Below are 243,793 nucleotides of genomic sequence, written 5' to 3'. Positions count from 1 at the left end.
GAGGGGAATTCCTGCGACACTCCCGAGGTGCCACTGGTTGCCATGCAACCAGCAGCTCTTTGCACGTTGTCATTCCTAACCTGACTGACACTTGTTAAGGGCCCACAGTTTAGTGCAGCAGCTGAGTAGTGTACTAGATGTAAGCTATAATAAAGTATATATAGTGCTGGAATGAACTGTGGATGATTAAAATATAATGCATGCTTTTCATATCATGTTCACAGGCTGCAAAAAATGGGGTGCCATTGTTACAAGCCACACTTTGAGAACCTATAATCCAATGGATTTACAATACGTGGTGTAAAGCAACAGAATATATTTACTCAAGTGCTGTACTCAAAGGTCTAGTGTGTATGATTTAGTGGCATCTAGTGGTGAGACTGCAGATTGCAACCAACTGAAACTTCTCTCATGTGCTGTCAGCCTGCAGAGGCCAATGCAAAACCATGAAAACATGAATGGCCCTATCTAGAGTCAGTGTTTGGTTTGTCCATCCTGGGCTACTGTAGAAACAATATGGCGCACTACATGGAAGAGGACCCACTCCTTATGTAGATATAAATGGCTCATTCTAAGGCAACAAAATCACAATGATACTTCAGTCAGGAATACTTTTGTCAAAGAAAACTTTATTTCCATTTGCAATATTATATTTGGCACAGTATTACATTTGGCGATGTAGCTCTGTTCTGGGGCCCCTCTGCCATTCCTTGGGCCTGCACAGAAAGCATCTTCCACGCGCTTACGTGGTAAGCATAAAGCGGAGAGAACATACCTCTCTGCCCTTGCACGTGCCTGCGTGGAAAGCCATAAGGCAGAAAGTGCACACCTGTCTGCCCTTCCATGTGCAAATGAGGAAAGTCTGAAGCAGCAAGGCAAACCTCCCTGCCCTTCCATGCGCCTACATGGAAAGCCAAAGGCAGGGAGAGCAGCAGCAAAGACCCCCAGGAACAGAACATAGCATCATCAATGACATATGGAAATGACATTGATAAGTCAGACACAGCATGAAAAGGAGGAGCTGGGGTGGAGGCAGGTTGCAAAGTGGCTATCAGAGGAAGCAGCAACAGTAGGCAGGCCAGAGCAGCTTAAATAGGGCGCTCTGAATGAGATTTGCCAATTGGTTGCATAGAAAGGAATCATGTGCTCCATCAGCTGACTCCTTTTCGTCGATCAGCTGCTCCATCAGTTGACTGGGCTGTTTGAGATCAGCTGATGTAGCTGGGATGTGAGCTGAGCTTAAAATTGTGTCCTGCCTGAACCAACGCCATGCTCAATTTAGTTCCAGGTGACTGAAAAGAAAGAAGTTCTCATCTTTGGCCCTGAACAGATCTCAAAGCCACTCGTCAGCCCCCTCATTCTGAACATAAAATCATGTGTAAAAAATCTGGACAGTAATTTGACCCTGGAGCAACTTGTTAACAATGTAGTCCAGTCTTGTTTTTACCAGCTGAGGAATATCTCCAAATGTAGCTCATTTCTGTCCTTCAATAACACAAAGAAAGTCATACATGCTCTTATATCCTCCTGCCTTGATTAGCATAATGCCTTGTTCACCTGCCTAAACAACTGAGCTATAATTCAGCAGCGAGACTTTTAACCAAAGCAAAACAATCCTCACACATCACACCTATTTTGGCTTCCCTGCATTGACTTTCAGTCTCTTTTATAATCCTTTTTAAGGTGCTTATAATCACATACAAGGCTGTCAATGATCTGGCACGGAGAATATAACTGAGCTTCTCAAACCATCCAAACAAGCCCCTCAGGTCTGCTGGTCTGGGTCCTCTAACTGTCCCAGAGTCCAGGTTAAAGACAAAGGGTGACTGAGCCTTTTCAATTCTTGCTCCTCGGCTCTGGAACAGCCTCCCACTGAGCATCAGATCAGCCAACTCTGTTCACGTCTTTAAATCTCATCTGAAAACTGACCTTTAAAGAATGGCCTTTCCTGACAGTTGATAGACTAAGAAAATGTGTATATGTATCCATGCACAAGTACACAAATTAAACCAGCATTACCCAATCTTATGGCTTGTGACCCCTCACACAGCAGCATTGTCTGGTTGGGACTCCAGTATGTGTCATCAGCTGACTGCTGTCAGATCATCACATAGCAATATTCTGCTGAGGAGTATGCCAGGGCCCCACACTGCGCACCTCAGCGCTGGCCCTGGCATACTCCTCAGCAGAATATTGCGCCCCTGTTTGGTCCAGGTCACCCCATACACACCACGTGGACACCCAACTCAACACAACCATGAGGATCATCACCGGGACAATCCGCTCAACACCACTCCCCTGGCTCCCCATCCTATCAAACATAGCCCCTCCACACATCCGGCGAGTAGCCTTCACTCAAAGGATGCTCCAAAAGGTCAAAGACTCCCCTCATCTACCAATCTACACAGACATTTTCAACCCGCCCACTGCCCGACTTCCATCTAGACGTCCAATTTGGAAGAATCCCCCGCCAGCTGACTTTACCATCTGGTCAGCTTGGGAAAAGGAATGGGAGTCCAAAGACATCCCAAACAAACATCTGGTGGCAGACCCCACCCTGCTGGTCCCTGGCACCAACCTCCCAAGGAGACAGTGGTCAACCCTAAACAGATTCAGGACTGGACATGGCCCCTGCCTGGCCAGCCTTCACAAGTGGGGCAGCAGCTCAAGAGGGCACCTTATCAAGTATTCTTGCACTCTGGGCCACTGGAGAGGGGACTTTATCATATATTATCTACATATAGGGGCGTCTAAGAGAGCTCTTATAAGGTGTTTCTGCAGGTTAAGGTCGTATGATCAGCTCCTCTATCACCTGCAGTGTCAGTTGAACAGCCTGCAGACTAAAACAGAGATAATAAGTAATAATAAAAACAACGAAATGTCCGTCAGGCTGGTTAGCCCTCTCTGGGCTCACTTGGACTTGCGTGTTCTCTGTTACCTCTTCATTTGTCAGCGATGGATATTCAGAAAATCGCAAGTTGAAATCAACGTGAAACCTGATTGAACAGCTTTTGTGATTGCAATATCTGAAATTTTTAGTGTTTGTTGTTTTCAGCAGACAATGAAAGCACGCAAACACTTGAGTGATATACCTCAGGATGTCTGAGTCAAGGTTCGATCCCACGTCTACATGTCATCCGTCAGTGTCCTTCACCACTCAGACATCTTCACGGTGAATCAACACCACCCACCAACCTCATCAACCTTACAGTGAAAAAGATTTACACTGACAAACAAACAAATTCATCTCTGTGTTAGACTCTGTTCATTTGACAGTGTCCCAATGGCTCAAAGCCTTGCAGTCCGGAGGTTGCGGGTTCAATCCCTCACTTGATCATCTATGTTTTCCTTCTGTCAGCCGTCAAAGCGCTCCTTCATAAGCCTGTCTTGAATCTACCTAACAAACTGAACCAGGATCAGTCTGTATGATATCAACACTCAGCCCTGATCAGAGCCTTAAGTCATCAAAACAACATCAGAGTGACACATATTTGGTTCCTCTTTTAGTTAGAGTTAAATTTTTTCATCAACTTTCCTGACATAAGAGGTGACTCATATCTCAGCTGAAATGTGTCAGAGCTGCAGAGGAGTTTTAACCTGTCAGCAGCTGCTGATGGAGGCCACACTGAAGTTTTGGGAATGCTTGATCACATTAAACTCAACAAATATATTCTGGACAAAAAGCAGAATAATATTAGTTATTTATCCATGGACAAAACTTCAGGGTGAACTTTTATAAAAGTAGCTTTTTGACATAAATGACATGTTGATATATGGCTGTCATTATATCCTGTCAGTAGTACATGAGACAGATTATCTGTGAGAAATATCATGTTCCTCTGCCTCCTCCTAGTGCTCCAAGCACCAAGCAAGAATTCACTAATACCAACCAATCAGAGGCAGGAGCAGCTGTCGATCGCTGCTCTTGCACAGGCTGCTCAGCCCCTCTCTGCTGCTCTCACTCAGTAAAGCCCAATACACTCAGCTAGTGGCTTCAGGAGGAGCCTTGCAAACAAACTGTCTGAGAAACAAACAAGCACAGTCAATGAAAAAACTGCCCATCACTCCCTTTGTCAACAGCAGGCTCCATGGCAAAGACAAGCAAACAAAGGAAACCCATGACGAAAAGCAAACTAAAATGAAAGAGTGAAACCCAGCTTGGGCCAGCTTCGGTTTTGACCCCTTTCAAGTTTCCATAGCTCTCTACATCTCAGAAAAGCCACTTTGATGGCTTTCATCATCAGTCTTCCTCTGCATTTTTTTTCATTGCGCATGGTTGTTTATCAAGATTAGAAACTCCTCGGCTCTGACTGATTGTTTTCGCTCAGGTGTGGTGGATTTTTGCCAATGCCATTATGAGCACTATGAGGAGCCAGAGGAAACTGATTTTTTATTTAGAGATCTCATGCACTACTCTCAGGATATAGTGACAGTTTCAGCAAATATGAGAAGAAGTTATTTCAATTCAAAGATGGTTTTTGTTTTGTTTTTTTTCAAAGGGAACGTTAAAAGTGTTGTTTGTAACTCTGGTTGATTGTTGAGTCTCACTCCAACAGTGTCCCAGAACCTTTACACGGAGAAGATTTAGAAAGTTTTCTAACATGGTGGCCAACTTTTATGGCACTTCATTGCATTTTCTCCACCACAGAGGACATATAATCATATATCCTTGTACACAGGGCCACTGTAGAGGGCACTTGATCATATTTGATCTGCCAAAGCAGCATCCAGAGTCCACCAGTTCTATGAATGACCTCCAGGAGAGACTGTCTGAGAAGGTCCACTTTTTCTCTGTCTCGAGTGTGACTGTTCAGAAAAAATAAAAATACCTCAGATTTCATGTTGTGCAAACAAGTTCTTGTCCAGCATAACCCGAACCTTGAAGAAAAAAAACTGAAGTAGGGTTGTATGGAATATGTACCGATAGACAATATATCAAATACAGTAGATGTCAATCAGTATGCAGGCCGATGTTTGGCTAGAGTTTAAAATGAAAGTGAAGCAATATACTGCTGTGGACAGGTGCAGCAACAAAACATATTTTAGCCACTTAAAAAAAAAGTACTATCTGAAAAAAATCTGCAGTAGTTTAAGCTATATTGAGAGTATTTTCACAGCTCTACCTTTCCATCAGACTGCTCGTTCTGACAGGGAAGCTGTTAACGGCTTCAGTTCCCCATCTATGCTCTCGTCAAAGCCACCAGACTCCATTGAGAAAACTAGTAATCTTAGCTCACTGAACACAGAAGCTGCTGGTCTACCACTGCCTCGATCAGTTAGCTAGTTTGCGTTATTGTGAGAGTTTGATGTATCAGATCTAACCCTTTAAAATGCATAAGTCCCACAATAACACAAACAAAGTAACTTCTTTGAGGCAGCAGTAGACCAGCAGCTTTTGTGTTCAGCTGTGTTAAATTATTGCTTTTCTCAATGGAGTCTGGCTTTGAAGAGAGCAATATGATGGCTTAATCTTCCCACTGGAAATTATTGTCTGACAATTTGGTAAAGCAGTGAAAATACTCTCAATACAACATACACTTAAATTCATGTACATTTTTTTAAGGTGGGACTTTTTGGTGTTTGAAATAGGTTTGGTTGCTGACCCCCCCCCCCCCCCCCCCCCCACAGCAGTGTATTGCCAAGCTCCCATGTCAAACTCCAGCCTGCCTCTCCAAACTGGGGGCATGCCGACAGACATCTATTGTCTGTAATAAAATGTCTATGGATAAGTATCCCATACAACCCCTCTTTAAAAAATCTGAACTAAAAATCTGAATTATTAGTAGCTCCACCAAAGAGTGATTTGCCCTCTACACTATTCCAACAATTTTCATCCAACAGAGGTAAAACTGTCCAATATTTCACTAATATATTATATATTCAAAATATTAATACAAATTTGTGTAATAACACTTTTTTTCTTCATCCTATTAATCATCTAATGACCTCTCACATTTATATTGTGACCCTTTTAAGTGCACTTGACCTCAAGGTTGTGGGTGAAGATTCTCAGTCTTCCAGGTCATGGTAATACTACTATAAGTGCTATCTTGTCGGCAACTGGACTTGCTTGAGTTTCTTGAAGACATTTCACCTCTCAACCAAGAGGCCTCTTCAGTTCTGAAGAATTCAGTTCAATTTTATTTATAAAGCCCATTATCACAAATAACAATTTGCCTCAGAGGGCTTTACAGCATACATCATCCCTCTGTCCTTTGGACCCTCACAGCGTTCTAGGATGACCTCTAGGTTGAGAGCTACTGGACTAAATAACCTACATTTATATAAAGTAGTTAAAACTAACTTAAACAGTAAAATGCTCCTTATGCATTGATGCATCAGTGTTAAATCTAATAATGTCATATATGATACCTTAACACTCAGGGGCTGTTTTTCTGCAGAATGAGAGACTTTTATTTCTGATATTTAGTTGATAATGCAACTGTACTTTTACTTTAGTGGGACTTTGCATGCAGGACTTGGGTTGGTACTGTTCTTAAAGATCTAAATATTCATCCATCACTGTTGAAAATAAACACTTTTCATTTGAGTTGTTTGACTTTCTTTTGTTTCCTTAAATCAGTTTGAAACACATTGTTTGTAATTTCATTTGACCCAATCTATTTTCCTATGTTTTGAGGATTCGCTTATACAATAGGCGACAAAAACATTGTTGATGAAAGTACATTTTTCTCATCTTGATGGCAGATTTATTCTCTTGTGTTAAACTTGAATGTACGACCTGTAAGAACAATATACTTTCTATATGGTAATTTTTGCAGTGTAACATTGTCTGTTTTGATTGTGCTCTATTTTTGTTTATTAAAGCTGTTGGCACCCTCACTGTTGAGACTAAATTGAGTTCATATATTCTGACTTTGTGTGGGCATTATTCTCTGTGGCTACAGCTCCCCACTGGTATCAGAGTGAGTTGGTGAAGTTGGAAACTCCATTAGGGTCGGGCTCCTGATGAAAACCCATTAATGGCTCTGCAATCGGGATTGAGGTCGGGGGATAGACCTGGCAGTGCAACCGCACACAAAGCCATAAAGCCTGATGTAGCTGCCTCTCACTGAGCGTCTGCAGCTGAGGAAGAATAACTGTCCCAGTGTCTGTAGACCTGTTGAATTAAGGGAGGCATTAACTGCTGCTTCCTCTGCATTATTGATGGCCAGTTCCATTCCTGAGGCCATTATGCCTCCTATTTTTCCTCTTGCAATTTTCTGGTAGACGTTCCACTGTCTTCAAACACACTTCCGCGGTGAAGGCGAGTGAGAGTTCAGGCAGAGGGCTTGCACTGCTCCCTGCAGGGTGCTGTTATTTTAAGCCTGAACCACCACAATCAGTGTCGATGCCACGTAGCCCTCCACAACTGTTGTTCCTCTGTGTGTGAAGTGAAAGTAATCACAGGATGACAAGCATGGGATGATGAGTGTTATGCAAGGTGCCACCTACACTATCAAGACCAAAGTGTGGTTTCCTCTGCGAGATGCCAGATCACATGACGCCTCAGTGTGTGTGTTCCTCACTTCCCTTGCAGTGTGACCTCAAAGAGACAAAACCAAAGAGTTTTTTTTCCATTAGATTTTGATGCCAAATGCTCAACAACTGGGATTACCTCATGACTCACCTCAGCTGCCACATACATTTGTTGTCGAACTCTCTCACAGAAGCTAATACTGCCGGCTTTATCTGCTCTCACACAGCTTGAGACACCTTACCTCACGGCTGACCTCATCCTGTCATATGATTTAATGAGCGGAGCTGTGTCACAAACCACAGTGTCAGGGGTATGACAGGATAGGGCTACACAATGCACTAAAGATTAATGAGGTCATCTCCTCTCTCAGTGTGTGTGTGTGAGTGTGTGTGAGACAGAGAGGGAGAAGCAAAGACACTTGATGACTTTGGGAATCGTATAATAAATGGCGTAAATAGAATCAAAATAACAGCTCCTCTATTCATAGGCAGTTATGAAGTGATGTGAGGCCCGGCTCTGGTCTACATATCTGCTTTGAATTTTATAGCCCAGCCCGGTCAATGATAATAGCCTGACATTTTTTGTATTCAGTCCCTGGGGATTTGTGTATTCTGCCCTTTGATTCCGCTCGCATAGGTGTGTGTCCTTTGTGTGTTTGCGGAGATGTCTGTGAGGTAGATGGCTTAGGCTTTATGATGATAACACTCTCTGAGGGTGTCCAAAATCAATCAAATCCAAACCCAAATGCTTGCCTCGCATCTCCACAGGCTATCTCAAAGGTTGGTATTGATTATTCCACCCATTCCTGCCTTTCGGAGGGCCAGACGAAAGAGGCTGCTTGAGAAATGGAGAGATGATAATGCAATTACTGAGGGGGGGGAGCCTTTGTAGACCGGGCGGTAATGTTTGAGGAGAGCGGAAGTTGAATGTCAGAGACAAACAGATGTATTATGATAACCTTGGTGAGTAGTCAGGAGCCTAATGCATGTCATAACACACCAGTTCTTCTGAGTAAGGGACTGTCCACAAATTATTAGGGAAAAGAACGAGGGAAATCGGTGTTGCTGTTTTTATTTTTGCTGATGGGATGCAAGAAATTCTAACCCTAACCCTTTTTTTCCTCACCACATATCTTTATTTTCTTTCACATTTTATATTCATGAGAGCTAAGTTATACAGTCAAGATAAAATAATTACATCAGAGGTTGGTTTTAGTGTGCAAGGGCGTAGGTTTTGGTTCAACATTGTGGGAGACACATATGAAACAGGAGGTTTGGGGTCCTCACTCAGGTGTCAAACCTTTATTTTCTTGCTCTCTGGTGGATTTTTATGCATCGATTTTTGCTTTTTTCATCAATTCATGGTGGTAATGTCTTTAATTTTGTCAAAATAAAAGCCACTACTGCTAATTTTCACATTTATATTGAGGGGGATGTGTCCCCTTTGTCCCCCTGAAATCTATGCCCATGTTACATCCCTTTTACACCAAAATTAGTATATGGAAAACCCACTAAAAATAGGTGACAGACTTCTTTGTCATTGCAAGTAGATCAGAGCTGCGTGCATGGCTATGCAGCAGATGAGCATGCCTTTCTGTATGTGTGGTTTCTTTTTTATTTTTGGTGTGTCATGTTTGATGTCGCAGACCGGCTGGAAAACAGGTTACTAAACAGGGGAAAGCAGCATCTAGGCCTGTGAAAACTCTGCAGTGGTTACTTCTTTTTATATAGCTCTTACTTATTCAGTCTCTCTTCCAAACTCAAAGTTCAACTCAACAAATTTGGATTGATGGGTGGAGACGGACAGTATTTCGCCCTTTCGCCCGGGTGCTGTGTTTCCATCAATGCCGATCGGAGCTGGAGCAGATAAATACCTGGGACTGCTGCAGTGTCATTTGACAATTGTAACCTTTGCCATTACATTTAAAAGCCAGATGTTAGCGGGTTTTTTGAGCAGTGGGAAAGCGTCTTTAGCGTATGTTTTTCCACATGCTGATGATGCAAGGTAGGGATGAAAATAACGTGGTGCACAATCCCTTCAGCACAGAGCTGTCGCTTGTTCCCAATTGACTCATTTAGAGGCTGCGATACATACTAATTAAGCAGCTCTCCATTAAAAAGTAAAGACTGGCTGTATTTTCACCAATATGTGATGTTTGTCATAAATATATAATTTGGAGATACTCTGGTAAGAGCGGTAAAGGAGTGGATCCAAAGAAACTATTAAAAAATATTAATAATCCTGGGGAGGTGCTTTAAAAAAGTAGATAGATAGATAGATAGATAGATAGGTACACCCTGGACAGGTCACCAGACTATCACAGAGCTGACACATAGAGACAGACAACCATTCACACTCACATTCACACCTACGGACAATTTAGAGTCACTAGTTAACCTGCATGTCTTTGGACTGTGGGAGGAAGCTGGAGTACCTGGAGAAAACCGACGCTGACACGGAGAGAACATGCAAACTCCACACAGAATGGCTCCCCCATCCCGGGGTGAGGTATAGGAACCATCCATCCATCCATCCATCCATTTTCGTAACCGCTTATCCTCGAGGGTCGCTGGGGGGCTGGAGCCTATCCCAGCTGACATTGGGCGAGAGGCAGGGTCCACCCTGGACAGGTCACCAGACTATCACAGGGCTGACACATAGAGACAGACAACCATTCACACTCACATACAATTTAGAGTCACCAATTAACCTGCATGTCTTTGGACTGTGGGAGGAAGCTGGAGTACCTGGAGAAAACCCACTCTGACACAAGGACATGCGAACTCCATACACAAGGGCTGGGTGAGGTATAGAGGGTTCCTTGCTAAATATAAGGCAGTGGTTAGCAATTTACCACGCCTAGACCCAAATCATTTTCATACAGTCCCTTATTCTTTTCATAATCTTTTTATATTTTACTTTATATAAACCATATCACATTATAAACTGTCATCTTTGATTTGTTTGCAATACATTTTCCGTGGTATCGGAGCTGCAAATGGATAAAAATCCCATTAAATGTATTAATCAACCCGAAAAAGCCACAGATAATGCTGAAGATTACACACTGACGCCATTTGTAATAAAATTAAAGGACATTTACTTCGCTGCTACAGAGAGCGTGCTGCTGTCTACAAGAGGGCACAATCATCCGGTTATCATCATCTTCAGCTGGGTGAGATAAACGTCTGCACTCCTTCCTGTCCACACACCTCACTCCTCCACTGGGTGGCGCTAAAACACCAGCGCAGCAGCGGCAGCACCAGGCGCAGCAGCTGCAGCAGCCCTGCACACACACTGACAGGAATCCGGCTGCTCTGTCTCATCCCTCGGACACCTCAAATCCATTTCTCGAACTGCACGAAGACGTTGCCAAAAAACTACAACTGCACGCAGACTGTGGAGGGACGATTGTTTAAAAAAAGAAAAAAGAAAAATGATGCTTGTGTGCAGAAACTATGAGTGACGGTGCGCCGTGTTGTCCAGCTGCTGAGGCGCTCTGGTGGCGGAGGGGAAGTTTGGAGTCAGAGCCGGAGGACCAGCAACTTTTATAGACTTTCAAGTCCACCGCCTGCAAGTAGCCAACAGCCCCCAAATTCAGACTTGTTTCACTCAGGGATTGTGCGTCCGGAGAAGCTTTGACAACAGAGCAGTGTTTTTAGGTGATGTGTTGTGGAGGGCGTCTTGAAGCGACAAGGAAATGGCATTTCTGTGAAGAAGAGGTCTCTGGTTTTTGTGGTTGACAATGGAGAATAAATGAAAGGGACGTTTCTGGGGATTAACTGACAGCACAACGACAGGTAGGCTGACTTCCCCTCATGATGTCTGAAAATAAAATGCATGTTTTGTTGATTTTGCAACATTAAGAAATTAAATTCAAACAATTTATCCTGTGCGTTTCCTTAACGCATCAGTGCACGTGTGGCTGCAAAATAGCCAATCAGCCAAACATGAGAAGAAACAGTCGATTACACCATTGATTGCCTCCACTATGATTAATAGTTATTAAGTTCTGAGACACCGGAGAGCTACTGGAAACTAATGACTTTAAGGTGGCGTGCAGGTGCAGCTGCAGGCTGGGGGTAATGTTCAGCTTCATGCTGTCTACAGTCAGGGAATATCAGATTTGTGCAGCATCATGAAACCAACTGGCTGCTTGAATTAGATAAAAATCAAGTTCTTCCAAAAGGAGAGTCTGCCCACTCATTTTGGGTGCACAAAGACTAAATGAAACTTCATTTTTGTGTGTATTTGTTTGATTTTTGCAGAAACATGGAGGGTATATGAAAGGTAAATTAGTGTGTGAGTGTGTGTGTGGTCTCATGAGCATGCAGACAAGTTATTATCTGATCTCATGGCTTCAGAGAAGAAGAATCTAAAATCTTTTGCAGGATTTATTGCTGATAATCTTGTGAAAATTACATATGGACTCTATCTATCTGTCTATCTGTCTATCTATCTGATGCAGTAGATTACATCCAATCTGATGTTTCATTTTTTAATCCCCCCCCCCAAAAAACACTGCACAATATTTCTACATCCAAGCCTTTCCATCCTCTTCACATTGGTAAAGATAACCCCCTAAAATATAAACATGGCTCCCCACAGTAAAGCTCCCCAGCCAAGTCAAATTGCTGCTCTGAATCGGGACCTGGAGCAGACTTCACAGCGTGGGCCGTGTCCTCCATCAGTGTGATTCCCTTCAACTCCAAAATAAGAAGCCAAACAAACAAAGCAAAAAAAAAAAGAGAGGCAGCTCCAGCTTCCTGCTTTAAGCAGCTTGTTTGTGACTTAAGAAAAAGTACAATGCTGTTATCTTGTTGGATTATGTGGTGAAGACACGAGTGGGGTCCCTAATGAAAACTGGCTTTTGTGTTTGCTGTCAGCTGCTCTGCACACAAACTGTAGATATTTATGATTGTGCTCACACACCACTGTGAATATTTCTCTTTCTACAACCCCTCCCTTCTTCACTCTCCCACTTCCTCTCATCTTTTTTTCCCCTCATCTCCTTGTTCACCCCGTTCTTTTATCTGCCCTTCATCCCCTTGACAAGCATTGTACGGTCAGCTGTTTTTTTTTTCTTCACCCCCCTCTTTCTTCCCCTCAATTAGTGCCATCATCGCATTTCATCCTGCGGAATACGGGGATAGTAATAACCTTACACTGCTAATGCGGGGTGATACAATTCTGCTGTGATTAATTGAAGTCCCCTCAGAGAGTCAAAGGAGGCGTAGATCTTCCCTTTCACAATCACTGACAGGCAACCCATTATATTGTTTTATAGATCGCCGTCGGTAGCCCTTGAAGCTGCCTGCGGCCCACTGTTGTTCTGGAGGGTTTTATTGTGCAGTGTTATTGGTTGGTATTGCTGACAGGCAGAGCAAAGGCCACCCTGGGATTACTGGAGATGGGATCCCTGTGACAGTTCCACCGTATTTGATAGTAACACTGGAAACTTGGAGAGGATTTGTGCGCTCTGCAGTGACTGTTGTTGTGGGGGGAAAAAATGGGAATTTGTTCTGGAGCTAAAGGCTTTTAGAATAAACTTGTGTCTGCACCTGTAAACATCCTGCCACAATAACCTCGCCATGTTGCACCGTGGCATGCGTATTCCCAAACAAGTGTTAAAAACAAAAAAATGGTTGCTCGTGCTTCGTGCTGTGTTGGTGGCGGCACTGCATCCCTGCGAAAATAACCAGATTGCAGGCAGATTAGTTTGCATTTTCTTTTGAAAGGCGCCGTCCCACAGATATTGCAACAAACATCAGAGCCTGAAGAAGGCAGAGTGCAGACGGAGGCTTGGTGAGAGTAGTACTTGATATGCATGAGCCACCAGGTGATTTCCAGAAGAAGAGAACACCATGGATAAGAGGCTTGTCTCTAGTTTTAAGGAGCCACCCCAGGCAGTATTTGTGTTCTCCGCCAGCTTCCTGCGCACTCTGTCAGATCAATAGGGCATAATATGAGAGTCTGGCTTGTGTTTGCAGGCATGAGACAAAACAATACATTTTGGTTTTTGCGTTCTGCTTATATATGTATTCAGAGCCCTGTGGTGGTTGTGCTATTAAGATTGCCTGTTGAGACTAGAGCGCCTCCAGATGTCTCCATGTCTGACTGACATTACTGCATTTCCTATAGTGCGGGCATGCCAAATATATATGCAGGATACATATACATGTGACAGCCCAGTGTCTTGTCACAGAGAACATAGCGCTGCAGCACCACGAGTTAACCATAAAATCCTGGATATTGCATCATTTCAGGAACTCTGTATTCACCACCAGCCTTGCAGATTTGGCATAGTGGAACAATAAAAAGTCAGCCATCTATCTACATGATTACACCCGATTTCAGCACCCCGAGATTCACTGCTCAGCGGTGTTCATAGGCTAATGTGTTTAGAAAGCACAGTTTGTTCCACCTCTCAAAGCGCCAGCTCGAGCTGCTGGGGTGAATCTATTGGGTGTTTAAAGGGAAATTCAAAGCCCCACCATGGCGAACGAAATGCAGCATTGTTACGCTCGTGTGCAGCTTCGTCATGTACAGAGGAGGGAGGAGGCGGAGGAGGAGGAGGAGGAGGACATGGGGAGAGCACATCCCATGTTTTATAGATGCCATTTAAAGGAGCATGCCCAAGATGGGCTGGCTGCAATGAACTGTAACCGCCGACAAAACACCAAGACAATAAACAAACAAATTGGTTTCCTGGAAGCCAGCAGTGTCCCAAACTTGCCCGGGCTGATCCTTGCCGATGTGGCAAGCTGTTTTTTCCTCAGAGATTAGGCTCTGAAGCACAACTCCACCTCTTATTTATTCATGCTGATTTGCTGTGTGTATGTTTGATTGTGTGTGTGTGTGTGTGTGTGTGTGTGTGTGTGTGTGTGTGTGTGTGTGTGTGTGTGTGTGTGTGTGTGTGTGTGTGTGTGTGCGTGCGTCAAGTGCAACAGTGTTGTAAAAGTGTGTGTTTTCCTCAGTGTTTATGTGAAGATTTGTGTGGGCACATAATGCATGTGTGTGCAGGCGCTTGTGTGTGTGTGTGTGTGTGTGTTGTGATGTCATTGTATTATATCAGTTCCTTGTTTGCTCAGCGTGCATGATGAGCACAAACTGATCCTACAGGGCTCCGTCATGTGAAGTTCATGTGACTCTGTTGTCCTAACTCGAGTAAACAGCTCACGTCATGCATTTAAAGGCATCGCACCGATAGTGGACTCAGCTTTTTGCTTAAATTCCTGCATTTTCAAGGTGTTTTTGTTTCAAGGATTTCTGTGCTAAATCATATTCTATTGAGGTCGAAGCAGAAGGAGGTATTTCGGGCTTCCCTGGTTTCCAGAATTAATCATCCCATTCATTTTTCACAGTGTGAGGTGATGGACAGTTGGAGTGAAATTATAATGATTGACATGAAATTCTCTCAGTGTAATCATCAGTATAAAAGACGAGGAACTGCTTTAATAAGAAAGTCTGGTTATTTGAGAGAATAGTCGAAGCCTTTTTATGTAAAAACGTCAAGGTGAGAAGTTAAAGAGTAACTTGAAACCAGACTGAGGAGCAGCGTTGCCGTCTGGTTAGCAGTTGTGAGCCTGTTGCACCAGCATCACTGTTGGGTGATGTCACAGTGTCCTGACGTACACCTTTGTGAGATGGCTGCCAAGCTGCAGAGCGCTGTTCGAGACCAACAAACAGCAAAACTGTGTTTGTAGCGAGACATCTGTGGCATTTCCAGTCATAATTTTGCCACCAAAAATGGCTATTTTAAACCAAAGTATGATCTTTTTCTAACCATGACCAAATGGTTTGTGTGCCTAAACATAGCCACATGTGAACCACAGCATTGCTGAAATGTAAAATTTTATCCTATCTGCCACACAATGACTTACCAATGTTACATATCTCTGGTTTGCAGGACCACACACTCCCAACATTTGCTCTTTCAACTGGGATGATCACAGTCCTTCAAATTTTATGTGCAGTTTTAATAGTCGGTGGAAGCTGAAGATTATGGTGTTGAGAAAGTTCATAAGAGCATCTGCAGTTTGAATTTAGCAGCCATGGCGCCATGTTTGATGTGTTTTTTTTTTAATCCAGAAGATAAAAATAACCAGTTTTCAGGTCAAAAATATGTCTCTTTAAATTTTCCAGGCTGCTCTCCCTGAAAAACGGCCACATAGGTCAACTGTGCAAGCAGCTTATTAGAATAGAATAGAATAGAATAGAATAGAATAGAACAGATATAACTTTATTTATCCTAAAGGGAAATTCAGCTGTCCAGCAGCTCATAAAAGACAAAAAATATATAAATAAACAAATAAATAAAACAAACTAAAATACATTAAAATAAGTGCATAAATGGAGATTAAATTAAAATAAAATTGTCCATTTCACAGTCCAGTCCAGTTGTGAAAATTTGTGTGTGTGTGACTGGATTCAGTCGTATTGCCGTTGGGACGAGGGATCATCTGAAACACTCTACTCTGCCTTTTTCTACCTATTACGACCCATACTTACGTTTATTGTAATAAATGTAGTGATAGTTTTTAGTGGCAGTAGTGATTATTGTGGGAACAGAGAGGGAAGTTAGGTGACCAACAGAGTTGGTGCAGTGTTGTGTAAAGATGGAAGAACTCTTGTGGATGGTGGATGGGTCAAACAAGCATAGGACTTTCACCCAGGAGAATGGTGTTTGTGGCTGAAGTCAAAGTTGATTTCTTTTAGGAATAACGTAGCCTAGTATGCTAGTATGTGTAGCATGCTATGATAGTGACATATGTGCCATGATATATGTGGCATTATGTTAGTAACAACAGTGCTGATTTGCCGCCAAACCATGATGTTTTTTGAACACCTAACCACGAAGTCTTACAGTGTAATGGCGACTGTTTCTTAACATTAAGGACGTGTTTAAAACTGAGACCATCAGGACAGTAATGTATATCACTTTGGGGACGGTCATATAATATGTTGTTGTGGAAGACAGTGGAAATTGAACTATTTTGCTTTATAGGTAATGAGAGTGTTGATATTTCCTATCTTGTTGACCACCTTTTTTTTTGTTTTGTTGATATTTTTATGGGCATTTTTTGCCTTTTAATTGATAGGATAATGAAGTGTGAAAGGGGGAGAGAGTGAGAGACATGCAGCAAAGGGCCACAGGCTGGAGTCGAACCCGGGCCGCTGCGGCAACAGCCTTGTACATGGGGCGCCTGCTCTACCACTAAGACACAGACGCCCCTTGTTGACCATCTTTAAACCCTGAGTATTTATCTTTTGACCCCCCTGTGCCCTTGATCCCCAGATTGGGAAGCACTGATGTGCACAACCCTTGTGTAAGTGTACTCAGGTTTAGATTCACAACATGATAGTTTACAAAAGGATCCTTTTATCTTCCTGAAAGGTATCCACCTGAATTCCCAGATTATTTTTGTTGTAGGGCTGACTCGTGCAAGAAAACTCAGATTTTCTGAGCCCAAATGTTGGTGAACATGCTCTGTGTACAGTGTTGGAGGAGTCACGTGACTCTGCCTGGGACTTTCTCCAGCTGACTCTTCAAGTGCTCTGGACACTGAGGACAATGAGGTTTGAGTGGAGAAGAGCCTCAGCAGAGCTTAGGAATCCACTCTTCCATGGAGGTAGTTTTCAGCTTTGTCGGGCATCAGGCTTTTCTACCAACTCCTCCATTTCTATCTCTCTCTCCCTCTCTCCTCCTTCAATCCATTGCTCTGTTCCTTTTCCTTGAGGTAGTCAGTATTTGGCAGCTTTCACTCTCAATATTGTGCCACTGCGCTGAATTCCCATCAACTCCTTCTCGGGCACAGCAGCAAGAAACTCAATTCTCCAAGCCCTTAACCATTGGCCCAGTGGAAAGGTCTGGGATTTGCAGATTTTGTGAAGCCCACTTTAAAACCCTGGTTCCTATTGGAAGGAAGAAGCTCTCGTTTTCTTGTTGGCAGATTTCTCTCTCCCTCTTGCTCTCTGTTGTGGTGCCTGAGGGTCCTCAGCAATATGTTTTTTTTTCTCTCCTACTCTTTTCTGGTGTTGTTGTCAAGCTCCACCTCATGCCTGTAATCATTAGACTGCAATTTGGGTAGAAAATTGCAATTACAGGGGTTTAAAAATGAGCCTGTTATTTTCTACGCTTGTTATTCCTTTGTTGAAAGAGCAGGAGAATGGCAATTCTGTTGTGATTATAATTAAACCAATTGGACTCAATGAAATTGACAATTCATGTCAAAGGTCTTTCCATTCGCTTTACATTCAGGCATTTTTTTTTGTGATTGAAAGTTGGACTATTTCCTCCTGTGGTTTGTTTACTTGATTTGACGAGCCCTTCCTCTGCCCTTCTGCCTCTCATCACGCAAACAAAAGGAGGTGGGTTGGATTTTGTGACCCAACGCGGAGGCGGGTCAGGTTTCTCCATCATCAGATCCCAGCTGAGGACTCCTCTTCAAAGCAGGCCCATATCTTCAAAAGAAACGTGCCCATGTCATTAAATGTATTGTGCAGAAGCCAGTGTTTGAGCCTTGATCTGATGTACATGATGAGAATGAGAAGCAGAAATCTGGGTACTCGTGTTATCTCTCCACCATGATAGAATTAGCTCAAGGCTAGCTTCAGTTCACGTTCCTCTTTCATCCGTTCAAACACGCCTCCTCTATCAGTCAGCTATGTGCACAATGTACTCGCACTATAAATACATACAGAACATTTCACTTTTAATTATTCTTTTGCAGTTTGATTTATCAGTCACATTTCGATGTGAGGAGCTGATGAAGTTCATTGTGTGTGTGTGTGTGTGTGTGTGTGTGTGTGAGGGATGTACAGGCTTCAAATGTCTTCTTGTAATCTCTGTAACTATAGTTGTACCTTGAACATTTTTGAGCAGTCTGGTGGTCAAATGGATCCATTGATAATTTTTCTCATCAATATTAAAATGGTAAAAAAAAAAATAAAACTAGACATGTAACAAGTTCTGATTTTGATCACACAAAACAAAAAAATAATTAAAATATGAATGAAAAATAGGGCGAGGAAGTACTTTCCTTTTGTCATTTCCCTGAAGTCAACTTCAAAATTCATCTGTGTCCTGAAAACTAGACCAGCTCATGTTTGGTGAATTCCATTACTTATTGTAATCATCACATTCAAACATGCCATTATGATTTAGTTAATGGACTTGTTCAGTGCCTTTCTAGTCTTCCTTTAACACTGCATGTCACATTCACCCACTCACACACACTTTGATACACTGGTGGCTGAGGCTAAAACACAAGGTGCCACCAGCTGCTCAGTGAAACATTCACACGCACTTACAGTGGTCAAGATTTTCTGAATTTGGATACTTTAACATATGGACTGGTGGAGCTGAGGGTCAAACTGCCAGTCTTCCAATTAGTGAGCCACAGTCGCCCTAGTTTAGTGATGACTGCCGTGTCATTTTCCCACTTGTGGTGATAGTTACAAAACAACAGTGACAGCTGAAGATATTGAAGTATCAGACTTTATACCATATATAACGCAGTGGTTAGCACTGTCGCCTCACAGCAAAGAGCTCTGGGTTCAGGTGGGTTGTGTGGTGGTTGTTGACATTCTTGGGACGCCATGTCAAGTTCTGCCTGTTACATGTCTTTTTTCAAAATACAAATAAATGCGCTACGTTGGTACAACACCATAAATTGACTTTTTTTTTCCTTCAACAACAAACACATGGTTGGGTTTAGGAAAAAAGAACAGAGTTTGGCTTTATAATCTTACAGGACGTGAACACTGTTCTCCCAGGTGAAAGTCGGTGTGTGTTGGACCCATTCAACACCCCTCCCACCCACACTACTCGGACTTTCGCCACCTTAACTTTTGTTCTTGTCCCGCCATGTTTTCCCCCCAGCTGCCATTAAACTACAACAGCAACCGGCCACCTTTCATGCGGATGGTAATGGATGGCTTTTTTCGTCGCTGTCTGACACTGGAAACCACTGTCCAAGTGCCAGATTTCGACGACTTCGGAGAAAGAGACCGGGTTGTGCAACCGGGCGATTTTATGAGAACATTTCAAGGAAGATGGAAACAGAAATGATGTATGTGCTTATTTGCATGTAGAGCACGAGAGTGAGCTCTGAGAAGCTGTCCACTTGTGATCAGATGCATGTTACTATCACTTGTAAACAGGGCATCTCACCCAATGTCAGCTTGGATTGGTTCCAACCCCTCGTGACCCTCTAAGGATAAGTGGTTTCAGATAATGGATGGATTTCATGTATAGTGGTCGTGTTGACTCAGTCCCTCCTTTGGCTGCTGAACTAATGTTCCATTACCTAAGGTTAATCTGGAGATCCAGATTAAGGTTATGAGAACAACTAAGAGTATGGTTGAGGGATTCAGACTATTGTTTTCTGTCTGTTAACATTAGCTGTTGGTCAGCGTCCCACTGGTATCTGTGGCTGGAAAATGATGTGCGCAGGTAGATTATTATTGACAGACAGATTTATCGCTCTGTTGTGTCGTCGTTTACAGGAAAAACAAACAATCCTTGGTAACTTATGAAGCATTTCACTCCCTAAAAACATCTTTGGCGGAACATACAGACACTGCATTTGTAGTACATGTTTACTCAGTAACAGCCAGCAGTTTCATTTTGTTTGTTTTTTGGCTAAACTGTGATTATTCTTCTGTGGGCTGCACGTAAGGGAACGTACACAGGTGTCATTCGGACGTGTTCAAATGTGTTTTACACTTGAATGTTCTGGGGTGTATTGTAAGTGTCTTCTAGGAGGATGTATCTTGACAAACCACAATGTACAGACAAGAAGATATCAGGAAATGCACCGGTTGTAGTGACGGGTGGTTTCGTGTTTTACAGGGGTCATTTTCACAGTGCAGCGCTCTGGCTCAAACCCTCTGTGAGTCTGTGTGAACATTTCCTAAGCTCAGAGGCTCTTGTAGATTCCCTTATCATTTTCGGTTCTTCCTCTTGTGGCCACTTCTGTATCTGTACAGCACAGCGAGGCGTTTCCTGTTACTGCAGCACATTTCTGATGCTTAGATTGATGTACTTTTTTCAGACCAGCATCAATTTTCAGATATAAGGCGGAATTATAAGCCTTGGGATGGAAAACAATTTTGTTTTCTCTCCCTCCCTGCTCTCTCTTGTCTCGCTTACACTCTTTCTTCCCTTCAGACACACACTCGCACGATCAAACACACACACAAACAACAACTCCCTCTCTGCTGCGCGCGGGGTGACTAATTTCTCTTGGGCTTTGGACTTCGGCGTGAGAGAGGGTGAGAATTAAGGAGAAAATGAAAGAGAGAGGCGAAGCAGTGATGCACTGGTAGCTCAGAGGAAGTCGCCCACATCCAAGGAGCCCGATACCACCTCTTATCTCATCTTGTTGGTCGCCTGCCAGTCTCAGAAACCAGTGTGAGCCCAGAGCACCCAGCATGCGTGTAGCCTTTTTGGGACTGTGTCAATTTGATCATTCTTTCCTACCCAGTTTCAGGTACTGGAGATGAATCACAAGCAATGTGCGTTGTGCTCCCATCTGGGAGGAGAAATTGAAATCGAAGTGTGCTGTTTTTGCATCCAATTTGAGCAGTCTTTGCTGGATTCTGTAGAGTGGAACGGCTGCCAATCAGTAGGGCTTTGTTTACTCACTGTGTCCTGCTGACAACTGGCTGGGACAAATATCAGCTGCTGCAGTGTCACACACTATGCCTTCGTAAAATTTAATTAACAATATACTCAAATTGGTTATACTTTACATGTGTTTTATTAAGTTATACACATACAACAGTTATTTGAGGAAAAACCAGAGTGTTTTAGATCTAACAGTCATTTAGGGAGCTGATTTCAACTGTGGATTCATCACTGGATCAAAGGGTTTTTTTACAAACCGTGAGTGAAAAATAAAATGTTTCTCTCACTGAAAATAAAGTGACACAAATAAAGGGAGGTTGTTCAAAGAAAGGAGAGCAGCTGAAAAGAAACAGGAGCAACAGCTACAATTTCAAAGGCCGGAGTCGGCTACTTTTCCAGACTCTGATCGAATGAGTGAGATTGTTGAAAATCCTGGCAGCCATTCAGCTGCAGCGTGTCCCAGCTGTGTGCAGGTATATAAAGAAAGTCCTCAGATTTTAGAAGAGTGTGTTAGATCTAGGGATGGGCATTGATAAGATTTTATTGGTACCAATGCCATTATCAAGTCTGCTCGTCGGTCTGATTCTTTATCGATGTGTAGAAGGATGATTCAGCATATTTTTGGTGTTTCCGCTCTTAACTTCATGCAAGAAGAAATGTGAAAGGTGCCAACTCCCTTATTAAGTATTTGCTTCCAAGAACACTGTGTTCATCTGCTGCTGGTTACTTGGAGGTTCCCAGCAACAGCCAGAAGACGATCAGGGATGCAGCCTTTGTCAATTACGCCCCACAGCTATGGAACATACTACCTATAGATATCAGGGGAGCTAGAAAAAGAGAGCTAAAAACCTTTAACCTTGACTTTCCTCGTACAGGTCTGAAACTCTTTCTTTTTACATGTCATGCCGCTGCAACTCTTTTAAAATCCCACTTGATTTTTTGATTTATAGTCATACAGTTCTATGATGTTATGACTTTTTATGATTTATATCATCTCATGATTTTAAGATTCATGGTTTTGCTATGATTAGTGGGTGGTGGATTGGATAGAGAAAGACTGTGGTGAGTTCTATTTGATGCACAGTGCCACAGTTGGGTGGTCGTAGATTCTGGGGCAGCTGTGGGCCGTACTCGGCACAGACAACACCCGCAGTGAGGTTAACTCTTGAGAAGACATTGGGTTAATCAATGTCTGTTGGTGAGTCTATGCCTGTTGGGAATTATAGGCTCTAATTGTTAACGTCAGGAGGCCTAAAAGCGACACAAGAAGAAATACTTTTTGAAATTTCCGACACTTTTAAATGAAAATTGTGTAATCAGTTAATCCATGTTTCAAATTGTTTTTAAATGTCCTTTCATATTTAATTACTTTGTCTGCTTTGTCTGTTATGTCTATTTTATAGATAAAGTTTATTATTATTATTATTATTATTATTATTATTGTTAAGTCATACTTTGGACCATTTCTTCCTCTCCATCATCATGACTCCTTCTTGTTGCACATTTCCAGCAGTTTATGGTCATTGTTTTGCAATGCAGAACTTTCAGAAAAACATGCTGGCATTGATAAAAGGAACTTTTAAGCTCGGAGGCATATGATTCAGATGGGTTGGACAATTTGTTCCCAACTGGAACCAGTTCTCTGTTTCCATCCATGGTTAGATCTGGTACCACCTTCTATCCCTGGATGTGGCTGTGTTGCATTCAGGTTGTGTCACATTTCCACCATAGTTACTGTGAAGGATTTCTTCAGGCTCAATTCATAAACAGCATCTCTAATATTTCCAAAACAGGCTTGTTTTGCTGATATTTTGTTGTGTTTTACAAACAAAAAAAGATGTTGGCAGCTCACTGATGCTTATTGTGGAAAGAGATATTTTACTGTTTGTAGCACGTTGGCTAGTGTTGTAGTACTTGAGATCGGTCTTGGTCTCGAGACCGGTCTCGAGACCATTTTTTGAGGGTCTTGGTCTCGTCTCGGAATCGAGGGCATTTTTACTCGGTCTTGTCTCGGTCTCAGATTGGGCGGACTCGGGTTTTTTGAACGAGACCGGTCGAGACCACCACTGATGCTTTTTGTCCGTGCTTTACTGATAAGAGTGAAAAAGACCATCTCAAAAACAGCTAATAACTTCAAATCATTGGTAGCATAAAGATTTCCCCCAGCTGCAGCTGCTACCTGCCCAGTGTCAGTGTGAGTGACTGACACGCCCCCTGCACACAGAGGATGGAGACGACAGGAGGAGAGGCTGTGTGAACTGATTTGTTTCAGTGTGCTCTGCAACAACAGAGCAGATATTGTTTTTGTTGTTATATTTATTTAAAAGCAAACTTAAATTAAAAAAAACCCTCACATTTTGATGTTTTTTATGATTTTCCTTTGATATATATGGTCTTGGTCTTGTCTCGGTCTCGACCTCTAAATGTCTTGGTCTTGTCTCGGTACTCTGTACTCTCTGGTCTCGGTAATGTCTTGGTCTCGGTTGGTGCGGTCTTGACTACAACACTAACGTTGGCTTACACACTTTTTTGTATCTGTGCTTTAACTTAAGGCAAGAAGTGACATGAGTACCAAAACATACTAAATGACTGCAAAGAAATGTCAGCAAAAAATAAGAGGCAATATTAATTTTGAAATATCAATAAAAGAAGAGAGTCATAAACATTTACAAGTTAATTTCACGTCAGAAAAGCCATGTCATATAGCTTAGTACTAATCAGTATAAGTATACCCTATCTACTATAATTTATCGAATAAAAAGGCCAAAAAATATTTAGAAATCTTTTTGGTTGCCAGGTTGTGAAAAATCTCTGTTTCTTGTGATTATCTTTACCCCTAATGACACTGTCTTTTTCTTTGTAGCTGCTCTTTAGTTTGTCAGAGGAACTGTTTGACTACTTACCTTCTGGGGGCTGAAGAGCATCTGGACCAAAAGCCATTTATAAAAGACTTGCCAACATTTATAACAGCAGATTTGATGGCTCATTAGAAAGCGAGAAACCCATTATCCTCATGACACTCAAACCTGCAGTTAGTTATGTTGGGAAGTCATTAATAAAGGGTCATTACTCTAACACTTTCTGATAAGTCGTTCAATCTGCAGCTATAAATTTAAGTAAAGAGGCTTTCACATCAGGAACCCAGGGCCTGGATCCAACTTCACACAGCCACAAAGTCCACTTTGTTTGATTAGTGTGAACACCGTACCTGGAATCAGGTTCTTTGATCTGTAGCTGATCCACTAGAAAAGGTGGTCTCGAGTATAGTTCATGTGCACATAAGTGGGCTGCCATTTAAAGCGAGAAGCAGTCGGCGAGTAGAGTTGTTAAGCCTTTATCAGACAACACACGCTGATCTCATCTTCTGACCTGCGCAGCCATGGATGGGTTGTTCTTGACATTATCCTCAAAATATGAACCATAGTAGTGGACTCCATTTTGTGGCTTGGGATCTCCGTACCACTGCCAAAACATTAACAAATGTCTGGTAGATGACAATGCAGGTGTACTCGGGTATAAAACAACATTACTAATATGAAAACTGAGCAGCTGGGGAGTGGAGAGGGGGTGCGATTTTGCCCAGGCACGGCACAAATCAATCATACCTTATATAAAAACACCCTAAATCAATAAATGCTCACGGGTATCTCACTTTTTAAACCAGCATTTAATCAACATTAAGTCATCGATAGAGGTGTCCCTGATGAGCACAAGAAACAAAACAAATGTTGAGGAAGATAAATACCAGCAAGACAGAGTTTTTCACAACCTGGTAACCCCAAAGTTCTTTCTTGTAATAATTTATAACTGCTTTATAGAGCATTAGTAAATTATTTATTAACAATCACTGTGGCCACTACTTCCAGCTTGTAAATGTATAGAGGATGCCTTATGAGAATGAGATGCCCATTCATTTGTTTATGTTTTTTGTGAATGAAAAATTACTGGTTGTCTTCTTATTTGTTGGGACTTCACTTACTCCTCTGTACGAGGACTGATTTTGGACTTGATGTGACTAATTGTCATTTTCTGGCTTCAATGTAATGTGATTTCATCTGTACTTGTCATTTTGACAAGTGGGCAGGTGCTGACTGGGCAGTCTTTTGCATTGTATCTTGACGCAGAAGGGGTTGGTGGGTAGGTTTAGGCAACAGAGCTGCTTAGTTGAGTTTCGGAAAAGATCATGGCTGACATTTGTCCAACACATCCTGACTCTGTTCTTGTCACATATTGATGTTTGGTCATGGACTTTCCATGTTGAAAGAGGATGTGGAAGATACCCTGGGTGCATTGGTTGTTGACATTCTGGGACACCGTGTCAACTTCAGCTTCTTACATACTTTTTCTGTTTTGCATACAGTCCTCGATCAAAATACACACACTATGTTGGTACAACACTGCGGATTGACGTTATTTTTCCTCCAACAACAAACGCACATTGTTAGATTTTGGAAAAAAGAACAGGGTTTGGCTTTACAGTCTTACAGGAAGCGAACATCGGCCTCCCATGGAGAACGTCGGTGATTGTTGCACCCATTCACCACCCCTCTCACCCACCCTGCTTGGACTTCCCGTTGCATCCCCCCCCCCCCACCATGATATGACAATAACGGCAACCGGGTACGTATCATGCAAGTACCGGATTTCGACGACTTCGGAGTGAGACTGGGTTGGTTGTCATGTCAGTCAACTCACGTGACTAACAACTGACGTGACAAAATAACTCAGTGTTGACTTGTAGTTTAACACAGGACATGAGCATGGGTCTCCTAGGTCAAACTCCTGTTGTTGTTGGATCCATCCACCTCCACTCTCACCCACCCTACTTGGACTATCTCCACCTTAACTTGCAAAGGTGTCCCACTGCGTTTCCCCCTGGTGCTGCTGGGGGCCGTTAAACAATAATGGTAGCTGGGTACATATCATGCTGACATTGGTATCTGACGGCAGAAGTCACTGACCAAGCGCCGGATTTCGACAACTTTGGAGTGAGAACTGGTTGATGTGTAATGTCAGTCACTGATGTGACAAAATACCTCAGTGTCGACTTTTAGATTGACACGGTACACAAGCAAGTTTCTCCTGGATCAAAGTCCTGTTGTTGCTGGACTCCTCCGTCACCATACCCACCCACCCTAAGCTGACGTTCTTGCTCTTTACACTACGTCAGTTGCTCTGACCGTCTAATAATGACGCAGATGGATTTACGTTGGAGTTGGTTGAAAGACCAGTGCTTCACAGTATCTGACGCTGAGGGCCACTGACCAAGCAGCCCCTTTGTGACGCCATGGGAGTGAAACCAGGCTGTTAAATGACTATTAATAGAATATCAGCACCTCACTGCTTTTCAGTACACAGAGATAAGACTGAAATTTTGTGCCAACGCCAAGACACATGCATGTATTTGAATAAAGGCCAGTATTTGCCACTGCTAGTGCATCAACAGAAATCTGTCCAAATCCCTGCCTCGTTGACAGAAACGAGCACTGCTCTCTCTCGACAGAATTGTCAAAGCTAGTTTTTATGTAGGACTTAGCGTGCACGCCACTAATGACGTGACTTCGCCAGTTTTATTACTGACACAGAGCACCTTTCTGCTTCATGATTAGAGATATAATGGAGGCATTTTGCTACCGTTCCCTACCTCCCTCTTGTACATCTCTTAACACCTCTTCCCCTGGCCCTAATTCATTTAAACATTTAAAACAGGGACCTCAATTATTCATGTCCCCCAGTTGTCTGTGGCCCTGGCCCGGCCTCCTGTGGCTCCGCGGTGCAGAGTGTGTCTGGATGGACACATTCCCAGGCTGCTCATTAATTGATGCCTCAGTTGGTGCCAGAGGTCTAATGCACTCTCACTCTCTGCTTGCTCTCCCTGCCAATCCTGCATGTCGTCTCCTCCCTCTCTTGCACGGACGGCATTAGGGTTTTTTTTTTTTTGCAGAAAGTGTGATGTCATGAAGTCGCGCTTAAAAGGTTCAAAGGGTGTCCTCACCCTTTGGCCCGCTAAGAGGAAAAACTATGTTAGACAAGTGGCTGGATCTGAGGGAAAACTCAGTTCATGGTCCGACCGCAGGAGTCAAGACCGGTCTAAGTGGACAACATACATTTCTCTTTTTTGTCAGTCCTTCCATCTCTTCACTGCTGTCCTGGTTTTGTTTCTCTGGCGCTGGGCCTTGTATTCTCCATCATTCAGCTTAGTATGTGGGCGGTGGTTACCTCCTCTGCACCAGAAGGGAAGGTTCAGGCAGGTCATTAAACTGAAGATTCGCCACAGGGAACACAACATGAAGGGTAAAACAAGATGAAAAGTTAAGTAATTAAGAACCGCAAAATTATACAAGAAAGGCTTTTGCACCCATTAAAGAGAGAAGATGGCAGGAGGAGTTTATGATTTCCTTTATCATCTCATCCTCATCATATTTGTAATTTTAGTTAGAGAAAAAGCATGCCATAAGAAACTACTTGAAACTCTGTGGAAAAGATAGATTTTGAATATAGTCATTAACTAGTGTGTCAGGGGCTAGCAGTCAGTGAACAGTATAAAAAATGCACAATAATGCAATAAAATTAAGGATGACATCATTATGGTTTTATGGGTTATCATTAAGACTTGCATGATTGTACCACAGTTTTGGTAAAACATGTTCTACCCAGCAAGCATGCAAAGTGATTCAAATCAAAGACACCTAAGATGTGACACACAGGTGCATGCTGGATCTAAGGGTGCTTTAAGACCTAGACTTGTCTTGCTTTGGTCTGAATCAGGGACTCATTTTGTTACAAAGTTGTATAATTGCCTAGAGTTGGTTCATGTTCTCACGGCAGCATTTACAAGTGAACCAGTTAAAATGACTTGCACAAGAAAGCTGCTCTTGATTGGTCCGAGTACACTTGAAAGATAAATGTGACACTTTCTAATGTCACAATGGAGGGACAACTATGCAGGTTGATTTTAGCGCTGCTCATCGTGGACTATATTGCTGTCATTGTTCATTTTAGTCAAACCATACAGTTTGAAAATGAGGCGCGGCTCCAACTAGAAAACAATGTTTTGATGCATTGGATGGGCTGAATGTGCATATCGGAGCACCACAAACAAACCGCAACAGAGTTTGTTTGTAACCGGACCAAGACCACCTCTTCAAGAAGGTCTCTAGTCCGACTGCTGTGTTCACACCTGCTCAGATGAACCACACTTATGGGGACAAACGAACTTGAGTTCAATTGAGCCAGACAGGGTAGGTGTGAAAGCTCCCTAAAACGCAAGTGGTGGATCCTCCAGTGGTGATGTCGACAATTATGAAATTCTACCTCAAACGACCTTTGCACCACCTTTTCACTGTTTCTGACGGTAAACCCTGTCACAGCCGTGACTGTCGAGAACCTTTTTGAAAATCTCAGTGGGACACAGAGGCTATTTTACTTGAGAGTGAATGAGCAGAGTTCAACTTGGAGCAGATTGTGGAGGACTTTGTGGTGTTCATAGCTGTTTTTATTTATTGTTGGTCACAGAGTTATGTTCTCTTTTATACCTATAGTACGTGGTAAGGTTAATAATTATGGTTTGTGTGATGTGATTTTTGTGAACAGAAAATATATATAGAAGCAGAATCAATACAGTTAACACTGTAATGCAGTAAACCTGATTTTTTTAAAATATGATCTCAGTGTGGCCTACAGCTTAATGTTTTGGAAGAATAATGAAGCTTAAATTGCATTGCTTACACTCACAGCCCATCCTGTCACAAGGCCCTGTGCTCTTTGGCTTAAAGGTCCAGTGTGTAGGATTCAAGAGGATCTATAGGAATATAGAAATGGAATATTAATACAGTACATAACTAGAAAAGCACTCAGAAAGTGCAGACCTCCGCCAAGTAGGTGATATTCCCTCCCCCTCTGCATCATATTTTGCAGCCTGCATCACAGTCAAGTTATTTGCATCACTATCATTATTAGGTTATATTTGCCTTCACCATGGAGACACTGTGGTGTATTTATTTAGTTTTTATTTTGTACCAACACAGAATATAATATGTTTTTTTTGTATTTTTCACTTTCTTATTTTCCAACACAGAACATTAATTTCAACTTTAGAATTACAACAATATTTAGCAAGTAGAACAAGATGTGCTTTCCGGCCACCAGATGGCGCTATTTTCACTGTCTTAATTGCTGCTGAGGCTGTCAGACCATAGATTTTATTTATTATTTTATACACTTTGCTTCAACTGATCACCACCAAAATTTTATCATCTGTTCCTTGTACCATTATCCACCTTTCCGGAAAATTTCATCAAAATCCGTTCATAACTTTTTGAGTTATTTTGCAGACAGACAAACAAACAGACCAACGCCGGCGAAAATATAACCTCCTTGGCAGAGGTAACTATTGGTTCATGAGTGTTTAATCAACTGAAACTAACAGCTGTTGTGTTTCTGTGCCCTTAAAATGAGCTGTCTATGGAGCTGGTCCTCTTTAATGAAGTCCGTCATGTTCTATCTACAGTAGCCCAGAATGGACAAACCAAACACTGGCTCTAGATAGGGCCATACGTGTTGTGTTTTTGCATTTTTGTGTTGGCCACTGTAGTTTTCCTACATGCTTTGCACATGGGAGAAGTTTCAGTTGGTTACAATCTGCAACCCCACCACTAAATCCCAATACATTCTACACACTAGACCTTTAAAAGGGGCACAACTTGGAAAACCCCCAAAAATCTGAAGTTTTGTACATTCAGATGTCCATACCTGGTATATACTGAAGCAACATAATGCTTTTAACACAAAGCATCTAACACAAAAGCTCTACTTGCAACCCTTTGTCACAGATTGCATGTATTTATGATTCGTAAGCCCTTTCAAGGTTTTGCAAACAGCATAGCCTACAGAAGTCAAAGTGAAAGCCAACCACAGCTTTGTCGCCTTAGCATTTTTCCTCGCTATGTTTGTGGTTTCGCTGCTGTGTTCGCAATCTTACCTAGTTGCTAGGTGACGTCACCTGTGCACTGTGCCCTTAAAAACTTCCCAAACTCAGCAAATAAGAAGAAAAATAGGACCCCCCCCCCCCCCCACCCCCACCCCCACCCCCCCACACACACACACTCTCGAAAAAACAGACACACGCTTCTAGTAGCTCATAAGTGATGATTGAGGGGGATTACTTCTGTATGAGTCCATACATTGTTTTTCTGTTTTTAGGAAAATCCTGCATAGTATACCTTTAACTGATTAACGATGTTTCCTCCTTTTATATAGTTTAATCAATAGTTTTTAGAGGCCCTGAAGAGATAAAACTACATATAAAGAATGACACATAATATCAATATAGATATAAAAACCTGTCCAACTTGTTTTGCAGAGAGCATATTTCCTGTCTTGTTAATTATGTTTCAGCTCCTTGGGGCTTTGTTTCATTATTTGGTGAATTTAGTCTAATTGTAACTTTTACTTTATTTCTGTTTTGATCGCTGATGCTTGACCTTGATAACAAGCTGTAGGAAAAAAAAGAGTCTTGACTTTTTTGCCTTTGCTCTGTGCTTTTGTTCTCCTGAAACACAAAGCCTGCAATACAGCGGCCTGTCATGGATGCCTGAGTGCCAGCCTGACCACTGTATTAGAACTGTGCAAGAAATCAATTCAGGAAATATAGAGGCAATTATTTTGTCTCCCACATTCGCTGACAAAGTAGCAGCTAAGCGAGCCAAGAAGAAAATACAGAATTAAAGAGAAGAAAATAAATAAGTCTCCACAGTGTGGTTCGGGGGCTGTATATAGAACATGTGGGTGAATTGAAATCCTGTATTCTTCTGCAGAGCAGCTGTAATTAATGAGACTGTGAATATTGTTGATTTGCTGAAACCTGGACTGATATTTTACCGTGTGCGTGGTAGGAACAAAGGTCAGGACAGATTTTTGAAGTCAGTGGTGTGCTGGGTGTATTTTTGTGTCTATTGTACTGCTGTCTATAGAGTCAGTGCTTTGTAATGGGTCTTTTGGGTATATGAATCATGCACAGTATATCTGTGCTCATGCTCAGCAAGTTCAGACAAGTGTCAGACAAGACCATGCTGCAGAAAATAGTTTCAGCTGCCTTTATTGTCCTCTTTTTGTATAAGTTTGTATAAGTCTGATGGGTCGATTTTACCCCAGAAAACAGCAGCAAAATGAACCCAAATATATTTGAATGATTCCAGAAGACTATTGGAAACTACACTTTCTGATGTAAATGACTTTTACGGACAATAACGTGTAACGTTCTGCTGCGAGAGATCTCAATCAAAACAGTAACAAAAGACAGAGCAATGCCTTCATTTCAGTCAGTTTGTCATTGTTAGGATTCCTTCAGTGTTCAAGAGGTTTTTACCAGGAGCTGAATTATCTGCAGAGGTGTCTTCCTCTCCAAAATAAATGGACCAAGTGATTCAAACTGATAAAAATTCTGAATAAAGCAGTTTCATGTTACAAATCAGTCCCTGCCGCTGCTAGCCCAGCCCCTGCTAATGTGTGCTTACATTTTTCCTCTGATAACTTAAACACCAGACATTCAGGAGCTTTTTACCAAGAGCTGAATTATCTACAGAAGTGGATGATTATCCACATGGGTGTCTTCCTCTTGAAAACAAATGGACCTGGTAATTAAAACCAGTAAAAACACTGAATAAAGCAGTTTCACATTTAAAATTTACGCTTTATCACCCTTTTTCCATTGTCACTCTTGGGCGTGCTGAGTAAAGCCATGCTGCGCTGATTTGTGTTTACATTGTCAGTTTAGATGCGCTGTGCCACACCAAGCCACACCAGAGATGGACCCTCTCAGGAGTAGGTCCAAAAGCAAGGCTGCCCGCCCTCAAGCAGGTGGGGGTGACATCTCGCCGACCACAGCCAACCCGCAACGACTCCCCAAACAAGCCGTGTGTGTTGTGAGACTCTACTCACCTCTGTCTGCAGGAGACCAGAGAGAAAGACGCTTCCAAAAGTCTCTGTGTGTTCTCAGGACTTTTGTAGCGTCTACCTGAATCTGTGGTTTGGAGTTTAGTTTCTCTCCTGCGTCCCATTTTCACTTTAGATATCTGCTTTATTTTATTATTTCATGTTCACGATCCACCGTATTATTAGTTGTGTGAAGTTGCTGCTTGAAAACTCAACATTTCCTTATTTCTGTGCTTCACAATAAAAGTTTTTACAAAAGAAAATAATGGGGGACTTTATTGTGAAGAATCTATAGGAAATAAAATGTGTTATTACTGAAGCAGAACTTTGTTAGAGGCTTTTCTTCAATAAAGGCAAGTCCAATAATAAGGCAGGGAGGAAAGTGAAATCAGAATCAGCCACAGTGAGATGTTGACGAAGAGCTGCAGGCAACAGGCTCTTACTGCACCTCTGCAAACAGCTCACCTCCAACAGGTAAACTTCTTTTACCTGTCCTGCTGGGGACAAACACAACAAAAATAACACGGGACTCTAGCGTGGATCAACACTCTGCTTTTAAACCTCATCACTCAAGACAAGCCATCATCAGTTTAAGACACACCTTCAAGCAGGTAGCCCTGTGGTATTGGAAATGCAAGCCCCTGCCATGCTGGGCTGATGGCAAACCAAACCAAGCCAAGCCAGCCAATGACTGTCGAAAAGGGGTATTTGGCATACATGCTCACCTTTTTCCTCTGATCGTGTAAGGTACAGGAGTTCAGGAGGTTCTTACTGGGGGCTGTATTATCCCCAGAGGTCTCTTCCTCTCCAGAACAAAAGAACCTGGTGATTTAAACCAGTAAAAACACTGAATAAGACAGTTTCATGTTAAGATCAATGTTTCACTGACAGTAACTCAAGATCCAGATGTTAGATGACTAAAATCCTTCATATGGTTAAAGCATATAGTTGAAGATGTAAAAATTGTATCATAAAATGTAGCTTAAAACTGAATAAAAAGTCAGTAAATGACCGCTTTCGGCAGACACAACTCAACACAAGAAACATTGGTCTTGTCATTGCATTGTCCTGATGTTGTAACCTTCACCCATCTGCTGCTTAAATACTGTAAGTTGAATCAAACTCAAAGGATTGTTTGATCAATACTGTAAGTTTTGATTTATGAGTTCGACCCACTACCATAAAATCATCCTCATCAGTATCTTTTATTAATCGAAACGAATCGCTGATTGATTCCATCTTTCATTTCTGTCATTAACTGTGTGAGTTCTGACATTTACTCCCTAATCGGATCTCAGAACTTCATTACGCTCAAAGATCTCTCATGCAGAGCTTTGCAGCCTCTTATTTTCCCGTCAAATGAGGTGTGCAAAGATCGGCTGTAAGCCATCAGCAACAGAGGCCAAATGGAGGGGTAATATACTCCCCCTTATGCAAAGATGCACAGCTGCGATCTATGTATTAGCATTTGGGAACAACTCAAACCTCATAATCCTCTGGATAATTAAAAAGGGCACTTTTCCCCCAGTATGGCTTATTATCTGCAAATGAGGTCTATAAGACGTGAGGGAGAGACAGAGGGTGGGAGAGAGGGAGTTGATAGCTTGACAGTTAACAGTTTGTGGAGCCTCTACAGAATTAATGGTGTAAGACTTGACAGACAGTGATTCTGTATTAAGATATGGCATATCTTGCCCCGAAGGCCCCTTGGGCACCACTGGGACTACAGAGTTGGACATGGACTTGGACATTTGCATTACAGCGATGGCTGTGAAGGCATTTCCCCCTCGTAGTGCAGGAGTGAAGCCAGAGAAGACTGGGCTTCAGATAGAGCACGTCCTTTCCAAAGAGCATGTTCTATGACACGACTGTAAGAATCTGACAGAACATCATCCTGACCGCTGTGAGGAGAAGAATAAATCTTCACTAAAAAGGGTGGAAAATGAAACGGTTCTGGCTCACTGCTAATGAACTGTGATATGTTACAGAAGCTGTCTCTTTCATCTGTTCAGAAAAAAAAAAAACGAAGGAAAAGACTGCGGTGATGGTAGTCTGCGTGTCTCCTGCTCTTCCTTCCTGCCAGGCATTTGTGATGTACGCAGCATCTCTGAACAAAAGATGACCTGCTCATCAAGTCTACCATGGATAAATAAAGGCTAATACATTCAGCCTTTTCTTCTGCTACACATCACTATACAGCACATCAGATACACAGGGTCCAGGGGTCTGCTTCAAAACAATTTGTTTATTTCTTAAGCAATTTGAGTCTGAACTCTTAAAGGAATTATAGTGGATGAAAACATGAGTTTGACTGCACATGTTGGAGTGGCCTTCTATTGTGACCTGCACCTGTGTATTTATCATGCTGCTCAATCAGCATTTTGATGAGCAACACCTGTCAGGTGGGTGGATTATCTTGGCAAAGAAGAAGTGCTAACTAATGCACACTAAGGCACACATTACACAAGAATCAGGATAATATTGGGGCCCGATTTCCCACTACCGACAATCGTTAGCAAAGCTCCAATTTCGTGACGGGTCTCAAGATCATCTTGCTACATTTTCCCCCAACACTTGATGGACCACCCCAAGGGATGGTCCATCAAGTGTTTAACATGTTCCGTATCTACAATCCGATATCCTGTTGTGAGGGTGGAAAAGCAGCCACCAAGGCTCAAAATAAAGCCAACAATGAAAGTGCCAAAAACTGCAGTTCCTCAAATGGCCACTTGAGGCAGGCCCCCATGTTAATATGCCCAACTTTACAGCAGAAATAAACATGTTTACAGCCTGGTACAAAACATGGTTTTGGTCTTTATAGCTTATTTCAACATTTGTGACAACTTTACATGGGTGAATATTTATATAACTCAGCCTTTTGTATTTTGTTGAGGCTTAGAGTTAGCATGATTATAGGCAGGATGCTTTGAGTGACAGGCTGTCTGCCAATAGTGTCCTTGGCTTCTCAGTCATGCCGACCCCTCGCTCCTAACAGCTCCACCCTCTTCTCTAAATAAGGTCAGCTCTGGCGCTAGTATCATACAGTAGTGGCTGGTTAAGCACAGCAGCCATCAGTGTCTCCTCCACACAAGCCCCTTTTACACTGCCAGATTTTCCGTGAATGTTGGGCCGTTTTGCCAGCAAGCTGCGAACGTTTAGACACGCAGAGCCGGATTGGCGAGTTGATCCGAGGTGCCCAATTTTCCGCCTCGTAGGGTAGACATATTGGCGGAACCCTTTTAGTTTAAACAGACTGAGGCGGCCTTCCGCAAGGGGAGGGGTTGTTGAAGACTTGTGGGAGGAGCTGTTGATGACGCTGCACGTGAGACCCACTGGCGGTGGATAACCAGGAAACAGCTGATAGCAGGAATGAGCGAGCAGCTAGTAGCAAGAGGGAAATGCAAACCTGAAAGACACTGTAAAGATGAGCAACTGGGGAGACAAGGAATTGCGCGCCCTCCTTGTCCTTGCAAACGAAGAGGCCATTAACCGTCAGATGACGGGGACGGTGAGGAACGGGACGATTTGACCAGCTGCAGCTTCCCTCCCACGTCACTGTTTACGTCAAACGCTGAGCTACATGTTTTGTTACTTGCTCACGCCCCCCATTGGCCCGAAAAAGGCGCATTGTGTTTAAACAAAAGCAGGTAGGCGGCATTTTGCTGCACTCGCTGAGAACCCCTAGAGGTCCTGTGGGGTTCTAAGGGCTTTAATGCAATATCAAATGTGATTCAACTCAGAATTTATTCACGTCCAGCTCACCCTGTAACATGTACAGTCCAGAATTTAGGCTGTCTCATTTACTTCATCCATATTTGAAATTAACATTTATATTAACATTTTCAACATTGGTTAACTTTTAAAAAATCTTTTAGTCTTTAACAGAGATTTTTGCAAATTTGTGAAAAATTTGTCTTTTATGTGCATAGGAAAATATCTCTTACTAAAACTGCTAAAACAAGTGTTGCATTCATATTTTGTTTAGTGTGTAAAGATTTAAGAGTTGACTTACAACAACCTGTACAGCTGAGTGTTTAATCCACGCTTCATGTCATTTTTGTAGACAATTCTCTGTCATTATTTTTCATTAATTATCCAGCTATTTATGAAGGAACATGATGTCACCACATTTCAGTCACTGAATGAATGCTAAAAAAGAAAAGACGCTATGGAGATACATTTGTGTCTTTATTACATGCGAGAAAATAAATGATATGAGAGGGGGAAAAAAATGTTTGAGAGAAAAAGTTTTCACACTGACAGCAAAATAATAATAATATTTTAGACTAAAAAAAGTTTTGAGAGAAAGTATTTTGTCATAGAGTATAAAAAAAATAATTTGAGATTTAAAAAATGATTTCCAAGAAAAAAAACTCTCTCAAAAACCTTTTTTTACTCTCAAATATTATTTTTTTGCTATCAGTGTGAAAACATTTTCTCTCAAAAAATTTTTTTCTCTCAAAACATTTTTCTTCTCTCTCTCAAAACCTAAGTCTTTGCTCTCGTGTCAGGATTTTGCTCTCACTGTGAAAATAATGTCATGTGCGGGGCCACGTTCCTATTGGCCAGTCTCAATCGAATTGACAGCTAGGTGAGGATCGTCTTGGGAGTCGAATTCAACTGAATCATTCATCCACCATGGTGGATTCACCAGCATAGATGCGCTGCGTTATTTGGGAGCGGATATGCATATATAACGTTATGCATGTGTGGCCAAATGGAGAGGAGAGGGAAATGAACCGACAACACCACCTGTGGAATTGCACCCCAGGGAATACACTCAAACCTGTAGACTACTCTTAACAACAGAAGGTCACACAGATTTGTACACTGGTAAATATGAGGACAGGAGACGGACTTCCAAATATAACACAGAGGTCCAAAGCCGCATGAATGCACCGCCACGTTACAGTGTGCTTTAATCAGTCAGTGTAAAACCGGGCCGCACCGGGGCTGGAGGCCGAGGATAGCCATCCTTCAGGATGCCCAGCTGACGGCCCACGTCACCGTGCAGCCCCACACAGTGCACAGAGGAGGAGAAGAAGCCACAAGCTGTGGCCTCAGCTGCTACAGCAGGACAGAGCAAGACAACCTGTTAACATAAAGTTAACAGAACTAGCAGAAGTAGAAATAAAAAAACAGAGCGAGCTTACCGGAGCAAAGGGAGCTTAAGCACAGTGCACAGCTCAAACCCAGTCACCGTCTCACAGTGAGGAAGAGCAGACAACACGCTTTTCATAGTCCCCTCCGAAGCTGCACACAACAGGAACGGCCAACGCTGCTGTAAAGCGAAGAGTCACGGCAGCCGTGACACCATAATACGCTTTAACAGTTCACAAACATTGCAGCACCCATGCCTACCTTATGAGTCCCAAGTTTGGGTACAGAAACAGGAGCACGACACACACAAAGCACGCCAACCAGAGCACGCCACACACAGCCCTCGCCAGGTAAACGCCAGGTAGAAGTGAGCACACCCGTGAGGGGAAGACCAAGTAACACAGGTGCCACCACTGTGCAATTAGCTCCGACAACTGGAAATTAGGCCCAGCTGATGCCAATTAAGGGCGGAGGTGTAGCAGCGCTCACCCTGCCACACATGGAATGTTGGAAGAGAAAAGCACTGTAGTAAAGTAACGTTAATGGGTAACCTAGCTAGATGTAAAGTTAACACTAGCTGGCTAGTGCAGTTAATAACACAATCTCGGTAAAATAACGTTAGGTGAGAAAAGGGATTCATTATAGGAATGATTTTGATAACCAACTTGCTCAGCTAGCTACCCATCAGTTGTGTGTGTCACCATCTTACCCAAACATTGGAGTCTCTGCTCCCAAATAACGCAGCGCATCTATGCTGGTGAATCCACCATGGTGGATGAATGATTCAGTTGAATTCGACTCCCAAGACGATCCTCACCTAGCTGTCAATTCGATTGAGACTGGCCAATAGGAACGTGGCCCCGCACATGACATTATTTTCACAGTGAGAGCAAAATCCTGACACGAGAGCAAAGACTTAGGTTTTGAGAGAGAGAAGAAAAATGTTTTGAGAGAAAAAAAAATTTTTTGAGAGAAAATGTTTTCACACTGATAGCAAAAAAATAATATTTGAGAGTAAAAAAAAAGGTTTTTGAGAGAGTTTTTTTTCTTGGAAGTCATTTTTTAAATCTCAAATTATTTTTTTTTATATACTATGACAAAATACTTTCTCTCAAAACTTTTTTTAGTCTAAAATATTATTATTTTTTGCTATCAGTGTGAAAACTTTTTCTCTCAAATATTTTTTTTTCTCTCAAACTTTTTTTCCCCCTCTCATATCATTTATTTTCTCGCATGTAATAAAGACACAAATATATCTCCATAAGACGCCACATATTCATGGCTTAATTACAGCTAATGTTATGAGAAGGATAAACATCCTTAGTTATTATTTAAGAGTTTAAAACATTTAGCACAGAATAATTTAATTGTTTCACCGCAGCTGTGTGGGTGTGTTTGGCAAGATTTAAATTACGCCTGCTTCAAACCAACAGACATTTCTCATGTGATATAACCAGTGTGAGACCCCATCACTCATAGGAAGACGCTAATTGAGAACATGAGTTTCCAGACCCTTTATGCACAGTATCTGATTTTATTTTAAGCAGCAGTATTGTTAGCTGTTGGCTTTTCTTTAGTAATTGTCTTCTGATGCCGCGTGTGTGGCTCAGGGTGATGTTTATATGTCCTTTCATCTTGCAACGTTCCTCCTCTCAGTTTTTGATTTGTTTCCAAGAGTACTGTTGCATTGATTCTGCATATCTTTTCACGTGCATGGGTATGTGTTTGCTTTGTGTTCATTATTAGTATACATGAATATCTGTGAGTGGGTGTGTGTGTGTGTGTGGGAAGCACAAGGCTCTGCTTACGAGCACCCTGGTAGTTGAGCCCTCTGAAGGGGTGGAGTGGACACTGAGCTCAGACACACCTATTCATCACTCTGAAGCAGGGAGTTCATTAAAATAGCCCACGCAGCCTCCTCTGTGGCTCCTGAACCGTAGCCAGCCTCCCATGCTAAACAAACAGGGTCAAAAAGTGATCTCACCACACGTTCATACGGTTCAGCAATAACGAAGACTCGAGAAGAAAAACCCTCAAATACAAAAGGTGCTGGTTGCTGCATGTTTATGCAGATAATTGCCCAAAGGTGCGCCATGTCTTATACTATTCATTTTTTTAGAAGGCTCCTGATTTAGATCGTATTTGTCTTAATGTTATACTGAATTTTATTAATGCAAAGGTCAAGTACTAATTTATTTTGATTCATATTTGATTTTTTTTTTGTATTTCACTGATATGAAGAGGGTCCTCACATAAAACTAGGCCATCTACGCATTAGAAAGATGCAAATACTTTTGAAATTGGTGCTATGTAACTAGAGAAAAGGAGAAAAAGGACTGTGGCATTTGCTTTTGCGTTACAACAATTAGAATGCATTGCTCCATACTAGCCCAGTAAACACTCCTGCTGGTTGGTGACATAATGGCTTTCTCTTTCATTTGAGACGATGGTGGAAGCAATCTGGTAATTACAGTTAAACAGTAAGCTAAAACATGTTTCTGAAAACATTTGAGGTGAGAAACAGGCAACGCAGTAACAGAATCTTGGTTCATACCCTCCTGAGACCCGGACTTTTGTTTGGTATGCATTTTTGATTTCTCTATCGTTATTTGGGATCAGTAGGACCTGATAAAAACTAAACATTGTTAAAGATAATAAAGTCCCAGTTTCCTCAAATGAGACGACAATGAAGTCCCAATGTCTTCAAACGAGTACTTCCTAATTAACAGCATCTTGTTACTGTTGCTAAAATTGGTCAAATTTGTTGCCATATCAAACTACAATCATCATTAATCATAAATAAAGAAGTTCCAGCCATATAATGTGATCAGGTTTTGGACCTTGTTCACTTTTGTCAGCTGCAGACCAATCTGGAAATCCATCAGTAAAAAACCTCTGGAGGCACTGCCCGTAGTTTTTCGACTAACAGAAGGGCAGGGGCCTCGGGGATCGCTCAACCCCTTAACTTCTGGCGGTGCCCCCAGGGAATCGCCATGTTGTTTACAAATACTTCCAGGTAGAAAACCAGCAGAGTTTAGCTATAAATAGATAGATAGATAGATATCAATCACATTTTTCATGTCACTATATCACCGTTTAGACTAATCTGATGTTTGTAAAGTCTATAAACACAATGATTGAACAAACATTACTATTTCTGTGTGCACGTTTTGTAATTAATAACATGGTTATCGTAGATTAGCTGGGCTAACCGTTAGCTGTTAGCCGTTAGCGGTGTCTGTAATAACTCAGTACCTCAATAAACGCTCCGTGAAAAAAATATTTTTTCCAGCGGATATCTTAGTTACAACATGATTGAGCTAGCAAAGCAGTTTTGTGTTGCTATGTGTGGTATTTATTCAGTTTTGGGAAATCACAATGTCTAGAAAGCATTAGTGGCTGCAGCTGACAGGGACAGTTAGCAAAGCTAACGTCACGACGTCATCTGTTAAAAGCCTCCCGTTGTCGGATAGGACATGAAACTACTCCAGTTAGCTCAATCATGTTGTAACTAAGACATCCGCTGGAAAAAATATTTTTTTCATGTTGACGAGACGGCATTTTGGGTGGAGCAGTCACCATGGACACAGAGCTTGCTGTTTTGTGTAAGTACACATTTCCTGGGGACACCTGCATGTCTCGGCCCCGCCCCCTCCACTGTGATTGGCTAAAGCGCAGCATCAGACTGACTTGACAGAGATTAGTGTATTGTGCTCTTACTACCACTAGATGGCACAAAACAGTGTCCACAAATGAGGACAACAGATCTAAGTTAAGTAGAAGGAAGTATAAGGTCAAGTAAACCCAAAATGTGATGTCCTCATATGTAACGTAACAAGAACACAGGGTATTTGTTGGATATTTGTTCAGTGCTGCTTAGTTTTATCATTTGATCTCACTTTAATCAGCCTGTGTTTTCACTGTGCAGGAAACATTATGGCACCTACTTCCTGTCACAGACTCTCGCTGTTACAGCTTAACAGGGCATCAAAATATGTTTCTGAAGACATTTCAAGAGAGAAATAGGCAATAATCTTGATTTACGTTCAGTCAGCACCACCTAGTTTTACCGTTTGATTGGATTTTGGTTTGAATTTGAAAGAGAGAGGGATGGGTCTGTTTCTTGATCTGCTTTTACACTTGTGTGCATGGTGGCAGCATGGGTGGCAGGAAAATAAAAACGGAAATGCAAAAGTACAGCTAAAGATACTCTTAAGATACCGCGCTACAAGCTGTGCTAATGGTACAAAATGGTACACACTTCCAGTCTCCTAGGAGGGTGTTGTCGTCTCTCCCCTGCTCACCTTGTTTGGAAGTGTAGTAAATGTCACATGGATGGATGGATGAAATCAGATTCAAACCAACACAACATTATGTACAGAACAAATTTAGATCCTTATTTTGCTGCTTGTTTTTCATCTGCTAGCTTCATGTCTGATTTCATCGATTGTAAGATCACATCAGCTGTTGTCAGATCTTATATGACAGTATGTTACTCTCCTGATTTGTCTTTCTGAAAAAAGCCATTCAGCATCAGAATGTTTAGAGGGGTTGGAGCTTGTGAAAAAGGGGTCCATGTATTTACCTCAGTGACTATGGGGTGGAGGGAGTGGTCATACTTTATCAAATAGTTATGGTAAGTGGGCTTGTGTAGCGCTCACACCACTCAAAGTGCTTTTACACTACATGTCACACTCACCCATTCACACACAAAGTCACACACTGGTGGCAGAGGCTACCATACAGTACAAGGTGCCACTCAGTACTACTCAGTGAGCATTCACAAGTACCCACACACCGATGGAACATCCACTGGGAGCAGTTCGGGGTTCTGTATTTTGCCCAAGGATACTTTGACACGTGGACTAGAGGAGCTGGGGATCCGATTAGTGGATGGCCCACTCTACCTCTGAGCCACAGTGGCCCCACTAGTTCATCTAGGCACTGGTTAGAACGAGGGAAGGTTACCACAGTTCATTTACACATACTGCCCACATTGTTTTGATACAGAGCTGGTTGAAAATCGGCAGAGTATTCCCATTAAGATTCAAAATCTCTTACAAAGGAGTCCTGTTCAAGACCACAGCATAAAGAACAAACAGACCACGTTTTTAGTTGGTTCTCTTTTTGTGGTTTTTAAAACACAACATTGCTATTGTGTTAAGACTGTTTAGACTTTAAACAAACAACCAAAAATTTTAAATTAGCAGCGTTCATTCATTCATTCATTCATTCATCTTCTAACCACTTCATCCTCTTGAGGGTCGCGGGGGGGCTGGAGCCTATCCCAGCTACATTGGGCGAGAGGCAGGGTACACCCTGGACAGGTCGCCAGACTATCGCAGGGCTGACACATAGAGACAAACAACCATTCACACTCACATTCACACCTACGGACAATTTAGAGTCTCAAATTAACCTAGTCCCCAATCTGCATGTCTTTGGACTGTGGGAGGAAGCCGGAGTGCCCGGAGAGAACCTATGCTGACACGGGGAGAACATGCAAACTCCACACAGAAGGGCTCCCACGCCCGGGATTGAACCGGCAACCCTCTTGCTGTGAGGCGAGAGTGCTAACCACCACACCACCGTGCCGCCCCTAGCAGCGTTCAGTGGTATAATAATCCTTAATCCTGTTTTTAATATCTCCAATATGATCTAGTTTAAGGTGAATCTGGCTCACACCAAAATAATGGAGCAAAAACTTTAAAAGCACTTTCACCAAAGACCGTGGGGGTTCGAGGAATGATTTACATAATTTGTATGCGTGACCGGAGGGTGCAGCTCCTGACAGTTTTAGGAGTCAGTACAGAATATAAATCAGGAGACAGGTCATGTAATATGGCCTACAGAAAAATGTACCAGTGTTCCATTCTACAATTTTATAAAGACAACAAACCAACTTTCTCATATAAACTCGAATGATGTGTGGGGAAACCCGAATCATGTTATTTTTTTCAAGGTCCCGGACAGTACTTCCTCTTGTTCTGGTGTCTTGGTATTGATTTTGAGTATCATTGTTCCATCAAGATATCAGGGCTTAGAGAAAAGTATCTTTCTGTGGCTGATTGAAGAACTTACCAGACTCCCAACTATATGAAATTTCAATTTTTAACATTGGGTTTTGGTATCAGACAACTGGATTCTCCACTTTTCACCAATGTATGACAAAACAGAAGTAACAGACAGAGAGAGACACTTAACTCTCCAATTAAGGCTTTTAATGAGCAGGGTTTTTTTTTTTTTTTTTTTTTTTTTTAAAATAATAATAGTCTTTATTTGTAAGTTACAAGGTTGAGTTTCAAAGTGTTTTACATGTCAGTACTTATAACAGTCAAGACATGAAAACAACTTTTAAAAGAATTGATAAAAACACTTTAGTTCATTAAAACTTAGGAAATAAAAACAGTTTAAATGAACTAAAACTCATGTAAAATAAGGAAGGCTCTTTGATAAAAGTGAGTTTTAAGAAGGGGTTTAAAAGAGATCACTGACTCGGCCGACCTGATTTCCTCGGGCAGACTGTTTCAGAGACTTGGGGCCCCGAAAGCAAACGCTCTGTCCCCTTTAGTTTTTAGCTGAGCCTCTGGAACAGACAGAAGACCTCTGCCCGAGAAACTCAAAGTACATCCTGACGTGTACGGTACTAAGAGGTCGGAGATATAGCTGGGAGAGAGACCATTAAGAGCCTTAAAAGTCATCAGTAAAATCTTAGAATCTGTTCTTAAACATACTGGGAGCCTGTGTCAAGGGGCTAAAACTGGAGTGATGTGATCACGTCTCTTGGTTCTGATTAAAAGCCTGGCAGCTGAATTCTGTACATTCTGGAGTCGATTAATAGGTTTTTGATTCAGGGAAAAAAAAAAAGAGGCTGTTGCAGTAATGTAGGTATTAGAGATGAAGGCGTGTAAAATTGTCTCAGAGTCTTTATAAGTTGAAATGAATCATAATTTTGAAATATTTCTAAAATTTAAAACCAAAAGAAAGAAAAATGCAACACTTGTTGGTAGAGATATTTATTTACTAATACCCCCAAATTATTTGATTTTAGTTAATTAAATTAATTCAATTTGATTTGAATAATGCAATTTAATTTAATAAAATCAATATAAATAAATATTTTTTTAATTTGATTTGATTTAATTTAATTTAATTTAATTTAACTTTATTTTATTTTTAATTTAATTTTATTTAATTTTATTTTATTTCGTTTTGGATGAACATCACAGTAGCATTTGTATGGTAACGTTCATTTTTGTTCATGAACCAGATGCACTGTGTTTAGTGTTTGTAGCGAAATGCTAATTTGCAACACCTGTCGAATTGTAAATCTGCATCCATTAATTACTGCCTGTAGTCTGGAATGAGTAAATATGTTTTAAGAGATGAAAAATGAAAAACAGAACAGAGCCTTAGAAAGTTTCATTGACGATACAGCTGATCAAATGACAGTATGTGTGCAGCATAATCAAAGCCTATGTGTGTAGTTATATGCTCAGTGCATTCAGGTTGTTAAAACATGCCGCTAAATAAACCACCTCTCCAAAATGCCGGCCTCTGGCTTGTTCACTGGCTCAAGGTTACTGAATGAATCGTGATTGTTGCTATCAGTTTAATTGAAATCTGTATTATTTACTCTCAAATTTTACTGATAATTTTCTTTTCTTCTGTCTTTGTTGTGGTTTAAGGCCTTGATCGGGGAGCAAACTAGCAGCAGAACTAAATAAATGTTATTGTCTCTCACAGCCTGGCGTGTTATGTAAATTCGGCACACTGCATGAAAAACATAAGTGAAGCAATATTTGCTGCAGAGGGTGTTCTCGGAGAAGGAGCCTACTCTTTTAACCCTTGTGTTGGTATGGTGATTGTAGGGATGCTTTTTGGTGGGGCTGTTAAGTGCAAGTACAATAGTTACATGTACTATATGTGTGTTTCTCTGTATGTTTTGGTGCTGCATGTAAGTACACTGAGAGCACAGAATAACCAGAGTCAGATTCCTTTAACGTGCGATCTAACTTGATTTTACTCAGAATGAGACCTTGACAAAATCCCAGTTTGAATCTCTGAGGCACAGCAGACTGTCAGCAAAGAGGCAGAGATAAAGTACTGTATCTGTTTTTTCCCCAGTGAATGTTACTCCAGTATCATAATGCAGGGGAGCCTTTGTAGTTGTGTAGTGGGTGTATGTTCTGTAACAATGTCGTCCTCTTTGCTAGCTCTCTTTATAATTTGAACTTCTCAGCGTGGCACAGCGTGACATTGCTCTCTATGTAACTACTCTTTATGTTGTCTTGGAAACATTTCTAGCATCTTACTTTCACTATGATTGTCCACTTGGGCGTACACAGCACAGTGAGGCCCTTTGTGGTTAGTGTGATGGAAATGAGGAGATCACTGACTGAAGGACAAATGGATGAGGCGCAGAGACTGAGAGTGGGCAGGCTCGGACTGACAATCTGGCAAATGCCATATGGGCCGCAAGGTCAACACCAGCAATGTGGGAAAAAATCTGACCTGCTGGCTGCTGGCCGCTTGATACAGTGGTGCAGTTCCTTTAAGAGCATGTAAACACACATACAGTATTCTGTACATACTCAGCTACAATAAGCCTTTTCTCCAGTTGCCTTCAGAATACAAAGTCTGAAAATTGCTTCTAGATATTTTCTGTTTGCAGCATCTGAGTCAGTGTGTTTACCTCTGTGCTTGTACCATTGAATACAATGACATCTAGCAGCATATAATCAAGTTGAAAAGTAAATTCAAATACATACGTGCAACTCTTCTTTAAGCCACCGTAATGCCAGTGCCCCCCCAGTCCTTGGGTCGTTAACTCTCCAGTGTGGTCATCAGGGAAATATGAAGTCTAAACATTTCCTGCAGAACTCCCACTCATCATTGTCCATAGTCAGACTTAGGTAAGGCTCCGTGGTGCGACTTGACCACAGGTCAGAAGTTGTTGTATAGTGTTTCATTTCCCTGAGTTTTTTCTCCACTTACTCACGCACCTTGCCGTATAGATTTGGCATTTCAATTTGGCTAAAGTATTTGTGGCCAGGTACCACGTATCAGACGGATCATGTCTTTAAAGGATCTTCCATCAGCTGTTTGAAAAGGGACCATTTCTTAAACAAGAACAGTGATGACGTTTCACTGTTGTTTGTTCACATGAGAACAGCGTTTGAGAAATGCCTGAGTTAGTGATGTCTTACTTGTAGAGCCAGCATTTTTCTTGGCTTCGCTACCCGGCCATTGACTTGACGCTTGTGGATGACGCATTCTTTGGCTTTCCACATATTCCAGAACGCATTTTGATTTGAGGTGAAAGACAAGATTACTTGAAAATAACTGAAGGCTGACATTACTGTCTTTAAAAGGCTGTGGCATGCTCATTTTTTTAACCTAGCATTAGGGTAGCGGTATCTTGTGAGACGAGACAACCTAAGGTATCCATTGGCACTAGCCTTGTTGCCATAGGTTCTTGATAAGGAGGCTAAATAATGCTCCGAATTTAGGCTCAATTTTGGCGAGGGAACGACTGGTATGGCCGTTTCAAACACCTCCCTTAAACTCTCACCTCAGTATCCATCCATCCATTTCCGTAACCGCTATCCCAGCTGACACCTACTGACAATTTAGAGTCACCAATTAACCTGCATGTCTTTGGACTGTGGGAGAAAGCTGGAGTACCCGGAGAAAACCCACACTGACATGGGGAGAACATGCAAACTCCGTACAGAAGTACTCCCTCCTGGGACTGAACCAGGAACCCTCTTGCTGTGAGGCGACAATGCTAACCACCTCACCACCATGCCGCCCCTCACCTCAGTATGTCTGAATTAAAGATGGATTTTGTGTGTACTTACTCTCCCTACACTTAATGCGATTTTTTTAACTCTACATGTAGACACACCGTAGAACTTTTAGTAGCCCGGGCTGTTATTTGCGTAAATCGGTGCAATCAACAGGCCTATATTTAGGACAGGGGTTTGCTCAACAACGATTGAGCAATCGTTACAATCAAATTGTTTATTTCTACCAGTATTAATATTACTTGTATAAAAATTAGGCTTTGAATAAACATATCAATCATGTGTTATGTAAAAATGGACTGGGTGTCAGAGTTCTGCACGGGTCCAAATTTCAAGATCCGCCCTGCCCCGCCCCGGGGATATACAAACCCGCATGCGAACCGCAAACCCGCGCATCAGGCCAATTAGTACCGCAACCCAGTCTGACCCGTTGAAACACGACCTGCAGCCCGACCCTAGCCTGAGTGTCAGACTGAAGCTCCCAGAACCTTCAGTCTGACATCACCTCCATTGAAGGCGATTTACAAGGGGGAAGGAATATGATTTTTTTCCCTAACCAATCAGTAGAGATCAACGACTCACCCAGAATCTGACGTCATTAGTATCCATGCCTCGGGGGTGCCGAAAACAAGCGAGCATTGCCTGTTTAAAATGTCTCTGTCGTCGTGCACGCCCAGCTGCATCGCTGTTAAATCCAGTTTATTGGCTTCCTTAATTTGGTCCTCCATTAACGCGAGTAGTGGCGAAATACCTCGATAGCATCGTTAATGTAGTCTGTAGGATCTGTAGCGGTCGCCATTGTTGCTATCCTCACCAGTTACCCACCGGCGTACAGCTTGACATCAGCGTGGCGCTGATTGGCTAATCGCTAGACCCCCGACGTTCATTGGTCCGTCCATCGTTTGGACGAGATAAATCGCAAATTCACTGAAGTATGCCAGACCAGTAATGCAAGCCTACTCAGTTAAGTGGGCAGGGTCTATGGTCTGGAACCAGGCTAGCCCGACCCGTAACCCGGATTTAAAGTAATCATTTTGGGTCATATTGGCTGTATATTGAACAGCATATCGCCACAGTTAAGGTGCCAGTGAGTAAACAACGACCTGAATGAAGCAGCTCTCACAATAAAAACCTGACTTCAGCTCCATCATCAACCCTCTGTGTTCTTCTCCCATACGAGTGTAAAAGCACTCGTTTGTTGCGTTTAATGCTTTTAAACTTTTAATCTATGTAATAATAGACTTACTTTCTGTCCCGAGCGATGTTCAGCAGTTACGAGCCATCACGTGTATTTTGAATCCATCGAGGAGAGAAGTAATCCATCAGGGAAACACTTCAGAAACATTATAAAGGCTTTTAACTGAAGTTTTACAGTGGTTTTCAACTGGCCTATATACTTCAAGAGCATATTCAAATTCCACTGCTCATTGTCTGACTTTTCAAACCCAAACCATGTTTATATAATGGAGGCTGCATCAGTCTTCTTTACCAACTCCTCCTTCTCTTTGTTGTGTGAAGCGCTTTCAGACATTTCTTCATTTCCAAACAAAATAGCATCAGCTATCACGTTTTCCAGATGATTTGCTGGTGGAGGATGATGACATTGAATGTGAGGGCTCTACTGTCAGCAAGGTGTAGTCAAATTTTATACTGTGGGACACATTAATACCGGTTTACTCTCTATTAATACCGTCGGCTCCGACTGTGAGCATCAAATTACTCTTACATACATCTCTTAAATGGTTGTCAGGATTCAGTGTGAGCTCTTCTCGTGTGTGAGCATACTGCTTGTGCAATTGTACATTTATATAAATATATGTAGGCTATATGGGGAGTATATGATATATTCTGCAACTGCTGTATCCCGGTGTTCTTTTGTGTTTTACGGTTGGCGGCTGGTTGGTGCACCGGAGCAGATGTGGCATTTAAATGGCCTTCTTTTTGGGAAGCAGGTGGCTGAGTGTGATAGATCATAGATGTCATCTCTGGCTCTGCTTTGTTCTGTATTAGCACTACCAGAATGAGTTCCTGTCTTTGGTGCTTCTGTGGCGCACGCACGCATGTACAAGGACACGGAAACACACACACGCAGCATCCTCATGCAAACCTTCAGACTCATTTATGTGTGTAGAGTCACACACACACACACACACACACACACACACACACACCTGCAGGGAAGAGCAGACCTGCTATGATAAAAGAGCCCTGAAATCCCACAGCGCCACAGTGTCAGACCTTTCCTCCTCTCTAATGACCTGTAAAAGTCCACCAGCACAAAGAGCCAAAGTATAATGCAGTTTGATGTGGAAAATGTTTTAGTCAGATGTACGCCGCGCGATCCCTGGCACAGTGACACGTGACTTTCAGCTCCTTATTGTCGCTTCTTCCAGCATGCACCTAGCACCACAGTGACTTTGCACAACCGTATAAAACCCGAATGATTATAATTATGGTTGTATCTGATTTTATAATGATGTGTGCGCTCTCCTCGGGGCCTGTTCCATTTCTCTTCTCATGCTGCTGCTCTTTATTCCCGGGGAGGAGAGAGGGCGTTTCGAACGAGCCCACAGCAAACAGGACTAAAAATAATGACTCTGTGGCTCTGTTTGAGCTTTGCTGCTCTTTGCCTTCCCCTCAGGAATAGCTCTCTAAATACACACAGCGCTGAAGCCGTGGCACAGCTCTGGGCTGTCTGCGTGCCTCCTCAGTCATTTTCTTAAAATATCCAAAAGCTTTATTGATCTGGCCCCCGTCAGCCTCAGATGCATTAGATCTCTCCACTGCCATTTTCAATATAACTTGTGTGTGTTTTTGTGCGTATGCGAGCGCCTTGTTTGCTCGGGCTTTGCAAACACTGAAAAATCAAGCAGAGAGCCGGGTGCAGGCGGCTGAGAAAGTGTGCTAAATTATTGTTATTATTAGCCCGTAATGACATCATTTCTCCGAGGGATGGTGAGAGTTTGTGAACAATCTTTTCCAAAACATCAGATTTCTTGTGCTGCCGCGTGTTCTGACAGCGCTCCCCACTGCTCAATTAATTTTAATCAAAAGTTTACAATGCACTAACAGCTTGGAAATTTGTGTGTAATAATGATGCAAAATTAAACTTAGTTTGAAATGATCGCCCCAAACAAACACTAATTAGTTTGCTGTGAAAGGTGATATATTATCGCTGTCCAATCACAGGCGGAGAGGAAAGCAGCGGGAAATGTGGATAATTGAGCTCCCACTGTTCGTTCTATCTGTCGCTACAGATCTCCGTGCCATACATACATTTCTTTTTTTCTCTCTTACACTCATTCCTCTGCTTTATTCTTTTACTCTGCCGTCTCTCCATTTCCCCTTTCCAATCTAAATCTATCCTCCCGTCTCTCCCGTTGTTTCTGAAATACATCAAGTCACCCAGACTTTCTCCTTCCCTCCTAAACTCTGCACCCTTTGATCCCTTACATCCCTAAATTTCTGCCATCCACCCCCGACTCTTATCTTCCTGCCTGTGTTTAATTCTTCATTTTCTGCCTCGCCTCGCCTGCTCCTTCGCTCCTTCTTTGCTCTGTCAGCCTCCCTTTGCGCCGTCTCGAGTATCACTCCTCCAGCTTCTCCCACCCGTCTTCACTGAGAGGCACCATACGTGGCCCTCTGGTCTCGGCTTGAGTGTGTTTACTGTTCCCTGGTGCTCGTCTCAGAGGTGGCTGATGCGCTTAGACCAGGGATCTAGCAGCTATGAGCTCAGCTAATCTCTGTGCACATTTTTGTCTGGGAAGGTTTGATTACCTGTTTACAGCAAGCTAACATTAAACTTTTTTTTAAATAATTATTTTTTGGCATTTTTGCCTTTATTAGATCGGAAAGTCGGGTGTGATTTGGAAAGAGAGGGGGAATGACATGCAGCAAAGGGCCAGAGTTATATGGGGCGCCCATGCTACCAGGTGAGCTAGGGTGCCCCGCTAACATAAAGTTATAAATCTGAGGTGTAAGAAAACACCTTAAATTTTTGCTTTGTGGTCTTTGGCCATTGTTACACTTTGTCCCTTTAGAATTTGATTTACAATAGCCGTGAGTATTTACATGGCCACTTGATAAAATATTCAAGTCAAGATCACTTTTATGTATATAGCAAATCTAAAAACAACAGGAGTTGACCCAAAGTGCTCTCCAGCAGAGCTGTGCATGGGTCTGATTTTCAAGACCCGTTCCCAGACCATAACCATGACTCACAATACCGCACCTGCCCCGCCACCTGCACATGTGACCAATTCATTTGCCAACTGGCCCCAATTGCCAACATGGGATCTGCAGCCAGACCTGACACTGCAAATCCTATTTTACCCATTTCCTTAGTTAGCACGTCTAGAGTGATAATTTTGGGACATTTCATACATGTGATACTTAAGTGCTATTCGGATGGGATTAGTTTTACATAGGGATGTGGACTAATGTCAGTTTACCACAGGCTGTCTGTAATATAAATATCCGATTCGCACGGGACAAGAAATCTCCGTAATTCTACCAGAGATGGGAGTGGTAACTCGGTTTGCACCCTGGCGTCACCTCCCTGTCAGCATATGCGTGCTACATTGCTTCCTGTAAGCATCAGCTGAAGGATAATGATAATTAGCTCAGCATAAGCAATGATTAGCCCAATATGAAATATTGCCCAAGATCAGGACTGTGTGTACACAGCGATTAGCAATATAGATTTATATTAGGCCTACATAACACAACCAGAAGTCTCATAGCTCTGAAAAGGGCTTTCTTCCTGACCTTTTTGATTGGTCTCCCACGTAGGGCTATGCGATCATGAGAACAATGTCCACTATCACGACTGCTGACAACACTGAATGCTTCGAAAAAATGCGGAAAACTGGTTGTAAACAGAACGTGACGAAATATTTACATATATTTTTACAGAGGATTGTGTTCGCACGGGATTAATATTACCCGAAGTATTTTCTCCGGACTGTTTTACAGAAGGTAAAAGTCGCCGCAATTTGTACTGACATTATCCCCAATGATTACAGACATGGCGCGTTCGGACGGGATTAAAATCCCTGGTAATAATTACTTTACCCCTCATCTCCATGTTAAAGTAATCCCATCTGAATAGGGGATAAGATAATGTATTTTTAAAAATGCAGGTAATTCAGGAACTACAATTTCAATTAATATTTTTTGCCTATTCTCATAATATTGTGCAGCACATCTCCACAGCTAACGCACCTGATTAAAGGTGGTGCAGAAGAAATCCGATCCAATGCCTTTGTTCTTTTATTCACTCAGAACTCAACCCAAAAATAAAATGAAGACATTATACCACCTGCAAATCACCTTTTTGTGACTCACCCACCGATACCTGTGGGTAGTAGGAGCGGGTGGATCAATACCAAAGTATAGATCCTTCAGATACTATGTTTTGATTTGGGATTAGTTCCTCTCTTCTACTTTGTACCTATTTGTATTTCAAGAGTGAAACGTTTCGTTAACATATTAAATGCATGTACGATTTTCTTCCCCACTACTTACTCGACAAGCATGAGAGTTATCAGAAAGCTTTTCACATGACAAAGTTCATCTTTTGATTCGCTTAATAAAGGTTTAGAGTCCACGCATCTCTCAACTGAAGCTCAAAATGGTGCTGTTTTTATTCACAGTGTGAGCTTCAAGGTGAATTTTACAAATGCAAGAATGCCCAGTTGATACGTTTGTGGCTGTGCAGAACATTTTTCTGACTTGTCTCGGAGAGAACAAACAGCCGAGGAACAGGAGCGCAGAGATCACACCTTCACTGCTGAACTGAACTTGTCCTTTTCAGCCGAGAGTCGTGTGTGTGGGCGGAGGGAGCAAAAGCAAAGTGACAGTCGCACTCTTTAGTCAAATCACCACATAGCCCGTGGTTGCATTGCATTATGGGCTAATAGGCCCGTAACATGTTGGTGTGTTGGTGTGTTGGTGAATCCAGAGAGACAGTTTGGCTCTTTCATTGCGAGTGACTCACACCTACAGTAAATCTGATATTTATTGTTGTTGTTATATAATTTAAACTTTTCTGGTATCAAACTTGTATCTAAATGTCATGTCACTTATATTTAGCCAGGAAACAAGAAAAATAAACCACCAAACAATGAGCCCAGAGATAATAAACAAGTTGTCCATTCCCTGAAGCTTTTATATATAAAGAAAATCACTATTAGGATTTTCCATCTGCGGTCGACAGGAGAAATAGGACATAGTGCTGCTTGGATGTGATACCTTTCTAGGGTTTCCCATTTATTCTCATCATCAAGTCGCCATCTGGTGCATCCCCAGTTGGCAAATAATTAGTAAATAACAATGAAAAAAAAAAGTTCTTCCACAGTCATTATCCATTCTGTATTGTTTTGTTTTAGGATTGTAGAAATTTCTTTAAATGAGTAGTAGAGGAAGCAATAATGCACGAGACTGCATATTTAAAAAGATCATTAGCGGCTGGGACAGTTGTTGAGCCCGAGCTTGATTGGCTTACACTGCATCTGGGCAAGAAGTGTTTGACTAAGAAAATTCTTAACCTGCTGTGAGGACCAGATGTTACAGATTTGACAGTGATGCCTGTAGAAGTGAGGTTGATTAAAAAATGGTATTTCTTAGTTTTCTGTCGCTACACCACTTTGGTCCAGGTCCAAAATCTCAACAACTACTGGATGGATTGCTGTGACGTTTTTTACAGGTAATCATGATCCCCAGACAATGAATCCTACTGACTTTAGCACCACCAGCAGGTCACTGTGTTCATTTATCTTATGAAATATCTCAACATCAACTTGTTGGATTCCATCACATTCATGGGAACCAGATAATAAATCCATTTGACTTTGACCTGACTTCTACTCTACTTCCACCAAAAGGTCAAACTATGATTAATTGGCTAAATATGCGCAAAACTATCCTCAGCTGTAGTTTGTGTTTATTTTTATCTAGCAAATGCCAGTGTTGTGGAATAAAGACAGTGAAAATATGTAGGATTGGACATTTGAGGGTTTACTCACGAGAAAGCCAAAAAATTGGTACATCATGACAAAAGTGGGTCACTTGTGGTCCATTCAGAATGGACCACAAGTGACCGGTTGGGAACCACTCCTGTACAGTGTCACAGATACCACTTTAAATGAGACCAAGTTAGCCCTGAATTTGGAACCAGTGCCGTTCAGGATTTGGAACCTTGGTGTTATCTAGCAAACACAAGTTGAAGTTTTGTTTTGTTCAGCATTGTAGAGGACACACATAAAATGGTGGGTTTGGAGGTCCCCCCCTCTTGAGCATCAAACTCTTAATTTCCTACATTATAGTGAATTTTTAATGCATAATTTTTTTACCTTTTCTGCATCAGTTTATGGTGGAAATGTCTTTAATTTTGTCAAAATATACATCCTCTGCTACTGTCATGTTTTTATGGGGGGGGGCAATGCACATGTTCTAGATTTTTAGGGGGATGTGCATATCCCCAAAATCTAGGTCAGTGCTTGTGAAACAGCCTATAGGCACAATGTGCACAGCATCTCTCTTAATGTGGAGTCAAACGGCAGCTCTGCTCTGCTCTCTGCTATGTTCACGTTTAGAATGTAATTAATGTTTTCCTGATTAATGATGTATTATTTCACTCCACCCACAAGCTGTCCACGTGTCCCTGTGTGTGTAACAAGAAGAGCGTACATACATTGTAAACCCGCCTTTGTAGGTGGATCTTACTATTTGAATAATGTGTCCTTTAGGCAGCAGGAAAAACTACACCATTGACTTCAGGCAATTTTTTGTCGGTAAATAAATGGCAGGGCTGGCCTTCATCAGTTGGCGACCCCTAAGTCGACATGAATTGCTTCAAGTTGAGCAGTCTTTCTTTATTTTTTTATTTATTTTTTTATTAGTCATTAGGCGCTGCAGTTTACTCTACACTGAGCTCTTTACTTTCACGTTAGTCTTTGGTACGGGCTGCTGCGGAGGCGACACAGAGGAGGAGAAACTCTGCACCATGAGGCTCTAAGATAAAAATATCTTCTCTCTTTGCTTAGAAGAAATGAATTACATTTCACAGCAACTAAATACTATACAGTCTCTGGCTAGTGTTTGATATGTAGTGTCTGCAAAAAACGTTTCGGATCCATTGGTAGCAAAGCTAGCTTGTTAACTATAATACATGAATGCCGCTGTCACACTGAGTGTACCACTGAACCCGTTCAAACGTAAAAATTTTGTAGGAAAAAAAAAAAGAACATTCATATTGAACAGCCAAATGTGACTCGACTGATTCTGAGTCAGGTGTTAGGTACAGTCCTAGTCAATGGCGCAAATGCTTTCTGCTGCCTCAGAATATCAGTAAGCCAACAATGCACCTCAGCACACCTCATATTAAGACCTACAATACACACCCATGGGTGCACAGATGGGCACTAGCACATGTACTACTTACACAACGTGGGCCCTGGCTGTAAAAACAACAACTGTGTCGGTGTGAAACTTATTGCAACGAGCTGTGCGCTGCTTTGTGCAGGGTGTTAGACAGGGCCCATGGTCTTGTTTCTCATTTTTATTAAACTCCTTCTGCATCCTTTAACCTTAGAAATGTGAAAGTGGTCCCCGCTGAATGTCCTTTCAGGAAAATTAATTCACCTATCTTTTTACTTTTCAGAATTTTCCAATAATTTCAAATATTGCTGTCTTGGTGTGAGTTTCAATACTCTGCTGCAGACAGACTGAGACGAGCTAACAGCTGTTGAAATTGCATTTTGGTCCAGCTCTGCTTAACACAGAACCAACAAACATTAAAACTCTCTGAGAACAGCCAGGACAAAGCAATCACGTCACGCTATTGATTGTGTGATTGCAATATTAGCCTTGTCGACAGCTGTACTCGCTATGCCTTAACTAGCAGGAGGTAAATATTGCACATCATTGGGGGCTGATTGAATATGTTTATTTAATTTCTGGCCATAAGCGAGGCAGGCAGCCGGATGTCTGATTGCCACAACTATTACCACAAAGCATTACTCCAACGTTGAGGTGGTGTGTCCTCGAACTGTGGCACCAGCAGAAATAGAAATGCAGAGCAGTTGTACTGTGGGGGTGTCGATGTTATGCTTCCTGTGGGTTTGATCCTTTTTGCGGCATAATTAATCTTTCTCACGTCACTCGTATCGTGAATATCTCCTCCAGGTGATTCACCGCCGCAGATCAAACTTTCTCTCTGTGCTCTCTCAAGCAAGACCAACTCCCTTTAACAGGTTCTTCACACAGAAGAGAGTCTGACAATAAAAGCAGATATTCATGCCCCGGCGTAGCATTTTGTCAAAAGATAAAAGCCTTCCTCCCCTCTATCTCCCTTTTCATCAATACAGAAGAACACAGTGTGAAGGCAAACCCCATTTTCTTCCGCACTCAGAATACCTCCGCAGTGCAATGTGGAGGGTGTCATTTGTAATGAATAGCCCTGAGGTAATTAGAAACACGCTGCTCTTCCAGGAGAAAAACAAGATCGTGAAAAAGTGATGATGAATAAATAGAAAGGAGAAAAAAACAGAAGAGGGCTGATGGAGGGATGTGCCCTCCTGGCTGAGAAACAGATGCCAGGGCTGTATTGTTGATACTCTCTGCTGTTTGGCAGAGGACATAGGGGGCTTTTGCCAATTCATTAACCAGTCAAGTAAGGAGGCTTCACACTGTCTCCAGCAGTGCTCAAAACACCGCCCACTTGTCTTGTCACTTATGAGCATGTTTGGGTGATGACAGGGTGTTTGTGTGTGTGTGTGTGTGTGTGTGTTGTGTCAGACATCTGTGTTTGAATCGCACAGACTGAAAGAGATATGAGAGGATATGGTTCAGTTAAATCCAGAAATGAGCCGTGTCATAAATAAAGCCTATCTCCTATAAAATACATGTATATATTACTAATTAGCTTTGCTCAGTAGATTCATATGAAATTAGAGTTGTTGCCTGTGTCGCCTTCTCTGGCAGCGTTTTGTTCAGTGTCAGGGGAGAAGATAGGGAGGACTGTTGGCTGTACAAAGCACATGACTTTAACACCGGAGATTTGCCTTTGGATCCTTTGTTTGATCAAGTTCATGCTACTAAAACACTTGGTTCAAGCTGCAGTATTCAGTGTTTTTATATTAACAATGACGATGTGTAATGTGAAAGGTCTTGCAAGTACTGACAACACGTTCTCACTCCCAACTCGTCAAATATAGCAGCTTGATTAGTGGCTCTACACTTCAAGCTTTGATGCTCGTGGTGCCTGTCAGGCATCAGTTTTGGACGGATACGTTTTCATGTCAATTTCCACTCATTACATGCTACAGTGTCTTTTAAAATAGACTCCCATCTTCACAGGAAACGTAGGTTTAGGCATAAAAGTACTTGGTTTAGGTTAAAAGAATTAAGTTTGTTACAGTAAATTAACGAGTATGACATGTGCAGGCTGTTCTCATAAACCATGAGTGCATCATCCCACGAACAGTAATGCAGCCAAATACGTACATATTCCACGTAATCATGAGCCAGTAATATGTGCACAACCCACGTATTTTGGAAGGCTGCGTTCATGTGACCAACACGCTGACGTAAACAAGGAAGCAGTTTAGAGCAGTCTTGTAAGGAAGGAGGATGGGGTGGTAGATGGGTCACAAAACAACACACTTTGCTCTAGTACTATCTAGAGTACTATGTAGACCTATCGTACACGGGACAGATGAAGAGCTCTGGCAGCCCAGCACCAAAATGACCAACTTTTCCTTATTTATCATGGACGGATATTTACAGAAGAAGGGAAAGATATCTGTCAGCTGTCATTGGTTGTTCCTTGTCACGTGACATGTGCTTGTTCTGCATTCCAAAAGTTGAACTCGGTTTATCTCAGAGGGCATCCTTCATGCACTGGAAAATAGGCGCTCGGGAACGCGTGTGTGCCGTGGTGGCATCACTCTGGTGTTTGAGCGTGCCTGCTGTGCATCTACACTGAAAACAATGAATTTGAGGGCGCAACATGTGTACGGCCCCTAAGAGATTAAAAAAAACGACAAAGTTGACTTTTGGTTTCACTCAGGACATGAACAGCAGTCGTCCAGGTGAAAATCCTGTGTGCGTTTGATCCATCCGTCCTCTACTCCCGCCCATATTACCTTAGTTAGTTGAAAGCCTGGTGATTCTTACACAGATGCTTTAGAGTGCCTTGTGCATCAGTATTATAGGCTGAGGGCCACAGACCAGGCTGCCTAACTTCACACCCTAGGAATGAGAATAGGTTGGCAGTGAAGAACCCCCAGAAAACTATTACTCAGCTGTGTAGCTCCCTTCGGCACAATTGAGTGTTTTACAAGTGATCCAAAATACAATATAATGCAGCTTTAAGGTTAGGTTAACATTGTGATTATGGTTAAATATTGATACAGTCAGTGAGGCCTGTTCAGAACCTCAAGTCAGTGTTGGCTTTTTGAAACCAAGACGGTGATCTTTCCCTCATCTTAACCAAGTGCTTTGAGTTTAACAAGCTTTAGCTGCCAGTATAGATATTGCAAGAAACAGTGAAAGTTTTGCAAAAATTCTTTGCATTTATTATGTTGAAAAAACATCTAATGGCGTAAATATCCAATTTAGCTTCATATGAAAGTAGGACAATGGTTTTTATCATCATGACATCCTAATGTGTTAGATCTCAGTCAGTGTGACTATGCTGTGAATTTGAAATATTAGGACAAGTGTACTTTTGTTTTTTTATATGGAGAAATCTGAACAGGAAATGCCCCCCAAAAATGTATTATCATTAATTAAAAAAAGGCAAATTGAAACAAATAGAGAAGACAGGAGAGAAACTGAATCTATTATTTCTGCTTCTCTTCATTTCTACTCTGTAATTTCTAAAATGCATAGATTTCCCAATTGCACGTGAAATACAACTGCAAGACACAAAACCAAAAATCAACAGGAAACTTCCACCACCAAGGGTTTGAATACATCACCATTTCCAACCCGCTGCTTTGAGCTGTCACGTTGGTAGACCGATTGATCCCACCTCACTTAAATGCAGCATAAGCTACAGCAAAACTGATGAGGGGAGGAGGGACGGTCGTCACTGAATGTGACATGGACGAGGAAAGAAAGATGCAGACACTAATAGACAAATCAATATTCACCATTTTGAATGTCGAAGACAGCTCCCCGGTCAAAAGATGGCCGACTTGATCTGATAAAAGGTGTTCACTCGGTGTTGTACAGATGTTTGTGTCTGTACAGCTGTGAATCAACCCTGTGTGTGCAGCGTGTTGGTGAATGTATACCTGTGTTTGTGTGTTTCCTCTGTTTCTGTGTTTGTGTGATTAAAAATAAAGCAGGCAGATGTAGATGTGTGAGAATGAAGTCATCTTCACACACCAGATGTCTGTGTGTTGGAAGCTGCACATTTCCACCCTGTGTGCCTGAGCCATGTGCTTGTGTGTGTGTGAGACAGAGAGACAGAGAGTGTTTGCATGTGACAATCACATGCAAACACACAAACCTGTCATTTTATAAATAGCACTCCACTTATTGCACATGTCTGTTGCTGTGAATGAGGTTAAGGTTGATATCAGTGTGCAGCCTGGTATCCCTAAGAATTATTTCTGTATCAGAGAAATCTACAACTCTTGTGTGGATTTGTGTCCAATTCTCATGTTCAGTGCTAATGCAGGAAGTAGAGTGGCCTCCATTTTGCGAGGCGGAAAAGAGGTCAGGGTGCTGTAACAATACAAAAAACAAATGAAGACAACTTTTCAAGACATTGCTTCTGGATGTAAAAATATGTCACCAGCATAACCCAGGGTTTTCTTGTCTTATCAACAGATGCATGTTTTACAGTTTTGCATGATGTTTAAGATTTGGTTGAATTTCCTTACTGTTCCTGGCACTCACTGGCTTCCATTCTTCTCTGTTTCAAAACTAATTAGCAGACTCTGAATTTTTGCTTGACTGAACATCAAGTGTGCATCTTTATGTCAACTCTACCTGTGTTACCATAGCTTGAGTCACAGTTAGGCCTGGGTGGTAAATATTTTTTCTGGAGCTGTCAAAATAACATGTTAATTAATTAATCAGAAAAAAAAATGCAACTACTGATTCCATGGTGTCCTTTGACCCGGTGCGTCACTGAAGGCCATAGTGGCTTTGTAACATGATTCTGGCAGATGAGATGACGCTGCTTGGCCCCATGAATTGAACATTTACATTTAAAATGCTGAGATGGGCGGCGTCGGTGGCTTAGTGGTAGAGCAGGGGCCCCATGTACAAGGCTGTTGCCGCAGCGGCCTAGGTTCGACTCCAGCCTGTGGCCCTTTGCTGCATGTTACTCCCTCTCTCTCTTCCCCCTTCACGATTGTCTGTCCTATACATTAAAGGCAAAAATGCCCCAAAAAATATCTTTAAAAAAAATTAAAAAAAAAAAAATGCTGAGATGGAACTGCAATTTCTGCAGCCTGAAATATTTGTGCCATCTGAGAACTTTAAGCCAGGGGCATCCCTAGTGTAGTTGTTAGAGCATTCGTCTTCCATGCGGAAGGTCTAGGGATCGAATCCTGCTGGGGTCAACGTCAGCAAAGGCAAACGGTCACAAGAGGTTCCCACCACTGAATCAAACAGGATCAGATTCCTTAAGCAGAGTAAGAGAGTAACTCCGGAATCTGAGCCAAGTCCTCAATGTGGGCGCGTCTCAAGCCCGTTGTAGACGGGAGGTTCCAGACGTAAAAGCGGATTCATGTCGGAGAACTTCAAGCCTGAAATATCACCTCAACACAGGTCCGAGCTAGCACAGCCTGTCATGCGAGTGCTAGCAGCCAGCCTTGTCAAGCCACACTCGACCAGGCGTTTAGACACAAACTTGAGTATGTCTACCTGTGACCAGCTAACTAACTCGCTCGCAAAATGCATTGCAGTGGACTGCAGACCGGTTTCTTAGGTAGAGGAAGGGGGGACAATTTTTAAAAATACTCTCACAGCATCAGTTGATGTATGTGATTAATTTAGATGAATTAATCATAGAGCATGTAATTGATTAGAATAATTTTTTTTAACTTTTTTTTACAGCCCTGATTTTTTCATACATTCTTGACGTATTGTACGGTATAGGGTTGTAGTTGTATGTGGCACCTGGGTGCTACCAAGCTCAATAGAAACCGCTACGTATATGTCTTTGTCTTTCTGCCGTTGTTGGAGTGTTGTTACTCTACCAGTACACTGACCTCTGGTGGCATGTGATCGCACCACATACAATACATCCTCAGTACAGCATCTCTGAATCAGTTTGATAGAAAGATGAGCACCTGCGTGCATTTATGACGGTATCGTCCGGAGTTCGAAATTTTCCTGGTGTATCGTGATACTACCCAATCCTGATCTCAACCATTTATCAAATATGGGGCAGGTCATGTACGATGACTGACATCTTGCAAAATACCTGACAACATATTCTCGACATTTACATCTGTCAGTCACTCGGATCTACGTTACATGTTCAATCGCTCTGATTGGTTGTAGGTCTATCCAGCTGTGTCCAGAAGGCATTTTGATCTATGGACGTTGGTAACACTCCTTGGAAACTGAAAATGAACCAAGACTAACTCTAAGACTAACATTTGTGGTTTGCTCTGACAACATCAGCCTTGCTGTACCACTTACACACATAAACATCATCACACCTGCAGTGCTACGATGTCACCTCATCTGTTGTAGCCTCTACCTGGAGACAGGTTTTATGAATGCCATATATGCTGCCATATATATTAAATGAATTAAATAAGTTGGCTGTGCTGTGGCTGTGCAAAACAAGCACACAAAAATATGTCCACATGAGGAGTAATTTAATGGAACATATCACTCAACTCTACCAAATAAAGCATGTCGACTATTTAAGTTCATGTAATATTCATTTTTTCCTGAGCATCAGCACGTTCAGAGCTGCTGTCCTGTTTGTATGGTGTTTGTCTGTTAGTTGACATGTTTCCATCGTCCTTCATAATGCAGCATAACAGGGCTGAGTGACTCAATATGACAAGCTTCTCAGGTTACAGGAGGATGTCAATAACAGATTTCTACTTAGCTCCCCTTCTGAGAGATGACCAGTAAGCCTGCCAGGAATCTGTGACTCACCACCCGTTAGCCTCATTAGAGGTGTTTATCTTTACTCGTCTGTCAATTTCTGTGACACTTAAAACCTTAGCTATATGTAGATTCATCAAAATTTTATGGAAACATCTGTCAACCAGAATTACAAATTGAGTGGTTCAACATTTTAGGTAAATATACTCATTTGCTTGCTGTCAGAAACTTGGATGACATGATCGATACCACTCTCAAAACTGTGAGGTAAATATGAAGCTGCAGCTAGCTTAGCTTAGCTTAAAGACTGGAAACAGGGGTAAACAGTTAGCCTGGCTTTGTCTAAAGGTGACATAATCTGCCTATCAGGGGTGTGTCATACCACCTTGTTCACGATAATACCAGTATAACTTTTAATGTGATATAAAAAATTCATATTGTGATATTGGCAATATTTTGACTTTTTGACATATAACATCATACTGTTACCCATGGCAACAACAAACATTGCTGAAAGCCAAATTATTACCAACTACTGTTTGGCTCCAAAAAGAGGAGTAGCTTCAGTAGTGTGGAATAAACTGGCGTCCTGAATGTTTTGTAAACAGCCGCTGACTTCTCAGACTCTTAGCGAGTTACCGCTCAGAGGGAACTCAGTCAGCGGCTCCTCTGGCAGCAGCACAGCGTCTCCCCTCTCCTCTCTTCCAGTGTGCACACGGGAGTCAATGTCGACGAGTGATGTTGTTTATTTTGTTGAATTATTAAAATTGGAAACAGAATCTCGATCTCAATTTGAGTAATTGTTGTTTACAGACTAAAGAAATGAGAGATAATTTATGTTTAATTTTGACTGAATATATTTTACTTATATTACCGCAATTCAATCTTATTAAATTAATAATATATTTTTTTACTAATTTGTCATATCGTGAAGAGTATCGTTATCGCAAAAATACTCTGAAATATCATGATATTATTTTAGGGCCATATCGTCCACCCTGACTGCCTACCAGCACCTCTGAACATATTGTATCTTGTTTGTGAGTTGGACTATTTCTTGGGGCGAAACCAGGGAAATCCTCGAGTATAGTTGTGGTTGTGTGGTTACCAGGCAACCAGCAGAGAATCCGGAAAGCTGCAGCTCCTGGTCAGGAAATAGTCCCTCTGATACCCCCGCTAAACCGCAATGTGTAATTTTTTTCTTTTGGTTTTTCCACATATTAAACATAGTAACATCACCTAAAAGAAGTAAGATAGGGAAAGAACCACAGACAGTAAGATTATCTTTTACCTTTTTATCTCTTTGGCTTCCCTTATGAATCGACCCCTTACTGGTTATATTGGTAAGTAATGTAAGATCACATGACCTCTGGACATTGAAGTCGAAGTGAACACTTTTTATCAGAAAAACTAGGGATGAGGAAGTACACCATTATCTGTGTCTGCTTAACCAACTGTGTGCTTATCTGTATTTGTCATGCGTCAAGATCGTTATTTTAAACCTGATATCGATACGGGTTGATCAGGAGTTGCTATGTGTATTATTTATTAGAAAACTGTTTACAGAAAAATCTCAGGATTGAGCTTCATATCATTTTTGATCACAGGAGTAAGAAATCGAACTCTACATAAAAGGAGTTTTCCTTCATCACAAGTACGGATATTGACACATTTTATTTTGATGATACACATATTCAGCAAAATTTTATCAAAAGCAACTACGATTATAAATTCCAGCTACATTTGAGATCAACTGGATTAAAATTAATCTAAATTGAGACCACATTTTAAACTCAATTACTGGTATAAGGGAACAGGTTTTCTCATTTCACTTTCACTTTGTGTGTCTGCCTCTCTTCCCAGTTGTCATTATTGTTATTTCTGACCTTCCTCAGTTCAGTTTGCTTATACATACACATGCATGGTTGGTCGTGTGAAGTGTGACTTTATTATTCAGATGATATTCTAGCAGGCAGGATGCACGTTGTTTATCTGACCGCCTTACCTGCCACGAGGAGAAAGGGATCGTATGTTGTTCTACACGAGAGCTGAATGTAGGAGACAACAGGAGAGGAATGCTGGAGGTGGAGATGCTTTGATCAGACTCGAGAGGAGCTGAACGTGAAATCTGTTAGAAGAACAGAAGACAGAAAAACACAAACAACATGCACATTTAGAATAAACTCAGGATAAGCATTTAGAATACATTTCAGGTATTCCTGGAATATTTTATGCTTCAAAGAAAGCAAATCTGCTCTGGGTTTGCACGTAGTATTTTTACAGTGGAGGGAAGGAATCTTGTGTGCCTATTTTAAATTCATGTCTGCAGATTATTCACTTGATCCATGCTAATGCTTTGCCATGCTTTCATTTTTTCTCTCGAAATGAAAAAAAAGGTGATTCTCACAGCAGACCTCTCTCCTCCTTATCTGCACCTCTTGCAGCAGAGACAGTAGTCCAGAAAAGAGGCTTATTCCTGTGAGCCGCACAGTACACGCCGCTGTCTGGAAGGCGATACTGTACTCGCAGGTAGCTGAACAGACAGCTGCCAGAGAGAAAGGAGGTAGGGGAGGAGAGGGAAAGGACAGAGAGATGAGGAGGCAGAGGATACAGCAAGAGTAAAAAAAAAGAGAGATGAGAGGGGAAGCAAGGAAATGAGGAGAGGAGGGAAAAAAGCCTTTGAGTCAGCAGTCAGCAACATGTCAAACTGCTCTCCAGATTACCCTGCACATGAGAGGGCAGAGAAGCAGCCGGCTACAGCAAAAACACCTCCTTTATGTTATTTCTGTGGACACGCACTGTAAGGTGATGACCACTCCACTGAAAACGCAGATTGTAATGTGCAACCAGTAACAAGATAAGAGAGAAATACAACATTTAATTGGTAAATAAGGTTCTGCAGCAACAAAGGGTTTAGCATCTGTTAGCAGTGTGTTTGTGTTTGTTTGTTTGTGTGTGTGTGTGTGTATCATAGACTGAAGAAAAAAAAAAAATCAACTTGGTCACTGTGAGATATTCCATTGGTTTGGGGAATCTCATCTTAAAACGTCAAATACAGCATTCTGTTTTTATGGAGCCAGAAGTGACCATATTTGGTTTAGAGGCGTCAAAGAACTCTGTTTACTAATTGGCTGCAGGTATTTTCTTTGCCACTTAAAGTTATACCCAAGTTTTAGTCTGGCAGTAGCCATGTTTCCATCAGCCTGTTTAGATGCGCATCTAGAAGTATCGCATCGGAAAATTACGATGGAAACGCCAAAATTCGAATTAAAACCCCCTGATTCGCACAAACTAAAATACGCTCGCTTTAGCCGGGTTTTGGTTGATTCGAAAAAATGTTGATTCGCAAAACGGGGGATGGAAACAGTTATGTTCGAATTAAGTCTGACGTAGCGCACCTCTCTCCATGGTGGTATCAACACTCCGGGTCGGGAAGGTGGTAATGCATTTACAAGCTGGTTGCCAACCGCCAGAAAACGTAGAAGAAGAAGAATGCGAGACTTGTTTTGTTTCTGGTTCTGTGGATAACTCACGCGAGTACGTAGTTTTCACCAAAGTTCGTACATTTAATGGAAACACACAGGATTCGTATTTCTTTTAATGCGAATTTCCCAATGATTCAAATCACTGTTGGATGGAAACATAGCTAGTAACTGCCGCAGAATCAAATTGCTGCAGCTCGGAGAAGCCGCGGCAGCTTTCCATAGACATTGCATGGCAGCTCTCTCCTCAATGCTGCTTAGTGTTTTTTCGGTGTTTAAAGGATTTAGTACAACTAAATGCTAAACAAGACTTTTTAGGCGACTGAAATGTTACAGTAAACTTCCATAAACTTAAAACACATTGAAATAGCGAGAGCTACGGCTGCTATACTCTGTGAATCTGGGGATATGCCGTGGTTACGTTACCCAACCAGCAGAATCATTGTGGTAGCAACTTATTAATGGATGGCACCCACCTGTCACTCAAAGTGGACACGCCCTTAATTAGACATAACTTTAAATCTTAAGGACATTTAGACAGGAGAGTTAGCCTATGTGAAAATTCAACCTCAGTACGATTGTCATGAATGGGTGAATTAAAGTTTATGCCTTAATAAAACGTAAATAGTTCACCCATGTGCAGTTGCCATGTATGCGGAAATTAGCTATGAAGACCAAAACTATTTTATGTACCAGGCTGTAAACATGTTTATTTCTGCTGTAAAGTTGGTAATTTTAACATGGGGGTCTGTGGGGATTTACTCGCTTTTGGAGCCAGCCCCAAGTGGCCATTAGAGGAACTGCAGTTTTTAGCTTTTCTGTGTTAGCTTCGTTTTTCAGATGTGGAGGTTGCTGCTTGGTGTGTACATGTGTGCATCTGTGGTTGTGTGTGGTTTTGAGCTTGGTACGGTGTATATGTGTCCATGTCTGAAACAGCATACAGGCTGTAATAAAGTATTAACATGCCTAGTTACAGGCCAGATAAATCCTGGCTGAAAAAAAGTGGTGAAATTTGATGACTATTTTAGGTACACAATTAAAGGTTGATCAAAGAGAAACCAGAAACAAAGCCAGAGCTTGAGTTTTTTCTTTGCAGGATGACAGCGCAAACATTTAATATCAGCTTGTTTTGAATTATGTGAGTGAATCCCTTCACTTAGTTTTGATTTGAGATGGATTTGTCTGATGGAAAAATTTAAAAATTTAAAACTGTCGCACAGCACAGTGTGCAGGTCCTTCAGTATTTATAGAAGGATCTTTTTTCATTCCTCGCAGCATCTCATTAAAATACACTGACAAGGACTATGTTTTTCATCTGCATCTCCCTCTTAAATCATGCTCCCAGAGAAACGTCAATCATCCAGGCGATTTAAAAAACACATGTAGAAATAAGCCTCCATTGACTTCCCATCAGCTCAGATCAGCTGTCATCACTCTGCTGTGAGACCGTCGGCACGTTCTGCCACATTACACAACTTTACACACAACTTCTGTTGTTCCTGCTGTATGATTTTCTTTTCTCGGAGCTTGTCAGAGTAACTAATTTATGAATCGTTAAGTGTCATTCATCGCATTATTGATCACGTTAACTGCTGACAGTTCAATCCGAGCACATCTAACGCAGTGTCAACATGTTTACAACATATCACTGCATGAAAAGACAATAGATAATAAGATGTAATATGTTTATCAGTGGAATTTAGGTCCAGATTGACTGTCTATGTGCCCTGCTCCTCTTTATTGTTGTTAAACCTGCCCAGCTCTCCATTCTCACACAATATTATTAATTTACAAAAGCAGGCTGCAGGTGCTAGCCAACAATAATTGATTTTGCTGATTGAAATGAGAACTGTTACTGTTATCTGCTGTAGCTAGCTAATGAAGCGAACATTAGCTCAATTAGATGGTTGCAAACGCTTCAGCTGATGTATTCAGCATTCTCCTTTTAAAACCTTATGAATGTGCAGTGGCTACATAAATGATTTTGTGCTGTAACACTAAAGCTAAAGCTACATGTCTCAGGCAAAATGTCAGCATCTCACCAGGTGATAATCCAGGTAGAAGACATGGAAATAAACAGTATTACTCTTGTGCTGCAGTGTTAGTTTTTCTGTTATAAGTAAGATGAGGAAAAATGTAACATCAGACTATTTTTCCTTGTAATATAACCCTGTTTATTATCTTAATACATAATGTTTTCTGAAACATAACAAGGGAAAAAGCTTTTAGAATCAGGGCTGACTGATTTGAGTGTCAAACTTAAAGCTAAAGTATATATATCTCTTCAATCCAGTACAGACTGTGAACGTGTCCAGAATCACACCCTGTTCATTATATAGTGCACTACATGTACTGTCAGCCATTGTGTTTGAGTCTCTGAGTTCTGAGTGTGTAAATTTATTCATAATATAGTGCTGTCAGAAATTTCATAATGGAACAAAAAATCACTGTCAATTAGTGCATGTACATTATTTTCTGATAATAGTTCCACAGTGCAATGTGTTTTATAGATGTGAAAATGGAGTCATTCGACAGCTGTCAGTAATGACGCAAAAAATTACGATAGTAAGACGTCTGTTGCTGCGTTCACATGGAATCAGATGGACAGGACAACAGCTTCTGGGTGGCATGGGGAAAACAAACAGACAGCCTGACAGAATAGCAGGACAGTAAAATGAAACATACATGACGATATGTTGGAATGGTGATGATTTTTTTCTACAAAAAATTAAATGAAATATATTGAATAAAATGTAGGGCAATGTGGGCCTAAAATAACATCACAATATTACAGGGTATTTTTGCAATAACGATATTCTTGACAATATGAAAATAAGTAACAAATACTTATAAGAGCATGGATTTGAAACAAAATAAGTGATATAGTTTTACAGTTTGCCTTCAAAAATTCAGTAAAAATAAAACAAAAATGATCTCATTTCTTTAGGTTGCGAACAACAACATAGTACAACAAAATAAAATCTGCCACAAATTACACATTTTAGCAGCTCCCAAATACAAAAAATGTCCCCTGGGATCTAAATCAACAGGTGATTTTTGTCTCTTTTAGCAAAATCCTGGACCTTTACGCTCTGCCATTTCTCTTCTAATCATCACGCTGTAACCTGTGACAGGCTGTTCTGATACCACAACTATCACACATTCACATATATGGAGTTTTTTGTCGAGCCTGAGGTTTACTTTACCAAAGATTTATGACAAAATCACTTGACGTCACCGACTCCAGTGTGCGCATGGCGAGAGAGGAGAGGGAGAGACGCTGTGCTGCTGCCAGAGGAGCCACTGACTGAGTTCCCTCTGAGCAGTAACTTACTAAAAGAGTCTGAGAAGTCCAGGGCTGTTTATAAAACATTCAGGATGCCACAGTTTATTCCACACTACTGAAGCTGCTCCTCTTTTTGGAAACACTGCGGAGTCTGTAATAATTTTGCTTTCAGCCATGCTTGTTGTTGCCATGGGTAACATCAATATGTCAACAAGTCAAAATATCACCATATCATATAAAAAATGATATCAATATTACAGTGATTGAGATGATATGGCACTCTTCTAGTTTCTGTTTAGGAAAGGCAAAGTAAAAGACCCTCCATGTGGAGAAATCTAAAGATTTGGAAACCTGCTGTGCCCATTTACGGGCACTAAGCTATGATTGGACAGTTACTGCCTGGGAGACGGGTTTAGCAAATGGTCAGTTTGTCATGTTTTGTGACCAGTTTTCGGAAAAAAAAAAAGTGCATTGGACTGGTAATGAATAACTTTTTTCCCCCCAGCATGTAGACAAGTGTGCACTGACCTGAGGGCTCCCTGTTACTGGTAACTTAATGATCACAGCTGTTGCTACATGTGCACCGCATGCCACTGGCTTCAGGCCACAAGAGAAATGCCGGCCCAGATGCCATTTGAAACTCACACAATCTCCTATATGTATGTTTCTGTGGTAACTTTATAGTGGCTGTTCTTTTTCACTGCAGAATGAATTCAAACAGGGCTAACTGTGTTTGCTCCAGTCAATAAAAAGCCCGACACAACAACAAATAAATCAATTAGAGGATGTGAACATTTATTTAATATCACCGAACCTTCTGCTCTCGCTTTCCTCTCCTTCCTACTCTCAGCTACAAAATCTCTGTAAACACTGTGCAAACTGGATTGATTAAACCTTTCTTCTTCACTGAAAACCCATCTGTTGGGCCAATCAGGCCTTTCCTAATGCATGACCCAATCTGTGTCCCAGAGCTGTGTTTAATCCGGTGGCTTACATTAAAAAAGAGTACACGTATAAAGTGGTCCCTCTCTGCTGCTGCCACCACCATCGGCCCGAACACTAATACTGAAAGCGCTCCGAGAGTGGTGGTTAGAGGAATTAGTGCAAGCTGTGCACGGTTCGGAAGCAAAGTGGACCCCGGATTTTTTTGTTTAATAGCCCGAGCTCTCCTTCCTCTCCTCTCCTCCCTGGACATGTATGCATGGTTCGTCCCTCGGGGGCCTCGCTGAATATGGGCAGCACTGAGTGGAAAAGAGTGTTAAGTGTGGTTAAAAGGTATAGAGGGGATATGAAACAGGAAAGGGGTGGAAATTGGCTTCAGCAGCACTGATGATGTTGCTCACAGTGTCGGTGCGGTGTAAGGTAATATTTTAATAAGCGGCTGTTGCTAGATCATCACCGGAGCCCCCGCTGAGCCAGTTCAGCTCTCAGGTCAAATGAGGGGCGTTTGAGCATTAAAAGCCACATGAGTGGCAGCTGAGCGGCGGCATTTAGCACTAAGAGCATGTCGTTTGACAACATACTCTGCGTGCTCCTTAGATGACATGTTTCCATGTCACTAACTCCTGTGTTGACTCTCGGTTGATATGTTTTCATAAATGTTGCAGCCCGGCTCAGGGGATTGGTGCAGTCATTATGTACATCAACGCAGCGTGACTGTTTACAGTGGAACTTAGCGTCTCGGAACAGTTTAACATTTTCTCGGCTCACCCTCATAGCGAATGGGACCTACAAGGCTCAACACTGTGATAAAACAATATTTCAGAGGCATTCGGGGACCGCAAGCCGATGCCTGGATTACCTATGCATGTGCCTGTGATAGTTTGAAAGCATAATTCATGTCAGGAAGGTTTCCTGAATATTTTTAAGGCAGCTTGACGTCCCGGTGATCACAAAGACATATTTTATGAAACAGAACTTCTAAGTCTTGTGAGGGGAAGTATTCAAAGCAAAGCTACTGTAGGATTCCTCACATTTCTGGGTCAAATAGCATCCATAAATCTTTCTTATTGAAAATGTCATTCCTGACCCCACCCCACCTGATTCCTCATTCAAAAAGGAAAAAGTAAGAGATAAACAAAAACCAAAGGAGGAATAAAAAAAAAGAGATTGTCTAGACATATGTTGTGGAGAGACAGATAATTGAGGCTCTCCGTCCTTGATCTGGAGATTAATTTTTCATTTACAGAATAAAGTACAAAGCCGAGGAAAAGCCTTCAAAGAGTCTCAGTGAAACTGATAACACAGCACATATCAACATTCACCTGACGTTAGGTAGAATGCCATTATAATATGTGCTGCGCTATCGTTTCGGGCCAAACGCAATGAAAGCAGTTTTCAACCTTGAGGCCTTGAGCTCGCCTTGCAGGCTGGCAACCTCCCCGCTAATTATTCCACCACAGTGTCAAGGTTGCATACTTTTCTCACTTTGAGCACCTCCCTGCGATACAGGAATTGAACAACACTGTATTTAATATCAGCCATTTTCATTGCTTTAACGTTTGCTGTGAGAATTTTATGTCCGTCTGATTGGCACTTGAGGCTATAAAGTAAATGTCCTTCGTAAAGTGGTGTCAAAGCCTGTCCGAGCTGTAGGATTAGACCGAGATGGTGATAAGTGAGCAGGCAGGAGCTAATTAAGAGTTGCTTATGCCTCCGAATGCAGTTTCAAATATCAGTAATCCTGTATGACCTCGGCCACTGGAGACCGGGGATTGTTGGCTTAGACACAGAAAGCTCACTTATATATAGAATGATGTAATAGATTTCACTTTGTCCATTAACAGATCATTTGACACTGTAATTAAAAACAGCTCGCAGTGATGAATTAATCAATCCCCCCGAGTGGGTTTGTAAGATAAGCTGCGAGCCGTTTCTCTCACACCGGAGAGCAGAAGGTATGCGCAGTATTTAGATACTTTGGAGAGGAAACTGACAACTCAAACTGTGATGCGAGCGGAGATGCAGCTGAATGAAAAGGGCGAGGCGAAGGAAGAGGTGCAGCAAGGAGGAAATAAAGGGGGGGATGTGCGTGTGTTTGTGCATGTGGCGGGGAGGGTGGATGAAAGAAGGCAGGAAACACACATCAGCAAGGTGTTTATTATCAAAACACCCCACAGAGCAGGTTGATGTGGATGTATTTCATTTAACTGCTGCACAAAGTTGTATAGATTGTATGGTATTTGTGTAGAAGGTATCTGACACTAACTTGCACACGTGATATCTGGAACGTCTCAGTTCATTTTCGATTTCTAGGGGGTGTTATCAACGGCTGTAGATCAACACACTTCTGGATGCAATTCGATAGACTAGAAACCAATCAGAGCAGCGAAACATAGTGCTGAGCGACGGACAAATGACCTTTGATAATGTAGCATCACTCGACCTGAGGCCTGTACTACGAAGCCAGTTCAACTTACCCAGGATATCATTTCATTATCAGTACTATAAAGCTGGCTATCACCTAGTTTGGTCAACTCTGGGTATTCCTATCCAGCCACGAGCATGTTCATGTGAAAGAGGCGGGGATGTTAATGACAAGCGACATCATCAGAACCATGAATGAAGGAGGCTGCTTCATATCATATGAGATGAAACGGTACCGAAAGTGTCTGGGACTGCGAGACAGCAAAATGTCAATGGCGTGGGATGTAAATGACAATCTATAATCTAAAAAAAAAAAAATGTGTGTGTGTGTGTGTGTGTGTGTGTGTGTGTGTGTATATATATATATATATATATATATATATATATTACAGAGTATTTTTTCCCTCTTAATTGGATGATGACGAAACTACTCTGAATACATCACATTAAACACTCTAAAGTAACATCAGACTGTTTCTGCTACTGTAATAAAGAGTGAAAAAATAGTTCATGAATAATGAGGTCTGACAAAATTGAAGCATAATAACAAGAGCCAATTAACAGTGTGTGGTTTATTTTACTGATAAAATATTATCTGTTTTATCCTAGTTCTCATCCCGTAAGTGTCTCATTTTATTTTGAGCTGCAGTGATGGAATCAGAGTGTAAAACAGCAGCACTATCACTGTGGACTAAAGTAAACTTTGCATAATTTCAAATGGTGCTAAAATCATGTGTTTAGAGTGTAAATGATCTCTTCCTTTGTTAGAAGCTCTGTTTTAAAACTAGTGAAAATAGAGCCCTGGAACAATGAAGTGACTTCACTGACCTTTAACGACATATAGGCTCCTCTTTTTTAACCTGAGACTCCAGACTTTTGCCCATGGATACGGACGTCGGGGTGTTGACGGGCTGGGATCTGAAACCCTGAAGTTAACATGCTCTGGTGCAGGTTAGCTGTCCAGCTTAAATTGCCATGGTGATTTATCCTGGTAAAAAGAGAACGAGCTTCATCGTACTAAAAACCCTGAGTTAAGACTAGAGTTAACTCCCTGACTTCAAATCCTGCTTTGTACCACAGGCCTCTGGTCTCGCTCCCAGGGCATCAAAATAAACTGCTTGTGAAGTGTCTCTGGTGTCACCATAATGATGTCAGGGGCTGTTTAGGGTCTGTTCAAGATGCACCAGGGTCTAGTCTGAGTGGGCGGAAGTTCGCTGCATAGATCAGCCTCTCATTGGGCGGAACGAGCCACCCACTGATGTCCCGCCCTACCACCTTCGGTTGTGTAGCAAGTTTTAACACGTCCTTTACTAACTTTTGCAGTGTTTGATCTTGCGGGGATGTAGCCATTTTTCTGCCATGGTTTGCGTCCTGTAGGCGATATTTTTGTGGGCGTATTACACCAAAACCTGTTTCCCCTCGGCAATATTTTTGCAAGTGCACCGTTGCTGTGGCACCGCCAAGAATGATTGTGATTGGTTGAAAGAAATAAAAAAAGCCGGGGCATTTTTTCTCCAATCTTAAAGTGAGAGTCGGTGCAGCCAGACCTTTCTTTTCTTGAGAAAGGTCTGGTGAGCGAGACTAACCAGGGTCCAACAAGTACTGGACTTTGACCCAGGAGAGCTGTGTTTGAGACTACCCAACAAAACCTCATCGATTACAGTGTTAGTGCCACTCAAAGCCGGCTGTGTTTCAATGACATCCGCAGTCATTTCCTCACCATAACCAAGTAGTTTTATTGCCTGAACCTAACCACATCCCCTTCTAACCTTGTGTCCCTCTGTGTTACGAGGCTCCTGCCCAGCGGTGAAATATATGAGTAGGGATGAGATCACGTTACATCAATATGTCTTTGAACAAGTGTCGCCGTTTTTGCCATCAAAATTTGAAACTACTACCAAAAACACACTTCAGCTGCTACCATCTTTACTAAGGTAGGTTTATACTCGCTGTAATTCCCCAGCGCGAGGGTTTGCAAACCAAAAATTGACACCATCACGTATTTTGCATTCAGTACAAAGGCTCTGCATGTTGTCAGTCATTGTCTGAAACACGCCCCATTTTAGATAAGTGGTTGTGATTGGCCCAAAGTGGTCCAGGTCAGCTGGAAATCTGTCTGAATGGGAGTGGACCAAACTCACCTGCCAGAGCAAATAAAACATGAGCTCGTAGATTCGTCTGGTTCCCAGGTTAATCCACCATAGGAGTGACTGTGTGTTATTATTCCTTGTTATTTAAAGGTTCAAGTGGCACAGTGAACAGTTGAAACATCTTTTATTCATTTTCAGCCATAGATGAAAAGCACAAAATATGGAAATCAAATTTACAGGCAGGCAAAATGTCAAGAGATGAAAACAGAATAAGCTGAATAAACAACAAAACAAGTCTAAGAAAGTACTCCTTCCCTCCGTGTCCCACTGATACCAACATATACGTGCAGTTCACACTGCACATCAAGCACCATATGGATGACCCCAGGCTCTTCCTGCTCGTCCGCACCATTGGTGTGCTCAGAGATGAAGTCATTAACACTGAAGAGTGGCATGTGACTCACAGGTTACCAGTGTAGGAAGGTCTGTTAATTAGATGCAAACTCATCACTCAGTTTCTGCTGTTGCTCTGAAATGCGATGACACACGTGGAGGTGTTGGTTGTCCTCTGGCAGTAAATCATCACCGTTGTGTAGTTTTATCAGGTTGCCATAGCATTTCTGTAATATTTATGTCATGGAATCCTAAGTGGCATTTTGATCAGCTTTGTTATATTTATAAAATATTATGTTACAGTTACGAACATACCAGTCAGAATGTTTATACTGAATCAGAGCTGTTAATGGATCCAAAGCTGTGGACCTGAACCCTTATGGACTCAGGAAAGTCTTCCTCAAGCTGGGTCTGGGCTTTTCACATCAGCGGCGTGTCAAGGGACTATATTCAACTTATCTTGCATTGTAACGTGCATCATGACAACTTAATAAGGTTTATGTATGTTTTTAAATGAAGTGGAGGAGCCTACAAGTGTTTTGTTTAATTCGTCTCAGAGGCTCCTCGGACTGCGGACTCGCAGCTCTGCTCAGCTGTCTGCTGCTGCAAGAGAGAAGTGTCCTTCTGCTTCTTCTTCTTGTGTAACCTTGTGTGTATTGGCGGTTAATACAGCATTATCGCCACCTAGTGGATTGGAAGCGCATTACACCTATAATGGGCTTTTATTGGGAAAAATAGCTCAAATGCGACCCCCAGTGCTAAAATTAGGTATATAATTTGATATATTGGTTCGGTTTAGACTCACAAGTCAGTCTTTAGACGCTTTGCTTAACTAAAGACTGATGACTTTCTCCCTGATTTTGTGTTTAGATGGGCGGATACAATTTCGGAGTTTAAAAAAGCTCCCTACATTGCAGAACCAATAGTAAATCTGCAGTAAATCCGTCCTTCGGTGGCTCGCTGAACTCTTGTGCTTGTAAACATAGTCCCACTAGAAACACGTGTAGCAGTACAAAATGGCTCAGCCGTGCTCGCAGGAAACGCCGTCAAAGTTAGTGGATGTTTGTCGCGTTTGCGGTGACACATTCTCGCCAACTAAAAGAAACAAACATAATCTTTTACAAGGCCATGACTCATCCGTCCGGTCGGACTATAACATTAGAGGGAATCGCCTTGTTGTTTACAAATACTTCCGGGTAGAAAACCAGCAGAGCCTTTAGCTATATATATAGCCTATGTATCACATTTTTCACATCACTGTATCACCGTTTGGACTAATCCGATGTTTGTAAAGTCTATAAACACAATGATTGAACAAACATTAGTATTTCTGTGTGCACGTTTAGCTGGGCTAACCGTTAGCTGTTAGCCCTGTTAGCCGTTAGTGATGTCTGTAATAGGTAATAACTCATTAAACGGTCCGTGAAAAAAAAAATCTTTTCCAGCGGATATCTTAGTTACAACATGATTGAGCTAGCAAAGCAGTTTTGTGTTGATATGTGTGATATTTATTCAGTTTTGGGAAATCACGTCATCATGTCTAGAAAGCATCAGTGGCTGCAGCTGACAGGGACAGCTAACAGCAGCAGCAAAGCTAACATCAGGACGTCATCTGTTAAAAGCCTCCTGTTATCGGATACAACATGAAACTACTCCAGTTAGCTCAATAATGTTGTAACTAAGACATCCGCTGGAAAAAATATTTTCTTCACGGATGAGCACACGTTTGATAAAACGGAGTTAAATCTCTCGGCATCCATTTTCGAGCTCTCTGTGTGTTTGTTTCCTTGCGGACGAGAAAAGGGGGAGCGCACATTTCCGAGAAGGCGTGTCCTTTTCAAAAATGCAAGAGGCGTTGCTTTGTTGCAGGCCGTTTTCACCGGTGTGTTAAACACACTTCAGAAAGGAGTGTCCCCAGACTATCAGAAGGCGGAGATCTCTGATTGTCTGGTGGCGAGACTAGGTTCGGTTAGATATTTGGCTTTAAATCACACCGGTTGGTAAATTTTCAAACCGGCACAAGCCTACGACCCACCAGTTGGGAACCACCGCTATACACTATGCCAGATACATATACCTTAACTGTTTGTGCCCGAGATGTTACAGACATACATGTACATGTCCAAGAGGCTCTCAGGTAGAACACCTAATGATAAACAGAACCGAGACCTGAGGTAATAGAATGGGACCTGATTGATGATAATAGAATAGGGGGCCATGTCTGGTGTTGGGTCTTGGTGCCTAGGGTCCAAGTAGACCCATGAAGAGCTCTTTACTGAGTGAATCTGCAAAATGTTTGAAGTATTTTAAGGGCTTTTTGTGCAAAATAAACTTTCAGCAACTAAAGCATGAATAATGATGTTATGGTTATGTTAAAGCAATTTAGAACATTTACATTAAGGTTAAGGAGATATGAAGGTGGCTTTGTTTAATATTAAAAAGGTCAGTAGCTTCAGGTTTGCCGTTAAGAGTCAGCTCTAATGGTGGACTGACTCTTTGATTGACACATCGTGTTTCATGTCAGGGTTTTTCTTCTTGCACTGTAAACGTTTGATGTGTTTCATAAGCAGTGTATTGCAGGGATTTGCTTACCCCATGTGACCCCAGACTGCATTTTGTTAAGAGGAAGGCTCTATTTTGTATTATAAGAGCACATGATTGTTTAATACAGTTACAGCAAATTCCACTTTATATAAAGCAACTTATGGATTTCATTGAAATCTGTAATTATATGCAGGAGCACAGTCTCAAGGAGTCACAGGAGACACGGCATCCTCGCTCAACTGACTATAGGTGAAACAAATAAACAGTAAACTCTATTCCCACTTGCAATTGTCTGTGCACTCACCAAAAATGCGGCCTCATTTATACTTTAAATTAGCTTGCATAAATAGGCTGAAGTGTGCCCGGAAAACACAAACACAAGACTCCCCGCTGGAAAGGCACAAAGGAGCAGTGCAGAACAAAATCTTTTGAAGGGGCTCTAAAAGGGAATTAAGCAGGCCTGTCAAAAATTAAACTGGCTCTGGTTTGAAAAGGGATTCTTTTAGCTCCTCTCTTCTGCCTCTTCATTCCTTCTCCCAGAATACATGGGGCCCTGCCAAGACACTGCAGTCCACTGCAGATCTCTCTGCCATGGAGGACAACCTCACACAGAGTCTGTTAATACCGCCTATTGTTGTGTAAAGGAAAACAGTTGAGCAATGTTATTTTTTTGAATTCACAATTTAGAGACTTGAGCATGTGGTTGGAAAACCAGGTCATATCTTGTTAGTCTAAATCTTTCTTTTCTAATGGGATAGAATACATTTTTTACCAGTTTTGCCAGACCAGGGTCACCAGATTCCTGATTTCAGTATTTAGTAGTCTGCTGTAACTTATCATCAGACCTACATGATGGAAAGACAGAAGGGTAAAGGAAGCATCCATGTCTTTGGTTGTTTTTTGATATTTCGGAAGGGATTACTTTACATTTACCCCACAGTTGTCCATGTGAGCAAACAGTCACAATGTTAAATGATAATGATGCACTGATCCAACAACTTCTCTCCCAACATCTCTTTTTCTTACATTTAAAATCTGTATATCTCACTATATGGAACTCACTGAACTCATTTTTGTGTAATGAAACATGAGGCCAGGGATCAATATGGCACAAAAAACTGAACTGAAATGAACAGAAACACAGAGCGTTCATCTGAGGCCAGTGCTACAAAGCATGATTTGGGGTTAGTGAGGTAACTTTAGCTTTAAAGATGATGAAACACTGAACAATATGACTGTGGTTTGTTTGATTTTTACCGGAGGCAAGATATGACAAACTTGATATCCACCTAGATTTGCCAGACAACTAGATAATATTTTATTGTTTAGCCAGCAGGGTGCAGCCATCTTACAATAAGCTAGCTAGTGACATCCCTGTGTTGGTTGTTTACTAGGAGTGCTATGTACAACACTGCACTTCAGACTACTTTAACTAGTTTTTAACTGTACAAGTGTTGATACAATGAGGTTTGATGAGATACAAAGAGCCAGGTCAAAGTTAAAAACCAAGTGCCGGTGCTGTAAGACCTGTTCCCATGGAGTCGAACCACAGCGCCGAAAGTGAGAGTGAAGAGCTGCCTGAGCTTGACTAATGATACATTCACTGTCAGGTTGACAAACCACACAAAACACTTCTCCACACCAAATATGTGCTGTACCACTGTCTCCATCTAGGTGTTGGAAAACAACAACGCAAGATGCTTATAATGTTACGTTAACGTTATTATGTAGCCGCTAACCAGACGTTGCGCTAGACTTTTTCATCGCCGGTCATTTTGACCGACAGGGTCATAAAAATCCGGTCATAATCTATTTTTACCGGTCATTTTAATTTTCGTTTTTAAATGATAATAAAGATATTCAAAGACATTTAGTTAGACATCAGTCAAGTTTAATTGCAGTGTCGTATCTTGTCGAAGGTAAAGTTCAAGGTAAAAGGTAGAACAAACAAACCACAGTCATATTGTTCAGTACTTTATCTTCACTTTAACCCTGCGTTTTCAGGCTTATGACTGAGGTTCACTTCTTACTAGGGTACATCGCCACAATAACTTATGATGCACACCTAACCTGATCTGGAGCAGGTTATGTTCCAAGTGACAAAATGACCAACGCGTATAAAAGCATTGTCTCCTGACCAATCAATTCTCTTGGCAAAAAGGCATCATCATATAAGATCCCATGAAGCTTGGTACGTGGTTTATGAGAGGGTCTTGTAGTGAGGCAGATGTGTTCAGAGACCAGCAAAGTCCTTTGGCTTTCCCCAGACAAGTTTTTATACGAGAGATATAAATTCTTCTTGGAGGGAATGACTTACCTGTGTTCACTTCTTGAGCTGTATGTTGCCAGTGCCACATGTAGGAGTTGTGTGCTTACAGTCCTGCAGACTGCGTGCATTGTGTTACTTTGCAGGTATTTTTATGAACACTGTAGGTGACGCGGAGAACCTGACTAAAAAATATCATCTTCATTTCATTTATTTTCCTTTTAGCTCCCTGAAAGTAACATCAAAGCCATTTGCTTTTGTATACCAATATCATCCTAGTAATGACTGATTAAAGCACTACAGCTTTGTACTTGCTGAACTTCTAAGGCTAAAATTGTCGCGCAAGGCATAAGAATACATTCATTGAACAGAATACACTTATGTAGCTGAAGTCAGATCTAATGATGAGGCGGTATGGGCCTGTCAACTCGTGCAGACACTTGGCAATCTTTTTTACCATCTGTGCTTCCTCCATTTGGCACCTGCAACTGTTTTGCTTTTAGCCTGGATTATATGTTTAACTTCTTCATATCTATCTAATATTGCTCTTTGTTTGTAAAATATGCAGCGCTCTGCTGCCAGTAAACTTGTCCCTGATTGTGATTGTTCATATCCTGAAAACACAGCTTCTTTTATGTGAACGCCCTTGTGGCTACGTTGGAACATTCTGGGTTGACAGCCTCCATCGTGTGACCCTTTAGCACAGGGGTCGGCAATCTTTACCATCAAAAGAGCCAATTTTGACCAAAAATAATAAAAACAAAATCTGCCTGGAGCTGCAAAAACATATTTTAGCCTTATAATGATGGTAACACGGACTGTTAAGTCTAAATTAGCCTGTCAGCATTACTAGTAGGTCTAAATGAGCTTTCATTAAATTGTTTTACCACAACGTGGCGACTCTGCGGTGAGTAATTAATGATTAATTGGAACTTTAACTTTGCAGAGGTGGAGGTTAAAGCAAATGAAGCAGTCCACACACTATTAAATTCTCTATTCTCCACCGAAACATAACTTTTTTGGTAGCTAGCCCAGCGAGGGAGCCGCTGCTTTTGAGGTTTGTCAAAATTTGGGGTTGACAGAATGTTTAAACATTTTTTAATTTTGTGCATAATAATTTCTGTACACCTACAGCCATGATGAATAAAAAAGCTGTTGTTCATTTCCATATGACTTTTTTGTTTGTGTCAAAGCCACAGGGAGCCACTGAAGAAGGGCTGAAGGGCAACATGTGGCTCCAGAGCCACAGGTAGCATGATTGCACATGTTAGCCTTAGTGAAGCCAGATAACAAAATAAAGGCTGTGTATGTTGAAACTGCTTCATAGTTCAGGCCTCTGGTGGCTGCAACAAATCAATGAACTAATATTTTATTCAAGTGTCATACAATCAAATGTGCCCAGCTTACATGGCGTTACAAAACACTAGAGAAAGAAAGGGGAAAGCAAGCAAACACATGTTTCTCAAAACAGATACAGACCTAACAAATTATACATACAGCACTCCCATTCATCAGTAATAAGCCAGAGAACAGGGCTGAGTCAAACTGTGTGTAGTTGTAAAAATGAGTAATTTAACACACACACACATATTCATGTATATTGTATATGAAGAATTTGATCAATATCAGAATCAGAAATGCTATGAAATGATAATGAAAACTGTCGTTTCAGGGAGAACTGAATTAGGCACCGGCTGAAAATTTAACCGCTTCCTCAAACTCGACTCTCCTACTGCTCATATATTGAAGATTTTCAATCTATCACATCTGCAGTAAGTTGGCGAGAAAGGGGTTCTCACTCCTATCTGGTAAAGGAGGATTCAGCTACATATTTTACTATTCCCCAAACCAAAAAGGAGTTTTAAAAAATGTATCTCAAGCAAGATTTGTAGCAGACTGACTCACATATACTGCGAGAGGATCGTAGAACAAAAAGACTCGTGTATGTGTTTTGTCTTTATATTTTGTTAAGTAATCATCCACAGCTTTATATATCTGTGACTGCACATCTGCACAATTACTGTTACTCAGATATAAAATATTGCAACTCTCAGCAGACCCAAAAACCATAAATGTGTAAAGCAGCGTGTAACTAATGTTTGTGTGTGACTGTCAGGAGAACAGACTGTCGGCGCTTCATATGGAGTAAAACTTAAGTTCTAAATTGCTCTGAGAATTAGCTTGTCCAAACATGTCAGAGGACTCAGTTAGACATCCAATTACGGCCGTAGCTCTCTGAGGGCTATCGTCTGTTACAACTTTTATGAACTACTCTCTTATGAAAAATGAATCCAAACATTCTGCAAATCCTCGCCAGATTGGTGAGGGGTCGGGGGGTTGACGTCTAATCCCATTCGAAAGGTTCGTTCATCTTTGTGGCACCCTGTCACGACAGTCTGTGTTAGCAGCTTAGAGGGAAGAATTAAGTAAGTGGCAGTTGCATGAAAACATGCAATAGACCGTGTCTCAGTGTATATCAGCTTAGTTGTCATAAGTGTCAGTGGAAGTCTCTCATTGTACGTTTTGGTACATGAATTATCCATCTCAGCCGGAGCCACCCCTTCTCTGCTTTCTTCCTCCTGCCAGACGGTGATTAGATCAGTTTAGCACAGTGGCGGCGTGCCCAAATGCCGCCAGAGATGCAAATTTTGTTTTTCTTTTGTGGCTCGCTCGCCCTTGTTGTTTTTTCTGTCTGCATTTTTTGTCATCTGGCGTTTAGTTCTTCATGGGTGACTCACTTGCATGGACAGCGTTTTACCATGCCCAGATTAAGCAGCCCTGTTCTCTTTCACGCTGTGTGACTGGGCTCCTCTTTATGCTTGCTCTTCCCCGTTCCCACGCGTTGTGCTGCGCGTTTATTATTTATGAATGCATGCAAAGCTACTTCTGCTGAAGCAAATGGAACGGGAACCCTGCCTTGCTCCAGTGTAAATAATGCATTCGGCACGAACATGCAGGCTTTGAGAGGCATTGGTGGACTTTTAGGTGGTGGAGCACAGTGTTGTCCTGAAGCCCCGTGAACACTGGCCCGTGTCCCAAATTGTTGGCCTTTTAAAGTCTCTGGCACATCCTGCTATCCTAAAGGGGGACTAATGAGGTGCAGTTCAGTAGTTGCAAGTTATTCTTTTTGACCCTGCATGTATTAAGATGCAGAACAGAGAGTCCAGCAGCAGCATTGGGACTTATTATTTAAGTGGGACTATGACTGGCAAGGGTGGCTTGTTTTCCTAGAAAGCTCTGTCGTGCCACATCAGGCCATGAACACAAAACATGCAAACACATCTTGCCTCTGAGAACAAAAACTTTCTGCTCCCAACAGACGACAATCAAGGAGCTCATCGATGACCCAAAACAGATTGAATTGCAACAGATTCGGGAGCCATCGCCCCCGGTCTGCATTAATGCAGAGAGCCACCTCGCTCTCACTCACTCTGCCACTGTCTCACTTTATTAGAATTTTATTTCTTTTTACAGCTCATCTTTAGAGTTGAAATTGACCTATTTCAGACTCAGTAGAGTAAGTGCTGAAGTGCAGTGTGCAGCTCACTGAATAAAAGGGGTGACCTCATGAAGCTGTCACTCTTCTGAGAGACACACACCAGTCACTTTAATGTCAGTGCAGCATGTAGGTCAGGAAAAGTTTGGCTCCGCTGGATCTGAACCTCACGGAGCTGCTGTGGCGCAGGTTTGGGGGGGGGGTTGTTGGGAAATGTCAAGGAAGCAGGTGGGTGAGAGATTCTGGTACATGTAAACACTTGTACAATGCCATCAAGGGCAACATACAGAGGGGTTTATTGATGTGCAAAACTATACAACTATACTTTTCCCTTTAGAATAAAGAAATATATCAGAAGGTTGAAAATGGTACTTGACCTGAACGTTTCTCAAATCATATTTTAAAGACAGATTGTCCGCACTGTTATTTGACAGTGATCAGATCAGATTTATGTGTCCCAACATAACCAGCCTATCTGCATGGGTTGCTGTGGTTACAAGCTAACTACATAGCTACTGTGGTGATGTGGCTTTCCAACATGGAAGCATGAGAAATGAGGTCCATAATTTCGCCCTCTAAAGAATTGTGTCATCAAATTGTGGTTATTTATTTCAATTTAATCTCGACATCTGTCCACTGACTGTTTTTCCCCATGGTGTCCTCCATAGCACGTTGCTTGTACTGTAGCAGCATGGTTTCTGCTTAGCACCTCCGTCCCTCTGGATTTAACGTTGTTGTTGTGTGTCACATTCAGAGACATTTTGGAATTTGATTTGAGCGACCAGTGTCCAGACTCATCTGCAGAAATGCCTTTGAAATCTCATTTCAAACCACCTCCATATGTGGTTTGGATCCCATTTGCAAAAACTGTATTTAATGTGTTTTTTACTCCGCATAAAATCAAATCAATTTTGATTCAATCTTGATGTGCCAAAAAATGGATTTGAGTTCACACTCTGAACAAGGCCTAAGAATTACTTCAGTTATAACCAGTCTAATGCCAGGATCAGACTTCACAATGTTTTTCTCAGATTATTTGATCATGAAGTCAGAAATTGTTCCAGTGACTTGTTACAGAGACTTGGCCGACTGCATGTTAGACCCTGTCCAATCATAGCTGGTTGTTTTCCACTAAACTCGCGAGACATTAGCCCCTTTTACACTGCCAGATTTTCCGTGAATGTTGGGCCGTTTTGCCGGCAAGCTGCAAGTGTTTATACACACAGAGCTGGATTGGCGAGTTGATCCAAGGCGCCCAATTTTCTGCCTCGTAGGGTAGTCTTATTGGCGGAAACCTTTTAGTTTAAACAGACCGAGGCGGCCTTCTGCAACAGGAGGAGCTGTTGAAGACTTGTGGGAGGAGCTGTTGATGACGCCGCACGTGCGAGCCACTGGCGATGGATAAACAGGAAACAGCTGATAGCAGGAATTAGCGAGCAGCTAGTAGCAAGAGGGAAACGCAAACCTGACAGACACTGTAAAGATGAGCAACTGGGGAGACAAGGAATTGCGCACCCTCCTTGTCCTCGCAAACGAAGAGGCCATTAACCATCAAATGACGGGGACGGTGAAGAACGGGCCATTTTATGAGAGAAACGCCGTCTGACTACCGCCGCCTACTAGCCGCGGCTTCCCTCCCACGTCACTGTTTACGTCACACGCTGAGCTACACGTTTTGTTACTTGCTCACGCCCCCCATTGCCCCGAAAAAGGCGCATTCTGTATGAACAAAAGTAGGTAGGCGGCATTTTGCTGCACTCCCCGATTTTGTTTTTATACTGCCAATGCTGAAAGAAGACTGATTGGGCTTTCCTGCAAATTTGTACAATTCCTATCTAAAAAGGGCTACAGACTACATAGGTGATCGTGGACGGACACTAACAGAGGGACACGTACCCACAGATGTGATCAATTTGATGCTCCTGATCAGAGGGTGATAGTGTCATTGTTACAGTAACTGTTTATTTGAATAGAAAAAAATCCTCCTTATGGATGTTGAAGTGTATGTACTAGGTAAGAACAAGCCTTTATGGCTAGACGCTGTGAGGTGTCCCACAGGCTGCATTGATCGTCTCCTGGAAAATATTGTAAAAACATTTATGAGTCTCGCCTCAGTTGGTGTGTCCTCCCTTCATCTCGATCAGCAGCAAACCAGGTAGAGCGTAAACATAGAGGGAACTCCAGTCTTGGTTCCCCTGTGCTGTGGAAAAAGAGAAACTGGAGGAGTTCTGGAGAGACAAGGGTCAGTGTTGAATTTGTATCTGAAACATCAACCGGCATCTATTTTAATGAGAAATCTTTTGAAGCTGAATCTTTTTGAAACGTTCACCTCTCATTCCCACACTCTCTTCGCACTAAAATAGCGCAGAGACTGATTGCGAGTCAAGGGGACAAAATCCAAAATGTAAATTTGTATGCAAATCCAGTTTCTTTGTGGATTATACTGATGCTGAATTAACAAGAATACTGTCGACACACGCCAACTTTTATCTTGTGTTTATAGAGTGATGTGTTTTTGCGGACATGTAAGGAATTGTTAAAATGTTGTATTTCTTAAAGGGAGTTTGGCGTAATATTTTCCATGAGGAGCTGATAGGAAATAATCTCAAAAGGAGTGGCAGTAGTCTTGCAGATGGTGACCCTGGTGAAATCTTAGAGTGTAACTACAAAACTTCAGTCCTCTTTAGATGTCTTTTTACCATCTTTTCACAGTCGTAGGCATTACTTACTCTCAAACCATCATCGTTAGATTTGCGAGAGCTACACAGAAGAGAAAAAGAGGGTCCTGTTGGATATACAACGTCCCACTCCCCCCCTCCAGCTGCAGGCCTTTGTTGCCTGTCATGCCTCTCTTTTTCTCTCTCCCTACCTTCATTTCCTGTCTGCCTCTGCACTGTCCGCCATCTAATAAAGGTGAAATTGACGTTACAACAACAAGAGGGCTGCAGGGAGCAATCAAGACTGCATTGCGCTGTTTGTGGAGTTAAAATTCAGTTTTATGTGAAAGGAGAAAATGACAGAGCAGCATTAGAAACGTCTCCCTCTTCACTCGCTCCTGAATGTCGTCGAGGAGCAGCGTTAACTCGCACATACAGAGATGGTTGGTCTGCTGGTTTAGTGCTGTCATTAGTCATTTTACTTGGGCTTCATTTCTTGGTAGTTCTTATCTGCTCAGTCAGTCATCGGAGCTTAAATGTATGAATGTGAGGACCCGAGTGAACACTGTTTATTCTAGAGTGACTTATATTGCTTTAAAGCAGCAGAATAATTTTCTGCTTCAGCAGGCACATTGTTGGATGAAATGTGGAAATAAAGCTTGAAGATCCACTTAGCATTACTTTGATCTTATTACAGCTTATGCCTGGCTCACGCATTCAGTTTATGTCAAAATACTTTTCACGGTTTTGAATATTCATTTAAGTCGGTGGTACACGCAGCACACGCAGTCCAAAACAGCATTTTGTGACTGACTCAATATCAGAGATGACAACAACACCTCTGAGGGGAAAAATAATTTAAAACAAATAGCTGAGAAAATTCAGCAGACCTGTCTCGGTGTTTAAAATGCAAATGACTCTAAAGTATCCACAAGATCATAAATTCTGTGCGAGTGAGAAGTTAATGTTAACTACGACAGCATTCATCATCATAATTTGGTGTCTGAATTCTGACTGGGTTTTAGGTTTTGCATGTTATTATTCTTTGTCAGCTCTGCCAGTGTTTATGAAAAAGATCCTCACTCATGAAATGTTTGAAAATAGATAACAGCTCCCCAGAAATACAAACCGTGGCCTGATGTATGTACCAGGTTACAGCTGTGACCCCAGAAACCTTTCATTGAGGGGTGGCAGATAGACCCCTGAAAATCTTGGGGTGCAATGCCAAAAACAAAAGCCATAACTGATTATCAGGAATACTGTCATAATGTTGTGTATAGGCTGGTTGAATTCTATATATCAGTATGAGAGTTAAGGAATCTCATACTAATATATTTTGGTTTCATAGGGTGCTTTCACACCTGCCCTGTTTGGTTTGGTTCAATCAAACTCAAGTTCGTTTGCCCCCTAAGTGTGGTTCGTTTGGGCAGGTGTGAACACAGCAATCACACTGAGGTGTGTGCCAAAACAACCGACCTTCTTGAAGAGGTGGTCTCAGTCCAGTTAAAACCGAACTCTGGTGCGGTTTGTTTGTGGTGAGAACGTGTTCTGACCTGGATCTGAACCAACTGCAGTCACATGACACATTGTTTGGGTTAAACATGAGCATGTTACAGTCCTGGAGGATTATTAATGTGCACCTCCTCCTGTACTGCCTTAATATGCACATTCAACACATCCAATGCATCAAAACATTGTTTTCTAGTTGGAGCCGCGCCTCGTTTTCAAACTGTATGGTTTGACTAAAATGAACAATGACAGCAATATAGTCCACGATGAGCAGCGCTAAAATCAACCTGCGTAGTTGTCCCTCCATTGTGACATTAGAAAGTGTCACATTTATCTTGCAAGTGTACTCTTTGCTTTCTCACACAAGACATTTTATCTGGTCTGCTTGTAAATGCTGCCGTGAGAACACGAACCAACTCTAGGCTATTATACAACTTTTTTAACAGTCCGTGATTCAGACCAGAGCAAGACAACTCGAGGTCTGAAAGCACCCTGATTTTGCAGTTAATATTACTAATTATCTGATGTGCATAGACTAATACCAGTACAGTCAACATTTTGATTCGTTAGGATGTCTTATGTATCTGTCGAGGATGTTCCTAACAACTTATTTCCCTGACGTTTTTTAATGGAAGTTTAAACTTAGACTAAACAAAAACATCCTGAAAGCAGTCAAAATTGAGCCATTTGAAATCATAATTCACATTTTTAGATAATCAATTTGTATTTCAAATGCCGTTGAAACATGTGGCACTTTGCACTGTGCATTATGAACATTACACATTATCCTACAAAACATTACAACCCACTAAATAAAAGTTAACAAATAACATTGATTGAAAATAGCATTATTTTGTTTTTTTTGCTTGTCTTTTTTGGCCTTTTTGCCTTTATTAGATAAGACAGTCTAAGCATGAAGGGGGGATAGAGAGGGGATGAATACGTGGAGAAAATAAATCTTTAGGAAACATGCCTGATATTATGACAGCGATTGTATCAGGGTGGCTGTGGCCCCCTGGCCCCGCTTGGTGGCACCACTGCAAGATTATTAACTGGAGCCGTTCTGCTGATAGTTAATATCAGACTGCTTCTACTATTAACTTATAACTATTGCACACCTGTTTCCAATGCATTTTACCCCCTGATGAAGACTAGTCGAAACACATTTTTACAACTAATTGCACAGAGCCTTAACCCAGTGCAGCACTCCCTATTTTTTTCCTCATTAACTTATAGCTTTTTGTTTATAACCAGAAAATTCATGGGTAATACTTTACTTTAGTATATAAGTAGCTGATTAATGTTTATAGCATTATAATGTTGCAACAGTAGCTGTAATCATATGTGATGATGTGTTGTTATATACATGAGCATATAAAGTGTCATATGTCATGAAACATTTATATTCATGAATACATTAATGTAGAAATGTTTATTTTGGAGATTTATTGTTAAAATTTATTGTATTTTGATTTTTATTTATTTATTTATTTTTTAAAAGTTCTTAATTCAAGCTCCTCACATTATTAGATTATTTCCGGACATTTCAGCTGGATCTCACTGCCTTCATCAGAGGATCGGGATTGCTCACTTGTAAAGGAGAGTGAATTTCTTTGTGAATCAATACTTAATAAATAGAATAGTGTGATAAATAAATACATCATATTTCCAAATCATATATTATAAGATAACTCTGTTATTATATATATTGTCCATTAATTATGATCTGTCATTGATGCTTTTCGAGAGGACTCATAGTTGTTGATACATTTAACACTAAAATTGTGCAGTGTTGTAAACCATTTATTAATTTTTAATTAAGTGTTTATAAATAGATAGGGGAGTTAAAATATTAATTTATGATTTCCATCAATATTATTCTAGAAATATCTTTACTCTTGGAAGAGTTTCAGGCAGACCCATTGGTTTGTGTGGTGCATATTAAAAGTACTGAATGGTGACTTATAAATATGAATGTAACTGTACAGTATGTCATGAATCCATTTCCCCTCTTTTGAATTTTCATCCAGCCCTCATTGTGATGCTTGGATGGAGATGTACAGTGCTCCCACCGCAGTTTAGTGTTTCATTTGCATGAAATGTGACTGAACGGAAAAACAAAGTGTGCTCTTGTGCCAGCAGCACTCTTTTAAACCTACAGTGGTCGACTCCATTCCCCCCCGTGCTAGTGCAGTGTGATGATGCAGTAGGACAGCTATCTGATCCCTGCTGCGTTGTACCGTGTGTCCGGTGGCACAGAACATGCTGTGAGGACACAGGATGAGTCAGAAGCAAGTAGACCACGCTGAACCACAATAGCGAGGGAGATAGAGAGATAGAGGGGGACAGAACGAGATAGAGGGACTAGCCAAGTGTGTCGGAGGACTCGAGCTACACTGGGATGACCTCTGCCTCTGCACCCGAGGGGATGCTTTCCAACAGGTCTGAGCCTAATGTTGGCTTCTGGATTTAAGTACTCGGCCTCCTCTGCTCTGCCGCTTCCAAAATAACACCATACCAAGCCCGGCGGGGGGGTGGATGCTAGAACACGGCCGCAGTCCTCCACCCCTGCCCACTAAATTTACTGCTGCTTTTCATAACTCCAATTTTCTCTGTCAGTATTAGACACGGTGGGAGTCTGCGAGTCACATAGAGTTTGATTGTGGAGAGTTATTGAACCAGAAGTAACGACGAAAATCACGTTTGTACCCAGCAGAATTGGAAATCTCTCTCTCTCTTTCCCTCTTACTATCTTTATAACTCGCACTCGTAACCGCAAAGTCCCCAGTCAGAAAAGTAGTCTGAATGGAAGGCAATTTGTTCACCAGATGTCTAGGAGCCATTGTTAAATAGTGCGGACTAATAGGTCTTCCAACGCTGTTGCTGTTGTCCCTGGGAGCACAGTGGGGTGAGCTTTAATTGATTGGTTGAAAAACACAACTGAGGAATATGCCACACTTTTTTGCCACATAATATTGACTGAACAGCTCTATTTATATCTTGTCAAGTGTGTGGGTTTGGTTTCCGAAGAGAGGGGGGGCACAATGAAGTCAGAAATACAACTAATAAAGAGAGTTTAGGAGAAATACAACTAATGAAGAGAATTTGACACCATTTTGTCTACTTTTGTACATTTATATCATCAACAAACTCAGATGTAATTATTGGTTATTGTGCTTTCCATAGTAAATGTAGTAAAACAAAATTAGAAATGCTAAATTGCTGCATTATTAATGCACCAACCCATAAAATCATGCTTACTGTCCTGAGTAATTTATTATTTCCATCTTGCAGACAACAAGAAGTGACCTGTGCTACATTATGCTTGATTCAAGTGTATTTAAAAGAGCTCTATACGAGCCTGATGAGAGCATCCTGATGACGTGAGCTCAACATTCTGCTTCGCTCTCTGTATCAGTCTGGACTCTGTGCCGCCCCAAATGTTCCAGATATTAAAATCCAATCAGGCCAATAAGAGATCTGCACCATAGTTGACAATGTACGCAGCCAATTGGCGGCCCCCAAAGCAACAACAAAAACTCTTAGGTTAGTGGAGTAAACACAGCAATAAGTGAAGGTATTACAGAAATAGAGTTAATAACAACACTTAAACAGGGCTCAAGGAGTTTCTTGGAAGAAAAGACATTTTTATTGTTCTTCAGACTGGATATGGCAAACGCTTGATTTGTCAACTGGCTCCGTCATTGATGAAGAAGGTGTTCCCCACTGTTTTGTTATGTTGATTGGCTAAAGGACTTTCTCTGTCAAGGCAAGTGCTTTCACCTTCTGAAAGTGTTTGAGGTGGCACTGAGTCCAGAATGATACAGAGTGAAACAGAATGTTGAGCTCACGTCACCAGGATGGTCTTATCAGGCTAGATCTATACCACATTCAGATCATTAACATAGAAGCAAACAGCTATTTGATATGTAAAGATACAGTGGAGTAATGGTGTCCTAAGCAGAGAATCAAGCACCTCTATATGTGTCAAAATCCGAACTTCTCTGTTCCGTGTTGTGGCAGCTGGTCCAGCCCTGCATGCATGTGAGTGCGTGCGAGTCCCTGGGTGTGTGTTCCACGGGTTAGATTATCACTGCCACTTTGCACTGTGCTTATATGTCAGTTACAGCTCATAATGCTGTCCCAATGATGACTGAGACATTACGGAAGCGTAACACCCAACTTAAATATTGTTAGCTCTGTCAGCACTGTTGCTATTGTTAGCATTGCTCCAAGAGGCAACCTCTGGGGCTGAAAAATGAAGCCAACATCCAAGTGCCAAAAACTGCAGTTCCTTGAATGGCCACTCGAGGCTGGCTCCAGATGTGAGTCAATCCCCACAGACGTTTATGTTAAATGCCCAACTTTACAGTAGAAATAAACATGTTTACAGCCTGCTCAGAAAAACGGTTTTGGTCTCCATAACTAATCTCCACCTTCATGACAACTGTACGGAGGTTGAATTTTTATATTACTCATCCATTTGCATTTTGTTCAGGCTAAAAGTTACGTATAATTAAGGGAGGCTGGCTTAAAAAAAATGAGGTGGCGACAGCCAAAATGCTGAACTTGTGGTGGCTACCTCTATTATTTTTACAGTCTATGCACTGGTCATGCTCTTACCTCTATGTTAAGAGTAAGAGTCATGTGCAGGCAGTCCCAGCCCAGATTCTTACTATAAATAAGCTCTGATTGTCTTTTACAGCTCCTATATGAGAGTAGTAACTCTGTATGACTACTGTAAATACACAGATTAGAACTAAATCCATGGTTGTATTCACAGTAGTTCAGAATTACTTTTTTAGCCCAAGTCCTGCCTTCACTTTTTTTCCTCAGGCCACATACAGTTCAACAACGTTCATATAGATCGGGCTGCGTGCATGTTGCCTGAGAGGCAAAATACATGGGGGAAAGTCTGCCAAGCACATGCAACTGCTTGCAAAACTAAGGGCAACTCAGATGAGGGTACATCAACATTTTGATCAACTCAGAACTTCTCTTCTTTTGGTATATTACAGTTCATCAGTAAGAGGAAGCAATTCAGAGAGCTTTTACGCCCTTGTGTACTTTAAAAGCAGTGGTGGGATGTATTAACTCAAGTACTTTAAGTACAGTTTTGAGGCACTTGAACTTTACTTTAATATTTTAATTTCATGATACTTTATACTAAAACATCACCACATGTCAGAGGGAAAAAAATTATTATTTACTTCACTACATTCATTTTAAAGCTTTAATGGTTTAAATTGTATAATTAGCCATGATATATTATTGTAGGTTAAGCTACCCAGCAGTATATAAAGTAGGTTAAATCAGCTCCACCTTTAGCAGCTACAACATTAAATTAATTATAGTTCAGTGATATAAATGCCCAGACACACCAAATTGACTTCAAACAATTAGCGGCAATAAAACCTGACTGTTACAACACTAAACGTTGCCTGTGTCTTGTCCAAACAATTGCACATGAACACACTGCAAAGACTGCAGCTGACGGCCAACCAGCATTTACGTTATGCAGTCTGGTCTGTATTTGTTTTCAAAAAGGAAAACTGGAAGACTGTCTTGATGCTAGGTAGCCAGTTAGTACTAGCACAAGAATACAGTCCAGTGTTAACAGAAAGTACATTTACCATGCACCAGTGAACAACAACACAATCCATCACAAACATTTCTGCTAAAGAGCTCAATGGCTAAAGACAAACAATCTTACCTTATGTAACAAGTTTCTCTTCTCATGCGCTGAGCTGAACTGCCAATCAGAGTGATTTCATTCACTGACAAGCTGAAAAAAGCTGACTGGGGCCAACAGGGGCCACCGCTGCCAGACACATTGCACCGACTAGGGCCACAGATAGTCACAGTCAGCCAAATGTTGACCGATGGCCGACTGTCTGCTTGGTGTGTCAGGGCCTTGACATATCTGATTCAAAAATTGGCCATTCTGCATAGTAAGTACTCATCATCATCATCATCTAACCATTGTTTGGTTCAGGAAAAACTGTTTTTTTTTTGTTTTTTTTTTCTTTCTTTTGCTTTTATAGCAATGCCGTGAGTTGACATTAAATGAGCTAAAAGGATACAAATATATAATAGCAATTGCAATAAAGTGATGAAAAAAGTCCATAAAAACAAAAAAGCAGCAATGTCTATCAAGAATTACAAACAGCAATAAAAAAACGGCAAAAAGACAAAAAAGTCCAATAATAATAAGAATAGAGTCTGCCGAAAAAGACAGATATACAACAACAGCAGCAACAATAAAAACAGTAAAATGTAGAAAAGAAAAAAAAATCATGTGTCTTTCTGTTTTGATGCTAATAGTGTGCCTTTATAAATCAACATTTCGAATGCAGAACTTTTACATGTAGTATTTTCAACTGCAGTATTGATAGTTTTACTTAAGTACAACATCTGAACACTTCTTCCACCTCTAATCTAAAGAAGTGTGAGGAAAGCACTGGTCTAAAACATGATTCTGAAAATGGTTGGCAGTAATGTCAATTATATTTGATTTGCAGTCAATGGGCTAAAGTATGAAAAACTGCCCGTGTGGTCCTTCAAGCCTGCAAATAATGAGGTTCAGTTGGGGAGGATGAATATGTAATGTCACTGTCTCCTCTCTCTGTATGTAACAAGCCTGAACCTGCAACACATTTCTAATTACATAGATTTTAGATTTTGGCACAAAGCAGAACATAAATGAGAATGCATTAGTTATCTTTTTTCCCCTTCCTTGTATGATGCTGTCATATTTACATATTTCAAACATCTTGTATTTGACTGCCAACTGAGCCATATGCTGCAGTGTTAATTGTGCATTTGATTACATGCCATGCTCTTTTCCCAAAGAAGTTATAATTTTGTCAGGTAATCAGTCCTGCTGAGTTAAAGCTGTCGCTGACAGGCTGCCTGATGCTCACCTGTCACTTGTTGTGTGATCCTCCCCATGGCAGGCAGTTGTGTAATGTGCAAATCTTTTTCTTGTTCCAACTTATCTGTAGGATTGCACAGGATTTGTGGGTACAAAAACACGCTGGGGGCAAATTCTATCACTTTATGGAAATGGCTATTCCCCCAATCCATTCATCAGGGGATTTAAGTGGTGCGCTCCCCTGCTCATCCTGTCATTACAATCCTTCTGTGAAACAGTCGCTCCAACAGCATTTTGGATTGGCGACATCTCTGCCTCCGAGACACTTTCACTGCATTTCACCTTATCGTTATCATCGGTAAAAAAAAAAGGAAAGAAAAAGAAAAACAGAAATACATGTCAGACATCTTCCCGCATGCAGGACAGGATGGCAGGGGAACTAATTATTATCACCAAAAAGCATCCATTTCAGCCTCCATTAAATGAGGTATCTCAGATCCAATTCATGACAGACTCTCTCTCTGACCTGCGTAATATTAGGTTGTCATCTTGTCTTTTCCGCTCACGACATCTACTTTAATTAAGACATTAAAGGTAGTTTTCATAAAGGTAGTTTCCCTTAATTGTGCCAACACTCAGAATGATGTCAAACAGTGTGTGCTGGATGTCTGCATACTTCTTGTTTCTGTGCAGTCTAAATGATCTGATGTATAAAATACTATCCTGTACACTGAAATAAAGAGTGCATATGTTTTGACACAATGGTGCACTGAAGCACTCAATATAAAATGATTTGCTCCAGCTGCAGTATACACTGTACATCCCTCAGGCTAGCTGGTCTGATTGTAAACATTTTCTGATAAGTGTCTCTGACCTCAACATGAAATTGATTTAGTAAACTGTTGTGAGTTTAGGTCAATGAACTGGTTGAGTACTTGAACTTTTGTATACACTTACATCTCTGCTTTAGGAGCCGGCACACAGAATAGAATGGCCTGCAAGAAAGTTTTATTTTTAGTACAGTGTAGTTATATTACTTTACTATTGAAAGGAAAAGTGTGTTAACTGACCTTTCAACATTCATCTGCACACACTGTGATGACACTCAGCTGGTTGAATATCAGCGAAGTTTCCCTGCTTCCCTTCACTGGTTCCTGTACAGCAGGGTCGGTCTTTGTTTCACTGTTATAATCATTAAAAAGCAAAAGCAGCATGTGTATACATTCAGTAGGCTATATCTTCAGTAGCTAGCTAGCTAACCCTACACTTTTCAGGGTTTGGTTTTGGAGCAGAGAAGAAGCCTATATATCTTTTTCCAGCCTCTCCAGGTAACGAGTATCATTAATACACGATGTGCCTCAGGCACAACATTTAGCTCCAAATCCACAAAACCAGCCTGGAAATGAAGGAAATCTGAAACCACTGCATTAGAGTCAATGGAGCATAGCTGTGTTGTTGTCGGGCCCTGGTCTGAGCCGGCCCGATGCTACGTTATGATTGGCCAGTCTGTGTCTGGGATTGGGACTAAGCGAAGGGTCAAATGTAAAGATATATTTCAATGTTCAATCGAGGTTATATCTGACAACAGTAACTAGAGCTAAAACAACACACCCATTGTCAACCATTTCTTTTTGTTTTTAAAGTAGAAATACCAATACCTTCCAAGATATATCCTCTCGCTTGTAATTATTTGCAAATTTTCTGTTTAATTTTCATTGTAAATTGACTATCTGTGGGGTTTGGACTGTCGTTCAGACAAAAGAAGACATTTTAAGACGTCATATTGGACTGTCAATATTGGGGGCAGATTAATTGATAATGGAAATAATGATTGGTTGCAGCCATACTCATAACTTTATGTATGCTATTACCTCTCAGTGAGTTGTGCTGTAAGTCATCAGAGAAATAATATGGTTTTAGATCTCTGGCCTGCTTCATTACCTCCCAAAAAGCAGTGGCATTGCTTGTGGGTCAGTCATTATAGACTCATGCTGTGCTGCCAAACATTGTTCAAATCCACAATTTATATTGAATTCTTTTGGAGATACCAAATTTTACATAGATACCAAATACAGCAGGCTGAATTTTGGAGATATTTGTATAAAGTGAGATAAGATATCTTTCTATTTTACAGAGCTGATGCAGACCGTGCATCAGATGAAGTCCGATGTGATGATCTGAACTATAAAGCTTGTTATGGATAATTTAAAGGGGGGAACTGTTTGTTAAAGGACCTGATTTTGACTTCAGCAAGAACATAGATATTAAGTGTCATATGATGTAAAAGATATGCATATAATTCATATATATGTTTAATTCAAAAACAATGAATGTAAGGAAAAATGATCCAAAGATATCACGCTAATGGTGGGTCTACTATCTGTAGTCCAGGCAGTGCAGTTCACCTTAATTTGTTATCATCAGTGAGTGATCGCGGCAGTCAGAACATGCTGGAGCATTGATGGGTATGGTGGAGTGGAGTGTATGTGGAGAGCAGTCGAGTAGGAAAAAACGAAAAGGCAAAAGCCATCCAGGGTGCAGTGCAAAAAAAGGAGCCGAAATTTGCAAATTTTTACATGCTGTATTCATACATTATTTTTTTATTATTGTTTGTTAGCTGGGTTGTTTATTTGTGTTGATTTTTGATTATCTGTTGTTCTTGATTGTAATAAGTCAAATAAACATAAAAGATGATAATATATGTTTGAGGGAGATCAGCGCTTGCCCAGGGCACCGAATGTGCTAAGATATGAAGCCTGGGTGTTACAGCAGGACATGGACGTTTAATTTAACTGTGCTGATGTGCTACATTTCAGCAGACTCCATATTTCCTGTGTCAGTGTAATAACTGTTTATGTAACTGAGGGAAGGCTCGGCCCGCAGCACGACTGCAGGTACACAACCAGCTGTGTGTCATATTTAAAGAAGAAGTAAACAACAACACCTAACGTAAACAGAGGCATTGCTTTTGTTTTGCCCTCCAACCACAGCAGCCACCTCGAGCTTGTCCATTCTATGTCATGTATCAGCTGTAAACACTCTCCTGTGTCTGAGTTGTCCCGTTTACTCACTGCTGCTGCAGGGCAGTAGGTGCTCAGGGGGAAGTTTGTTGTGTGAAAGATAGTGTGTGAGTGTGTGCGCGCACATTTGCGTGTCGATTATGTCTCTCCGCGAGGCCGTAATCAGAGAGGAAGCTCTCACACAATGAGCATCTGTGAGGCTCACTGACAGAAAGAGCAGGAGATCAAAGGGTACAAGGAGTGTTATGTTGCTGCGGTTGCTATGCAACACAAAATTTGCCAATAGCAAGATACAGTGTGTATTTAGAATGAAGTTAAACAAGACTAAGCCATGCTGGAGGCTCCATGAGGCTGCACTTTTCAGACTGGCTCATTGAGCTAAATGCTAATGTTGGCAGTAGGGATGTCAGCGATTAACCATTAACCAGTTAATGGTTTTTGTTTTTTTTATTTTTGACTGGCTATGCAAGTAGGTAAACAAGTTAATTTGCTATTCTTCAGTTCTTCAGTTTACTAGTAGTGCTGGCACTGTACTTTACCACAGCAACACTAATAATGTATTCATGGTACACTGCTTAGCTGCTCTGTATTACTAACTACCCAGGGTCGGGTGGGAGCTTGTTAGTGTCGCTGCTTATTCAGCAATCCTTTGCCACCATGGTTGCCTTGCTGCAGAAAGTTGTTGGCCACCCTCTGGTCTCCCTCACGAACTATGAAAACAGGTTAGTAAACAGTAGAACGCAGCCTGGTGGCCTGTGAAAACTGCATATATATCTCTAACTTATTCGGTTTCTCTTTGAAACTCAGTTATGACTAACTTGGATCAATGTTTGAGCGCTGCTTGGGTGGAGACGGACGGTTTTTAGTGGTGACACATCATTGCATCTTGCAAGTTAAGGCACTAATATTGACGCATTCACCCAGGTGTTGTGTTTCCATCAATGCTGGAAAAGAGTCAGAGCAGATAAATACCTGTGACTACTGCTGAGTGATTTGACCCGGGCGTGAACACTGATTGTAACCCTTCTCATCACAGTAAAAAGCCAGATGTTAGCAGGTTTTTTCTGTAGTGGAAGAGAGGCTAAAGTGAATGGTGCTTAAGGGGTTTTGGCTCAAAATGAAGATGCTTACTCACTGGGGCAACCTGGGGGAAGACTGGAGGGTGGGTAAAATATTTCCACAGCAATGTCGTCCCATCACCATGGGTCAGGATGTGGATGTTAAGCATGTTCATCATCTTAGTAAAGCATTTTAGCCAAAGTAAAAAAAATCAATTTGAATTCTGACCTCATGATGGCACTAGATTAAAAGTTAAGGACCGCCAAAATTATTACAATTAATCCAGAGGAGGATGACCGATCCAACACGCAGTGCTAGGCGTCTGGAGCCAGTCCAGTGACTTTCACTGTCCAGGTGGTATATTTTCATCTCACTGGGGACTGGCGCTGTCTTGGTGGTCTCGCACATGGTTCAGACATTCCATGTTCCAAAGCAGAGCTTGTATTTTGGCCCTAGTAGACCCTCTTTCGCACTCCTGATTTTGTTTGGCTTTCATCAGGAGTGGTCATCCTGCCACCATTTTGGTGTCTGGGGTCTACTAAGTACCTGATGTCAATAGTTTTGTTCATTGGCATCATTAGTGCCACGTCCAACCCCCCAAGCTTTCATCTGGCTCCTCTCCTGAGACCAATCTGGTAAGGCTGAACCTACCAGGGGCCACAGATCCCCCCAGCATAGCTGTCAGGCTCTAAGAAGCGTGCAAGCCTCCCTACTACGACGAGGTAACAGCACAGGGAGAAGACAATAATCCAGAGGAGGTCATAAATGTGTTAATGTCATAGGAATACATCCAATAGTTATTAAGAAATTTTACTAAAAACCACGTGTGAATTTCATGGTGGCGCTAGAGTAAAAGTCAGAGGATCACCAAAGTCATTAGGATTCATCCTCTAGGTACCACGGATGTCTTAACAAAATGTAATCATAATCCATTCACTAGTTGTTGATATATTTCAGCCTGGGCCAAAGTGGACCAGTCTACACTGCCTGGCTAAAAATGGAGAGGAGAAAGTGAGTGGTTCCTTTACTCGCTCATCAAAACAAGATGGATCACTAATTCTGTGTCAAATTATGTCTCCTCGAGTAAAAGCTTCATCGAGCCGCACCTGTTCCTTCAGAAGCCACTCAGTGAAGCAATTTGTGGTGTTCGTATTCCATTTAGCTGTTCTGATATTAACCATGTCGTCAGCCCAGCCTCTCTCCCAAATTGATGTTATTTATTCTACAAATATTTCCAACTAATGGCCAAATACTTGTTCAAGGAAACAGAACACAACATAGCACACAGATGTAGGCAGGTGGTTGCGGTGGATGAATGTTGTACAAAGCTGTGGTTTCCATCTTTCGTCCTCTGTGTGTGTGTTCAGGCTACAAAAACACCAGTTTGGGGAGAGATCATGGTTTTGGTATAAGATCATCAGTGTGTCCCAAATCAATATGACATTCTAACTATAGGCAGGTTTTACTGTGTAATGTATTCACACTGGATGTACTGTACATGCATTCTGTCAAACCAAACAGAATGGGACTAAATGCAGCAGATTTTAAGTGTGTCATTAATAGATGCTATTCTCTTATGGTGCAGTGCTCAAAGGAAATGGAGCAGCTCACAGCTGGAAAAAAATAAGCGGTGGTGGAAGAGCTCCAGAAAGATCTTGGAATACAAACAAACAAAAACATATTAAAGGGACTGTTTACTCCAAAATCAAAAATACACATTTTTCTTCCTGCCTATGGTGCTGTTTATCAATCAAGATCGTTTTGGTGTGAGTTGCTTATTATTAGAGATATCGGCCGTAAAGATGTCTGCCTTCTATTAAATATAATGGAGCCAGGTGGCACTCAGCTTGTGGTGCTTAAGGTGCCGAAAAAACAAAACAAAAAAATATTTGAATAACTAAACAGTCTCTTTCCAGAAATCATGACCTGGTTACTCAAGATAATCCACAGACTTTGTTGTGAGCAATTTAATGTGTAAACTATTTTCTTTCTACTGAACTACACCTACTAACCATATCACCGTGCAGAAGGAAGTGTGCATCTACTCATGCTTGTGATGGCATGCAATGTTACCATCAATGGCGTCCTCCTCAGCTGGGCTGTAACATTAGCTCAGAGACATGTACGGCTGCAGACACATTCCATTTGTAGCGCACACAAGAAGCCCTCCACAAACTGTGCCCACCGACACAACGGTTATCTGAATCCTGCTACAAGGCTATGCTGTAATGAAGAAATTGGTCCAAAGGTTCCAGTAATCGACTTTGTGATTGATTGTACGTGAAGATCTGATTCATCTTATAAGAAACAAAATGTAACCCGTCCCATTGCCCTTACATTAACCATAACCACCTCTCTTTTAACCACTACTTCATAGTTTGCTGTTAGTATTTTCTTCAGATAGGTAGTTCCTACATGAAACTGCTCACAACAAAGTCTGTGGATTATCTTGAGTAATTGGATCATGATTTCTAGAAAGAGACATTGCTGTTGAGTTTTTCAAATGTATTTTTGGTGCTTTGAGCACCACAAGCTGAGTGCCATCTAGTTCCATTATATTTTACAGAAGGCGACATCTCTACGGCTGATATCTCCAACACTCAGCAACTCACACTAAAAAAAACCCCTAGATTGATAAAAGTGCTACAGGTAAGAGGAAAAATATGTATTTTTGATGTTGGGTAAACTGTCCCTTTAAAATCATGTTTAGCAAACATGTTACTGCCAATGATTTTCCCTACAGATTTGTTTTCTGTGTTAAGTGACACTGAGAAAGAGCAGTCACTCTGATTTCATCTCCTCCTGGACCCTTCCACCACTACTTTCTTTTTTTTCTCCTGTCATTCATGTCTCTAACATCTATCACATTGAAGGTGGTAAATTACTTTCATGTCAGCTCTATTCCAAGTGAATTACTGAATGTATTTTGTTAAGTGCGTCCTTCTAGCTGTCTCTTCAGTGTCATTTTCAAGGAATAGTGTCTTTTAACATTTACTCTACAATGTTTTCACCTTCTAATTTTCAAATGCATTCCTTCTGTTGTGAAATTGAATTGGCAGTGCAGCTCCAAAGTCGCTGTTCAGTTCGATGTCTGGGGTTGCAGATATTTCTAGATAGTATTAATCCCTGTTAGTATAAAACACCTAAGTATGCTCATTTTTTTTAAACCTTAAACCGTGTACTATGACAATTTGTGCATAGTTTTGAGGGACACAACCAAGTAGCAACCTCCAGGGCTGAAAAATGAAGCTCAAGCAGAAGTGTCAAAAGCTGCAGTTCCTCTAATGGCCACTTGAGGCTGGCTCCAAAACAGAGTCAATACCCATAGACCCCCATGTTAAAATGCTCAAGTTTAAAGCAGGAATAAACATGTTTGCAACGTGGTACAAAAAACAGTTTTGGTCTCATTCATAATAACTATGTGGAGGTTGAATTTTTATATAACTCACCTGTTTACCATATAGGCTTAAAGTTATCTATAATTCAGGGCAGTGTCACTTTAAGTGACAGATGAGGCGTCACCACAGTCTATGAGTCAGCTCCACCACTCGTCCCTCCACAGCTCCACCCCTTTGTCCACATTTGGTCACTTCTGGCCCAAAAAACTACAATGGTGATTGTTGAGTTGCCAAAATCGAGGTTTTAAAACAGGAGCTCGGAAAGCAAAGGATACTTCCATTATTTTATACAATCTATGAACACAAAGCTTGTTCTTTGAAATTATGTGTGTGTTTGCTCCTTATTTTGTGGCTCATTTTTATGTGCTAGCTATCTGCTATTATCTGATATCAACCCAGTGTGAGATCATATCAGTGTCGCCAGAACTCTCGAGAGCATGTTGCTGAGATAGTGACAGATCTCACACAAAGTCAATTTTCTCCTGATATGTCCGTCTGAAAAATTCAAGGAAATGGTTCAGACTTGTGAAAAACAGGTCCAATGTTTACTTCAGTGATTATGGGGTGAAAGAATCGGTCATGATCTGTGGTCACGTTCATGTTTCCAATTGGAATGATTAGACAGAGGACCCCTACTAGTTACCTGACAGGGCGGGGCAGTGACGAAACCTATGTGACATAGATACAGGAAATGACCCTTAAGCGAGCCATCTGAGTTTATCAGGGGTCTCTGTTTATATCATGGATGTATGAAGAGAACATCATGACATCAAGGTAGCAACGTCCATTGTTTTTTCCAGAGTGTGAACACAATGCCCTAATAACTTAACTCAGAGCTTTGAGACACGTAAACATAACCCTGAAAACATTACTCATGCTTTAGTTATGATGAGACGATATTTAAGGTGTAACAAATGGTATATGTTTTGAAGCCATATGCACCGTGATTATTTTGTGATGCTGCAGATACATTCATTAAAACCAAACATGCACAGGTTGGAAGAGATGTGTGGGCCTGCTGAGTACAACCCAGTGAAAGTAAATGAAAACTGATCCGCACACTAAATGTGTATGTGTGCCTCCAGCATGTAAATATCAGCCTTAACCTATCGCTGAATAGATTTACCCTGATCAGGCCATTTTGTGATGAGCCACCTGGTTTCAGTGCCACATCCATCAGGTGGAATAATTACCCCGTTAACCAGCTCCAACAGGCCACCTGAACACCACCAGACACAAGATGGAAGTTGTGGTATAAGATGCTAGAGTAGATTTAAATCTTGTTTGGAATAAAACAGTTCCAGACTATCTGTGAGACGTTTCATTTTCAACAGGAAGAGCAGCACGCGCTCAAATTCCAATTATTTCTGGAGTTCAGCTGTCAGAGCAGATTTATTGGTTTCCTCATTTCTTGTTATCAATAACTGCAAATAAGTAGAAGAAAGATTGTTTACAGAAGCGGAAGTATTTAATGTGCATCTTTCTTTTTTTGAGATAAACAGAAGTGGAAGAAATTAAAAGTAATAAGCTGGAAGTAAGGTGGAACTGTCGAGCTGGACAAACATCAGAAGTGTTATATCCGTGTGCTCCAAATTTGTTCTACCAAAGTGAAACATCTTCCTTTTAATCACATTACCACTTCATCTGGTCCGAAGTTGGAGGCGGTGTGTGTTGGTGTTATATGGAACTACAGGGAGTACAGGTGAAAATTAGTTTTCTGACTCTGTGGGAGTTAATTTAACTGGTTAGTCTCCAGTGAACAAAGAAAGAGATCAAGAGAACCACTTCAGTTACTCTGGACGCAGCAGTGTGTATCTTTGTGGTGACGTAATGTTCTGCAGAAGTCAGACAAATTCAGAAGCCACTGCGAAGTTGTTTACAAGTTGCTACAAGGTAATCAAGTCAAGTTTTTTTATTTCGCACATTTAAAAAAAAAATGCTGCTTACCAAAGTGCAAATTAAAATGAATGGCAAATAAATATATTACAACAATAAAAAGGTAGTGGGAAATGTAGCAATGTTATATGTACACAAATATAAAACAGAATAAGACTGGTAAGAACAATTACAGTACATACGTAAAAAGATTATGAAAAATACTAAAATATTAAAACCATTAAGAGCAACCAAAGGCCACTGAAAACATGTACGTCTTAAGATTTCTCTTGAAAGTGTCGATTGAGGGTGAGCATTTAATTGAGAGCGGAAGGCTATATCAAAGCTTTGGAGCAGCAGCCGCAAAGGCACGATTTCCCTTACTCATTAGCATTAATCGTGGGACAGTTAAAAGACATTGTTCTGAAGATGTAAGAGGCCCAGAGTTGGAGTAGGGGCACAGAAGTTCAGCGATGTACTGCAGTGCCAGCCCATGTATGGCTTCAAAAAGAAATAAAGAGAGATAGTTGCAGTGAGACCCGACTTTCCCTGCCCTCGCGTCACCTCTATCTTGGCCACAAAGTTGCACATGGGGACACCGCAAAGACTACAGCTGGCAGCCAACCAGTATGTACGTTCTGCTCCTTTGTGAGAGGAAGTAACTCTCCCCACCAGCAGATGGCCGTATTCTATATTCGTCATTCAAAAAGGAAAACTTGAAGATCTTCTTGACGAGCACAATCTGATGTTGAAAGAACACATTCATTCCTATGAAAGTTTCTCAGCGGCACATGAAGCCAAAATGGTTTAATTGCGGCGTATAAACTTACCCGGATGATCGGCACTACGTCCACACTGTGTTGCCCATAGAATCATTCAATACTCCACTATCTAGAATCGGATAAAATGGTTTAATATTGTGGCTCTTCGAGACTTTTTTAATGTTATTGGAAGAAATGGATGAAATCCCAATTTCGTTGGAGTTGTGACCCTCAAAAAAATGTATCTGCTGATTTACAGAAGTGTCTTTCACCATGTAAGTCAATGGGAGAAAGTCTTTTGGGCTTCAAGGTAATTACACTATTTGGCCACTATGAAAATTGGCTTCACAGCAGGGTGCACTTCTTGGGAGCCTGGTTTACATTCCTAGCTAGCAGGTGTTCTGTTTGCTTTTGTTGGCACAATGCCACTTTCTGTGAAGTTACTGCCACCTTCATATTGGGGTTGGACTTGAATATTTAGCTGTTTGAATATTTGTCAGGTTTTAATTTTCCAATATATTAATTTTTTTGTTCATTTTGTTTTGAGTATTTTTTGAAATGCGATAATCTGGCAACCTGTCCAGGGTGTACCCCGCCTCTCGCCCAGTGTCATCTAGGATAGGCTCCAGCCCCCCACGACCCTCAACAGGATAAGCGATTACAGAAAATGAACGAATGACAACAAAAAATGACTACACTACAACCCACTAAAACTTAAAATGCCTAAAATCTTTTCACATTGTTGAGCTGTGGCATATTGATTGGTTTATCATGAGAGCTCCTGTTCACACCAGGAGCAGTTGGTGAGAGTCCGTCCGCACACACAATGACAAGGCTAACTGTTAGCATTACACAGCTAACTTTACCAAACAGTTATTTACAGTCAGTGTGGGGTTGATGGTTGATGGTTTGATCGGTGTCGGATGTTAGCGGCTGCTGTGTTAGCTTGTGCTAGCCGGGCAGATGTTGAAGTGACCGTACATCAGGAGGAGAGCAGCTTCAGAGATGGTCCTCCAGCGCTGTGTCTAACTTATGTAACAGAAACACTCTCATGAATATGAATCTCAAATCTTGAATTTGTTGGAGCGAGTGTGCTGTTTCTGTGCTTCTGTTTCACAGCTTTGTCAGGTGTTACCTGATTTGATTATTCACTGTTGATTGATACTGAAGCTCCAGACCCCAAAAATGATGTGATATGCATGAGAGCCCGACTTCATGTCACATCACCCACTCTCTTGGAGTCCCAAAAATGTATTTCTACAAGTGATCTGAAACTTCAAAGAATATTTAACATTAGAAAACAACAACAGCTCCTCTCAATGAATGACCATATCGACACATTTGACATTATGTTTATGTTAGTAAATTAAGATGTGCCTTTAAATTGTTGTGAAACTTGATTTTTCAGATTTATTCTTAGATGGATGTGTGTTTGCAGCCTGTCACAGTCAGCTCTCCTGGTTTCCACTTGTTTGCCTCACCTCAGGTCCTCCCAGGCTCCAATCCTTTTTCTCAAAGTCGGATCATTTGGCTTCGACACCTGACCAGATGGGAAGGAGCGTAAATCCAAACCCCAGGCTTGAAATAGTCTCCTCAGTAATGTACTGGTGATGCTACAGACACTGTGTCTATGTTTGTCTGCAGTCTCTGTTGCTCATAACATCCGGATTGCGTCAGCTGTCTGATACTGTACAGAATTAGAGCCTCTCGTTAAGATCTCACCCAGCTCTGGCTGTCAGTACAAAGGCAGTCACAGCAAAAACATCTCCCTCATATGCGAGCCTCTGCCAGATAAGCAAGAGTTGATCTCTTTTCATGAAACCAAGCATTTTACTAATTTGAGAGGCTGCACTGGAACAGAGTTCAAAGCAGAGCTGTGATTTGCGGCTGCTTTCTCACAAGAGAGGAGGCTAGTTCTGTTGGCAGTGAGATGAGCCGCTGATTGCATTGCTTGTTCCGCTCTCCACAGGCCTCTCAGATGGAGATGGAGAGTATTACTGGACAACAGCCTTCCGAAAGTACATGAAGATTACTGAGCTGAGCACATTAAGACAGACCACACAAACAGCATTACTCACCTCCCAGGTAGCACGATGACAGCAAGTGGGAGAGAGGGAGACAGAGAGAGTAAACAGACTTCATTTGTTCTAGCTGTCTCCAGATCTAAATTGGTATTATGAATTGCGGTGTGTTTATACACGGTTGCCAACTCTCACACTTTTGGCGTGAGGCGCCCGTTTTCAGGCTCTGTCTGACGCTCTCACGCTGCTCAAACAAATCTCAGGCGAAGAAGCCACAAGGCACACTCCTTCATGGAAAAATATAGTTGTGTTGGTTAAATAGGCTTTCTCAGCACATAGTCTGAACATCCAGCTTTTATCCACATATCAGCACCCATAAACATTACAGACCTCAAAACAACAAACCCCTTTCATTTTTAGCCTCATTCACTTTGCTCAGTGTGTTTTATTGTGATGTTAAGAGTCTCTCGTTAAGGTCTGATTAATGACACTGACCATTAATCTCTTACAAAAAAGTACCTTGGAGTGGAATGTATTTTCACTGGTACCATATTAGCGGTATTTTATTTCCAAGATGAAAGCACATAATAAAGAAAAAATAACATCAAGGCATTAAGTTAAAATTAAAAAACCTAAAGGAAAACAAATAACATAGACTGAAAAGATGAAGGCTGAAGCTTAAGCTTATTTTACCTACCATTTTAACTTAACATATTGTGATGAGTTACTCAACAACGACTAAGTTTAAGTTAAAGCTACTCTTACCTTTCTTGCATTTCACACAGCACTTAGAAAAAATGTGAACATCCACAACTCCCACCTCCCTCCAAAGTCCCATCCTCCTCCTCCTGCAACTCCATCTCCTTCCAAAGGCCTACTCCCCCCTTCTCCATTACGTCCTCATTACATCTATGATAGACGTAGGCGTTGCCAAGGTAACGTTATACACACGGAAGAGGAGAGCGAGTGTAACGTTACAACCGAGACAGTCAGACACAACCCCGGAGTTTTAAAACTCAACCGGAGTCAGTGATGACTGATGAGTTTTAGAATAAGGTTACAGTGCTAATGTTAGACAGTAGCGTTAACGTTACTAGTAAGTGGAAACGCACAAGGAAGATAACGTTAAAGTTTCAGAGGCTACACTACAGTAGGCTAACGTTAGCCATTAGCAACTGGATGCTGTGTTGTCATATATAACGTTATGGCCTATGTTATATTAGAGGCAAACTAAAAATACCGGTCCAGCAGAAACTCTGCGACCATCTCATCCCTTTTTAGCTCAGGATGGAGCTGCATCAGTCTTCGTCATCGCTCGAAAGCAGAGTCGATGTTGACCCGAGTTTTGGCTCTTGCAGCATCAAGTTCTCTCTTAGTGTTAGCTTTTTCTGCTATATTCTTTCTTTTGCCAACTGATTTCCCTGTTGGAGCGGCTGGAGGTGGAAGCGGTGGCCTGCATTTGTCTGCCATTCTTACGGAGAAAAGTTTATCTCCACAAGCGTCCCTGTTACTAGTCTATTTTTTGTTTCACAGACTGTCTGTTACGCGAGCGTGGGGAAGACAGACAGGACACTCAGCCAATCATTGCATTTGTTTGGTCGGAGTTTTATATAGAACCATATGAGAATGGTACAGTTATGAGTTTTTATCTCTGGTGGAATTCACTTACATTTAGTGTGCCATCAGCTTATTAATAGCATTTTAACCTAAACAAAAAAAACGTAAAATTGTTGCTTTAAGCAAAAGAAAAAACAAACAAAATAATAATTATAATTTAGTATTTTATTTTTTTACCATATTCTTGAACATTTTATTTGAATTTGCAGACTGAACTACACAGTTTTAATTCCTTATCACAACTATTCTGCAACTTAACCCTCTGTGTAACCCTTTCTGTCTGCTCAGTTTAATTTTATTTATAAAGCCCAATATCACAAATCACAATTTGCCTCAGAGGGCTTTACAGCATACAACATCGATCTGTCCTTGGACCCTCACAGTGGATAAGGAAAAACTCCCCAAAAAACCCTTTAACAGGGAAGAAAATGGTAGAAACCGTATTACTCTCTTTAATTTCAAACAGCCTCTGTTAGGAAATTATTTGTTTTGCTTTGTACATTATCTGTGCAGTTTTAAAATCAACTAGATCACAGAATTTTAAAGCATGTAAGTTAATAAATAGAGCATTGGTTGGTTCATAATATTTAGATAGATTCTTAAAGCTCTTTTCTGAAGAATGAAAATGGGTTATGCATTGGTTTTGTATGTGTTTACCCATACCTCCGCACAGTAGGTAATGTATGGAACTATGAGACCACAATACAGTCTATATAGTTACAAGATGTCTTTAGTTTTATATAATAATGTGATTGTTTTCTCCATTTTTGTCTTTTGCCTTTTTATTCACTTGTTCTATTCGCTGTGGTACTGGCAACAGTACAAGTAGTGTACTGTGGTAGGTGATACATGGCAGCGTGTAGGATTTAACCAACTGAAAACCCCTCCGCTAACCTCTTGCTTATGGTCATCCATGATAGTCTTCTGGTAACATAGAAATGCTGCAGGCCAGGGTTGTTGTTTGTCCGTTCTGGGCTGCTGTAGAAACAAAATGGCGGACTCTGTGGAAGAGGACCCGCTCCATACCTGATATGAAGGCCTCATTTTAAACTAACAAAAACACAACCGTCAGTTTCAGGTAATTATACCTAGGTAGTACCTTTAATATATTTTCAAGGGGAGGCATCCCATTAATATTCAAATATGCTCAAATTGTCCCCAATGTGTTGATAAATATATATAGCAAATGTAATCATTATCGTAAATAAACCTAACAAACAAATTACTATTATTATTACTACCAGTTTTAGTATTATGTTGTACTGCAGTTCTATGTATGGTTTGTCCAAGTGGTGTTGCCCTTTCCCGGCAGAAGCTGTTGCCCGACTGCTGTGAGCAGGTCCAATGAATGTCAAACACTGTCCTGCCTCTTTATTTCATTACTTTAAAATTTATTAAAAAAGGCAAAGCTGGAATGTGATATGAGTGTTACGTAGGCTATGTCAATGTGGATCGTTATAGTTTCTCTAAAGTGTTAATATGCTATAAAAATGTCATAAAAAAAGTCATAAAAATGTCATAAAGAAGTCAAAGTGTGTGTACTTCTTCTGGGCGGTCCTCAATCATATGCTGGCTCCCTGAAATGGCACTCAGTCATCAAAATTTTGAAAGCTCGTGATCTAAGGGTTTTGTTAATAATGCTCTAAAATGGTCAGTTTAGCTGTTAAGTTGTTAATAAAAATCTTTTATTGGTTGGGATAGAAAATGTATGGGTTGAAAATGTTAATATTAAATACGGCCCTGAATTGTACACTAATAAAAACATAGATATGATTTCTGTATTTAATCTCTGCCAGTAGATCTCCCAAAATCCTAAACACTGCTCCTTTAAACAGTAAGTCTACAGTGGTATACAGTATGCTCTTAAATGATAATTTGAATTGTAGCAATAATGAATTGAGGGACGTTGGTATTAATAAAGTTGTTTATAAGTCAGTTAATTGGCAGAGGTAGTCTTTTCTAAGCAAAAATGACTTATGTAAATCAATAGAATTTGTTTCATCTGATATTAGACTGCATATCTTTACATTTGGACTGCATGTTAAAATAGTTTTTCCATCATTAATAGGATCTGAAGTTGTATTTGTTGCTCACTGCTGTTTGTGGGATTCTTTCCTCTGAGTCACAGCAGCAGGAACGACATGTGCATCTCCAAAGTGAGAGAGCTACTGTGGCCCAGCAGTGGTAACTCCATTAATTATTCATAACTATTAATTATCCCTGACATAGCGACAGGATCGGTCAGGATCTAACAGATCTAATTGACCTTCTGTACTTTTTTACACTTCAGGGGACAGATAAGCTGTCACACACAGATTCTAAGTTCATAGGCTGCAGTCAAGTCATCTCGTACACAGCGCACCGGCTGTCCTCAAGTTCAGTCCTAATCTCCGTCTGAGATGTTGGGACATTTTTATTTTACTGTAAATAAACTCTAGAAAGTAAAAAATAATTATTCTGCCCTGTTTAGGTTAATATTACAGGTATATTTGATTTTTGCTGCTTACGATACATTCACAGTCTCACAGTATTTGCAGTGGTGCCATTATTGTGCTCATGGATGGGACCTCCATAATTATTTAAATGAATAACAAAAAAAACAACAAGCAGTAACAATGAAAACACACTTTCTTGTACCATAAGTTAATGTAATTAGATAAACGTATCACTACACACGGACAGAAATTACACTGGAGGAAACTGTAAATTCACCTAATGTTTTTTGTGAGCACCACAGACAGAATATTTGGGATGAGTTATGTTCATAATTTGAGGTATAATTGTATTTTGGGACTTGGTGCTTCATGGGAATGAACTTTCATAAATAGTTACAGCCTTTTTGGACCAGGTTTTGTAGGTGCAGGTGAATGAAATTTAATTTGTGGTGCTCACAGCATTGAAAGAAATCATTTAAAATTCAACATCAGTGCCTTACAGTGCAACCTTAAAATTAGTGCCCAATACAATAGAAGTACATTTTCATGGGAATATTTTCTACTATAAAAACTTTCTGCAGTAAGATGTGCAGAAATGTTCTCCTCCACTGTATTGGTGTGGAGACTGAAATCTCACAGACAGAACCTCTCTACTAAGATTATACATCTTAAACCCTCCTCCTCCACCACCACTGGAAAACAGAACATAAACAATCTTTCTTCAGCTGGTTGTCTAAAGCTGGCTGATTTATATTTTTTGAGATCATCACTGAATGTATTTGCAGGTTTGTAGCCAGCTATCTGCACAACACATACATATCCTACTTTACTAAAGAACCATTTTGCGGTAGCTTACCTTAAATGCGCTGTACGTAAGAATGTGGCCAAAACGGTTACTGCACTCAAATTAAAAATACTGCCGCGAGTCGTGTCCGCCCCCCTCCCCTACAGATTTGAGGTTGCTGGACAGCGGCACGCTGGAGACTGATTTGTTTGCCCACGGGTGGTTGCCGTGGCAGGGCCGCGTCGCCGTGTCATGGATCTTCTGTTTTCCAGCGGACCGTTTGAGCAAGTCCGGCTTCTCTGCTGCTAACGTTGCTGCCGGGATACAGCTGAGGAGGAGCCGGCTGCTAATGCTATGTACCGGGACACTGCTAATGCTGCTTGCCATGCTGCTGTAGCTCAGTTGTAACTGTAACTGATGCTGAGACTCTACTGACTGCGTGACTGGTAGACGGCGGTGGGTGGCCCAACAGGCCAAAACACAAATTCAAAACATAAACATGACAGTAAAAATGTTTTTTATATGCGAATATTCTGGCTGTACTATTGTTGTCGGTGAGATCAGTATGTTATATGAACATTATTCCTTAGTCTCTGTGACATATTAGGATGATTTTACGACTATTTGCTTTATATTTCTTACATATAGCTCCTTTAAGTATTTCTATTTCATGTTACCTAATAGGCCTGCCTTTCAGGCATCTCACCAAAAACCCATTGACTTGTGGGAGTACTAATATGCTAACTCAAGATTTCAGATGCAGGACTTTTACTTGTAACACAGTATTTTCTGCACAGTTGTAATGTTACTTTTACTTCAGAAAATATCTGAAAACTTCTTCCACCTCTGTATAACATTACACCTGAAAGCACTTTTATTTTGTTGAATTAACATTTGATAAATGAACATACTCGCAGGGTTAGTTGGTGTAGGCCTAGAACTGTAGCTGGTAAGCTATTAACATGCTAGCCAGCTGGGAATATGCTAGCCTTTGCATTCATAATGTATCCAAGTTTCTTTTTCTGTCTGTATTAGATGTTTCTTTGTTGTCAGGGTTGAACATTATGTCATCAAATGAAGTGTTATTGAAGAAGGGGAAAAAAGCGTATCCAGCTAACAAGCTTGCTAGCTTGCAGCTAGCAAGGTTTTTAGCTGGGTTGCTAGTGGGACCATAAGTTTACACGGTTATTCAGAAGTCATATTTGTATCACTAACTTCTGTCTCATAAGTGTCTGCATATAACGTCTCTTTTCTTTTAACATTTATACTCCAACGGAGGAGGTAAAGTAAAGCTGGATTGCGTAGCACGGCTAATAAGCTACGATAGCTTCCTCTGTTTGCTGTTCCCGAAGGTCAGCAGCACCCACAAGACATATGCTACTCTTTAATGACGTGTCAAAGTTTACAAAAGTTGAACTTGAAACATTAGGCACAGATTTACTTCAGCGCCATGAGAAAATCCACTGGTTGTTGTGTTTACAAGTGACCCTGTTGCTGCTATGTGTTGTTGTACTTCTTTACACCTCCTGGCAGTATGTATCCACATTTTGTGCACTGTGGGGAACCATATTGTGTGTGGCCCTCAGCAGGCTTATCCTCAACACAGCAAAGGCGTCCAGTTTAAGCTCTGTAGATCCAAGCTTTGTGATTTCAGGAGTTACTATAATTGACCACCTCTGACTGCCAAGCTGAAGCTCTGGGAGCTTGTTGGCATGAGCTCAAGTGAGCCAGTCTGCACATCTGAGTGTTTGTGTGATGCAAATATGGCTGACCGCTAATTTTTTTTTGTCTTCCTTTTTTCCAGAATGCGGGAGAGGGACCTACAGAGCATGTGCAGAAGGGCGCTGCTGCTGACCGTCTGTATGGTGTCTCTGTGGGGACAACTGACCAGTGCATCATCACACAGAAGCCACATAGGTACAACACTGCATGTGTTCCTCTTTGTTACTATTCCAGGGCATCGTGCCCAGACCAACCAAAGTCTGCTACTACTGGCTGCTACTAACAGCTTGACTGGAGATGCCAAGGATTAAAGAAAAGAACGGGTGTAATTTTTATTCACTCATATTCTCCCAGTTACAGTCATTGTCTGAACAGACTGATCCAGAAAACAGTTTTTAATGTATTTTTGAAAATAATGAGAGCTTTAGACTTCACAAGGGCAGGAGAACAGATAGTGGCAGCATCAGGCTGTTGCAAATACACCAGCAGGGCAGACAGTTCATGGGCATTATTTGGAAGAAAAACAAACAAACAAAAAAAGAAGTGCATGCAGAATTATACAAACAGGCATTATCTTTAAAAGGGCCAGTTCACCCCCCCTAAGAACACATATTTTCATCTTACATTGAGTGCTGTTTATCAGTCTAAATTGTTTTGGTGTAAGTTCCCCACTGTTGGAGATATCGGCTGTAGAGATGTCTGCCTTTTCTCAAACATAACAGAACTATCGCACTCTGCTTGTGGTGCTCATGTGCCAAAAACATATATTTGAAAAACTCAACAGTAGCTATAGACACTAAAAACAGACATATATGCTTGGGGTGTTGCCGTTGATTGCAAAAAATGATTAGTGTGGAGAAATGTAAAGCCACCAACTGTCCAACAATGGAGGGAAGGACTGAATAGTGTATATTTGATGCAAAGCATAACGGCCAAGCTCCAATTTAGGGCTGATGTTTTCAACATTAAGTGGACACCAGTAATACTACAGTTGCCGCGACTAAGGACTAAGATTAAGGACACAACTTCCACGCAACCCTAATGGAGGGGAGGAGTTTGATTGATACTGTCCACATCCAACTGAGGCCATAAACACAGGTGAATTTGTGATTGTGTAGAGGTATGTATAATGCTGATAGAATGACAATTGACCTATGGCTAAGCCCCGCCCTCAAACGTGATGAGCCAATCACAGTGCGTATAGCCATTCCCATACTCGGACATTCTCTGCCTGGATGTCCATTGAAATGCATTACAGAAAGTTTGCTCAGTTTTATGAGCTTTTTTTTTTCTCTTTTTTTTTACACTTCAAACCACATCTCAACCGAGAAAAGTGTCTCCTTTGGATAAAGTTGTGTGGTAACGTTAGACCACAACATCAACTCAACATGAATAAGATTAACAAGAATGTCTACATCTGTTCTAAGGTAAGTCAACATTGTGTTTGGGGCAACATATTGTCACTTTGCTGGAAAAAAATATAAAGTTATCTTTAACATCTCTAGCTAACATTAGCTAAAGTTAGCCTAACATTAGCTCCTAGCTGCGTTGTTCATCATGTCACCTTGTTTGCTGGGAGTTCATTAGCCTATTTTGTTCTAGTTTTGTACTTTGGTGATCATACATCATTGTTAGCTGTTGTCCAAAGGGCTCTAGTTAAGCTAACGTTAACTTCTGGAGCTTAGCTTTATTAATTTATCCGTAATCGCAGAGATAACAAAGGTTGGCAAACGTTATGCTGAATGATTCAGTATAAATACTGTAGCACCAAACTAAAGGAGAGACACTCTTGGTAAAGATGGTAAAAAGGCCGTTATCCTTTTCTCATATTCTGAGCCAAAAACCTTAACTTCAGAGGCACTTTAACTTGTTGTCTTTGATGGCGACAGCAATGAGATGCGATTCACAAGCGTACACTGTGACCTGTAAATTTGTAGCTTGTAATTTAAGCTTTTCATCGACCTTCTCAACAATAAAATGATTAATATATCCCTCCAATGCGTAGTTTAAGCACTTTTGGTTACTTCTCAATGACATCTGATCGTTATGTCCCCAAAAAACATCAGTTGCCTCCTGCGAAATGCCGTGTACCGTGACACCTGCCATAGCGCCGGTCACTGAATGTTGATATTTTGTCCGAGTGAGTGGAGGGGGGCGTGGCTTAGCCATAGGTCAATTGATTGCCTGTGTCTGTGTTGCCTCTGTATACAATATAAATAAGATAGGTTGATGCAGAGCTTATATTTGTTATGTGATACATCATGCAAGTTTGTTCTCTGATATGACTACATCTGATTGAATTTTAAAATTAAAGTCAGTTAAAAATAAAAGGAAAACTCAACAGCAATGTCTCTATCCGGAAATCATGACCTGGTTACTGAAGATAACCCACAGACCTTGTTGTGAGCAGTTTTATGTAGGGACTATTTTCTTTCTACCAAACTACCTACATCCGCCAACTGTATCACTGCACAGAAGAAAGCATGCATCATCTTATTACATTTTCCTTAGCTGAGCTGTAACGTTAGCTCAGGTGAGCTAGCAGTAGATGCACACTTCCTTCGGCAGGGTGATATGGTTGGTGAAAATAGTTCCTTCATGAAATTGCTCACAACAAGGTCTGTGGATTATGTTGAGTATTCGGGTCATGATTTCTGGAAAGAGACATTGATGTTGAGTTTTTCAGATGTCTTTTTTTGGTGCTTTGAGCACCACAAGCTGAGTGCTGTCTAGTCATATTATATTGGAGAGAAGGCAGACATCTCTATGGCCGATATCTCAGCAACTCACACCAAAACAATTTAGATTGGTAAGTAGCACTGTAGGTAAGAAATAATATGTATTTTTGATTTTGGGGTGAACTGTCCCTTTAAGGCTGAATCCAAATGTCCAGACTTCACCGCTCTGCAGACTCACAGACTTTGCAGGCGCGTTCGCAGGAAGTCCAGGAGTGCTGGGGGCTGTCCAAATCCACAATTCAGCCAGTCCACAAGGGGCCTCAAGCGGACTTCCTGCAGACTTCAGAGAGTCCATTTGGGGTGCAGATATCAGCAGACTTCACTAATCTAATTGCCTATAACTCATTGCAATATGGACGTGATGTAGGTTTTTCTACAGGGAAAAAAAAAAGTAAGAATGTGTTAAAGAGTTTTTGATAGTTAGGCCTATTAAAATGTTACTTGAAATGTGTAGGCCAGAATTAATATTCAACCACATCATGACACAGAGATATGTAGAAGTATAGGCTGTAGAGTGTGGCCTATCAGCCTGTGCAGTGTAATAGGCAAAAAAATGGCTGAAGAGATGTAGAGAGAGAAAAAGATGTATTATACATTTTTGTTTAATCACAAAAAAAGCTATACATGGGAAATATAGTATCTTGTTATCCGCAGGAACAGATAAGTAGGCACTATTCATTAACTTATATGACATATATATGAATATAACAGCAGTGATAGTTGAACGTTTCCATGGCAATGAGTAAAACGGTCTCGAGGGCCGTCTATCAGCCACTTGCAGTCCTGTATGTATCTGTAGTTATTAAACTGACTCTTTCGATTCCTTTTTACTGCTTTAAGAGAAGGTTTTACTAAAGCAAACTGGGAAAGAGCTCCTAAAAATATAAGCATGTTTTTCAAAGCCATTTTTTTTTAAATCCTCAACAATAAATCATCCCAATCAGACAGTAAGATGCATCATAACAAATAGGATACAAGTGATACTGTATCAGGAAATCATAACACATAACTTGTAGGGTGATTCAGATGAATTATAGCTCTCTCCCTGACTGCGTCCTTGACAAACAATCACAACCAATTCTTTACAGCCCAGGTCAGTCGCATGTGTTGAGCACAGTTCACCTCACTGGCTTTTTCAAGAGAAACTGATATAATTAGCCAAGCCTTCTGGGTTTCTGTGTTCACCAGCAAAGCACAGATTTACTGTAAGGTTGCGTTTTTGTGCAGTCATGCAAGTCGAGCATCACACAGAAAAAATACCAGTACATTAAGTGTGTGCATGAATCCGTGTGTGTGTGGATGTGGCAGGGGACAAGACCTTTCAAAGTGCATTTCCTTAATGGAGAGATGGCCTGATCCCTGAGCGTGTCGGTGGAAACTCTGACTACACATTGAAATAATGAGCCTTGTTCCATTGGAGAACAAACAAACACTGCAGGGGGAACGGCTCCATGATCGCCAAAGACAACAACATGACCAGCAAAAGACTTTGATAGGGCATCAAAATCCAAGGCTGTGACGGGGTGGACTGCACGGAGAGAGGATGCACATTATATGAAACGAAATGCATCATAGCAGTCACCTTGTTGAGGTGTGGTTTAAATCAAGCCGACGACAGAAGACGAAAAAGCTGTGACAGCAGAATTAACTCTCTGTCAGCCAAATTTTTAACTTCACAGGCTGTTGGATACTTCTACCATTTAATAGCTTCGTTTCAGATTCACCTGAGGAGAGACTATGGGACAAGGGAGGGGGCTGAATGTTATATCAGTTATGGTATGTGTGAATGTATGTAAGGGGGGATACACTTGAAATGGTGGGATTGGAGTCCTCCAGGAAAAATTGAGCATCAAACACTTAATTTCCTCCATTCTGGTGAATTTTTCTGCATCAGTTCATGGTGAAAATGTCTTTGAATTTTTCAAAATTAAAGACTTTTGCTACTTTCATCTTTTATGGAAAGGGGCAAATGCACATGTTCTAAATATAGAGGGAGACGTGTCCAGAGTTGGGTAACGCGTTAGAGTGCTGTGATTACTTTTTGCAGTAACGAGTAACCTAACGCGTTAGTTTCCTGTTTGAGTAATCAAATACTTAAGTACATTTTCAAACAAGACATCAGTTACTTCCGTTACTTTTAGAACGCTGGTCCTTAAGCTCCGAAACAACAACGGCTGTCGTTTGGTTCTAATAACAGAGATAATGTTAAACCTATCAGTCTATCAGAAGCCACGGAGCTTGTGGTTCGCTACGTGGTCAGAGAAATGCTGCCGTTGTCTACAGTGGAGTCTAAATAGGTGGAGTAGGACTCGCTGACAGACATATTTCAGACTCAGGACTTGCTTTATGCCTGGAACACGCTACACGCTGGTACTCACCAATTATCCCCGGTCGTCTTTCACGGCGTGTGTGATGTCATCGGGTTATTCTTGTCCTATTTTTATCACTTTTACTATTATTTGAGTCACTGTGTCTGTTCATGTGCCAGCCGACATGTTGTTGTAGTCACCTAAAAGCGTCAGCAGATGGCAGGAGCTACATTTGAAGCGCCATAAGTAAACTGTCAAGTTCCTGTATCTTTCACAGGAAGTTCTGACAAATGTTTCAGAATAAAAGCCTATTTAGAAAATGAGGGATTCTCTAGCCAAGGTTATAAGGGGCTTTTAATCTGAAAGAAGTGTTGAGTTTGAAATGACAGTGCAATATGTTAACTTTACAAAGACAACGGAGCGGATAAAAAGTAAATGTATAAACACACAGAGGGATTAATAAATAACGGACCGTCTATAATGTAGTCTGTTTCAAATGAAGCTGGGAGCCTCTGCAGCTGTGGTGAGTAAAAGCCCCGCCGCTATTTGTTAATGTTATTACTTTATGTCCAACCATGAGGATGTACCATTGTTTGCTAGCTTGATGCTAATGACAGTAACGTTAACTCAGCGGGTTGACAAAGTGCCTCTGCTGTTTCACACCATCATTTCCCCCTTTTACTCTGTGTGGTAACATCCCTAGAGGAAATATTAAAAACGCTGGGGTGGTGTTGTCATACAGTTGTCTACGGCAGCAGATCGTTCTGTGTTTCTACTGGTCAAAGTGACGGCTGTGATGGGAGAACTGGATCTCAGTGAAGGGCAAGTGGTCCATAACTTTAATTTTGGAGACAAAAAAATGTAGGTTTAGCGCCCCGTGGTCCATTGCCCAAAAGGAAATGTAGAATACTCAAAAGTACTTTAAAAGTGCTTGAGTTACTTTTCTCAGGGAGTAACGTTGGAAGTACTTTTAAAGTAATTGAGTTACTTTACTCAAGGAGTAACGCAGTTAAGTAACTGGTTACTTTTTTAGAAAGTAATGCAGTAATGTACTTTGATGACTTTTAAAGTAACCCTTACCCAACACTGGACGTGTCCCCCTAGAAATCTATGCTGATGCATGTTGCTGTGTCTGTAATCCACACTTTATACTACTACTATAAATTACACACTGTATACTAAACTTCACATCTTCACATACTCAAGAAATAAATGTACTGTATTGATGTGCACAGAGGCGTCAATTAAGCAGTGACTTTGGAAAGCTGCTGCTGATGTAACATTTTGAAACTTTGCAATCAGGACGCTAAATGTTTGTCCAGAGATTTACTACTTAATGTTTTTGTTACGAGATGTCAAAACCTAGTTGAAATAAATGTGCAATATGGATGTGAGATGCAGTGTGTATATTCTGCTCAGCATCTTTAGTGGCAATGAAAAGCAGCTTCTCTCACCCTTTTTCTCCATGAAAACAATCAAGAAACCTGAGATAAAAAAAACACAATGTAAGCGCGCACGTCCCCTCTCCATGTACTGCTATCATTTGATTTGAAGAACAATGCCACAAACTTTAAACAAAAAAGTGCTTTAGATTTGTGGTAACAATGTGGGAAATGCTCTCACCTCTTTCAACCCGACAATGCCCCCATGAGCAAAGTGAGGTCTACACGGAAATGCTTTTCTCAGAGATTAGTGTGGAAGAACTTGACTGGCCTGCACAGAGCACTGACCTCAACCCCATCCAGCACCTTTGAGATGAACTGGAACGTGAGCTCGGCCTTATCAGCAGTCGACCTCACTAATGCCGTTGTGGCTGAATGCGGGAAAATCTCTGCAGCCAAGGCTCAAAATCTTGCCAAAAGCCTTGTCAGGAGAGTGGAGGCTGTTAAAGTAGCATGACTGGTTATTGTTCAGCTCTATCACCAGAAGAAAATGTTGGCATTATACGTTTCTGCAAACCACAAATAAATTTCATTTGCATGTTTTATATGTGTAACGTTTCTTCGGTGACATAATCCAGTATATGAGCTAAATTGGAGGGAACAGTGGATGGTGTTGCATGCCAAGCTGCAGACTACTGTTCGAGACTAACAGACAACAAAACCATTTATGTTTTTTAGGAATTCATTGCTGTGTTTCCAGTGGCTTTTAGGTTCCAATGGTGGGTGTTTATAAGCAACCATTGGTTTTCCATCTGCTTTTTAGGCTCCAGTAGAGGGTGGGTAGTAGTGATCCATTGGTGTTTCTGTATTGGCTTTTTCAGCTCCAATTGTGGCTGTTTTGTAGCGACCTTTTTATGTTTTTTCATCAGCTTTTTACGCTCAAACCATGGCTGTTTGTTTCACGACGCATTTGCATTTTTCAAGTGGCTTTTGGGCTCCAGTTATAGCTGTTTTGTCGTGAGTTGCCGGTGTTTATCCATTGGCTTTTTAGACTCCAATCATGGGTGTTTTTTAGTGACCCATCTGCATTTTTCAGTGGCTTCTAGGCTCCAATCGTGAGTGATTTGTATTGACTTGCTGGTGTTATTTCATCTGCTTTTTAGGCCTTAATCGTGGGTGGTTTGTTGTGACCTGTTTGTGTGTATTTAGTGGCTTTTAGGTTCTAAACGTGGGTGTTTTGTAGCTACTTGCCCATGTTTTTCCATCTGGTTTTTAGGTTTCAATCATGGTTGTTTTGTAGCGACTTGCCAATGTTTTTCCATCTGTTTTTTAGGCTTCAGTTCTGGGTGTTTTGTAGCAGCTGGCCTGTGTTTTTTCCATTGGCTTTAGGCTCCAATCATGGGTGTTTTTTGCAACCTACATTTGCATTTTTCCAGTGACTTCTAGGTTCCATTTGTGAGTGATTTGTAATGACTTGCCGATGTTTTTTCATCTGCTTTTAAGGCCTTAATTGTGGATGTTGTGTAGTGACTTGTCTGTGTTTATCCAGTGGCTTTCAGGCTCCAAATGTTGGTGTTTTGTAGCGACTTGCTGCTGTTTTTCCATCTTCTTTGCAGGCTTCAATCATTGGGTGTTTTGTAGCAACCTGTCTGTGTTTTTCCAGCGGGTTTTTGGGCCCTAATCATGGGTGTTTTGTAGCAACCTGTCTGTGTTTTTCTAGCGGGTTTTGGGGCCCTAATCATAGGTGTTTTGTAGCGACCTGTCTGTGTTTCTCCAGCAGGTTTTTGGGCCCTAATTCTGGGTGTTATGTAGCAACTGGTCTGTTTTTCCATTGGCTTTTTAGGCTCCAATTATGGTTGTTTTTTAGCATCCTATTTACATTTTCCAGTGGAGCTCCAGTCTTGGGTGTTTTGTCACGACATGCAGGTGTTTTTTCATCTGCTTTTTAGGTTTCAATCATGGGTGTTTTGTTGCAACCTGTGTGTGTTTATCCTGTGGATTTTAGGCCTTGATCGTGGGTGTTTTGTAGCAGCTTGCTGCTGTTTTTCCATCTGCTTTTAAGGCTTTAATCATAGGTGTTTTGTAGAGACCTGTCAGTGGGGTTGTGCCTAACCACATGTTAATCACAGCATTGCTAAAATTGTGAGTTTCAACATCTCTGCAGCATAATTAAGTGCCGCATGTCAACATTATTTTGGCCACTGGGTTGTTTTGTTTGAGGTTACACATAAATCACACTACAAGTGCACTGTTCAGGGGTCCACATACTTTTGGCCACCACACACATCATTTATGGGGAACCACACGTTTACTTTTCACCTTCTCATGCCTCTAATCAATACATTCAATATTTTCTGAATATATTTGATGATTGTAGACTGACGGTAGAGTGGTAAATCCCACTTGTTTGACTGCCAACATGTTGGATAAACAATTTAATCTCCAGGCTTACACCGCTGTCTCTCTGGTTTTGCATTTGTCCCGCTCTTGTGGTTTGTGCACTTATTTGTGTGATTTATTAGGAGGGAGAGAGGGGGCCAGCACAAGTAGCCTTGCCCCGTTCTCCCCGGGCTACACTGACACTTAGGTAATCACGCAGCCTGTCCCCGAGCTACAGAGGTCAAGTCAAGGTGGGCCCAGTAAACAAACCTCTTTAGCCCCTCTGTTTATTGAGGTGGGGGCTTCACCAAAGCAATTGAACCTTTCACTAGAGCCTGACTGAAGCATGCTGGGCTTACAGCACGCACACATAACCTCTGTAATAAGACCATTGCATCCCCAGAGCACCATCTGCATTCATTAGCTAGTCATGAAAGAGTGGAGAGGGAGAGGAAGGGCGAGTGGTTTTGATAGAGAGTGAGCGTGATAACAAGTACCCTTCGGCTGTGCAATTTGTTTTGGTCCTGTCGATAGGATTTAGACTGATGATGTGACCAGGTCAGATGGCGGCCTCATTACTCAGCTATTTAGATACTTGGATACTTTTTTCTCAACAGTATCTCACTCTGTCTCATTTAAAAAGCAGTAATCAAGCTTTCTGGTTTGTTGGTCAGTGTCTGCGAGGGCAAATGCTGAAATGTGGTAGAGAGGAAAACAGGCGTGAAAAACACATTTCCCGCTGAGGCTGTGTGATGCAACATGGCAGCAGCTCCCCCTTTTGAGATAAAAATGCTCAAAGCGCTGCCGCTTACAGGTCGTAAACTCTGTTACATTTTTAAATATAAAGCATTAAGCCGCATGGCTCACGGATAGCTCCACAAATTGGAATCAAAATGACTTTGGAGCTCAGGTTTACGTTGGATTTAAATCAAGGTCCCGTTCTATATTCACATGCACACAAGGGGCCACGCTGCCTTATTAATAAGATGAAACTGCACTGGCTCTCATTTGAATTCAGTGGAATATTTCCATATTTGCTTATGGTAGAGACTTTCTAAAAACTGTGTGATGCACTCTAATGGCTCATTCTCCAGCTGATTTTCATGCTTCAGGGGATTTTTTTTATTTTTTTTTTTTTTGTATTCTATGCAAATTGGCTTTAACTTTTTTCCCACTTTATTTTCAGTGTTTCATATTAGGAACAAACTGATTCTCCGGAGCCCACACTAATGGCAGAATCCAACATATACTTTTAAAATTTTTTGCCTGACATTAACTTTTTCTTTTCTCCCAACTGTCCCAGTCAGATTAATTCTTTAGAAAAGATATATTAGGCTGTGTCACATTAATAAAAAATTGTAAATGTAATATACTTAGATAAATTAGAATTGTTTCTCTGTGCCAGCCTGGAGGGGAAAAGCCCGTGAAGAGAGCTTTTCATGCTTGATGGATCTTGATGAAAACCAGGCAGCAGCAGAGTTCTTTTTTTAGTGTTAAAAGGCTTAGATTATTTTAGAAATTCAAAATAATATAATTTGTGACAGTCCAACTTCAAATAGCTCTAGGGTAGATTTAGTCATTGTGATCTGAACAATGGAAATGATTATTTTTTATTCACAGTGTACTGGTAAAGAAATATTCAAAGGGGAAATTGCTGGATGATTGAAAAAAGAAGTTTATCTTTATAATGCACGGTAATCTCCTCATTTTATACTTAACCACTGTCTACTTTTCTCTTTGTTAACATTTTCAATGGAGTCTCTAAACTGGCAAAATGTAGTGAAAGATTACCACACAAGCCAGATGCCTGACCTTTTACACAATGTTGTCAATTCCAGAGTTCAAATATTAATCAGGACTAGGGCTCAATAACTGTGAGGCAGTGGTTTTCAAACTTTTTGTGCCCAAGGCACACCAATGGGCAAGCCAAAATCACAAGGCACACCTGTATTTATATCTGTGCACAATAGCTTCTATGTGTGTTATCACTTTTATCACGACGTGAGACAATAAAAATCAGAAAAAATAAGACAGAAAGCTCTCGTGTTACTGTCTACTGACATTTTTTTTGGCAAATAGGACCCCAGCGAAGGTTTTTTAAATTAAATTCAATTAAAAATTCATGGATAACTTTTTGTATAGACCCAGTTGAATATTGCAGTAATAATGTGTGGTTATCACTAAATCCCACAGCACGCCTGGATTAGCATCACAGCACGCCATTTGAGAACCACTGCTTTAAGGTATCAACCGAAACAACCCAGTACCAAGTAGTGTCGAAACCCCCTGCTGCTGCCAGCTTCAGAGCCGCTCTCCGCTCAGCAAACAGTCAGTCTTCCTGGTTAGCATGAGCTAACACAGCAGCATTCAACACCAAGCCATAGAAAGTCCCAACAAAATCACACTGACGCTTAGACAGCTTGACTCTGTCGTTTGATTCGTTAATGACTCTTAACGTTAATCATGTAATGCTAACAGTTAGCCCTGCCACTGTGTGTATGTGTCCAGGTAGACTTCCACAACTGTTCCAGGCGTGGAGCTCACGGTCCTGCAGCAGCAGCTACAACCTTTACAGTACTCTGTCTGCACTGGTATCACTTTAAGGATACTGGTATTGGTACTGGTATCCTTGTTTTTTTAAATTATACCCAATCAGGACACATAGTCACTGCCAGAGGAAAAAGTAACCAAAAAGGAGGAAGGAGAACCATCAGATAAATTGAGCATGACTGCAAAACAATCCACTGATTTTAGTGGCTGCTCCACAGGTCAGTTAGGGCCTCATTTGTCAGTTCACCTACACATATTAAGGCAAATAATTCAAATGTGGAAACATTTTTTAGGGGAAGATTTTGGTCGCCGCCAACTGGACCCTCACTCTGTGCATTTTCTACCTCATTATTTCTCATCAGCAGCTTCAGTACATGGGTTCCTCCAGTTTACTGGCCTGTAATGAGCCCTGTAATGCAGTATATCTCTGCTGTTGTGTGGCAGCATACACCAGCCTGCTGCACACACTCCACACAGCAGGTCAGCGTGGAACCCTTGCCCAGGGGTAGCATGACATTATACCAAGCGGCGGCAGAGCAGGTCACCCCCACCCTGGGGATGTGTGGGGATGCGGCTGCGGAGCATTCGTCCTGACATTTGGAGAGCAGGTGGACGACACAATGGTGGAGGGAGATAGCAAGTAGAGGGAGATTGAGATGGAGATGTGGGGCTGTTTGTGATGCACTGTGGGGATGACAGGGGTCAGCTCGCCCCATCTCCCGGTGGCAGCTCCCGAGATTAGAAAACCATCAAACGTCCTCTGCTATACGCATCTGAATGGCAGCTGTATAGATGAGCAATGAGTGGCTGCGTGTGGCCTTGGCTGTATCCTCTGTGTGTGTGTGTGGGGTTGTGTAGCCAGCGGAGGGGAGCAGGGGGATAGTGTTATGTGCTGAGAGAATGTCAATAGTTTTATTCACATGCTTAGAGGAAATCAAAGTTCACTCCTGAGCTTGTTCTTTTATCATGTGGGTAATGTTTTAGTGATAAAAACAAGTCTTTTTATACATCTGCTTCAATGCAGTTTAAAAGTGAAATTCTGATTTCATAGAAATTCCTATTCTTGCTTGGATGTATCCCAAACTGACTGTGAGGACCGTGTGTGTCAGCGTTCTCATTCCCAGGTTGTCGAATACTAACACACCCTTCGGTGTCTCATAGGGACGCAGAAGGCATCCTTTAGCGTCTCTATGTGACGCACAGCCATCTGAAACAGCTCATGACATGGTTAACATTTTGAAATGGCCACAGTTAGGTTTAGGCAAAAAGATTACTTGGTAACGGTATGAAAAAGATCATAATTTGGCCTAAAATAAGGACGCTTGTTATGGAGCTATGGTTAGATATCAAGTGCCAGATGGACGCCCAACCATAACTTGACTTTTGGTCTCACATGGGACATGAACAGCGGTCTTATGGATCAAAGTCCTGTGTTTGTTTGGCCCATCCACCTCCCCTCCATCCTGCCCTACTCGAACGTTCTTGCTCTTTATACTATATCATTTGCTTTCGGCATCAAATATTGCAGCCGACAAGTTTACACTGGAGTTAGATCAAAGCCTGGTGCATTGCTTAAAGATACTAAAGAGTGCCTTTGGCGCCAGTTTCATGCTCTAAGGGGTGTGACAAAGCATTATTATTTGATAGCCTAAGAATTTAAACACATTGTTGACCTCTAATGAAGTAGAAAATATATGTCTTTGATAATTCATCACACTAATTTGTAATCCTATTTGTGTGTTTATTTTCCTTATAAATAGAAATAGGCCTGTAAATATACAGTTTATCCAATCATTATTTGTAAAAGTACATTTTGTCAGGAATGACTCAATCAGTGGCTTGTGTCATACACTTGTGATAAACAATTTATTTATTTATTTTTTTTTACTTAATCTCAGTATCTGTATCTGTCTCCATTATAGGAATACTGCACTCTCAAAATGATAATTTATATACCAATTACACACCCCATGTTACATTCAGTTCATGAAGAAAATGTTTTTCTCGGTTGCCTTAACGGTGAACAAAGAATCCAAAAATTGAGAAAATTCTTGACAAACTAAAGTCAAAGGGGTCGGTGTTTAACAAAAGACAAACATTCAAAACATGCGATAACAAACCGACAGCCCCTTTTGATAAGGAACTGAACTGAAGGTGAGATGTATCTCCTCAAGGCCAGACTCCATTGACAAAAACAGTAATCTTACCTTGCTGAACATTTGAGCTGCTGGTCAACCACTGCCTCCAACAGTAGTTTGTAAATTTGTTTTTTTATAAAGTTAGTTGGGATTCACCAAAGTTGCACAAAAACACGAAGAAACTGGGTGATCAGGGCAGGGTTACCAAGCAGCTCTCATTTTTAACAAGTTAAAATTACTTTTTGTCAGTGGAGTCTGGTTTTGTAGAGAGCAAAGATAATTTTCACTTGCAGTTCAGTTTTTAGTTCAGTTTCTCAGTTTTTGGATTCTTTGTTCACCAAAAGCATTTGAGAAAAACAAAGTCTTCTACATGAATTCAGCGTGACACGGGGTAAGTAATTGATATATAAATGATTATTTTGGAGTTGAAGTATTCCTCTAAGGTTATTTCACATCTGATCAGTGTTTTTAAATAGCAACCTGGAAAAGGGCTCAGAGTAAAATCTGTCTCAGTGTTTCATTGTCTCAGATAGGAGCCATACTGTGTCAGAATCAGATACGCCAGCAGTCTTCTATCTCCGTTCCCTCTCTAATTACAGCTTAAATGTAAACCCATTATCCCTCGCTACATTATGAGTTACCTCTAGCTATTCTGAAACTCAAAGAAATGAGGATTTTTGGATTTTGATAGAAATCGAAGGAGAGCCGGGTGATAACGATTTGAGCTGATGAATGCAATTAGTGGAGAAGTGCTAACAGCATGGCGGTAATTGGGTCTTACAAACTAAAAGCCTGCCCTTACCCAGCAATTAGAGCAACCTCCTTTAAAGTTAGTCAATTGTATTGCTGTTAATGGTCTGTGCTCGGCTGAAGCTTAGCACGAAGAGGTACTGTCCCTTTTCAAATTGGCCACATCTCAGTTCCTTGTCACGGGATTTCTGTGCTCTGTTGAAACTTTAATATGTCGAAGAATTTCTGAAGCGGTTAATTTGTTGGTGATGGTGATTCACTGCTCCACAGACTGTGTTATATGAGAGGCTGTTTGATGCATGTTGCTACATAACATTAACTTTGGAATCAATTTATGTATCATAAAGAGGAATAGTGCCATTGTTCAGCTATCAAACATATTGTTCCTACGCTCTGGTAGTGTTGCTAATAATAATGGATGGAGGGGAAAGCTGTACACTGATGCTGTCTCTTTTTATTTCTAATACTATAAATAAGCTTTTCAGCACGTTTCCTTCTGTAAGACAGATTATTTGACTGACATAAATGGTGTGTTGACAGAATTCTGAAATTAATGAACTTACAATCCATAGAAAGGTAATTTATTCTGTTTAAATGCATGCACACAAAATGTTTATATTCTGTCATTTTTACTTAAAGTGAGAGACTAAGGATGAATGGGATAAAACTTTTAGCTAGTAAATATCACCATGAAACTTTCCCAGTCGATTACTTATTCAATAATTAATAAAGGTCTAGTGTGTAGGATTTAGAAGCATCTAGCAGTGAGGTTGCAGGTGGCAACCAACTGAAACTTCTCTGGGGTGCCAAGCATGTCGGAGCCAGTGTTAGGTGTGTCCATCCTGGGCTACTGTAGAAACAACATGGCAGACTCCATGGGAGAGGACCCACTCCATATTAAAATTTAGATGTGGATAAAAGGCTCATTCTAAGGTAATGAAAACACAATGATTCTTAGGTTCAGGTGATTATACACTAATGAAAAGTTTTGTAGTAAAGTGTTCTAAAATTTTATGTTCAAATATGCAATTGAGGCAATTAAATATGCACATTGTGTATCATAAAACAATTAAAAGCCCAGTCCCAATTAATTTTAATAGAAGTTCTTTGGTATATACAACCAGGTTGTTGGCTACCTCAAATTATGTGTCCATTCCCCAATTACCCTGTAAGTTATTCATATTGCTTTAGTCCATAACGGTCCTCAGGTCAGAAGAATCAAAAGTGTTTTTTCATAAAAATGAATCCAAGTTGTGAGTATTGTTTGGTGGGTGCCGTAATCCTTGAGTGCCGTAACTCTCCCTGATGCGCTGTCTGTCGGAGCTAGATCAAATGAATAATTCAGAATTGATATGTTATCTGAAGCCTAATTTTATATAAGTAATATTTTTACTGGTTTAAATAAACAGTTTGATTGTATTTGTCAAACTTTGCTGTGCAACAGTTTTGTGTGAAAGGAACTGAAGGCCTTTCCAAAATGCAGGCCTGTTGATTTCAGGGATTTAAGGCAATAATAGCCCGGGCTATTAATAGAAGATTTACAGTACATTTCCAGAAACAGAAATCTAAATTAAATAAACACCGAAATGTGGATTTTGGATATTGTCTTTCCAGTAGACTGGAAGACATATTTAAGTAGCAAAATAGCCCAAAATATCAAAATCTAGCAGTGCATCAGAAACAAGTTTTCGTCCCCTTCCTCAATGTTTACAGTTAATCATTTAATTTGAATGCCAACATCCAGATTATTCTCATCTGTGTGATTTTTAGTATTTTCAGTTTTAATATTATATTACGGATTTTTTTTGTTTAGGTTTTTTTTTTTTTTTTTTTTTGCTGGTTCCTAAAATATGGACATACTGATATTGGATGCCTTTCTTGGCAGCACATGCCCACTTTGTAGACTCTGTTTCTATGTTCATGTGGATTGACCCTTGATCTCATGAAACTGAAAAACATATCCTATGCACTATTTATACTATGTATGTCACTCAGGTGCTTTGTGGTCCTTCTTCAGAAGTAAACACAAAACCACACAGCAAAACACGATACACAGAATAAGAATGCACAGGATTAAAATTACTAATACATTTATATCTTCCTCCAGTCCAGCACCTCACTCATGAGAGGAGGTGTGCATTTTCCTTCAGTTCTTGTCTAGTACTCACAAAGAAAGGTTAAGTTTTGCCCTTTCTCTCATTTTCTATTTGAAAGAAGATAAGAGCCTTTAAAGTCTTACCGTTCAATGTGATGCGAGTCTTTTTATAACTGATTGAGCAAGACAAAACACAACAGGTGATTATAACATTAACAGGCATGACTTCACATACATACAGTGAGACGAGCATTATATTAATAAACACTAAGACGGAGGACAGGTCAGAAGTGCAAGATGGGGGTTGATATGGTGGAGTAATTGAAGCACAGGTGTGGTGTGTGAGTGATTTATTATGATCTAGATTTCTTTTTTACAGAGTGGAAAGCATCTGTATACAATAAAAATAAAAATGTTCCAGACTGAGGAAAAAGAAAATAGTGTGTATTCTGTAGGGATTTGGTGCTTTATCCCGTGAAAAAAAGCATGACGCTGCAGAGAGGAGAGTTGGTGATGCAGTTAGTTAATGGTGAATATCAAAATGCAGCCTAGTCACCAGAATAAAATGTTGGCATGTTAAAGAACGACCTAGTTCAGATTACATGATTACAGTAGGAGGAGAGGATGGTGGCTGGCATGACACCTAAGGGTGCTTTGAAACCTAGAGTTGTCTTGCTTTGGTCCAAATCAGGGACTAATTTTGTTAAATAACTGCCTAGAGTTGGTTCGTGTTCTCACGGCAGCATTTACAAGCGGACCAGATAAAATACCAATCTGCTCTGATTGGTCAGAATTTCCATGAGGGAAAAATCCAGGAAGTAAACAATACGTAGAAGAATAATACACTTGCAAGATAAATGTGACACTTTCTAATGTCACAATGGAGGGACAACTACGCAGGTTGATTTTAGCGCTGCTCATCGTGGACTATATTGCTGTCATTGTTCATTTTAGTCAAACCATACAGTTTGAAAACGAGGCACGGCTCCAACTAGAAAACAATGTTTTGATGCATTGGATGTGCTGAATGTGCATATTAAGGCACTACAGGACTGTAACATGCTCATGTTTAACCCAAACAATGTGTCATGTGACTGCAGCTGGTTCAGACCGAGGCAGGAACATGTTCTCACCACAAACGAACCACACTAGAGTTCATTTGTAACCGGACCAAGACCACCTCTTCAAGAAGGTCTAGGCCTGGTTGTTTTGGTGCGCACCTGAGTGTGATTGCTGTGTTCACACCTGCCCCAATGAACCACACTTAGGGGGCAAACGAACTTGAGTTTGATTGTATACCAGCATGGGATTGCATGTTACACTTTTGCTTCTACTACCATAAAATAATTCAAGCTCAAAGGTGTTGAATGAACTTAAACTTTAAGTTTAGTTGTGTTTATGTGTAAAAACACCAAAGACTCCACAAATGGTTTGTAGCTGAGTGTCTTCTGGAGTATTCCACATACACACACAGTGTAAGCCTATAGAGGGTATCATAGCAGTTTAAGTAGCTTCAAAGGAGCAGGCGGGGTTGTCTGAGTCATGATGGGAACAGGAGCAGACAGGTGCAGCCATACTTAGAGAAGCCTGAGACGTGTTAGTGCTGAACCAGTCAGATGGAGGACAGAGAGAAAGGCAGGTGAAGATCATAGTATTTCAACTCACTGAACTTTTAAGGGAAGGTTTTCACCTACGCTGTCAAGTCAAAACAATGGAGAATCTAACCTAGAACATCAGAGTTCAACACACAGCATTTTCCTGTAATTATATAAGTCTCCAGGGGACTGCTTTCATTACTTTACATCTGTTTACATGTATTTACACTACCTGTTTATATATATACACTACTAGAACTAAATTTTTCTGTGATTGCACTACATGTTTCAGTCAGGAGAGACAGGTGAATGATGTAAAGTTGAGTGTTTATACAGATTATGGGTGTACAGATGAACAGATGATATGTGATGATAAAGATCTGACAAAGACTTTGGCATTTAGACTCTACAGGGAGATTTTGTAACTGAGGGACATCCGCCCTGGGCAGCAGCAAGATAAATCCCCCATGAAGTCCAGGCACAGGCAGGGGTGGACTGGGACAGAAAGTTGCCTCTGGTATTTTGGCCCAGACGGGCCCGCCCCAATCTATCACACAAATATAAGTTATATATATGTATTATAGGATACAAAGGCGTGGGCTTCTTTCAACATTTGGGGGACTGATATTAAAAAAAGGGTTCTGGCGCTTCGTTTCCTGCATTTTTATGCACCAGTTTGGGCCTTTCTGCATCAGTTCATGGTGGAAATGTCATATATACTCTACACCTATATATGTATATTTATGCTACTCTCCCTGCTGTAACTCGTGTCACTCAGTCCGCCAACACTACTCACCCACATATTGACCTGCAGTTATTTTACCAGGCACGACAACATCCTTGTTACAAAGACTATCACGTTTGTTGGTGAACTTCACGTAGGCTTACAATATGACAGGCTCACGATTAAGTGACCTGCGATGCTGATTTGCGTAACCATAGCAACTCACTGTTGCCTGCCTGGTCACTGCAAGAGAGGCGAAGGAGAGACGAGACTGAGTTACAAGTTGTTAAAAGGGTGTGAAAAGTCGGGTTAAAGTATTTTTGTGACCTGGAATCTCTCCGCGCCTCCCATGTGTTTTGAATTATCTACAGGAGGCACATTTTTCGTTTAATGAAGGTGGGGGTGGGTGTGCGATACAGGTTTAAACATGTGATTGGGTATAGTTATATTGTGTATAGTCTTCCTGACAGAAACTTATGCTAGATGCTGTTTGCATCATATGTTTCTTTAACACTAAGGATACATTACATTTCTACATTATTATGCAGCAGATATGTCGATACTTTATGTTTCCTTGAGCTTTAACAATGCTGTGGTTAACATGTGGTTATATTTAGACACAAAAAACACTTTTTGTTTTGGCTTAAAATACCCAGTTTTGGTGGCACATACCCGGCTGGAAACACAGCCAAGTCTCGATAAGAAACTGATCGAGACTTGAGCTGAGCTGATAAATGTAGCTCATATACTACGTGACCCTGGAAATGCTGATTTGATATGAAATGTAAAAATGTATCTGTGTTGCAGATATGTACAACGCCAACATTTTCCTCAGGCAACTGGGCTGACAATATGTTTGCACCTTGTCTTGTATCTTGAATGTTATTTGTTTGTTCTTTTGGGAAACACAATTTTGTTCCTCGATGAACTGTACCGCTCTTTATATATATATGTGGATGACAATAAAGCCTGGCGTATCTCTTATCTTATCTGAAGCCAGTGACACAGAGGAAATGGGTCTGAGCTGATCTGAGCAGATTGTCTGGTAGTTTTAGAGGTTTACAAATTTACTCTTAACCACACTGATCGAGTCACAGACGGATCTGAGCTGCCCCTATCTTATCAAACATATTTGATATTTACAACCTGATGTGTGGACAGTTCCCGCAGTGTGTGCGGATTACAGACTTCAAAGAGCATCGACCACCTGCTGAGTTTATAGTGAGTTTGGGCAAAAGGATCATAAATAAAAGTAAGAAAAATGCATGTATGTCTTTCTGTTATGCTCCGAGTCACAAAAGGTTGATAAATTATGAATCAGCCCCAACATGAAAAGCCTTAAGTGCGAATACCAGTATCAAAATCTGCTGAATTCAAAGTGCCTGATCGGTAGCCAAGTCAAGTCATACCAATTAATTTGGAGAGCACATTTAAAAACAACAAAAACTGACACTAATTTAAAGAGAGACGTGCTTCAGAGGTTTTCAAACTGTAGGGTGAGATGAAAGAGAGGAGCAGCAGAGGGGTGATGGGAAGCAAAGATACTGTGTGAGGTGAAAAGGGCAGTAGGTGCTTCTGAAAACAAGAGGAAGTTAGTAATTATAGTTTAGCTTGCTAAACAGCATAAGACGCTTTTGAACCGAACAGTTCTGGGGACTCGCTGAGAGAAAGTGCCTGCAAACTACATACCTTCAAGGAATCTAATTCTGTTTGCATTTGCATTGCCAGTATGAACGCTGAAGTGGCAAACTGCAAGCTGGGGCTGTTGGTATAGCAACATTACTTTTGCTTTGATGAGTCCATTGGATTGTAATTTCACCCTTGCGAAAATGCTCAGTAAAGCCTGGACTTCACCATCAACCCAGTCTCACTTCGAAGTTGTCGAAATCCAGCGCTGGAGCAGTGACCAATGGACAAAGCCATCCTTTCACATTAGCACGATACACCACCGGTTGCTGTTAACGTTGCTCAGTAGCATCGGGGGAAACATGGCAAGATGAGAGTGAAAGTTAGGGCAGCGCAAGTCCAAGTCGTGCGGCCAGGAGTGGTTGTGGATGGGTCCAACAAATGCCTTCACTATTAAGATTATAAAACCAAACCCTGTTCTTTTTTCCGAAACACAACCACATACGCCTGTTGTTAAAGGAAAAAAAGGTAAATCCCAAGTGTTTTACCGAAGTAGTGCGTGTATTTTGAAAGAGACGGTATGTAAATGGCAAATTTCCTGTGAAAATGGAAGTGTATTTTGAAAGAAGACAATGCATGTAACAGGCAGAACTTGACACGGCGTCCCAGAACGTCAACAGCCAATACAGGTACCTTGCACGTTGGATCTGGACGCCGAAGGTCCATGACCAAACGTTGATATGTGACGAGGTTTGAATGAGAATGTGTTGTCACTGTTGGTCTGTTTGTCTGTGTCTTCTTCCATTTTTTTCCATTACCAGCTGTTGATTGTGTTTTTGTCGTCTGTTGTTTACACAGCTAATGTGTTATTTAGAAATGACAATTGTCAGTCCTGCATTAGTTGTGTTCGGCCAGTCAGCGCACACTTGTGGTGGTAATTGGTTACTCTTGTGCTGGGAGAGTACCTACTCTGAAACAGGAGTTTAAAAAGTCCCTCAAAACAGCAACCTAAGAACTACAACTGTTCCCAGCTCTTGCAGTGCAGACACAACAAAAGGGGAGTTCTTAGAACTATGAAAAAGTTCTTATAGTCCAAAAACATTGATTGCCAACAATTAGAGCAGCAACAGTGTCTGTGACACATTAGCCCTTTAAAAAAGCACCTGATTGCCCCAGTTTGCATAAAAATAGCACTTATACTGATAACTTGGAGTCTGAACACACCAGCACACTCTCTAACAGATGTTGGGAGCATTCCTGCAGCTGCCCTTAAAAAGTCCAAACTGTTGTATGCAGTATGCGCACAATCAGGACTTACTACTTTGTTACCTTGGAGATCGGCTTAGTCAATGTGACGGATGACCGGATGTCGTAGAACATCCTGGTATACTGCATTTGACATACTATGTATTGGGACATAGTAAATCTTTTTCTGACAGTATGGTAGTATGAGTAGGCCTCTCCCTCCAAGAGCCTGGTGGGTGGAGTCGGGTCATCAGGGAGAGTCAGCTCACCTGCACTGGCTGCATGACTACATGGTGGCATTCAGCCAGTTTCTGGGCCTTTCCCAAACCACCTCCTACCCTCCGCTCCCTGCCCACCTTCACCCCGTTTGTGTGTTCACGCAGAAAGTCCACCACATTGAGTGCCGTCCCAAACCATCTAGCCAATTGTCGTCACTGAAGACGCTCTATACAAATAAAGCTCAATGCGACTACCCTTACACACGTGAACTGCTCAAACTAAGACATACGTTGTTTTACAACGTTGACATACAGAAGTTATGATCATAAAGGTAACATTGTACCTTTTATAGTCTCTTAAAAACAGTCCTGTTCACTTGATTGTAAAGTGAAGTAAAGAACATAAAATGGAAGTAATCTTGATATTTCTCAATGTTTAAAGGCCCAGTGTGTAAAATGGGTTGAAAACAGTGACATCAGTGGTCAAATTCTAGATTGCAGGGCTCACTCGCTTACCCCTCCCGTCGGGTAAATGACGGTGGCCTCGTAGGGACAAAAAGGCTTGCGTAGCAACGAGGTGAATGTTTATTTAGAAATCTAAGCCATGTTACGATATTGTAATGAATCCCTCACGAGCAGGAGACCAGAGGAGCGTTCGGGAAAAAGGCCCATTTATTTGAGCACTCCAGAAACTCTGGTAACACTCCACTTCGTCCCAAACTCTGACTCTTCTAGCGTAACAGACACACTTCATAACTTTACACACATACTCGTTTACCATACTGAGTGGGGACCCCCCTCCCCTCTCTGCTCCGCCAATCTCCAGCCCGCACACTGACTGACAGCGTAGCCGGTAAACAGTGCTCAGCTGTTTATTTAGCCTAGCAATATCTCAGGACTATAGTAGCTGCAATGGACGACTTTGAACTCCATGTGTTTGATGCTGAGCGGGTGAGAAGAGAGGCTGAATGCACAGAATGGGATTCGGTGCTACTGCTACCATCACTGGGGAGATATATCATCAGGAGGAAAAGCGCTGCAGAGAGTGCATCACAAGGAGTGAAGTTACATCTTCTTTTCCTCGCAGATGACGGTTCGGGTTCATTCTCTCCTGTTGCGTGGTAAATGTGGTCCATTCGCAAACTTTATAACTAAAAAAACTTTTCACTACTCTCTATCAACGAACTACTAACACTCTCTGCTGTTTCCTCCTCCTTCTTCCTTCCTTCCGCTGTCTTCGTTGGCTTATTTATACACGCGAAACGCGTTCTCTGGCTGGCTGGATTGTCCGCTCGGTCTGCCATACATACATGGCGGTGCAAGATGGCGATCTCTCTAAAGCAAGGCCCTTGCTATATATGTATATATATATATATATATATATATATATAAAAGCATAATTATAAGTCTACGAAACCAAACAAATTTTATTTTATAGCGATCATACACTTGTATAAACATATTAATGGGTAGAATATTCAGATTCAGATTGACAATAAACCATGCCACATATTACACACTGGCCCTTTAAGAAAAGTTATGACTGTTTCTCTTTCAGCCACACAGAGAAAAGTTTGTCCCCAAGCTTGCTGCTGTATTTATACACCTTACACCTTATCACCTTACCCTACTCTTCATTCAGCTGTGAAGGTGACTACAAATGGAGTTACACTCCGCGACGGAGTGGGAGTGGGTAGGGTCCGGTTTTGGAAAAGCCGCTCTCTCTCCCTGGCTTCCACCTTGTTCGGTTTTGTCACATTGGGTTTCTAATTACACTCATTTTCATTTTAGTTATATAAAAATGATCTTTTTAGTTACAGCTCACGCGTGTTCTCCTCTCCCTGTCCAGCCTTGAACTGGGCTGTGACAATACACACACTCTTACATTCAGTGTGCCTTGTACTTTCTGAGGATTTTATTATATCTGATATCTGTGGTAATTAAATTCTCATATCTAATGTCCATTTCACTTAGAATATACAGGAAAAGAAATGCTTCTTCTAACTCTAGTGATGGTTGTCCGTGCATCCAAGAGTACACTGCCAACAGGAAGTGCTAATAGCTAACTCAGCATACTTCTAATAGTGCTAATTTGCCAAGATGTAAGTAATTACAGCCTCAAAATAACACGGCTTATGTTGTAGCCTGCAGCATACTGTAACTCACTGAATCAACATTATGGCAACATTATGCTCCCTGTTTACATCTCCCAACACATTATGGGAACATGTTGATCCAGAGCTGTTGTTGAGGTTGTGTATTTGTCTCGATTTTGGCGGAGGCCCAACAGTGTCAGACTTTAAGAACCCCTGATTTACATAAATTTTAAGTAAAAGAGCAACACTTCAACATCTTGATTTAAAGGAACAGTGTGTAAGATTAGGGGGCGATTTGATGGCATCTAGCAGTGAGGACTGCAGATTGCAACCAGCTGAAAATTCTCCCAGTTAGAATTCCTTCAGTGTTCATTGTGTCAGTTAAGAGTCTGAGTCATCCAGGTCACGCTAATCATTAATGCTCTTTCATAGGCAACTGGACTTGAAGACGTTTCACCTCTCATCCAAGAGGCTTCTTAAGTTCTAATGGACTGGTGTGGAGTCGCAGGCTTTAAACTGTGTGTGGGTGTGAACCCTAACAGTCACTGAGGTCACATGTGACACATTGACCCAACCATCATGTGTGTCGCTAGGGTTAGTTGGGTCCAGGTGAGAATGGGAGTTAAGTCATCTGGGGAAGGATCCGGAGACTGTATTGTAACTGGGTGATAAGTGGTGTCGTAGGCCACCTCCTGTTCAGGTTTTTACCAGGAGTCGAATCATACGTAAAGGTGTCTTCCTCTCCAAAACAAACATACCTGCACTTGTACAGCACTTCTCTAGTCTTCTGACCACTCAAAGCGCTTTCATGCTACACGTCACATTCACCCATTGACACACACATTCATACACTGGTGGTCGAGGCTACCATACATGGTGACACCTGATACTCAGTAACCATTCACACACACTCACGCACCAGTGGAACAGCCAGCAGGAGCAATCTGGGGTTCGGTATCTTGCCCAAGGATACTTTGACGTGCGGACTGCAGGAACTGGGGAATTGAACCGCCGATCTTCAGATTAGTGGACGACTCTCTCTATTTTGAGCCACAGCCACATTAAATAAAGCAGTTTCGCATTAGAAATCAATGTTTTCCGGAAGCTGCGGAGGGGCTGCTAAGTACTGTGAATAGTGTGAAAATGCAACCCCAGCTCTAGATATCCCTGTCTAGAGCCGGGGTTTAGTCTGTCGGTTCTGTGCTACTGTAGAAACACGTTGGTGCCAGGGGCGTAGTGGAGGCTGGGTACGTGAGGTACATGTCCCCCACAGCTGCTGTATCTGTCCCCTGTTTCCCCCACAGTCGATCGTTTGACAGCCATTCAATTTATTTTAACAAGTCAGCTTGTTTTTCCAAGTTGTCCTGGATGCACCGTGAGTCGACGGGCAAGGTGCACACTTGCTGCTTCTTTTATCAGCACAGCATGCTCCCTCTGTTGCCTCTCTAAGTACCGAGCAGGGAGGATGTACGGTATGTTTGAACAAAAATGTACAGCAAACAATCCAGCGAGAGGCAGAAAACCCTGCACTCGTTCTTGATGTCCAACCATGTCAGCTGAGTTACACAGTTTTTGATAATGGTTAGCTGACGTTAAAAGATGACCTCGTTTCCTAGTCATCAGGTGTTTGTGGTTATTTGGTTTGGTTCCTGTGCCACTACGGAGAAGCACAGTTAAGTAGGAGAGAATATTTCAATAAATCATCAAAAAAAATAGTGTTACTCCAGAACAATCTGCCCGACTCACTTCTGAAATGATGGCTACGCCCCTGGTTGGTGCAACATGGCGATCTCCTAAACGAGGACCTGCTCTTTATGTAGATATAAACGGCCCATTCTAGGGTAATGACAACACCGTGATTCTTATTTTCAGGTGATTATACACTAAAGAAAACTTACCTATTGAACTATATTCCACTTCTGCCGATATATCACCCTAAATCCTGTACACTGGACCTTTAAGACATCTAATGTGCTCATCATGATCCATTGAAGTTCCTCTTAAGGATTTCTTTCTCCCTCTGAGGGCTGGTTGTTGTAGTTCTGTTGTCATTAAGACCGGTGAAGGCTTTCCAACAGCTCGACATCTGTCTCTAAAATGGCATATAGTATTATTTCAAGATGTCTGAGAACATGTCGGGAAAGTTTAATGTCCTCTCTAAACGCTAATTCCTTGTACTTATACTGTTACAGATTTGCAGCCCCCAATCGTAAATATAATCCATTTGCCTTAACAACTGTCCCCTGAAACCTCTTTTCCATGCAGTTTGATTATATAAATCCTAACAGACATTTATGAGCGCTCATCTGTAGTCAGGCAATGTTGAGGAAGGAAGTCGGGGAGAAACTCGTCAGCTGTTCAGCCTTGGGTAGTTTCCTTTTTTCTTTTAAAGTAATGCTTCGCTATGGCCTGGTGGTTATTCACTAGAGGCTGGATACTGACTGAATAAAGTGAAATATAAGCTTCTAAAATGCAGTCTATCAATTGCTTGCCTCCATCTCCCGGCTGCGCTCCATGACTTTTCGCCTTCTGGCTCACATCTCCTCAGGAATGAAGTGCAGCACCGAGTGTCCACATCGGACCATAAAAACAGCAACTGAGGCTGAGCATCAAGTTTATGTGAATGGACTGGAGCATAAAATGTAATGGGTGGAACCATTGGAGTTCTCCTGAAATGGCTTTTTTAAAAGGTTTGTCGACATATTTTTCAGCAAGATGGTCTATTAAAAAAAGGAACATTTATATTGAGCTGTCAGTGGGTGGACAGGTCAGATGCTCCTTTAATAGTGTCCTCAGGCGGCCCGCAATTCAACCGGGGATCAGTGCCGGTGGCTGCCTCGCCACTAACGAGATACTATTGTTTTCCAGGGCGAGGTTTGATTTAGAGCCGTTGGTTAAATATACCCCTCAGTTAGCAGCATTGTTAATGTAATTACATGACAGTCTGATTTAGGGGAGAATAATCTCTGATCCTCAGCTATGAGTAATTTGAAGCAGGCCATCCTTCTTATTTTCAGACCGTGCTTGCTGCTCTACTTTTAACGCCGTCTGTCGTCTCCCGCGTCTAATGAAGACGGATCCGTCTGCGGTTCACATCATTGTGGCTCTGTCATTGTTACAGAAATGTACAGTTTAACTGGGGACCCTCATCCCCTTTTGGTTGAACCAATCCTTCGTGTTTCGTGACACTGGGCCTGTCACTCAGCTCTGAAAGGCATCAGTGGAATTTGCTCAAGATGAAAAACATGGGAATTCGGTTGGAGAGCAGAGACGGCAGCCGTTTAGAGCAGACATGACATCTGCTTGACAGATAACCAGCATGTGTGCATGTCAGATGAGAGACCGGAGAGAGGAGTAGACAATCTCTGGCTTCTCTTTTGTCTGCCTCTGTGGAGGCCAGCACAGTCATGGTGAAGCTGGGCATGACGCGCTTTTGATTAGACTATAGGAAATCAACTCTCAGACATGCGATAATATGACCTTAAATAGGTTACTGTAAACCATGGATCTAAAATATAGCAAAGCAAAGTCAAGTCCCCTTCACCTATAATGAATGAAATGAGAACATCTCACTCAAAGGAAGAGAAGTCTTATGCATGTATATCAGAATCTCTGGATTCTCCCTCTGTTTAAAGCCGTCACCAGGTGTTCTTGACTTCATAAACAATGAGTTTGTATCAGCAAATATGTGTTGTAGGAAATGTAATGCTGCAGAAATCATATTTTAAAATAACAAGAACTGCCACTGCATTTTGGTTGTGTTCCCTATGAACATATTCTCACTCTGATCTCGTCACATATTGACGTTTGGTCATGGATCATCCAAATCCTGATATGACGTGAAAGGTACCCTGGGTGCGTTGGTTGTTGACGTTCTGTGTCAAGTTCTGCCTGTTAACATGTCTTGTCTTCTTTCAATATAGACTTCTGTTTTCACTGGAAATGTAATGTTTACATACAGTCTCTTTCAAAATAAGAGCAATCTGAATTGACGTTTTTTTTTTACCCTCCAAAATCGAACACATGTGGTTGGGTTTAGGAAGAAAGAAAAGGGTTTGGCTTAAAATCTTACAGGACACAAACACTGCTCTCCCAGGTGAAGGTTGGTGTTTGTTGGACCCATCCATCACCCCTCTCACCCAACCTAATTGGACTTTTGCCGCCTTAACTTTTCTTCTTGTCCCGCCACGTTTTCCCCCGATGCCACCAAGTGCCATTAAACTATAACAGCGACCACCCGACGCCTTTTTCCGTCTGTGTCTGACACTGCAAGTCACTGCCCAAGCGCCAGATTTTGACGACTTTGGTGTGAGACTGTGTTGCCCCAACAATATCTGTTCACAGCAACCATAGCATTTTTACAATTAGAGAAAGATTTTTATTCTGGTTTAATATTGACACTTGAACCATAAGATGAAACCTATTTTTTTTTTTGGTAAACACAGTAAAGTACATCTGGTGCTAATTGCACATCACAAACACTGTCTGCCCTGTCTCAAGGTATGATTCACAAAGGATATTGTACTAATTATATTACAGCGGAAGCACGCACATTAAGTTTCGCAGCTGAGTGCAATTTGCCCTTTTTGTTGCAATCATTTATATCCATGTTGCCTCTGCGCCAAGAACACAAAGAAAAGGAACCTGAACTATTCCTCAGGTCCCGACCAACGAGGTGCAGAGGCATTCCTGAAAACTTCAGGGAAGGAATTCAAATGTGACAAAGAGAAACCATATTTGGACTGTTTCTGCAATGAGGCTCATTTGCATAGAAAGGGACCAATTTTGCGAAAAATATATGCATATTACGTCATTTAAATATGTGTGAATAGCACAGGAACACCGAGACGCTATTTGCTGATAGCGCCATTAGTGGTGCAGTTCACCCTTTGTGGGTGCTTTGAGAAGTACATGGTTTCTTTTTGTGCAGAGTTAGCAGCCACAGAAGCTGTTCAATCTCCTGAATATGCCCATCATTTTTACATTGTGTATTCTTAAAGCATAACAAACAGTTATCATGAATGTGTTATGCTCTGCCCACGTGTTTGTGTGTGTCCATGTTTGCTCGACAATAGACACAAACTGGGACCCACTCATCAACCAACCCTCCTCCCTTTCAGCCTGTCTCACTTCCTGGATTGTTAAAAATGTTGTTAGTAAATCTAATCCAGGAAGCAATTATACTTCCACCAAAACATATTTGGCAAAGCAATTCAGCATGAATGAAGTCAGTATCAGACAGGGCCGGCCATGAGGACGACTGCTTTCTGTCACAAACATTTCTTCTCCACCATCCGTGACCTTTAGCCTTGTGTTTGTTCTGAAAAGAGAGGGACTGTTTGGGAAAATAATTGCCTGCACGATATGTGCTGATGACTAATGCACAGTATCTCTAGTCGTGCCCATGTAAGATTAATGTTATGCAATCAAGTCTCAGTCCAAAGGCAGATGGTCTTATTTGCTTATCATGACTATATAAAAAAGAACGCTGGGACTGGAAACAAAAACACAGAAGACATTCAGTGTTCACATTCAAACAGTAATTTGTAAGAAATCAATGTTGCTGTATCTTCATATCCTGTTGGCTTCAATTAAATTCCCAGTAGCTCAGAAAACAACTCAATAGATGTAGTCCGACTGTGAATAAGGAAACAAAACCTCCTTTTTTTTGCTACGTTGCAACAGAATGATAATATGAGGCTATTTTTGAAAGATTTTTTTTCTTTTTAATGTTTTTGCACACATTAGAGAGAAGTGCAAGACTCAAGATAAAACAGTGCGGAAACATTTCGCAGTTTCCAGGGTTCCTACACATTTTGCATTTCAAAATTTCACACTTTTCAAGACTTCTCTGTAGATATTTCTCATACTTTTACCTTTGCATATGGCTTATAATTGCCATCTCCTCCATGATGGAGGTGTCAAATGATTTTACATTGTGTCTAGAGTTCTCTTCCCATTTGGTATCCTTAGCCAATTAGGCTTTATGCTTGGAACTGTTGAGCCAGCCTTCGGAAAACTTACATTTACCCATTGTGGCTGCTCAGTCCACACTCCTACGCAGAAAGCTGAACAACTTTCCACTGTCAGACTTCTCTGCTGAAAGTGGAAGTAAACTAACCGGCGCTACCTACAGTACACTCGCATTTGTTTAGATAGTATTATATTATTCTCCCTCGGTATTTTCTAGTCTCCTTTATAAATAAAAACCAACATAGAATGTGAATAATTTTCACAGCATCTCTGCAGCCTTGTTTATTCACTGTGTCCATGGAAACGACCCTGAACGCAGTCATAATGGTATGGTTTCCTTACACAGAAGATTACTGTTTTTGATAGATGCATCAATGCATAACTCATAGATGTTCAGACAAGCTCAATATTTGGTTATTTGTGATGTTATACATAGTCTGTGCAATTCAAAGGCCAGGCTTGTAAGGCGCTTTTCACAGAGCTGTTTTGCCGACTGTGACTCAAGGGGGGAAAAGGTACCTCTTTGTAGGAGTGTGCATTCAGTTGCACACCGTCCTTTTTGCCTTGCTTTAGACGACATGGAGCCCACTGCAATGGCTGCCTGCTCCAAATGTAATGAAAATGACTTTTGCTTGTATGATCAATTTATTTTTAGAAATTAGGAATTTGTTATTTTAGAATTAATCTGGAAACAAAATATTTTTCTACACTTATCCAAGCTGTCATGTACTCAAATCAAATTCCATACTTTTCCATATTGAATCGGAACCCTGATTTTCTGCCTGTTAAATTAAACAGGAATGACTCTCGAGGTGATCTATGATTGCTGGGTTTTCTTTTCCAAAATAAAACTTTTGACCAGTAGTTAACATCCTCTGTAGTGACATTACAGCAAGATTATGTAAGCCACATCAAGACACTTAATTTAGTGTTGGTCCATGAAAGAAAATGGTGATTAAAACTAGATATTAAAGGTCCAGTGTGCAGGATTTAGGGGGATATATTGGCAGAGATAGAATAAAATGTAATAGGTTTGTTTTCTTTAGTGTAAAATGAAAATAAGAATTATTGTGTTTTTGTTACTTTAGAATGAGTTGTTTATATCTACCTATAGAGCAGGTCTTTGTCCATGGAGATGGGCATGTTGCACTGCCATATTTCTACAGTAGCCCAGAATGGACAAACCAAACACTTACTCTAAATAGGGCCAGATTCAGATTCAGATTCAGACTCAGAAAATTTATTAATCACACCAGGGGCAACTTGTTTGAACAGCTTGACTTGCACACGTACCATAACATAGAGTAACATGTAAACACATAAACAGATGAGTAATAAAATAAAATAACTGAACAAATAATATGCCAAGCAATTCAGTGGAGTAAGGGAAACTATAAATCATAAAAAGTGAATAGACTGATTATCAATAAAAGATATTTAAAAAACAATAAAAACACAAATTTACAGAGAATTTAAAAGATGAATTGCAGAGGGAATAAAAGATTTTGAATACCGGTTAGTTTTACAAGCAGGTAAAGCGAAGGCCCGACGGCAACAGAGAAAACTTGCCTGCAAGAACATGACCAGAAGAAGCTAAAATAGCTGTGGCTTTCTTGAGGATCTGTTGATTGCAAAAACTGGTCAAGTCCTGCTGTGTCACTCCTGTGGTCTTTCCAGCAGATTTTAACAACTGTGTCTGTCTCTCAGTGTGAGGCTGTGAAACCAGCAGATAAATGAAAAACACAGGAGGCTCTCAATGAAAGACTGATAAAAACACTCAGCCTATTTGTGACGTGAAACTTCTTTACTCAGTGTTTTTACTGGTTTGAATCACCAGGATTGTTTGTTTTGGAGAGGGAAAGACCTCTGCGGATAATTCAGCTGCTGGTAAAAAACTTCCTGAACATCAGGGTCTTGCATTATCAGAAATATGGTGAGCATATATTAGCAGGTGCTGGGCTGGTGGACAATCTGTGACCTGCCTAACAGTGTAGGAGAAACACTGACTGGTAACGTGAAACTTCTTTACTCAGTGTTTTTACTGGTTTTAATCACCTGGCGTCTCATTTATAAAAAAAATGAGTAAGATCCACACTAAATACGGACAAAAGCTAAAAATGGTGTGTGCCAAAAAATATTCGACAGTTTCTACAATGGGGCTTCCACCTCACGATCTGTGTCGCCAATTTCCCGTCTCCATAATGTTCGTAAGCACGGGTCAAAGTTTCTCCCATCAAGTCTGTTTTTATAGATCACAGCTTTTCCATGGAAAGTGGCGTACACCTCTTTCAGGCCTCGTTTTGTGCTTATGCTAAGTTTATAAATGAGACCCCTGGTCTGTTTGTTTTCGAGAGGAAGAGACCTCTGCAGATAGTTTGGCTCCAAATATAAACCTTTTGAACAATGAACACTTAAGTAATTCTAACCTGAGGAAGTTTCAGCTGGTTGCAATGTGTAGTCCTCACCACTAGATGCCACTAACACTCCCTAAATCTTAAACACTGTTCCTTTAAGTCATGCATAGACAACCTGTGGCTCCAGGGCCATATGTGGCTCCATCGCCCCTCTCCAGTGGCTCCGTTAATTTTTTTAAAAAACATTTTCATTTTTATGTATAACTGTTGCAACCCTAAATAAATTCTAACATTCTCCAATTGTAAAAATGTGTAAATGTGTATCCTGTGCACTCAATTGAAAAAAATAAATAAATTAACATTTCGTCAACTAAAACGTGCATCATATGTCTGTGGCCTGGTGCTGTTTCCTTTCAATTTTGCCAAACCTCAACAGCGATGGTTAGTCTTGAGCCTTCCTAGCTAAACTAGCAGTGGATCCAAATCCATAAAAGTAAAAGAAAATATAGAATTTAATAGTGGGTGGACAGATGTGTTTGCTTTTACCACCAACGCTGCAAAGTTAAAGTACCAAATAATCATAAATAGCCCACTGCAGAGGAGCCATCTTGTGGTCAAACCTATTTCTGAATGTTCATTTAGATCTATTATTTAATATTGATAGGCTAAATTAGACTGAATATGTAGTGTTACCATAAGGCTCAAATATGTTTTGCAGCTCCAGGCAGTTTCTTTAAATTATTTTTCGTCAAAAGTGGCTCTTTTGATTGTAAAGGTTGCTGACTTCTGCTTCAGGTTAAAGCTTTAATTAGAAGCCTTTTCCTTCATTTGAAGTACCTCCTAATACCCAGAGAGTGATTCCTGATCTGAATGTAAATCACATGTAGTGATAGACAGTCATGGAATACACGTGCCAGACTTTTTCTATTCAGGTGTTTGGAGCAGATCGAGACAAAAATGGAGGAGAATACCCTGCATTGTACTGTATCTCGCAATGTTACAATGAGATGATGAAAAATGCACATACAGTGTTATTCGCTAAAAGCGCCAGAAAATCTCATGTGATGAAATGAGCAAAAGACCATAATGGTTCTTTGATGGTGTGTCAGAACATCCCTTATTACATTTTCAGTGACTGTCTAGAGAATGAGTAAGCGTGTCAAGACAACACTTTCTTTGCAGAGGGCTTTGAGTCTGTGTGTGAGTCTTTTTCTGCCGCTCTGCCGCTGCTGTCCCTGGGTTTAATAACTTCAGTAGCCTTTCACTTATAAGGCTGTATGATTCCTTGAGGGACTCCAATTGATCAGTCAGTGGTGGGCTCTAACATCTTGGCAGCCAGATGAATGGTACTGACATGGACTTCATCTAAACCGCTAAAGCATACACTCGGGGAATGTGAGGGGCCCACTCATCTGTTTCTATATTCTCTCCCTCTAAAGATCGTCCTCAGTGAGTAAAAGATTAAAAAATAGAAGAAATTCTGCCACCAGGAAGCAGACCTGTGAGAATAAAGATCGATGAGCAAGCAATACTCACACTTTATTTTAGTAATTGAAAGTAGTTCGACCTCAAAAGCGTCGTATTGCAGTTGGATTATGGTTCTTGTTCTGGGTGCTCTCACAGGAATAATAAACCACTGAATATAATATGCACTGCAAGCACTCCCTTAGCGGTAACGAACAGTCTTTGTCAACCTGGTTGTTATTCTTATATTTATGTCCAATATAACATTCATATGATATTGCCATCCCTGTTGTAGAAATATGGAAACAACTGCAAACAACTGTGTTGATGAAGGAAAGCCACATACAGCTTTCCAAAAAACTTCAAACTAATAGACAAAACAGGCTGGTTGGCATCAGCTTCCATAATGACCCATGTAAGGGTTGTCTGATTTGATGGGACAATACCAGTTGTCAATGCTGTTACAGATTATTATTACAAAAATGACTCATATGACCATCTTACCCGCCACCTCTGTGGTTAAGGTCTGGTTAGGTTTGTAGTCATGGTTATAGGGGACCTATTATGCTTTTCCCTCATTTTCTCTAATATATATAGTCTTACACTGTCGGATGTTCATGTTTTTTAACTTTATTTTATCGACTTATATGTGTTCTTGAATGAAATACAAAAAAAAAAAAAAAAAAAAATTAAGGGAAAAAAGCACAGACAATCAAAGAGAAATATTTTTTTTCCAAAACTAATGAGTCACATAGATGGCATTGTTAAAGAGAAGGATTAAGTTGTGGAGTTGTTTCATTCCAGTCTATTTCTGTACCTTTAATGTTTCCCTGCTGGGCTGATTCGTGTCCTTATATGTAGGAATTAAATCCACTTGTATGACCATACAATAACCAGTGAAGATACAATTCCATTAAAAGTCCAAAGCATAGAGCCAAAGGGCTGAAGCATGTTGGTATCTACTGTATTCACTAGAAAGGGGCTGTTTTCCTCCATAAACCTACTAACTTTTGCTCATAGATGCGTACATATATACACATACATACACACATATATATATACTTACACTCAGTTGCAGAAAACAAACAGGATTGCAGGTAAATAGGCTAAACGATGCTTGTTACAACCTCAGATGCAACCTGTTGCCGAGCTCTTGTAAGCTGGCACAAAAAAGGCACAAGAGTAGCACCCAGCGTTCAACCTCGTGTTTTCCAGGCGGTCGAAGACGCCACATGTGTACAGCCTCTAATTTCCAGGGCTGGTACCTGCGGTTATTCCACAGGCTAGTTAATAACATGTCGGGCAGGAAATCCAAAGTGTGGGATCATTTTGAGAAGGTGAAGGACGAACCCAAGGTGATATGTAAACTCATCTTCATTGGTCGACTACAAACATGACATATTATCATTAGTACGGTTTGGTATTTCTCTGTAATGTAGCACAGTGTTAACAATGTTACTGATACTATTCTTCTACTACTCAAACTATTGTGTTGCCCCGCCCAAAATATATAATTTAATAATTAAATCAATATCCTAAACATGTGGGTGACTAGTCGACTAATGGCCCTAACGACTAACGACTATTGGTCGATGAGGAAAATTTGTACTCAGAGGCAGCCCTAGTCTGCAGTTTCGTGCTAAAAGATGCTAAAACAAGGTGAACCGCAGAGAATTTTCTCAGAAGCTCCTGCTTTTTGTCCCTTAACATGGCCAGGGTCGGCATTTTCCATATCTCTACCATGTAGGAGTAGAATTAAATGTTATTTTGATCAATATTTATAACGCACAGAAATATGAGAATAACAAGCAGGCTGAGAAATACTGGTATTTACCTGCAAGCTGAACTGCTGCTTCAGTCTATCTCTTCCTCTCTCTCATATGTGAGCTTATCTCCTGGGTCTTGCTTGGTCTGGTTGTCAGCTCAGCAGGTTTACAGCTGGGTGGAAATGAGTCAATCTTTTCTGAATATGGTAATCCCATTAAACACTGGTCTTCTGAGAGTTCTCTCCGTGTTCCTCACCAGGCAAGAGGAATGAATGTTTTATAAACCAATACCTCAGTGTGTCTCTGGCGTGTTTGCCGCCACATTAACAGGCTTTTTTTTTCTTTTTTAAATGGGGCCGCAAACCATTTGAATTGTTTACCTGACAACTATATTTAATACACACTCACATACCCGTCTAATGAGTGTTTTGGCTGTGTGAGACCAGCAGCCGTGATCCTGTAGAATCACAGGCTCAGTTTTACATGGAGAATATGCTGCAGTCGTTCAGCAGGTTTTTCAGTCAACTTAAATGGGTTATCGGGATCTGGAGCAAACCGTATGATTTGAATCATTAATAATTCATAGGGTGTCTCCATTGTATGGCCTACAACCTCTGTTTTTATGGCTGCTGCTGTTTCTGCGGTCTGGGCCTGTGGCCAGGATGTGACTCTGTTTCCAGTGTTTGATCTGCCTCTGCATTTGCAGACTGGAAAAGGCCGGCTGGCAGCCCGCTGCATGGGGCCGGATCGAAACAGAAAATGCACACTGTATATTTTGCTCCGTGTCCCTCTGTGGTGAAAGCCTACTGGAGCTGGACTTGTTGCTTCATGCCTCAGTGGATAAAGAAGTTTGCTTCCTGTCAGGCAGATATGTCTCTACATGTCAACAAGGTGGTCAAGAGATCACATTTGAGTTGACGTTAATGTTTTTCGGGCCCTGGATTCAGCCCTCCAGAGCTGTCAAGTGTGGGGTTTTTTTTAATCTCTGCATCTCTGTGTTTAGATGATCAGGTTCTCGATTAGGGTGTGTTTTATAAGTGACTGTAAATCACTGTGTAATTGGTTTAATTATTAAAATGTTTTAACTGTAATGTACTTCAGTAATTATGTTCCTCCATACAATCTCAGCTCCCTGAGTAGGCGTGAAGATGTGCTGGGGTGTACAGCACTGATAACAGTATAAATCCTGTCTGTGATTCACTGCTTATTGATTCCTCTCTGGTTCGAAGCACAGTCATTAAAAAATAAATCATATTTTGCCCTTATCAGTGTTTTCATTGCTCTGATGTCAGTGAATTGGCATCAGAGTGGTGAAGCTAACCATGAAATAGCCTTATCGGAATATTTCCCTGTCTAAGGTTATGTAACAGGTCATTGATATTCAAGACTTTCTATCTTCCCTTATTTGTCAAGTGGTAGCCTCTTGATGAATTCAAACTCTTATGTCCACTGAGCACCTTGAGATAAACTCTCTGTACTCTTGTTTAAAAAATCCTGAGATATGTATAAGTGCATATTATAGATGACCTTGACTGTTTCTTCTGGCTGTATAATAATGTGCTGAAGCTTTGAAGAAAGTTATGTTTGAATTTGGGGTAAACATACAGAATGTCGGCACGGTGGTCCAGTGGTTAGCATTGTCACCTCACAGCAAGAGGGTTCCTGGTTCCAACCCAGGGTGGGGGAGCCCTTCTGTCCTTCTCCCCGTGTCAGCGTGGGTTTTCTCGGGGTACTCCAGCTTCCTCCCACAGTCCGAAGACATGCAGGTTAACTGGTGACTCTAAATTGTCCGTAGGTGTGAATGTGAGTGTGAATGGTTGTCTGTCTCTATGTGTCAGCCCTCTCGCCCAATGTCAGCTGGGATAGGCTGCAGTACCCCCGTGACCCCAAACAGGATAAGCGGTTACGGAAAATGAATGAATGAGACAGATGTTAATATTGCAGATGTGTTTTTAATTATTTTGTAATGATATTAAGGGGGTGTGCTGAGATTACTAGCAGTGAATCTCTATCAACAGATATCTGCACGTGTTTGCCGAATCTGTAGGCAATGTACAAGATTTTAGTATTTTAAGTATTCACAATTTTAGTTAAGTTTTTATCAGAAGCATTCCGGTTTCTGTTTGAAGTAGAAATGACCAGTAACATTTGAGTCGCACTCCATGTGGAGAGGCAGAACACACAGGCTATTGTCTGACAACAATTTTTATATTAGTTTTTAAGAACATGTATCAATAATCATAGGCAGATATCTGTGAATTTAGCAAAAAACAGCGGCACATGGAAGAGGGAACCAGTGGATATCCACTTGCTACAACGAACCTCCCCCAATATTGGCCATTGCCCTCAGAGGCTTCACATTGTCAGACTGATTGCCGGTGCTGGCACCATAACCAAACAATAAAAACTATTTATCCATCTTCAATGTGATTTTGTTACTGGTGTAAAATATCAACAATGAGGACATTTTGAAGGAAATTTGTGGGGCTGTTGAGCTCTACAACAAGATCAGAATGTTGAGCTAAAATTCATAATATCGTAAAACTTCGTAATAGCCTGGGCTATTATTTGCTTAAATGACTGAACTCAACAGACCTATATTTGGGACAGGCCTGTTATTCCTTTCACACAAAACTGTTGCTCAGCAAGAATGGGAAATGCAGTCAATTGTTTATATATACAAGTATGAATATTGAACTTGTATCTTACTTTGTTCTGGCTCTGACAGGCAGCGCATCAGGAAAAGAGTTTTGACAATTGTTTCACAGCACCTGGCGTGCCAACACAACACCACCTTATCCTGTTAAAACAACACTCACTTGGATTAATTTTTATGAAAAACACTTCTATTCTCATGGGCTAAAGGAATATAAATAACTTCCCAGGTAAGCGTGGAATGGACACATATTCTGACTTTATGACCGATTCTCTCTTGTTTACCATGCTGGTAATTCTGTGTTACTTACTGTCTTCTTTGGTGCTCATGCTTATATTTGTATGCACGATCAAAGCAGCTAACTAACATTAGCTCAAGTGGGTAGCCAACAACCTGGTTTTATACATCTACAAAAATGAACTGCTTGGCAACCAGACTAGGCGTTTAATTGAGACGGGAGTTTATTGGTTAAAATTGAATTGAAGTTTTACGATATTTTGTAGTGATGTAGTCCCGACCAATACTGGGCATCTGAGGACGACACTGATAAATATTTGAGAGTCAGGTAATGACCACATTACCTGTGGTGTACCGCAAGGTTCATTTGTAGGTCCAATTTTATTTTGTCTATATGCTTCCACTCAGCCAGATCACTGAACACACCATGTATTTTTTCATTGCTACGCAGACGACACACTAATATACCTTCCACTGAGACCTGGTGACCCAAACAGCCTAGCTGCTTCTTTCGGCTGCCTTAGTTATTTAAACTGTTGGATGACAGAAAAGTCTCCTTTCACTCAGTAACTCTAAATCAAAAATCACACTGTTCAGCCCCCCAAACCTTATCATCATTATTGTGAATATCCTTGGACCCCTGTGTGCTTATGTGAAGCCGACTGCCAAATATCCGGGAGTAATATTTGACTCTGACCTAACTTTCCAACCACATATCAAAAAAGTCCATCTCCAGAATCAAACCAATACCCACACTCAGAAAAAGGTAATTCATGCACTTATTTTCTCCAGACTTGACTACAGTAATTCCCTCCTCTCTGGCATCAGACAAAGGTCAGTCTCTTGCCTCCAAATAGTTCAGAATGCAGCAGCGAGGCTTCTCACTGGTTTTAACAGACGACATCACATCACCCCAATCCTGGCTTCTCTCCACGGGCTCCCTGTTCATTTTAGAATTGATTTTAAGATTTTGCTGATCACTTTTAAAGCTGATCTGGGTTTGGTCCCAAGCTTCTTAGCAGAAATATTGACCCCCGTTTGTAGCCTTAGATCCTCAGGTGGGGACCTTCTGGCCGTTCCAGAGTCAAGGTGTAAGTCTGAAGGTGATCGTGCCTGCCTGAGGAGATAAGGCTCACAAAATCAGTGAATTCTTTCAAATCGCTTCTTAAAACCCATCTTTATAGATCTGCTTTTATGTTATGTCACCTTTTTGATCTATTTTAATTATCTGATTTCCTTTGTTTCTATTAATATTTTGCATCTTGCATTTTGCAATTTTTTTGTCCTCTTATTTTAACTCTACCCTAACTCTACCTTAGTTTTGTCTCGCTTATGTTAACTGGGATAGTTTGGCTCTCTATTGCCTTCTGAGTGTGCTGTTTCTGCTTTTGCTTTACTTGTTGAAGCTTTTTGTAAACTCTGTTTCTAAAGGTCAATCAGTCAATCATTTATTTGTCACATGGAATTAAACAACATACAACTCCAGTGAATTCTGATCCCATCAGCTATTTTAACTTTAGCACAGCAATTAAGTCCTTTTTACGTCTTCTCACATAGTTTGCTGCTGCTTTATAATTGTCAGTGTTTCTGGATGGTTCTGCAAGTGGAACGATTTAACTGTCCACACATCCCAACCTCATGGGCTGTATGGTCACTCCACCTGAACATGGGTAGAAACTCTACTTTGCAGTCGGCTCTGCATGGAGTATAGCAGTGAAGCAGCAACAGAACAGCACCTTCAGTTTCCACAGACGCACCAGTCCCTCTCTTACTGTAAAGCACTTGCCTCCTCTGTGTCTCTCCTCAGTGCTCTGCTCTGGTGGATTGGCATGTAAAAAAGGAGCCTCCTGGATGAATGATACTGTCGAGGATTTAGCCAAGTTTTCAGTGAATCAAAGGATTGAAACTGATTTCTGATATCCCTCTGGAAACTGATGTGGCACAGGGATCGTCCAGTTCATAATCCAGTGCCTTACAGTGGTTAGCAAGATGCTAGTCTGGATGTTGCCTTCTCCTCTATCTCCTCCTTGATGTGTGCATTGGAAAACCTCGCCTAGGCTAGCCAGCAGGTAGTTAGCTAGAAATTGACAAAAGGACAGTTTACAGATTGGTAAGTTGATTTCCACATCCCAATGAGTGCCTTGCAGCCACACGCCACCACTGTCCAAAGCCAACCACAAAAAGCACCACCGACACTTGCAAAACAGACATAAAAGCCTAAATTCAAGGCAAATATAGTGGAGGTGACATAGAGGTGAGTGGAAGCTTTCACGCCTGCTTCATAAATAATGTTGTTGTTATTGTAATTATTTATGTATGTTCTTAATAACATCAGCCAATATACTGTTTAAGATTTTTTTTTTTTTTTTTTTGCATTTCGTCTTTATTTGGTAGTGGCAGTGAAGTTTCAGTGAAGTTAGCTGAGCGTAAGGACTGGAAACAGCTCGCCTGGCTCTGTCTTAAGGCAACACAATCCACCTACCAGCACCTCTAAAGCTTACCAACTGACATGGTAATTTACATGTCACGTCTTGTTTCTTTAATTTGTGCAAAAAACAGTGCAGTTAGGTTTTATGTTGGTTTATAGACAGGACTACTTGTCCTTTCTAGGGCCTGTGTCCACATCGCTTTTTTCTCCAGCAGAAAAGTGGTGGCAGGGCATTTGGGAGCGTTTCATCCCTTCATAATAAAGAAAAAAAAACAAAAAACGCTCTCAGACCTTTTTGTCAAAGACAAAGACATACCCTGCATGGGTATGTTTCTATGACAACAATATCTTGACACTGACATCAGCTAGGTAGCTATTGCAACACTATATTAACAGGGGGTTGACTGCTACTAGTAGACTGTAGCCTAGCTAAAGATTTTCAACTTTTGAGGGCACAGAGCAGGCGAACAAAAAAGGGGTAGCGCTCTGAAAAAAAGATGCTGCCACATACGCTCTCTCCTCATTGGGGAACAATTTTAAAAAGACGCTTGCGCTGAGAAAAATACGCTAAGTGGACACAGGCCCTTATTCTCTGCTGGTTGCCTGGCAACCCCACAGTGATGATAAGACACCATGAAGTCACAGCTCCTCGGCAAGACATACTGTAGGCACAGTCACAGACTGTCACTTTCACTTATTAATTTTTGTATGGATTAATATGGATTGTGTTGGACACTTTGTACTGATGACATGTATTCAAGATAGAAATATATCTGTGATAAGCTAATATGGGCCTGCTAACGTTTGGCTCCAGCTCTGTTGTCATCTCTGAAGTGAAATAGCACATTTACTTTGGTGGAGACACACTTCTGAAAAGTGTTGATTGCTTCTCTCAGATTGTACCTGTTCAGAGTTGTCTAACTTTCTCACATCTGTAAACAATTGATTCACATTTATATGAAGTTCTTGCTGCATACCAGCAACAGCGAGGTTTGCATATGTAACACTTAAAGCTTTGCCATTTCCAGTATAGTTTTAAAGTTATAGATGTCGTGCTTTGTCCAATAAAGCAGTTGCTTTTTTAAGCTCTGTCATGTGCTCTCAGTTTGCAGACTTGCAGTATGCTGGTGTTTTACCATCTGTCTCATCAAAACCTTCAGCCTCACATTGAGCCTTCAAACACATTATTTTAAAACAGGAAATTATTCCGCCAGTGGCAGCAGATAATGTGTCTTCAGGTACGTTTTACCTTGTTTCAGAAATGTTCAAGAAATAAGCAATTTTGGAACGATGCTTACCAAAATTGGTGAACGAAGGAAATTACTCTTTCCAGGAATTCATTTATAATTTCACCCAGATGACAGACTCTTTTTAGGACTTAATGACAGACTTTTTAAACAGAGTACCTTCTCAGTGTCAATGTCACAGTGACACACGCTGTGCATAATATTTGGCACGTGATTTATTCCGGATTCTGCTTGTTGCAATCAGCGAAGTCTCCCTGTCAGCATCAGAATCAACGGCGTGCTTCTGTTTCTCATGTATCCCCCGTTGTGCTTCTGTTACTGTATCTTGTGCTTGACTGGCCAGGTGAGGATGATACAGCCAGTCATGCAGCTGACAGTTGGAACAGCGTGTTGTTCTTGATGCCTCCCTACCTGCATGTTAGATCAATTGTATGATTGCTGCAGAAGCTAAAAGCAACCTGTGGCTTCGCTCTAACCTGCATGATTAGTTCTTTGATAAGGACAACAGAAGAGCCCTTCACCCAATGACTTACAGGCTACATGTTTCAGTACAAAAATGAATGTACAGTGTTGCCCCATGAGGTTCAGTCTCCAGTGGGGTTCCTCAAGGGCTTTCTGAGCTGGGACCAGATTTATTTTGACAAATTACATCCTACTTTAAATGTATATGCGGCCTATATAAGAGTCACTGTTCATACATTAAAAATACACTTTCCATATCAGATTTTTTTGGGAGCTTTAGTCAGTGGAAGACTTTTTTAATTGTGAAATCTGTTTCTAACAAAATTCATCCATGTATAATCACAGCTATTAATGTAATCCATTCAGATCTCCTCATTATTAGTTTATTGTGGGTGAACGTGACTGGCAGCTGTTCGAATTAAACGGATAATTTCCCTCATCCCTGTTGAATTCAGAAGTTTTAGAACATAAAACAAAATGCCTTCCAAATGTAAGAATGCAAATTTACCCATAAGCACATTTTATGAATAACGTCAGGGGAGATGGTTCTGTTTTTCTATGCCCGTCTTCTCTTGTCTGGTTGGTTAACTGCTGCATAAAAAAACATGATATCAAGTCAAAGAGAGTGGACAGCACAGCAGGCAGAATAACCATAAAGTAGGGAGAGCGCATCCGTCAACTCATCTTTTGGTGTGTCAGAGGATTCACACATTGCAAAGCTTTATTTATAAATGCCCTGTGCCCTCCTAAATATAATGTCAGGTTTATATTTTATACTTTTAGATGTACCACAGTAGTCACCATTAATTAATGCACAGTGCTGTGTAGTTTGGTTTACACATAGTAGTTTTATAAACTAGATAACTGACTGCTTGTCAGAAACAGTCCATCCATCCATCCATCGCTCCATCCATCCATCCGTCCATCCATCCATCCATGGGTTTTGTGCTGAAACCTAACCACACTTTAATCATAGATACGTTTCAACATATTTGCTACATAACATACAAATGTTATGTGTCCGTGGTTTGCAGAAATGTACAATGCCAACATTTTCCTGGTGATTGAGTTGCTGGTTAAGTTCATTATTTGGTTTTAATACAAACATATGAATAAATATTTCTTACACACTGTTGTGATAAAGAGATCAAACAAAATGATCAAACAGATCTTGTCAAATTTCTACCTACCTTCTGCATGAAAAATCATAGGGTTTTTTTTTGTTTGTTTGTTTGTTTTAAAGATTTTTTGGGGCATTTTTAAGCCTTTAATTGATAGGACAGACAAGTGTGAAAGGGGGAGAGAGAGAGGGAGTGACATGCAGCAAAGGGCCACAGGCTGGATTCGAACCCGGGCCGCTGCGGCAACAGCCTTGTACATGGGGCGCCTGCTCTACCACCAAGCCACCGACGCCCCGATCATAGGGTTTTTTTGGTAAGGTACCCAGTATGTACAGAGAGGAAGTGTGGGAAAATGCATTTAATTCTGCGCGTGACGAGACTGGATGTAGGACATTGACGTGAAGTTTTGCAGGGTGGCACATCCAGGGGTGCCTGTGCACGTCTAGCTGCTGCCGTTGTGGGTACGTTCATTGAAACTAATGGGCGTGTATTTTTGTGTTTTGGCCTACACTAATAGGGAATATAATATTTGTGCACCACATAAAAAAATGTAAAGAAATTTGAAGTTCTTTAATTCTAATCATCCTTAATGTGACAAAATATAGACACAGGTTTCTTGTTTTATCATCCATTCCTAATCCCTAATAGCTGCAATAATAAGCAGCAAAACAGCAGATGTTTCAAGAGGACGGCAGAACGATGTGAGTTTACCTCTTTTTTCCAGCTCTTTGCAGGTTCTGGTTGCATATTGGCATTTGTCAATCAGTGGTCGATGGATATGATTGTAGTGCAGAGGGCTCTGCTTCAGAGTGGTATTGATTGGCTGGAGGGTTGGGCCTCCTGCCAATTCTCATTAGTGGTCTCTGTCCTTTCACCTTTCTTTGTTTCTCATCTCTGCCTCTTGCTGACATCGGTGCCTGATGATTCGAGCTGATGACAGTCCTAAGTGCTTTAATAGAAACGTATTGATCACAGGTGTTGAGAGAGCGCATGGAGAAAACAGGCAGCTTTTCTCCGACATGTATGTAACGCTTGATGACCCTCACACTCAGTTGCTCCCATTGATGCTATATAAAGAGCATAGTTTGTACTGGGAACAAGGTGACAGGGTGACCTGGTGGTTAGACAGATCATTTTACATCGGAGGGAATCAGAGGGTCAGTGGTCCTTCAGCCACTGTCAAAGTGTCCTTGAGCAACACAGCAACCTCTTACCTGCTCAGAGCTGCAGCTCTGAACCGTATGCAGTCATGTATGTTTGACCCAAAGAATGTGAGGAAAAAAATAGCAGTAATATATACACCGCTGGTTGTGTGAAATATGCCCAGAGGGATTACTTCAAAATGAATGTATGTTAAATGATTCATAAATCATGTTTCTCTGATTGAAATTATTTTTATACCTTTTAATTTTTCTTTTTTTTCCAGAACCCCTTAGTCACCATTAGAGATGCTCAGGTCAGGGTTTTTAAAACCCCCAATGACCTGGCCTGTTATGTGAGCCAAGCCGCCCCACCCGACCCGTAAACATAGACCTTAACCTGATGACCTGTTGGCTGTATTGTATTTAAATTCCAGTAAATATCACAATATAAAGCCTGTGTTCTATTTAATGAGCTCATGCCTAGGAAGGAAGCAAGCACTCACCCATCTTATAACTGGTAACATCTTAAGTCCAGTCTCAGGCGCACAGCTGATACTCTACATGGTTTGTTTACATGACGTAACAGAAGTGCATATTTTACTGTTTCAGTGTGAACAGAGAGATGCTTGCTTGCTGTTAGGACACAGTGTTAGGCCTACATATTCTCAGAGGGAAATATTTTCACCTGATATTATCACCAAAGAGATTTAAACACACCTGACTGTAACAGATTTTCCTGGTCAAAAGCTGGATAACGAAAAACACTGAGCACTCGTGATAGAGTTGTTTGCTGTGTGAGAGAGACAAAGAGAGGGAAAGAGAAGGTGGAAGGTGGACTATTGCACAATGTTTCCGTAAGTTATAATACTTACTCATAATGCTGATCCATCATCTGACCTGCCCGTTCGCAACTCATGCTATTTTCTTAAAAGCTTACCTGAATCGCCTGACCAGAGGGTCGACCCTCAGGAACTGTGGGTCACGTAACTATTGGTCTAGGGCTGCTGTGAAACCATGCTTACATAGGGCAACAAAAAAGTTTGTCTTGGGTGCGTCTTGGGCTGCTCGATTATGAAAAAAAAAAAAAATCATAATCACAGTTATTTTGGTCAAAATTGAAATCATGATTATGCAAACGATTGATGATGACACGTGAAGAGTTATATTGTTTACACTACGGCATGTCATTTTTGTCTCTACATGGTCGGGCGTTTACAAGTCTCCTCTGCTCTCTGTATTGCACACAAAGGCGAGGGGTGGTATTACGCATGCGCGGCTTCCGTAGAAGACAAAATAACATCTCCAGGCTTCCGTGACTAAAAATCATTTACCCTCGATTTCATTCATTTTGAAATCGTTTAACCTCAAAATTGTAATCGCAATCACCAGACGATTAATTGCACAGCCTTAGTGCATCAGAACAAAAGACAAACAAGAAAGGACGGCAGAGGAGATATCCGTACACCAGTGCAACTGGGCTGGACAGCCACAAGGGTCACCAGACTGAGATCAATGCAAACACTAGTCAATTTGTTTAGGACATCCGTGCACAAAAAGAGTGCTCAAAGTGGGTAAAAGTAAAAAGTGAATGAAATAAAAACAGCAGCAAACATCATTGATGATAGTCAAGGACTGAAACGTTTGCTGCTGTTTTTATTCACTTCTTATGTTATTTTATTTTTTGCATTGATCTCAGCCTGTGGACCTTTTTGTGGCTGTCCAGCCCAGTTGTGCAGGTATCTCCTCTTTAAAACATATATGTTTAAAATCAGAACAAAAATGACTAATAAAGAAAACATAAATATGAAATAAACAATAACATGCACAAAAATAAGAAATACAGTAAGAAGAGAATTCATCAAACATTTGAAGGAGGGAGGAGAAGCCCTTTGCATAATTTTTTCTCAGAATATGTTCTTAAAGAAATTGAAAAGGTTAAAGAAGAACCTACCAGCAACTCTAAAGCTCACTAATTGACAAATGTGGTAACTTTCCTTTAAGTAAACAAAACCTGTCTGGTGTAATTAACCACAGCTACTGCAGGCTGACCTAATGGTCTTTCTATGATACTTCACACCTCAATTATAGTCTTATCCAACTTAATTCCTTGATTTTATTTATGTCTATGTCGCCTTTTCTCCCTTTTTTTATCCTATTTAGTCATTTAAATTTATTTTTATCCTGTTCTCCAGTTTTCAGGTGGTACAGTAAGTTATGCTAAGCTAAGCTAACCATTTCCTAGCAATCGCTTCAATGGAATGGTGACAATCTTCTCACGGAGCACTCATACAATAGCATTAAAAGCTAGTAGGTGTATTTCTAAAATGTCAAACCATTCCTTTGATGTTTTAAATTTGAATTTTTGTATTTTTCCACCTAATTAAGTCGAGGGTGGTGTTTGTCTACTTTTCTGAGACATGCTGTGAAGACTTTAGAGAAGTATTTCTTTCCCTCATTAAGTCAGTTATAAGTTCCTTCCCCAGTTTGTTAATAACTTTAAAACTTTCTCACCGTCTCACAGACCCACACTTGTAGCAACAGTAGTCAGACAGTTCACAGTTGTTTCTTCTCACATGGATCGTTACCAGCTTGGGCTGACCACCGCGCCCTGCTCTCTGACCTCTCTTCCTGTCCACACTGCATGGTGGTATTGGGTCCAGCCTCAGAGTCAGCGACCTTCGCCAGCAGCTCCGGTTTTAATCAGCAGCTCTCTCTACACGGGCAGCCCCGACCAGCCACTCCCTGCACCTTAATGAGTCGAGAGTCCCAGGCCAGACCGAGCCGCAGCTCGCTCTGTAGCTTTCTTTCCTCCTTTTCACATCTCAGCAGAGTGGGCGTATGTACAGCAGAACTACACCCAGTGAGGCACATCATTGTGTAAGACCAGCAGACAAGGCTGAGAACATTTGAAAGGCTTTTAGTGCGACATCTGTCTTTTGACTCTTTCTTTTTCAACTAATTGAATTATATTGTAGCAGAATTTTTTGATGCTGGCCAGTTTCTTGACACCAACACATCATTAGTTTTCCCGTATAATCAGGTGATTTACGATGATTGTCTTTGCTCGTCGCTCCTCTTTTGATTGCCTGCTGTCCACATGAGTCTATCTCTTAAACAAAGTTTGAATATTCCATCCTAACTAGCCAAACTTTTGAAATTAACTTTGATCGGAGGGCGTGCTGGTGGCTTAAAGATAATCACATCAAGGGCACGGACCCTGACCTGTTTTTGCATCAGTAAGTTTCTGCCGGGTGAAAAGCACTCAATCTGCAATTGTTGTCTTGCCTTTTGTGGGAATGTGAATAGCGCCGTATTGATTGGAAGCAAAATGTTTTTAATGTTGTAGATGAGATTTCAGGATTGCTAGCTAATGGGAAGATGGAAGCTCCCTGCAATCTATTTTCAAGTCAAGTTCCAAATTGAAAATCTTTACAGGCGTAATTAAGGCTTATCTGAAAGGAATGTCAAAACTTTTCAAATGCCTTTTTTATTTATTTTTTTCCGCCCATCCAATCCTGATTGTTACGTGTAAATACACAAACACGCTCAGAATGGTGATGAGTCTATGCAGAAAGGTAATGAATATAAAATAGAGAGCAGTATTGATGTTTGATCCAACTTAATGGCAGTGAAAACAGTGTCCTTGTAATTGATATTGTAATGTTCTTGCAAGTAAATAAGCAGTTTAGTGATGTTAATCAAGTCATTTTCTCAAGTATGTGTGTTTTCAGCGTAATGTAACTACATTTGTCTCATCCCAGTGGAGAAATTCTCTTTTCGTCCTCTGCTTGGGGTGCAGGGTCAATGGATTAAGTGTGTTGTTCAAGGACACGTGGACAAGTGGGGCTTCACTAGGGGTCAAAGTCGGGCTCCTCCACCTGGGGGATGACCTGGATTTTAAGTAGCAGTTGTGTTTGGATGTTTGAAACAAGACTGTGCTGAGAAAGTACTCAGATGCCCTCAGCCTGACTAACTGTTCCCTCCTGTGTCCAGCCTTTGTGCTAAGCTAAGCTAGCAGGCTCCTGGTGGTAGCTTCATAGAGAGAGTGACCTCAATCTTCTTCAATCTAACACACAGCATGAAAATGAATAACCATATTTCTAAAAATGTTTAAGTATTCATTTAAGCTCTCAACAGCAGACACAACACATGTTAAAAACTGATGCATAAGGTTTGTATCAAGTACTACAAGGGAATGTTAGCAAGTAAATCGTGTACACAGCCCTCTAATGTTGTCTGAAATCTATTTGAAACACATGATAATCATATTAAGGGACATGTCACATACTTCAGCTGTGTGGCTCACTGATAAGCTCTGTATTTATAATGAAACTATTCCATATACACCATGGTGGAGCTGTAAATATTAAATCATGTGTATCAATCCGCAGGTGAAAATAGTTCCTAACAAATGCACTTTTTTTCTCCTGTTTGAGTCATGTTAACTAAAAAACTACAGTGCCCAGCTATTTTACAAAATGTCTTTACCTTTTTTAACGGCAATAACTCATTTAATTGTGACCCTTTTTTAAAAGATGCAGTGTATCCTCAGTAGAAACACATGGGTTTGCAGCTGAGTGACACCCACAGGGACGTCAAAGAGAACAGGAAAATGCTAATGCTGTTGCTTTTGGTGTTTGGATGGGATTTATAGTAACACAAGACACAAAAAAAAATCAACCAATCAATTTATTTGTCACACGAATTCCTATAAAATAGTAAAATGAGATCCTGTCAGTTCCTTCAATGTGTGCATTAAACCAGTGACTGTAAAAGTGAATGTATGCCTGAGCAGTCTTAAGCAGTGTCTTCATTAAAGATCCCTGTGGCTGGTACCTTCTTCCCGACCTCAGCAGACAGAAAAAGCCAAGTGGTTGTAAAAGATATTTAACACCTGTGTAGTGGATCTGCACAATATGAGGAAAATATATGATAAGGTTTTTGAATATCACGATAATTATATTACTTGTGAAAAATAAATGATATTAAAGTGCACTCAGTTCTGCTTTCCTGGTGCTCTGAGTATACTGTTAGAATATAACACATTTTTTGTTTAATGAAAAAATGAAATGATTCCCAGCATTCTTTTATTAAATAAAACTGCGCACATTAAACTGGGACTCCTTTACTCCCACAGGCTCATCTTTTGTTATGTTATCTATTATGAAAATCCTTAAGATTTCCCACCTACTTGAGGTATTCCTAGAAACAACTTCAAAAAGCAAGGAAGTAAATAGTGGAAAGAAAATAGAAACTATAGGGTAAGGTAAACCACAACCAGGACAATTTACTTGTTCTAACTATTGAAAATTGCACTTATTTTCTATTTACCCTGGACTTTGACATCCTATAAGAGAAACAACATGGTTTAGTAAGTTGTTTAGGAACTCAGACCTGACCAGTTTTTACCTTTACTTGATACATGCTACTGGAGTTTTAGTTTCGATATTCATTGATTGAAGACTCTGAAGAGGAAATACAGCAGGTGTAGCTGCTGAATAAAATTTGGAGATATTATGATGGACTGAATGGGATCTGTTTCTATCTAAGAATGTATTGTATCTCTGTGGACATGTCAGTAAAAAGGATAAGTGGGAGAAAATTGAGCCTTAAACTGAAATTTAGTGGCATTTACTTGCAGACACTGACAGAGTTCTATTATTGTTGCTCTAATGCTTTGGTGAGAAAATGGATGACCCCTTCTCCAAGTAATTATGTCTTTATATTATTTAATTGGGGCGGCAGAGTGGTGTAGTGATTAGCAATGTTGCCTCACAGCAAGAGGGTTCCTGGTTCGTCTTCCTCCCACAGTCCAAAGACATGCAGGTTAATTGCTGACTCTAAATTGTCCGTAGGTGTGAATGTGAGTGTGAATGGTTGTCTGTCTCTATGTGTCAGCCCTGTGATAGTCTGGTGACCACCTTTCGCCCAGTGTCAGCTGGGACAGGCTCCAGGCCCCCCACGACCCTCAAGAGAATAAGCGGTTACAGAAATGACTAAATTATTAAATTGTCTAAATCAGTGGTTACCAACTGGTGGGTTACAAACATTTGTAGTTTGTAAACAGAGTTTTTACTTTTAGTACTGTTTCCTGCTGTAGGGTGCCATAGGGTGCTTCTTGTAGAGACAGAAAACTAGCTTGATGCTGTATGTATTCAACTGTGGGGACCTCGAACAAATGACTAAGGAGAAATTTGGACCCCGTAGCTGGACCAGTTGGGACCCACTGCTCTAAATGACATTGTGGTGACACGGTAGTCACTGTCTGGACTGTGTTCAGAGTCAGTGTTTCTTTGAGTAGTAGTTGAAGTGTTGTAGTCAAGACCACCTAAACCAAGACCAAGTCATGATCAAAGCTAGAGTGTATAGAAACCGAGACAAAGACCAGATCAGTGGCAGTCCCATACCGCTTGACACACTCATGATAAAAAGTAGACACTCCTCAAATTGATCTGGAAGACCCCCCAAAAACTCCCACAGAATACAAATTCCTTTTCATTTGTCTCTTTGTGTGCAAACTGTATATATGTGTGTTTGTATCAGTGCACAATGAGAATAAAGTGTTTGTATTTATTTGCTGTTTTCTGAGAGCAAACAAATACAGACACCAAAGAGCTAAAAATCTATCTGACCATCTTTATTTAACGCTCTTTTTTTGCACAGGCAGTTCAGCAATATCCCTGCAGTTGTGGTCTTGGCTGGTCTTGAAATAAAATCCTTTGTCTGAGAGACGGAGACAAGGTCGAGAAAAAATGCCCTCAAAAAGTGGTCTGGAGACCGCGATTGATCTCCAACAGCACAGCTCTGGTTTAGGCAACAAAGCAGTTTGGTTAAGGTTAAATGTTAATTATCACAATTTCCCTTGGGGATCAATTAAGTATTCTTGATTCAGATATTTTTAAAAAAGTAACAATAAAAACAATGCTGTGGTCACTGTGAGTGGGTGATGTATTGATAGATTGTTTATTCTGATGGAAATAAACATTGTCAGTTATGATTTTGTAAATATGTTTGGGATCAACATTTTTGTTGCTTACCAGCTACGTTAACGAGCAACATTTCCTCGTTATGTTAATATAACGATGAATGCGCTTGACATTACGCTTCCCTCCAAACATATTTCCTGTTTTAAATTAATTGTATATGAAGGTAATTTCCAAGACACAGGGCTGACACATTCGCTCTAACCACTGTATATGTTTCTCCTTCCAGTTCATGTGAAAGCGGGAACCTGTGAGGTAATTGCTGCACACCGATGCTGCAACAAGAACAAGATCGAAGAGAGATCCCAGACTGTCAAGTGCTCCTGCTTCCCTGGACAGGTGGCAGGAACAACAAGAGCGGCTCCATCTTGTGTAGACGGTATGCCAGCTTTCTCATTATAGTTTTGGTAATGATTTGAGGCTGACTTGTGATTAGGGTGGAAATGCGGTGCGGTGCAGAAACTGTCACACCTGTCACTGCGCCTCTGGTACTTATTCCATTGATTATTTGGGGATGTGAGGTTTTATTGTATGAAAGGAGGAATAAAAAAATACAGTGTTGAGATTTTTTTGATCCCATTGCTGTGTCTCTGAGGCTTTTACAATCCTCAAAATCAAATCTCCCACCAGTTCATTCAGTCAGCCCTTTGTCTGTTGTCGAGGCCACATCAGACCTTGTGTTCAGCCGCGTAGACCGAAGGCCGGGTCATTTAATATCATGTCAAAAGTGGCCTCAGTTACAGGTGAATCGATCCCCATCTGCTGCTTTCACTGTAATGGCTCCGACAGGGACTTCCTTGATTTTGACAGTTCTCTTTTCGCTGTAGAAATGTCAGGGGAAGCTGTTTCTCCCCCGTAGGCCTCCTCGGAGCAACTTAAGACCTTGACGTGGCAACCTGCTGCACGCTTTATTACCTCTCCTACATACTAACGCTCACCCTCCTGCTCACAACACTCACCGGCTTGACATTGACCCACGCCCTGTAATTCAGACCTGAAAACACACCAGGGCGGGACTGACGGGTCTCCTCTGTTGAGGCAGAGATCAAAAGAAGCTCTCTTCAGTCACTGTGATGTATATGGAAACCAACGGCTCTTGTTGTTGCTTCGGCCAGGGCAGAACCTGACTACACTTTGAAACAGCATGTTGTTAATTGCCTCCAGTATCTCAGTTTTTTTTCTGTTCTCTTTTTTTCCCCTCCCAGCATCCATAGTTGCACAGAAGTGGTGGTGCCAGATGCATCCCTGCATGGATGGGGAAGAGTGTAAAGTGCTGCCAGATCTCAAAGGATGGAGCTGCAGTACAGGAAACAAAGTTAAGACAACCAAGGTGGGTTTAATTCACAAAAGTACTTAAAGGCAGGTGGTAGATTTTCTAAAATTATGATGCGTTAAAAACCTCAGATAATAGTTGTAACAAAATGTGACCCCGAAATAACGGAGGAGGGCTGGATAAGTGTTTGAAAAAGAAAGAAACAAGACAGCAATGGAGGAGATTTTTTTTTTATCAACTTCAGATGAGAGCAGAGCAGAGCAGGCAGAGTAGGAGGCAGCAGGAGAGGAAAGATGTGACTCACAGGGGAGAGTCAGTGAAGTGTTTCTTGAAGGGATCAGCTTACAACTGTAGAAAGGGGTGAGTTAAGTTCAGCTATCTATTTAGCTACATTTCGCAATTTGCTGAGGAAGTCTACATACAGTCAGTTTATTGTATTTTTACTTAAGTCGCTAATTTGGTGGAGCCCAGTAGATCAGGTAGGCAGCAATCCAGGAGCAAGTCAGCCAACTGTGCACAGTTGTGGAGAGAACGGGCAACACTGGGGGATAGAGAAGGATGTTCTGGTGAGGCTGCTCCCAAAATCAAGGCTTCCACTCCCATTCATTACGAAGCCAAAGAATTCTCCACACAACAATGGAGAATCAGGTTGCAGTCGTGCTCGGGTGTGAAAGCAAACAGACAAACCACAGGATTTTTGTGATGGTAGATATTATGATTTTAGCATGATTTCAAAAGATAAATTGATGATGTGCTGTTTAAAAAGAAATCTCCTGCATGTGCAGCAGCAGGAGACGTACTCAGATCTTTAACTTTAAGTAAAAGTCCCAATGACACAGTGGAGAAATATCTGTTACAAGTTAAAGTTCTGCACTCAAAATTTTACTTAAAGCCTGTCCAAGTGGAATTACTGTCGGCGCCGCTGTCAGAAAGACACCCAGATCGCTTTCTGTTTTCCTCAGAGCAGCAGCTACCAACAACACAGGACAAAAGCATGATTTCATTCATTCATTTAGTCCACAATAGAGACATGAGAGCAGATAGAAATGGTGCCAGCCTGACACTCTGCCTTCATTTTCCCAGGAGATCGTACTCGGTGGCAGACAGAATTGCATGGTGAAAGGGAGGCTGATAAGGAACCAATGTAAATGCAGATGGTGTCATTATGCTATAGCCATCCCATCGTACAATCAATATCATTGTTGTAACGATAAGGTAAAGCAGGCGAGTCAAAAGTCTGGACTGGGGGCCATAAATATAGTATACGTGGCGCCACATATTATCGGTTCATCAAGCAACTTCACTGGCAGGACTATCATACAGTCTGTAGATGTGCACCAAGGAGGAACAACGCTGGTGGGACTGATGTGTTCTCATAAACAGACCTAGCAACACACATCTCCTGCTAGGTAGCAAACTACAGCTAAGATGCGCGAAGTCGACAGCGATGGCCGCTGCTTTCAAGAGTGGTTGAAACCTTGAATGCTTTCTTTTGTTAAGATTTTTTGCCTTTAATTAATAGGGCAGTGGTGATTGTGAACGGGGAGAGAGAGAGAGGGGTTGACATGCAGCAAATGGCTGTGAGCTGGAATCAAACCCACAGCCGCTGCAGCGAGGAGATTGCTTTTGTACATGGGATGCCTGTTTTACTCACTGAGCCACTTGACACCCCAAAAACTGACTACTTTTTAACTGAAAGAGGAAATTATTCCTTTGTCTCATTGATGAGACAAGCAGCTGGCCCCTGGATATTTTCACATTATCTATTCTGGTCCGTGTTCAAAAACGTTTGAACACCCCTGAGTTAAACCAAAAAGCTTGTCTATTTTTAGTTTAGGTAAAAGTACAAAAGTATTAGCATTAATATGTATTTAAAGTATCACAAATCAGTATCAAAAAAGTACTCATTATACAGCATGGCCCAATTCAAGAATAAAATATGTAATAATTTTGATGTATTAATACGTTCATCACTTTAATGTTGCAGCTGGTAACTGTACAGATAATTTTAATTACTTATATTCTGATGGGTAGTTAAATCTATAAAATCTCTAGTGTTTATATTTTGTATTCACAATCTGAATCTGTAAAGTAACTGGAGTTATCAGATAAATGTTGTGGAGTTAAAAATACAGTATTTACCTCAGATGTAGTGGAGTACAGGTATGAAGTACTGTAAATGTAAAGGTGAAAGTACAAGTATCTTAAAATTCTCCTTAAAGGGACCAATGTGAGATCAGGTCGGTGTCACAGTGGTGTGACGAGTGTTAGGAACTCCCCATGCTGCCAGTTCCTGGAGCTCCTGACCCATCTGATAGCCAAAATCCACCAGATTATGTTTTTCCCGTCACCCTGCAGACTTTCGCTCACGGCACGGCAGGTGCCCTAACACCATTCATCTGCACACACTCACCACACCGAGGTGTCACTGACAACTTAAAATCGCTATCCCTTTAAGTGCACTGCTCGATTACATGTGCCAAGTTACATTCCACCACTGCGTATATGCCTCATCATGATAAATGAACAAATAAGGTGCAGTAATGTGATGCATGTCTTTCTGTCACACTCCAGAACTTTAGTTCCTTACACACTTACTTTACTTACCAAAAATTAGATGCTTACTAAAAAAGCTACTAAAACAAAACAGACTAGAAGCCAAAAATGTATTTGTTTTTATTTGATCCAGACTACAGGTGAGAAAGCATCCTTAGATTCAGCAGTGAATACTGTTTATCATTGCTCCCCCAGAGAGTGAATGCACACATAATTAGTGGAGATTAGATACTCAATTATATTTAACCTTGTAATGTAACAAAATTTTTGACACATCGTATTGTAATCTCACATATTTGATTGAAAAGCGATCATCACTTAGAAATAGACTGTAGTTTGAGGCCTGGTCTGTGATGCAGGTGTAATCATGACATACTTTCAGCGTTTTCATCACCAGCTGAGATCTGCACTCGTGTTAACACAGAGCCTAACTACAAAACAGAATATTTAGTGTCAAAGTGATTCATGAATAAACATGATGTGTCACTTTAATATATGCAACAACACATTCTTTCTGCATGGACCTACTGTATAATTTCACACACAAAAAAAATCAGAATTACAGGGTTGGAAGAACATGTGTCAGATTGATTCACTTGAATAATAATGATTATAATTATAATAATATATTATTATTAATAAGATCAGAAAGAAGCTTTCGGCTGAGCGCAGTATAATATGTGTATAAATAGACCGAACCTCATGATTCTCAGTCTGTGGTTGAGGTGAGAAGTGAGATATGGACGCATAAAGCACATGGCAACTTAGCAAATGGAAAATCAATTATCACCTCTGTAATAAACAGTGTGATTGCACACAAGTGAGTTCATTGGTACAAATTGGAGAACGCAGCCTCTGGGGAGCTGAGCACAGATCCAGCTCACATGTCTCCAGCTCCTCCTCATGGATTTAGCATTAAGGGTGAGAGAGAGCGGGCTTGAGTCGGGTCCTGCCTTTGAAAAGTCAGAGCCGGCTTGCATACGACTTCAAAAGTGCCAGCGAGAAGCAAAACAAAGGCAAGCAAAGGCAGGGGAAAGACAAACAAACAACAAACAAAAATCCCTCCAGGAAGCCAAATCATCAAGCGGGATGTGCTGAGGCAGGGCAGGAGGGCTCAAGCTGTAGCACTTCCAGAGATTAATAGAGGTTATCTGGACGTGTGTTTTGGGTTTCAGGGTGTGGTAGACCTGAAGAGGATGGTAGGTGAGGAGGAGGAGGAGGAGGAGGAGGAGGAGGAGGAGGAGGAGGAGGGGAACACAGTGGGCCCTTAGCCATCCATCACGGCCCAGTGTTTGACTCACCAAACGCCTGTAGTTGAGCTGCCTCTTCCATTATTCATGGCTACAGGAGGCCTGGACCAAGCAGAGCTTTTTATTTTAGCCGGGTTAATAATTCATGCCCTCGCACATAGCCACGGGAAAGCAGAAACAGAGGCACAGACAAGCAGGGGTCCAGGTGGCTAGTAGAACCCGTCAGAACCTCGACTCTTTTTTGATTTGGGAGTCAGCGGGGGTCGCTCCATGCTCGTGGCCCTGCTGCCTCCCACAGAGAGCCAGCGAGGGACGGCTTGTGTATGCTAGAGGGCCTCTGTACCCAAGCTTCCTGGACGGTTAACATCATTCTGAGGAATAAATGGAGGGCTCTGCTGAAGATTGAGCTCAGATTCACAAGTGAAGTGACAGTTTCCCTTGAGAAAAGTGATGCTGGTTCTTCCAAAATTATTAAAAAATTCGAACGTTAAAAAAATCAAACCGATCCAGCACAGATTACAGCTTAGAATAATGTTAAAGTAAAACAATGGTTGAGTAAAGATAGATGTTTTTCCTTTTTTAATATAAGAAAACCAGAGTTCAGTCAAATCACAAACTGTCAAAGCAAGTCTTAGGGTGAAGTCAGGTAACCATAGACGGTATATAAAGATGGACAACATGGCTGCTCCCCAAATATAAAGCCAAATATTAATCGCCCCCTGGTGGCTGGCTGCAGTATAGGTCATAAACCTTGACTCCTCCATGTTAGCGGATGGCACATAGGCCAAACGTACACGTCAAATAAAGTTTTCCAGGAGATGGTGTCTGTTAAGTTTGGTAGTTCGTATCACCTTGATTTTTGCTTAAGTGCTTATTTTTCTGATAGGTTTGGTTTTAATTAGTTATTTGATGCTATAAAAAGATGGTTTGACACAATGATTGTGAGTTGTGCGTGTCAGTCGGTGGGTTGGACAGTTGTATGCGTGGGGACTGGGCACTGCAGCTCCACTTCCCGATAGTTACTTTACAAGCTCTGCTTCCTAATGACATCACCAGTGCAAGATGGCAGCACTTGTGTCTGGGATATTTTGGCTTCATCTCTGTACAGTGGGAGGAAGTGGAGACATGTTGCCCATATTTATATAGAGTCATTGGCACTGGCATCTGAACATTTCACATAAGTTAGGCCAAGTCTATTCACCGCATAAGCGTGAAAACTTCTATTCAAGGGGTGTGACTATGCAAAGCCTGCCCGAAGCCACATGAGAACTCGACATCTAAAGGTTTGTGGCCTGAAGTCTTAAGTAGGACGAGCCCAACAGTGGTCAGGTCCAAGTCTCTAGTCCTAAATATTGTAGCTGAAAGCTGCACAAATCCCACCATCCATCCTTCCATCCATCAGTTTCAACCGCTTATCCAAAGCCGGGTCGAGGGGGGGGACGCAGGCTGAGCAAAGTATTCCAGACACCTCTCTCCTCATCAACGCTTTCCATCTCCTCCTGGGGGGACTAGAGGAGTTCCTTAGCCAGACCAGATATGTAATCCCACCAGTGTGTTCTGGGTCTGCCCCAGAGCCTCCTACTAGTTGAACATGCCCGGAATAGGAGACATCCTGATCAGATGTCCGAACCACTTCAACTGACCCCTTTTGACATGGAAGAGCAGCGGCTCTACACCGAGCTCCCTTCGGATGTCCGAGATCCCTACCCTATCTCTAAGGCTGAGCCCAGCCACCCTTCAGATGAAAACTAATTTTGGCAGCTTGTATCCGTGACCTCGTTCTTTTGCTCGCTACCCAGAGCTCATGACTATAGGTGAGGATTGGGACGTAGACGTACCAGTAAATGGACTGTTTAAGTCTCACAGCCACTCTTCTCCACCTGCCCAGCACTTTGCAAGAATCAGACAAAGGTAGCGACTAGCTGGTGAACAAAGTTAAGCATTTAGCAGTTTAGCGCAGGGGGGCTGGAGCCTCTCCCAGCTGACATTGGGCAAGAGGCAGGGTACACCCTGGACAGGTCGGCAGACTATCACAGGGCTGACACACAGAGACAGATAATCATTCACACCTACAGCTAATTTAGAGTTACCAATCAATCTAGCCTGTATGTCTCTGGACTGCGGGAGGAAGTCAGAGTACCTAGGGAAACCCACACTGACACGGAGAGAACATGCAAACTCCTCACAGAAGGGCTCCCCCACCTCAGGGGTTCAAACCAGGAAACCTCTTGTTGTGAGGCAATTTCCCTCCTTTATGTGAAGCACTTTGTAACTTGAGTTTTGAAAAGTGCTTTTTAAGTAAAGATGTCTGATAGTTGAAGTAAGCAACACTTAGCCAAAATGTTTGCCACAACAAATATAATACGATAATGTGCCAGTGTTGTGTCTACCCCCCCAAACTGGATACATAATATAAGTGTAAAGGAACCCCTCAGTTGCAGCACATGCCTCGTATAGTACTATAAATAATTTCCTCTTTGATGTCCAGCGGTGACTTGTTGATAAAAAATGATGGTGTCATTTCACCTCATGATGAAGTCACATCAATAAATCAGATATCTTAACACCCTGCAGGCCCTTTCTCAGACAACTCCAGTTGTTCGCTCTTTCTCTGCATGTCCGGGAGCAGCTAGTTTTATAGTCCTGCTGGTAATGTCAAGAATTATAACCCCGGCAGCCCCTGCTTTTCACTTCCTATCAATCAGAGGACAGAAGGCTAAAGAACCACAGAGCCTTTCCACTTGACAGGTGCTACGATGCTTGTTCAGAATGTGTTGAGGGCTGGTGATGGATAGCTGTCTCAGGGTGAATTTCTTTTCAACACATAATGGAAATAGGCCATTAATTTACAGGACTAAAATTGTATAAAGATGTGTATTAGCTGTAACACACTGTATAATAGCTTGGAGCATGGAATGTAGTGATTGAACTGCACCATTATGTGTCTTTGTTTCTTCCTTTTGGCTCGTGTTGCTTTTCTGTTGGAGGACGAGTCTTGCAAATGTGCATCTCTCAATACATTTGGGAGCACAGTATGCATGCATGTAGCTTGTGATTGACGAAGGCAGTAGCTCATTACACAGTCAGCTCCTGGACCGACCCCCAGATGGATTCTGTAAGTGAAGGGCAGCTCATAGGCACAGTTGAGCAGTGGGATTTCTATGAGATCGTTAGGTTTAGAAGATAAATGATAACCTGGTGATCTTGAATCCACAACGTTTTCTACCACTGAAGGTTAAACTCTGCATGACACGGAAAGTTTATACCTCATAAAATTATAACAGGGCCACCTCTAGCTCACCTGGTAGAGTGTGTGCCCCATATAGGCTGAGTCCCAGCTGCCCCAGGTTGAATCCTACTCACCATCAGAAGGACTAGTTACACTGTATTATTGAGGTATTAGGACTTTACAGGAAATAAAAGAGATGGCATAAAAGGCTCAAAATATACATGACTCACGGCAACTTTTGGAGAATGGCAGTCGGGGGTGCAACAGATTGTGACGATGCAGCTGATGTTTTACTGGAATGCGAGGTGAATGCTTTGCTATATTCGAAATCACATACTGTTTTAATAAACATAATGCCAAATAGAGTACACAGTGCATTGGCGCTGCAGAGTATGTGGGTGTTGTGTATGCAAAAAATGCCCAGACTACATCAGCAAAAAATTCTGAGTATGAGACGTGAGCATACTGGATAAAGTCAGCTTTGCGTCTCTTCAGTCTGCCCAACAGCAGAGATTTTGAACCGGCAAAAAGCTATTTATAAATCACTTTGTTATGTTTTAATATTTTATTCAGGCATTAAAGTAACTATTTAGTTTCAAAATATTTGGTCAGTTTATCCAAATAACAGCTATTTGGAAATTAGGCTAATTCATACAATGTAAAATGCCATAGGCTTGTGCTAATAACATTAGCATGTTATATTTGTGGGTAAAATGTGTTCGGCAACATACAAGTGTTTCATCTGTGAATCTTGGGACTTACAGTGAAGCAAATTTGCATACTTGTGTTTGATATCATCGCTTATAAGCCATGTTTAATGTGTGTTTTAGATGTGTTTGAATCTTTACAGCATACATCCACCTTAAGCATCACTATGAGGCAGTAACTCACATGGACATTCATACTATCTCCCTAAATTTAAGCCACTCTGCAGTGCTGTCAAACCGACCAGTAGGAGTGCTACAGCAACAACATAATCCCTCACTGGCTTCCCTCCCACAAACAGCCACCCAGCATGCAACTAAGCTGGGTGTTTATGCTGCCATGAGTTGAATCGTGGTCCTGTGGACATCGTTTTACCCCTCTGCCACCAAAGGGCTTTATGCCATATGGTTTGATAGACGGACTCTGCTGTTATTTAAAATAACTGTAAAAGAATTTTGCAAATTTAGCAGATCCTTTAAAAGCTGCACTCCCTGTATACCTAATTTCAATCAACTAATTGATACTGGTATTTAGTTGAAGCCTATTAAGGCTGCATCAACACTAATATGTTTTTGTTTTATAACTACTGCTACATTTACGCCTTGCATCCACAATACTCCAGTGTTTGGATCCCCTAAAACTGTGACCTTTGAAAATGCTGCTGACCGTGTTTTAGTTTGAAAACTCCAGGGCTGAGTTTAAGTATAGATGGGCGGACACAGAGACTTCTCAAAACGACACAGACACCCACGTTCACTTCCTAATTGGGTCTAATCAGTCATAACCTGTCAAGCCAAAAGTTTATAGCAAGGTCTACATACCTTTAGTTATTTTATTCTTCTTGTGTTAGTTCTCATTTACCAGCATGGCTCCCTGCTGTGATGGATAATGCTCCCTGTATCATTCAGATATGTCACAGTATTTGCATTGCAGCTACTCCCAATCTGTTTTTCACCGCCTTGACAGCCTTATACTCATGTTACTTTCATCATTACTTCTACCTTATTCAGTCCCTCCGGGATCTCGTGGCGAAAGAACCTTGAATTTGAGGCCCAAAACCCTTGAATTTACGGCCAATTTTGTCAAAGATTGTGATAAAAATTGCTGCATTTTTATGTGATTTTTTGCGGGAAATTGCGGCAACTGACAAAAATTGCGGCTAGCGACAAAAGGAGAAAAACTGAAATTGATTTTTTTAAATTACTACCTCCACAAAAATAAGTAATGTAATCACTTGCTATAATAATCATACTGAACATTACAAAAATAGCTGCAAATGTTTTTATAGTTCTCTTCTTTAATTTTATTTAATTAGTTTCAAAACATGGACTCCAATAATGTTGCAAAAAATCCTGAGTAAATATTGTAGCTCTCAAACCAGACAATGTGACTGTAAAACAACATGTAAGCTACATCTTCTGTAAACATAACCTTTTATTACATTCAGCACATATTGTATGCATTTAAACAGTGTAAATTCTTATGTCAATACAGAGCGTTTCTCCATACTGCAATGCCATTAGCTCGATTTGATGATGCGCTCGACACTGTTTCAAATGATGTCGCATGCGGGACGACTTCCGGTCAGCCAGAAAATGCGGAAAAATTGCGGGACTTTTGAAAAATTGCAAGCCCCCACAAATATTGCAGACTTTCGTTGAATTTGCGTTAATTATTGCGATTTTCTGGAGGGACTGCTTATTGTCATGTCTAGTCTTACTTCTCTCCATCTCCATGTTATTTTTTGTAACTAAGAAACCAACCACAGTGTAGACAATCAGCTTCCTGTTTACATCAGCACGCCCATGCCCCATGTATGTAAAAGATCATGTGATAAGTGTCATCGGGTGTGTAAATTGTGGATAGAGATCATTTCTGAAACAATACTAAAACATTTGTGTGGATCGTTTTCTTTTTAAAACACAGTTTCAAAATGATAACGCATTAGTGTGGATGTGGCCTAAGTTGTGCACTTGCTTCAACACAAATTTCAGCTTTTTGTTTCAATCTGCTTCAAAACATGTCCAATTTTCAGTCTATAAACAAGCTAATGTCAGTGAAATGGAACCAAGCTTTGTGTTAGACTCCAGCCCTTCATCCCAGTCAGAAACAGTGTGTGAATAAAACGATTTTTGGAGTTAAAAGGCTGAAAGGCGGCGCGAGACGTTTAGTCGATGGATAGCCTTAAAAGAGGAGCTAAATCATTCTATCGATGATTGATTAGGTTTTTATAGTCCATTAAGTCATTGCCGGAGGCTGACACTGACCATATAACTTGTAAAGTAGAGCAACAGTAACACCTGGAATAAAACGTGTCAATAAAAGTCCAAAGGAATCAGACAAGTCCATTCAAAGATGCTCAGTCTTTTATTGCTTTATCTAGTCAACAATAAGCAACACACGTGTGCACATAAACACACGTGAGCTTCAGTCACTCTCCATCAAGGATAGGGTCTTAGTTTGTTTGTCAATGGGACTTAATGTACAGCTGATCAGTCAAGTGTGGCTTTTCATCCTGAAGCAACTTAAGCATCAAACCCCGAGGAGCTGCCTCCTGTCCTCCTGATTCCCCTTTGTGTGTTTCCTCGCCGATAACCCTCACAGTGACAAACAACAATACCACAGCATGCTAACTGCTTTAATAAGGTTTCAGTGTGCTTCATATATTTTCCTCCTGCTGCCACATACTGTACAGTGTTTGTCTGTCTCCTGCTATTAAAGTTGTGTTTATATTGTGTATCTTATGTTTTAATTTTTCTTTATAATGAGAATGTGTAAAACAGAAAGTATAAAACAATTATCAAAACAACAATTGATTTTTATGCCACTGCAGCAGATCCAAAATGTTGCCGCCAGCAGAAATATGCTTGAGCCCATCTCTGAAAACATTCGCCTCTGATAATGTTGTGACCAAACAACTCGGTTTAACTGAACGCACGAATGTTTGTCTACAGCCTGCTGCTGCTGCTTTAACAGTAGCAAGACCAAATCATTTTCATACGCTCTCTCACATCGTGATTCCTGAGGATTGTCACATGGAAGTGAAAATTAAATTGTGGCTCCCTGAACAGCGAGCAGTGTGTCTTCAGCTGCAGCTCATAGCAGCAGAAAAAATCTCACTTCCACAAAATATTAGAGTTGAATTGCTCCGAAGACTGATTGTGTGGGGTAAACCCCTTGCTGGTTCAACTGGTGAAACCCTGCCAACTGTTAATTGAATGACAGTAATGTGCAAATATTCGCACAGGAACACTGTGTTTATTTGTGTCTGGTGTGTGTGTGTGTGTGTGTGTGTGTGTGGTGCTTCCTGCATCAGAGGGCAAGTCAAAAAGTTACTTGTGTTCTACTTTTAAAGGGCAAACCAACAAGGAACAACGAGTATTTTTAGAGCTCTGCTTAAAGTGAGAGTACTATTACAAACTGCATCTTTCAATGTTTGAGTTTAATATTCATGAAAACGTCTGAGAATACTTATGCCAGCAGTATGCCATCATGAATAATAATATCCCTCCTGTTTGCATGGAAATCATTGAGCATGATGTTCTTTGCATTGCGTCTGACTTGGAGCCGCTCGCTGTCTTCTCATTTTTTGCTGTATAACACCGCAGATGTTTGAATTATAAACATGCCAGCTGGGAATATACACACCTTGAACCTGTCACAGTTTTGACAGATGGGCTGTTGTGAGATGTGCAGCACCAAAACAAGAGTTGTTGTTTTAATGAGAGAGCCACTTTTTGAAGTAGAGCTGAAATGATTAGTCAATCAATCAATTAGTCAACAAACAAAAACATGATTGAGTCTATAGGCATATTATAAGTTATTTGAGTTAAACGCTAACATCAGCATGCTGTCGTGCTCAAAGAAAATGCTATCTTGCTGATGTTCAGCAGTTATTTTTTTATTATGTTTACCATCTTAGTTTAGCTTGTTAACATGCAAACATTTGATATTAATGAACTGTCATTAAAGTAATTTTCTATGCAAAAAATCAATCATTTCCAGCTTGTTAGATGTGAATATTAGCCAGTTTTCTTAGTCCTCTATGTTGGTAAACTGTATATCTTTGGATTTATGACTGTTGTTCAGACCAAGTGTGGAGTGTGGACTGGTAGCTGGAGAGGTGCCAGTTCACCCTCTTCTTCAGGCAAGGCAACAAACCCCCAACTGCTAGCAGCGAATAAAAAACTTAAAGAAGCTGTATGTGACATTCAAAGCATTAATACAGCAGCAAACTATTTGCTATGTGAAGATAGAGTTGAGTTATAGCCTCCTGAGCAGGGAATAAAGTTACACCAGGTAGCTCTTTGCTGCTGTTCTGGACTGCGCTCACAAGGCGGTTATCATTGTCATGGAGGTGCAGCCCCCAACCTCTGGTTCCTCCTCGGCTAACACCATTAGCTCAGTACTGTTGCCATTGTAGGAGCTGTTTAATGAATTAGCACCATTAGCTGCTAGCTGCTGGGTTAGCCACCTCCACGTTGAGAACCATGTGCAGGCAATCTCGGCCCTGACTCCGAATCATTGATATGCTCTGAATGTTGCATACAGCTCAGGCCCCCAGGAACACTGCTCAGTCTTGCAGACAATTTTCCAAACAGTTAACTAGTAATTGAGAAAATAATCTTCAGATTAATTGATAGTAAAAAATATCCTAAATTGGAGCCCTCATTTGAACCAAGGGATGCACACACAGCGAGCAGCAGCAGCGACCCACCATCTGACACCAGTACACTGTGAGGACGGAAACAGAGGGCTCGGTGGGGGTAGCACACCTGTGGCCACAAGCGAACACGCCATCTGTGGTCATTTTGACTTGACTTCACTACAAGCTGATTGGCTGTAGAAACAGGTGACATGCTTTACGTTCTAAAACGAGCCGCCGGTCAATTTGGCCAGCTGCCAGGTTGAATCGAGCTCAGATGGTCAGTTCACACCGCTGCAAATTTCTCTGCAACATTCTAAAACAGTTTAGTCTCGTTATAAATCTTTGGTCTGAACTGGGCTTTACGTTCCATTCCCCCAAAATACTGCGGTCACAGGCCAGCTGGCTAGAATTTATTCACTTTGATGAAATTAGTATCTGTGACAGCTCCAGATTTTGCACAAGGCATTTTACAGCATAATGCTTCATCAACTAGCCTACATGGAGCATACGATGGGCTTTATCTCCCTCCCTCATAGAGACTGCTATCACATTGTTGTACACTGTCACTGTAATTCTGTATTTGTTTACGCACGTCCACTTTTCAACAATCAAATCAAATTCCTCCCAGTGTTATATCCCGCCTGCCTATCCTGTTTCATTTGAAAATACGTTGCAATACTGAAGCAAGATGCTCGAAACACTGTTTCATCAGGATTTTAAATTAAAAACGCACAGTGGGTTTAATCATTCCACTCCTCTCCCAGTGGTTTCTGTTATATTGCACATCAAGAAGCACTATTTTTGAAAGTGTAACTTACCTTTCTATCCTGAGCATCCTTTTCTGTCTCTTTTCTCTCCAGGTCACACGATAGTCGTCTGTTTCCACGATAAACCTTGTTCGGAACCAGATGTTTCGTTTCTTTGACCAACACCACAGGACAGTTGGATATCATGTGTTTTGAGGATTGGTGGAAACCAGGGACCAACGAGGACAATTATCACAGAGACATTCCACTGAACGAATGGAGGAAGAGGACCAGGGAGTATCATATAAGACTACATATCCAAAAAGATTCCTGACTTTAGATCCAGCATCAACAGTAGCTGTCTCTGAACTCTACTGCCCACCAAATCTCTCTTTGTATTATAGTTTTATTCCTATGGACTAGGAGACTCAACCATGAAGATATTTATTGACTTAAAGACTGTGGATTACACCAGAAAGAAAAAAAAAAATTACCCTTAAAGCAAAACCACGTGATGTGAAACTTTTGTGTTATTTTCTTGCCACAAAGAGCCGCAGGACTCTTGATGCATATCTGTGTTGAAGATCTAGTGAGATCATAAGCATTTTTCATTCCTTTTAGCCTTATGGAGCAGAGACATCTCTTCAGTTTCTTTTTTTCTGTTAATTTGAAACTATCAAGTGTTTGGCTTTCTTAAGTTTATTAGGATGTCAAGTCTTGTTTTTAAAGACAAAAGATGACGCCACTACAATAAAACCCAGAAAAAATGTAACCATGAAGGGTCAACACAGCTGAGTTCTGCCAAAATGTTTTAATGGTATCTGTTGTTTTCAAAGCCTGGTGAGTACCATTGATTACAAATGTCAGTATTATCTCAATAAATCTAACTCAATGGAAATCACTAGTGAGGAAGATCTGGGTTTTTACAGTCTGTGATAACGCTGTTTGATTACCACTATGCCTGAGACTTCAAGAGCTGATCTGCGCCCCCTAGGGGTTCCCGAATTACTGCAGTAGGGCTGCCTATTGTGAGTGTTAAGTGTTTTTGTAGTTTATTTGTTTTGTTTGTTTAATTTTCAAAAGTAAGAATATGTCTTAAGATAGAAATGACCATGAATCCAACATATAGAGTGCTCCAGGGATGGAACTTAGCATCGCACTTGTCTTGTCGTCAAAACGCCTAATGGGATTTTCCACTGATTTTTGGACTACAGCAAAAAAATAAGCTTCATTGCAAAAAAATGTTTATGATACTTGCATGTTTATTTCAGTAAAATAATCTTCACAAATGAATGCCAGAAGTAAAAAGCTAACATTAGGCTACAAACGAACTGCACTATGGTTGCATAACATCATTGTCACCACCACAACGAGTCTATGAAGCTGCGTTCAGCATGATGACGTTCTGTTGTCTAATTTAGCCACTTAACACACATAAAAGCTTCAGTATTTTCTATGTCATAGAATAAAACGTGAAAGTCTTGTAAGCTTGTGTTAGCCACAGAATTTATTTCAGGCATCTAACCAAAAAACCCATTGACTTCAAGAAGGGAAAAGTGGGAGTGCTAAAATGCTAGCCCATTACCCACTTTTAGGACTCATTTCTGCACCACTCAAATGTGAGCAAAGATAAATTGGTCTACAATTAAGTTATAGTACACAACCTTAATGATAGGCTAATTGTTAGGCTACCCATGAATCCTTGTGCAATCATGTGAGCTAGCTAAATGACTGGGCGGCATTTATCCATTAAGGCTAGGTGAACTAGTTAGCTAACATTTGCGTAAACATACTTGCCAGTTAGCTGTAGTATAAGTGTACAGACAGCCTTGTGAGCCACAATTAATTGTTTTGTTACTTTTTTGAGCAAGAGACTCTGAAAACACCGGTGAAAGTGCAGAGATTGAGGTTAACACATCTAGCCATGCTACAACTATTGCTGACTTAGAAGCTACAGGCAAGCGCGAACGAGAGAAGACCCGAAAATATTCAGAGAATTAATTCAAGTGCAACTCAGTTATAATATATGTTGTAGAGGGTCCCTGCTCCAGCTGTCTTTGAGCTTAGCGGTTCTTGGCCTGAAAAAGGTTGAAGAATCCTGCTTCATAGGCAGTAGCTGCTGAGACATTAAATTAGCAGGTCAAGTAAATAATTTGACAAAAGAAAAAGGAGGAGGAGGAGGAAGAGGAGGAGAGTTCACAGCTAATCAATGTTGTCTTCACGATGGAACTGAAATGTGAAATTCAGCAAATGTAAAAATAGGCCACGTTCAAAAACACAAAGGGAGAATCTCTCGGCACGGTTTCTTAAAATGAACAGACTTCACAAAAAGCCATCTGAAATCTGGGTCCGGGGAGAGACTGATAATTAGCTCTCACCCGAACACAACTCTAATCCTATTTGATGCATTTCCAAAACTAGATGTGATCGTCATTCAAGCCTGCTTTTATTGTGTCAAGTTAATGCTACTCATCAGCGACCAATGATTGGTGCTGGGTGGTGGTCCGAATGATTTCCAGTAAGGCGTTGCCTGTTAAAATCCCAGAAGGATTGTTAGTGCGTGTCATTAGAGCTTATAGAAAATAAACATTCAGGCTGGGTAGTGTGGAGCAGGAGGGTGGGGAAAAGGGGACAAAAGCCCTATTTGTACTGTTAACACCAGGGGAGCTCATGTGATTTAGAAATTACCCCCCATGTCTGTGCTTGATATGGTGCATTCCTGTGGGATAAGCGAAGTCTGTACTTTACTTGAATTTACTGACATTATCCCCTAGATAGGATGCACACAGTTTCTTTAACTCCCCTCTACACAACACAGAAACACAACACTGCACCACTTAGAAATGGTTACTGTTAACCTCCTTTTTTCTGGGTGAGTTAAACAAACAGAACTGATTCTGCCATTACTGCGTCACCTTTCAAGATTCTGCTCTTCTGTTTGATTTAAGCCTGCTCTTTCTGCGAATGAATCTCCATAATTTATAGCAAAATGAGCCTTCTGCAACCAAACTGCTGTTAAAACTTGTAAAACTTCCATACAACATTAACCCCCATGTGGGTCGTAAATGGACAGAAGAATGGACCTGATATGGAACTGTCCACAGCTTCCACATTGGCCCTATGCCAATGGCCCACATGGGTGGGTTTACCCAAGTGGCCCCCAGATAAGATTTTTGGGCCCATACCCACTTTGTACCCAGGTAGCCCTGGCATAACCTATGTGGGCCCAACTTGGTTAAATCAAACCATGTGGGCAACTGGCATGGGGCCATTATGGAGCCCATGGACAATCCCATATTGGTTGGTTTGGACATTCTATGTTCCAAGGCAGATCTTGGATTCTGGCCCTAGTAGACCCTCCTTTGCACTCTTGATTTCCTTTTGGCTTTCATCAGGAGTGGTCACCGGGGGGGAGTCTTTTGTTTATACTCGCGCATTAGGCTAAGGCTAGCTTGCCTACAGTCCATTGCAATGGATCATTTTGTAATCAAGAAAAAAAGAGTGCAGGTAGAAAATGAAGACCAAGACCCAGTCTCCCAGTGTGACAAAGAAGAAGAGGGAGTTTCGAAAAATGAATCTGAGAGAGGAGCTCGTGAGCCAGGACCTGAAGGACCTCCAGAGCAGTCCATCGCTGCTACGTGAAACATTTTTGCCATTGCCTTGTGGTCACTTGTATTAGGCTTAACTATTTTGTTGAATATTCTTTGGCCAAATTCAGTTAAAACCACTTTTATATCGAACATGCTTGTGCTGTGTATCATAGCTGATTTTATTGAAAAAGCAAGAACCTCCTTATAAAGTAACTGAAGTCATGAAAATTAATTATTTTCTTAGCACCCCCACGTATCGGTCAAACTCCCCCTTAGCCCCAGGAGAGAAAAAATCCTGGTGCCGTGCCTGCATTTCAGAAGCTAGAACCAGCAAATGTTTGACATTTTTGCTTGATAAATGACTGTAATGATATCAAAATAGTTGGCGATTTGTTTTCTTTTGATTGACTACTTGATAAATTGACTTGACAGATTCACACTGGATTAAGATCACAGACGACCTTCACAATTATAACAAACTACTAGAGATCTCAAGGTTATACCAGTCCTCTGTGAAGACAACAACTAAAACCCAACAAAAAAAGGATGATCCCGCCCTCCTGGTCGTGCAGTGTCCAGCCATTTTGACAAATATACATTGTATACTGTGGTTAGGATCATTATTGATATCAACATGCAGCTCCATTCCCCTCTCTGTGGAGGCCAAACAGGTCAGAGGCAGGCTGCTCAGAGGAGGCAGATGTATTTGTATTTCACCTGCATGTGACATTTACACCTCAGGGACAGGAAACCATGGCGTGTAATACAGGGGCCCCTCCTCTGATGTGATAATAAGAGACATTTCTGAAGTGTAAATTTTCCTTTTAGCTGTCGTGTTTATGACTCCAAAGACAAACATCAGCGTACCATCTGTGTGTGACCGATAATCAAAGTAAATTCCAGAACTGTTGCTAAATCTGGTTGATACTCAGCTCGTATAAATCCACACAGTGAAGCAGAGAAAGCTTTAGTCAATTGAAAGGGTGTCTAGACTCAAAACAAACCACTGCTTTATGGGGAATTTCATATTTTGTAAGTTAATTTCTGTCTGTAATTGAAACAGTGCATTCACTGCAGAATGCTCCTTATACTAAACATAATTAATTAAGAAAAAAATGTAGATGGCTCGCTCCCAAAGATCAGACCCGAGGGAACGGCGCTGAAGGGGAGGCGTGCGGAGGGCTGCTATGGTTAGCGATCCAGGTTGCCTCTTGTTTGGTTAGAAATCATTAAATTACAGTAATGACTAATTTCTCATTCCTGCATGCAATTCGCCGGAGACCACCATGGATTTAATAAAGAGCTGGCGATGAATTACAAACAGCAAACGGCTGAGGAAAGGCTACGTGATTATACAGAGTAATTCAAAAGTGCATTAATAAAACAATACAGAAACATTGCTAAATCATTTGAGATAAAGGCTATTTGCATAATTCATTAAGATTAATCAGACCAGGCAATCCACCACAGTGCTCCGAGGAACAGAGAGAGAAGACATGAATCCAGTCCTCTGGAAAAAAAAAAAAAAAAAAAAAAAACCTCTCTATCTACAAACAATGATACAAATCTACCCTTGGATCAGAGAATTAACCTCTGTGCACTTTACAGCCCCTGCAGTGTTGAAACACAATCCTTCAGTCATTCACCTTTTATGTAGGCTAATATTCTATTAATAATGAAAGATCTTTTCATACCATAGCTCCTCTGGGTTTTGTTGCTCTGCCATAAAAGACCTTCACAAAAGTTGAATGGAAATGTATTCTGCGTGTTTGGAAACCACAGTGTGGATCTGAGGCCTGGCTGTTTGACAATTCTGTGTGCTGCTATTGACTGTGGTGTTTCATTCTCTGCAGTACAATGAATTGGGCAGGGTTTGGCAGTGGTCACGGATCACATACAGTAGATAAGTCACTTGTTGTGCTGGCGGAGACCACCTGTAATCAATACAATCCTCACTCCAGTCATGTTCTCTGTCAATAGAAGCTCAGGTTCGACTGATATTGATGCTTAAAGGGACAGTTCAGCCCAAAATCATCTAACCTGTAGTGCCATTCATCAGTCTAGACTGTTTTGGTGTGAGTTGTTGAGTGTTGGAGATATCAGCCGCAGAGATGTCTGCCTTCTCCTAAAAATAATGGAACTAGATGGCACTCAGCTTGTCGTGCTCAAAGCGCCAAAAAAGTGCATTTGAAAACCTCAGAAGTAATGTCTTGTTGCACATATCATGACCTGCTCACTGAAGATAATCCACAGACCAGTTTCGTGAAGGAACTATTCTCTTTCTACCAAACGACACCTGCCAGTCATAGCACTGCACAGAAGGAAATGTACATCTACTCATCAATGAAAGGCTTGCGCAACACATTCTCATCCCAACTTGTCAAGTACTACATCTCTGTCAGTGGACCTACAGGTCAAAATATGCATCACTTTGGGACATTCAGGGACAGTTTGTCAATGTATGCTCAATACACTAAAAATGCAGGTAAACACTTTGTTTTTCAAGCAACAAAAGCACCTGGTTAGCTTTAGAAAAAAACATCATGTTTTGGCTTAAATTAATAGCCCATGGTTGTTAGTAACATTACCTAACATCACATGACATAGCCTATGTTATATGTCACCAGTGTGGCATGCAACACATACTGTCATACTAAGTTGTTATTAAAATAACTATATTGAGTTTTGGTTTCACACAGGAAATGAACAGCAGGCTTTTGGGTGACAGTCTGTGACAATAGAGTTGCAGCTGTTTTACGGTGAACTGTTCCTTTCAGGTGGGTCTGTATTGTGCTTTCAGTTTGCAGTCTTGCACTTTGCTGCAGGGTTTTATGGTGTCTGTCTCACCAAAACATTCAGTCTTAGTCGCCGCAACGTGAGCAAGCAACGCAAGCGATGCGAGCAACGCACTTCCTTTCATAGTCAACACATTGAACGCAAGCGACGAGGGCAATACTTGAAATGCAATACATCGCACGCGCAATAGGGGGTAGCAGAGTCACCGGTACATTCCGGCCAGCTAGTACTCCTGTAGCTAGCTAGTACTGCTATTTTATGAGAGTGCAAGGCACTAGAACTGTCATATAAATGGGGATGTGCCCATACGAGTTAGCACCTCCTCACCCACCATATTTCATACCTGCTTCTTCTGTAAATAACAAAATTAGTTAATTTCAAGTACAACACTTGCGTCATCACCCCCGCTGGAAATGCATGGTATTACATGCGTCGCTGTGTAGCGCATTAAAAAAATGGACAACACATTTTGAGATGCAAGCAAGCATCATGGCGGCCAATGTGTCTTGTTCGCGTCTGTGTGCCTTTGCGTCGACTATGAAACAGCCCTTATGTGTGTATCTATATATATATATATCCATATATATATATATATAGATATAGATATATATGAGCCTTCAATCATATTTTAAAACAAGAAAGAATGTGGTAGAAGATAATTTGTCTCAAGATATGTTTTCAAAATGTTCAAGACATTAGCAATTTTGGAACACCACGGGATTACTCTATTCCAGGAATTCATACATAATTTCAGCAATTTCGCCAACTGTATCACAGTGCAGAAGGAAGCGTACAACTACTCATGAACGAGATGACTTTTCTTGTGACAGCGCAAGATGTAAACATTAATGGAGTCCTCCTCGGCTAAGCTGTAACGTTAGCAAGCACAGTAGCGCTAGGTGAGCTAGCAGTTGATGCATGCGTCCGTCTGTGCAGTGATACGGTTGTCAGGTGGAGTTCAGTAGAAAGGAAGTAGTTCCCGCATGAAACTGCTCACAACAAGGTCTGTGGATTATTTGAGTAACCAGGTCATGATTTCTGAAAAGAGACATTGCTGTTGAGTTTTTCAAATGAATTTTTTGGCACTTGAAGCACCACATCTTGTTCCATTATAGTGGAGAGAAGGCAGACATCTCTTCGGCCAATATCTCCAAGGCCTGACAACTCACCAAAACAATCTAGATTGGGAAATGGCATTATCGGTAAAATGAAAATACATAAGTTTGATATTGGGTTGAACTGTCCCTTTAAAGTTAAAAAAGTTAGCTAAGTTTAAAAGGAATATTAACTTTTATTGGCGGTAATCACAAATCACTCCACTGGTTTCAAGTTTCATAGTCACAAATTATGTAGTTTGTTCATTTTTTGCCTAATCTAAGAGACCACATTACACCACCACAGCGTTCAGCGCTGATTCAGACTGCCTTCATTTCAGTTATTTGATGCTTCAAGATGTTCAGTACAAAACTAGCCTTTAGCTTACAAGCACTTTTTATAAGGTTAATAGCTCAGCACTCAACATTACAGGCTGAGTTATCACGTCATGATTGTTTATGTGGCTTCTGTGGTCTTTTAACAGGCTTTTAAGCAGGAATTAATGTGCTGTGTGTCCCGGCAGAGCTGACAACAGTGCTGTCAGTCACCAGTAAGTGGAGCTCCGCTGCTGAAAGCTCCTGATTCATTCAGTGATAATGCCATTTCACTATTCAGTCTGATGATTTGGTGTCTGTAGCTTGGATTAGCCCAAACACTGGAAGCAACTAGCCTGGCTCTGTCCAACTGGAACTAAATCTGCCGACCAGCACCTCTAATGCTCACTAATTAACACGTAAAATCTTGTCTCGCTTGGTAAAGCCAAATAAACACCAAAGTGTAAAATGACAAGTTGTTCTTTTACAGGGAGCCAGGCTATTTTTTTGGCTGGGAGCACAGACTTTTTGGAGTCTCCACTGGCACCCTCAAGGTGACGACTAGACTCCAGCTCCCTTCCAAGAAATAGTCTAGTACACAAATGGTTGTGCTAAGCTAACTGGCTACTATTGATAGCCTAAGGAAAACTGTAAACTTATTCCTTTAATATCATTTAAACCTGTGCTGATATTTTTTAAATATGACAATTTTCCTCTCAAATTATTCAGCACTTTCTGTAAATTTTGCTCTCATGCACATTAAACTTCTCCTCTGTGACTCCCACTAATGAAATCCTTTGAGGTGGGTTAATGTATGTAGGTTATTAGCTTATAGCCGGTTTCATTGCAGGTTTTACAGACTGAAGCCTCTGAAGCTGTTGATTAAAGTCCTCCCACACCTCCTCCCTGCTGGAATAAATTCCCTGGTCAGCCGTCTGAAATAGAAAATATTAGTAAAATGGTATTTTCCAGCTCTGGTCAGGGAGGTGCACACATCTTATTGGAAGTGGATGACCCAACTCACCACTCCTATTTTCAGTAGAAGGCCAATAAGAGAGAAAAACTTAAGTTCAACACTGTCTCAGAGCTGCAGCTCCATTTGTAGTATTTCCCTTTTTTCTGAGGAACTTTCAAAATTAATTAAGATGAAAGTACAAGTGAAAATAAACTGAAGAGCACTAACAATTAATTTGTTTTTCCGGCTTATCTAAATCAAACAAGATAGTAACCAGAGATTGCTGGAGACAATTTTCCATCTTCCAAAGAGAGAAAAAAAAAAAAACAGAAACAAAACACAATGCACATTTAGATCTAAATCACGAAGGGTCTTGCACTTTACGAAATGTGCACACAAGAAAACAAAGCTCTCAGTTACACAAACACCATCTGCCGGGTTTACCAGGGCTTTATCTCGACAGGATGAATTAGTTTGAAAAACTGTCAGATACACCAAGCGAAATTAGATTTTCTCATTTCATAATGAAAGCTGACAGGCTGTAATGAAAAACCGCTCGATCTTGAAAACAGCCAAGATGAACTGTAAAAGTCAAGCTGGAAAAAACTTGCCTGCTTTTTTTTAAAAAAAAAAAAAAAAAAAAAATCTAATTGTGTTATTCTCTCTTTTCAATATCTGGGGTATTTTTCGTCCCTAAATTGGATGTTCTAATTCAGTTTGGGTCGGGGTTTGATGTTATTTCTGACGGCTGTTTGTGTTATTCTCGTCATCCGTAAGCAGTTTATTTTGAAGTGAGTTGTGCCTCTCTCCCTCTCCCTCTCTGTGCGCGCACTGCTGTGACCTGAGGCATAATGGGATTATCCTGCTCAAGGCAAGACGTAGATGCCTTGAATTCTAATATCAAAGTATTCCTTGCTGTACCTGACACCTCCTCCTCTCCGTGTTTCTCATGCCTGACTGGACTGAGAGGCGATTAGCCCATGAATCACGACAGCCTGCAAGCTGTTTCGGCAAGTCATTCACACATCTTGTTGAGGCTTCCTATCCAAAGTGTTTTTTCTTCTTCTTTTCCGGGTATTTACAACAGCACATACTGTACCTTCACATGCACCAACAAGCCAACTGTTCGAAGCGAGTGTCAGCTAATCATACTGGGGTTTTTTCCGCAGCCCAAAATGCTGCAATCTGACTGAGCTGCCCTGCTCAGCAAGTCTCAGGCTGTTCGGTTTCCTATATAGGCGCTCGTGTCCAAGTATGGTGTTGACAAGACATTAGTGCTGGCCAGTGCATTTGCTCTCACCCCTCATCAGAGACACTCTCAGCTCCCACACTGCATTATCACAATGCCCTCGGGTCAGTGAAAAGGCCTGTGCTGTAATTTGAAAAGGAAATTATCTTTTGTGGAACTTACTCAAACAGAGCAAAAGTAGGAGAGGAAAAAGAAGAGGGCTGGGGAGGGGGTGAGTGGGTGTCTATAGGCAGGGGGGGTTGATAGAAAGGTGAAAAATACTACTTCCTCTCTTGGCAACCTGCGAACAGGTTAATGGGAGTGAGGTTTGCAATGAGCTGATATCTATCTGGATGGGCAGAGAGGGAGCGGCAGAGACACACAAAATGACATTCTGATGGATTTCTAACTGCCTTTTTTCTCCTTGGCCCCATTTTGTGGCGCGTAACTCTGCATTTATTTATTTATTTACCTCAATTTCTTTGACGCCGTAAATAGCATCCATTTCTTTGCTAATGTCCAGGTTACACTACACCAGCGGAAGGGGCAGCCCCAGTGCGACATTTGATGATTGGGGGGACTAGCAGATGATGCTCGTGAAATTAAAGTATCTCTATATTTTCTTTTAGAGGCAGGAAGGGTCAATGGACCGGCATTCTGCTAAAAGGGATCCTCCATTATGTTTGCGCTGTGCAAATGTCCTTCACTGTTTTGAAATACAGCTGGGTCGCTGTATTTTTAGACACTTTGGTCCAGAGTGAAAAATCTCAACAACTATTTGAAGGATTGTCATAAAATTTTGTACAGACATAACGTTCCCCAGAGGACGAATAGTATAAACTGTCACCATTCTCATCAGCAAATTTATGTTTGCTAGGACAGTGAAGACGTGACCCACCCTACTCTGCCTTACTCTGCCTCTTACCCTAACCTTAACCAGTCTCACTCCTTTTGCCAAAACCTAACCAACCCAAGCAACAAGGGCAATGAATACTAGCCAATCAGAAGGAGAGTTGGGCGGGTGATACTAAAAAAATTAAAGGAGCCATAAATGACATTCTGAGCATATGTATGAGTCAGAGTCTGAGTCTGAGTCGGGATTGCTTGCACACGGCTCTCAACATGGAGTTGGCTCAGTTGGCAGATGGCAACAGCGACAGTGCTGACAGAGCTAACAGTATTAACCTGGGGGGAACCAGAGAGTGGGTGCTACGCTTTTGCAGTGATGCCGTCGTCATTATCAGCGGTAACTGCCGTAAACCTTCTCAAGTTTAGGGCAGGGTAGTGGTAGAACTGATTTTCTTTCAAACATCCTGAGGTGAGAGTTCAAAGGCAGCCCGGTGTCACTCTGAGGTCATCGAAAGCTGGCGGTTGGGCAGTGACTTGCGGCGTCAGACACTGGCAAAGAAAGTTATCCTCTAATGTCGGCTGTTAGTTTAACAGTGCCTGGCAGCGTCAGGGGGAAACACAGTGGGACAAGAACAAAAGTTAAGGCGACGAAAGTCTAAGTAGGGCAGGTGGGAGGGGTGGTGGACGGGTCCAACAAAACCGCCCTTCACCCAGGAGGCCGTTGCTTGCGTCCCGTAATGTCATAAAGCCAAGCCCTGTTCTTTTTTCCTAAACCTAACCAAGTTGTTGGAGGAAAAATAACATCAATCCTCATTTTTGTACTGACGCAGTGCGTTTACTTTGAAAGAGACTGTATGTAAATGGTAAATTTCCAGTGAAAACAAGTGTTTTTTGAAAGAAGACAGTGCATGTAACAGGCAGAACCTGACAAGCCATCCTAGAATGTCAATAACCAACGCACCCAGGGTACCATCGATGTAGTATCTGGAAGTGGAAGATCAATGACCAAACGTCGATAAGTGACGAGGTCAGAGTGAGAATGTGAATGTGTGCTTTGAAGATGGCCATGCCAGTTGCTCCCTCGACAAAACTGGAGCATTATTCAACCCCCCTTCCCGACAAGCCATGTTGACATGGTCTGTACCGATGGATGCCTTACATTGTCTAGCTTCACAAGGAACCACTACCTTAACTAACTAGCTTAAAATATTAGTGTGCCACAGCCTCATAAAAACAGTAATGTTAACCTCTGATTATTTCCCCCACTTGGGGCCACCAGGGGAGGGGGCAGTGATTGTATCAGTGGGGCCATGGGTGCACTGGAGAGCAGTGGCAATTAGTTAGCCAGTGTGATATACACACAGGACTGTCATGCACTAACATGCATATGCAGCTTGGCCCTCTGCCAAAACAAAAAACAGAGAAGCTCGGAATACAACACACATACCCATTTTCTGCCAAATTAGCTCTTGAACCGCTTCCAACCAGGACTCTTGGAACCTTGTGCTATCAAGCTAAGAAGCTCACATTTTCACCAGTTTTGAGCTGAATCATTGTACTTAGGGATGTGCCTATGAGCTCTTGTCCTGGTATTACAGATACTTGCTTTTATCTAAACAAACAAGGCCCAGCTGATAATGATAAGTTGATGTATAAGAGTGACATGCAAGACTCCATCCTTGCTTTCCGACCTGTGGAATATGACATGCAAACTGATGTCATCATGGTTTGTATTATCAGGTCAAGGATAACCTGCCTGCAATGTTCTGGTTCAGCTGGGAAGCAATTTTTTAGGTTCAAAACCAATTTATTTATCCGAGGAAATGCTCAGAACAAAGTTCAGTGGCTTCATTCTCTACTCAGGGTGCCATTACTCTACTATATCTTTACAAAGCAAACAGTGTTTTGCTGCTATATTAATGTTCTGAATGTAGTATACAGCACCTTTGATGTCGGCTCCACTTTGATAAACACATGACAAAGTGCTCAAAAGACCTCACAATCACTCATGCCGAAATAACACAATGGAAGCAAAAGCTGAGTTCAAGTTCAAGTCTTTGTCATATGCAAAACAATTGCAGTGGAGTAGTCAGTGGCAATGAGAATCTTGTTCTCGGGCTCCCCCCCAACAATGCTACTACAAAATGTATCAGAAAAAAGAAAAAATATGCAGTAAAAATGATAAACCATGACATGAAACACAAAATAGTGCAGTGAGTCGGCTTGATGCCATTTTAAGATAGCAACGTCTGCATTCCAAATATAATGCACAGAAAATTAGATTACCCACACACACTTGAGGCTGTTTTTTTAAGGCTGAGATGAAAGATTAAACTTTAAAGTGAAAAAGATGAGGTCCGAGAGAGTTCAAACTTGCTTAAAATGTTTAATTTAGTTCTATCTCATTTGATATTTAGGTTAGTTTTTCACCACATTGGGAGCGACTGAAGTTCACGTACCACCCCGCCACAGCCATATGGAAGTGTGCAGGTGGACCTTGGTGATTAATACAAATGATTTATCAAAGTAAATAGCTCGAGCTGCTCACTCTCCACTCGGAGCCAAAGAATGATTTAAGATCCGTGGTCCATGAGGTACAGGGGAACTTCCTCCAACAGATGTTCTTGACTAATTATCTATTGTAGCACAGATCCCACAATCCCTCAGTTCCTCTGTTGTCTTCCGGTGGGAGCCTGGTCATCCCTGTTTCATATCCTTGGCTTGGTCTCCACTTACCTGGGGCACTCCTCTCCATCTGTGAAGGGAGCTGGAGAGACGCAGACTAGCCCACCAGCAACATACAGCGCCGTACACACACCTTTAGCTGTCATTTTCAAGTGCAAACACCCCTCTATCCTGCTGTTTAAACTCAATGGGAGTGGAGTTATATAAAGTGCAACAGTCTACAGCTGTTATATTTAAGTGTCCTTTGCAGAAACACAGCTGTAGCATGGTGTACGGAGCTTTGATGAAGCCATGTGGTTATTTATAGAAGCAGATCTCTCAACATTTATGCTGCTGAGGCATTTTAAAGAGAACTAGCTATTCATTCCGATTCAATTGATGCATCCAGTTCAACAAGTAGAATAAATTCAACAAGAGAGAAAAAGCAGAAAAGCAAAAGACAGAATTCTGCCATTTGTAAGCCACGCGAGCGGGTGTGCCTTGATTCAAAGGTACTTTTACTGCGGTGTGCAAAGTTAATGCTGTGTGAATCCCTTTTCAAAAGAGTTGAGCATCTGAGACGAAAATGAGTTTTCTGCTCTTAACACCGTTCTCTACGATGAGCATGTTGGCACATTTATTCCAGATGAATAATTGAACAAAAAGAGCGTTTACATGGAGAGAAAATTGAAACAGTGTGTGCGCTTTCACAAACACAGCCTTAATATTTCAGCAAGCGTAGGTCAGAGAAAAATGGCGGGTTTAGCTACGTAACGTGAACAGAAAACGTCTTTTGTCAGCTGTCGGAAAGTCCCCAGTCTTTACTAGCATCTTCCATTCGGACTAATGGACTATAGTTGGTTGAGAAAACCCTCCTTGTACACAGAGAGAGAGGGAGACAAAGCTCCAGCAGCACCTTACACAACCCAGGCTACAGCAAAGCAGAGCTAGAATGGATTAAGATATGCTTGGCTGCCTTTCGCAGTTCTGTCAATGTGGGCTGTGGCTGTGGGCTGGCACAGATCACAGAGACGCAGGAAGGTCATCGCCGCTGGGAAAAGGAGGCAGTGAAAATATTGTCCTGACAAGATGTAGAGTGACTTTTGCAACCCGAGGCTTGTGTTTCAGATTAAACCGTGTTGGCTGATAGAAGAGATGAAGTCAAAGGAGGTGTGAAAGGGGGACTTGAAGGGTGTGGATGCCGCCACCTTTGAATTCACGGTCCCCTCCTCTGAATCAGTTTACATAAGAAATTAGTGATGATGCATGATGAGAGGATGTTAAATGTCCTGCCAATCTTTAATGAGTTTTACCTTTTGCACTCATGGTGTTAAATGTTAGGGGAAATGTTTTCACCCCCACTTAGTAATGATTTACATCAACAAAACAGTTAAGTACAATTAGATTTTATGCATGATGTGCTTTTCATAACATAAAATACTTTCTAATTCCTATAGTGAACATATCAGCTACCATGTTGCTGCAATTATTTTATCCAAGCAGCAACCTCGAGGGCTGAAAAATTAAGCCAATGCATTCGTGTCAAAATCTGCAGTTCTTCAAATAGCCACTCGAGGCTGGCTCCAAAGCCTCATTGACGTCCATGTTAAAAGCCCAACTTAACAGCAGAAATAAACATGTTTACAGCCTGGTACAAAAAATGGTTTTGATCTTTTTAGCTAATTTTTCCCATTTAATCCCATTTAAGGCTTACACTTACACATAATTATGGGCTTGGCCGTGGCTGCGTGGCAGGTTGTTTACAAGGCGTCACCACAATCTATGAGTCCACCCCTTACTCCTCCTGTGCGCCACCCTCTTGTCCAAATATGGTCATCTTGGGTCAGTTCTGGCTCCCAAAAAAAAAAAAATTGTTGATGGCCAAAAGGCAGAACTCAAGGCTTCAAAATAGGAGTCCACAGACCTGGGAGACATCACAGTAGCTACATCCATTAACTTCATTTTCATTTTACCCAAGTGGGTCCAAGATAAGATGCCATTTTGGGCCCATACCTACCTGGTACCCAGGTAGCTGTAGCGTAACCCATGTGGGGCCTACTTGGGTAAACCTGCTCATGTGGGTAACTGGCATGGGGCCATTATGGAATTCATGGACAATCCCATAAAGGGACCATTTTTCAGCTCATGTACGAACCACATGGGCCCCACATACAAATGTTGACTGGGTATGCCTGTCTCACATATTATTTTAGGTTTTTGTGGCCCTTCATTAAAGGATAACTTCGGTATTTTTCAACCTGGGCCCTATTTCCCATGTGTATGTGTGCGTATGATTCATAGGTACCACTCATTCAGAAACTGGTTCAGTATTGAGGGAGGCGGATGCAGCCGGGAGCCGCGAAACGAGCTAAAACGGTAACGGGGGCAAATGTATCCCGTATAAGTTTGCGCATTAAAAGTGCTTTTTTTCGCCACTGACCAGTTCAGATCACCAGTGCTATCTCTGTAAATAGCATACTAAGCATTTCGAACATTGTTTATATAACATTACCGCAGTAGTCATCTTGGGAGAAGTGAGCACTGCAGACCCGATGGTCTGCAAGGCGCAATGTCTGGACAGGAGTGTTAGCATCCATTTGTAGCACAACTAGCCACAACTTCAGCATCTCGCCGTCCGACAAAGGCAGCCTGTGAAAGCTGTACGGGGTGTTGTGCGACATCCTGTTCTTGCGTTTGGGAAAAAGGCCCGTTTATTTGAGCACTCCAAAAACTCCGGTAACACTCCAGGGGGTAGCACGTAAAAGACTCCGTCCTCTGATTCTTCTAGCGTAACACACACTTCATACACACATACTCACTTACAGTACCCAGCGGGGCAGCCCTCCCCCTCTCTGCTCCAACACTGACTGACAGCTGACCCCACTCGTACCACACTCACCACTGCCCCAGGGTCGCTACATTATGCTATTTACAGAGATAGCACGGGCGATCTGAACCGGTCAGTGGCGAAAAAAAGCACTTTTAATGCACAAACTTATACGGGACGGATTGGCCCCCCTTACCGTTTTAACTCGTTTCGTGGCTCCCGACTGCATCCGCCTCCCTCAATACTGAACCAATTTTTTACTACTACTATTACTACTACCATTTTTAGCTGTGTATTAATAGACTTTATAACGCACATAGCCACTGTGATGTCACCAATTATTTTGTGGACTCCCATTTTGAAGCCTCAGTTTGGCACATTGGCTGCTAGTTTGGTTAGCACAGTGCCCGTTAGCACATTTACAGTCTATGGTTAAGTGTGATAATGCTAATGCTAATAGTAGTTTTAGTTAGGGAAAACAGGCTTTAAAGCAGGAAGTGAAAACACACTGAAACACCAACAGCTACAGCTATGTCTATATACATTACCTAACCTAAATTCTTGCTGTGGTGGTGGCATGTCAACGAACGGCACCCACCTGACACTTAAAAAGGTCACACCCTTAATTATGCATAACTAAACCTAAATACATTTAAACTGGTACAGCTGTCATGAATGGAGGAATAAACTTTAAAGACCATAAACTGGATTCTGAACTAGGCTGTAAACATGTTTATTTCTGCTGTAAAGTTGGGCATTTTAACATGGGGGTCTGTGGGGATTGACTCACTATTGGAGCCAGCCTCTAGTGGCCGCTAGGGGAACTACAGTTTTCAGCACATCTGTGTTGGTTTCATATTTCAACCCCTGAAGTTCCTGTTTGATTTATACACATTTGGTGATTTCGTGAGTGTTCACAACAGTAGTACGGTGAATGAAGAATGTTTCAAAACAAATTACAGTGCCCACGTTCATCCTAATAAGGGAACATGTCACCCGGTAAAACAACGCAGCCCATTGACATGTTTTTAATATTTTTTTGACAACAATGCAGGAAAAAAAACTGTTACACAGGGGATATACTTGTTATAAGGATCAATTCATTGTTGGTTTGGCTCTTTTTCATAGAATTTGTTGACAAAAAGAAAATATATAAATATGGCTCAGCCTTGCACTTTAAACAAATCACATTCTTTCATATCCTCTGATGCATTCCTCTCTGGTGACAAGCATTGCTGTCCCACGGGACGGCTTGTCTAAAATTTAAAAAACTGATCTGAAAGTGTTGTTGTTATTAGAACGTTCTTAGTCTTCAGATCTGTGTGTGTGCTGTACTAAAGTAACCACTTTGTAGAACAAACACACTTTTGATTCAGATTTCGAAACAGCTCAGCATAAATCTCTTTTTTACATTGTAAATTTAAAGCATGCAGATTCATTTTAGATAGACTGTATCCCATAATAGACCAGCGCTTCGCTGCTTAAGGGAATGCTTTTTAACTGAATAATGTTTCATGCTCCTCACTGGTTCACCCCAGCTTGTTTTTTGCCTTTATCGCTCATTAGGCCTGCCAGTTATGGAACCGTCATGCAGGTCTTCCTGTTTATTTCTCCGTGCATTGGCAGTTTAGGCGTAGTTCTGGCGTGGTCCAGAAAGGCCTCAGCAGCACTCTCCATTAGTTTGGCTGATTCAGGGTTGTTAGCCATTTTTAATTTCCCATTAGACCCACAAAAGCTCTATTCATGTTCTCTCTCAGGTAACTCATTAATTTGCTGTGATGCATATGAGATGGTGAGTGAGGGCCTCTTGCCAAGAGTTGGTTAGCATTTTATGCATAAAAGAAATACAGAGTGGAGCAGATGGTTACATTAGGGACTGATGATACTGACACAATGCAGCGTGTGAATATGTCTGTGTGTTTGTGTGCTGCTTTGAATAAATTACATGCACTCTATGTGTGTGTATTTTATTAGAGTATTAGGGAGTGATGATGTGTGGCGATGCCATATTTCATGTCTTTGTTGTATCTGCATGTGTGTGCGGTATAGTCCTGCGTATTCAGGTTGATGTCTTTGAATATGTGCTGTTAACAAACCACTCCTGTCTCTTCGGGTTAGGAAAGAGTTTGTACAACTGTAGGGAATGAAAGCATGTGAAATATCAAACATTGAGAGATGCATCGGGAACAAGAAAAAGAATGTTTGCTAATGTTGGCGCCACACTTTTGCCTATAGTGTCAGAACAAGTGAAGCCTGACAGAAGGCTGGGTGGGCCCCACACTGCAGGACTTTGCTTTCATTAAACTCCATGTGAGTCTCAACATGAATGCCTTTGTTCAGCCTGTTCTCTGAACATTACCACCATTCTTCACTTTGCTGTATACAGTGCAAGCACCTCCGCATGACTCCGTTTTATAAACGCACTGTAAGGCAAGTTGGCTCTGTGGTGGATTTAATTAAGTGATATAGTCTCACAGTCGCGGACAAATGCACCAAACCTCATCACTTTAGCTCATGCGAGCTGTAATAAATCTAAACTGCTGGGGCAGCAACTAATGATTATTTTGTTATTGAATAATCTGTCATCACTTGCTGAGCCAGAAACTTGTGAAAAATGCCCATCAAATTATCCTGAGCTGCAGATTACATCCTCAGACTGTTGTCCTGCCAACAGACTAAAACCCAGAGACACTTAATTTATACTGCTATAACAGAGAAAAGCAGCATATCTTTACAAATGAAAAGCTAGAACCATCAAAGGTTGAGCCTTTTTATTAATAAATGACTGACTTTTCAGTACTGTGGGGCAATGGTGAAGGTTTCAATTTAACATTGTGGGGAACACATATAAAACAGGGGTTGGGGTGTTGCCCCAGGAAATTCTGAGCATCAGAGACTTGATTTCTTGCATTTTCAGCCCAAGCTCATTCCCAACTCATCAAATACCGGTGCTTGGTCAGTGGCACTCGGTAGCAGACACCGATGCACAGAGGCATCCTTAGTGACGATATGATTTGCACCAGATGGCAGCAGTTTCTGACGCTGCAGGCAGCTACCATATTATAAAGATAGAGATGGGTCAGAGAAACTTAAGACTTTCACCTGTGGGTTGTTGTTCGTGCTGCGTGTGAAATCAAAACTCAGTCAAGTTATTTTCATAAATGCTAGGGACGTTTAAAATGGTTTAAAATCGAGTTTAAGGAGTAGGCAGCGTAAAACACAAATGTTTTTAGCTTTGACTTAATAGTGGTCAGAGTCGGGGCTTGTTTAACGTCATCTGGGAGGTTGTTCCAGGTTTGTGCCGCATGATAACAAAACGCTGCTTCACCATGTTTTGTTGCAACTCTTGGGACGGTCAGTAGTACAGTTCACGAGAAATAATGAAAATGTGAAATGAGACGCCCTGATAAGCTTTCTAATGTTTGAGAATATGGCCCACACATGAGCTGTTTGTATTTTAAAATATGTTTAAGAACATTTAAGAAAAAGAAAATGCCTGTGAATACAGTTAGATTTACAACCTACAAAACTCCTAAGACTTACAAAGACCCTAAAAACTGAACTACCCTAATGCTAACTACTAAATGGTCCCAAGACATTTATTCCATCATTCTACATATAGTTTTTACCTCAACTCAACTCAAATTTATTTATAAAGCACATTTAAAAAATGTTAAAAAACACATACATAGATGTGACATAATTGTCAGGTACACAACTCACACATTTAGAGACACAACACACACAGGCACGCATCGGGGAGAACCACATCAGGGGGACTCAAACGCTAATGAATAGAAGTAGGTTTTGAGCCTGGACTAAAACGAGTCAGTGGTGGGGGCAGAGCTGATTGGGACACTGCAAGAAAAAGACTGTGTGCATTTAATGAACAGAGAGGGTACGTTTCCTGTGAAAATGGAAGCATTTTTTGAAAAGACACAATGCAGTGAGTGTTAATTGACACCCCGTGCCTGAACATCCAAAACTGATGAGGGGCACCTGGAGTGTTGTAGTTTGAGGTTTAGGGCCACTGACCAAATGTCAGTATTTGATGAGGTGGGATGAGAATATGTTGGCATTCTTGTGATTTTTCATGCACCAATTTGTACCTTCTCTGCATCAATTTAATGTGGACATGTTTTTAATTTCATTTGAAAAAAAGTCCTCTGCTACTTTCATGTTTTTATTAGAAGGGACAAATGCACATGCTCTAAATATTAAGGGGGACGTGTCTCCTACGTCCCCCTGACATCTGCTCCCGTGCTGTGTGGATTGATGCAGCTTCCTGAAGGTCTGTGATCAGCTAGACTCATGTTTGACTGACACGGGACCCTGAGGGCAGATGAATATTTTTAAATGCACTGCCAATAACACAAAACGTTGGCACGACACACTGGCTGATATTCAAGTCTTTGAGTAAGAATTTTATTACAATGAATACAGGTAGATCAATGGACAAAAAGGCGGATCAAGCGAGGGGCGAAGTGATGATTGATCGACTGAATCTATGTTGCACCTGTTCGTTTTCTCTGGAATTTAACCTTGGCAGTTGTGGAAAAGATTCTGCTCGTGTCTAGACGACGGGATTAAAGAAAGCAAACACATTTTATTAATATTAATGGTAATGATGAGCAGAAAAACAAAATGTCTTATTGAAATCAATTCAGGTCAAGGGCTTCCCGTGGACAGCTAATTAAAAAAATCAATGTAAATTGTGGTATAACTCTATAATAAAAAATGCATTATATCTGAGTGACCCACATTGGCTGTGTTTTAATTAAAAGGCCAATATGTGCAAACCATTATACTGGTGCAACAATGCACCTCCCTTTCTATGGCTGTTTTGTTCCTTTTGATTTCTGTAGTCTGAAAATTACAGCTTCCCTTTAAAAAAATGTGAATAGGCACCCAAGGCAAAATAACTTTATTGAGAGCTCCAGTCAAAAGAGTTTAAGAGTACGAGACTGTCTGTCACTGATGAGAGTATATTCAAAATGTCAAAGGTTGATTGTTCAGCAAGTTGTCGTGCAAAATGGAAATGTTGAGCTAAAGTATTAGGTTTAAACCTCTCGTACAAACACCCTCGACAATGCATTAAAATATGCTTTTTTGTAATGCGCAGCCTTTTCAAAGATGGCGAAAATATGAGACATGAAGAAAGTAATCAGCGGGAAGATGAAAAGAAGCAAAGGAACCCTCATGGAAGAACCTCTGAGGGGCTGGAGACATTGCAATTATAGAAACTATTGACTTGTGTTTCCCAAGGTATGATCAATTGCTGTGAAATAATGACATCTCTGTGTTGTTTTGACCCATTCACAGTGAAGGCAATTTATTTTGTGTGACAGGAGGCTTGCAAGGGACAACTCAGCTGATGTGTGCCAGAGATCAGGGAGAGGAGAGTTTTCAGCTGGAAAGACAGAGCAGAGAATCAGAGGAAGGTCATTACTTTTGTACATCTGCACTCTTTTAGGATGTGTCCTCCCGAATGTCTCTGTTTTTCAGCCACTCTGACAATCTTCTGCAGGGTTAACAATAAACAACACTGATTATTTCTTAAGCATGTCCTCCTTGGACAAATTTATAGCATTATCTGAGTGTATGTAATAGCTGTAATAGAGCTCAGGCAGGCAACTCCACTTAGAAATGACATATTCTGCTCTTTGGAGCATTAATCTAATGCACATGAACAAGGCCTTTTACTGTCCTCTGAGCTTTAATTTCTACATCTTCACTGCTTTTCAATAGTAGGAACATAATGGACATGATGACAAATGTAATATTGAATATATTCATCAAACTCTTTCGAGCAAAAATAACATTTCTGCTATTTCTTTTCCAACATCCCCTCCATGTTGAGTTTCAGATGCTTCCATCAGGGCGGAGGTTTAGCCTCCCTAAATGCAGCACTAAGTGTTACAGATAGTCCTTTGTCCCGTCTGTTATTTCTTATCTTAACCAGCAGTGACCCTTAATGTCCATGATTTATCCCTGACAGTGTGTGATACTGGATACTGTGTGTTATGTATTTGTACAGCCTGTTTTGTTGTACTCATGACTACTGTTTGTGTCTCAAACTGCCCATCATGGACATTAACGTTCTACCTTACCTCACCTTACCTTACCTCACCTTGCCTTACCTTACCTTTACTGGAAATTAGGAAATTACTTTAGAAATTTAGCTTTAGCTCTCACCTCCTATATTTTGTATCCCTTTCAAAGATGGCATACATGTACATATTCTCTGCTCTAGTTCATCTATATCTTGTTCCAGTAGCCCATTTCTCATCAGGGTGCCCTGGTTCCGCAGACTTTGTTGAGCAGGGTGACGTCCCAGCGGGTATGACTCATGTTTTTGCTGTTTCACTCATCCTGAGGTAGGCTAGCAGCATTATGGATCTTGCCCAAGGGTCCAGACTGGATATGTGTTACCTTCCCTTACCACTACTCGAACCCGATCTTCCCTGCCAAAGTCACCAGCCTAAATCATTGAGCTAACCAGCTGCAGAACATATGGGGGTGTGACCCCCAAAACTGGGAGAGTGGCTCCATTAGATTCATCATTATTGTCATCAATATTCATCATCAATATCAATTTATGTTGTTAGATAATACTGTGGAAAGATGTGTATTTTTGCAGGAATCATTTCACGTTAGTTTGGCCTTACAGAATTAATTTGTATTACTTCTTACAGTATTTATTCCTCTTTCATGAATTGCACTTGAACTGTTATTTTATTAATTGCTGCTTATATTTTCATGTGTACCTTTAAGTTGCTATTTCATGTCCCCTCAGCCTTGCCTTATTGTAAGAGTAAGTGCAAATCCTACCTGCCTTTATTTTGTAGGGGACAGGTGTTAGACAGGGGACAGGTGTTAGACAGGTTAACATGTGCTACAGTTGAGTTAAGAGTGAGTCTGGATGTAGGCCTATGCTGTCTCGCCCTGTGTGAATTGAATTAATCAAGATAATACAAACTGTAGTGTGCTCCAGAGGGAATGGTGAACGGCCCTAAACAATAAAGCAGGGTTACACTAATATTATTACTCACCACTTTAGCCTCCAAATTATTATTTGTTTCCATGACAATAAGAGGCACACATCCCCAGAATATGATGTTAATTTTAATTTTGGGGTGGATATTTTTATTTTTTTTATTTTTTTTAAATTCAGAAACTGTTTTTCCCCAGCCTTCTGGCTCTCTTATTGAGATTAAATTGAGTAGGTTTTTTTTTTTTTTTTTTTTTTTAAATTTCCTTACTGTAACAAACAGTAAAAACATAATGGGTACCTGAATCATTGCAGAAATATATCTGAAGAACAAATGGCTGTCCTCTTAATTCTGTTTTTATTACCATATTATTTCATTTAATGTTTTAGTTTCTTATTTTTTTTATATCCCTTTTCTTCTCCCTATTTATTTTATTTATCACTGTATCAAAATTTAAAACACTTTTAGGTTGCATTGTATATCCATTCTTGGATATGCTGTGTACTTGTTTTGTCCCCGACATGTTTGCTTCCTGTGTTCAATAAAGTTTTGAAAAACAAACGTGGTGCACATTTCCAAAATGGCGGCCTAATTGGAGTTGCCAATTGAGCTCACTTGTTTCCTCTGCCTAGCCACCACTCTGTGTGACACCTGTGACATTTAACTTCACCGAACAACTGTCTGATTCGGTGTCCCTCCTCAGGGAGATTTTGTGGACGATTAATTGTGTTTTTAGAGAGATAAAAGTGTTTTTGGATGGATTCAGGTGTTTTTCTGCTGTGGGTCTATTGGAGAAATTCTGCATCCTGTTAGCTAACGTTTAGCCGTTAGCCGTTGTTATGGTTACACCAACTAACGGCCTCAAAATGGCGTCTTGAAGCCTGAAGAGGAGTTTCCCTGTCCCGCTGTCGGCAGCCTTGGACCCTGGTGGATCTTCCCAACTCCACTGATGTGATGAGGAACACTGCTCTTCATCAAGCTAAGTGTTTTCTGCTTGTGCTAACATGTAATGCTATGTAATAAGCTAATGCTAGGTGCTTGTGCTGTGATTGGGCTGTGGGTCTGCTGTTAAGCTGCTATGTATCAACCTGTGTGCACCAGCTTTGCATTTGTGTTAATTGTGAGGTGGCGTAGCTCATTTGTTGGTTGCATGTTCATTATGACACTTTAATGCTGATGATTCCTGCAGTGGTGAAATATTTGTATGCAGTAGGGTGGTTTTGTGCTGACTTAGTTTTGCAGCATTGTTCCTCTATTGTATTTGTTTTGGGGATTTCCTATTGTTTCACTGGAAACTTGGGCATGAAGCAGAGGGTAGTGTTGTGTACAGGCACTGGGCATGTAAACATCAGTGTTGTCTTGCTCACAGCCAGTTCACATAATTATTTCACTGAATTTAACTTAGTATTTGTCACACACAGGAGATGAAGTCACATTCACATTTTCTTCACACTCAGCTGAGCATTAGAGAAATGTTTTATTTTAAAACAAGTGATTTATGTCACAGCTCGCTCTACATTTAAACTGCTGAGCTCCTGTTGTACATTTGTTGTTGCTCTTCCACAGTGGCACTGTCACTCTTGATCGCATATCCATGCAGTGATGGACATCTTCTGCAATCAGCGCTACAAAACATTTCATAAGAAAATATTGTCTGCTTCAAGACGTGAATTCATATGCTGATGTTAGTGATTATTTGCTGCATAGCTGATGTGTCTTCGTCTGACGTGGAATGTCACACTGCTGGGATTGGATTTATCTGTCTATTTTTTTTTTAATTCATTAATTGGTGATTGTAATTGAATTGAATAGAAAAACAGTAACTGACACAGGAGATGAGGGACATATGGTGTAAAGTCAGCACCCCTCTGGAGACCTCTGGGGGAAGTTTATCATTGTCGCACACTAATATGTGTTATAATGAGCTTGGTATTTGCTTGTAGAAAGAGAAGATGTGATGTAGGCGTTCTTTTTTGAGCCCCTGGAGGGTGGGATCGCCCATGAGGTCTTGAGAAAAATCTTTGGGGTCGCCAAGCAGGATAAATTATTTGTGTGTCTGATCTTTGCTCATTTTTTTTTGTTAGAGCAAATTATTGAAAAATTGCTCCTAACTACACCTTACTTAAATAAAAACAGAAGGGAGTTTGGCTGACCTGGCCATAACCTATTGTAGTGCTTCCCATTATGGGGGTTGTGTCCCCATCTAAGGTCACGAGATATGATATGAGATATGATATCATGAGGGTCAACATATTTTAGGGTTCCCATGAACATGAAATTCCTGGAAAAGTTTTGAAATGAGAAAAAAAAGATGTTTTCCAGGTCTTGAAATACTGTGTAACCAACAGAATGTTTTGGAAAAGTTTTGAATATGTTTTGTTTTTTTGTCTATTGTTTAAAATATGTTCATAAAAATCCAAAAACATGTCTTACGATGTCGGTAACATAATACGCTCATTGTATTACTAATTAAAAATCTAGTGCTGCACTGTGTGACCATTAAATTGTCACTAGTATCACAAGATACATAGACCACACTGGCATTGTGTCATTGATGTATCATTCAGTCAAATCATGGCCAGTGTGTTGGATCATAGATCCACTTGGATGGTGGAAGACTTAAAGGACATGATGGTAATCAGTCTTAATTCATTAAGGTATCAGGCATGCTCAGGTTATTAGACATGTTCATAAACCAAATGTCTGTTTTTACAAGAAATAAATGCACACAAACCTGTCAAAGTTAAAATGGTTGGCAGTGGGAATGTCTAACAAGCGAGTAAAATTAGCAAGCGCTAGCAACTTGCTTATCCCCAAATGTCTGGGAGGGTTGTGTTTAATAAAGTATAGATGTACTGTATTATTTGCTATGTCAGCCCATCCATTTTAGACTACCTAAATAAGGTCTGGTAAAATATTATTAAAAAACTTCTGGAGATTATTTGAAAATGAATTGTTAAAAATGTGTAGGACACCTTGAGATTTGGTAACCTGAAGAAATATGCCTATATTTCTGTTGCACCAAATTAATTTACAGGTTTTTTGTTTTTTTCCCTAATCATTGAGTTTACTCATGATTCCCTGGGTAATTTTACAAAATGAAACAAACTGAGACCTCACAATTTGTAACGACACAAGTGGTCGCAAGATGACACAGCTACATTTTCAGGGGTCACAAGAGTAAGAGCTCGGGAATCACTGCTGTAATGTATCATACTGCCCATGTATTAATCGAGTGTCAGTGATGCTCTGCATGCCCTGAATAGCTTTCTGTTTTTGATTAAGTTACTTCCAAAATGCTTGAGATACCTGAAGGCCTCTGACTCACGTGGTGGTTAGTTTACCTCCAGTTCTAAGACCACTACTGTATCACACAGCAGAAGTTTAAAACTCCCATGCATCATTCTGGCATCGCTCTATGTATTTCTTTTCTCATTTTCTTCTCCAGTGAGACAGAGTAACATGTTGGGAATTACCTCTCTGTACGTGTTTTCCCTAGTCATTATACCGGTGTCTCAAAATTAATGTAGTAATGATTTATTGATGGTGAAGTGCTACATGTAGCTCCTTAATCAAAGGTAAAGCGTTTAGCATATAAATAGAACTTTCCTCTCGGACTTGTAAGCGAACATCTAGTTGAGATAGAGTAGCGGATCGAAGTGATCATCACATGGTTGCACTTTATACCAAAATGCTCTTCAAAATGAACTCCTCTCTTACGCTCACACATCTGTGTTCCGCTGTGACACAGACAAATGGGACAATGGGGACAGTTAGAAAAAGTACTCCAAGTCCTCTCGCCTGTTCACAGAAAACGATCCATCAGGCTCCCGCCGACCCCTCTGCCTGCGCGTCTGTGTTGTCTGCAAATCGCTTAAATCCCAATCCCAGTTCCACCCACACATCCATCCTGACTTTATTGCTGCTTTCTCTCATGACTGAATGGCACATGTTGGGCACACAGGCCTGTAATCCTTCTGCAGGAGGAGCTCGAAGATAAGCTGAGGCCAACTGGTACCAGTGTCTTGGCAGAAAGGTCAATGTGCACTCATCATCTACAACCTGCCAGATGACTCAGTCCTTCAGATAAATAGATGTACTGTAGTTCACATTCTGTATGATAGAAAATTAACCGAAACATTACATCAAAAGGACTTAAATCACAGTTAAAAAAACACCGCAAATGGATCGTACTAGGTTGTGTAGGGCTGTGGCGTTGAAGGAATTTCCCTTGCAGTCATTAAAGGTGGCTCAATGGTGCAGTATGCAGTATTACCTCCATTTTCTGTTGATTTGATTTAAGTGCATTATAAATAAACTTTATTTTGAGGCTATCATTAGGTATATTGTTCCTTTTTAGATGACAAAGACAACACAGTTTAAAACAAATTAAATGGTTGTTCATTGTTAATAGTCCAATGTGTAGGATTTAGGGGGAAATATTTGCAGGTGTGCAATAAAACACAATGTAATAAATATGTTTTCTTAATTGTATAATCACCTAATTATAAGAATTGTTGTGTTTTTTGTCACCTTAGAATGAGCCGTTAATACCCACTGCTTTTTAGTGGTTTAAATCACTGGGTCCGTTTGGTTTTTAAAAGGAAGAGCCCCTGCAAATTCGGCTCACGGTAAAAAACCTCCTGAACATCTGAATCTAACGTTATCAGAGAAAATGGATGTTTTGTTCATTTTAGAGAGGAGGAGACCTCTGTAGATAATTTGGCTCCCAGTAAAAACTTGCTAAGCAACCAACACTGAAGGATTTCAAGCCAGGATTAGTTTCAGCTGGTTGCAATTTGCAATCCTCACCGCTAGATGCCACTAAATCCCCCTAAATCGTACACAATGGTCCTTTAAGTGCAGAAGATGCTAAGATGCTTTACTTGTTATTATACATAATATCAGCGGGAGTAAAAATATCTGCACAAGGCAGAGTATTTGTTTTGGATGAAGGGAAGACTGAAGCACGCAAAAAAGTAGGATGGACCTGCCAGTTTGTGTGCATTAATATCTTCCCCACCGTTGTTGGTGTTCAGAAATGTGACGGTTGGTCTTTGTGGTAGGCCATTTGTCCTGCCCCTCCGCCACTGTAATTGGAAGGTGAGGGGAAAAAGTGACAATAACAAGCGGCCGCAGCGTTTTCCCTAGAGTTGAATATTTTTCACCTCTCAGCAGCCTGAAAAAAATGTACAGAATAGATGCTTAGCACCTCGTCACGCTGCTTGCATTTGTAGCATAGAGCTCCTTTTAAAAACAGAAAAAATGAACATAATGGTTGATTACCATCTCCTGCCGCTGACTTGCCAATAATGCAGTATTCAAATATTGTGGTTATCGCAACAGCCCTAATGTTGCACGCCAATTTTTTACTTTTCTGTTCTATCATATCCCTGCTAGTGAGTGTTAATCTGTGACTGCTGACAGATGTTTCTAGCATATGTTGTCGTTGATTTTCAAGATTGTGTTGCTAAACAGAAAGCCAAATAATTTTGCAGTGTTTTAAGCTGATGCAATTGCAGTTTGAGCACAGATGATTTGACTTGTGAGATAATTGCATGACCTCTTTTATGACTGACAAATGTAGAAAACCAGCAAAAAATGATTTTATTTAATTAAACTCACCTTTAAAGCAAATGTGATAATGATACAGTGTGTGTGAGTTTAAAGGATAAGGCTGACGATAATCTATATTTATCTTATTATCAACAAATCACATGAAAAGACAAAAATCAACAATGAACTGACCGTGCTGTACTAACAGGTATTGCCCATGAAGCTAAAGCCTGATATACCTTAATCAGCTACCTCCTTTGTTATCCAAAAACTACATGAGTCACACTGTTGTACCCAGTGACATGATTATAGATGATTATTTTGACTCAATCCTGCGTGCACCATCCAGGTGCCCTAAATAATCACCACTGTATCTGCTGTGTATAAATCTGCAGCTGGAAATAGTCCTTAACAAATGTGCTTTTTGTTCCTGTAATAGTAATGTGTCCTGAAAAGTACAGTGCCTAACTATTTTAGGAAATGACTTTGCTTACAAAAACTCAATTGTGACCTCTTTTTCAAGACTTAAAATGATCATTTCATCTGATTTGTTGACGATAAGAATAATAAAGAATAATGCCATGTCAAGTGCTTTTTGTCTGCCTGTGTGTATTCTGTATTTACATACTGTCGACATTACAGTTATCATAGCCTGAGGTTAAAGTCACAGATACTGTGCTCTCTGCACCTCATGTACTTGTGAAGTTTCTGCTTCCGGCCTGTTTCTCTATCTGTGAATCAGAGCCTGTCATGGGTAATTAAAACCGTATCACATCACTGGTTCTCTGAAGGGTGTGTGAATTCCTCCTTCATCAGAACAGTTTAAGTTACATACAGAAATGTGACTTCATTTAGTTTGGTTGAATGTTGCTGAAGGCTAAAACAGAGGTGATACTTGGTCCTTTACATTAGTAAGAATATTTGATACACCTTTCTGTCTCCAGCTGTTTTACATCATTTTCACCTGTGAATCACAGTGGGTGATCACTTACAGTTTTTCACACTTCTTTTTGAATTTTCACATGTGACAAATCCTGCAAAGGTGTTAACACAGTAAACACCAGCAAGTGTGTCTTATCATAAGTGGAACAGCGAGAGGGGGACTGGCAATCACTCTCACTGTTCTCCCCGTGATGGAGGACTGAGGAGTGATAAGAAGGAGGCACACATTTCATGATGCAGTTTCTTTAATTAGTCGCCAGAGTCTTGAGAAAACAAAGCAGTGAGAGGGGAAGAAGGAAGAGATGGAGGGAGATGAGGTTGTTAATTCCACTGCTGTCTGCTTGCATTTGAGCACTCATTAATCTGAGACAGGGCACACCCTGTTGTCTTGCTGAGCATCTTTTATAAAAACCAGCATTAGCACTTCTGCTGCATTGAGAAATTGTCAGTGATGTTTCATGGGGAGAGCCGCGCCGAGAGCGAGGGAGAGGGAGAGATGGATGCCTGTGGCATACTGAGCTTCTCCGCTCTCCCTCCTCGCAACACTCGGGGCCTCCTCGCTGACGAGTGAATCCATAACGCTTTTCCACACAAGTAGAGCTCCTGCATTGTGACCTTCAAAGTTTACTGCGAATACCAATCGGGTGTGACCACTTTCACGTTTAAATGTATCGTTTTACGGTTAATTGAGTTATTGTTGGCAAAGATGAACGAGCTCGCCCCATTTGTTCTGCCATTAGTGCCGATGTGATATCAGGAGCAATTTGGACATATTTTCTCTTCCCTCAATTAGAGTAATGTAATCTCTGTTTACAGAATACATCTCCATGCACTAAAAATATCCATTGTAATTGGAAGCCAGACAATTAATTTAGCGCACAATAAGTCAATGGAAATTGAACAAAGGGTTATGTTTGTGTCATTAACTCAGTGCAATTGGCAATTTATATGCTCTGTGTTGAGCTTGTGAACATCATCTACGCGTGCATGCATATTCATTACCATGGCCACTCAATTCACAGAGCAAAAAGTCTGAACAAAGGTGAATGAGAGGCTGAACTCTCTAACCATCCATCATTATGCCCGCCAGAGGGGTGGTTGCAGTGTGTTTGTACGCGTGCACGCCTGTTTTCATGTGCGCGTGTGTGTGTTGCCGCCTGAGTAAGGGTGCAGAGAGTTTCTCCTCTCCCAATCCTCTCTGCTCTCTACCTGAGGCATTGGCAACTCCTCTTCTCCTGGAGCCTTGTCAATAACACCTCTGCCACCTCCATTCTGCCCAGAGGAGAGCACCACTCTGCTGGGTCCAGGGCGCGGCCAGACCCCCCTCCCCGATACCGCCATTAATCCACTCCTTCGGCAGGCAGAATCCCTCTCCCCTCGGCACCTGTTTGACAGAGGGTAAAAACAGGGATGAGATAGCAGGGCGCGGATCAATCCCTTCGATCCCCCTCTCCATCTCAGCAGTCATTCATCAGCCGGTGGTTGTTGTTGTTGATGTTGCTGCTGTTGTTTGGCTTGACACTGCCCCATTCCTACTCACTGAAAATGAGGCAGCTGAATTATGGTTAAGCAGAGAGACGTATGACAGGGGGAACTATTCAGGGCCTTTTTTTGTCATTGAAGAAATTAAGTGGTGATGATAGTTTTATTTTTCCAAATAAAATGCTTTTGTATCCGGAGCTGAAATGGTTAGTTCAAATACAAAAGATTTTCTATTTCCAGCTTCTTCAATGTTAAGATTTGCTGCTTCTCTTTGTCATATATGATATTTTTCCTCTGTTTATTGGAACAAAACAAGGAATGTGAAGGTTTAGTTTGTACCTACCTGAATTATAATAGGCCTATGTCTGTTTTTAAAAAAATGGATTGATTGAAGTGGAATTAAAAATGTTTAAAACTGCCTGAAAGGGGGGGATAATGATAATGTTTAACATTATTCAGTAATGAAAATAATCTTAACTTTAGTGATAAAATGACCAATGATTTTGTTCAACTGGCTTTGCATGTTTGTCAGAGAGATCTTTGATCACTCACAGAGAAACTCTCACCTTCAGTTAGAGGGGAAATGAGTTTTCCTGTATATGTGTTTGCAGTAACCTGAACGCCCTAATGTTCTTGTCCCTTTCTCTGTGGCCCTTGTTTTTAATGATACAGTACCTGGTTCAGTGCTGACAAGTTGGGACGGCAGCTTTGATGTTTGTCCTTTGGTGTCCCCAGTAACACATTGCAGCTTTTAAGTGATTGGTGAAGGGTGGGGCAGCAGCTCCCCTCCAGCTTGACTTCAAGGTGGAAGTGAGGGAAAAAGAATAAGAAATAATATTAGTAAACAGTAATCAGATGTATCTGTAATTTGATTTACTTTTCTCTTTCTTTTAAAATATAGCAGACTATTTTGTTGATCCATAAAAAAATAATTTGATTATTGATTAATGGAAGTTGAGTTCGACCTCTTTTGTTCTGTCACAGCATCATGATATGAACAAACATTTACATGTGATCATTGACTTTTGTGAATCGATGCCGAATTGTCCACATCCGCATTGCGATACATCTAAGAATTTATTTTTTTCCCCGCCCCCAGTCAGCAGATGGTGTGTCAGTGTTGCTCTACCGTTGTAGGATGTGTGAACGGAAACAAAAATCCAGAATGCTTTTTGACGCCATCACCCAGATGCAGCAGTCGCAAGGATGATAATTGTTTGGGTGCTTCAAATGATTACAGGACAAGCGTGTAGGATTTAGTGGCATCTAGTGGTGAGATTGCAACACTGAAACCTCGCTTGTGTGCCAAGCGTGTAGGAGAACTACTGTGGCCAACGTAAAAATGCCAATCACTCTATCAAGAACCAGTGTTTGGTTTCTTCCTTCTGGGCTACCGTAGAAACAACATGGCAGACTCTGTGGAAGAGGGCAAGCTCTGTATGTAGATATAAACGGCCCATTCTAAGGTAACGACGACCTTGTGACCTGTGTCCTTATCGGAAAGAGGGTTGTGTCTGTCTCTGATACTACTGTCTGTTCAAAATAAATGGAAAGAACAGGAACTTCTCCTGATGCATGACAGTGCATTTTCTCTAATAATAGTTGTTTTCATTTATCAGTTAATCTGTTCTCTAAGTAAGTTGGATTTTTATTTGTTGCATTGCCTTGAGTTCAGCCATACAAATCAATCATCAAATGGCAGGGTTTTCAAAAGATGAACGCGGATAAAATGATTTCATAAACACAAAGGTTAAAAAGTTCAAGACATCTGATTGGAAAGCGTTACGTTACGTGTTTCAATGCTCTGTTGTTGCTTGCAGGGAGATGCGTCTCACATCTTATGGAATCTGGATGATACAAAGACACATACTTGTCAACCGAAAGAAGGAGCGAACACAGAAAATGCAGAAAAAGAATTGAAGATCGATTCTGATTAAAAGCCTTGTGTTGCATCCTTTAGGGAGATCACTACACCGCCTGTTGCGCACATTGCAGCACAAAGAGTGTGAAACATCTTAATGATCCCAAGGACCAATCGGTCACAAAGAAGCATCAGCCCTTCTGCACACCATCAAAAAGCAAGAAGAAGCAGCGGGCACCAAGGACGGACTGCACACGATCCTGAAAACACTGTGAACTCCAGATAGCAGCCTTTGTTGCATGGATGAAAAGGGGCATTCAAAATGCACAAAACCGGCTGTCTACATGTGAGTTCTGGAGCTTTACTTCAGAGAGTAGTGAAAGAGAGTTAATGAAAGACATCAGTCTGCCCTTCATTCTCTGCCCCGATGAAACCATCCACACGAAGAAGAAGCTGCTCTGTATTTGTGTAGAAATACAACTTGGTCAGAACCATATGCCTACCATGTCTCCAAAATTAAAATCTCAAACTGTTGTTGTGAGATACTATTAGGCTATTTGAAATTAATATTTATTTACATGACTGTGACATGTGAAACAGTCACTAGTGCATACTGAGAATCAACTAGTGCTGGGTAAAATAATCCTATTCAAATCAATCTTCATTTGACCCGATATTGATTCATAAAATCCGAGATCTATCTTTTAATATTTGCTTTTTCCCATGGATGTTTTAAGCTTTAACCCTGCTAATTGCACCGGTAGTAAATGGGCCGCAGTGCTAAATTATTATCAACCGTAGTCTTGAGAAGCTCCGACGTTACAGGCTCTGTCATCTGTAACTGTTAGCTTACTTGTTTCTGATTTGGTCTAATGTATTATCATGCTGCAGCAGCCGCTCCTCCTGCTGTCTGTGCATCGGGGCTGCTGCGCTACTTGTGTGCACATTAGGGCTGTCACTTTTTCAAAAAATCAAGATCGAACTTATTTAAATGGCCCGTAATTCGTTTGAATAAATTCAAACCCGAAAGTTGACAAACGGCCTTATCTTTGTGCGTGACTTTGCCATCTACGGTGTAGAACCCAAAATACTTCCACACGCTGCTTTGCTGATGTTTTGGTGTTGTGATTGTCCGCTCAGGACGGCTTTGCTCGCTATTGTCCTCCATTTTGTTGTTGTTGTTGCAAAACAACACATTAACATTAGCTTCATTTAGTGTTGGGACGGGAGGGCGTGCAATAGGTCAACGTGATAGTGAATTCTTAGAGCACCCTCTGTTGGCTCACAAGGCAAATTACATCAAATTCTCTGATGCACCTTTAGAGACTGCAGCCGACATTTCGAACAGGTAATTACAGCTCGAATATGAACTTTTCCCCTCATGTCCGAACGAATGTCCGAAACTTGAAAAAAAAAAAGTACACAGAGTCAAGATGCCGCGGTAAAGACAGAAGTTAACTTAACTTGAGCTGATGACAAGTGTGCTTGTTAATATAAGTACAATAAAACCTCTACGAGGAAAAAGTCAACCTGTTTAGCAACATGTTCTCATGTAGAAAAGCGATAATTTTGTCTGCTCTGTCTGTAATTTCATTCCCCCGCTGCTAATATCATGCTTTAAACAAGCACAGAGTGCTTCCGAGCTAGTAGCAAATTATTACTAACAAGCTAAAACAGCAACTGTTTATGTGAAACGGTTTAGCTCAGTTTGCCACGTATCTTAAAAACGTACCAGTGGTCATGTGACCTGCAGGCAGTGAGTCTCCTCAGCAGCAGAGAGGACCAGAGGACCGATACTGACTGATGTCTGTGTTGGTTTTTTATTCTTTCTACACTTGACTTGTGATGTCAGGAATATGATTTATTTTATTGACATTTTAGACTTGTTTCCAGCGAGATATTAAGTTTATATTGTGATTTTGCTGTTTTAATATTACTGTTGCTGCTTTAGAAACATTTAGTTATAAAATATTCAAATTTATTCCTGTTCTGAATTTTTCTTTTTTCTTTTTAATAATTCCTTATAAAATTAACAGCATTAACTCTCTAAGAATCTCTTTCACATACTTGCAAAAATTGGTATTGTAACTGAAAAATCCCCAATTGAATCGATATCAAATCGAATTGAATAGAACTGAATTGGAAATTGAATTGAATTGGGACCTTGTGAATCAAATTGAGAAAATCAGTGGCAATACCCAGCCCTAGAATCAACACTCCCTTCTCCAGCTCATCATGATCGTCATTTTGGTTATGTGGTGTTCACTAGCATGTACAGCTCTGCAGAGTGGTAGACTGTTTCTGTAACCCAATCTTATTTGCTCTGGTGCTGTTTGTTTGAATGTAGTTTATTAAGTTGAGAGAGAGACCTGGATAGTTATGATTGTCAGCAGTCTTTAACATTTTATAACACACAATGGCTCCATGAATATATTTTTTCGTCAGTGTTTTTTTTTTTTTTTTTTCAAGTGATTTGCAACAGATATGAAATTTTCAGTTTTATCGTTATGCAAAAACATTTGAAGATATTTACTTTGGATTATGGATATTTAAGGTCAGCAAGTTGATGATGTAGGACAAGACCGTGTGCTACTATAGAATCCAATGTTTTCCTGTTACATTTAGTGACATGCCATGCTCTGCGGTGAGAGGCTCCATCACAGAGGCTGCTTGGAGGAGTACATGTCAGAGTTGTGGGTGTTACCCAGCTTGGGAAGTGTGCAGCTCTACAGTAGCTGCAGCCCTGAGCAGCAGGAATGGTAGTGGTGGTAGGAGAGGAAGTAGTAGCAATAGTACTAGACGGAGGCCTTTCAGTAATAGAAGTGACTCATTCTTTCACTGCTGCAGCTGTTACATTTCTCTATCTGTCACTTTTATTATGATAAAATATTAACAAGTAACTCACTAATAACAATCTTAAAGCTGTGGTGTATTAAAGCACGTTTGTTCCATCCCCCTCCCCATCAATTGGGAAACTTTCTGTACAAAACTTTTCACTCATTTTGATAAGGTCAACTTGAAAGGACATACAGTGTGAACCAGAGGTAACACTTCATACAAATACATGCATTAAATGGAGAGATGTCAGGGCAAGGGGGCTGCACATGGAGTGATTTGGCAACTCTCCAGCTACCAGTCTACACTCTATATTTGGTCCAGACGGGGACTTGAACTGGCAGACCCTCTGGTTCCCAACCCAAGTCCCTATGGACTGAGCTACTGCTGCCCAACAGCCAACATCAAGGGCGGCACACATTGACATACATGCTTGCATGTCGTTACCATCAGTTTACCCAACCAGAATAATATGTTTGCTAAAATGTTGGTTCCGTTTTTCTTTTCTGCTTCACTGAATTCACATCGAACTTTGACTCCTGAACTGGGGTACGAACCAAACCATACTTTTGATGTACTGTTCACTTCCAAAAAACACTGATCACAAAATTCAATATGATACGAATGTTAATGAATAAATTGAGGTGTGACAGTGACAATTTTTTAAGAATGTTGATGGCGGTACATTTTCTCCAATCAGTTAATCTGTTCTCTAAAGAGGCTTTCACTTCAGGGAGCCAGGCCCAGATCTGAGTACACTTGACCACAAAGTCGACACAAAAGTTTAGCCGTCAGCTCTAGTTCTATCTCACTTTGTTAACATAACAACAAAGAGTGTAGCTTCAGCTGTTTAGTTAGGTTGACCCACAGACATAGCCAGACTGTGAGTGATGAGTAGAGCCAAAGTCATTCTACCTATAATAGTAGTTCTGGCAGAGCGAACCTACATTTACAGTAATGTTAGTGCTTGGTACACGTTAGCAAAGCTATAGGCTAAGCTTCTGTTTGCCTCCCACATAACTGCAACCAATGATAGGATGCTTTTTGCAGCAATCCAGCCTGATTCCATGGATTGCTTTGTGGCAAATTTGATTGGTTGAATGTTAGCAATGTTACCAATGTCAAGGACAAATTATGAGCACTCATTCTAAATATGCAACCCTCAAATATGACACTATCGTCGTCCTTCAGAAATAATATGATGTCCGTGCTTGAATCGAGATCCCGATCTCATAAGAATTAATGCCACAGCCCTTGTGCTGTTTTTAAATAAGCTATAGGGGCTGATATGGTGTCTAGCACAAGATAGGCAAAAGAGCGATGCTGGAATCAGTCCCAAAACTTGCGAATGACTTAGCATTTTAGCACTCCAGGTTCCATCATCTCAAAGTCAGTGGTTTTTTTGGTGAGATGCCTGAAACAGATCTGTGGTTAACACAAGCTTAAGAGACTTTCACGTTTTGTTCTACGACATAGTAAATACCCCACTCGTAAATTTGTCTTCAAAAAGGTGGTTGCTAACCACCTAAAAGAGACTACAGAATGTCGTCACACCAAACATGGCCTTACAGCCTTGTTGTGGTGGTGATGATGAAGTCATGTAACTGTTGTGTAGTTCGTTTATAACCCAACATTAGCTTGTGATAAGAGTTGTTTATCCATTAATTGTGGGGTTGATGGCCCTGTCCACATTTGTCGAGGTGTCCTTGAGCAAGACACACAACCCCAACATGCTCCCAATATTGGTGAAAATGTTAGGTGCTCTGGACACGTGAGTCCAATTGAATCTGGGTGCTGGTTAGAGTTACAAGAATAAAGATACAAATATAGAAAACACTTGATTGTACATTGTGCTTTTCAATCTTTGAGCCAACAGTGTCAGTCTGATTTTGTTGTGCCTCCGTTAAACCTGCATAGCTGGGATCAGTTGGTCAGATCAAAAGAGCAAGGTAGGGGTACTTATGTAGACCTACTAAGATAAATTAGGCTAGTTTTTATTTACAGTATGAGTAGCACACAAAGATGAATGTTGGTTTATCTATTTTCAGAGGGTGTTGCCAGTATTTTCTAAGCACCATATCGACTCTGAGAGTGAGAACACTGAAGGGTGTGCAGTGTTTTTTTTTTCCCCCACTGATGGAGAGTGAATCTACTTTATGCATGCTAAGCCACTGGTGTCTGAGATGCCCTTGTGCGACTGAGTGGGCCATCATCACACCCCGGTGTGATGTGCAGGTTTTCACAGTGTGCTCTGGGTAAGGTGAGAAAACTGGGAAGTGCTATGATGTACTATATCAAGAGTGAGCTCAGAGGGCTGCTTTGAGCCACACGATGAGAAAGATGACGGTGCAGATGAAAGTGTTTCACTGTATTAAAATAAAAGTTGTGAATAAAACAGATGGTGAAAGACTTTTAAATTTACAATGGGGATTCTGGGCGGTTTGAACAGCCAGTGTTTCATCCTGTTTATTTGAGGACCGATGGAGACAAAGAAAATAAAGAGGCGGACTCACAAAAGCAGCATATATTCTGTAGTACATCACACACTGGAGGCTAAATCATAGTTAACATAAGTTGGCAGTGGACCTTTAAGAGTGTCAAAACGCCCAGTATTAGCTTTTGGGATTCAAGCGAGGCGTGCCATGGGGTCTGATTCAACGCTTCAGTAACCCCACAGTGTTTTTCTCTGTCCTCTAGCAGGCAGATCATTATTTCATTGAAGAACATAAACGTAATATGTTACCAAGCTTTTAATGACTGGAGCAGTCTTGTTTAAGACATGACAGACTTGTTGGTGTCAGTGATAAAAGGTGTGATAGCTTCAATAAAAAGAGTCCAGTAAACTCCAAGGATTGGACTTAAATAATTGGACCAATAACTTTTGCCGAAGTCCCCCCTCCCCCTTCTCTTCCTATACCATTTATATGCTAACCATGTCCCCGAGGGTCCCTCCCTTTCTGTTTAATTTCAGCTATCCCTTTTTAATCAATTTCCTTTTATCTCACAGCAGTTTGAATGCAGATACATTCTATTTAATTTTTTTTTTAATCAGGGGCACATGTGTGTGAAGCATCAATTACTTATTGAAAAAGGACCCACAGAACACATTGATTAAATAGTCTCTCACCCAGAGAAGATTATGTTTTCTTATAGTAACTGAATGTGATGCTCGGCGCGGTTCATTGGCTCATGAGGTCAAAGTCAAAAGGAACAGTCTTCCCTGACGGAGAAAGAGAAAAGAAAGCGAGAGACCCGGGGCTGGGCATGCTGCAGGGGACGGAAAATGAAAAATACAGACAGCAAGGAAGCGGAGAGTGAGAGGACAAGCTCGGGATAAAATCAGCTAGTTGGTAGTCGCAGAGCAACACACAACAACATCTAACCTTGCTGTTTTGATGACAGGTTACTGTGAGGACAGAGCATACACTGAGAGCAGGTCTGTAAATTGACTCACTGTAAATTACACCAAGAAGAGCCTACAAAAATCCATAAAGGTGTACACAAAGTGGCATATGATAGCCGAGAATGTACTGAGCTGTATTTGATGTAGATCTGAAGTATCTAATGTGCCCGCCTAAGTATTTTGTGTACTATGCAATGCCAAGAGAAAAATCCCCTATGGCCCTTTTATGTAAAGTATTTAGACTTCTCGTGACTGGGATGGAGGCACCGGCTTACATAAATACACTCTCAGGTTGCCCCACAGTGCGTTCAGGGGCAAACCACCCACACTCGATTCAGTTCCTTTCCAGTAATCAGGGCTGTCTCGTTTGACCCATTTAGTGTAACATTATGCTTACCCAGCTGGTATGATTTCAGCCTCCTTCGCCCTCCCCTGCTATTCCCATCCAAGCAAACTACCCAGATGAGAAATTCAAGGTAGTGATGAACAGACAGGCTGTTAATAAACCTTTATATTAAGCCTTCAGAACATTAGCCCTCCTCTACCTCGCCACCAGCTAATGTCGAGCCAGAGCCCTGGTTTACGATGCAGCACCTGCAGCAGCAGGCTGCCTCTGATCTGTGTGACCCCAAGAGAGGGGTCCAGGGGCTTGGCTGCCTGTGGGGAACACATATCAACCTCCTCCATGCCCTGAACCCTGCCCTCTCCACTCATTACCTCTCACATTCATTTACCAGGGGGTGGTGGTGATGCCGAGCAAACCTCCCATTCGACACATTTGGCGACTCCTAAGGAGAATGCAGAAGGTTGCTGATGCACAGGGAAGAAAATACAGCACTTTTATAGCAGGAAATTCTGCAGCGGTGTGTCTTTGTGTTATTTTGTGTAATCAGCTCATTCAGCTGCTTGAAGCTGGAGGATTTCTCTGTTGTAGCCTTTTAATGTAAGAGTTAATAAACAGCTCTCCAGCGTGTCAGCTGCTGTAATTGCCTACAGGATGACTAATTCCATAGTCAATCAAATTGATGGTTTATTTTCATCATTTAGGAGATACAGTGCATCAACTTGATAAGAAATGTCTTGCAGCTCCCCACTGGAATCCAATACCTCCATAGAGTTAACTATTAATGAATAACAATAAATAACAATGAAAGCAGTTTATTTGCTCTTAGGACTGGTGTTCAGTACTTTAGTAGTTTGGCTTTTTGTCTCAGGGCTGTGGAATGTTTTTTGTGGATGTGTAGTAATCAGTTACACCACAAGAAAAGGTGAACAGAGTCATTGCTTTGGGGCTTACAGGCGAAGTTTAAGTCATGTCCTTAACTTTGATGTTTAAAGGTGAACTATGCTATGCTAAACATTGTATAGACTCTCAAAGGCTTGGGCAATATGATGAGATTATCACTCAAGACGATATTGACTGGCCACAGTAATGACCACCACTTGTCCATGATAGCAGACTGATATTACATTTTTGTGATGCTTGTGATGGACTTTACACTAAATTCAGTCTCTTTCTGTTTTTTCTATTTGTTTCTCTATGCTTCACACATGTAAATAGACTGAGTAGAAAGGGCTTTTAAGTGTTTGTCATGGTCATTTGATTAGTAGAAAAGAAAATGGTGATTGTTGTAAGTTGTTATGGTGAAAACACATGCTGGTGGGGTCATATAGTGGGTCACACTCACTAGTTTGGAACTCTGTTTTAGCCTTTTTTTTTACGCTCTATTTCCCTATTAAGCAGAAAAAAAGTACACCAATGCAAGTTTCTCTATTTCAGTGAACCAAGACTTACGTTTGCTTTAATAATCAGAAAACACACTTATGACTTGACGGAAACAAAATGAAACTGACCAAAACTGTCTTAGTGTGTCTTGTTAGTCATCTAGTTAGTTAGTCCACTGTTACAACTATCACTAACTCTAGTTTGATTAAAAAAAAAAAAATCCTTAATTCACAGAGTTAGATGTGAAAATATGCTGTTCTGCGTTTAAAAGTATTGTAAAGGTAACGTTACTACGCTACTGCTCTTTTGGTCGTTACTGCAAAACTTCCTCAGTGATTCTGCAACTTGCCATAAGTCTGTTTCTTTATACAGTGTAATGTAGGCCTATAGCTGGTATCCTCCTTCCATACATCAATGTTGATTATTGTTTAATTGAGTAAAAATAACCATTCCAGTTGATTGATCTGATTTATGGATCTCAGCATGCCCTTATGCAAAATAGCGCCTATTGCCTACGCATTGGGACGACTTTGTGGCCACCTAAAGCCTTAACACATGGAGTCAACGGTAGGCCAGTTGCCCTAGTTGGTGCGGCGTGCCCTGCACTGTTGCTCCTCGTCAGCCCCTGTCTACTTTTTTTTTCAGCTAATTAAACATGTTCAATTGGAGACAGCAGAACTTGTCAGTGAATGAAATCACTCTGATTGGCAGTTCTGCGCAGCACACGAGAAAAGAAACAGAAGTGAGGAAAGTAAACAAAGAGCTAAAGTCAAGAGGGAGTGAGACCAAAACAAACTTGTTATGTTAAGTGGGATTATTTATCTTTAGCTACTGAGCTTTGCAGAAATGATATGTGATGGTTTGTGTTGTTGTTCACTGGCGCACAGTGAATATGCTTTGTTTGTTCAACGTTGGATTTCAATTTCTGGTTTCCCTTTTTGAATTATGATTGCAGTCTACCGCCGTCTGCTGGTGTGGAGAGTTATTTGCTCTCACACAGACACAGAACATCTGTGCTGGTCAGCCGTTGACTGTAGTCTTTGCTGTGTGTTCATGTGTAACTTTTTGGCTGATACACAGGCGACATGAGGCGATGCAACAGTCAGATTTTGTTGCCACTAGTTCTTTTGGTGTGTCTGGGCCTTTAATATTGGCTGTTCTGGTCCATATCTGTTTATTTCTATGTACACTGTGCAGCTGTCTCTTTAGCTGATTTTTTTTCTTTTTTTTATGAAAATGTTTATTATTGTTTTTCTTACAGATAAATCGTTAGTAGGGGAATTTTAATATGGCCCAACCCTAGACTCGTACAAAAGTAGTCCCTCTCAGTCATCACTTACGATCCACTACAAGAGTGTGGTGGTGTATTCAGCTGCAGAGACTCTTCTATTGCAATTGCTGCATAGTACACGTTTATATCCGAACAAGTCATGATGGGATCTTACCCAAATGTCATGTTGTGAAAAATGTCATTTAGTTTTAGCAGTGGTAATGATACCTAAACTATTAATATATAGTAATTGATGATGAATAATATCTTTGTGTTTCCACTGAGACCGTTCAACTTTGCCACTTTAAGGAACTGGGTAATATACATTTAACTTACATAACATCTGCATTTAAAAAAAAAAAAAAAAAGAAAAACAACAAAAAAACAGTGTCCCTTTCCTATCAAAGAGTCACCTTTTGCAGCCTTTAAAGGTGGCATTTAAAGTTGCCAGGTTTCTCCTTTTGAGAACAGCCGCTGTGGTCAGTTTGAATTCACGTCAGTAGCAATTTACTCCGAAGGTAACAAGTTGTCACTGCAGAAAAAACACCTCAAACCACCCCTGCAGGGTTCTCCCCTTCTCTGCTGTTTAACGTTACATTCAGCATGTTCCACACAGTCATGGTTTGCCAAAATATCGCTCCAGACTGTGCTTGTGTAGCTCACTAACTAGTATCATGAGTCAGTGGTGTTAAGGTCACATGAGTTGAAAGTAATTTTGTTGATCATGAATTAATATGAGTCATAAAAAATAGAGCACACAGACTGTGACACCAAAGATATGGTGACATTGAGTAACACTGTCTCTGCGGATGTGTTCACTGTTTAGTTGCCTATTATGAATGAGACATTAGTGAAGTGGACATCTACTTTTGATCCAGGCGTCATCATGAATGTATCAGGCTGAAAAATGAAGGGCATAACACGTTTATATGAAAAGGGGCTAAAGTGCAGCAGCATTACACCTGCAGAGATGGTTTTACTCCGCATTCAGATTGTCCAGCTGTGTGAGCTCTAACAAAGCCCACTTCATCATAATGGAGCTCTGTCACAGTGGATTGAAGGCCCTTGTAATGAATAATTATAGCATGGGGAAGGAACATGGTAGAATACAAAACAAAGAGGGAGTGTGGAGATGAGGGGGGGCAGCTGTCGAGAAAACAGGTGTGTGCCATGAATTATACATCTGGAGAAATGCCTCCATGCTTCAAATGAATGCATTTTAGTTTGTCTTATGCTTGCTTATGTTTGCAGTCACAAACTGCGTCTTGTTAGATAGAATCCAAGACTTGTGAAAAGGTAAACAAGGCAAAAAGATATACTGGAGTGGTGGCTCTCGAGGAACATGGCACATTTTTAGATTTTAGTTAGTGATGCAGTCCACCTTTGGGGTATTTTGTTAATTATGCTACATAGAGATTAATTAGAGAGGACACATGCACTGCACGCACTTGCTGCCTTTCCTGTGCAACAGTGCTCCCTGTTAATTACACACAAACCACGAGCACACCTACACACGCACAGCTCTCTCTGGTGTCCTTGCTTGAAGCCATGCACCCTGTGCTGTGAGTCGCAGAGGTGGGAGCAACAAGCCGTGAAGCCCGGACTTCCAGCTCAACAGTTCTACTGGCCCCTGACATCCCCCTTTGGCCCTGATAATAAACCAGCTAGTCCTGGACCAAAGGGCAGTGGGGCCAGCTTATGAAGAATGATGACCCAATAACGTCTTCTGTCCTACAAGTCTGGCTACAAAAAAAACAGCCAGATTAAATTCCTGAAATGACTGAATCATGCCCAGTGATGCCAAAATAAAACCCCCTGGCTGCATAGCATCACTTGTCACTTTCACTATCTACTGTGGTACAGGCTGATGGTTTGCAGGCGCATTAAACATGTTATTATGAAAACAGTAATCAGGAACAACATGATACTTATAACTCAGTAGGGCTGGGCTGTTTTGAGATTGAGAGCTGGACCAGACTGGACTGGTATGCCAGATTGTACACACTTGGCTCAGCAGTCGCTCCTCAGTGGATAATAATGACCCCATGTCCAAACAGTAAGCAGACGTCTGAATGTTATCGTGTTGTATTGGGTAACACCAGAGCTCTCTGTCCACACTGAATCCATTAAATCTGCATATCTGTCACATCATGTAAACAAGTCACGTAGCCTCACCTATCAGCTGCGCGCTTGAGATCAGACTGAAGACAGAACAATTTTAAAGATGGGTGAATACTTGCTATGGTCCTGTGATTGTACTAACAAAAAACACACTTTTTATGTTGAAAATTTACTGGAAATGACACACAATATAGCCAACATCAAGTAGCCTAGCTTGTCTAACATGTCATAATGACAAATGTGGGGTCAGCTGGTTTGCATTTTGCTGGACGAGCAAAACTGGAAATCAACCGAACTATATAACACAACTCCCCTTCCCAACACAGCAGATGATCTGATGGGTTTTTCTAACACCTTGGGGCCATTTATGAACATGGCATATGCACGAATCGAGGCATGAAAGAGGAGTACGCCACTTCCCACGCAAAAGTTGTGATCTATAAAAACAGACTTGATGGGAGAAACTTTGACCCATGCTTACGAACATTTTGAAGACGGGAAAAAGGCGACCCAGATGGCAAGATGGAAGCCTGATTGAAGAAACTGTTGAATATTTTTTGGCACGTGCCTTTTTTGGCTCTTGTCCATACATATAATTATAGTATGGATCCTATGTATTGTTTTATAAATGAGACCCCCGACTGCAGAAATATGCATATTTGAGAAAGAAGTTATGTATCGTATGTCCTGCACTCCTAGGTTTGTCACCCTAAAACATAATCGACATGTATAAACGGATGCTTTCCTGGCATTATTGTGGGCATTTTTTACAGTAATCACTGGACTAAGAAAATGTTATTCTTCTGTAAACAACCACTGAAATATTTTCTACTATAATACACCTACTCAAAACTGCACACTGATCAATATGCTGATTAAATAAGCAGTAACACGTGACGAGATGTCCTCATACAGGTACTTTACTGACAAAGAGGACTACAAGAAGAATTCTGTCCAGTAAGGTCTTTGTTTTACTGTGTTAGCGTACCGCAGACAGGGAGCTAGCTTTGTTCTGAACTGGCCAGTATCACTGTCAAAATGTGACCAAAATAATTCATTGAAGACAGTACAAGAACCCAACTTATAGATCGATCAATATTAGCTTGTAACAAATACATTGGTTTCGGTATACACTATGTATATATGTCAGCCAGTAACAAGAAAGTGCAGAACAGAAATCCCGAATGTTTGAGGTAATTTAGAGACAATAAAGTCATTTCATAGATTGTATGATGAGAACTCCTTAACAACAAAATTTAAAGGACACTTAAAAGCAGTGTTTATGTCAATGCATTATGTAAATTTAAATAAAGATTTGTTCTAACAACCTGAAGAAAATGGCATTATAACAATACTTTACAATGTTGAAGAATGTAGTTGACAAGCAAATATAACCTAGGCTACATGTGCTGGTGACCACTGTCTGGTAATGCTACACAAAAGCCCCTCAACAAAACTTCAGAAAGCAATTAATCAGAAACAGCCTTGAAGCCATTATTGAAAAAAGACAATTTTTTCTTAGCCATTATAGAAAAAGGTAATGGTACTGTATACGGTATGTAATTACAATTAGCCTTTCAGTTGAGGATGACAGCGATGCAAAGTGACATCAATAAAAAGTGACAAGCAGATGTGCCCGCCGCAGAAGACAGCCCCAGAAGACAGCTGTGTGGGGGAGTGCAATGACTTATATTACTTATTTCTGCTCCCGGGGATACCTGCACAGATCAAGGTGCAGTGTAATGTCGACAGTGTCAGTAATTGGTTGCCTTTCAGTCGTTCTTGCGTTGTGATTTGAATACCATCATCCATTCACAATCCAGGGTAAAATCCCCTTCATGTAATAACATGGGGTTTCCAGGATGGAGGCCTTTAATCCCTCTTATTGTTGAATTGTGCAAGAACTTCAAGATTGGTGTATGAGTGTTTGTGCGGGTATTTATGCTCATATGCACCCACCAAGGACATTATGCTGTCTAGGGCTGTCTCCTACCTTACCTCCGCCATCCTCCGCCATCCGCCCGTCCTTGACAGATCGCATGGATATTGGCTGCCTGCTTAAGAAATAACACCTCCCATCAAGTTGATAGAGGAGCTCAGAGGAGCCAGCTCCTCTTCCCCTCTCTCTGGGATGTTTACATCCAATCCTCCAGGTCGCCGTCTCAGCAATGATCATGTATTCAGTGGGGATTTGGGGGTGGGGGGGTGGGTGGGGGATATGGGATGTAAGTGCTCCTGCGGGAAATAAGGGTCACCTCTTTAATCTCCAACACCGGGGATATCTCCTGCCTGTGTATGGGATGTTAGTGTGTTGTTATCCGGCATGTTGCATAGCCCGCCTGCCACCCGTTCAGTGTATACATTTAACATTTTTGGTCAGTAATCTTACCGTTAGTATCAGTTCTCTTGTTGATGGAATAATAAGGGAGGTCACAGGCTGTGTGTGTGTAATATAGGCTATGTTGCTTATCCTGTGGATTACTGGATATATCATAGGAGGCTCACTTCAGACTTGAATAAACAAAGTTGCTGCTGACATCTAATTGTCCTGAATTTATTTGCCCGATAGAAGAAGACATTTGTGTGGATGGGATTGAAGTAGGAATGGACTCGATAAAAGAGGTACCTAATGACTAATACCAGTGAAGCAGGCAGAAAGGTCTGTTTTACATGTTTTGGCTCTTTTTTTAATGCCTCTGCAATGAGGATAGCTGTGGCTGGAGGCAATATGTTTTCAGGTTATCCATCCATCCATCCATCCATCCACCCCATTCTTGTGCTTGTGAACTTAATATCTCAAGAATGCCTGAGGGAATGTCTTCAAATTTGGCACAGATGTTTACTTCGACTCAACAATGAACTGATTAGATTTTGGTAGTTGTAGTTCAAAGGTCAAGGTCACTGTGACCTTGCATCCATCTCATTTCTGTGAATGCAGTATCTCAACGAGTCCCTTCGGGTGTTTCCTCAAATTTGGCATTTATGTCCACTTGGACTCAAGAATGAATTGATTAGAATTTGGGAGTCAAAGGTCAAGATCATTGTGACCTTGTGTCCAACTCATTCTTGTGAATGCAAGATCTCAACAAGTCCTTAATGGAGTTCAACTTGGCATAAGTGTCCACTTGGACTCAAGAATGAATGGATTAGACTTTGGTGGTCAAAGGTCAAGGTCTCAGTGACCTCACAAAACTTGTTTTTGTTTTTGACCATAACTCAAGAATTCATACACTAATTATGACAAAATTTCACACAAATGTCTAGATATAATGAAAAAGTGATGACATTTTATATCCAAAAGGTTGATGGTCAATTTCACTGCGACATCATAATGTTCTTCAAAAACACTTTTCTGGTCATTGTTCAGTGTCATATCTGAGGAACAGAAGAGGACACATTTGCTCAGATACTGAATTGATGACTCTTATCTACAGTGCCCATCCCAAATCTTAACGACTTCAGTACAAGCTGATTGGCTGTAGAGACATGTGATGTGCTTTTACGTTCAAAACCAGCCTTCGGCCATTTTGACCAACTGAGTTGCAGATGACCTCATCAGCAGGCTTGAGTCGAGCTCAGACTGGCCAGTTCACACCACTGCAACTTTTTTCTACAACGTTCTAAAATGGTTTTGTCTTGTCGAGTCATCGGTCTGAACTGGGCTTAAGAGGTTCTAAAATGTTGCGAACGAGGGGGATGTCACAAAGCATCGGTATTTGACGACCTGGGAATGACAATGGGCTGCAACGGGTTGCTGTTACAATAGATAGTAACACTCTGTGCTGTTGCGCATGTAAATTTGATCGGCACAGGAATGACTATATCTGAGAACGAACAGCTGGTCACACATCCCCACTGATTAAGCTGAAAATTGGCTAATACTGATAACCAGCCTATTGATTGATGCATCTCTAGTTATACCAGGATTTCCTACACGTTAATTTATTTGTGGCGGTTGCCACAAAAACAACATCTGCCACCATGTATTGATTTTCTGTTTAAGCTCAGGAGTGCTATTAGAATATATACCATTCGGTTATGTGTTGCACCACAGCGACTCTGAGCACAGACAGAGCAGCAGAACGCCAGATGCAATGAAAGTGTATCTTGATTGTTGATTGCACTGGGTTTAAAAGTTTGCTCATGATCAATGGTACTGCTCATGACTGTATAGGCGTAACCTCGATACTGCAGCTCCTCGGAAAGATGGTGGCACCCGTATCCAGGATATTTTGCCTTCATTTTTGTACAGTGGGAGGAAGTGGAGGCACGCTGTCCATCTTTATATACCATCTATGGATCTGTTTCATAACATGCAGCACAATGCTGAGAGTGGTTTTGGTTGGTAGTGTGTTTCTTTTGGTGAAGTTTTCAAAGTAGCTTAAATAGCTCTGCTCTTGTGAACACATTACCTCAACTGCCACCTACTCACCAACTGACAACCAAAGATGTTTCCTGCTACATACAATAAACGGACACTTATTTTAGACTACTTGTTGATTACGGGTCCAGATGGTGGAATAGGAAAACATGATTTAAGTATATTGCATTATATGTTGACACTTGGACTCATGTTAGTGAAAGTGGAAGAGAAATTACAGAGACAATCAAAACACTCAGAAACACTTTTCCTGTATTATTGTTGTTTTTTTTCTTTACAGCAAACCATTACACTAATGGGTATGAAAACAAGCAGCTGTAATAATGCAATAGAAAACATACTCTCCCTGTCTTTGACTAACTTTTCATGCTTATTGGATCTCCTGCGTACTGTAATTCCACTGAACAGGAAGTCTCAGTCGCTGAAAGTTTGCACCATTATTTCTGACTTCACTCCCCGCCCTGCTTTGGCAGCGTTTGTGTGAAATCCTCTGGGAGTTGTTTCTACAACAGTCACCAGCTTTTTAGGGTCGAAGCTCTTAATTATGCCGGGTGTAAATGAGAGGACTGAAGAGAGAGCTGGCGTGGCTAGCCAGGGGCCCCATGCGAGGGTGACAAAGCTTATAGCGGCACAGTGGCACTCTCAGCCTAAGGCTCTGCACAGATGAAAAGAGGACAGAAAAGAAAAGACAGAACATAAGGCATGTATGCTAATGTGTCAACTCAGTAAGCTGGCAAGAGGATGAATAAAGCTGTTTCATTTCCAGCGCTGCAACATAAAGCTGATACAGTGAGACACACACGTTGTACTAATTACATACTGTATGCATGTTTTCAGATTTCTATGTTGTCTCTGATTTTGACATTTAATTTTACTTTGTATTATATCTTAATAAACTGTCCATAAAGTTCAATAAAACCTTGCTATGCAAACAAAGTCACTCAACTCCAACTTGTATCAGCAGCAAGGTAATGTACAGTGTATGAATAATACAATTAAACAATAAAAGTGAGGAAATATTACAGTATAATTCATCCTACTATATGTGTCTTGTGGGATCCAGCCGTATTGCGTATCCACCTTTTCTCAGTGTGCAAGGTGCAGAACCACAGTAAAAGCAATGTGGCTTCAGTGCATGATTAGACAGAGAAAGGCGAGAGGAAAATTATACAGAAGCATAATAAAAGGGTATCATTTCAGAACACATATTTACCCTTGTAGGCCTATTTATACATCAAATGAGTGGCAATGTATTATAAAAGTCCCATCGCATCCTATCAACAAACACTCAGGGAGGAGAGTTTTTTGTCAGTATTTCATCAGTTGAATCACAACATAATTATGTGGCGAGGACGACGAGCAGCGCAAATGTATTCAGTATGATCAGTGCTTTTATGTTGCCTCATATTATTATTCCAAGAATTTTCTTGAATACACAGAATATGATGCAGCAGTCTGGACGAGTGTTCATCAAGCAGCCAAATTCACATGTTAAAGGACTAGTTTGACATTTTGGGATTATGTTTATTTGCTGTCTTGCTGAGACTAGTTAAAAAAAAATCAATACCATGCTTTTGCTAAATATAAAGCTTGAGCCAGCAGCTAGTTAGCTTAGTTTAGCTTAGCTTAGCTTAGCTTAGCTTTGCTTAGCTGAAGAGCTGGGGGGAAAGAAGGGGGAACAGTGAGCCTGGTTCTGTCCAAAGGTAACAAAATCTACCTACCAGCATCTCGAAATCTCACTAATTAACACATCAGATCTTGTTTATCTCTTCCAAATCAAAACTATAGTGAAAAATTCACAAGCTGTGGTTTCTCAGGGAGTTATGTGTCTGACTATTTCTTGGACAGGAGCAGAGATTTCATGGAGTCTCCACTGGTTGCCAGGCATGGCACATGATGGTGGCATATTAAAGGTATACTATCCAGGATTTGTCATCAGCAAAAGTGAAAGCCAACAACAGATTCACTGTTGCTCTCTACATTTTTTGGTGCTGTGTCTGTGTAAAGGCCAAAACACACTGGCGGTGTACGACGCACGTCAAAACAGCCGCCCCCATTATTTTCTATTTACAAACCCACACCGGCAGCGGCTCGACACGCGTCGATGTGCTGCGCCGCGGCACTTTACGCTATTGTCCTATTTTTCCAGCGTCGCCACCCTTGAAAAAGCGCTATTTTGTACTTCCCAGCCTAGCGGACTGGAGTGTGAAATAGAAATCTGGTTGACGCCCCGCAGCGCGACGCTTTTTGTGTGTGTTGGAGGCGGACTTGACTCGCATCAATGACGCCGTCGTCATATGACGCCGCCGGTGTGTTTTGGCCTTAAAGGGTGGATACCAGTTGAATCATGTTGGTTCTACTGAGGGCTGATTCACTTAAAATCCACCTGTGCCAAATTTCGGTACCTGAAAGCGCATCTCGGTGGGAATGCTGGATTTAGACAAGAGGTGGAAGTGCCGTGAAATGCCCCAAAGCCTGAAAGCCCGTCATGATGCTCCAGGGCCGGCAATGCAACTCCATTGCGCCGCAAAGTTAAACTTCATACAGGAGGCAAAAGGGCCCAGAAGCTGACCACGGAGCTACACCTTCATGCTGTGGGCTTCTGAGCGCGCCAATAGTTTTGGTGTCTGGTCTATATCCTTTTCTGTGTTATTTTAGTAATAGCCATAGACTGTACGTAAAGATAGATGTCATGTGCTCCCCCAGAGTGAAGCCAGAACATTGTGATTGACCCCCCTGGTGGCTGGCTGCAGTCATAAACCCCACCCCCTCCATGATAGGTTTGGTTATAACTAGCAATTTGATGTTTAAAAAAAGTGGAACTGATGTCATGATTGGTGCTGCCTGCCATTGGTCAGATGGGTGTATGGGCAGGAACTCGAGACCAGTGCAGATCACTAATGCGCAGACTCTGGCTCCAAATGATGTCACCAGTGCAAGATGGCAGAGATACGGGATATTTTGGCTTCATTTCTGTACAGTGGGGGTAAGTGGAGATGCATCGTCCATCTTTCCAGTCTATGGTAGTATCACAGCTAGATGATCAGACGCACCTACACTCACACATACAGACAGACAGAAAGAAGATTAGCTCTATGTGTGATTAGAAAAGAGCAGAGGAGCACCCCATTGCTGCACCCCTGCAGCTTGTTCAATAATAAAGTTTTTGTTATTACAGAGAAAGTAATGAAAAACAGCCCTATTGGGCACTGGTACCAAATACCCTGGTACCCATCTCACCTGCACGCTGTGTCCCGAAACGCCCTGTATACTGCAAAATAAAAAGAAAAAAAAAGGTCTCTGCAGATAAATACACCGCCACACACTTCTGGTGGGTCATAAGTGATGACTGAGAGGAATTACTTTTGTCTGAGTCCATACATTTTTTTTAAATCCTGCAGTGTATGCTTTAGATCTAAAAAAAAAAAACCTTTTAGAAATCTGCAGTTTATTTTTTATAAATTGTGCGTCTAGTTCAGGGTGCGAATGTGAGCAGGTGGTGATTAAGAAGAAACTTCCTGACTTGCTTTTCTTAGAAAAATGTGTCTGACTGGCTGAACTCCATCAACTGTAACATTTATTATTAATGTAATAAATGGGTTGAGTGAGTGATGTATTTGTGCAGGTTTACTTTGGGGGTTTGGATGTCTCATTTTTCAGGTGTGTTTTAGAGGTCTGGGTGTCTAAACAAAGATCTAGACCAACAAACACAAAGTCTGCTGGTTACAAATTCCTTCAGATAAGTGCTGGATTCAAAAGGTTTCATTTTCACAGGGCTGAAGGATGTGGGGAGTGGGAGTCAGTCACCGAGTAGCTGACGAAAAAGGGAGAAAAATGTGGTAGAGAGGCAGAAAGACAGAGAGAGTGAGAGATGGAGCGAGAGATAGACATAGAGATGCAAGACAGACAGCGAGAGAGAGACTGAGAAGTTGAGAGAAAATGTGATTTGGTCTGGGTGTTTTGGGCTGCATGCTCCATTTGCCCTCCCTTACAGAGAGGGAGAGTGACAGGCATTGGCAGGAATTGAATCAGTAGATTAAACACCCCCTCCTCCTCCTCTCTTCCCGTCGTCTCCTCTCCCTTCTCTCCCCCCCTCACCTCCCCCCGTTTTCTCCTCTCCACCTATTCTCCCGTTCCATTGACGGGGGAAATGTGGTGGAGATTGCAGGCAGAGATGTTCCTGCCAAGTGTAGCTAAGGAGCCTTTGTCACAGGTAAGATTGATTGGGTGATTAAATATCCAGCAGTAGAGTATTAGTAGCCACTCTTGACCATTAGTGCCAGGCGGCAGCAGAGATGCATTAAGAAACTGTCTGTGGAAAAAGGCAGAACCTCTCCTCCAAGTTATCAAATCCTCCGTGCTATCATGATGGAATTCACTCCAGCTCTGTAGCAGCAAAATCGAAGAGTCAAGATAATAAAAGCATAGTCCTTACATCGAGGCCATCTGTAAAAGAAACTGATAACCCTCGGCACATGCAGCAAATCCACCATGAATGAACATATTGATGTGCAGTTGTCTAGTTCTCTTTCTCATATGGGACAAAAGCAAAAATCTGTATGCGCAGCTGTGGATATGCTGAGTCAAGTCTCCTGTTAGATCCTGTGACTGTAACTTTTGGGCCTGCTCATGGTGCACATATACACACCAATGCAGCTAGATGAGATGGTGTATCATCTCTATGCAACAACTCTCTGTACTTCTGTTACGATATCCAGCTTTTAGGGCTTATTTGCTGGCTGAATATAATTTGTAGCTTCTTAAGATATGAATGAGGATAGTGATAGTGAGATACTGGCTACAGCTGCATTCGTAGTAGTGATGAAACGGCGAAAAACCTAAAGGAAATGAGCATCAGATGGACTATATTCATGATAAATTTAAAAAAAACAGCGCCAATTAATCAGTCAATGATAATGTGTGTGTGTGTGTGTGTGTGTGTGTGTGTGTGTGTGTGTGTGTGTGTGAGGGGGCGTAAGCACATATAGCGAGCATCAGCAGCAACCCACTGTCCAACAGCGGCACACCGTGAGGACAGAAACACAGGGCTCAGTGGGTACGGAGTATCTGCTGCAGCAAGCAAACACGCTGTCGCTGTCTGTGGTCTTCTTGACTTGACCAGCGGACTTCACTACAAGCTGATTAGCTGTAGAAACAGGTGACATGCTTCTAAAACCAGCCACTGGCAATATGACCAGCTGAGTTGCAGGTGACACCATCAGCTGGCTTGAGTCGGGCTCAGACCTGCCAGTTCACACTGCTGCAACTTTTCTCTGCAACGTTCTTAAATGGTTTCGTCTAGTTGTGAATCTTTGGTCCGAACTGGGCTTAAGGAGAATCAGAGAATTTGTTTTTAAAAAAGTACTCAAACGGGTGAATTGATTATCAGATTTGTTGGTGATTATCTCTAGATTAGTTTTATATGACTTGCTCTGATTCTTTTTAATTATATCTTTAGGCAATTGTTTATGAAGTGGCAGAAAATTGTTGGGAAGAAGCATCATTATTTCCTAGAGCTTCTCAAATATCTTGTTTTATCAGACCAACAGTACAAAACCTGTAGTCTTAAGACATAAAATTTAATTGGCTAGATCATTAAAAAATAGCTGATACAATTGACAAAAGTTGACTCCTGTGTTGTTGGAACTAACATCATACCATCCGAAACTTCACCTATAAGATGCAAAAGAATTACAGTATTATTCTTCACAATTTTCTCATTATGGAAAATGTCTTTTTAAATCATGAAATACATTTTTTTTTTTTTTTTTACATAATTTAGGGCCGTCGGTGGCTTAGTGGATAGAGCAGGCCCCCCATGTCCAAAGGCTCAGTCCTTGCTGCAGCGGCCGCGGGCTCGCCTCCAGCCTGAGGCCCTCCGCTGTGCATCATTGATTTTATTCAGTTAGGGGTCTGTTATCAAAATGAGATAATATCAGTAAATATCGTTATTGTCTTTTTCTTTGCTGCTTGACATTATCTGCCTGCTGATAGGTCGCTAGCATTGTTTGAATGTTTAGAAAGGAGGTAGGCTTGGATGAAAATAGTCACACAGATGTACCATTGGAGTTTTGAAATAACTCATATCTTAAAGATGACTATATATTGATGTTTTCAATTTGCATCTGTGATACTGGAATGTTGATCATTGAATCAATATCCACATCGATGTATGGCTACACCCGTACTATCAGTCATGGACTTATTACTTCCCTGACATCTGCTGTCCTTTGATAAGACCCGAACTCTTGAGATTGACAATCAATCAAAAGTATCCAATGACAACATGTGACTGACAAAACAAGACGCAGAGAACATACCTGCTGCCGGTGTGGTGACTGTTCCAATCACTGTCACACATCAGAGACGACATGACAGGTGATGTCAGAACTTATTGTCACCTCACAGCATGCGTCATTCATTAAAGTGCGTCAGTTATTATATAGACAACCAACACACTTTATAAAAACACTCTGTTACCATGGGTTTACACACTTGTCATTAGGAATTCAGTTTTAATTGAACTGATATTGTCATTATGTCTTGCTTTTCTCAAGTCCTAACCCTTTCATTTTATCTCTCCTGCTGCAATTCAACGATGTAAATGAATGTAAAAATGTAAAAAGTTTCTGTTCCAGACCCTTGTGTAGTCTTACTAAAAGATTCAAAATTTTGTTGCTGTGCCTGAGTGTTGCAGAAAAAAATCCCATTATGCCAGAATGCCCATAAATGGCAATATAAATGTCTACAAGTTTTTATTTTAACTTAGTTTTTTACTTGTGTCTGATGTTGAATTACTGTTGGATGATGACTGTGACTAAGTGCCAAACTCCACTCTTAATAACCTGTAGTTATTAAGTATTATATATTAAGTAGTTGAAGAGTGTGCCTGTCATGGTACAAATGGGTGATAAGTGACATGTGTTTACATTAGAGAGGACAATGGGCACTATTTAGTCATGCTTTTGTGCTGTTTTGTTCTCTGCTGATTGCCGTACTTGCTGTCACTTAATCCGACAAAATAATTAGAACAAATTTTCTCCGGGGTAAGAAAAAAATTGCAAGCTTATTTTTTTTGTTGAAGATAAAGAAAAACCATTTTGCATATTTGAATTTATTGTTAACTGCATATAACCGCACAGCTCTATTCTAAATGTGGATAAAGCTGAAGTGGTGGATAAAATTCAACAACCCTCACTGGCCTGTTTTCTCCCATCTGCCCTCTGATCAGAGCTTTGATCTTTATATCTGTGAGGTGACTCCAGATAGACAGCTATTGTTGGAAATCGATGGAGCCATGCTAGAGGGGTCGAGTCAAAGAGTCGCCTCCTCCAGCTTTTTTTAACCGCTATTGCACAAGCCTGACTTCAAAAACAATCACTTCTGTAACAGTGGTCTTGTGGAACTGTTCCATATAAAAGACATGTTATTTAAACCACCAGTACATGAACCTGTGTTGATGTGGCAGATTTAACAGCAGGCTTGAGATATTCCTGTTTCTTCATATAGGGCAGTATATTCATATTGTGATAGGAGACTAAATGTAGTCTTATCCAAATTTTGGACATTGTAATGTGGTAAGTGTTATCTTTTCCTGTTAAGGCTGCATTAGAGAAAAGGAGTGACATTTTCTGAACTTATCAGACTGTTCTAGCTGTTTTATTATTTGTCTTTACCCACTTAGTCATTACATTTCATTTTATTTTATTTATTTATTCATTTATTTATTTCTAACATTTAAAAAACCCTACAGAACAGAGACAAACAATAAATCATCAGCTGACTTGCAGTGAGAAACATAAATTAACATATCATGACCAAAAAGGAGCAGCTAGAAGCAACATGCTTGTGTAGTCCTACCCCCAAACCCAAACTATACACATCCATCACTAATCAAATAATTACATAAATACACTCTCCTCACCATCGATCAACCACACATTTACATCACCGCACTTCTTAATTCCAGATAACCAATATTAGCCCATATATAAAACAAATACGAATTAAGAATATCGACAACAGTATCACCCTGAGTGTGCTTTATATTTTTTTGATATTCATATTACTGATGATTATTAATGAAAAAATCTTATTTTGTAGTAGGGGTGTAACGGTACACAAAAATCACGGTTCAGTACGTACCTCGGTACACAAGTCACGGTTCGGTTTTTTTCAGTACAGTAATGAAAAAAATCTACTATTAAATATCTTTTACTTATTGGTAACCTTATTAAAACATACCACCACAGCAGTTAACTCTTTTTACACAATTTTTGAATGAAACAAATATATATAAAATCCTGCTTTTTCATTGTTTGAATGAAAATAGAAATATAAAAGTGAAAAATAAAATCCTGCTGTTTTTTTAACACATTCTTTGAATGAAAAATATAAATATAAATTTCTGCTTAAACAGTTTTACTCAATTAAAATAAAAAGTATAGTGCAGCTGGTCAGCTTTAAAGCCTGCTCAGATTCAGTTTTACTAGGAACTTACTTAGCTTTCCGACTTTGTTAAAGTGCAGTAAACAAAACATGCTTTTATCTAAAGTGCAGCTTAAACAATTTTACTCAACTCCAATGGCGTTGGTTATTTCTTTAGCGCGATGGTCAGGGAAACGCGCTTTCTTTTTAAACGACAACGATATCGTAGTTTCCACCAGATTGCTTTTTCTAGTCGTGCCGGTTAACGTTCAAACTCGGATGGTGTCGCTTTAGATGCATTAGCATGTTAGACGTGTTTCCAAGTACATACCCGACCGCTGTTCTGCAGTGTCGGCACACTGCTTTTGTCTTGTCCACTTGTTTATTTCCATTTTCGTATTTTACCCTGAAACCAAAGTGTTCCCAAACGGAGGACTTAAGGTTTGCGGGTGGGTCTTCAGGCTCGTCAGGCTCACTTGCCATGTTGTCAAAATGCGAGAATGCGCTGCACAAAGTGAAAGCGGAGATTTACGGTCGGACTCGGTCCATCACTCAATTATGTCCGTTGGGAAACTAGATATTTTAAATAGTTCGGCTCGCAAAAACTGAATTAAAATAAAACAAAATAAAATAAAATAATATCCTGCGCCCAATAATTTGGTACAGGGTCGTGCCGAACCGAAAGTTGCGTACCGAACAGTTCGACACAAATACATGTACCGTTACGGCCCTATTGTGTAGATATTTTATGAAAGCGCCAATAGTTAATCCTATTTATCCACTTTCATCATAATTTGGCCAAAAATATTGTGATATTTGATTTAAAAAAGGCAAGAGAGTAAATATTTCTTATTAAACAGAAAAACACAACCATACACTCTGAATTAAAGTTTCTCTCTTTCACCAAACTAAGACTAACGTTAGCTTAACTGCCGTGTTAACTCATCGTTAAACACACCTCATTTAAACTTTACAGAAACAACATAAAAATCATTGAAACCATATTGGTTATGCCTCTCTTTCACTTGTTTCTTTGACTGGTTTCCATAGATCCGTAACTATACGAATGATGCCTCTAGTGTCCAACTCGACAAAGTGCATTTCTTTATGGATGTATAGAAACCTGATAGAAACTACTTGTAGCCATGGAGGGGAAGCTAATTTCCGCTATTTGCTATCCAGTAGTTTGAATATGCGTTTAAAACATTACCGGGACAGAAACAGAACCTGCCAGGTACGTAACGTGTTGTGTGAAATATATACGTAAAAAGACGTATGAACAGTTGAACTGGTCACAATGACTGTATATGTATATAATGTATAACCATATTTTAGAAGCGTTATTCAGATTCACAGTGTCTTCAAACTAGATAAAGTTTTCTTTTTTTAAACATACAAACTGACTTGACGATCAACACAGGCAACTGAATCGAAGAAAATAGCCTATTAGCAGCCTGTTAGCTGAGCTAGCAAACCTGTCATACTGTATGGTCTGAAATCAACTGCAAAAGTTCAATTTTTTTACGTACTCGAGTGAAATTACTTACCAAAATATCACAGGGGGAAGGAGTTTCACAGGCACATGGGATATCATGGAGATTCCCATAGGAATGAATGGACTTCCCAATGCCTCGTCTCTGTGCACATACGTTAGTGGAAACGATGGTATAGTCTTTACTTTTCCAACAATCATCAACTCTGGTTTGGTCAAATTAAAAGACGTATTCTCTAAAGTTAGATGTGAAAATATGCTGTTTTCCCCTGCTGTCTCTCTCTGCTGTTGCTGGCCAGCCTTTTTCTAGTCCTGTAACGTTTTCCCCACCACTCACACTCACCATCTTTCTTCTCGTGGTGTTGTGCACTACATACAGTGCACTCTCAATACAGTATCTCTTTATCAGTTTCCCAGAAAGATAATGTGCTTGTTATTCTTTGCAGTCTTGAAAACCGTACAGTCAGGATGTCTAAATCTTCTGGTATACCATAATGCAGTAATTAGCCTATAATCATGTGTCTAATATAGCTGTTTATATCAGTGAGAAATAAAGCAATTATGACACCAAGATGAATACATTTTAGGCCACTTAGAAGAAATCCATCTTCTGAATCAGGTCCTTGAATGTTAGAGCTCTACCAAGACCCCTTTTTTTGTTTTCCACGTTACACATGGGCAGTTTCTCTTCCTTAACAGCAGGTGGCTATAATGTTGGATTTAGCAGTAGGATTTTTGGTAAACAGAATTTTACAGTGAATTTTTGGAAAAAAGAATAGCGACAGCATTGTTATTATCTAGCCATCGACCTTACTCTTAAAATTGATACATTCCCAATAAATTTGGTATTGATCTACTTGTCATAAATAGCTTTTATCAGCACAATCTGAATTGAGGTTGACAGTCTCTGAACCAGCACCTTTAGAGACGAAAAGTCTTTATTCTGCAGCCAGCCGAAGTACTCTCGCTGCTGACTAGAGTGGACTTAAGCCACAGTGAGGTAATATGTCATTTGCGAGGTAGATAAACCTCTTCGCCATGCACCGTCTCCAAGTTATCGCGGACTCCGGATGCTCCATACTGACCTTTACTTTGAGGTGGTTACGCTGACCTGGAAATTCCACAGTGCTGATTGGTTTAGGGGCTGGAGATGCAATCTGGTGATGAATACTGAAAAGGTCAAGGCAGCCTCTCTAAAGCAAAGCCGTTCTGTTGGGTTACATGCTGTCTAAAATGCATCTGATAATGCCTCTTTGTCTGCATCTCTCTCCCCCTCATTCATTTCTTTTCTGCCTGTTTGTTGAACATTGTGTTCTGGGTGCAGCTTGTGTGTCTCCGTCCTCTGGTAACAACTCATTAGCCTCTGAAATGATATGCCAGGAATAGAATACGCTTCACCGTCCAGGAAGATATTTGAACAAAGATTCATCACCTTTAAATGCACAGTGTAAATGATGAGCTATTACTTAGAGGCTTAAATGAACTCTTTAGAAGTTTGAATTTATTTCTACTTCTCCTGGCAGCAATGGTGTATTGTTGCCGTTTAGTATTACCATAGCTGTTTTGTTTGAATTTATATTTATGTTCCAGCACTTTCTATAATCCTCCTTCTGGTTAAATGTTTAGTTCTAATAACATAAAGCTCATTATGCATGTAGTATATTGACAAATAATGGAAAGAATATATGTCATGTGAAAGGGCTGCTAGCAGTGATAAAACCAAAGGAAATTATCACCCAACCTTGTAGTTTTGATCAGCTATGTAGGAGGAATACACCGAGCCAAATCACTTGAATGCGGATCTCATTAGCAGATCGGCCAGCTGTGACAATCTGCATTAAATACATTGTCACTGTCGATATCATTATGTAATTCAACGTTGCCGCTATCAGATACATTCTTTAATCATGGGGAAAAAAGTGAGTATATCAATATTGGTATCGTTTATTGGTCAAACGAGTTGCTACAAATCAGATATCATCAAAAAATACAATATCGTGAATCCCTTATAGGACTACATAGTAAGTTCTGAAATAGATATTTTTTGCTTATGTAAGCTATTTTGTTCAGTTGCCTCACAGTAAAATGCTAAAGTCGGGCTTTTATCGTGGAAGGTAAACAATGATAGGAGTGAAGCGGTGATTCGGCAAAATAGCAAAAATGGTTCACACTGGTTCGGAACAAGCAGCCTTTGTGTTCACTGTATTCCCATTGCTTGATTCTAGCTGTCCGCTGTATTTCACTACAAGCCAAGTAAGCTCTAATATTAGTGTTAGTTAGCACAACCATCAGCACAGCTGTTGAGGGGAATATTTCAGAGTTGTGAAACACTCCAAAAACACCAGCTGCTGCATTCAAGTGATTAACGTAAAGGAAAAATTTGCTTCATGTTTGGTTTAAACACACCTTTAATGGTCTCATTAACACTGTTAATGCAGGCATCTAGAGTGTGTGGCAGAAAAAAAGCTCATATTAGCGCACTATCTAGTCCCTTCATACCAAAAAAGATCACCAGAATGTTTTTTTCTCAGGAGCTGTTCTAGAATAGGACCCAAAGATGAGCAAAATAATAGACCCAACATTCGTCAGGTTACCTTAAACACATCTCAAATTATTATTTGTAATTTGGTTTGTCTCCGCACTTAATGCTCGTCAAAAATGTTGTCTCCACACTTAATGCTCATCAAAAATTTCAAAGAACTCTGTATGTACTTTATCTACAGAGTATAAAATCATGAATAGAAAATAAAAATCTTGTTTGTGTACTTTTATTTTGTCTTACCACCCGCCTGACACCCACTCTGTGTTTCCTTAACATTTCCATAAAGGCAGAATAGATATCGGTCCCCATTTGCACCATGTAATGTTGATACAGTATATCTTACTTGGGACCTAAATGTCACTCCAGCAAAGTCAAGGCCTTTTTGGTAATGGCACATGGTTGCAAATGTCAGGAAAAGTGCATTGCTGATGAGTGAGTGTTGTCTGGCAACCTACGTGGCTCTGATGCAGCAACACAGAATGGCTTTGATATGGAAAAATACTTGTTCCCTCATGTGACCTGGACTCAAATCAGGATCAAAGCTGGACAGGATCAATCTGATATGTGCTCTTCATCATATACGTAGGCAGGCGGACCATATGTGCTGTTACTCTTTGACACGTTGAGATGATAAACCGAAGGACAGATATATGTCAGAGATGGAATGAACAGGGTGCTTCCCCTGCATGCATCATGTTGAAAAATGTTTAAATTATTATTAAATATCATAGTTTTAGCTTTATTAAATTTAGCCCCTGAAGACTTTGTAGTATTCCTATTGACCATAAATATTCATGATTAAATAAGAAATAAATTACAGTGTAACTTTGGACAAATGCTTATTATTCATATCTGTGTTATTTATTACAGGTTTAAAAAGCTTGTTGACACTGAAAACTGATAACAGCAAACTTAATCTGCACATCTTTGTGAAATAACGGCTAACTTGCTAGCTAGCCAGGTAGGCTAGTGTTAGTTGTTACAATAGCTTCCACAGCTTCTTTTTTTGGTCCTTTACTGTTTTATTTAATCCTCCCTGGTATTATGTTCACTTCTATGCACCATTTTGTTCAATACAAAGTTATTAAAGGGGAAAATAAAGCTCTCCGCGCCAACAAGCTTGCTAACGGTATGTTGGAAAAGTCTTTAGCTTGTTAGCAAATGGATAAGTTACTCTCAAAATGTAACGTTAACACATTACATATTACTAGTCACCTTCATTTGGAAGTGATAAGTTACTGTACAGCATTACTGTTTGTGTAGAGTAATGCATTACTTATTGCACAACGTTTGCATTACTTTAATCGAAATAACCCTCAGAATTATGACTAAGAATTATAAAATGTAAGAGGGTCATGTCGTTTCATAGCTGGTATCAAAGCACAGAAGCTAAAGTTTATTGCAGGTCATTAACGTACAGATCAAGTAGTGAGTGATATTGTCTTCGTTAGTGATTTCATTTCATGTCATTTATTTTATTTATAAAGACAACACACATTTATCAACATCTCTATAAATGTGCCAGTGTTAGCCAGCTGGCTAATTTTCAGCTGCAGTCCTTTGGCAAGATGTTTTGAAACCAATAAAATGATCAAATTTACAGGACAAAGACATAAAGACAGCATTAACTACAGCAAACAGAAATTATCAAGATAAAACAGAAGCCGTGCAAAGCAACAAGCAACAGCAGAGCAGTAATACAATAACACAACAGCAACAAACAGCATGTTAGCACAAACAGACATGCCAGCAACAGGAAGCACCAACACACAGATTAGCATTACATTCAGACATGCAGAGCAGCATTGGAAACATGCAATGGTGACCACTTTGTATAAAAAAAATCACCCTCTTATATTCATAATATAGTGTGATGATGTAGAACCATTAAATAGCCTAGATGTTTTCAGATAAACAGATAGCCCTGGACACAGGGATGGGCAGGCAGACAGAGGATCAGACATAAATTATAAGATATGGATCAGTATGTGTAGGCCTGTCATATGTAACACAATAGACAAATGCTGAAATTAGCAGAATAAAACAGATTGGTGTACAAATCAGTTAATATGTCGAGCGCAAATTAATCCACCAGAACTGGAAGACACACCTTCATGGAACAATTGGATACAATTGGCGTTGTTCCACCGTCGTAGGGGATGTGAATGGAAAAACATCCAACATGCTACAGTAACTCGCATTTGACGGCATCACGCAGATGTGCTGAGGAAAAACAAACCAGGGCCCAACTCCTTATCCCTGCTGTATAAGCAGTCTTTAGACACAAATGCAGAATGGGATACATTGTACAGTAGATGCTGCACATTTATGAATGTAAACACATCGAACATGCTAACGTCAAGTACGGCATCACACAAACAGCCAATCACCGGCAGCCGTCCCCACTGGCGGAAGTGGCGCTGTATGGATGAATGAAAAAATGAAAACAGTAACACTTTATTTCGGATGATAACATGTTACATGACATCATAAATGTAACAACATTACCCGAAATCTGGTTGGGGATATGTTGGATTACTTCTTTATGTCTAAAAAGTAATGTATTACTGTAACGCGTTATCCACAACACTGTCGTTAGCTTACTTGTACATCATCTCCTGACTCATAAATGTCTGCAAACTATTCTTCTTTTATGGAGGAGTTTATACTCTGAAAGAGGAGGTTTTAAATAAAAGTGTAACGCAATAGTTTTTCTCTAAATATTGTTTATTACTTTTTTCTTAATGTTTATCTGCCTTGTCTAGTTTTTTGCTTTCTGTGAAGCACTTTGTAACATTGAAGAAGAGCAATGTAAATAAAGTTTGTTATTGTTATTATTATTATTGTTAGGCCTATAGCACAGCTAATAAGCTACGACATCTCCCTCCATTGTGGAATTTCCGGCTCTCCGTCCCCTCAAAGGTCAGCACTGTCAAAACAGCTTGCTCTTAGTCAATGGAAAAAGTTCTCAGTTTAATTCACTGCAAAATTTTGCCTTTTTAAACACTGGTGAGACCAGGCTTTAACACTTACACCTCAGCTAACTCTTCAGGGCTGTGTGGGTGTGTTTTGATCAGATATAATTGGCAGTGGTGCAGCCATATAATTAAAGAGCTCAACAACTGTCATTATATTTAGATTTTAATGTTGCATTAATACAGAAATCACTGATGTGAAATGACCAAAACTGCTCCAACCTTGGCAGAATACTGTGTGTTCACATTGGATCCCCTGTTTTCAGGGCCTTTAATGCCTTTAAATTGTGTTCTAGGGCTCGTATGATTGTTGACTGCAAAGGTGGGCCTCATCCATGAGCCACTTTCTTCAGCTGAACTCTTTTTAAAAAGTAATCTTTTTACTGCAACTTATTCTGTAGAAACTTCTATGAAGATTTGGGCACCATCTTATTTTTTGCTGTTGGTTCCTAAGCCCTTCCACCTTGACTCTGAGCAAGATAGGATGCTGTAATGCTGCTCAATCCTCTGTCGCATGTATTGGGTCCCATCTGCCTTCTTCTTTTTGCGCATCTCAAGCTTTCAGCTTCTTTTCCTACCACTGAGTGAAATTCCATAGTAGCCAAGATTATAATCTATACGGCAGGAATGATTTTTCTCTCTTATTCTCTCTCCACTTCTCCCTCCCTCTCTCTCCTCAGCACTTT

At 41.0% G+C, this 243,793-nt stretch overlaps 1 protein-coding gene across 1 annotated transcript; it reads left to right on the top strand.

The window, feature by feature from the left end:
• The first annotated feature begins 10,767 nt into the window (after positions 1-10,767).
• tafa3a (TAFA chemokine like family member 3a) lies at positions 10,768-179,975 on the top strand. The gene is made up of 5 exons (XM_049577753.1): positions 10,768-11,280; positions 112,782-112,894; positions 164,607-164,756; positions 165,583-165,707; positions 178,899-179,975. The coding sequence occupies exons 2-5, from the start codon at positions 112,783-112,785 to the stop codon at positions 178,908-178,910; spliced, it is 399 nt and encodes a 132-aa protein (XP_049433710.1). The 5' UTR covers positions 10,768-11,280; position 112,782; the 3' UTR covers positions 178,911-179,975.
• Positions 179,976-243,793: the final 63,818 nt, after the last annotated feature.

This window comes from Epinephelus fuscoguttatus, linkage group LG1 (assembly GCF_011397635.1).
Source record: "Epinephelus fuscoguttatus linkage group LG1, E.fuscoguttatus.final_Chr_v1".
NCBI lineage: Eukaryota > Metazoa > Chordata > Actinopteri > Perciformes > Serranidae > Epinephelus > Epinephelus fuscoguttatus.
Note: the sequence above shows the minus strand (reverse complement) of the source record. Positions and strands in the feature narration are given on the sequence as shown.

Coding starts and splice junctions, on each gene's coding strand:
- tafa3a (XM_049577753.1), top strand. CDS start 112,783: ATGCGGGAGAGGGACCTACAGAGCATGTGCAGAAGGGCGCTGCTGCTG. Junction 112,895..164,606: donor ATCACACAGAAGCCACATAG/GTACAACACTGC, acceptor TTCTCCTTCCAG/TTCATGTGAAAGCGGGAACC. Junction 164,757..165,582: donor GGCTCCATCTTGTGTAGACG/GTATGCCAGCTT, acceptor TTCCCCTCCCAG/CATCCATAGTTGCACAGAAG.